General features: G+C 45.5%; 7 protein-coding genes and 1 long non-coding RNA gene across 26 annotated transcripts; 4 read left to right on the top strand and 4 right to left on the bottom strand.

The window, feature by feature from the left end:
* Positions 1–837: 837 nt before the first annotated feature.
* Positions 838–45,868, top strand: POLA2 (DNA polymerase alpha 2, accessory subunit). Of its 5 annotated transcripts, none has more exons than XM_075130421.1 (18): positions 838–897; positions 1,737–1,864; positions 2,854–2,939; positions 4,079–4,136; positions 4,794–4,900; positions 6,943–7,136; positions 9,022–9,110; positions 10,389–10,544; positions 11,185–11,247; positions 13,142–13,184; positions 14,740–14,864; positions 24,163–24,201; positions 24,754–24,827; positions 34,603–34,711; positions 37,194–37,300; positions 40,986–41,045; positions 41,770–41,896; positions 45,327–45,868. In XM_075130421.1, the coding sequence occupies exons 2-18, from the start codon at positions 1,751–1,753 to the stop codon at positions 45,471–45,473; spliced, it is 1,698 nt and encodes a 565-aa protein (XP_074986522.1). In that variant the 5' UTR covers positions 838–897; positions 1,737–1,750; the 3' UTR covers positions 45,474–45,868. The 5 variants fall into 5 exon arrangements, with proteins under 5 accessions (XP_074986522.1, XP_048711974.1, XP_048711976.1 ...); XM_048856017.2 differs by lacking the exon at positions 838–897 and adding an exon at positions 917–1,073; XM_048856019.2 differs by lacking the exons at positions 838–897; positions 41,770–41,896 and adding exons at positions 917–1,073; positions 41,618–41,699 and having other exon boundaries at positions 45,327–45,420.
* A 14,445-nt stretch (positions 45,869–60,313) lies between these two features.
* CDC42EP2 (CDC42 effector protein 2) lies at positions 60,314–81,448 on the top strand. Of its 6 annotated transcripts, none has more exons than XM_075130420.1 (4): positions 60,314–60,508; positions 65,820–65,903; positions 76,101–76,199; positions 79,258–81,448. In XM_075130420.1, exon 4 carries the CDS (start codon positions 79,874–79,876, stop codon positions 80,591–80,593), a length of 720 nt encoding a protein of 239 aa, XP_074986521.1. In that variant the 5' UTR covers positions 60,314–60,508; positions 65,820–65,903; positions 76,101–76,199; positions 79,258–79,873; the 3' UTR covers positions 80,594–81,448. The 6 variants fall into 6 exon arrangements, with proteins under 6 accessions (XP_074986521.1, XP_048711986.1, XP_048711987.1 ...); XM_048856029.2 differs by having other exon boundaries at positions 65,817–65,903; XM_048856030.2 differs by lacking the exon at positions 65,820–65,903.
* An 8,975-nt stretch (positions 81,449–90,423) lies between these two features.
* DPF2 (double PHD fingers 2) lies at positions 90,424–132,962 on the top strand. Of its 4 annotated transcripts, none has more exons than XM_048856023.2 (12): positions 90,424–90,548; positions 100,094–100,254; positions 103,755–103,862; positions 105,291–105,454; positions 113,485–113,577; positions 116,108–116,186; positions 117,634–117,675; positions 122,649–122,786; positions 123,913–124,041; positions 124,876–124,988; positions 126,510–126,585; positions 129,203–132,962. In XM_048856023.2, exons 1-12 carry the CDS (start codon positions 90,517–90,519, stop codon positions 129,277–129,279), a joined length of 1,212 nt encoding a protein of 403 aa, XP_048711980.1. In that variant the 5' UTR covers positions 90,424–90,516; the 3' UTR covers positions 129,280–132,962. The 4 variants fall into 4 exon arrangements, with proteins under 4 accessions (XP_048711980.1, XP_048711979.1, XP_048711983.1 ...); XM_048856022.2 differs by having other exon boundaries at positions 126,504–126,585; XM_048856026.2 differs by lacking the exon at positions 117,634–117,675.
* A 7,598-nt stretch (positions 132,963–140,560) lies between these two features.
* On the bottom strand, positions 140,561–195,978 carry CHRM1 (cholinergic receptor muscarinic 1). 2 transcript variants are annotated; one of them, XM_048857983.2, is made up of 4 exons: positions 192,818–195,978; positions 146,868–146,977; positions 144,266–146,004; positions 140,561–142,606 (listed from the first exon to the last, which is right to left on the bottom strand). In XM_048857983.2, the coding sequence occupies exon 3, from the start codon at positions 145,921–145,923 to the stop codon at positions 144,292–144,294; it is 1,632 nt and encodes a 543-aa protein (XP_048713940.1). In that variant the 5' UTR covers positions 145,924–146,004; positions 146,868–146,977; positions 192,818–195,978; the 3' UTR covers positions 140,561–142,606; positions 144,266–144,291. The 2 variants fall into 2 exon arrangements, with proteins under 2 accessions (XP_048713940.1, XP_074986519.1); XM_075130418.1 differs by lacking the exon at positions 192,818–195,978 and adding an exon at positions 185,947–186,302.
* A 463-nt stretch (positions 195,979–196,441) lies between these two features.
* On the bottom strand, positions 196,442–220,730 carry LOC125639982 (solute carrier family 22 member 6-A-like). 4 transcript variants are annotated; one of them, XM_048857981.2, is made up of 11 exons: positions 220,129–220,730; positions 215,247–215,534; positions 212,399–212,502; positions 211,360–211,514; positions 207,086–207,254; positions 206,436–206,559; positions 202,383–202,498; positions 201,896–202,110; positions 200,885–200,993; positions 197,303–197,506; positions 196,442–196,695 (listed from the first exon to the last, which is right to left on the bottom strand). In XM_048857981.2, exons 2-11 carry the CDS (start codon positions 215,460–215,462, stop codon positions 196,608–196,610), a joined length of 1,500 nt encoding a protein of 499 aa, XP_048713938.2. In that variant the 5' UTR covers positions 215,463–215,534; positions 220,129–220,730; the 3' UTR covers positions 196,442–196,607. The 4 variants fall into 4 exon arrangements, with proteins under 4 accessions (XP_048713938.2, XP_048713937.2, XP_048713936.2 ...); XM_048857980.2 differs by having other exon boundaries at positions 215,247–215,512; XM_048857979.2 differs by lacking the exon at positions 220,129–220,730 and having other exon boundaries at positions 215,247–215,967.
* LOC125639981 (solute carrier family 22 member 6-B-like) lies at positions 220,569–233,740 on the bottom strand. 3 transcript variants are annotated; one of them, XM_048857975.2, is made up of 12 exons: positions 233,642–233,740; positions 232,757–232,820; positions 232,241–232,432; positions 231,803–231,906; positions 231,259–231,413; positions 229,795–229,963; positions 228,534–228,657; positions 227,208–227,323; positions 226,585–226,799; positions 224,879–224,987; positions 224,302–224,505; positions 220,569–220,849 (listed from the first exon to the last, which is right to left on the bottom strand). In XM_048857975.2, the coding sequence occupies exons 3-12, from the start codon at positions 232,310–232,312 to the stop codon at positions 220,759–220,761; spliced, it is 1,359 nt and encodes a 452-aa protein (XP_048713932.1). In that variant the 5' UTR covers positions 232,313–232,432; positions 232,757–232,820; positions 233,642–233,740; the 3' UTR covers positions 220,569–220,758. The 3 variants fall into 3 exon arrangements, with proteins under 3 accessions (XP_048713932.1, XP_048713930.1, XP_048713934.1); XM_048857973.2 differs by having other exon boundaries at positions 232,241–232,820; XM_048857977.2 differs by lacking the exon at positions 233,642–233,740 and having other exon boundaries at positions 232,767–232,815.
* On the top strand, positions 224,774–227,266 carry LOC142072695 (uncharacterized). The gene is made up of 3 exons (XR_012669240.1): positions 224,774–224,843; positions 226,610–226,732; positions 227,190–227,266. It is a non-coding gene; the product is annotated as an uncharacterized LOC142072695 (long non-coding RNA).
* Positions 233,741–236,448: 2,708 nt separating the features above from the next.
* Positions 236,449–252,644, bottom strand: LOC125640367 (solute carrier family 22 member 6-A-like). Its single transcript, XM_048858864.2, has 10 exons — positions 251,801–252,644; positions 250,418–250,521; positions 249,765–249,919; positions 249,001–249,169; positions 248,439–248,562; positions 245,111–245,226; positions 242,721–242,935; positions 240,572–240,680; positions 239,579–239,782; positions 236,449–238,932 (listed from the first exon to the last, which is right to left on the bottom strand). The coding sequence occupies exons 1-10, from the start codon at positions 252,200–252,202 to the stop codon at positions 238,875–238,877; spliced, it is 1,656 nt and encodes a 551-aa protein (XP_048714821.2). The 5' UTR covers positions 252,203–252,644; the 3' UTR covers positions 236,449–238,874.
* Positions 252,645–255,094: the final 2,450 nt, after the last annotated feature.

The following is a 255,094-nucleotide window of genomic DNA, read 5'->3' as shown; positions in this document are numbered from 1 at the left end:
ACTTTTTCCAATATATCTTTTTTGTGATGGGGCAACCACATCTGAACACAGTATTAAAAAGTGGGCATACCATGGATTTATATAGAGGCAACATGATCTTTTTTTCCTGTTATCTCTCCCTTTCTTAATGATTCCCAGCATTCTGTTTGCTTTTTTGATGGCCGCTACACACTGAGCGGATATTTTCAGAGAACTCTCCACAAGGACTCCAAGATCTCTTTCTTGAGTTGTAACAACTAATTTAGACCCCATCATTTAATGTGTATAGTTGGGCTTAACACCATGCAACACAACATTGAGGGTACACTAGGCCTTTAAGGGGGTTGTTTCTCCCTACTCTCTTCTCTGCTAATCAAAGGACCCTTCCCCCCTTAATATATTTCCCCTTCAGCGCTCCCCCTGGGGCCTCGTGACCGCTCTCCCTCAGGGAGAGGTTATATAAACTCCACCTTTGGGGGAGAAATGGGGAAGGCTCAATATATCTCATCCCGCTCAGGAAGCTCCTGCCCAGCTCGCTCACTCTCCCCTCACTAAGGCTCCTCACCCTCGACCCTAACTGTCCCGGGTCCCCGCCCGCTCCCTGAGCACCAACGGCAGCGCGAGGCCAGCCCCGCCCTCTGGGGAGCTCCGCGAGCCAGCCTCCCCCTGGCACTCGCCGCTCCCACCTTCCCCCGCGAGCCGAAAATGGGAAAACAGCCCCGCCCCTACTGGGCTCCAGCCACGCCTAGGGCTTCGCATAGGCTGCTCGGGTGTGTAGCCACGCCCCTCAGCCATGGTCCGCCGCAATCTCCGAGGCAGCTACCCCGCCTACTCCCGATGAGCTGCTCAGGGGTAGATAGCCACGCCCAGTCGGAATAGACCCCGCCCCCTTGGCTGCTGGAGGCTGGAGCCTGCAAGGTGACGGCGGCCGTAAAGTACTGAAGTGTCGTGAGGGTGGCGGGTTTTTCGCTTGCTTTCTGTCCCAGCAGCCGGCCGGCGGGGGTGGGCAATGGGGTCGGTCTGTGTCGAGATGCTGCTGGAGGATCTCAGGGTCTTCGGGGTGGGCTACGAAGAGGAGGCGGTGCCCGACAAACGTGAGGCTGGCGGCACGTGCCGCCGGGGAGGAGGAGGGGGGCACTGGGGGTGGGGGTGTGCGGCGAGGTAGCAGGAGCCGGAATGGGGCTTGAGGGAGGAATTAGGGCGGAGGGGCTTCTGGGGCAGGTGCAGGGGGGTTGTGGGGGCTCAGGGAGCGGACCAGTGGGGCTGTGTCCTGCGGGTTGTGAGGAGGGGGTGGGTAACAGGGCTGTGGGGTGGTGGGAGTCAGGTGATGGGGTAAATTGAAATTCTGGCGGGGAGGGGGCTTGCGGGCGGTCTGGAGGAGAGGTTTTGGGGGTATGAGGCAGAAAAGCGATGAGCGGCATAATTTGCTCTTTGGACGCTGCTTCCTTCTGCGCTTATGTCCCTTTTTGCTCCACTTCCTGTGTTTAACGTTGGGGAAACTAGTGTTTGGGACTAGCTGCTGTTTGTATCAAGGATGCCAGCTGATAAAGTGCTCTGCCCCAGAGGCTGTGAGGTGGGACGAAGTGCCCCTTTTGTTTGGTCTGAAAATGGCGAGAAACAACTGTGATTTGACTGTAATCTATCCTCTGCAGTGCTAAACAACTGTAGTTGTGGTGTCTGCCTATTAAAGTAAGAGAGATGACATCTGTAAATTCATCAGTGATTCAACTCTGTATAAAATATCTGTCTTCTTACAGTGGTTGAACTATGCATGACGCACAGACTGGCACAGAGTGACTTGGCTAATGAATTAGTTGCCTTCACTACAACTAAAGATGATGCGTCTCGTCTCACTGTAGAGATTCTGAATGTCTTTGAACATGAAGTAAGAATGATGTTTAGTAAACAGCTAATAGAGGGTTGGGAGGAGGCATAGTTTGCTTTGTGTAGACTGGGGGGAAAGGTCATGTTTTGAAGAACGTATAGCTAGCACTAAATTCCTACACTCTGGTGTAGATGAGGCATGTATATACCAGCAGATCAACTTGAAACATAGCTGGGCATTATGAGACCTGTGCCTGCAGGCACAGCTAACGTACAACTTGCCTTGTACATGGTGCAGTTTTAGAACGTGTTGTCTAGAAACACTTTCTTTAATATAATTTTATCATAATTAAAACAAATCTACCAAGAGTGAAACAAATTCAAACCAGCCCTTGCCCTAAATATAGGTATAATAGAGTATGGTGATTTGGCTTCTTGCTGCTCTGAAGATTATTTCCTGTATTATAGGAACACCTAAAGGTCCCAACTGAGAACCACAGTCCTATGATGATGTGGCCTATATATGCACAGTTAGCAAGTTCCCGCTCTGAAAAGCAAACAATCTAAACAGATAAAAATATTCAGAGAGTGGGAGAAAGGAAAGCTTAATATTTTGAGACACTCCGTCACTTTTAAAGCAGGAAAAGAAACTGCTTTCTAGGTTGATAAGATTGGGGGATCCAATATACAGGTCCCTATCTATGCAATATTTTTAGCAGACAGTAGACACTTTAGCACGTTCTAAAATCACAAATTGCTTTTGGGGAAAAAAAAATAAACTTATTTTTCAATAGAAGTCTGAGGGCTTAAGCTCATGGCTGAGAACTCCCAAATTCTAATCCAACTCTGATACTGTTTCTCTCTGTGGCCTAGGTTGATATTTCATCTCTCTGTGCCTCAGTTTCTCCATCTGTGAAATGGTGGTGAAGATTAATACCCCGGGTTGGATTAATTGGTTAACATCTCTAAAGATCTTTAGAGATGCAAAGTGCTATATAATCAAGTTATGTGTACAGCTTGAAGTAGTCTTGGACTTTCATTGTTCCTCAGGTACTCAACAAAAGAGTTACTAAAGCTCATCAGAAAAAGGACAACAGATACTCCGGAATCAAGGATATCAACACCATTCAGGGACTGTATCCTTCTCTATTTGTTTAATATCAGGACTTCTAAATAAAAAGGCAAAATAAGTCCTTTTTTAGCTGACTTTCTTGATTCAGCCTGTACTTTGGTATTGTTCTATAGCATAGCTTACATGTAATTAATTCCTTGTAATCTGTTACTCAAGAGAGGAAGGGTGGTTCATTCAGTGATTAGGGTGCTAGCCTGGAACTCTGGAGACCGGTTCAATTACCTGCTATGCTGCAGACTTTCTTTGTGACCATAGGCAAGTCACTTAGTTTCTGTGAGCCTCATTTCCCTATCTGGAAATTGAGGACAATAGCACTGCCCTACCTTGCAGGTGTATGTTGCATTAAAGATTGTGAGAGTCTCCGATGCTATGATGATAGTCAACTTTCTCTAGTAAAGATTTTTAATATTAATGTTCTCCTAGCATTAGGTGAAAGATAAGTAACAACTTACTCTGCAACACCAGAAGAAACTGCTAAAGAGTCAGTGTTTGTACTGGGCTCCTCTGTGCTTGACACTGTACAAAATTTAGGAAGATACCCCAAAGAGCCTACAGTGTAATTTAAGATAACTGATATAGTTCTGCTGGGACAAAAACTATGTAGACAAGATCAGCTGGCAGTCTCCTGTGGTTATGGCAGAATTGGATTTTGAAGAGGCTTCTCCATGCATAAAAGAGCAGGATGGGAGAAAGCAGTTAACTTTAGGGTTGGAAAATGTATTCCTTTAGTGTAATATTTCTTGTCAATATCTTAAATTGCTCCCAGAACTGCAAACTTTTCAGATACCTTAGGCATCCTGGGATACTTCCTATCCATCAATGGAATGGAATCCATCAAGAATGATTTTTTAGTGCTTGGCAAAAATCTTGTGATCTCTGTTTTACAAGAAGGGCAATAGCCCTCTAAAGATAGTTTTACCTCTATAATGTCTTTGTTTGTTTTTAAGCACTTTAATTGAAATTTATGGACCAGATTCTCCATTGCACTAGTGTAAATGGATGCACGTGTGTAGGGCAACATGCTTCCAAGACAGAACCATAGGATTTTGCAAACGACTGAGTAAAGATGCAGGGCAACAAATGGTCAAACCCTATATTTCAGTAGATGCTACTCTGTTCTCTTCCGTGACTAATATTTGTTAGCATTGACGTAGAGGAGGAAGAAGAGAACCTCTTAGATGCCTACACAACACCGTCAAAGGTAAGTATATAGTGTTCTGTACGTTTCTGTTCCAAGCAGAGCTACCCAGCTCCATTCTCCTCTGAGATGTTGGAAGCTGGGTGGAATTTTAAGGCTTTGGGGCATATGTGAAAGTGTTACTGTTTGTTTGCTATTTCATCTGTCTTAATGCAAGCAAAGATTTACTTTCTTATCTGGGGTGAGCACAATTTTCTTTCTTTGGATGTGTGATTTAAATATTGTTTCCCTTTCATCAGGGTAAGGGAGGGAAGATAGATCTTGTGGCTGGGCTGGACAGTTTTCATGATTGTTGCAGGGTTATTTTTAAGGAATAAAGCCCCAGTCCAGCAATGACTTCTGCATACCGCTTTGAATTTGGTATGGGTGCAGGGGTCCATCTGTGCAAATGTTATTGCAGGATCGGGGCCTGTGTCACTTTAAAAGTCATAGGCCTAATTCTTTGTTGCCCTACTAATCTGTTTTGGCAGCATTTTACACCCATTTTACATGGTATTGATCTAAATGACTACACAAGGTGCATTGCAGTGGAGAATAAGGCCCTCTCATGGGTCTCCTGAGGAGTAGTAGCTGAGAGAAAATGGCATATGTGTAAAACCCTCAATTGAATTTCAAAATAGTCTGGGAAAGACTGACGCATCTGTTCTTCCTGTATTGTAGGGCTCTCAGAAACGGAACATAACGACACCAGAAAATCCACGGTCTAAAAGGACTTTATCCACCCGTAGCCCCCACCTGCTTTTCTCTCCAAACAGCTTCTCACCAAGGTGTGGTATTATTGGTCTCCCACTTGAGTTGGCTCTTTTAGCAGCTCCCTGACTCCTCCTCACACTATCTTTGAATGTGGTTTAAATTGTGGCTGAATTTTGAAGCTAAAGCCTCAAGACATTTGAAACTAGAAACTGAATTTCCTCTTGTATAAGCAGGGGAATACCAAGCAGGAGTAGGGAAGTGGTATTACCTCTGTGTGTGGCATTAGTGAGACCATTATTGGATCATAACATCCAGTTCTGGTGTTCACATTCAAAAAGATTTTGAAAAATTGGGAAGAGTTTAAAAAAAAGAGCCACAATAATTATTTGCTGTCTAGAAAACATACCTTAAAGTGAGAAACTTAAGTTCAATCTTTTTATTTTACGCAAAACTCTTGGTCACAGTCCTCAAGTATGTACATGGGGAAGAGATTTTTGGATAGTAGGCAGCTCTTTAATTTAGCAGAATGAGATCCACTTACTGAAAACTGAAGCTAGACAAATTCAGGCTAGAAACAGGTGCAAATTTGCAACAATGAGAGTAATTCATTGTTGCAACAATTTAGCTATGGATGTGGTGGATTCTCCATCCCTTGAAATCCTTAAATCAAAACTAGATATTTTTTCTAACAAATATGCTGTAGCTCAAGCAGAATTTATGGGTTTGATGCAAAAATTATTGGATGAGGTTCTCTGGCTTGTACTACACAGGAGGTCAGACTAGATGATCATAATGGTCCCTTCAGGCCTTAAAATCTATGAATCTTTCCTGTCTTCACAACCCTATTGGTGATGGACACAGATTATTAATAACTATGCGGTAGTACTTAGAGGCTGCACCTAAGGTTGGGGACCCTATTGTGATAGGCACTCTACAAACATAGTGAGAGAATCCCTGCCCCAGAGAGCTACTTAGACATGACAGATGAAGGGTGAGAGAGAGAGAAATGGGCAAAGTGACTTGCCCAAGCTCACAAAGGCGGTCAGTGGCAGAATTTGGGGGTAAAACCCAGGTCTCCTGAGTCCTGGTTTGGTGCCCTAATCCACACTGCCTTCCCAGTCTCACGGTGTATGCTAATCTGATGACATGGGGGCAAAGCTAGAGTAAGTCAGGGAGCAGATCTGTCTGTCTGTTTTAACCACGTATATGGTCCCTATCACTAGTATGAAATCACCTCACAACTCCCCTGTGAGGTGAGGCAGTGCTATTATCCCCTATTTAATGATGGGGAGCTTAGGCTAAGTGACTTTTTTTTTTCTCTCTCTCTCAAGGTCACACAGGGACTCTGTGGTGGGGCAGGAATTAAATCCATGTCTTCCCAAGTCCTAAACTGGTTCCCTACCCACTGGACAATCCTTCTTCTGAAATGACTGACAACTGTGGGACGCTATCTGATCAGAGATGTCTCTGCTTTCCCCTCCCAAAGACAGCCAACAGAGTAGAGACAAAGATCTACCACTACTGGGTTTGGGTGGGCAGAAACTACTGACAGGTTAGACTACTGCTATCTAAGAGACACCCAGAGTATAGCAGGAAAGACTTCAACAAGCTGCTGGCCCAGGACAGTTTCTGGGAATCCTGATACTTGCACATGCCTATGGTTAGTAGGAAAGGCACAGGTGAAAAGAGAAACTTGCTACCAGTGCCTCAACCACTTAGCAATTGAAGAGCCCCCTGAGTTATGGTTTGTTTGTGTTGAAGCTTTTTTCTTTGTAAGCGTTAGTGACAATAATCCCATCATCTGGTTAAATTCCAATTTGGGTACCTATATTCTTGCCTGCTTAAAACTCCCCCTGCAGTTTCATGTGGATACAAGATTATTCTTGTTCTAAACCATTGTATTGTATTGTTATGCTGTGTTAAACAGCTGCCACATCCCACCCAAAAGGTGGCTAAATTTCTGTGGCAGAAGAAGTCGTCTCTATATCTAAGCCATTAGATATCTGAATAAACCCATGTTACAGAAGGCTTGGTCTAACTTGTACTAGATTTGTTGCTTTTAAAGTCAAATGAGATCAAGTCACTTTTCACAATTCCTTTTCTTCCCTCCATGCAGTGCTACTCCCTCTCAGAAGTATGGCTCCCGGAGCAACCGAGGTGAGGTGGTAACCTCATTTGGCTCTGTGCAGGGCACATCCTGGAGTGGAAAAGGAGGCCACGGATCAAGTGTGAAGCTCTTTGGTCCACCAGAACAGTCGCTAACCAAGAGTTACAAATTCATGTTCCAAAAGTTTCATGACATCCGGGAAGGTACCTTAAAGATTTTTTGTATGTAAGAACCCCTAAAGACTTATGGTACCTTACGCTTCGGCTCTTAACATCTTTACTAACTAGAGAAGCCAGAAGCTTCTTCCCAATGAAAACTCTGTTCTGGTGAACATTGTGAAGGCTGCTGTGAGCACATCAGGCCTGTGTCCTAGTCCCTCCACTGGCTCCCAGTTAGCTTCCGATGCCAGTCTGAGCAAAGCAATTAATGGGTGAACCCCCAGTGAGATCAAATAGCAAATTTTGCTCTATGAACCGCCATGACAGCTGCCCTCCTCTGGGACAATACAGACTACAAAGCACAAGATGAAGAATGTGAGAACTGGGGCAGTGCATTTTTGGATAAGGAGATCCAGCTATGGAGCAAACTTCTCGAGGGGATCAGGCGAGTCTGGGCCCTGACTACATTTAGAAAATGCTGCAAAACCCTTTCCGCCATAAGAATAGCATGCAAAAAACTGACACCCCTTTGTATCCAAACCCCAACCAACAGACCACCAAAAAAAAAAACACCCCCCACACACAAATGAGACCTTGAAAAGGGAGCAGTGCCATGAAGTCTGCTATAAACTTCACTTTTGCATTTAATTTTTGTGTGGAAGGAGCTCTGATACTACCGTGATTGACTGACTGAAAATCAGGTCTTGTATTTGGAGGTGCTGACCATCTACAGCTTCCACTGAATTCAGGATGTGGGAACTCAGCATCACTGAAAATCAAGCCAATAATTTAGTGAGACAACAAGAGATTTGGTTTGCCCCTATAAATAGGAATTCCAAAACTGGTTCAGGGCAGCATTTTGTTTAGGACACAAGATATTGAACAGTGCTAGGTGCTTCTGTGGAAGCTGCAAGAAACTTGAGGTGGTCAGTTATGGAATAACCTGCCCATAGGGCAGGTTGGAAGTTGGCTCAAGCTTTGAAGCAAGTGGGTTTATTTTCCTTCTTCTCTCCCCCGCCCCCACTCTGCCCCAACCCTCTTTAATGGAACTGTGGATAGTCTTGTCCGTATAAATGCTGAATCCTACTAAATTCTTGTAGCTGTATTTCCACAGACTGACTAACTGTAGCTCACGAAAGCTTATGCTCAAATAAATTTGTTTGTCTCTAAGGTGCCACAAGTATTCCTTTTCTTTTTGCGGATACAGACTAACATGGCTGCTACTCTGAAACCTATTTATTTTATGTGTGTTTTAAATTTGCTGCCTTCCAATTTCATTGACTGCCTCTTTGCTTTTGTTATGAGAGAGGGTAATTAGGAGCCCCCCGATTAACATTTTCTGTACTGTTCAACATGTTCATATGGAATGATCCAGGTACTTCATACTATTCAAAGATGGCATTTGACCTCCAGTTAAAGTAGGCAATTAAGTTTGCCTTTCCTGATCTCAAGAAATCACTATCCATGAGTCCAGCTGTTCCCTTGCTGGTTAGGCAGAGTACTTTCTTCTGCTTTAGAGTAGTATCAGACATTGGTGACTAATGGGGTATATGGAGATAGGGGAGTTATGGAATTTTGTTAAGGCAGTAGGATAAGGTGCGATCCTCGGACTTTGGAGACCTGGGTGCAATTCCCTGCTCCACCATGGACTTCCTGTGTGATCTTAGGTAAATCATTTAGTCTCTCTGTGCCTCGGTTCCCCATCTATAAAATGGGGATAACAGCACTTCCCTACCTTACATGGGGTAATGTGAGTATGAATATGTTAAAAATTTGTGAGACACTTGGGTTCCCTCGTGGTGGTGGGGGGCAGATAAGTACCTTGGATCCTGAAAGACAAACTCTATTTTAAATTGGCTCCTGACTTCATGTTCTGTCTGCTTGTTTCTGCAGAAATCTTAAATGTTCTTACACTGTTTTATGATTTTAGTACTGTCCTGGAAGATAGAAGAACTTGGGGATGCACTGAAGAAACATTACAAGATCGAGGAGTTCACTTCTGTGTTAGTCCCTGCACAGGTAAGCACTGCATCTCAGGAGCTTTTTCATAAGTGGGTGTGTTTGCAAGTCTCTTCTGTTGTTATTTCTTTGTCTGTCACTACATTGCATTGGCAGTGATTTTTCCATTAAATATTGCAGGATATATAGAAGTTGCACCTTTGAGACTGTTGGTCAGTAGCATGTTGTGTAGTTACTCTCTCCTTCGTTATTCTCAAGGAAACTTATAAGAATAGAAGTCTTGCCAGACTGGATCAGATCGGGGTCTGCGTAGCCCAATATCCTGTCTCTGACAGTGGCCAATACCAGATGCTTTAGAGGAAGGTATAAGAAACATCAAAGAAGACAACAATGGAATTACTCCTATCGGGGACCTTCCACATGCCTGTTATTTATGCACTGGCATATGCCTTTAGGCAGGAGGGCTTAAATTCCTTCTAAACTTCCTGTCTTATGTAACAATGGATGTTAGTTATCCATATAAATTAGGCTTAAGTAGACTCCATCTTTTACATACAAGGAGAACCAATAGCCAGAAAGTCAGCAGTATGTTGGAACCGTCTGAGGGGACAGAGCCAGAAGACCAGCTGGAGCATGTGAGGATGTCTGTAGGATGTGGAGAGCAGCATAGCAGACTTGCACAACCTGAACAGTCCAAAAGAGTTCCAGCTGAGAGGACAGATGGTCTAGTGTTTAGGGCACTGGCCTGAGACTTAGAGACCTGGGTTCAATTCCCTGCTTGCCCAACAGACTCCCTGTATGACCTTGGGAAGTCACTTAATCTTTGCATGCCTTAGTTCCCCATCTGTACAGTGGAATAATAGTGATTTGTATACCATACCAGGGTGTAATGAGGATAAATGCCTTAAATATTGTGAGCTTCTCAGATACTACAGTATTGAGATACATGTAAGTACTTTAGATACAACTGTGACCATGCATCAATTTGCTTGGTTTGCACTGCCGCCTCCTTAAGCCAAATTGGCCCAGCAAAAACGGGCCTGATTTGCAAACTACGGTAAAAATTTGTGTCTGCAATGAGTTGCATCCACAACTGATTCATTGAGAGAGAACTTTATTTCTCTTCCCCAGAAGTCCATTGTTAGGATAGTTTATTGCAGGTCAAAAATTGGGCCTGAAAATTAGGGCTGAGGGGTCTCTTCCTTGTCCTGGGATTCAGCTTAGTTTTTAAGGCACTGGAAATTTGTGGAGCTTCTGAGACTGCTGTCTTGCATGGGAGATGAATTTGTGCAGTAAGGTCCCTTTGGCTAAGATCATTCTATGCTTTTTGTTCTGTAGGAACCGGTCACTGTGCTGGGACAGATTGCCTGTGACAGCAATGGAAAACTGAATGCCAAGTCAGTCATTCTAGAAGGGGATCGAGAACACTCTTCAGGAGGGCAAGTTCCTGTGGATTTATCAGAACTGAAAGAATACTCCCTCTTTCCAGGACAGGTGAGGTGTTGGACAGGGCATATTGCTGGGGGCAGAAGGGGCTAGCAAATCTGTCCATTACTTTGAGATGCAGGAATTATATAAGAGAGTTTTCAAGGTTTGAGTCTTGATTTCTAGAATGCTGGGTGCGGATGGTTAGAATTGTCAAAGGAGCCTAATGAGTTTCCGTGGAATCTGGATAACTTTGAAAATTATTTAGTCTCTGTGACTCAGTTTATCCATCTTTAAAATGGGGATGATGCTTACTTTGTTTTGTAAAGCACTTTGAGATCTGAATATGAAAAAATAATAGCCAAGGTCTTATTATTACTACTAGGGGGATAGGCAGAAATATATTCCCTTCTAATAAAACCATTTTGGCAGAATAGATACAACACTGGATTGGGGACTTGGATACTATGCCTGGCTATGCCACTGGCCTATCAGGTGACCTTGGGCAAGTCATGACCCCTCTCAGTGCCTCAGTTTTCCCTCTGTAAAATGGGGCTAATGATATTGATCTCTTTTGTAAAATGCTTTGCAATCTACTGAAGAAAATACTAAATAAAAGCTAGGTATTACTGATAGCCTAGCCCTTTCCTGAGTCTGAATAAGCAGTCACCCTGGTGTCATGGATTTCTTCTATTTAACTGTTTTCCAGGTTGTGGTGATGGAGAGTATTAACAGTACGGGTGGTAAACTGGTTGCATCTAAGCTGTATGAGGTGAGTAAATCCAACTAAGCACAAATCCTTTTCTACTCTTCCCATGTCTTTGTGCTGTCAATGAAACATCAGGAGCAGGTCTAGAACTTTTTCCCAGAAACTGGCTTCTCTGTTCTTACAAACATAAAAAGAAAAGGAGTACTTGTGGCACCTTAGAGACTAACCAATTTATTTGAGCATGAGCTGTAGCTCACGAAAGCTCATGCTCAAATAAATTGGTTAGTCTCTAAGGTGCCACAAGTACTCCTTTTCTTTTTGCGAATACAGACTAACACGGCTGTTCCTCTGAAATCTTACAAACATAGGCGCCGACTCCATGGATGCTCCAAGGCTAGAGCACCACAGGAAAAAAAAAAAGGGTAGGTTCTTAGCACCCACCGGCAGCCCCCCATCAACGCCTCCTGCTACCCCCCAGCGCCTCCCACCTGCCACGATCAGCTGTTCCGCAATATGCAGGAGGTGCTATGGGGGGAGAGGGGAGGAACGAGAGCTGGATGTGCTCAGGGGAAGGGGTGAAGTGGGGGTGGGGCCTGGGACAGAGCCAGGGGGAGCACCCCCGGGCAGATTAGAAACTTGGTGCATATGCTTACAAGCGATTTTTATAGTTGGATGATCAAACAATTTAATTGTGAAATAATTCTGAATGATTAAATAATTAACCCTTCTGGAAAAGGAGTTAGTCTTGTCTATCTAAGTAACTTGTACTGCGTGCAAGTTAATCTTACCATTTGTGAGGCACATCTGTTAAAACATGGGTCTAAACTGTCAAAAGTAGGTAATGACTTTGGGGCCTCTATTTTTGAGTCCCCAACATGATACGTTTAAAGAAGCCTGGCTTTCAAAAGGTGCTTAGCACCCACTTCCTGAAAACTGGGCCCCTTTATTGTGCCTTAGGTTGGATCCCCCCACATTGTGAGGGACTTTTGAAAAATTTAGGCCAAGATTTGTTTTTCAGTGTACATCTTTTGTGTCAGGTTTGTTGCATCTGTGTATCGCTAGGTGTTAGATATGTTGACACCCTAGAACATCAGAAAATACAACACTTACTAATGTGGCATCCAGAAATCAAACTGCTAGAAAGATTATCCACAACTCACTAGGAGTCCCATCACCTTTGATAGTGCTTGAGTAAATAGGTCTTGCAAAGTCAATAAAACAGGGCTCTTTTAAACTAAAGAGCGCAGAAGGGAATACTTTCTGTTCAGTTTCAATGCTGATTCTAATAGGCCAATGATATTCCCCAAGCTCCACATTCTGATTCCCAAACATCTCCTGTAGTGCTGATGTTCCTTGAAATCTACAAACCAAAAAACAGCAATCTAACTTTACTTCCTTAGCAAGCATCCATCCACCTGTTTGTGCACATGCAGCAGGGGTGGTTAGACTTCATCTTTATTCCATGACTTAGACATCTTGCAAAGACCTCTTAAGTAAATGCATCTCACTAAGTATCACAGGGTTTGTCTGAGGCTATCTAAGTGCTCCTTTGGGGATGTATAGTTTTTGGATGGCTGCTGCAGCAATGTGATATCTATCACTAATGCATGAGGCTGACCCCCCCCCCCCCATTTTTTAATCTCACTAAGCCCCTGTGGGTAGTAGATTTATAGAGCTTAATGCACATCACAGGTGGTTGAGGTCACTTGCCCTATGATCTTGTGTTTCACGGTACCACAGAGGCATGTGATAATCACCCAAGAATGTATTTGTCCCTATTAGTTAATCAAATCAAACTTTCTCCTCACTCCTGCAGGGATGGAATAAATGTCTTTCATGTAGAGCCTATGGACCAAATCCTGCTGTGGGTTTATATTGGTGTTGCTGAGAATAGAATTTGGCCATGTGCAATTATTCCCTTTGCTTGCAATGATTTTCAAGTATTCTTTCTCTTCAGGGGGTGCCTCTTCCTTTCTACCAATCTACAGAGCAAGTTGAAGGTGAGTTCAATTATTTTTAAAGATTTCTCCCTCCCCCACCATCCCCCCCAGCTTAGAAAATCAAGGTTAGCTTTGCATACTGGTTCTTTAGAGAATTAGACAGATACACACTCAACAGCACAAACTGCAGCTAGTGCAGTTTCTCAGATCTGGTACACGTTAAACTTTAAAAGCATCATTACGTACTCTTTACTGGGCATAGCTTCCTATTTTTTTAATAGGTCTATTGTGGGATTGTTCTTGGATCCAATCCCAGTGATCTGTTAAAATAATCTCCTGTGTTCTGACTCTGCACTGAGAATGTCATGAAAAATTGAATTAATTTCAGGGGCTGGCTTAAACCCAACCAAAGGCCTTTAGTTAGAATTTTTTAAGATGCGCCCAGATATATATATAGATATTTCAGCAGCTTTCTATCTGTTGGAAGGGCAATTGGGGAGGGAATCAGAGGAAAAATGATCAGATCATAACATGCTAAGGAGTCACTCTTGACCTCTCCAGTATTTCTGTATCAGAGAGTCTCAACCTGCCTTGAACCACGCCCCACTTTAGCACTGCCCAGTTTAGCACTTGGAGGCTCCCCCCAACTACAAAAATACCCCCCACCCTTAAGCACACTAAGTCACAACAGCACCCACTCAAATTTGGCCCAGTCTCTCCTCTCTCAGATGGAGGCGCGGCCGAGCCAAACCTGAGAGGTGATGCCACATCTCCCCTCCTGCGCACCAGAAGGCAACACCACCCATTTAAATTTGGCTCATTCCCCCACCCCCTGGTCATAACAGAGGGGTGGACAGGCCACACCCAAGTGGTGCTGTGACCTGGAACTTGCCAGCCCCTCACTTCTACCATAACCACTGAACCATAAGAAGGCTCATTGGGCCCCCTCAAAGTCTGATGTGCCCCCTTCATTGAGAACCTCTGGCTTGTACTGATATCTTTATTGCACAGTAAATCATCTGGCTAAACTTGGGGGTGAGTTAAACAGGGCAGTATGAATCACTCATGATGCTGAATTGTCTCTCTTCCTTCTACTTCTCATCCTCCTTATGCAAATACTTAACACAAGCAATGTCTTGGATTTTATCCTCCTTCCCTCAATCAGTGATGTGGCACAACACGATTGCCTGGATAGCATCCCTTGTAAGACCATCTGACGCATAAGAAGAGAAGTGTTTTTTTTCGTGTTTGTTTTTTGGTCTAAAATCATCCAGAATCACTGTGGATAGAACCCTAAACAGAAATATTTTAAGTGGCAGGGTGGGGAGATGCTCTTTTATATTGCACACCCCAGCCAGAAAAATTGAACAGCTAAGAAATAGCACTGGGCTTGTGTGTGTGTATCAGATCTTAAACATCACATCACAGTGCCTCTCTTTCCATTTGATGGATGCTTCTGTGTGCAACATCTGAGAGCAAGATCTTAGAGAGAGCAAACAGCGCCAAGCAAAGGTAAATGGAAATCCCCCACGTGTATGATGGCAGGATAGAGGATGCCCTATGGGCAAAGGGGGAGCTTAGAAACTTGTGCTAAAACTGTTGTAATACATTTTAGATTTGGAGCTGCAAATGGTCTTGTTTGCTTGTGGGCCCTACACAACTTCCGACAGCATCACCTATGACCCTATGTTGGATCTGATTGATATTATCAACAAAGACAAGCCAGATGTCTGCATCCTGGTAAGAGAGAAGATTTATTCCTTTTGGGTTATTCAGAAGAAGAGTTGCATGTTTGGATTTGGATCCTGCAATGAGTTCTATGCAGATGGACACCTGCCCAGCATGGAGCCCATTGACTTCAATGGGGTTCCATACAGGGGCCTTCCCACATGGAGTTCCTGGCAGAACAAGGGCTGCGGTCCCAACTAGGGGTCTCCTGAGAAATGGCTTTTGCTGTAGTAATTATTCTGAAATATTTCTTATGTTTATGTAGGGCCTGTTCTCCTCTACCTCCAACCGTTACACTTACTACATCTGGTCGTCAATTACATTCTGATCTCTCAAAAACTTAAGCATATTTTATTATTATTTGTATTACTATAGCACCTAGGCGTTCTAGTCATGGACCAAGGCCCCCAACTGCACTAAGTGCTGTACAAACAGAACAAAAAGATGGTCCCTGCACTAAGGAGCTTAAACTGCAAGTATAAGACCACACGCAACAGATGGATACAGACAGACAGGGGAGTACAAGGAAACAATGAGACAATATTGGCCAGCATACTAGGCTGTGATCTCAGCACGCCAGCAGCCTAACTATTGTCACTTTTTTTTTTATAGGCATCACAGAACAGAGATCTTGAGGAGGGTTTTGAAGGAGGATAATGAGGTAGTTTTGTAGATGTTTTGCGGGAGTTCCTCTCAGTGTGAGGGGCAGGATGAGATAAAGCACGAAGGTGCTTAGCTCTAGGCATGTGAGTAGTGCCAGTGAAATCAAGGGAATTGTTCATATGCTTTAAGTTAAGCGTGTGCATAACTTTTTTTGCAGGATTGGGGCTTTAGAATGTAAGCATTGCAGAGCAGTGTCTGTGTCTTCCTGTATGTTTGTACAGTTCTTAGCACAATGAGGTCCTGATTCCAGTTGTGGCCTTGGTCCATAATAATAGGATTCTAAAGCACAAATCCTCTGAGAATCATTGCAGCTGTTTGACTGCATAGCAACACAACATAACTGTTAAGGACTAGAAAAGAGGAAGATTCCCATATTTAATTAAAATTGCAGGTGGGGAATTGAAGGAGGCAGAATGGAATTACTCAAAGCTGGAGTTTGGCCAGGACACTGGGGTTAATGCTCTTATGAAAAGTGCCATGGGATATTTAATGAACATGGGCTTTCAGGACCTTGGTTTTATTTCCCTTTTTTATGCCGTTGCTTTGTAACTAAATGCTATAACATGTAGCTGAAAACTGTTTCCATTCAAAAATACTAGGCTTAAAAAATGATGTGAAAATTCAGCTGTGATCAATTAGGCTACAATCCAAAAGCAAGATGACCATTCTTGGTCAAAGCTTATTGCTGCAAGTCCTCTTACAAGGCCCATAATATATGAATGCTTTTTTATCTCCATGTGAAGTTTTGAATTCCCTGATGCAAATGCCTACCTTGCTGTAATGTGCACATCTTCTTGGTTGACAGGAATAGCCCTAGAGTGAGTGCCACCTAGAGTTAGTACATGCCTTTCTCTGTGCCCAATCCATAAAGGATGTGAATCTGTCTCTAACTGAGCTGTAATATGTTGGCATCCTCTCTGGATTGGGCATGGAGGCAGAGACACTGATTAATGGTTTACATACTTCCTTGGGGCAGAGGAAGCTCATTCCAAAGTGTGTGAGGTCTATAACAGTTCAGATTCTAGGACCTCTCAAGCTGATCTGTCCAGAGACTCTGTTTCTGCCACTGTCTTGTTCTGTGGCCTTGGGAAAGTCTGAGTGTCTCAGGCTTCTCCATCTGAGAGAGAAATACACTCACTCCTGTAAGTTACTGAGTTAAGTGCACAGTAGTATTAAGAGGAAGCTTTTGTATTATAGTATATCCTAGAGCCCCAACTGAGTTCGAGGCCTTCTTGTCCAAGGTGTTGCACAGATACAGTGAGACAGTCCCTGCTCTGAATAGGCAAGACAAATAAAGAAAGGGAGGTGAAACAGGCAGAGAGAGGGGAAGTGACTTGCCCACGTTCACACAGTAGCAGAGCTGGGAATAGAGCTTGGGTCTCCTGACTGCTAGGCCAGTGCTCTATCCATTAGCCCATGTTGCCTCTTCTTTGATTTTCTTTAAATTGAATTCTAAACAAGACTAGCTGTGAACCGAAGAGCTTTTAGATTATGTACCACACAAGGGATAGGGTTTATCGGATAGCCCACTAGAGGTCCTAGTGTGACTTCAAAACCAACCTGTGTTTGCCCAGAAGAGGCTGGTTGCAGTAACATTTTTATGTTAGGTAATCTCATTTTATATATATTTTTTTAAAAAATGCATAATGAATTTAAACCAAAAATGAAGCCCAGTTTCTGTATGTAACTACGTAAAGTTACCCATAGCCTCACAATCTCTGTGAGAGTGTACAGCAAATACAGGCAGTTATTAAATTCCCTTGGGAGTCAGTGATTTACCCTTCTATTCAGAAAAGGTGAAAGGCACCTTGAAAAAAACAGTTACTCATCTTCTTGTAACTGTTCTTCGAGATGTGTTGTTCATGTCCATTCCAATCAGTTTGTGTGTGCACACACGTGCACGGTGGCCGGAAGATTTTTCCCCTAGCAGCAACTGTAGGGTCAGCCTGGGTGCCCCCTGGAGTCGCGTCTTCATGGCACCCAATATAGAGCTGTGCCGACCCTTCCCCCCCACCCACCCCATGTTCCTTCTTGCCAGCTACTCCGACAGAGAGGTAGGAGGGTGGGTATTGGAATGGACATGAACAACACATCTCGACAAACAACAGTTACGAGAAGGTGAGGAACCATTTTTTCTTCTTCGAGTGCTTGTTCATGTCAATTCCAATCAGGTGACTCCCAAGCCCGAGTTCAGGAGGTGGGGTCAGAGTCATCCACTGATTGGAGCACCGCTCTACCAAAGACCGTGTCATCTCAGGCCTGCTGCGTAATCACATAACGGTTGGTGAAAGGGTGGATGGAGGACCATGTCGCTGCTCTGCAGATTTCCTGAGTAGGGAACTGTGCCAGGAACACTGTTGATGAAGCCTGTGCCCTGGTGGAGTGCGCAGCGATCGGGGGTGCAGGAACTCCCGCCAGATTGTAGCACTCACAGATACAGGAAGTGATCCACTTCTAAATGCATTGTGATGGCATGGATAGGCCTTCCATTCTGTCTGCCACCGCCATGAATAACTGGACCGATTTTTCTGAACGACTTTGTTCTCTCAATGTAAAAGGCTAGTGCTCTGCGGACATCTAGTGAACGGAGTCTGCTCCCTGCCGCTGGAATGTGGCTTAGGGTAGAACACCGGGACAAAGATGTCCTGGTTAATGTGAAACTGCGACACAACTTTCAGGAGGAAAGCAGGGTGAGGCCTGAGCTGCACCTTGTCCTTATAGAACACGGTATAAGGGGACTCTGAGGCTAGGGCCTTGAGTTCAGACACCCTCCTAGCCGAAGTTATTGCCACCAGGAACGCCACCTTGTAAGAGAGGTAGAGCAGGGAGCACATCACCAAGGGCTCAAAAGGTGGTCCCATGAGTCTAGAAAGGACCAGGTTGAGGTCCCAGATCAGGACAGGCTGATGGACGTTAGGGTATAGCCAGTCAAGCCCTTTTAAGAACTGGCTGACTATCGGGTTAGCAAACACAGAGCGACCCTCCTCACCTGGGTGAAAGGCCGAGATGGCAGCCAAGTGCACTCTTATTGGCAGTAACGAAAGCCCCTGCTGCTTCAGATGGAGGAGGTAGTCCAGAATAAGCAGCACTGATGCTAGTGTTGGGGACAAATAGCGCTGCACCGACCAGGTTAAAAATCTCTTCCACTTGGCAAGGTATGTGGCTCTCGTAGAGGGTTTTCTGCTGCCAAGAAAGACCTGTTTAACCTGGCCTGAACAGGAAAGCGTAATCGGGTTCAACCATGGAGCTTCTATGCCGTGAGGTGAAGCAACTCGAGGTTCAGATGTTGAAGACAACCATGATCTTGTTTCAGAAGGTCCAGGAAGAGCGGCAGGGTAGGAGAGATATGTACCAGTGCTGACGGGGCCAGGCTGGTGCTATTAATATGACCTGAGCTTGTTCTCTCCGGATCTTGAGGAGTCCCTTGTGAACTAATGGTATGGGTGGAAAGGCATATAGGAGATAACCTCCCCAATGGAGGAGAAATGTGTCCACGCTGGAGCCCTAGCTGTGATTTTTTTGGAAGGAGTAGAATTGCTGGCACTTCCCGATGTATCGCGTGGCGAATAGGTCTATCTGGGAAAGCCCCACCTCTGGAAGATTGAAATCATGACGTCCGGATGAAGGGGCCACTTGTGGCCGTGAAACGACCTGCTGAGGTGGTCCGCCAGCTCATTCTGTACCCCAGGGAGGTACAACGCTTGCAGGTGTATTGAATGTTCTACACAGAAGTCCCACAGCATGAGGGCTTTCTGGCACAGGGGAGAGGAGCATTCACCCCCCTGTTTGTTGATATAAAACATTGCCGTGGTGTTGCCTCTCATGACTAATACTTAACGGGACAATGTGTATGCCCGGAAGGTCTGGAACACCAGGCGCACTGCTCTCTGTTCTCTGGCGTTGATGTGAAGAGCCAGATCTGCCTGATATCAGAGACCCTGAGTCCTGCGGTCTCCCAGATGTGCTCCCCAGCCTAAGTCTGATGCGTCCATCACTAGCGACAGAGACGGCTGCAGACTGGCGAAGGGGATCCCTGAGCATACTTCCTGAGGGTTGAGCCACTATAGGAGGGAGTCAAGGACCAGGCGAGGCAGGGTCATGATCCTGTCCAAGCTGTCCCTGGCCAGGCGGTACACTATCGCAAGCCATGAAGAGGTTGAAGCCTGAGTCTGGCATGCTGCACCACGTAGGTACAGGCAGCCATGTGTCCGAGAAGCTTCAGGCAGTTCCTTGCTGTGGTGGTGGGAAACTGAGCCTCGAATCATATCGGTCAGGGCCTGAAACCTCGCTTGCAGCAGGCATGTCCTGGCCTGGGTCGAGTCCAATGTTGCCCCTATAAATTCTATTCTCTGGATGGAGGACAGTCAATTTCGCTTCCTTTAGAAGGAGACCCAGGTTGTCAAAGGTGGCTCTGATGAATCTGACCTGAGCTTCTACTTGGGTCTTGGAGCAGCTCTTGATCAGCCAGTTGTCGAGTTAAGGAAACACCTGTACTGAAACGCAGCGACTGCCATGCACTTGATGAAAACATGAGGTGCTGCTGATGAGCCAAACGGGAGGACTGTAAATTGGTAGTGGGTGTTGTTCACCACAAACCTGGGGTACTTCCTGTGGAGTTGGATGATCGATATGAAAGTATGCATCCTTCAGGTCGAGGGCAACATACCAATCTTCTGGATCCAATGAGGGAATGATGGAGGCCAGAGAGACCATGCGGAACTTGAGTTTCTTCACAAACTTGTTGAGTTCTCGTAGGTCCAGGATGGGCCTGAGGCCACCTTTTGGCTTTTGGTATAGGAAATACCGGGAATAAAAGCCTTCGCCCCCTGTGCTCCTGAGGAACCTCCTCCACTGTCCCTAAAGACAGGAGTGACTGCATCTCCTGGATAAGGAGCTGCTCATGAGAAGGGTCCCTGAAGAGAGTTGGAAGGGTGGGAGGGCACAGAATTGGATGGAGTATCCCCTCTCTACCATGCAGAGCACCCACCAGTCTGAGGTGACACAGAACCATGCACGGTAGAAAGGGGATAGTCAGGACGAGAAGGTAAGGCAGGGTGGATCCATTGTCAGGTGTGGTACACCGTCCTCGACCGTGCCTTCAATGGGCCGGCTTGGTGCCTGAAGATGGATTGGGTTGTCCTGAGCCCTAGCCAGAGGGTTGGCATGGTCTTCTCCTGCCATTCTGATTCCTCCTTCTGGATCCATCTTTGTGGGTTCTGCTGACTGAACCGCTGCTGGGGCTGCAGACAGAAGTGTCTCTGCTGCGTTGAAGGAGTTTAGAGGCCCAGGGACCTGAAGGTGGCTCTAGAATCTTTAAGGCTCCAGTCAGGGCGCTGGGTCGGGGGCCGCACCACACAGCATGGCCCCGCTCTGGTGCTCTTGCTGGGGCGAAGGGTTGGGGGCCACACCACGGCCCTGCTCCAGCTCCTCCATCCTCCAATAGCCCCCTCCAATGGGAGCTGCAGGGACGGTGCCTGCAGATGGGGCAGCGTGCAGAGCCGCCTGGCCATGCCTCCATGTAGGAACCAGAGAAGGGACATGCCACTGTTTCCGCGAGATGCTTGAGGTAAGCACCACTTGGAGCCTGCACCCCGAGCCTCTCCCCATGCCCCAACCGCATGCGCCAGCCCTGATCCCCCTCCTGCTCTCCAAACCCCTCGATCCCAGCCCAGAGCACCCTCCTACAGCCCAAACACCTCATTCCCAGCCCCACCCTGGACCCCACACTCCCAACCAGAGCCCTCACCCCCCTCCGCACCCCAACCCCAATTTTGTGAGCATTCATGGCCCACCATACAATTTTTGTTCCCTGATGTGGCCCTCAGGCCAAAAAGTTTGCCCACCCCTGCGCTAGGGCCTCATCTTGGGGGGAGAAGGAGAGCACCAGGAGAGGTGGTTGCTCCCTACTGTCCCCACCTGAGGGATCTCTTGACCCCGTGGAAACTGCAGTAGGTTGGCCTGGTCATGGTGCTGTGAAAGGCACAGGTGTCAGGCCCCATGCTGGTGCCGGCACCTGGTGCAACATGTGCCAGGGTTCCTGTAGCGTCAGTGCCGAGGGTGTGCCATAGCCGCAATCGGGGCCACTGATGCCTCCGTTGCTAAAGATAACGGTGTTAATGACCGAGACACTGGCTCCGGTGCCAATCATGGCAGAACGAATGTTGCAGACACCACTGATGCTGCACCCAAGTGGGACCCCTGGCTCTGACTCTGGGCTTGATGGAAAGCCCACAGAGTCCAACAGCGCCACTGTGGTTGATTTTGTCATTGAGGGGTCCACTGTGTTGGTCAGGACTGCCTATGATGCTGTGAGGAGGATCTTCTGCTCCCGCTATAGTTGGAGCGGTATGAGTCCAACTCTGAGTAGGAGGACCAGGGTGGTGCTACTCCTCTCGAGGTAGAGTGTCGAGAAGCAAGGGACCGACTGTGCTCACAGGATGGGGATGCTGGAGTAGAAGGGTGCCGAGGTGATGGGGATCAGCGAGCCATCATCGCTGGCTTTCTCTTAGGCTGCACGGGGTGCCAGGATGGAACCTGCGGTGCCGAGACACTCTCCTGTCTTGGCAGAGAGAACAGCGCTGTGAGCCTCAATAGGTCCTGCGCTGCCTCGAAAGCCTCTGGGGTATACAAGAGCTGTAGATGCTCCAATGGGTGTGGTGAGCGAGATGGGCCCGGACTCGACTGCCTCACCTGGGCAGAAGTCAGCATGGCCCCACTCTGAGTCCCCGAGCCGTGGCCCGACTGAGGTGCCGCTGGTGGCTGGTCCCTGGGTCTTGCTGAGGGAGATTGGCCTCTCTGTGACCTCGTTTTCTTCTGCGCTGGTGATGGTGATTGGGACCGGTGCCGAAGGCTGGAATGTCCCCAAGAGACTCCATGACCGTGCTGAGCTTCCTTGCCAGCATCTTTCTTTGACGCCGGATCCTTCAAAGATGGCGCCGGATCACTTCTCCCCGAAGCCGATGTGGTGGAAGCAGGATCACCAGCACCTAGGTCCAACTGAGGTCGGAGAGCTGCTTCCATAAGGAAAATTTTGAGACGCTGCTCCCTCTCCTCAATGGTTCTTGGTTGGAATTCCCAACAGATCTTGCAGTGGTCTTTCTGATGACCCTCGGCCAGGCACCCTAAGCAGGAGTTTTGGGGGTCCCTTTTTGGCATGCGCTTCACACAAATCTGGCAAGTCTTAAAGCCTGGGAATCGCAGCACGCCCCGATAACAAATGCAGGGGGAAAACATAGGGGACCATCCGTAACTGAAACTTATGAAGACTAGCTCACGAAACCTTATGCTCAAATAAATTGGTTAGTCTCTAAGGTGCCACAAGTCCTCCTGTTCTTTTTATTAAACTATAGTAACTACTGGAAACTAACTATGTACAGCATATAAAGCACTGTTAATCCACTTGCCAAAGCACGAGTAGAGCAAGGGGAAGTTCCAGCTACCATCACTGGCTGTAAGAAGGAACTGAGGGGGTGTAGAGTAGGCAGGGCTCTATATTGGGCGCCATAAAGGTGCAACTCCAGGGGTCACCCAGGCCAATCCTACAGTTGCTGCTAGGGGAAAATCTTCCGGCTAGTGTGCACGCACACACCTGATGGGAACATGAACAAGCACTCGAAGAAGAACAAGGCGATCCGCGGCCTAAGCTGATTTTTATCTGGACACCGTGGGCTATTAGGACTCTATAGAACCTTCTGTCTCAGGAGTGGGGAAACACGTGTTCAGATGGACATGGGTTTTTGGTCTTGTTAGTAAAGATTACGGGATAGTACCAATGGACTTGACTTGAACTTTTCAGACAGAGCAAACAAATAAAAAAATACCTTCAGACAATTTATTAGGTGGGGTCACTTTTTTTAAGAGACGAACCCTCCTTTAGATTAGAAGCCATACACTAACTGTCTGCAGTTAAGAAGAAAACTTCCCCATAGTTGTCTTGAAAGGGGCTCCTCTTTCTAAAGCAGCTGGTAATGGCCAATAGACTGAGTAAATGGACCATTCGTATCCAATGTTGCAAAACCATTGTTCAGCGATCACAAAGCACTTTCCCAGTATATGATCAATCACACAGCTTCCCTTGCTCTGATAACACTTTTAATTTTTAGCTTCTTGAGTGCTTTACAAAGGAGACAAGTAACATAATCCCCATTTTATAGATGGAGAAACTGAGGCACAGAGAGAGGAAAGTGACTTGCCTAACATCACTCAGAGGCCAGTAGCAGAGCTGGGACTAGAACCCAGGTATCCAGGGTTCCAGTTAGATGTTAGCCCCTGGGTGGGGAAACTGAGGCACAGAGGGCAAAGTGACGTAGTTTTTCTATGCCCATTTCTGCACAGTAGACCTGACTCCCAGTCCACTGCTATCATCAACTAAGTTATGCTCTCTCCTTAACTCAGGAATCCTGGCTCTCCTTCCTCCGTTGTTGTTCATTTGACCACACACCTTCCCTGAGCCAGGAGATGGAACCCAAGAGTCTTGGCTCCCAGTCTCTAGAAAACTTTCTTGCCAGCTGCGTCTTGTATATTACCTATGTTTAATGCAGCCTTGGTCACAATTCAGGGCTGGAGCACAAATCAGTGAGCAGGCAGGATGCAAGGGATAGATTTTTCTCTCTTTGAATTTCTTTCTTGACTTCTTGTTTTCTTCTAGTTTGGTCCTTTTCTCGATGCTAAACACGAGCAAGTTGAGGTAAGTTGCTCCCCAAGGGAGTTGAGGATCCACATGCATTTCCTCTCTGCGGTTTAGTAAATACCATGAGCTAACATCTTTGGGGCTGCTATGGAGCAGGTCCTTGGAAGACTCTCCTACCCCTCATTGCATGTCCCTTCAGAATGATGGCACATCAAAGGCAATGCCGGTACAACAGTAATGGAGGGATATTCCTTGAGTTTGCCCAAGAATTTAGATGAGTTTTGTCCGAAGTATTTACTGCCCATTAGAATCTTTGAATTGCCAGGCAACCCAAATATCCATGGCTTCTTTATGCGGATGAATCCCAGCCTCTCTAGGAGGCTATCACCATGTTACCAAATGAAACCAGGATTTATTAACTTTATGGGCAGCCTTTTAAAGGATGACCTTCAACTTTGGTTGGCATCTCCCCGTTGTTCCTTGAGGGAGTGGGGAGGCTACCAGAGTCTTTCCCAGTCTGTTTGGCTGAACTCTGCTCTTGGCATGGTCTATGTGACTTTCCTCAGAGAAAACTTGTAACAAATCAAGTTGTTCTTTCTTTGTCTGTAGAATGGTCAACTTATTGGATCATTTGAGGATATCTTTAAACATTGTCTGAAGATGATAATTGAAGGGACAAGAAGGTAAGTATTAAATAGCCTTTGTGCTCTTTTGTCAGGTTCCATCCAAGGATTTGAAAGCATTGGGAAACGTGACTGAATTAAAAAATTTTCTATCCCTTGTGCGTGCTGTATCTCAGGGAGGTGCTGAGAGATATGTTCATCCACATTCGCAGATGAGTGTATGACAATACTGGGACTAGAACACATGAAACCCGATTCCCTCTCCCTTCCTTAGGTTACTAGAAAATGGTTCGTTTCACAATACAGAGCCTAAACCAGTCTGATTCTCTAGTCTGCCTTTGAGAGGAAGAATGGCCTTGTAGTTAGGGCATTAGACTGGGATTGTGGAGATAAGGGGGTCAATTTTATTGTCTGCCAGAGACTTGCTGTGTGATCTCGAGCAAATCACTGTGGCCTGTTCCACTCTAAAAAGTTAGGTCAACTTATCTACGTCACTCAGGGCTGTGAAAAATGCACAGCCTTGAGCAGCATAGTTAAGCCAACTTGACCTCTAGTGTTAACAGCGCTAAGTCGATGGAAGAATTCTTCTGTCAACCTAGTTGGTGCCTCTCGGGGAGGTGGATTACCTAAAACGATGGGATGACGCTTCCTGTCAGCGTAGGTAGTGTCAGCGTTGCAGTGGTGTACCTGTGCTGCTATAGAGTTTCAAGTGTAGACAAGCCCTCAGTCTCTCTGTTCCTCAATTCCTCATGTGAAATAAGTGTAACTATCCTTCCTTTCTCGTGTTCATTTAGATGATTTATCACTTTGATGCAGGTAGGTCCTACTACAGTCAGCCAGGTCATGTCCCATTGTACAAATGTACAGTAAAATTTTCAAAAACTCCTAAGTGACTTAAGAGCCTAAGTGCCATTGATTTTTTTATTTTTTTTTAAATGTGACTTAGGTTTCTAAGTCACTAAGTGCTTTTGAAAATTTCACCATTAGTTAAGATAAACTCTTTAGGGCAGAGACTCTCTCCCTGTGAGTATAAGTTCACTGCAGAATTAGCTGAGGTTTTTACCTGGGTGTTGCCCCAATGCCCTCCGATCCACACATGTAGACACCTCACCTGAGTTGAGTGGTGCTTCCAGCTCAGGCTAGCTGGCTTGACTGGTGTGGGGTAAGTTAGAGCCCAGGTTCCACTCGGGGCTGGTAACCCATCCACTGTGCACTGAGGAAGTAGTGCTGATAGTCTTCCAGTGCCTTCCTGCAATTCCCCCCATTTTCCCAGAAGAACATACGAGTTTTCCCCCAAGTCACTGGGAAAGAATCCATAGAGCAGCTCACCTGACTGCAGCACAAAGGATGACAGGATACTCCCCTAGAAATCCAGTGAGCCACATGGGAGAAAGCAACACGGGTGAGAAGAGAATAACTCAGGTATGGCTTGCAATGTGGCTGCTCAGACCTGGGTGCCAATCACCTGAGCAAACTCTGCCGTGAAGACCTACTTTGTGATTGTGCAACATCCAACATCGGGGGGTGGGGTTCATCTTGGGGCTTCTAGTTTCTACTGTGATACAGATAATTTTAATAATAGTCCCTTTACTGCTCGTGTGTGACTGTTCCCATCTGCTGTATGTCTGTCTGTCTCTCTCTCTCTCTCGTAAGTCTGAGTAGCCTATCACTTGGAACATTTAAAACTAGACTACAAAACTGATAAATGGACAAACATCCCTGTATTGCCAGGGAGGTGAACTAGATCTGTATTTCTTAACTGGTGGGTTGCAACTGCTGGGGCAGGGTCACGAGGCATTGAACATTTTATTACAATCCAAAGCCAAGAGAAGAAACTTTTCAGAATAACTTCAGGGCATTCAAAACCTTTAAAGCTTGTGAGGTTAAATGTAGTAGTAGTAGTAGTTTATCATTTAAACAATTTTTACTTTTGTGAACCAGAAGAGGTTGAGAAATACTGAATAAAATGACATGATAGTTTTCTTTATGTGCTTACAATTAGTCTTCCCAAGGGAAGTGGAAGACTGTGCATAACTCTTGCCTGATGTCATACCTGAGTTTTCCTTTCCTAAAGTTTATCCTATTTTCCCCCCACCCCAAAAACAGTTCTTCCCCATTCCTTAAAGCTGCCAACAGTCAGATAGCTGCAGACCACAAGTACAAAGATTAAAACCCAGAAATAGTGTTGGTGGAAGTGTAATGTATGGGTGGAGTTTGACTCTCTTCCAAACAGACAGGGCTGTGAACACAGCATGTCAGCTATGTGCCTAAAGGAAGGGCAGGTACTAATGAGAAAAGGGAGCCTTTTTATTTCAGGAAGAGTAGAAAGCCAAAAATAGATGGGGTTTCTGTGTAGCCAGCAGCAAACATCCTTGATTACTCTGGGAGAGCATAGAAGTTACACATGGCAGAGGTGCTGGAGAGGGACTATCTTGATTGACTTGCTGGCTCATGTAGATTTTGGGATTAAGGCCGTGTCTTGGTTTTAGCTACCTATGGGTATAACCTAGTGTACAAATCCCTAGTGTTACACAAGCAAACCACTTGTCTACACTTACAGCTCTGCAGCAACTGCGCTACTGTAGAGCTTAGTGAAGACTAGGGCTGTCAAGCGATTAAAAAAATTAATTGTGATTAATGGCACTGTTAAATAATAATAGAATACCATTTATTTAAATATTTTTGGATGTTTTCTACATTTTCAAATATATTGATTTCAATTACAACACAGAATAGAAAGTGTACAGTGCTCACTTTATCTTTATTTTTTATTACAAATAGTTGCACTGTAAAAAACAAAAGAAATTGTATATTTCAATTCACCTAATACAAGTACTGTAGTGCAATATATTTATCATGAAAGTTGAACTTACAAATGTAGAATTATGTACAAAAAATAACTGCATTCAAAAATAAAACAATGTAAAACTTTAGAGCCTACAAGTCCACCCAGTCCTACTTCAGCTAATTGCTCAGACAAACAAGTTAGGTTACATTTGCAGGAGATAATGCTGCCCGCTTTTGTTTACAATGTCACCTGAAAGTGAGAACAGGCATTCGTGTGGCACTGTTGTAACCGGCGTTGCAAGATATTTATGTGCCAGATGCGCTAAAGTTTCATATGTCCCTTCATGCTTCAGTCACCATTCCAGAGGATATGCGTGCATGCTGATAACAGGTTCTGCTTGATAACCATCCAAAGTAGAGCGGACCGACGCATGTTCATTTTCATCATCTGAGTCAGATGCCCCCAGCAGAAGGTTGATTTTCATTTTGATGGTTCAGGTTCTGTAGTTTCTGCATTGGAGTGTTGCTCTTTTAAGACTTCTAAAACCATGCTCCACACCTCATCCCTCTCAGATTTTGGAAGACACTTCAGATTCTTAAACCTTGAGTTGAGTGCTGTAGCTATTTTTAGAAATCTCACATTGGTACCTTCTTTGCGTTTTGTCAAATCTGCTGTGAAAGTGTTCTTAAAACAAACGTGCTGGGTCATCACCCGAGACTGCTGTAACACGAAATATATGGTAGAATGAGGGTAAAACAGAACAGGAGACATACAATTCTCCACCAAGGAGTTCAGCCACAAATTTCATTAACGCACCGTTTTTTTAACGAGCATCATCAGCATGGAAGCATGTCCTCCAGAATGGTGGTTGAATCATGAAGGGGTATATGAATGTTGAGCATATCTGGCACGTAAATACCTTGCAACGCCAGCTACAAAAGTGCCATGCAAACCCTTGTTCTCACTTTCAGGTGACATTGTAAATAAGCAGGCAGCAGTATCTCCCATAAATTAAAACAAACTGGTTTGTTTTCATCAATTGGCTGAACAAGAAGTAGAACCAAGTGGACTGTAGTCTCTAAAGTTTTACATTTTTTTTGCTTTTGAGTGCAGTTACAAAAAAACAAAAAATCTACGTTTGTAAGTTACTCTTTCACGATCGAGATTGCCCTACTGTACTTGTATGAGGTGAATTGAAAAAAACTATTTCTTTTTATCATTTTTACAGTGCAAATATTTGTAATAAAAATAATATAAAGTGAGCACTGTACACTTCTATATTCTGTGATGTAATAGATATCAATATATTTGAAAAAGTAGAAAAACATCCAAAAATATATAATACATTTCAATTGGTATTCTATTGTTTAACAGTGCGATTAATCACGATTTATTTTTTTAACCACAGTTAATTTTTTTGAGTTAATCACATGAGTTAACTGCAATTAATCGACAGCCCAAGTGAAGACGCTATCCACTGGGTTGGAGAGCTTCTCCAATCAGCATAGGTACTCCATCTCCCCGAGAGCTATAGCTATGTCAACAGAAGAAGCTCTTCCATCAACATTGCACTGTCTAAAGGTTGGTATAACTACGATTTTCCACACCCCTGAGCAACGTCGTTATATCGACATGTGTTTCTAGTGTAGACCAGGGGAAAGCTGTGTTTGGCACAGATACCATGTAGATTGTGGTTCATAGCCTAGACGACAGGCCCCATTGCATGCAGAGGCACCCCCAGTGTAGACTATTAGGCCTAATTTTTTTTGTCGTAGTCTCCTTCATGGTAGACTTACAAAGAAATACACACACTGAGACTTCTGGATGAAGTGCATGCTTCCAGCCTGTCTTGTAGAGGGAATTTTGGAGGCATTTGCCTTCCCTGAACAATAGGGGAGAAGTTGTCCCCTACAACTTTAATTTACTCCTGGTTAACCATCTGATAAATGGAAAAGGAGGCTGGTTTCTCAGTGAGTCAGCATGGCAAGCCCCTCCCTTTGATCATCCCTTGACAACAGCCACTTCCTGCCAGCAGCCTGACTTTGAATCAACATTTGTATCTCATTAGTACATCTTCAGCAGTGAGATGTTAATCCAGCAGTTCTCAAACTTTTGTACTGTGGACCCCTTTCACATAGCAAGCTTCTGAGTGCGACCCCCCCCCCCTTGTAAATTAAAAACACTTTTTTATATATTTAATACCATTATAAATGCTGGATGCAAAGTGGGGTTTGGGGTGGAGGCTCACAGCTTGTGACCCCCTATATAATAACCTCGGGACCCCCTGAGGGGTCCCGACACCCAGTTTGAAAGCCCCTGTCTTACTCATTTCATTAAGCAACTGTACTCCAGACTGACACCAATAAAGTTATACCTTTTGCTTGGAGGAGATGAGCTCGGCCTGTTGATATCTCCTCAAATTTGAATAGAGAGGAAGCATAATGTAAAGTAAACTGTTTTCTTGAATTCAGACCAGCGGCTAAATTACTGGGTAGTTCAATACACATCTGGCTGTTCCTATCTTGTCTGGAAACATAACTGATCTTAACACCAAACAAATTGAAGAACCAGCTAGCTGGTCTTCCAAGTGCCATTGTACACAAGAGGGAATAGGGATACAGCTGTCCTCTGTCCTGATTCTAATACTGTTCCCCCATTTCATAGGGTGGGCTGCCCTTTAACCGTGTTTCAGAGTCAGCCTATGTAACTAGGGTCCCTTGACTCAGTTGTGCTGTAACTTGACCTGCAGTTCCAGTTTGTCGCCAGGAGAGGGTGGTGAATGGGGAGTAAGATCCTTTTCCCAGCTCTGCCACTCACTCGCTGTATGACCATGGGCAAGTCACTTCACCTCTCTGCTTCTGTTTCCCCACCCACTCTTTGGGCTTGTCTTAACACATGTTTTACTGCTTAACTGTATCGGTATAGTTAAAGTGGTACAACTCCCCTAGTGTGGATGCAGTTACACCAGTATAAATGTGCTTGTCTATTTATACCTTACTCCTGTACAGGAAGGGGAAAAAGCTATTCCAGTACTCACATTGGGGGGAAGTGGGGGTTAATATCTGGTTGGTTGGTTGTTTTTTAAATCATACCCCTAATTAAAAAGGTATAGCTATATGAATTCTGGGTGTAGAGAAGGCCTCTGTCTTGTCCATTTAGACTGTAAGCTCTTTGGGACAGGGACGATCTTGCTGTGTGTCTGCCCAATGCCTAGCACAGTGGGGCCCTGATCATAGTTGGGGCCCTTAGATGCTGCTGAAATAAATTATAGTGCTGCCTTCTCTTGACCTCTTTTTCCCTCCTACTTCCCAACCCAGAGTCTTTCACATAAGCAGAGGTATACTGTAAGAGGCTGTAAACTGGAATCCCGAGGCCTAGTCTAAGCTAGAAAAGGTTTGCTGATAGCTATGCTGGTAAACCCTACTAGAGTATACACAGCTTATGCGGGCCAAAGAGTGCTTTTACTTGTATAACTTACACCAGTTCCCTGAAAAAAATAAGCTATATTGGCAAAAATACTTTTTTTTCAGTATGAAGAGTTATTACAAATTACACCCTTAACTGACATCATTGTAACTGCAAAAGGCTGTGTAGACTCACTTAAGGCTTTCTATAGCTGTGTAGCTGTATGGTTAAAGATGACTTGTTGCTTGGCCAGTTTACCTCTAGTGATGGTACTGCCTTTCCTGTCCCTTCCCCAGCTTCCTCCACCCCAGCCCCTGCATTAAACCCAGATGAGTTGGGCTGGGGGCCTCACAGTATCTGCTGTTGGCTTTCATCCTCTCTGATCTCCCTCTCGTGTGGTCCTGGGTGAGGGTGGGGGAAGGAGGAAGGGAGAAAACAAAGAACAAACAAGACATTCTTTTCTTGGGGTGAGCGCTGCGCACCACCAGGTTCTTTCATCTGCTGCCAGAGTCTGTCATACACTGGTATTGGGTCAATACCTCCCCTTTTTAAAAAGCACAATACAAATTGTATTTGAATGTGGATTTTGAGAGAGGAATATTTAAGCAGCTAGTGACCTGACTCTGTCTGTGTCAGCATTTACTACCAAAGCTGCGTGGTATATTGGGATTAATTTAAAAAAAAAAATTGCTCAGCTCTTTGCACATGTGCATATCTTCCGACTGAGCATAGAAATGCCATACAAGAGAGTACCAGTGGCCAATCTAGTCCATTGTCCTCTGATAGCAGCTGTTGCAGGTTGCTTCAGAGGAAGGGGTAATTCCACTCCCAGAATGCATCTACATGTACTATGGAACAGGGGAAGTGTTTCACCCTCCGCTGGTGATCAGCTAATACACTGAAACATGAAGAGTTTGCTCTTGTTCCGAATGGTTTTTTTGAGAGTAACACGGAGAGTGGAATTTGTATAGGGGGTACTACAATAGCAACAGATGGTTCAGGGCATGGCCCAACCTCTGATGGGGTTAGGAAGAAACTTTCCCTGGGGGCAGATTATCTCACATCTATCTACTGCAGTGTTTTTGCACCTTTCTCTGAAACAGCTGGGCACTATTGGAGATGGGATTCTATTCTATATAAATTCTTATCTTATTTCCCTATCTCACAGGCGTGTTGTGTGGATAAATACATTCAAGACTGAAGCACTTTGAGATCTACTAATGAAAAGTGCTAAATAAGAATTAGATCAGTGGTTCTCAAACTTTTTTTTTTTTACTGGTGACCCCTTTCACATAGCAAGCCTCTGAGTGCGACCCCCCTAATAAATTAAAAACATTTTAAAATATATTTAACACCGTTATAAATGCTGGAGGCAAAAGAGGGTTTGGGGTGGAGGCTGACAGCTCACGACTCCCAATGTAATAACTTCATGACCCCCTGAGGGATCCCAACCCCCAGTTTGAGAACCCCTGAACTAGATGGTCTTCCACCCTCATCACTATAGTATCTGAATACATGCATTAAGTGACATGTCTAAATCTATCATATGTGGTTGTCTCTCCCATCCTTTCCCTAAGAGGAGTATTGTGTGCAGGACATTATTTTGTCTGGGTGCGGTTAGTTTCCTTTTTTGTTGGTTTTTTGTTTTTTTTTTAAATGTATGCACTGGCCTGGGTGTGTTAAAGAAAGCATGTCAGAGCAGCACGCCTTGCACTTGGAGCCAAAGATGGAAGTTCTGGATGGTCCTTAATTCCTGGGGTGAATCTGTTCCCAGTCTCAGACTGGCCTCTGAGAAAGCTCTGTCTCCTGTGCAGATGAGCTCTACCCTAGAAGTAGAAGGTTCTGAATACAGGGCTGCCTGGATCACTGACTTGATCCAGTTTGACAATTCATGTATTCCTGTGGTTGGGAAGGAAGAGATGGGTAAGTATCTGCCAGTGAGGCCCTGAAACCAATTAGTAGCCTCCTAGAAGTGTTGTTGTTCATCACTTCGTAAAGACATTATTTTTCCTCTTCTGTAGCAGTAGCAATGACAATTAAACCAGTGCCACCAACAGAATTGTAGCTGCCTGTGCAACGGGAACCCAAACACCTTGATTTTTAACCTTCAGGTTTATAACGGGCCATTAAGAACATAAGAACAGCCATACTGGGTCAGACCAAAGGTCCGTCTAGCCCAGGAGCCTGTCTTCCGACAGTGGCCAATGCCACATGCCCCAGAGAGAATAAACAGAACAGGTAATCATCAAGTGATCCATCCTGTCACCCATTTCCATTTGCTTCTATTGAGCTTTCTTGTATCCATCACGTAACTCTCTCGTGGTCTCATTATTACAACAGATTGCTTTGAATGGATGCGTCATCTGATGGTTAAAGAAATAACTATAGATCTGGTTCCAAAATGAGGTTTGTGGCAGCATAGCTGTTTCCAGGAATCCTAAGGCAATCTTAACTCTTCACTAGTGAACAGGAGTTTCTCCTTAGTTTACTTATCTTATCTCCTAATGAATGCACAGCAATCCCTTTTCTTGGTGTGATCAGAACTGCTGGGACTTGAAGGGTTCCCTTGTACCTCAGGCTGCAATTTCAGCAGGGATAGACTATTTAAACTAGTTTGCTGATTGTTTGTATTATGGGCCCCAGTCAAGACTGAGCCCCCAACTGATGAGCTGTACTTAAACATAAGAGATATTTTCAGTGTAAAAAATGTAACTAGCTAGCCCAGCTGGGGATTTGGTTAAAGCTCAGGTTCCACTCGCACTTGAACTAGTAAACTGCCCACTTCGCAGTGAGGACGCAAGCTAAATCACTGACGTGGTGATGGTCCTCCCACAATTCTCCCTGTCTGCCAGAAGGACAGACAAGTTCTCTCACAGTTCATTGGGAAAGAATCATAGAGCAGCTCATCTTATGGCAGTACAAAGAACCATGGGACATGCCCCCAGAAATCCTATCAACACTCACACAAGGTAGTGCAGGACCAGTGAGGAGAGAATGACTTGGGTATGGCTTGCAGTTTGACTGTTCACATCAGGCTCGGCAGATACCCCCAAGCTAGGCTAACCAGGTTCCGATCATCTGGGCTAACTGCAGTGAAGACATATGGTAATACAGTCCCTGATCCAAAGAGCTTACAGTCTATACAGACGAAAGGGGAAAAGGGAAAGACCCATTTTATAGATGGGTAACTGAGTCACCAATTTAAATTGAAGGCTTACAAGCAACTAGTGACTTTTTTTTGGAGTGCGCAGCTGGACTCCTTAAGTGGCCTGGCTTTCAGAAAGCGCTGAGCATCCTCTTACTGAAAAAATCGAGCCCCTTTAAGGTGTTTCAGATTGTGGCAGCCAAAAATCATTAGTCACTTCTGAAAGTCTTGGCCTCAGTGACTTGCCCCAAGCTCTCACAGGGAGCCTGTAACAGACTTAGGTATTGTGCTCCAGAACCTTGGGTTCTTGTCTAGATCAACTTTCTGGAAGATCTGATCTATTATTGCAATTTCCTGTGTAATGAATTTCAAAGGCTTTCCACACTAAGAGGTGGAGGACTCTAAACTTGTTGTATTGATGTGCTTAGTTTGTCAAGTATTGGGTTCTTAGGTTCCTGGTCTCTCTCTTAGAATGCTTCTCTTTCCTCTGCCAACAGTGCTGGTTCACAGCTCGTGTTTGTACCATCGCTGAGAGACGTGCACCATGACTACATATATCCTCAGCCGCCTTTCAGCTGCTATGAGCTGTCTAAAGATGACAAACAGGTAACTTCCGATAGCTAACCACCTAGTTTGTTTACTTTTCCTTTGACTAGCTCACTTAAGAGAGAGAAAGTGACTGATGGGTTGTTTGCTGGACCGCCAGGTCAGGAGCCTGAAAGAAAAGTCTCTCATTTCAACCCAAACAGGAAAATGGCTAAGAGCAAAGTGAATTTGATCAGTTGCTACACAGCCTGCTTAATCAAAGTTTAAAACTAGAAATCCTTTGGATTCCTTATATAATGTAACCTTTGGCTTCCAAGACTTCCAAAAGGAACTGCGTTTTTTGGGTGCCCAACCTGAAACATTTTCCCCACTTCTGATACATTGTCCCTCTGCTGAGCAATAGAAGATGTCGGGCCTTGGAAGTCTGCTTCCCAGTGGAAGAGAAATCAGTGACTTCTAGTCCAGGTATATTTATTTACACATGTACACCAGTCCTGACATGAGATGGTTAAATGGCATGCATGGCAATTTCTTTTTTCAGGAAACTCAGCCCACTACCAATCCTTGGTTCCCAGGGGGCAACTAATTGACTCTTAAGCAGAGTCCAAGGCAGAGAGCAAACTCTCTTGAAGCTCCCTTTCACCTGAAGCTGATGCTCTCAAAAAAAACCCCACTTGTATAACCCAAAACATAATGCTTCTCTCCAAGTATCAAAACTTCTTCACTTGGAAGACTATGCAACAGCACCACCTGGAAGTACAGTGCTCGCACACTCTCTGAAAATCTAGTCACTTTTGGGAAAAATCTTGCTCAGTTTTATTGTTTCTTTCAATAGAGTGTGATCACTCACAGTGCTGAGCCTTGGTGGGATACTCACCCTGGCCTGGGTGCTAAAGAGCTGGTCATTTCACTCATTCCATGGTCTGGTACAATCAATGTGCAGCAAAAATGAAAGATTTAAGCCTGTTGGGGGAAGGTGCACAGAACAATTGAAAGCCCAGAACAGAAATTCATAGAAGTTAGAAATGGGAAAAGCTTTGTCAGATCATTTGTCCTCTTGTAAAGACAGAGCTGAAACTTTAGTCAGAGACCAAGCTGAAAACAGAACTCGGGCTGTGCTGGCTCCTTGTCCTGTATCTAAGACCCTACACCATGTGGTTTTTTAAAACACTCAGATACCCCATGAGGAAATGGGTGGGAAATGAAATACAAGGTGACAAACTATCTCTGTGCCTGTTGCCAGGAAATCCACATCACTTAACTCTGCATGACTGGGGAGGTGGGGAATTGTGACATCAAGCATACAGCTGTGAAGCTGCAATGAGCTGTATGTTAGTCATACAGCTTTACCGACAACATTTCCCCTTAAAGTTTGTCTATATGGGAAAATTATTGCAGAATAACATAGGGTGTGAATTTAAACCACAATAGCTATTGTAGCACAGTTCCCTGTATGGGCACTCCTATTCTGGGATACGAGTGCCTTTTTCTGATTTAGTGCAATCCACTTTTAAAATTGGATTAAGCTAAATTGGAAAAAGGCACTCTTGTCTCGGAATAGGAGTGCCCATACAGGGAGCTTTTCTACAATGGCTATTCTGGTCATTTTTCCTGTGTAGATGAGACATTACAGAGGTAAGACCCACTGTGGCGTATCCGTAGGCACGGTTATCGCTTGATTAAGCCCCATGACAATCACTGAAGATTTAGAAAAGTTTCTCCGTGGAAGAGGTTGTTGCTTTCATTAAAATGAAACTACTATGCTTCCCCTTTGAATTCCCCAAACACCTCCCTCTATTCAGTCCATAGAAAGAAGCAGTCTGCTAAGCTACAAAGTATCTGGAATAGTGCCTTTCACAACTCGTCTTCACTAAACTTCTTTTGTAGGTTTAACATGGTCTTGCCTCATGGTGTCAGACACCCGCCACTGCCTCAGTTTTCCTCCTTCCCCAGTCAAACAAATTGCCACAACTGGTGCTTTTGGAGTACTCTTACCCTTCTGGATTCTGGTTTATTAACATAAAATAACTGTTCAACTCTAAGCCAGAATCTCCCAGCATTGTCCCGTGGGGCTCCAGTGTGCCCCTTCTCTACTCCTAATCTCTTAAGAAGTTTTCTCCGGCCCATCACTGCAGGTAGCTCCAGCCAGGTCTTTCCCTCTGGCTGCTATGGAAAGCCTCTTCCTCAGTCCTCCCTGACCCTGGCTCCCCTTTGGGTCTCTTTACTCTTTGAGAAAAGGAGTTCTGCCAGGCCCATTCCAGACTCTGGAAAGACCTCCCATAGGCCCTTCCTAGCCCTTGATCTCCCACTTTCTGACGGAACATCCCCCCTCCCCAGCTACCATCATGTGGTTTCTGGTCACCTGACCTAACCATGGGCCCAAAGCCAAAATCATCACCTGGATGATCAACTGGATGACAGATGGGGCCCAACTCCCCTGAAAGGGCCAGCTCACCCTGTTCATAAACCCATTCATCAAGCTGGGGGATGTTGGTAACAGCTGAATCCAAAGTGCACTTTGCCCTTTCTTTTCTCATTTCAGCGAGTACACTTTGTGTCCGACCCCTGCACTCTGGCAATAAATGGAGTCATTTTTGGCCTGACTTCCACAGACCTGCTCTTCCACATGAGTGCTGAAGAGATTAGCAGGTATGTGAGCTTAAAACAAGCTGTGAAACTTTAGGGTAAACAATTCCTTGGAAAAGTCCTTCCTAGTTTAACAGAGACCAGCTGTGGGGCCCAACGCTCATGTAATTTGATTGAAAACATTTGGTCACCTCTACCAGGCCATAACACAGCAGAAGCTTGCAGAGAAAATGAAGTACACTGGGTTAAAGGGATATTGAGTTGAAAAAGTCATGGGTCATCAGCAGCTGGTGACTGTTGTGTAGCCCTGTTGAAATCAATGCAGATTTACACTACCTGTGGGTCAGGGCCTATATCTGAAAGATGATGATTCACATTTGAGCCAAAAGAGTCTTTTAAAAAACTACTAGTTTGTTTATTAACACTTATACATTTTGTTTAATATCTAGCACCTTACTCAGCAGCCAGTCAAAATAGGGCTGCATTTTATTGTGTAGTCCCATCGTTGTTTGTTACGCTTCTGGGTTCTCCTGCATAGTAATGCAGTAATTGCATGCAAGGGAATCAAGATCTGAGTAACACTCATCGATGTGCTAGCGATGCTGAACAGCTGCTTTGCCGGTCTGTGAAATAAGGATGATACCTTGCAGAGAAGCTTAATTCCTGTTTGCAAAGCTCTTTGGTCTTCAGTGGAAGATTGTGTCTGCACTGGGTTTGAACTGGTGCAGCTGCACCTGTGCTTAGGGCACTGAGACTTGGGAGACCTGGCTTCTGTTCCTAGCTCTGCCCCTGACCTGCTCTGACCTCAGGCAGGTCACTTCCCCTTTCTGTGCTTCTGTTTCTCTTCCCACCCTATAGTTTTCAATTCTAAGCTCTTTGGGGCTTCTGTGTCTGTGCAGTGCCCAGCACAACGAGGCCCGGGCCTCTTGGCTCTCCTGTACTGCAACGACTCATAATATATCTGTGATTAAAATCCCAGGGTAAACAAAGCCTAAAGTCCCATCTGGGTAGTCACGACTGACCAGAGAGCAAGATTCCAGACCTCTCATGGTATTTTGCTGCAATACAGTTGTTCTGGGGGGGGAAATGTTATTGGCTGTAGCAAGGCATTTTTGTTTGAACTTGGTGGTTGAACTCCTGTGACACACAATGGAGGGGAAGGAACATTTGAAGGGATTCACATGTTAAATTGTATGTGTGTGCTTGCTGGCCAGGGCCAGTCACATGCTCAGGTCATAGGAGCGAAATGCTTGACTCCCAGTCCTATGTGGAGTTCCAGTTCTCTTGCACAATTCAGTGGTTTTTCTTTCTCCCCTGTTAATCTCCCACAATATTGCTTATAGGGGTGTGTTGAAAAGAGACAGCCAGAAGGAATGTGTGTGTAGGGGGCCAATGTTTACTTCCCCATCCAGGTGCACAAGGAAGCTGGGAGTTGGTGCTTTCTAGGATGACATTAGGCATTCCATACTGCCGCACTTTTAAATAGGACAATGGCTGTAGCAGCTGTAAGGTATTCCTACACTGCAGCTGGGACTCCCAACCCAGGTAGAAAGATTCATACTAGTAGACCTAGAGCTAGTGCACCAAAAATAGCAATGTGGATCTTTTTGACTTGGGCTCTCAAGTCCACCTGGCCCCCTAACTTCAGAGCCTGAGCTCCAGCCTGAGCCAGTGTGTCCATGTTGCTGTTTTTAGCACTCTAGCTTGAGCTCTGCTACTGGTAGCTCGAGCCTTGCTAGCATGAGTCTGCCTAACCAGGGAGGCTCTCTCCTAGCTGCAGTGTGGACCTTCCTCAGAGGCCTTATGTATGCACTGCCTTGTACCAGTTTAGTTAAGCTAGTGCAAACCACTGTTTGAATACTTATTTTAAGAGCAGCTCATTTTGCTACAGTAATTCCTAGCTCTTATATGGTGCTTTGCATTAGCAGATCTCAAAGCACATTAAAAAGTATTATTATCCCCATTTTACAGATGGGGAAACTGAGGCAGAGAGAAGTGATTTACTCAAGGTCACCCAGCAGGCTCGTGGCCAAGCTAGGAATAAAACTGAGGTCTTCTAAGCCCCAGTCCAGCCCTCTGCCCATTAGGCCACAGTGCCTCCCTAAACTAAGTGCTTTGTCTCTACTGTGTTTTTACAGCAGATCAGCTAACACACATTATTTATCCCATTGTAAAAACATACCTCTTTTTGTCAGTGAAGACATAGCTAAAACAAATTAAGTCTGACTTAAACTTAAGAGAAGTGTGTTCAAACAGTCTTTTGTGTCAGTTTGGCTAAATGAGTTTAAAATAATTCCTTAAGTTAAACTAGTATGACTGAGCACACAGACAAGCTCTGAGGTACTGAGTGCATCCTCTGTGTGTGCACCACATGCACATACCTGACTGACCATCTTAAACAACTCCACGCCCACCTTGGTGTTTACAAATACTTGTCAGCATTTATCCTTATCTCCCCTACCCCTATAGCCATTGTCTCGTCAAGACCTGCATATTTTTCTTCATGTGAATCATCCCTCATAAATCATTCCCTCCAGCCCTTTCAGCCCTTTGGTTGTTTCTCTCCAAATTCCTGCCAGTTAACTGTTGTCTCGTTGGCTTGGAAACCCAATACAGGACTCTGGGTTTGTGTAGTATCAAATGCAGCCCCAAAGCATGTTGATCAAATATAACCCTGAATAGATCACCCATCTCCATTATCCTATCGCCCCTGCTTACAAAGTTGCGGAGTCTCTTTGTTTTGGGGATAGGATTTTTGAAAAACTCTGTAGCATAAAGAAGACTTGATCAGAGCTAGTGGGGCATAGTGGATAGGGCACTGCACAGGAGGAGGTCAAGAGACCTGTGTAGTAATCGTGGCTCTACCAATGTTCTTGAGCAAATCCCTTTCCCTCTCTATGCCTCCATTTTCAACTCCAACTCTTTGTCTATTTAGACTGTAAACTCTTTGGGACAGAGGCTGTCTTTTATGCTTACAGGGTACAATGCCTCATACACTGGAACTCCACTCACCATTGGGGCTTCTAGGAACTACCATAATACAAACCTTAGCAGAACTTTAGAAATTTGGGGCTAGAATAAGCTACTGTAAAACTCCTGCAGTGTCCTCGGGGTTATTTTAATTAAGCATGCACTCCTTGTTTCCTTGCAGACTCGGTTTCATTGGCATCCTGCCTGCCAAATAAAACTTGGATGGCATTTTCTCTCAAGGCGTTTTTCTCCTAGCTGCAGCATGTTAAGATGTGTTCACAAGTCAAGTGTCTGTTTTAAATTAGAGATTTTTATTTTAATAAGAGTCTGTGGTTCTTAACAGAATGTAAAAACAAAGTTAAACTTGTTGTGTTAGCTGGTTGAAGGACTACTATTATTTTGTACTAGAGTAACACCTAGAGGCCCTAGCAAAGATCAGGGCCCTGGTTTTTTTGGGTGTTGTGCAAATCCTACTATACAATCCTGGCCCTGAAGAATTTTACAGTCTAAGAAGACAAGACTGACAGAAGGGAAAATTTATTATCCCCATTTTAAAGATGGTGATCTGAAGCATAGAAAGGCCATGTGACTTACCCAAGGTCACACCAGGAGTTTGTGGCAGAGCTGGGAACTGAACCCAAATGTCCTAAGTTCTAGTCCAGTGCCTTAACCACAAGACCATCCGCTCATTAGAAAGTAAAGAAATTACCTTATTCTTAAGAGACACATTTCCCACCTGGTTTTTGTAGCTAAATTTTGGATGTTTCTCTTAAAACAGCTCCTCCGGTGTCTCAGACCGGTTCACCCGAATCCTTAAGCATGTTCTGACACAGAGGAGGTGAGATCAATTTCTGGATTTAGAGTTTATCCCAAGACATTTCCTTGTCTAAAGTGACAGGTACCTGCCACTGATATATTGGGCCTTATACTCTGTTGCCAGCACTTTGTGTAATCACTTATACGAGTGGAGAGTGGTATAAAAGTGCCACCATCCTGACTTGGTAGTGTTTTACACCTGCCCTGCGCTGGTGTAGATGATCCCACGAGATTCATAGACATTACGGCCAGAAGGGACCGTTATGATCATCTAGTTTGACCTCCTGCTTAACACAAGCCAAAGAATCTCATCCAATAATTTCTGCCTTGATCCTGTAAGTTTTGAGCTAAAGCATATCTTTTTAGAAAGACATCTAGTCTTGATTGAAAGACTCTTCCAAGTGATGGAGAATGCTAAGTTATTTCAGTGGTTAATTTCTGTCACTGATGAAAATGTGTACCATATTTGTAGTCTGAAGCTAGTGTAGTCTAGCTTCAGTTTCCAGCCACTGGATTTTGTTCTGCCTGGAGCATGGTAACAGAGAATCAGGCCTTCAGTTTCATTTTTGAACAACTTTCTGCTTCTGTAAACAGAGACACTGCTAACAGCACAATGCACAAGCCTTAAGCTGCTGGAGGAGTGGGACTGATACTTGGTCACCTGGCTGACAGCAAGGTGTGTGGGGAGAACGGAGCAAAGGTGGTGTATTTAAGTGTAATCAGTAATTTAATATTGATCCATGCAGTTATTACCCACTCTACCCTCCCTCAGAGGAGATGAATGTCGATTATGAGAACTTCTATAATTACGTACCTTTGCCAGTCACCCCGGATGTCCTCGTTGCTCCATCTGAGCTGAGATATTTTGTTAAGGTAAGCTGGGGGCATGTAAACATTTTTGTCTGGGATTTTCAATGGTGCCTAAGGAGTTAGGCACACATCGCTTGCTGGAATTCATTGGGAAGTGGCTGCCTTTGAGAACCCCAGCCTCAGTATAGAATTCAGCCTACAGGAAGAGCAAGATGAGTGGTAGGAATGGGGCTCAGCTTTGTTAATGCCATTTCTCTACTCTCAATACCACAAATGTTCGATACAATTTTCAACAGTGCCTAAGATCCATTTTTAGAAGTGCCATAGGTGCTGAAATTGCATTGGTTTTCAGAAGTATCCAGGACACTGAAGTGTCTAAGTCACTTGAAAAATGGGTTTTAAGCTCCTTAATTGCTTTTGAAAATTTTACTCAGCTAATCTGCATAACTAGACTTCCCCATGTTTCAGATAGTGAAGGCTGCGCCCACACTGATCTTCCTCTTTCATTTGGTGAGCTAGTTTTTTTCCCATCCCTAGCTGAGAGAAACTATTTATTACTGTAACTCCCTCGCTCTTGTAATTTAAAAAAAAAAAATCAACTTTTATTAAAGTAGATGACGGGCTTTTAGGCATCAGCAATAGTAACTTCAACTTCTACACCTGGTTCAATACTGATAGAAGTGGTCTGCTTAACAATCTGAGGGACTGTGTAAGTCCATGAAACTCTTGTGGATACGCATCTGGAAACAATCCCAGGTCTTAGAACCTTCACCACAAGGTGTTTTCCTAGTAGTGATTTGCAGAGTCTTAACAGGCATGCGAACAGGTCCTTTCACTTTTAGATTCTTTTCCTTGGCACCTCTGATCAAGTCAGCACAGACCTTCTCAAGGGACTTTACATTGCAACTCTCTCATTGTAGGCAAGGGGTTAGATGTCACAGCAGAATCCCTAGTCTTCAGTGAAAATGTTTTTGAGGATGTGGAGAAACTTTTAAGGAATTACAGTGGGAGCAATGAGAGCCTTGTTGCCTCCTTGCCACTGAAATTAACCTGTAGAGAGGTTAAAGAGCTTAGCAGGATTTCAAAAGGATTAGGGCATTTATGTGGATAACAAGAATCTCTAGAGTTACACTAGTACGGATCAAAACATAACCAAGAGTTTTGGAAGTGATAGTAAACCTCCTGAAGCAGGACATAAAACTATCTCTAACTCCCCTTATGGGCAGTTTATATTTAAACTGCAGAGTTTCTTTTGCCTTTCTCTGAAGCATTTGGTATTGGCACCGTCAGAGATTGGATACTGGGCTAGATGGGCTAGATCTTGATCCAGTCTGACAATGTCTGTGATTCTAGAGGAGCTGTAAAAGCACAAACTCAGCCTTGTGGTTTGCAGCTGCTGTAGGGCTAAAATTGTCAAAATATTATTGGAATGCAGCAGCCCAACTGGGAACCTGCTGTATTGTGAGGCAATATAGTTCAGTGGATAGGACTTTGAATCAGGAGCCCTGGGTTCTATTCCTGGCTCTGCTACTGACTCAGTCACCCCAGGCAAGTCATTTCCCCCCCTCTGCCTCTGTTTCATCTCCCATCTTTTATTTAGACTGTCAGCTCTTTGGGGCAGGGACTGTTTCACACTATATGTCTCTGCAGCACTAGGCACAATGGGGCCCCACTCTCAGTTGGGATTTTACTATTATAATTTATTTATATTACAGTAGCACCTGAAGAGTTGGAAACTAGGGCTGTTGATTAATTGCAGTTAACTCATGTGATTAACTCAAAAGTAAATGGCGATTAAAAAAAAAATCACTGTTTTAATCGCACTGTTAAACAATAAATACCAATTGAATTTTATTAAATATTTTTGGATGTTTTTCCACATTTTCAAATATATTGATTTCAGTTACAATGCAGTGTACAAAGTAGACTGCTCACTTTATATTAGTTTTTTTTACAAATATTTGCACTGTAAAAATGGCAAACAAAAGAAATAGTATTTTTCAATTCACCTCATACGAGTACTGTAGTGCAATCTCTTTATGGTGAAAGTGCAAATTACAAATGTATATATGTATTTTTTTGTTACATAACTACACTCAAAAACAAAGCAATGTAAAACTTTAGAGCCTACAAGTTCACTCAGTCCTACTTCTTGTTGAGCCAGTCGCTACGACAGACAAGTTTGTTTACATTTATGGGAGATAATGCTGCCCACTTTTTATTTACAATGTTACCTGAAAGTGAGAACCGGCTGTTGCATAGCACTGTTGTAGCCAACATTGCAAGGTATTTACGTGCCAGATATGCTAAACATTCATATGCCCTTTTATGCTTTGGCCACCATTCCAGAGGACATGCTTCCATGCTGCTGACGCTCATTAAAAAAATAATGCATTAATTAAATTTGTGGCTGAACTCCTTGGGGGAGAATTGTATGTCTCCTACTGTTTTATCCGATTCTGCCATATATTTCATGTTATAGCAGTCTCAGATGATGACCCAGCACATGTTGTTCATTTTAAGAACACTTTCACTGCGGATCTGAGAAAACACAAAAAAGGTAGCAATGTGAGATTTCTAAAAATAGCTACAGCACTCGACCCAAGGTTTAAGAATCTGAAGTGCAGTCCAAAATCTGAGAGGGACGAGGTGAGGAGCATGCTTTCAGAAGTCTTAAAAGAGCAACACTCTGATGCAGAACTACAGAACGTGAACCACCAAAAAAGAAAATCAACCTTCTGCTGGTGGCATTTGACTCAGATGATGAAAATGAACTTGCATCGGTCCGCACTACTTTGGATGGTTATTGAGCAGAACCCATCATCAGCGTGGACGCATCTCCTCTGGAATGGTGGTTGACGCATGAAGGGACATATGAATCTTTAGTGCATCTGGCACATAAATATCTTGCAGTGCCAGCTACAACAGTGCCATGCGAATGCCTGTTCTTACTTTCAGGTTATATTGTAAACAAACAGGCAGCATTATCTCCTGCAAATGTAAACAAACTTGTTTGTCTGAGCAATTGGCTGAACAAGAAGTAGAACTGAGTGGACTTTGTGGGCTCTAAAGTTTTACATTGTTTTATTTTTGAAGGTTGTTTTTTTTTTTTTAGGTAACTACATTTGTAAATTCAACTTTCATGATAAAGAGATTACAGTACTTCACTGAATTGAAAAATACTATTACTTTTGTTTTTTTACAGTGCAAATATTTGTAATAAAAAATAAAGTGAGCACTGTACACTTTGTCATTGAAATCAATATATTTGAAAATGTAGAAAATATCCCAAACTATTTAAATAAATGGTATTCTATTATTGTTTAACAGCGCAATTAATCATGCGATTAACACGATTTTTTTATTCGCTTGACAGCCCTAGTGGAAACCATTTCAAACAAACCAATAACTTTGCAACTTGCTGTGATTGCTTGTGCCTGAATTCTTACCTGCTCTATAGTCATTTTAATATGTGCTCCCTATCTCTCCGCAGGATGTCTTAGGCTGTGTGTGTGTGAACCCAGGACGACTCACCAAAGGCCAGGTGGGGGGGACCTACAGCCGTCTGTACATACAGAGGCAGGATATAGAGGAAGAGCGAAAGAGTCCCTGCATTGCTGCCCAAGTTGTCAAAATCTAAACAGACTCTCTGCACCCTACCCTTAAAACAGAAATGCTGGCCTTGAGTTCAGTACAAGTTCAAATCCAGCCTGGTTGGACATCTGTTAGATTTGGTCAAAAGATGCAAGGATGATCTGGCGAAGGGGCTCTGAGAGCCGTGTAATACCTTTCCTTCTCTCAGGACTAATGCTTTGGAGAATCTTGTGCATAGATTTTTGTAGCAAATCAGACATTGTATTAGAGTTTTTTAAGGCTCTTTGGCCTGTTGCAATCAGGAATGCAAACCTTGTCACTGCAAATGTGTACCGGGAGCCCTGACTTGGATCAGCTTGTCTTCATTGTAATTTGCCAAGGGGGAAGTTGTCAGCTCATCAAAGTGAACTGCAAATAAAATACACCCTGAGTTTTCTACAAGTTCATGCCTTCAGCTCTGTGTCCAGGCTATCCCTTTAGTTTCATCAGTATCAGCAGAGGCTTCTGCTCAAGGTGAGCTGGATGTTCTATTTTCAGATCCTGCTGTAGGTCATGCTGGGTTTTTGTCTGTTTTATTTAGATAGTCTGGCCCTCAGCACCAGTGTGTGTCAGTCATCTCCCTGTTCATAGATAGGGAATTGAAACACAGGGTAGACTGTGATTTACTCAAGTTCACACAGCACGTAGCAGAGCCAGGAAGAGAACCCAGTTCTCCTGAATCTCATTCCATTCCCTTATCTATTATATCGCTCTGCCTCTCTTGAGTAATATCCACACTTCCTGGACCTCTGCCTGGAACCAAGGAGAATGATCTGTTTCAATCTCTGGCACCATAAAATTACAGCAAACAAAAATTAAATTGATCCCAACTGAGCTGGGAAAGTAATCTTGCTTTTTCTATGTTACACACAGGTTCTCTCTACTCGGGTAGCCCTGTGGGGTCCGTCATACTTTATGTAATGTATGCATTGCAGCAGCATTGCTAGGCCTGTCTGACTTGGACAGGCAGGTGTTACTTGTCCAAACCTGCGGACAATTCTCAGTTTAAAGCAAAGCGTATGGATTTTTTTAAAAACATTTTTTGCAGTTCTTCCACGCAACTATCAACTGGAGGAATTTAAACTCTGATCCTTGCACTGGTTAATTCCAAAGGTCTTTGTTTGGACTTGGATTGCTGTAAAGTGGCTTGTGTGGGTGATTAAGTGCCATATGATCTGCATTTCTATTATATGTTAATCAAAATACTGATATGCCATTGGACTGAGGCACTTGGATCTTCACTAGGAGGCCTCTGAGCTGGTACTATATAATCTACTATATGTGGATCATTTCAATCCTGCCTCCCATTTCTTTTTATTATGTTACAGAAGCAGCTAGAAGCCCTAGCCAAAATGGGAAACTCGTGTGCGGACCCATAGTGAGAGAGAATCCCTGCCGCAAAGAGCTTGCCATCTAAACAGACCAGACAAACAAAGGAAGGGTTACTATTCTCAATGTATAAAAGGAGAATCTGAGGCACAGATCAGAGGGGACTTGGCTAAGGTTACACAGGAATTTTCTGGCAGAATAAGGACCCAGATTTTCCTGAGTTCCAACCGAATGCTTTAACCACATGCTATTGCTTTCTCTTGCTGAAATTTTTTTTCCTTAATGCCAAGGTACTGGCACAAATACATGTCTAGCTGTCTGAGCTTCCAAGTGTTGAACACTATGCAGTCACCACTCCTAAATCTGGCCTGATTTGGGCCTTTTTCGTATGAAAAAACAGGACTTGAATAGTAATAGTGGGCCATATGGTCTATGTGTAACTTTAAAAATTCTGTTGATCAGTGTGTGTATGTACATAGAGAGAGAGCTCCAACACACATGCCAAGCACCTATTTTACCTCCACTATTAGGAAACAACTAGCAGCTCAGAGTGACTTATAGGCAGCCTCTAATCTTTCCCAATGCTTGGGTTCTGTGTAAATTGTCTCCCTATTCTTCCCCCGCTTACTCTAGACTAGAGCCCCTCCCCCAACACAAGTACAACTCCCAAATGCACAGAGCAGCATGGTTTTCTCGATGAGGTTGGTAATCTGCTCACCCTCTCCTCCGCAGCCTTATTCTTTGTTTTTGGCGGCACTGATGCTAGTGGCAAATGTTGGGCTGGCCAAGCGCAGATGCTGCAAAGTGGAAGTTACCTAAGTAAGAGCATTTGGGGTCCTGCAGAGTGGGCAAGCAGGGTCAATGCATTAGAATGTCCCTAAGCTGCAGCAGAGCTCTGTAACTCAAAAGGTTGTCTCCATCAACATTAAAAAAGTTACTTCATCCATCTTGTCTCTAAGCTGAAATGATTAACTGCTTTTACCTAGAGTTGTTGGGAGATTTTTACCTGCAGCCAGAGTGCTGATTTCTAACTCTAATGTGAATTCAAGGCACATGTTCCTGTTTTTGGAAGGCCCCCTTACAACTTTTTATTGTTTGTATCATAGTAGTGCTTGGAGTCTTCAGCTGAGGTCAGGGCCCTGTAGTACTATACGATGCACCAACACAGAGGGAGAAACAGTCTCTACCCTGGAGATATTCAGTCTAAGTAGACAAAGGAACCGGGGTATCCCTAATTTGCAGGTGGAGAACTGCGTCACAAAGAGATGAAGTGCCTTCATCAAAGTCACACAGTGATGATAGCAGCTCCTGAGTCCCCATCGCGGGCCTTAATTATAATTCTCAACGAAGAGAAGGTTAAAGGGTGACTTGATTACAGGCTCTAAGTATGGACCTGGGGAACAAATATTTAATAATGGACTCCTCAATCTAGCGGACACAGATATAACCAAATCCAATAGCTGGAGGTTGAAGCAACACTAATTCAGACTAGAAATAAGGTGTAATTTTTTAACAGTGAGTGCAATTAACCATTAAACAGCTTCCCAGCGGGGGATTTTCCATCACTGACAATTTTTAAATCAAGTATGGATGTTTTTCTAAAAGATCTGCTCTAGGAATGATTGTGAGGAAGGTCTGACCTCCTGCAGTAATACATGATCACCATGGTCCCTTCTGGCCACGTACTCTAGGAAAAACACTAAGTGCTATTCTATCTATCTGAGGTGCTTATGGCCTCCTTTACCATAGTAGCTGAGCACCTCGCAATCTTCAGTGCATTTATTCTTACAACCCCCTTGTGAGGCAGGGTAAAGCTATTATCCCTATGGCATAGAGAGGGACACTGAACCATAGAGACATGAAGTGACTTCCTCTTTCATCTACTCTACTTTATAAATTGTACATGCTTCCTCACAAAGGGGCTATAAAGAAGATGGAAAATGCTTAAAGAGTTGAGTTACTTGGGCCTGATCTGTTCACAAATTTTGTTCCTGTATAACTATGGTGGTTAGGGGGGTGATTTATTTTATGTGCAGTAGTTATACTGCTACAAACCCTAGTATGGATATAGATATATTAGTATAAAGGTGCCTTGTGCTGGTATAGCTTATTCTCCTTTCTATATGGGAATAAGCTGTACTGCTATAAGCATCTTTATACTGATATGACTGTCTACATTGGGAGGGTGGGGGCGGGTTGTAACATTTTAAATATAGTGATATAACTAAAGTGGTCCAACTTTTTGGTGTAGACAGGGACTAAAACTCTCTGGGTTTCAGCCCCCATATGTAAAATGGGCATAATAATCCTTCCTTTCTTTAGATTGTAGGATCTTTGGGACAGGGACCATCTCTTTCTATGAGTATATGCAGTGCCTAGCACAAATGGAAATAAGGTACTCATTTTTAACAGTGAGGATGATTAACCATTGGGACAGTCTACTGAGGGAAGTGGTAGATTCTCCAACCTTTGAGGTCTCCAAACCAAGCCTTGGATGCCTTCCTGGACAATATGCTTTAGTACAAAGCTTTCCATACTGTAGTACAGGAGCTTGATGTTCCATCCCTTTACTTCACAGCTGGTTTTTAAGAAGGTGGTGTGGGAACCAACAAAGTATGGCTTAGCCAAACACAAGTTATTGGGCTCAATGCAGTTGTAACTGGAATGAAATCTTCTGGCCTGTATTATGGTCCCTTCTGGCCTTAAATCTATGAATCTTTGGGGTTCTGACCTCATTTAGGGCCTCTTTAAATCCTATTGCAATACAAACAACAACATGTTTCTAAAGTGCTTTGAACCCTCACCCCCATTAAACATGTAACATATGAATATGATTATAACTAAAACAGACTGTCACTGTAGATTCAAGGATGGGTCGATCAAGCCTAGTTTGCAGAGCTGAGAGTTGTTTAGCTGCTTCAGTGTCCTAGAAGAGAAGCAAAACAATCAAGAAGTTTCTATAAAATTGCTGTTCAGAATTCTTGAATGAGAGAGACAGCAATTAGAGAGGAAGAATGGGCCACCCCCTCCACCCTATCGCCCCTGCCTCCACCCTCCAGATCAAGCAGAGTTTAAATGTAGTGCTCAGTAGCCTGTGCTGGTCCCACACACTTAGAACTGAGTGTTGCTTTTGTTCCCAGGCTGTTAGCTGCTACGTGGGGAGAATTCCAATAGTCCAAAATCCAATCAAGGGCTGGGGTTTCTGTGTGGTAGGATTTGAATAGCAAAGCTGGGAAAGGGGGCTGAGTTGAGGTGGCCGTTCATACGCAGGGAAAGAATTATTTATGTGTATTGTATTGCCTGACCCTGGTCAAAGCAACACGAGGGGTTTGTCGTAAAATTGTGTAGGGATTTGGTGACTTTGATTCTTCTGGATTGTTAGCATAGGAGTCCTAAATTGGTAGATACGCTGCATAGACAGAAACCCCTAGCCTGTCATGTCAGCTTGTAACCTTTACTTAGCAAACCACCTCACACTGAACATTGTCTGTCCCAAATAACAAAGCACCGTGGTTCTGACTTGCAATTTGTTTGGAATGTCTGGTGGGTTTGCTAACGGACAGTGGTGGGGAGGACTGGCTGGCTTCCCTGGAGGAATGGTTTCATTGTGCTTCTCCTCCCTGATTTCAAGTTCTACTCATGACTCCTTGACATCTGCTGTCCTTTGAGCAGGCTGCCTTCATGTAACTGGAATTGGTGTTTTTAAGGGAGGAAATGGATCTGCCACCAGCTGCTGCTTTGACCAGTGGCTGTCATTTAGCAGCCATGGCTGCTTTAATGTCTGTCCCTGTCTGTGTTACTCTGTACTCCATTCACTTATCACAGAGGATGGTAGCAGAAAGTTTGGACCAACACCAATGCTATTTAGATTGATGTTATGAGCATAATATTAGGCTGTCAACAATATACTACACTTCTGTAGCACATTCCATCCTAGGATCTCAAAACACTTCATGCTAGCAGAAGGATGATCACATGCTTAAGGGACTGCACTGGGCCTCTGGAGATCTGGCTCTGCCACAGCGACCCTGTGTGACCTCAGGCAAATCACTTCATCTCTGTGTGCCTCAGTTGCCTCATCTATATGTATGGAGGTCTATGCTGCTTCCTTACCTCAGGAGGAGTTGTGAGGATGACTCCATGTCTCCGATGCTATGGTAGTGTGGGAACATGCAAATGCCTGAATTACCAATCTGCATATTCATAATTCAGGCACCCAAAAGTATGAGACTGGCTCAAAAATGATGAGATTTTATTTTTTACATAATTGGTTATTTTTATTTGAGCCATTAATGTGCAGTCAGGTCACATTTCCAGGCTTTTCTCCACAGCCATGAAGGCAAGAAACATACTTTTTTTGTAAATTAAAACTGAGATTCCCACATAAGATCTCATCTCCACAAGCTGGGGCTATAAGTAATATAAAAATATGTAGCTCTTCTCAGTAGATTGCAAAGTGCTTTACAAAGGAGGTCAGTATCCTTATTCCCATTTTTACAGACAGGGAAACTAAGGCAGAGAAAGGTGGAATAACTTGCTTAAGGTCACTATTTGGCTACTAGCAGGGCTGGGAACAGAAAACAAGTTTCCTGAATCAAATCAAGTGCTTTATCCTCTAGGCCACACTGCCTCCTCCTTAAGTTGAATACCATGAGATGCATGGTAAAATAATGAGTTATTAAAACCTGAATTACCTAGGTAAATATGAATGAATGAAGCCCTTCACAGCCTCCTTGTGAGGTTGATATTAGAATGGACAGCTCTTACTGCTGAGGTGGCCTTTTAAATAAATACACAGTTCAACAACGCAGAAAAATTCACCAACTAATTTTCTTTAAACAATAACTGGTGCCCCAAAAGACAATACAATTTAGGCAAAGTGATGTGGGGAGAGATAGCTCAGTGGTCTGAGCATTGGCCTGCTAAACCCAGAGTTGTGAGTTCAATCCTTGAGGGAGCAATATGGGGATTGGCCCTGCTTTGAGCAGGGGGGTTGGACTAGATGACCTCCTGAGGTCCCTTCCAACCCTGATATTCTATGATAGGAAGCTGAGTGGCTAAGGCAATGACTCAGGAGACCTGGGTTCTATTTCTGAGTCTGCTCTGTGACCTTAGACAAGTCACTTCTCTGCCTCGGTTTCCCCTCCTACTCTTTGTCTTGTCTGTTTAGACTAGATGCTCTCTAGGGGACTGTCTCTTATGATAGGACCCTGATCTCTGTTGGAGGATACGGATCACAAAGAGGGAAATGAGAGAGCTTTAAAAAGGGTCCAGATTAGGACTACCAGCAGCTCATGGAAAGCAAGGGCAAAAAGCAAAAGCATGGTCTATTAGACCGTGAGCTTTTCCAGGCAGGGGCTGTCAATTGCAGTGCCTAGCACAATGGGGCCCCATTCTCAGTCGGTCCATAGGGACCATCATAATAAACGTGATGAATAGTAATAAGGGCACCGGGGAAGGAGAGGATGGAAAATTATCAATGGAGCCAGCAGATTTGCTGTGGCTATGTCCGATTAGTTTAATTAGTAAACATGGTTTTCTGAGAGCAGCCTTGGAGAGGATTCTAGAGCTATTTGCTGCCGTGGTTGGTGCCTGTGGTTGGTGCCAGCAGTGATTCAAGCTGGTCTGCCTTTGAAGTGGGTTGGGTACTCACAGAGCTTTTGCTAGCAGGGCTAGAAGTCCATGGCTTGGTCTGGGAGGGAACCGCTAAATGTAAAACTTGCTGGAAGCAGCCTCCCTTTCATCATCACTGAGTCAGAACTCCTCTCTCAGAACTTCTGGGAAGAAGGAGGGGGTCTTGTGGTCAAGGCACTTGGCTGGGCTTCAGGAAATCTGTGTTAATTTCCCACTCTGCCACAGCCTCTATGTGTGACCTTGGCCAAGTCACTTAATTCAGTGGCAGTTGTGTGGCTGACTCCCAAATGGGCCTTTTAAAACCCAATACCTATTTTCTCTCTGGGCCTCACCTCCCAATCTGTGAAATGGGGATAATAATTCTGCCGTCTCTATTTAGATTGTGAGCTCTTTGGCTCCGGGAGTGTCTCTCCCTATGTTTCTGTACAGCATCTTGCAGAACGGAGCCCTGATCTCAATTGGGGCTGTCGTAACACTGCTTCTGCTGCACACACCAAGCATTGTCAAAGTAATGCAGCAGCTTGTAAGAGTCATCAAGTCCCACCTGCAGCATACAATAAACTATCCACTACCTAGCAAGTTGTCATATTTTTGCTAGAACAGCCCTATCCAGCTCGTTAGTAAGAAGCAAGCGTTTGACTTCTCTCCTACTCCCAGGAGTGAACCCAGCGCTGCTTCCTCTTCTGCTGATTCTTCATTTTTCTGCATTTATAATGAGCCCAAGCGTTGTCTCTAATCACTAAGTCTCAGAGTGGAAATCTGCTTCCCCTCCCTTACAGGGATTCTCCCTTCTGCCCCATCAGAAAAGGATGGCTCCAGTTTCCTTTCCATCCCAGTCATCCTTCCCTTTAAGCTCACTCTGTGCCTGCATGGGATTACTTCATTTCCCTATCTCTCTACACGGACCGTGAGGGCGCATGATTGCTTTGGCGGCTGGGTCTGCCCCAGGAAATCTCCCATCAACTGCAATTTTTGGAGCACTAGTGTAGGCGAGGGGGTGGCATTTCAACCACCAGGAGGTTTGACCCTGCTCAAAAGTAAGAAGGGTTAATCCAATAGTATATCAGCTGGGAGGAATGACAGTCTTGTGGGTAAGGCACTTGTCTGGGACTCAGAGGCTCCAACCAAGATCAAGGCTTCTCTGGGGCTAGGCACTGTATAGACATAGTAAGAGACAGTTGCTGACTTAAAGAGCTTGCAATCCAAATAGACAAAGGAAGGATTGTTATCCCATTTTTAGGTGGAACACTGAGGTTAAATTACTTAATCAAAGTCACCCGAGGAGTCTCTGGCAGAGCTGGGAATTGAACCCACATCTTCCAAGACCCACTTCAGGGCCATCTCCCCTTCTGTGTTTTGCTGTCTTGTGTACAGTGTTGTATGTTTTATGGGGCTGTGCTTCATGAATAACAATGAAGTGATGCAAAAAGTGCCAGCCAGCCACGCACAAGGGAATCAGCTGTGAGACGACACTTGGTAATGTAGGATTTTAGTATAAAACCTTGCCCAGTGTATCCTGCTCCTTCAAGTGGTTGGTAATGATCACACACCTGGCCTGGTAGGACACAGGTGAGGTGACCTCACAGGACTCCTACCGGAACACAGCGGCAATAGATTTTGCTGCTTAAAGCTCCCAGCACCAGGACTAGGTTAAAGCTATGTGTGGTCCTGGGCATATCACCACATGTGGCCCCCACGGTTCTGCCCCTAGAGAGGGAGGGGCAACAGTAGAAACTCTTAGGGGTAGCAGGAGCTGCAACAGGTGTCCCTCTCCCCATGTCCTAGCCAGAGAGGGAGGGATGGCATGGGCCTGTAGCTCTGTGCCTTGATCCAGCCCAGCCTGAAGATCAGATCTGATTTAATATTTCCCATCTGGAGCCCAAAATAAAAACCTGCTCCACCCACTGCGGGCACAGGGTCAGAAGTCAGTGATGGGAGGAAACGTTTGAGGTTTGCTCTGCCAGTGGTTTATTTAACTCTTTCCCCCCCAGCAATCTGGGGCAGCGTGTTCTTTGTTCTTTGTGTTTGTTTAGATTCCATCTGGAATGCATTTCAGAACTGAAAGAGTCAGACTTTGGCCCCTATCCATCTGGCAGTGCTGATAAAATCCAATAGAAAAATGGAGATGTTATGAAGGAGGGTGGGTGCAGAGCAGGGTTTACTGGACTTAAGGGGTCTGGCTGGGAGGGGGCAGGACTCCTGAGTTCCACTGATGCCTTTGGAAGAGGGTATATTTCTCAGTGGTTACAGCAGGGGACTATAGATCAAGCTCCTGAGTTTCTCTTTCTAGCTTTGGAAGGGAATGATATCTAGTGGTGGGGCTGAGGGTCAGGATTCTTGGGTTCTATTCCTAGTTCCAAAAGAGCATGTTGGTGTAGGGGTTAGAGTAGCAAGCTGGGGATCAGGATGCCTGGGTTCTGTTTTTGGCTATGAGAGGGGAATATGATCTAGAGGGTAGAGCAGCAGGATGGGAGTCAGGTCACCTGGGCTCTGCATCTGACTTGTGTACAAGCCACTTCCTTTTTTTGTGACTCTGTTTCTACGTTGTGACATTAGGATACGAATACTGAAGCACTTTGATCTACGTAGGTTCTTATGCCCCTATGTCCATAGTATCTGAGTGATGTTTGAGAACATCAAATGAATACTCACTAGAGAGTGTCAAATATTATTATACACAGCCAGGCTGACATGTTATTGATCCCTTTTCTTCCAGTGCTACTCCAGCCTGTGCAGGTAATTTACATCTCCCATTACCTAGCAGTGTGGTTTTCCTATGCACCTTGTCTGACTGTGCAGCCTTTCTCTAATCCAATTGTTTTTTATGAATCCATAAATCCTGGATTTGGACAATATTCAAAAAAAGGATCCAGTCCCTTTCTACTACTTGGCTTATCCCTGACCTTTGTGCATCTTCTTCCCTTCTGTTACTTTCCTCTCTTCAACTGCCCATCCCCCTAGCTAACCGGCTAGAGCTTTGTGTCTTTAGAACGCCCTTGCTATAGCTTTGTGTATTATTCCTAGTGGGATTGTACATTCTTTAGGGCAGGGACTGTGTTTTCATTATGTGTATGTACAGCACCTGGCACAGTGGGGCCCTGATCCCTGATGAGTCTCTAGCTGCTACTGTCATACAAGTAAATAACTGTTATAATAATTATGCTTTCAAAAACATTGCTACACATACTAGAGAATGAAGTGCTAGTTCTAAGCAGCAACCTCAGGGAATCATGTTGCTTAACATTTGGTGAGCAAGCCCAGGTGCTGCAGGCAGTGATGGGTGTTACTACCAGGGAATGCTTTCCCCTCTGAGTCAGTGGGGACCCCAAAGACATAGTGCTGTCCTAGGGGTTGATGTGCTTCCATGCAGTGGTGTGGGTGACTCAATTAGGAGTGCTTTCCCTTCTGAATCACTGCTAAGATCAATGATCCCCCCGCAGTGCTAGGGGGAACTGCGCTTCAAGGAGCAGTGTGGGGATGCTCTCCCCTCATTCAGTACTGACCCTGGTGCCTCAGTGAGTTGCTAACGGTCTCTGTGCTGCAGGGAGCAGGGGAGGCGACTCAGCAGGTGCCATTTGGAGTCAGTACTGACCCCTACCTTAGCTGCTGGAGTTGTTGAAAAACAGATGTTCCTTGACCACATGTTGTATTAAAAACACCCTATATGTGGTAACTCAGGGGTCAATCCAAATTCTGACTCCAGTAATTACCACTCTCCAAAATTCCCCTGATAGCCTAAGTCATACACGGCATTCTCCTTCACGTCCTATCCTAAATTGTTGTATGGTGTTGCTGTACCATGTTCCTCCCCAGAGGTGGCTGCATTTCCAAAACAGGCAAAGCAGTGTGTGTGTGTTCTACTCTGTGTGTGCATTCTACTCCTCCTCCCTGTGCTTGCATTCACTGCTCTGCAGGCCTTGCTGATACACACAGACAAGTTTTCTCTCCTCTGTCACAAACTCTACTTTTACTAAAGAAAGGGATTGTTTGCCAGTTGTTCCGTTCCACAGAGCTCAGCTTTCCAGTCTCTGGGCTGATAAAATCAGACACGCCCAGCCGCACATCTGTGGCAGATTACCCCTTACTTGTACTGAAGGAAGAATCTTCACCAAATGACTCAACTCTGGAACAATTTATTTTGCACTTAAATTTGGTGCCGGGTTTAAGAGGCTAATTTTCTCCCAAGCCTGAGGAATTTCAAGCAGCCAGATTGCTTTCAAAGCTGAGGCAGCAGAGAGTGGATGAGTGGATGGACTTGGTTTATATTATGGTATTCTCACTTCCTGCCTCCGATTCTTTTGAAATCCATTATGTGGTGTTTATTTGTTCTCAAATTTATCACTGACCATGTGAAGTGCTGGCAAAATAAATAAGACTAATTGGCAACATGGCTCCTACAACAAGCAAGCTACATGGCCGGGAGTGGTTAGAGCAGGGGACTAGAAGCCAGGCCTCCTGAGTTCTATTCCCAACTCTGTCAGTGAGGGTATGTCTGTCTACACTGCAATTAAACCCCACAGCTAGCCTATGTAAGCTGATTTGGGGGTATGGGGCTGTTTAATTGCAGTGTAGAGACTCAGGCTCAGGTTGTCCTCTGGGACCTGTGAGGGGAGAGAGTCCCAGAGCCTGGTTTCTGCCCAAATGTCTACATTGTATTTAAACAGCCTTGGGAGCCTGAGTCAGCTGACATGGACCAAACTATGGCTGTTTAACTGCAGTGTAGACATAGCCTGACAGATTTGGTGAATTATGGCAAAGCACCTCAATTTTCCCAGTGGGGACAGTACTTAAACACCAAGTGAATTGCTCTGAGATCCTTGCATGACAGTGCTACGGGCAGAGAAAAAATCATTATCTGCAACCAGGTTCTGCAGCAGCAGACACTCTGGTCCCTGATCCCAGCAGCTATACTAAGCATCGGCTTTGCTGCAGCAGTTGGCACCTACAGTCAATGTTTTGTAACAATATAAGCTTTGCAATGGGATAGGTACTCCTGCGACTTTCTTTGGCAGCGCTGTATGTTCCTGGTTTGGATAGAGACACAAACACATTCACAAATAATCTCGTTTACAGGCTTTTTTAAGATGACCTGGCTCACTTGATTGGCACACAGGCAGCATTTGTAACAAATGTTTGAGTGGAGTGGCTGATATCAACATTGCAGAAACCTCAAAAGTGTTGTTTGCACCCGTGTGAAACTGCAGAGCTGAAGGAAATCCAGCAAGACAGGGTACCTTGGGGCTGTGTGATGTGCCTGTTTGCCAACTTTCTGATGCCTTTATCTCTTCTGAAAAGTGTCATGTTTGCCAAGGGGAAAACAAACAGCACCTTCTCCCTGGAGTGATTTGTGGCCCTGCATAAATAAATGTGGTTTGGGGCTTTTTTAGGGGTAGTTTTCAGGGAGGGAACTAGGAAGGCTAGAAATGTACTTTTTTTTAAACGAAATGTGAGATTCTTGTGCAATCACATGGCTAGAGAAGCTGGGCTTTAAGAAAAATAACCAATTTTGCAAGTTTTGCAATAAAATTATAAGAGTTGGCAACTCTCAGTTATCCCAGTTCTAGTGCCCACATTTTAAAAAGGAAGTTGGAAAATTGGAAAAGGTCCAGAAAAGAGACACAAAAATGATCTGAGGGCTATAGAAAATTCCTGACAGTGAGAGACTGAAAGAGCTGAATGTGTTTAGTTTATCAAAAAGAGTTTGAGAAGTGGCTTGATTACAGTGTTTTAGAGGGAGAAAATACCAGGGGCTCCTTAGCCTAGTGGAGAAAGGCAGAACAAGAAAAAATGGCTGGAAGCTGACGCCAAACAAATTCAAGTTAAGCACAAATTTTTCCCAGTGTGGGTGATTAACCATTGGAACAAACTCCCAGGGGCAGTTGGAGATTCTCCCTCTCTTGGGTCTGCAAATCCAGACTGGATGCCTTCCTGGAAGATGCCAAAGCCTAAAACAAATTGTGCTTTCGTCAAAAACATTACTGGGCTCAATTCAGGGGTGAGTGAAATTGAATGGCCTGTGATGTACAGGAGGTCAGACTTAAACTCTGTGAATCTATGAAAATTCCAGTGTAGATGATACATGTTACGTTTTCCTTCTCTTTGAGTTCTTATACTCTATCCATTTTGTGCACCTCTGCTTTCCTGTAATAACCTAAAGTGTTGTTGGCTAAGAACATTCTGCTTAAAATATATGGAGTCAGATCCTCAGCTATTGTAGATCAGTCACCATTGGCCTGATTTATAATTTACATCAACTAAGGATCTGGTCCAGAGAGTTTTAATCTCACAAGAGTCCCTTTTAGGCCTACTTCTCCACACAAAGCTGTACCACTTTAACTAAATGGGTGCAACACCACCACACCTTTAGTTAAATCAGTGCATCTTCTTTATGTAGATTAAACCCTTTAATTCTAATGAAGATGGAGATACAATAAGAGTTTTTAATATAAATAAATACCCAGGCTATTTCCAGCAGGGGTTGGCAAAGGCTCAACTGAAATACAATCTTGTGAGCAGCTTGTCCAGTGAAAGTTGGCTGAGAAGTTACAGAGATGTCACGCTGCAGGCATACTGATTTATATTTTTTATTTAGATGGATGACTAATTTGCTTAGCTCTGTGCACTGGATCCCTAAAGAATCCATGCACTTTGGGTCTGCTCCAAAGCCCATTGAAGTTAATGGAAAGACGCAGCAGGCGTGTTGGGTCAGGCACTTTATGCATAAACTGTACACAATGCTCTCTGAGAATCAGTGCCCTTTATGCTGAGGCAATCTGTTCACTGAGAGAGCATGCAGTTTGCACTGTTGAAAAACTCTTGTGATTTGATCATGAGTCTTGTGATTTTGGTGTTTTCCCTAAAGCCACAGCTACTGGAATCAAGAGAATGGATGAGAATCTCAGCTTCAATTAAAAAAAAAAAAAGGTAAATTTCTAGCCCTAATGGCTGCAGAGAGAAGTTGAAAAACATGTAATGAGAGTATCCTAAAGATTCAGAACCCAGAAGGCAAATTAAAAGAAATGACAATTAATTAATTTTTAAAATAATCTCATAATTTTCAAGACAATCTCATGATTTGAGGGTCCTGGCTCATAATTTCTGAACATCTAAGTGATTTAGGAGTAGAAGTTCTACTGAATGGCAATGGGACTGTTTCTCAATTACTTAGGGCCTTTGAAAATTCCATCTTTTATGTAAAATCCGTGCATTTTATACACAGGAAATCCATAATTTTATGCAGTTTAGGCACAAGGAAAATCTTTTCCCTTAATTCCCAGGGAATCTGCATTTTATGCATAAATCATGCATTTTATGTACAGAGAATCCATGTATTTTGGGTAGAATTTTCAAAAGCATCTAAATCACTTAGCATCAAAGTCCTATTGAACGTCAAAAGGATATGTGCTCCTAAGTCACTTAGGTGCCTTTGAAAATTTTATCTTTTATCTGGGGATATTATGCACACACAGTGTCCATGCATTTTATGCACAGAAGATCTATGGATATTATGCACAGATAAGCCATGCATTTTAGGCATAAGGAAAACTCTGCTTAAATCACAGGGAACCCATACATTTAATGTACCAAGCATCCTGCATTTTATGCACAATCAGTCCTCTTTTGCCCCGGAGAACTGGTAATTTTTTGCATGCAGAGGACACCTCCCTCTGAAAGTTTAGGAAAGAGGATTGCAAGTTTCATATATAAAAAAAAGTCTGCCCTTGTTTGTAGCCCCTCCTGAAAAGGATGCCTAAGGCCTCCCCTAAAATGTTACATCAGTCTAACTGCAAGCCGTGGAGCGCAGCGAAAGAGCAGGGTGGGACTGACTGGCTTGTGCACTTGGCCTGGGGAGGAGTTTGCATGCTATTTCTCTGGCTAGCTACATTGTAGCTTTAGCATTGGCTCTCTCGGGAGCAGGGAGGAGGGAGCAGCCCTAGCTGAACACATTGCCGGCAGCGCGCAGTGCATTGGCTTAAGAAGCAGCAGGGTGGGGAACAAGGGAAGGAAGAACCCGCTGCTGCTCACTGCAGCTCGGAGCAGGAGTCTCACTACCACCGCCACCAGCGTCCGGCAGTGAGGGTGAGTACTGGGGAGGTGGAGTGAGTGGCTGTCGGTTTTTTGTTTTTTTTTGGTAGCTCTCCTAAAACTTTGAAGGATGTGTGCGTGAGGGTACTTGGCAGTGCCAGCTCATACACTGCAGCAATGTCTCTTGCCACGGAGCCCGAGACTGGAGTTTTGGAATAGCCCAAGAAGCTTTGCTGGGAATCAGGACTCTTGGCTTCTGTTACCAGCTCTGAGAGGAAGGCGGGGGTCAGGACACTTGGGCTCTGGTCTCACTTATGGCAGGGAAGTGTGGTCGAGTGGTTAGAGAAGAGTGGAGCTGGGAGTCAGGACTCCTGAGTTCTTTTCCCAGCTGTGGGAGGAGAGCAGGGGAGGCTGGGAGTCAGGACTCTTGGGTTTTATTCATGGCTCTGCAATGACTCCCTGTGTTATTAGGGGCGGGGGGGGGGGGTGATAGTGGAATATTTTCTTTGCCTTGGTTTCTTCCCTGTTTGTAAAATGGGGATAATTTCTGCTGCCAGGATGTGTGCATGAGGCCAAGAATGTTTGAGAGTTGCTTTGGGGTCCTAGAAAGAGGGCAGAGTCGTAGCTTTCTCAACCAGGAGGGCAGTGTTTTCCTGCAGTGCAAGTTGGTAGCTGCTACCACTTTTCTTCCTTGTCGAGGGCAGTGGGCCTGGCACTGAAATGGGATCCCTCTCCTTCTGTCTTATTCCATCTGTTAACAACCAGGGGTGACTTTCCATGGTATTTGTTTTTAAGGGAGTGCAAGCTGTAATCAGTAAAGCTTGTTAAATTGGCTCTTACTGCTTGCAACAAGAGGGGTGGGGGAAGAAATTAATTCTATCACATTTTAAATCAAGTTGTGGTACTTAGTAACTGCCTTTTAAATTTAGAGCTGGACTTCAGGGTATCATTTACCCATCATCTTCTATATAAAGCTCTGGTTGTCTCCCATGGGGATTTTTTTTTTTACACCTATGTTACGTCTCTGTCTAGCACTATCTACATACAGCAACCTGCCTAATGTAATTTTAGAAACCAGCTGTGAAGTTTATAACTATCTTTAGATTAACTCCGGCAAATGGAGATGCTTGAAATAGATGTCATGTTCCGGATGGTGGGATAAAGGACTGATTCTTACTTTTAGACCTTTTGACACTGGCAGAGCAGTGTAAAGGGCCTTGGGGTAAATGAGAAGCAGGCCTTATGGTGGATCTTTATAAGTGGCACAGTGTGGGGATAGCTGGAGAACCATGCAGATGTTCCACTTAGTTCCCTCTGTGTAAATCTGAAGTAATTCCACGGGGCTTATGTTACTGAGAGTGGAATCCACCCAATACAAGAATATTGAAATGACCATTCAGTCCAGGATCCTGCCTCCAACATTGCCCAGTACCAGCTGCTTCACAGGAAGATGCTAGAAACCTGTAGAAGGAAATTATGGGATTATTTGACCCAAGGGGAAACTTTCTTCTCACCCTAATGGTTAGAGGTTGGTTATATCTGATTAATGATTGTCACTAGTAGGTGCCCAGTAAGACAGGGCATTGCTAGTTTTAGGAGGACCCCTCTTCTAGAGTAATAGAATTGTAGGACTGGAAGGGACCTCAAGAGGTGATCTAGTCCAGTCCCCTGCACTCATGGCAGGACTAAGTATCTAGACCATCCCTGACAGATGTTTGTCTAACCTACTCTTAAAAATCTCCAATGATAGAGATTCCACAACCTTCCTCGGCAATTTATTCCAGTGTTTAATTACCTCAACAGGAAGTTTTTCCTAATGTCCAACCTGCAATTTAAGCCCACTGTCTCTTGTCCTTCTTGAAGTATTTATTTGTTATATTATTATTTTATTATTCTTTGTATTTCATTAGCAACTTGAGATCCAAAAGAGGTTGGGGCCCTATTGTGCCTGTCACTGTACTGACAGATTTTGAGAAATGGCCCCTGCCCCAGAGAGCATACCATGTAAATAGACAGGATAGATAAAAGGTGGAAGTGGAAACAGCCAAGTGGCAAAGAGAGGGGAAGAGCCTAGAACCCATCTCTCCTGATACTCAGCCCCGCATCCTAGCCACTAGACAGCATTGCTTTGTTCAGTGTATCTTACAGTTAGACACGTTTTATGGGTTTCCCTCACCCAGTCTGAAGTTTGGGCCTAACTTCGCCCTCTTCATAGTTTCCCCCACATCCTTGGATGATTCTCCCCTCTCTAAGGAAGATGACCATTACAGTTGCCTTCATCCTCCAACTGGCCAAGGCAAAAAAGTAGGTTCTAATGCCATTGGCATTCTGTAACTTGGCCAGCAGGAGGTGCTTGCAATGGGAATAGCTGCCACTCCCCAGAGTCCTGAGCTTGCATTGCCGGACTGCAAGATAGCTGAGGCTGGCATACTATGTTACTGGCTACCAACTCACCTGATGTCTTGGGCGTCCTGGAAAAAATAACGTTTTAGGATTGGCCTTGCTATACCAATCCCTCCCCAACTCCCTGGTGGGCTAATATGATGTCTCATGGCATCTTTCTGACTAGTGATCTGCCAGGAGAAGGGTAGTTCTGAGTACTTCATCTCCTTTGTGGAACTTGCACATACATTTCGCTGTCCAACTCCTTTGTGGGCTAGACTAGCTTGGAGTCAACAGCAGGGTAAGCCAGTGAAGGGAGGAGACACAGAACAAGGGAAGAGGGATTCCAGGGTAGAGGGTGTTTTGCCACAGAGCTTTGCTTTATGTTTTACATTGACAGGAGAATCATTTTGGTAGGGTGGGCTCAAAGGATTGGTTTTAGGTTTGGTGGAGGGGGTGGGGGGGAGGGAAGGGGAGGTTTACTGGATTATTGGAGGATGGGATTGTGGGCTGTATCCACTCTACAGATAAATCTATCTTGGGTATTTTTAAAACATTCCTCTTTAGGGCAAACATTTTCCCTGGAGCACTAAGCAAATCGTTTTTTGTGGGTGGGGTGAGGGAAATGACCCTCCATGTAACTCAGAGACCTTTGTGGGGCTGGAAAGGTGAAACTTCTTTTAAGATGATCCCTGACAGATACAGCCATCTAGTGGATGTATGGGAGAACCAGGTGGATTCTCTGCTAAGGAATGTCCCTTAGCATGCTTCCAAACTCTCTCTGCTTACATGTATAAGAAAACCAGCCAGCACAAGACTTCCTGTTCCTTCAGGAGGAAAAAAGGAATGTTTTAATCTAAGGCCTTGTTTACATTGAGATGTTAGGTATTGATGCAAGTCCCTGGTGTAGATGTGTTTTACATGATTGTAACATGATTTCCACCAGTGCAGTTTACCCTGAGGATAAGCTGCACTGGTGTAAATAGTGTCTACACAAGGAGTCAGTCTCCTTGTTGCCTTTCACCTTGTGTGGTCATTTATAGTGGTGCAAATCATTTACTGCTCTGACTTAGTAACATTTTACATACACCTTTGCTGCCTTCGCTTTGACTGATGTAAATGACTCCCCAAGCTGCAGGTCAGTGGAGTTTGACTGGCCCTAGGAGTTTGGACTGGTGCTAAGATCCCAGATTCTGATCTTGGTTATGCTAGTGCAAATCAGGAGCAGCTCCAGTGAATTAATTGGTGTAACACTGCAGCTTTTCACCAGTGTATGTAAGTTCAGTATGTAGACAAGGCCTTAGCCTCAGAAGTTGAAGGATGTGTGTGTGTATGTGTGTGTGTGAGAGAGAAACAGGGGGAGGGGCGCTGATTCTCCCTTGTATGCACATCATGGAGTAACATAACAACCCTGCAGAGTGGGTGCAAAACTCTACTGCTAGCTGCCATGGTTCACCACTGTGTTACTCCTGTTCTATATCAGTGTAATTTAACTGAAAATGGAGTCATACGGGCATAAATCTGGGGTAATGCTGTGGCTAATCAGCCTTAGTGTGAATGAGTGGAAATCTCTGATTTGGGTAGTGGCTTGTATCCACTCTGCACAAGTATAAATGACTATATAAACCACCAGGTGGGGAGCGGGCTGGAGGTAAAAGAGAGTCAGGCCTTGTGGCTTGAGCACTGGACTGGGAATTAGGAGAACTGGGTTCTATTCCTGGCTTTGCCCTGGCCTGCTGGGTGACCTTGAGGAAGTCTCGTCCCCTCTCTGTGCCTCAGTTTCCCCATCTGTAAGATGAGGATAATGATCCTGATCTCCTTTGTAAAGTTCTCTGAGATCTATAGGTGATAAGAGCTAGGGATTATCGTTCTTTTATTATTTAAGGTTTTGCAAAATCAAGCTACGTGAATAACCAAAAATGTTTCCATGATTTTTTTGGGAGGTTTAATTCCCATGCTAATAAATAAGCATTCCCTCGCAGTGTTTACAATGCCAACACTGGAGCACATATCAAGGAATCAATCTCTCGCTATTACTCTGATCCCCCTACTGCTGAAGTCCCTGATCCTGCAGTAGGATGGGATGAAGAATATTGTGGACAATACTGTAAGCTCTTTGGGGCAGGACTGTCTCATTGTTCTGTTTGATCAGCACTTAGCACAATGGGGTCCTGCTGCATGACTAGGGCTCCAAGGTACTGCTGCAATACAAATAATAATCCCTAGCACATACACAGTGCTTTTCAACAGTAGATTTCAAAGTGCTTTACAAAAGAGGGCAAAAAGAAAAGGAGTACTTGTGGCACCTTAGAGACTAACATTTATTTGAGCATAAGCTTTTGTGAGCTACAGCTCACTTCATCAGATGCATTCACATCCACTGAATGCATCCGATGAAGTGAGCTGTAGCTCATGAAAGCTTATGCTCAAATAAATTGGTTAGTCTCTAAGGTGCCACAAGTACTCCTTTTCTTTTTGCGAATATAGACTAACATGGCTGCTACTCTGAAAAGAGGGCAGAATCATTATCACCATTTTACAGATGGGGGAACTAAGGCACAGAGAGGGGAAGTGACATGCTCAATGTCAACCAGCAAAGCAGTGGCGGAACCAGGAGTTGAATCTAGGACTCCTAGGTCCTAATCCAATGCTTTATCCACTAGACCACATTGCCTCTCCCTTACTAAATGTTAATGAATTTTAGCCTGGCACAACTCCTGGGAGGTAGGTAGAGGGAGTGCCTTATCCAAGGCCATCTGCTGAGTTGGTGGCATAGCGGGGAGTAGAATCCAGCTGTCCTGAGTCCCAGCTCACATGGCAGTATTACACATTGACTTCAGTGGTGTTAACTCTTGATTTATCCTGATGTGAGATCACAACTGGGCCCCCAGTACTTTTGCTGCAGGAGCATCCTTCCTATCCTGTAGGCCATAAAAGTCTTGTATTAAGACCCCTGCCTCTTCTTTATTTCTGTGTCCAGTAGAACCAAGTATCTGGATAGCTGGAATTGCACCAGAACCGGGTCCCCACCCAATTCCAGATGGTCCATCTCACCTTCTTACTGACGGTGAGGCACATTTTCCAGGTTGTACTTTCTCTTTATTTTTTCCATCTCTCTCCTGGCATATACACCTGAATCTCATTTCATAGGTTTGGGGAGGGAACTCCTGGAGTGTGATCAAGAAGATGTGGGTTCTATTCCCAGCTCTGTGCTGACTTGCTTTGGCACGTTCCCCTCGCTATGCCTCAGTTTCCCCTCCTACTCTTTGTCTATCTTGCCTGTTTAGATTATAAACTCTTTGGAATAGGGACTGTCTCTTACTATGGCCAGGTTTACGCTAGAAACTTTTGCCAGTACAGTAATGTCAGTTAGGGGTGTGATTTCCCCTCTCCCCAGCTTATTTCATTAATTGGTGTAAACTATACCAGCAAAAGCACGCTTGCCAGTATAAGCTGCATCTACATTAGGAAGGTTTGCTGGCATAACTGTATTTGTATTGCTATCCTAGCAAACCTTTTCAAATGTAGACTAGGCCTTCATATCTGTGCAGTGCCTAGTACAATTATTGTCTATTATTTGTATTACCAGACTGACCAGGAATCCCTGTCATGGACCAGGACCCACATTGTGTTAGGTGCTGTACAAACACAGAACAGAAAGTTGGTCTCTACCCCAAGGTGCTTAGATCTAATACAGGAGACAACAGATGGATACAGGCAGATGGGGGAATACAAGAAAATGACACAATGTTGGTGAGCATGATAGACAGGCAGTGATTTCAGCATAATAATGGCCTGACTGTTGTCAAGTTGTTTGTAGGCCTCACATCAAAGAAGAGATTTGAGGAGCGGTTTGAAGTTGACAGTGAGGTGGCTTTGTGGATGTTTATGGGGAGCTCCTCCCAAACATGAGAGGGAACATGGGAGAAAGTACAAAGGGGCTTGTTTGAAAATGTAACAAGTGGGTAATGCAGGCTTGCACCATGGGCCAATCAGAGGTGAGCATTGACAGCTCAACAGCAGATGGGACATGATAAATAGGGTGGGTTAGGGATTGACTGGGAAGGGCCATGAAAGTGAATAGAAGTAGCTTATGCTTTATGCAGTGGAGGTATTCAAAGGGAGGGGTGAACTGTTAAAGTGACAGGCTAGGAAAATGATCTTTGCAGCCGTATTCTTTGCAGTCATGGGGCCCTAATTCCAGTTGGGGTCTCTTGGCAGTATAGTCATAAAAATAGTTAATAACCATCTGTGATGTAACCTTTGTTTGGTTTGTCTAGACTAGTAGGGACTGATTCTCATTTACACTGATTCCTTTACACCACTCTGATAAAGTAAAGGGGTCCTAAAGTGAATGCAAGGGATTCTTTTACACCGCCAGAGCCTTATTAGTGTAAATGAGAATTGGCTTGATCTTGCATCATTACATCATTGGGAGCTTTACCAACTATTTCAATGGACACAGCATCACAATACTAACGACTGCCCCTTGAATAGCCAAAGTGCCATGTGCGTCAGCTCTCTCAGGGGAGGGCCTCAGTCACAGGATGCCTTTGTTTTGGAGGCTGGGGGGGGAGGGTGCAGGCATTGAGGCCACTGAATCTCTGATGGGAGGGTTTCTTTTAGCCTGTCAGAGCAGGTGCTGTAAGGAGCCGTTAAACTGAACCTCTAAGGCTGCCCCAGGAAGGAAAGACACAAAAGGGAAATGGTTTGCCAGTAACAGGCACAAACAGGGCTAGGCTGCTATTTTTATAAAGAAAAGGGTGTGGTGCACATTACAGAAAGGAATATGATGTCATTCCCTGTGTGGGTTGGGGGGGGGGGGTTCCAGAGATGCTCTCTGTTTTGTTACAATAGCCATTGAAAGACAAGAGTTCTAATCTGATCATGTTAATGTTTCAGGGTGGAATCTTTAAAGGAGTTCAAGGAAGTTAGGTTCCTTAGGCTCCTTTAAAAATCCCAGCCTAAATGATTGCCTGTGTGCAGCCATGTTGGGCTGGAGGTTTCCTTTCTGATATTATCCAGTAATAAAACACTGCAGTTTATATATACCTTTCCCTCTCCTTACTAAAACAGACTAGGACTGGTGACCCTAGAATAATAATAATTAATTAATATCTCGCTCTTACAGAGCTCTTCATCCAGATGTCTCAAAGTGCATTAGTATCATTCTAATTTTACAGATAGGGAAACCGAGGCTCGGGAGGTCACTTGCCCAAGGTTACCCAGCAGGCCAGTGGCAGAGCCAGGAATTGAACTCAGGTTCCATCAGCCCCAGTCTTCCTATAACATAACTATTAACTGTACAGTCCTGCCAGTGACAACCGTAGTAGCAGCAGGAGGTGATAATATGTTGCATGTTCTGTTCCTTCTCCCGGGAGTCCAATCTCAGTGAGAAATCAGCATTTTTGCTTAGCAAGTCGAGTTCTGCAAAGCTTGTTTGTTTCTGTTGTTGCTGTTCCTTTCTCACCTAGTGTTGCTCGACTGGGCAGCATGCAGCTACATGGACTGTATTGTGCAGAGCATGGGGCAGAAAATGGAAATTAGATCATTATTGAGTGACAGCAGGTTCATTTGTTGGGGGCTTATTCTGGTCATTTGACTGAGTGGGGATTTTTTGTTTTTTTTTAGGAATGAGATTTTCAAAAGCAGCTCCCCTCCAATCCACCCCCACCTCTGCCAGCTAGAGCTTGGAAGGATCTTCGTATGTAAATCATTCCAGAGATCAGTCTTATCTAATACTAAAAATTAGCACTCACTAGGCCTGACTGATTTCACTTGTGGTGCTGTAAATCAGGAATAACACCACTGAAGTCAATGAAGTTGCTTTGGTGTAAAACTTATGTGAGATCAGAATCAGGCCCCATATGTAACTCCAGTGAAAAACAGGCCAATAATGGGTCTTATTTTACAGAAGGGGAAACTGAGGCACACAAAAACAATTTGCTCCTCAGAAGGCGTTCTTCTCACAGCTTCAGGCTCTCAGGGCTGTGCTTGGACAGTGCCTCTGCTATTATTTCAGAATAAGAGCTAAGCCTAATGGGTGGACGAGAGCTGCAGCCCCCATAAATTGACATAGCTCCATTAAAGTTAATGCAGCTATATGGATTGAGGATCTGCCCCTGTGCTTTTAAGGTATGTAAGTGAAGTCTTGGGGGAAAAACTGCGTGCAAATCCCAACTCCTGGTACAGCCATGCACATTGCTCCAATAGTACTGTTGGTCCTTTTTGACCCAAACAGCTAGTCCACGTTTTAGGGCCCTGGGGATGTTCCAGCTGGCAGTAGAAATTGATGGAGTCTGGTATTTTCTTTGATACAGTTTTGTTTATTTACAAAGAATGGACAAAGTCCTGAGTCTGTGACTCTAGAAGGAATCAAATAGCAGGAAACAGCTCACAGCACCAAGAGCAAGCTTTTCAGCCTGCTCCCCTGATTCCAAAACTTCTCCCCAGGTTTCTTCCAGGGACAACCACACACGCTTTCAGCTGCTCCTTTAGACTCTCTGTAGGTATGTCTACACTGCAAGCGCTACAGTAGCACAACTGCAGCGCTCCAGCTACACTGCTGTGGTGATGTAATGTAGACGGACACTTGGTAGAGCAATGGAAGGGGTTTTTCCATGGCTGCAGTAGCAGTAAATCCACCCCCTGGAGAAGCAGTAGCAAGGTTGACAGGTTTCAGAGTAGCAGCCGTGTTAGTCTGTATTCGCAAAAAGAAAAGGAGTATTTGTGGCACCTTAGAGACTAACAAATTTATCTGAAAAAAGAAAAGGAGTACTTATGGCACCTTAGAGACTAACCAATTTATTTGAGCATAAGCTTTCGTGAGCTACAGCTCACTTCATCGGATGCATTCAGTGGAAAATACAGTGGGGAGATTTATATAAATAGAGAACATGAAATAATGGGTGTTACCATACACACTAACCAGAATGATCACTTAAGGTGAGCTATTACCGGGGACGGACCTTTTGTAGTGATAATCAAGGTGGGCCATTTCCAGCAGTTGACAAGAACGTGTGAGGAATGGGGGCGGGGGAGGGAATAAACATGGGGAAATAGTTTTACTTTGTGTAATAACTCATCCACTCCCAGTCTCTATTCAAGCCTAAGTTAATTGTATCCAGTTTGCAAATTAATTCCAATTCAGCAGTCTCTCGTTGGAGTCTGTTTGTGAAGTTTTTTTTGTTGAAGTATTGCCACTTTTAGGTCTGTAATCGAGTGACCAGAGAGATTGAAGTGTTCTCCAACTGGTTTTTGACAGAAGAATTCTTCCGTGGACCTAGCGGTGTCTATGCTGGGGCTTCGGTCGTCTTAACTATGTTTCTCAGGGGTGTGTGAATTTTTCACAGCCCTGGACAACATAGGTAGGTCGACCTAAGTTTTAGGTGTAGACCAGGCCTGTCTTTCCCAGTTTTTGTATTTGGCCTCCCCGACAACCCCCTATACCAAAATAATACTCAGCCAAAAGCCTCTGGGCAGGTTCACAATTCACGCATTTCTTTTGTCTTAGGTGTGGGTTTTACCTCAACCCAAAACAAGGTTCCACCCAGTCCATAACAATACCTGTTCCTAGGTTTGCTCCTTGTCCCAGTGAAGCCTTTAATGGTGGCACTTAAGAACCCATCCCAAATAGAAATACATTTTTTTAAATACATTTAAAATGATACAAGGTTAACTATTTACACATATACCGTATCTTTCTGTTGAGATGGTTTCATATCACCAGCCCAAAACAATTTTATTCCCACCCAAATCCCTGTGGGGCTTTTCTCTCCCTGGACTGCCTTTCAGTGTTCTTCTGAGGTTGTTTCTGTGGAATTCGATGGCTGAGGCAGAGCCTGGCCATTTTGTTCTAATGGGGAATTCACCTCTGTAACAACTTTTCCAGCTTCAATTTCCACAGCTCCATTCTCAGATTCCGGGAGTAGCCAAGCTGAAATTCTGTCTGCGATATCTTCTCAGATGGTCCTGATGGATAACTTCTGGGCTTACTCCTGGGATCTAACTGTATCATGAACACCACTTCATTTATTTGTGTTAAGACTGTATATAGTCCCTCCCAAAATTCATCCAGTTTAGGGCTTCTATCCTTCTTCCTTCAATGATTGTGGTGCCAGACCACACGTCTCTTCTTTTAAAAGTTTCTGCATATGCTTTTTTATCATAGAGCCTTTTCATTTTGTCAGAGGCCACAAATTTTCCCTAGGAAAGGTGTGAACTTTTTCAATTTTGGGTTGTAGGGTTTCCACACAGTTCAAATGGTTCAAATTCCTTTGTTCCACTTCAGAAAGCCACTCCATACAAGAGGTTGCTTTAGCTCCTGCCCAAACATGAGGCCTGCGGGGTACACTTTGTACTCTCATTGACTGCTGTTCTATAAGGGCTTGAAATGCTACAGTGGCGCAGCTGCAGCGGGTAGCATTTCAAGTGTAGACATTACTTATGCTGATGGGAGGGTTTCTTGTGTTTGATGTAGGTGGTAGCTAGGTTGATGGAAGAATTTTTCTGTTGACCTACTGCTGTCTATTGTTTTCAAACTTTTTTTCTGGTCACCCAGTTGAAGAAAATTGTTGATGCCCACGACCCAATGGAGCTGGGGATGAGGGGTTAGAGGTGTGGGAGGGGCTCAGGGCTGGGGCAGAGGGTTGGGGTACAGGGGTGAGGGCTGAGGGGTGGGGCTGGAAATGAGGGGTTCAGGGAGTGGAGGGGACTCTGGGATGGGGCAGGGGATTGGGTTGCAGGAGGGGGTCAGGGCTCTGGGGCAGAGGTGCAGGCTCTGGGATGGGGCAAGGGCTGAGGAGTTTGGGGTGCAGTAGGAGGCTCTGGGTTTGAGGGGGGGCTCAGGGCTGGGGCAGGGGATTGGGGCGCAGGCTTACCTCTGGCAGCTCCCAGTCAGCAGCGCAACCGGAGTGCAGAGGCAGGCTTCCCGCCTGTCCTGGCACCACGGCCTGTGCTGCACCCCGGAAGCAGCCAGCAGCCAGTCCAATTCCTAGGCAGAGGCGTGCAAGTGGCTCTGCGTGGCTCTCGTCCACAGGCACTGCCTCCCCAGCTCCTGACCAATGGGAGTGCGGAGCTGGTGCTCGGGGCAGGGGCAGTGCGCGGAGCCCCATGGCCCCTCCGCCAAGGAGCCGGACTTGCTGCTGGCCGCTTCTGGGGCACAGCACGGTGTCGGAACAGGTAGGGACTAGCCCGCCTTAGCCGGGCAGCACCTCCGACAGGACTTTTAACAGCCTGGTCAGCCAAAACCTACTGAAGCTTTCCACCATCCCATCAGAATGTAGGTGTGAGTTTTGTGAATGTCTAGAATCTCACAAACCTGTTGAAACACTTTGGATTCAGAGTCTCTCCCTTGATCTGTGTGTAATCGCTCAAGATTGCAGATCTGATGAAGAATTCATTCATTAGGATCCCTGCTATTGTCACAGCCTGTTAATTTTTTTTACTGGGTAAGCCTTAGACCATTTTGTGAAATAGTCCATTAGCTAATAGCTACCAGCAGGTATTGATTGTCAGCCTCTGTCTCAGGCAATGGTTCCAAGAACATCAATGGCAATGCACTCCATTGGTGTCCCCTCAAAATACTACTGCAAAGGGGTTCTCCCTGTTTTAGGGGGACCATCTTCGCAATGCAAAGAGCACATTTCTTGCACCAACTGTCTTGGCTGCTTTTTACCCAGTTGAACTTGTCCCTTAATTTGTCTAAGTTTTTTGCAACACCAAAATGTCCTACAGTTATAAGATCATGACTTAACTTTAGGACCTCCTTTTTCAGTATACCAGTACCCATCACCTTCTGGTTTCTCCCATCACCTCTAAAATATTTCTTTTTAAAATTCCAAGCTTTCCCACTGTGACCAGAAAGCTTTTACTGTGAGGAGACACTACATTCCAGGGTGGATACATTTTCCAGTTGATTTTCCAATACGCCCTATCCTGTGTCAGGATAGTCTTGGGAAAGTTTTTAGTTGCTCCGGAGTCCATTTCTGCTACCCCTTTCCTCAGTCTTTTGGTGGATGAACCAGGCGCACCGGCATTTCTGCGAATTAGACTAGAGGAAGGGTCTGGAGGCACTCCCATTCCCTTGAGCAGCTAATTCCTTGCTCTTCTGCTTGGGGCAGTGTTTGCAATTAGCCTCGCAAGAGACCTGTCTGGACAAGGCATCAGCATTACCATGCTTATGGCCAGGCCTCTGTGTGATTGTGAAATTGTAGCACGGCAGTTTCTCCAACCCCTGGCAAGCTGTCCCTCAAGATTCCTGAATCTAAAGAGCCATTGCAGGTCTGTCCTGACCATAATATTCCTCACACACAAATAGTGATGAAAAATGTTCTATAGATTTAACCACAGCTAGAAGTTATTTTTGGATGGTGCAATAATTTCTCTTAGGAGAACTTAGTATAGTAAAAGTCTAAGCTACCACCCTCTCAAGTCCATGTGTTCTTTTATCAGAACTGCTCCCAATCTGTAAGCACTAGCGTCTGTGTCCAGTATGAAAGGGGTTTTGAATCATGGGTGCGCCAAGACAGGAGTAGTCACAAGAGCCTTTGTCAACTCTGAAAATGCTACATCATACTCTGCTGACCAGTGAAGCGGTTTCCCTTTCTCACCCAACCTGTGCAGGGGTTTTGCAATATTGGCAAATCCACAAATAAACCTTCGGTAACAGGAGCGGAACCCTGTAAAACACTGCACATCTGAGAGTGTCTGGGGAATTGGCCAGCTCTGTACAGCCTCAATTTTCTTTTTGTGAGTGGAAATTTCCCCCTTGCTAATTGTATGGCCACTGCACACTCACCAACTTTCATGTGGTAAATAAGCACCCCAACTTTCACAATAAGACAAAATCAAGCTAATCCCATTTCAAAACAAGGTCAAAACAAGCCAATCCCAACACTCTATGTAACTAGATCCCTCCGGCGTGCAGTCAGGGACTGTGGTAGGCCCACTGTGCACCCCTGAATCTCTCCCCCCTTGCCCCTGCTTGCTAGGAGCTGATCAAAAAAAAAAAGAAGCAACAAGCTACAAGCCAAAAACTAGCCAACAAGCAACTCACAAGCCAATAAAGCCAAAAACAAGCCCAGTTTCTGTGTTTTTTTCCGCAGGTTTGGCATGTCTGGCCCACTGCAGATTACCTCTTTTTGGAACAACTCACATTTCTTTGGGTTAAGTTTCAAATTGGCCACCTTCAGCTTATCACAGACCATTTGTAAATATTTTAGTTCCTGCTGAACTATTTAAGCATGCACCAGAATATCATCTAGGTATAACAGACAGGCTGAGAGGACAACCCACATAATACCCTCTCTATTAGCTTCGCATTGCACAAACCAAAAGCCACCACTTTAAATTGCCACAAGCCTGGTCCTGCAGTGAAAACAGTTTCCCCCCTGTCTTTTGGATCCACTTCCACTTGCCATACCCACTTTTTACAGGATCCAGGTTATCATTTAATTTCTAGAGTCCACACAGAATCTGGTGCTGCCAACCTTTTCTTAACCAGAACTATGGGTGAGCCCCAGAGACTGGTTGAAGGCTTGATATGCCTTCCATTCCTGATACCTTTTCTCAATGTCCTGTAGTGCCTCTTCCCTTTTAGCCTCTGGTAACCAGTGAGATGGCTGTTTAATGGGTTGGTTTCCCCCAGTATCAATCTTGTGTTGGACCAGTAGAACCTATATCTTTGTTGGATAAGGAGAACAATTCTTAATTTCTAACCAGAAAGTCTTAAGCCATATCTATGCTACTGGCTAAACTGGCACTGCTGCGATCGATGCAGCGGTGCCAGTTTAGCGGGTCTAGTGAAGACACGCTAAGTCAATCGGAGAGCGCTCTCCCCTCTACATTTGTACTCCACCTCTCTGAGAGGTGGAAGCTATGTTGATGGGAGAGCATCACCTGTCGACATAGCGCAGTGTAGACACCGCTGTAAATTGACCTAAGTTATATTGACTTCAGTTACGTAACTGAACTAGCATAACTTATATCGACTTACAGCATTAGTGTAGACCAGCCCTTAGATTGTTCTGCTGTTCCCTGTGTAAGTGTACAGCACTGTGCTGGAACAAGTCCAACTCTGGGAACTCACTTCCCCCCCTTGTAGTTTTCTTCCATAACAGTGTTTACCAGATACCCAGCTCACATTTCACAACTGCAGTGCCTTTTCTCACTATTTGCTGTTTGTCAGAGACATTCAGCAAAGGAAATGGGATCAGTTCTTGTTTCAGAACCACAGAACTTTAGGAGCTAAGATTCCTCTGAGAATACACATCACAGATCCTATACACCAGTGGTTCCCAAACTTGTTCCGCAGCTTGTGCAGGGAAAGCCCCTGGCGGGCCAGGCTGGATTGTTTACCTGCCATGTCTGCAGGTTCGGCCGATCGCGGCTCCCAGTGGCTGCGGTTTGCTGCTCCAGGCCAATGGGAGCTGCTGGAAGCGGCGGCCAGTACGTCCCTCAGCCCATGCCACTTCCAGCAGCCCCCATTGGCCTGGAGCAGCGAACCGTGGCCGCTGGGAGCCGCAATCGGCCGAACCTGCGGATGCAGCAGGTAAACAAACCACCCCGGCCCGCCAGGGGCTTTCCCTGCACAAGTGGCGGAACAAGTTTGGGAACCACTGCTATACACACTCAATAGCCAAACTCCCATTAGATCTGGGCAGCTAAACAAAAACTGGGGCTGATCCTTGTACCCCTAAGCTTTTCCTCTTCAGCTTAATGTCCCCCCATTTCTCAAACTAGGAGAGAGGCTTTCACTAGACACTTGTAACATTCTGTCTTGGCCTTCCTTAAATGTATAACACTCCTTTTTGTGGCTAGTTTTGTCACAGTAACAGCATTTAACTGAATGGTTTTCTTTTCATTTTTTTAATTATTGCCAATTTCCCTTGTACAAACAATATTTATCATTTGTTCCAATCATTTAATGTGGTCATGATCCAGATTAGAATCCCCCTTTCCATCATATATATTACACACAGAATTGTAGTTACAGGGCTCAAGGTCATCAGCATCCATCTTTCTCACTAATAGCTGCTTCCTCTTCAAGGTTCAAGTTCTGTAGCAAATTCCACAGCCTCTCAGAATGACTTTGATCCCCTTTCGCTGATACTGATCTGCAAGTCAGGTCCAGCAGAGCATTTACACATTGATCCATTGCCCATCTATCCTGGAAGGCCTTTGTGGTATCTGGATATGCCAGGAACATAAGCTTTGAGGTTCTCTGCCAGTTCAAGTGGGGTTTCTTCTTTCCCTTTTTTTCTAGATCTTAGCTGTGCCCTGGCTAGCTCAGATTGATGGCTGACTCCAGACTGCATGTCAAGGGCTTGTACCAGGTCTGGATAACTCCATCTCTTTTCTGGGGGTAAGTTCTGCAGCACTATCAGAGCCGGGTCACTCAAGTTGGATGCTAGTAACCCCCCTTTCTGTCCATCTCACAGCACTGATTTGAGCTAGAATGTTGAATTGAGTCAAATAAGCCTCCCAGGGAGTTTCCCCCTCAAAGATAGTAGGTTTTTGCATCACTGGAGCTGGCCCCTCCGGGACTTTGTGGGTTACAAATTGGGTAGATAACTGTTGTAAATGTCTGGTCTTATCAAAGTCCTCTGGCTGGCTCAATTTCTTATTCAGGCAGCTGTCTTCCACTTTGATCTGTGATTCTTTGGTTTTCTTTTGGAACTGAATTTTCAGCTCCTAGTCCTTGCTGCTGCTTATCTCTGTTAGCAAGTTTCAAGTTGGCTAAAACTTGCCTGGTCTCCACTATTTAATGGACAAAACCTCTGGTCTACGGCACTCAAGTTGCTGGTCACCTCTTTGACCTGTCTTGTCATTCCAGCCTAGAGCTTTGTAGCTGGACTTCCGAAACTGTCTGAACATAAGGGGTTGTTGCTCCCACACTGATTTGACCCTTGCCTGAAAATCAACCCTCTGCCCTTTCTGAAATCTTCCAGATGCTGTTTTACTTTCTGTTGTGAAGCTTCAAAGTCCTGTTTCAGTTCCTTTTGACCATCTTTGATTTCTGCAAGCATCGCAATCATTTGCTCCATCTTGGTTCAACAGGAATACCAGCACACAATTTTTCTCCTTGAAGACTGGATCCCACTCTTGACCTCAGTGTTGCCCCTTTTTGACCTGAGCAGCTAGCCAAAATTTTAGGACCCTGGGGATGTTCCAGTTGGAAGTAGAAATTGATGGAGTCTAGGATTTTCTTTAATGCAGTTTTGTTTATTTATAAAGAATGGACAAAGTCCTGAGACTCTGAACCCAGAAGAAATCAAATAGCAGGAAACAGCTTCCTTTGCTCACAGCACTAAGAGCATGCTTTTCAGCCTGCTCCCCTGACCAAAAACCTCTCCCCAGGTTTCTTTCAGCTGCTCCTTTAGGCTCTCTCTGACTTCCTCAGTTTTTCTGTTCTGTCTTCCTCCCCCAACCCCCAAAAAGAATAATCGGCCAAAAGCCCTGGGGTGGGTTCATACACTTTTTGTTTTAGGTCGTGGTATTAACTCAGTCTATAACAAAGATCCGCCCAGCTCATAACAATGCTAATACTTGAAGTGTTACTGTGAGAAGAGCTGTCCCAAAGGGAATCCTGCTTAATTCATTTGGCACAGACTGACATTTAAAAACCATCCTGAATTGCACAAGGCTCTTGAGTTTTTAACAAATTGATATGCGCTGGCGACTCACCCTCTCATTAATGCAGGGTGTGCACATCACATGGCTTCCCCTTTACCTTTGGAACAAAGTTGTTTCTTTCTAAATATGGTTTTGCGGAGATTTTTTGCGGGCTTTAAAATAGAAGGTAAGACAATTTCCCAGAGTCCAAACAGAGCTTTCAGCCGGTTGCCTTGCATTTGTTTTTAAGTGGCTGCGAATGGAACACTGCAAATGTGGTTCACTTTGGAATGCTGAGTGACTCTCTTGCAAAATTCATCATGGCTTGGGATTGTCTGGAGGAGGAAGAACTGGCCTGCAGTATCTCAGCTGCTTGGCAGACACTCTTTTTTTTCTTTCCAGAAGTGCTGAGTATACTGAGCAAAGAGGTCTGCTTGCTCTGAATAGTGGGGTATTTGACTGGAGTGTAAACAGGCCTGTGGTCAATAGTATTTTATGTTTCAGAGTAACAGCCGTGTTAGTCTGTATTCGCAAAAAGAAAAGGAGTACTTGTGGCACCTTAGAGACTAACCAATTTATCTGAGCATAAGCTTTCATGAGCTACAGCTCACTTCATCGGTATGCATCCGATGAAGTGAGCTGTAGCTCACGAAAGCTTATGCTCAGATAAATTGGTTAGTCTCTAAGGTGCCACAAGTACTCCTTTTCTTTTTAGTATTTTATGGTTCTTCAGTTGTTTGCATTATGGTAGTGCCTAAAGGCCTCAACTGAGAGCAGAGGCTCATTGTGCAATGTGCTGTGGACATGCAGCAATAGGCATTCCCTTCCTTGAAGAGCTCATAATATCGGTCTTCAAAGAGCTTTACATGCATGAACTATTTAACTTGCCCAACACCCCTGTGACTTAGGGCAGTGTTATGGTTCCTATTTTATAGTTTAGGGAAGTTGAGGCACAGAGAGGTGAAGAGATTCGTCCAAGGTTATGCAGGGGGAGTCAGTAGCAGAGCCAGGAATTCCTGTCTCCCAGTCCTGTAGTTGTATTGTATCTTTCTTTCAAGTGGTATCAGTAACTGGTTAGTTGTCATTCATCCATCTGAAAGATGTATGAGGAGATGGGAAGCTTTTTGAAACTTAGGAACATAAAAATGTCATACTAGATCAGTCCAGTGAATCCATCCAACTCAGTATTCCCACACTTCATGCTTTATAAGACCAGTGGGCCTATGTAGTCCAATATCCTGGCCTCCTTCCATCAAATTAACAGTCCATTTAGCATGGTACTCCCACCACTTTGCTATGTCAGCTCAGATCAATGACTGACCAGTATCCAGCACCAGATGCATCAAAGGTGTAAATTCCACATAATAGGCAATTCTGCAGGAACATACTTATGGGGGAATGGAATTTTCAAAAGCACCTATGTGGAAGCTCCTAAATCACTTAGGAAAGTCTCACTTCGTTTCTTTCCAACTCCAGGCACTTAGTGCTTGGTTTAAGACATGACGGTTGGTCTAATTTACAATTATTTATCCTCACTAGCATAACTATGGATTATATTCTTGTTTGCATAAATGTCTGGTTTTTTTGTATCCTCCTCATCTCTGTGACTCATGCTTACACATTGACTTGTGGAACTCAGTGCCAATCATGGAAAAGCAGAATTAATTTCAAAAGCAATGATAATTTTAAAGGTTACTAGTGCTCCTTGAAATACATACTGAACTTCTCCAACATAATTAAAAATGACTGATCTTGACTAAGATTAAAAACAAACTAACTTTTTTTTTTTTTATTAATTTGTTTTATAGCGTGTTTGACTGAAAGTGTTGTAAAACCTGGATTATGAATGGCAGAGTCAGGGAATGGAAGCTCTGCTGAGTTGACAAGTTTCATCTTCAAGAAAATTTAGAACAGAACAAATTGACTTGTGAAGCTGTGTGTTCCTAATCTCAGCCTCCACTGGGAACATGTCACTTGTCCAACTTCTTAACACGTCTGCATTCAGCCTCATCAAATATGAATCACCCTGGATTTAATACATTTTGTTGATTCCGACATTAAGAGTTTAAGCTGATTTTTCTAAGGCAACTGATTTACTGCTGGACTCTCAAAAGACATCACAAGTGCCTGGAATGAATTACGTGGGTCACTTTGTTATCTGTGACGTATCCAACAAACTTTAGAAAGAGAAACTGTGAGTGGCTGAAATTAATTCCCTGAACCATTTTGACAGTGAGAACTTTCCCCCTACATGTTACTACTCCATTTCAAAACATCTCTTTATAAAAAATGGCAGAAAACATTTAGATTATTTTTAAACCTGTTTTTTTTTTAGGATCCAAAAAGATACCCTCATCTGAGGGATTATTTTGATGGACTTCGCCAGGCCAGCTCTGAATAGTAAAGGCTTTAGTAATCGGCAAGATGTCCACTAAGGTCCCAATCTACCTGAAAAGAGGCAGTAGGAAGGGCAAGAAGGAAAAACTCAGAGATATCCTTTCTTCTGATATGATCAGCCCCCCCTTGGGAGACTTCAGACACACTATTCACATAGGGAGTGGTGGGGAGAATGATATGTTTGGGGATATTTCTTTCTTGCAAGGGAAATTCCACCTTCTACCAAGGACTGAAGGTAGCCTAGATTCTGACAGCGGCAGCCACTGTGGAGTGCCATTTGAGTTCTCAAGGACTGCTACTATTTCTGGTCATGAGCAACCATTTTCTGAAGCCCCCTCGCCCCTCTTAAAGAATGCCATCTCGCTGCCTGTCATTGGAGGTCCACAGGCTCTAATGTTGCCCTCTACCCAGGCCCCACCAAAGCCACCAAGGCTACACCTTGATGACAAAGTTCAACCAGCTCTGCAAGGCAAGGAAGCTGTGGCAGAACTGACTTCATCCAAGGATAGCAGGACTTCTGAACCTGTCCCTCATCTCTGCAGCCCCAGTGACCTGTTTGCCATCCCTCAGAATGGATTTGTTGAAGAGAAAAATAAGGATGAGTCCTTTATGTCCCATGCTGGTTCCCTGCTCTCCCTCCATGTGGATCTGGGACCTTCTATCTTGGAGGATGTCCTTCAGGTCATGGATAAACACCAAGCTGGGAAAGTGATACAAGATTCTGGCAGGCAAGAAATCCTGACATAAAAACTAAAGGGACTTCCGTGGGGAAAGACTTTAAAATGTAGTATTTTGTAGATAAGAATTTTTCCCCCAATGTGGAATGTGGTTAACTGGGCCAGCTTGAATTAGTGAATTTTATCCTGTGTGAAATCCCAATTGTGCATCTCATAGTAATAGGGTATTAAGCTTTTAGGAGCGTGTTGCTTACTTTCTGCATTGCCCAACGTTTTTTTTTTTTTTAATGTTGCTTGCTGCAGGCCTTTGAATGCTGCTCAGTACTGAAAAATGTATGAAACTAAGATAAATTCAGCAGCAGCAATAAATTGCCGCTTAGCAAAATAAGACTTCTAACTTTACTGATCTGAATAAATTTTAAGGGATATGACTTTTTTTAAAAGGACTATGTCATTTTAAACTATTTGTAGTGGGTGTGGTGTGAATGATGTTGTGGAATATCAAGAGTTTAATTCAAAAGGATCCTGGTTCAGATTGAGAGACTATTTTACACAGAACTTTGTTAAAGTAGAGCCTGTGAGAGATGCCATATTGCTGAGGTCCTTGTTAAAGGGAAAAAAAAGATGTAGACTGGAATATAACCGCATATATTAAGGGGATTTCTCATTAGCATTGTAATCAAGATTCACTGTCCACATTAGTCATGTAACTTGCCCGCAGATGTACAACTCAATCAAGTTGACCCATGCTATTCTAAATCAAACTGTTTTCCTATCTGTATTTACTGTTTGAAAACCTGACCACTTGCTGTTTGCCAGATAACTTGAATTGTCAAATGGACTGTAAGCAATTTTTTTTAACCTCTTAATTGGATTTTTAAAAGAACCTGCCACTTTACTAGTAAAGCAACTAGGAAAAAAAACATTTGGTTTTGATGATGATCCTTCTTTATAAAAAAGCTAGGAGTAAAAATTAGCAGACTGTATATTTTAGCAGACGTAGGCATTCAATGGTTGGAAGTTGAAGTCATACTTCAAGCTGGAAATCAGATGAAACTTTTCAACAGCAAGGATAATTAACCACTGGAACAGATTATCAAGGGATGTGGTAAATTCTCCATCACTTGGAGTCTACAAACTGAGAGACACTCTCTAATTCAACCACAAATTGTTGAGCTTGATGCAGAAATTTGTGGGGACATTTTTTAGCCTGTGTTATGAAGAATGATGATGGTCCCTTCTGGCCTTAAAATTGGTGGAAATCTAAATTCTGTTGGCATTAGAACTGCAGAAATAACCAAGACAACAGATGGTTCCATTTGCTCAATTGGGTCATATTTTCAAAGTTGCCTAAAAGATTTGGCTCCCAATTCCCATTAAAATTCCCTAGGTGTTCTTTAAATGTCAGCCCTTGATCTTATATTTATTTATTTATAATACTTTAGTACCTAGGTAGGAACTCCAGTCTATCTCAGTAATTCTGTGTCGCTCATCATTAATGGACTTTATCCTCGTAGCACTCCTGTGATGTAGGGGAGCATTGTCCCCATTTTATAGCTGGAGGAACTGAGGCAAAGGATAGATCAATGGGCAGATTTTTAAAGGCTTTTAAATTCCTTGGGCAGGGTCACACAGGGAGTCCAGGGCTAAGCCAAGAATTGAACCTAACACCCCAGAGTCCCAGTCTAGTAGCCATTCTTCCACCCAGTCAAATATCAAGGCCCCATGGTACTAGGTATTATACAGACATTTTAAAATAGGAGACCACTTCTGCCTCCACAATCTTACTATGTAAGTACTGGATAGGACACACAACTGAGTGGGTAGAGAGGATGAGGGAATAATAAAAGAAACAGCATGAAGCAGAGAAATAGTAGTCTCCACTTGTCACTAACCTAAGCAGTGTTAAACAAGAATGATTTGTAGGTGTCATGGCAGAGGTAGGATATAAGGAGGGACTTAAAAGACTGCTCAACTAATCTGTGGGGGATGCCTTGTTGGAACAATATGGAATAATTCAGACTTGCATTATTTTTTGGGGCTAGGATTGTAAAAAGAGCCTGCTGGAGTTGGACACCCAAATCCATCTGAAATTTAATAGGAATTGGGTGCCTGACTCCCTTAAAATCTTTTCAAACGCCCAGACTTGGGGTATGAGAGAGGACATAGTATAAGCACCTATCAGATCCCTTTGACTCTAGGGTTCTAGTTCCATCTCTGGGAGGGGAATGTTTAATGCTTAGGGGAGGAAACTGGGAATCAGGACTCTTGGGTTCTATTCCCAGCTTTGGGAGGAGGATGTTGTCTTGTGCTTAGAAGCAGTGAGGATCCAGGACTCAGCACTGTTCCTAGCTCTACCACTGATTTACTGTGTCACAACTCTCTCTTCCTCAGTTTCCCCATCTATAAAATAGGGATTAAAAATGCCTTCCCTTTGTCACACAGATATCAAGGTTTGATGTATGTAAAGTATATAAGAACCCACTGGCTTAAAGGCAGTAATTAAATTCAAAGCATCATCATTCATGGACATTTCTGGCAGCTTCAGTTCACAATTTAAGATGTGTACCCTTAAGAATTAAGGTGCACTGACCTTCTGTTCCTCCCTCCACATCAGAATATGTTTTTCCTACAACATCTCAACGTCACTGATTTGCATTTTGTACAGAGTGTATCATTTTGTTTAATCTTTTCTAGAGGGGAATAAATAATGACTCATTAAACTAACAAGCTCTCATCTTGTCACTGCACAACTGTCTCAGCTCTTGTTTATGCTGCCCATCTGTTTCTGTTGGGAGGCTTTACAAAGGAGACAAATGTGTATGTGATTAAGGTGCCTTATAAGGCAATGCTGCCTGAGAGAAGCAGCAATTTTGGTTTAAATAAGTGTTTTGACAACTTTTCTAGCCTTCAGGCTGCAAAACAGATAAACCGTACCAAATTCAGCCTGGAGTATGTGGGAACACTCCCATGGCAGTCTCTGGATTTCATTCTGGTCTGATTTTACACCAGTTTTAAGTCCAGGAGGCCAGATTCTGAACTGATGAAGTCAACAGAGCTGATTTACCAGTGGAGAATCTAGACCTCTGTCTGCAGTGGAGTTACTCCTGATTTACAATGGTGTAATGGAGACCAGAAGCAGGTCCTCTGTGACTAATTAAATGGGGATAAAAGCTGTTTTTTTCCCCCCTGGCTGTGCTTAAGGATCACCAGTTAAGGATCTGGGCCCCAAGGTGCTGTAACACCATCTAACAAAAAGATTGTCCCTGCCCAAAAGAGCTTGCAATCTCAGTGGGTGTAAATAATTACACAAAGTGCAGGGCAATGTAGAGGCTGGTCACTGGGGTGTAAATCTGTCAGAAGTCTTAAGAGTTGGAATTCTATGGGATGGAAAACAAGTATGACTTACACATCCAGGGGTCAGAAAGGGGTGTAATTGCACTGCTGTTTTCAGGATACCTTATATGCCACGTCAAATCCATAGCTGGTATAAAGTGGCATGGATCCATTAAAGACAATGGAACTACAATGGCTTACATCTGTCAGGGATCTGGCCCTATGTGTGATTTATACCACTGTTGAATTTGGCTCCCTGTTCTCCATGCAGCATACTGTTCATCCTATCCTGTGTTGGTACATAGATGGCCCACATCTCCAGGGTATCTGAGCACCTCACAATCATCAATGAAAGTTTATCCTCATATCCTGTGAGATATCCCCATTTTATATTATTCCCATTTTATAGTGGGGGAACTGAGTCACAGAATACATTAAGTGACTTGGCCAAGGTCATGTCTGTGGCTGAGCCAAAAATTGAACCCAGGTCTTCTGCATCCCAGTCTGTGGCCCTATTCAAGTGATTAGACCATCCTTCCTACCCTACAACCATCCTTCTGTTTATTTTCAGATGGCAAAACATCTCAGCAAGCTGCCTACTACATTCTGATCTCTTTTGGCTGCCACCAGTTTCCAGGGTCACATTGAGGCTTTAGGGTAGGCGCTCACTACAAATGCTGCAGCCCAGAAGAAGAAACAGGTCCCCTGACACACTTGCAGAGTTCATCCTTCACATGTTAACCCACATCTGGGTGTATTAGGGTATGGTCTGTCTGTCTCAGTATGGGGCCACCCCACTTTTTCTGATATTGTCCTATATAAAAGTGAGTACAAATTGTTAGTGCTCTGGGTAAGTATTTTATACCTGCTTTGCATTGGTGCAAAGGACTACACAAGTTGCAGGCAATACAGAATCCTGTTTGGTATGCCTAATGTGCCTATCACCATGGTATCTGGACTCCATCTCTTCTGTTTAGATTATCCTTCTTATACAGATGACTCAATTAGGCATCACTACAGGAATTTCCAGGCACTAGAGGGTACGGATGCCAATTAACACTGTTGAGATTTTTGGAGGAGGCAGGGGGGATGAATTCAGATTTAGAATGCAGGCTTCTACAATTTAATCTTTGCAGTAGCTTGCTTTATCCAAGATCAATCCCTGTCCGTCAGTCTGTCTCTCCTCCCTCTCTCACAAGGTTAACTTTATTTTCTAACATACTAAAGCTGTTGTTCAGCCAAACAATTCCAAGAAAAATTCTGGAACGGACCATGTTTTTGAGTGCAGAGCAGATCTGCTAATGGGCAGCTCTGCTTTTCTATTGCTGCCCATAATCCTCGTGGGGGCTTTGTGTCCATGGTGACAGCACAGTGGCATTTGTTTCCATGGATTTCACCTTAGCTGGCACATCAGAGTGAATGCACAAATAGGTTTCAGCCTGAAACTAAAGTGTTTGGAATTCACCTCCCCCACCACACCCCATCCTTGGAAGCATCAGAAATCTGCACTGACTGGTACAGAATAACCCTTACCAAGAAGGACGTACTAGCACGCAGGAACAGACTCTAGACGTCAGTCTTCCCAGTTGTCAGAATTGTCTGTCCTGTGTTAAAACTTGAACAGATACAACTTAAAATTCCAAATAGCATATGACTTTTTGCAATCAGTCTTAAAATTTGCTTCACTGTTAAAATGAATCCTTCCACTGTTAGTGATGAGTTAGGAATATAGGATTCATAGCATTAATATATGAAGTCTGGTATTCAACCTCCTGTTATACTGTATCAAATCAATGAAACATCTAGCTTAACAGCCCCATCACTCCCTGCTACACTGGATCAGACCAAGAGGCCAAAGTATCCTGGTATCCACATCTCAGGTCAGACCAATGAGTCCATCTCGTCTGGTCTCCTTGTTACCCTGGACCAGACCATTGGTCCATCTAGTTTCGTATCCTGCTGCCAAAAGATCCCATTAGCTGATGCTTGTTAAGTAGGGAAACCCAGCCTGCCCCTTATATAATGTTCTATTAGGTGTGGAGGACTGGAAGGCACGGAAACCCTTCTGACTTGCTGTGATTATTACATTAGAAACTTCCATTTTCAGAGATTTATGTTTTAGCTATAGAAAAAATGTTTAAGCATTTTAAGATTATCCATCTGTAAAAATAATGACCAACTTAAAGGAATCCTGCTAATAACTGAGGTAAAAAAACTTGGCTCATTATAAATAGGTATAATTAGTACTTTGCACTGTAAATACTAATTTTTGTTAACCACACAGCCACACTTTGATAACAATTAAAAACAATAAATGTCAGCCATGATTTGCATAAAGCCTACATTAAAACAAGACAAGTTCATTCCTGGTGTAAATCAAATGAAGTCAGGTCCTGTGGTTAAGGAGCTCTGTCCATCTGCTCCCTCTCATGGCCACGCTCACTAACTGTTTTGTTTGCTAAGCTATCTGCTGGCTTTTTCTGTCCTACATCTGCCAAACCATCCTCTACCCCCTGCATTTGAAATCAGGAAACCTCTTAGCCCATTTGGCTCAGTTTCAGATCAGGCCTTGCCACATGGCCCATTGTTTTTTGGGGAGGGGGGGTGACTTTTACTGTTTCCAGCTGAAGAGGCTTAACTGCTCCTTCCATTTAGGGTGAAAGAAGTGTGCTGTGTTCATCCATCAGCTCTAACCAGGTCTTTGATTATCTACAGTCACAAGACCCACTTGATGGCAGCCATTAACACGTTCCAACATAATATTATATAGAATAGAATAGTTTAGATCATGGTGACAGCTTACTTCCCACTCTCTCACAGCGAGTTGGCCTGCTTTCTCATCCTCTGATTGTTTGTAAGTTCCTCTTCTTGTCAAGCTGACAGTGTCTTTGATGGAAGCTGTATTCAGAGTAAACTTAGCCAAGCTATCACACATTTCTTCTTGAGTTTTCTCCCTGGCTTCCTGCCCATTTAAAATGTTGCAATAAGTATTGCCTTATTCTTCTCCTACAAAGCCAGTAAAAACCACTGAATAAATCTGGCCCACCTCAGAGATTTCCCACAGCGCTGGTGACAACAACTTCCTTTTGCTCCCTGACCCTTTTTAACCTGTTTAGTTCGGTTTTGTTTAATTTTTAACTAGCTTTTCTTGATTGTTCACTTCTAAAATCAGAGAATAACCTACATGATCATTCCACAGCTCCAAACATATGACTTTTTACCTTAGTTTTAAAAAGCGTGGGTCAGTCTGCCAGGAAAGTTACTAGTTCCAACCTATTCAATATTGTGTCTGAGCCCATGATGGCAGAATTAAATCAAGTTCCCTTTGGTTTTCTATCTTTCTGGGATGAAGAGTTTTCTACCTCACTGGGAGGGAGAGTAATCTGGAGGTTTGAGGGAGGGAACCTGAGTGAAGACTCCTGGATTCTATTCCAGCTCTAGGATTGTGGCTTAAAGGTTAGAGCAAGCAACAAAATTGAGATCCTTGAATTCTGTTCCCAGATCTAGTGGGTAGATCACATACGGATCTCCTGCATTCTATCCTAGCAGTGCATTTGACGCTCCATATGATCTTGGAGGTAGGATGCAAACTACCTATGAGACAAATTGCTAGCAATGGGAAGTGAGAGCTGGGAAGAGGCCAGGAGGAAGAGAGAGGCAAAAAAGAATGAAGGAATTGTGCAGATGGTAAAAGGAAATAAATTAGGGAATGCACTTTGTTAGCTGGGCATCCAAGATTGCCTAGAGTTGATATGGAAACCATGTCTTGTTCTTCTTACTTTGTCCCAACAGGAAACATCATCCCATTCAGGCTGGACAGGGGGGAGATCTGACATCAGGTTCCTGCAATGTTGATTTCCTTACAGACCACAGAGAGAATTACAAAATAGGCCTTGTCTACAGTGGATACTTGCCCGGGTTACCAGTGCAAAACGCTAGTGTTAACAGGCAAAGCTGCTATTTGCATCACTGATGTTTGCTTTGGTTTCAATAAGCAAACAGCAAGGGAAGAGCTAACTGCATAGGTGCACATCATCCTTAGAGTGATTAGGGCTGGGATTTGCATAGGTACAGCCACACGCATCATTTGCCACCAATGTCTACTGTGGGAATTTCAGCAAACATTCTTTTTTGTCTCACTTGGAGATCTTTTTCCTTTGGACCATATGAACTGGAACCATAAACTCACTGAACATTAAATCTCACCAAATGAGGGTAAATCTATCCTCACCATCGTATCCACTCATTATACTCCACACCTGAACATAGTCATTATATGAACAACATACCCTCATATCTCAATGTCTGTACTTTGACCTGTTAACCTTTTACCCCTAATAGGGGATATTGCAGATTATGTATTCCTCACACCATCCGATCCAAAACTGAACTTCGCACCCCTTGATAATCTGTACCTTATTCATATTGATAACCAGAAACTCTACACTTAAACTCTGTACCGTATTTTTTTTATTTTAACATCATCTTAATAAAATTCTTAAACACCCTAAGACCTAGGAAATACTTGCAGGGAATTTATATCTGTGTGGAGAACAGGAATTATTCAGACAATTTATTTTAAAGGGCCAAATGGCTTATACAACTCCTGGATAAGAGTTTGGTGCTTTCAGATCCCTGATTAACCCTGTTGTGCAAAAATAACAAACAGCCAGTGTGTTTTAGGGAAACAGACAGAGTTCAATGGAAACATTTTAGCCCTCCTGGCCAGCACTAGGAAATCTGAGAAACTCTACTTAGCCAAACTGGCACCTCAGCAAGGGGAATTCTTCTGGGGTTGGCAAGGGCACCTCCTGAACAAAAGTTGAAATGTGTGTTGTGCAGACCCTTCCGTTAGACGCCAACTGCAAAATTAATTACTGGGGAGCTGCGAAGGGGAAGCTTTAAACAAAGAGCTAAATTGTGTCTTGGAAAGGCTGCAGGGGAGAAGGAACCTACAATTTGTAATGAAAGAGAAAAAAAGGCAGAGAAAAAATGTTGCTGCTCATCTTTCCTAGTTAACAAGCCAAGAAAGTGTCCTGAAGATGCTGGGTGCAGCTGAGCTGCAAAAAACACACTGTGCAAAGAACAGACTCAAAATAAAGCAATACACTTTCACCCACAATTTTTTTTACCCCATACATTGAGAGGGAGAATGTAGACCCAAATCTATTCATGTAGGTACTTATTCTGTTCCCACAGTATCTGAGCAACTCACAGATTTTATTTCACAACACCCCGGGAGGTAGAAAAGCATTACCCCCTTCTCTTTTTTTTAACAAATGCTGAACAGAACCACAGGGCAGATTAAGTGATTTACCCAGGGAATCTATGGCTGAAGTAGGGCCTAAACCCAGGTTTACTGAATCTTAGTCCAATGCCCTATCCATTAGATGATTTGTCTTACTCTAAAATACACACAAGTGAGTACTCTCTCCCATTCCCCCCACTTTCATTTGTGTTTCGCATTGTGTTGAGGGTGTTTACCTTCCAAACACAGGGATAAGCATTTTATGAGGTTAAATCTGAGGATGTAAGCCTCTCCAAATGCAGGTGAGCTGGCAAATAATTTTTTCTATTTCAGTGCAGCATAGATTCATGAGATGTCTCCCAAGCCATAAACATCCCGAGAAGCAGCAGTCCTGCAGTCTTACTCCAGTGCATGAGGGGCAACTGGAGGCAGGGCACTACCCAGCAGACAATGATGAGCAGAACAAGAGTCTTGTCCGTTGCGGGCACAACCTGTCTCTCCCCTATTTGACAGGGATTCCTCACAATGCCTCTCCTTGATCGAAAACTCAACAGGCTGGTTCCCATCAGACTTATTCTGTACAGATGGGGGAATGCGTGCACATGGCATTGATAGTGCCCAGTCCCCTGGGGCCACGGTTTACATTAGGGAGTTATGGATATAGTGTTTGATTTTTATAAGGCAAAATTTAGCAACCTACCTCACAATATTTCCCCCCCCCCCATGTTTACACAGAGCAGCTGGAGAACTTTTCTTCCCAACAAACACCCCATGCCAGCATGGTCCAGAGGTCAGAAAAAAAAGATCAGTCTCTTCAGCTACTCTGGTGAGGCATGAAAGCCCAACCACAGCACCAGTCAGTGCCACAGGCAGCAGCAGCTGGTGCAGTGAGGGAGCCGGGCGGGCCTCTTGGGGACTGAATAGCAACATCTCCCTCCCCCTTCCCGCTCTCCCCATCTCCCTTCCTTCCCCTCACTCCTAGTCCCGCTCTTCCCTCCACCCCTCCTTCATTTCTTCCCACTTTTCCCCCTTCTCAACTTTCCCGCTATTTTCTGCTACCGCGCATGCGCCCCAGACCAGCTCTCCCAGGAGCGTTCTCTGTTACGCATGCGTCATGTGGTCGCGCCAAGATCGGGCGTTCTCTCTCTGCCATATGGGTATCGCCGTGTGTAAGCCTCTGCGATAGCGCATGCGCATTGGTGACACAGCGCAGGGGATGGCGCGTATTTTTCCTCAACGCATGCGCAGTTATTGTCCAGCGGCGGAGGGTAGGGGTGGAAGGAGAGAGGTGGGCAAGCGGCCCGTGGCGCTTGCGCAACCTAGGGTAGGCGGGGTGAGTCGGTAGCAGCGTTCCTGCGTTCGGCGCTTGCGCACTGAACGGTCACAGGGGCCCAGGCGACGGAGCGAAGATGGCGGCGGTGGTACAGAATGTGGTGAAGCTGTGAGTGGTTCCCCCTCTCCCCCATTTTCCTGCCCCCCTCCCCTCCCGAGCGCTCAGCGGAGCAGTCCGGGCCCCGGCTGGGCTCTCTCCCCTCGGGAGAATCTAAGTGACCCGTCGGGAGAATCTAAGTGACCCGGACCGGCGGTGGCGCGGAGGACTCCTGCAATGGGGCTTTCATTGTTAGGCGCAAAGTTTCTCAGCCGGCTCCTCAGGCGGAGTGGGGATACCGGCGCGTGGGGGGAGCGGGGCGGAGTATGGGCCCCTTGCGGCCCCTGGGGGTGGGAACGGGGGGAGGAGACCACCCTCACAGGTTGGCCTCCGTAGGGTCCCTGCGGGGTGTGAAGGGGGGGAGCAAAGCCCCCACTTCTAGTATGGGGGGGAGGGAGGATTATCCTCCTCAGAACACCACCACCGAGAACAGCAGGGAGACATTTCCTGTCCAGTCCCCCCTCCCCCGCCCAGTTCCACTGGGGGATGGGGAAGAAGACATCCATTTATATAGCTGCCATGAGGAACAGGGTCCTCCACAAGGCTCAGGCTAGACTAGGGGTTGAAGCTTCTCTTTCCAGGGGATCCATATGGGAGCACAAGCTACTGCTCCCTACGGGTGCAGAGCGCTGGAAAGGCTACAGTTCCATTGACCTTCTAAACCAGCAGTCCTGCCCCCCATCTTTCCTAAATGTTAAAGAATAAGAGAAGGTACGAGAGAGGTGTCTGCAAGACTGCCCTAAGGGTAAGGGCTACAGCTTCCTAACCTCACCAAGGTGTGAAAAGGGCCAGCTCACCTCATAGTCTTGATAAAAGTGGTGTGAAGGAGCAAAAGTGCTGTTTTAAAAACTGGACTTGAAAAATCATGGTGATTCAGCCAGCCAGATTGCAGGGTTTAAATTGAAGAGGGTTTTGTGGTAGGTAGGATAAGGATGGTAGGCCTTGACAGAAGTGGTGGTTGTGTGTAATTGTGATGACATTGCTTATAACTTCTTGAGGTTATAAGCTTACAGTCTGCTTTGATTCTTCAGTAATTCATAATAATGGCTGTCATGTGGCAGACTGTGGTCAGGAAGCAGTATTTGGGGTTAAGTCCAGGTGTGTGATATGATTTCCATGTTTCTGATTAAGTTCCTCTTTCCTTTCCTCTCTGGACATTGTCAAACCTTTGCTGTCTCTAAAGAAACTTGAGAAGAGCAAAAAAAAAGTTCTCTGGAACACACTAAGCAGCAGGTATTCTTAAAAATTCTTTGGGGAAAGGACAGTCTTAGCAACTAGAACATCACTTTCTCTTTCTGCAAATCACGCTATTTGAGCCTCGGGCAGAGAGAGAGAAGGGTGATCTTGGGGTCAAGGCACTGCAATGGACCTCAGGTACCTGAGGGTAAATTCCTGCCTTAGCCATTTGTTTCTCACATATCCCTGGGTAGGTTATTTAATATGCCCTGTGCTTCAGTTCCCCATCTGTAAAAAGCAGATTGTATTTCCCTGTCTCTTATGGGGGTTGTGAGGATAAAATCCATTAATAATTGTGAGGTGCACAGGTACACAGTAATTAGGGGCCGTATAGGTACCTAGATCTCTCTAAATATACACTACCAGGTGTGCAGGTATTGTAGAGTAGTAGCCCAAAATATAGACTCTCTTTTTTATATAGTGTTTTTCATCACTAGACTCAAAGCACTTTACAAAGGAGGTTAGTATCAGTATCCCCAGCACCAAATGTTACACTGCACCAAAATGTTACTACAGTGTAACTGGATTATTACTGTAGAGTATTGTAGTAACATGCTTTTAAATAAGGGATGACTGAGCCAAACATCCTCCTAACCCTCCCCATTCTTTTGATCTGTGTGTGACTTTTTGTACGTTTTCTGGTCTTAGTTCAGTCTAAAAGGAAGCAAAATATAAGTATCAAGTTATCCACTTGTCACATGAGCATGGAATTTAATTATTTTTAATGAAAAGGGCAGTTGGGGTTTTTAATTTTTTTTAAACATAAAATGTAAATCGGGGTTGGCAGCCTTTCAGGAGTGGTGTGCCGAGTTTTCCTTTATTTACTCTAATTTAAGGTTTCGCATGCCAGTAACACATTTTAATGTTTTTAGAAGGTCTCTTTCTATAAGTCTATAATATATAACTAAACTATTGTTGTTTGTAAAGTAAATAAAGTTTTTAAAATGTTTAAGAAGCTTCATTTAAAATTAAATTAAAATGCAGAGCCCCCCAGACCGGTGGCCAGGACCTGGGCAGTGTGAGTGCCACTGCAAATCAGCTCATGTGCTGCCTTTCGCACAAGTGCCATAGGTTGCCTACCCCTGATGTAAATGAACAGCTGTTTTTAAAAACTAATGATGGATGTTTAATTACCACTGTGTATGTGAGCTAAAACTGTTTTTAAAGTAGATTTTTTTAATCATGGTTGGTATAGATTAGGTAAAAGCTGAGAATGCGGACCCAGTGTGCTAGGCAGTGTGTGTATGCTCTGCCCTGAACACTTTATGATCCAAATAGATGAGACAAAGGATGGGACAGGAAACAGAAGGGGGGGAACTAGGTTGCTCAAGGTCACGGAGCTAGGAAAAGAACTTGGGTCTTCTGGGTCCCAGCCCAGTTCCTTATCCACTGGACCATACTGCATCTCCAGTAGCATTTTAATACCATTTTAGAAAACAGGTTTATAGACTTAAGTTCAGATCCCATTGTCAGTCATGCCAGAGTAAATCTTGAGTAACTCTATCAAAGTCTGAAGTGTTGTATTTACTTGTGTATAACTGAAAGCAGAATGTGTTCCTATGTCCTTTAGAAAAATGGTCTTTCTCAGTGGTTCCTTTTCTTTTTGTGGATACAGACTAACACGGCTGCTACTCTGAAACCTCTCATTACAGTGTGTTTGGTAACGCCCATTGTTTCAAGTTCTCTGTGTATATAAATCTCCCCACTGTATTTTCCACTGAATGCATCCGATGAAGTGAGCTGTAGCTCACGAAAGCTTATGCTCAAATAAATTTGTTAGTCTCTAAAGTGCCACAAGTACTCCTTTTCTTTTTTCAGTGGTTTCTGAATTCTTTCATGCCGTGATCACCTTTTGGCTCACATCTGTTAACATGGCCCGCAGGGGCAATGGTGCCAATTCAGATATTACTTTTTGGGGCTAGAGCAGATTTTTCAGCCCTGCTTCCCCTTCTTACATCCAGCCCTGGTCCACCCCTAGGTCTCAGGGAGGGAGTTACCATCGCAGACCAAAGTGCATGGATTGGGCACACCCGCCCCAGCGAGGGTGGCAGCTCAGGCTCCTCCCCATCCCTCCTCTGCACCACAGCTCCCTGTCAGGCTGGCGGGGGGTGGTGTCTCATTTCAGTGCTGCCAGCCCTTGGATTTTGCTGCCAGTGGCAGGGACCAACCTCTACATAGCCAGCTCTGTGTACCTATGCTCTCTGCCTTGCAATGGGACCATGAACAGTCTCCCTGTCTCCCCCTGCCCTACTTAAATGGCAGCCCTGTCTACCCCTCCTTGTTAACTTGAGGCTTCCAATGGCACTAGGAGGAGCTGCCATGAGGTCCGGCAGGAGGGCCCAGCAGGCAGTGCAGGACCCAGGACCAGCCAAGCTCCCTTCAGATCCCCACTGCCTTCCCTCACCCTGCTATTTACCCTTCTCTCCGCTGGCTTGATGTTTCAAGACACCTCTTCCCCTCCCTCCCTCGGGGGTCATAACTCACAGTTTGGAAAAGGAGTCTATATTGAGCAAGGAAATCATGTTGAACCTGTGTCAGCTCATTGTTAAAAGTGGATGCAGCCAATAGGCTTTTATTTTTCTCTAGTATGGGCTGAACCACTGGGAAGGGTTTAGGTTGGATATTGGCTGCTGAGCAAATTTCTGGTCTGCTTTTTTAGTATAGAAGCAAAGACACAGAGTCTGTTCTTTTTTCCCTCCTTGGATCAAGATATTTTTGCATATGCAGGACGTATTCGGAAATGCATGAAATTTTTAAAAATATTTTGCTTTATTTGACATTTTCAGTCTATTTAAGCTGTGTTTGAATGCACAGCAATGGCGTTATCAATACAATCAGCTTGTGCATTAAGCTCAGACATTAGTTTTTAATTGTATCTTAGAAATGTGCATTATTAGATTGAACTGTATAAAAGTATTGATATGACTTTAATAAAAAACTAGGTTATGTATTTTAAAAAGAGAATATCCAGTCCAGCCATTTGTTTGTGGAAAAGTTTTGACTCTTCCATTAAGATCTCTTTCCTGATGATGTCACTTTTTTTTTTTACCCCCTGCTTTTGATTTCTCCACTTCCTGATTTTTGGGCCACTCTACAGTACAAACCATGTTAGCTGCTAAGGGGAATCCTATTCTGTTTCCGAACACCTTTAGGAAAATTTTCCATCCTGAGAACTGCTATAATATTTAATGCTTACATAGTGCCTTTAATCCAAGAGACTAAGGGCATGTCTACATTTGCCATTTAAAGTGGAAAAAGTCCCTTTTCTGCTCAAAAACTGTGGGAGCGTCTACACTTGCCAATGACTTTTTTGCGGCAAAACTCAAAAGTTTCACTGCAAAAAGTAAACCACCTCCATGAGAGGCGTACAGCTCTTACCGGTGATGCTTTTGCGGTGATGTGCAGGTGAAGACATGTTCTTCCTGTTTACAGAACTTTTAGTCTCCGGAGCATATCCCACAGTGCCTAGGTGACCACTCTGGCCAGCAGCTCTGCTGCTCTGATGCCAGGTAAACAGACATCCACCCCTCCCCCTGTAAAGCCCCTGGAACTTTGAAACTTCCCTTCCTGTTTTCTTGGCAAGTGCACACTTATCATCTGGCCAAGTGATAATGGCTGCTCTAGGGGCCAAAGATCCCCAGCTTGGAGCAATGTTGAGCTACTGGAGCTGATCAGTGTTTGGGGAGAGGAGGCTGTGCAGAGGCCCAGGATGTCCCGTGATCACCCCCCACCCTCCTTTTCCCACAAGACCTAGCTGTCAAAATGGAGAGAGCTGCACTGTGGATTAGCTGTCCTCAGTGCGCTGTTCTTATGGGGGAAGTGCTGCAGATGTAAACACTCTCTGAGGCCTGTGGAAGTAAGTGAGTACACAAACTAGTGCTTTTCTTTTACCGGTTCACTATCACTAGTGAAACTGACAGCATAAAACCTCTGCAAGTGTAGACATAGCCTAAAAGCCTACAAGGGAGGGTAGTTGGTAGAATTATCCCTGTTTTGAAAATGAAGCACAGAGCTATTAAGAGCACTCTGTATGAGTAGCTGAACTGGGAATAGAGTCCAGGTCTTTTAACTCAGGGTCCAGGAGGGCTCTCTCCGGAGGTCTGGACAGCTTCTATAGACTGAAGTGGAGAAGAGACTTGTTTTGTCAATAGCATCATTTACTGATCAGTTATCAGAGCAAAAGATAGTTTCATGCACTGATCGGGGAACTGTCTTAGCAAGCAGTTGAGAGTTTCATCTGTAGTATGGATATAGCTTATACTCCTGTCTACCCTACAAATTTAGCTGTATAGGGAGATATGTCCAAATCTGTATCGTAGTTGGGGACATGGCTAAAGCATAATGATATGCAGTCTGCTGTAACACAGAACTATGCTTTAACTGTGTTGGTTGACAACAGTACTGTAAGCACGACCTCCCTACTTCAAAGAATTTTAAAAAAAGTGTGACTTGTGCCACATACTACTTTGTGGCGTTGAACTTGCTAAGATTAGTGCTAACCTGACGGTCAGAAACCCATAGGGACACTGGCTCTCTTAGTTGGTTCTGAGGACCATTTTATCCCTCACATAATCTTGTTTGGCTGTCAAATCTTTCTGTCCTGTGCATAAGCAGAAAGGACTGTGGATGAAACAGAATTTTTGATGTGCAGGTGCATCTGAAATGGATATTATCTTCTTATTTTTGGGAAGTTTTCCCCCCTAGTTAAAGGGGTTGTTCTCCTTTAGCTTACATCAGTTTTCCTCCTTATAACTCCACTGACTTCAATGGACTTAATCTTGTTCTTCACTGATGTTGGATCAAAACCAGGATTGATATATTTAAATCTCAGCTTCCCCATCCCAAGTGTATGCCTTTGTTCTACATTATGTCCAGCAAAATATTTTGCATGGAATGTTATGTGCAAATTCTCATGTGTTGCCTGAAAGACAAGCTCCCATGTGTCATGTCTTGTTGTTCATCCCGTTAAACTAGTAGCTTCCTTGCCATGTGTGTAATTACTGAGTTGTGTTATGGAGCCAGCCTGAGTGCCTTTCCTCTCTGACTCATGTTCTCTGCTTTGATGAGGTCATTTCAGCCAGTGTAGAAGTGTCAGAATCTATCTATATGTGTGTGTAAACAAAGGGCTGTTGTGCTTATGTATTTATCAATTTTTTTCTTTCCTTTCCTTTCCTCTCCTGGCATTGGAGACATAAAATTCTCTCTTCTTTAGCAAGCTGAAGTCACCAGATTCTCTGCTTTCCCTCTCCCTGCTACTTTGTGGCAAGATTTTAACATTGAAATTACTATAATTAATGCTCATTCAATTACGTGAGTCTTTAGTGCTGCTGTAGCAAAAAAAAAAGAGAGAAAAGAAAGGGGAAAAAAAAAGCCAAAACCTTGAAGGGGGGAAAAAGTAGATTTAATCAGTCTTGTATTCTTCCTGTCGGTTCGTGACTTCCCCCTGTTTTTGCTAACTTGATTACCAAGCAGAATTGGATTTTTTTTCCTCTATTGGATCTATATATTGAAAATGTGCTTCAGTATAGCGTAACAATATAAAAAGACTCTAAGTAGAGGGACCATCAAATCAGTGATTTACTCAGAGGGTAAGGACATGAGCATAGCATGTAGGTAGGTCACCTGAATTTTGAGTGTGGGGATGGAAATATAGCTCTTGGCATCACTCCAAAATGCTACTCCATAATTTTGTGACAAATCTATGTCCATGATACCTTTATTGTTGTCTGTGTGTGGCAAACTTGAGATCATCCTGTCTTCACAGGAGCAGGAAGGGAGAACTCAAAGTCTCCTTCCAAGATGCATGCCTCCAGCACTTGATCTAAATGAGAATCTCTGTTAGCACTGCAGGGTCTGTCACATATTTAAGGACTTCTGAATCTGTTCAGTGGTTCACATGCATTACAAATTTTTTATTAGTTTATGCAGTGCTTCCAGAGTATCCCAAAAATGCAATTATCACTCCACTCATCAGTTAAAATCCAGCTACTTCTTGGTTGTGTAATGGCAGCCCCACTGCACAACAACTTAGGGCAGAAAGTGAAGGAGTCGTATATCCAATTTAAACTGCACAGTATACCAGAGTTATAATTTGCTTAAGTGCTGATTGGTTCCTTTACTCAGTTCCAGTTAGGATACCCACCTTTTTAACACTTAGAAGCCAGAAATTTGGTACAAAATTTAATTGAAAACCCAAATATAAATCAAGGTGATGGTCTCGTATGAAACAGTGAATTATTTATGGAGAATTGTAGCTTGGAACCCATCTGTTTTAAGACCTTTGTACATAGTGCATCATTCTGTGATATTTCATGAAATGATATTTAGGGTAAAAGATTGGTTGCTCAGGGAGTTGGCAGTTGGGTAATAGAGCTTTTCAACTCTTCCATTTGACGGCAGCCAGGGTTAGCAATGCCTTAAAAAAAAATAAAGCCCGTAGATTCCCTAGCCAGTTCTCAGCAGGACAGATGTCACTGATTCGCTCCCTTGCTAGTACTCTTGGCAGAAATGCCAAGGATTGAAAGAGCCATGGAGACTTATCTCCATCCCCAGAGTTGAGCAGCGGTGATTGGCTTTGAGCAGCTTCCATTGCTCATACTCCTGGTGAACAGGGCTTCAGATTCAAGGCGTGTCAGCCTGGTCCCTTGTTCTCTGCTCTGTGTCCCTATCTGGTTCCCTCATTATATACCTTTTGACCTTTATCTCCATTCCTGTTATTTTTTACTTGTCCCCTGTATTCAGTCAATTTCTAGGTCCCATGGTACTTCCCTCGTCTAGAGGATGGGTCTTTTGTTCTTGGTGGGTTCTGTCCACTGTTCCTGAGGATTCAAATAGGCTGGTCTGGTGGTCTCTTCTCAGCATCCCTCTAGATCCCTCGTTTTGACCCTGTGACCTGCCTTTCATACTTTGTACCCTGTAATCAAGTAAGTGCTGGGCTCTGCAGCATGTCCCTCATCTGAGGGGGTGGGCCTCTTAATTAATCATGTTTGTTTATGGTAGTGTCTAAGGAGCAACCAAGAATGGAACCCTGTTGTGCTAGGCACTGCACAAACATAGAATACTCTTTGCAGGTACTGGGACAAATGAGTCTAGACCTGCCCAAAATTAAAAGCCCCTCCCCCCCATCTAAGGGGGAGGAATCACTAGGCCGAGGCCACAGGTGAGTGCATGGGACTGCGAAGGAGACAACAGGAATGGAAGTGAGGTCAAATGTTAAAAATCAGGGAACCAGAGGGGGACAGCAAACAGAGAAGCCCAAACAGTGCCTGCTGCTCCTCAAAGGTGTCTAAGGAGGTAGTATACAGTCCCTAGGGGAACTGCACCCAGAGTCAATACAGAGTAGCAGACAGTTCCTGACCTGAAGAGCTTACAATCTAAATAGATCAGATAGGCGGGGAAGGGATGTCAGCAAACAGCATGTTCCACAATTTTTGTTAGGTGAGTTTAATTTTGGGGAGGTCATCTAAATGAAAAGTGAAGGGAGAAGGGACTGAGGGGAACAGGGCAGGTGTGGAGTGAAGCTGAGACAAAGAGAGTGGGCAGGGAAGGAGAGGGTTGGAGCCAACAGTTGACTCTGGCCACCATCCTGGGATTTAAATAGTCTGGTAACTTTCACCAGCATTAAATCCACACTACTGGGATTTAGAATGCTATGCAACTTGACAACTAATAACAATAATATTAAATAAAATAAAAAAACCATTACAAATTGCTCTGATACAAATTACTGGGAAGCCTCTGTGGTTCCTGCAGAACATTATTCAGTGTAAACAGCTTGAGAAAAATATGCCAAAAGCTTTCGGAGAACAGTCTGAAATCCTTACTTTGGAAGGATTGTTGTATATCACACTTGGAGTAATTCCAGATACCTCCTTGGAAGCTGGGTTCTTGTAGGGATCTGATCTGTATGGGTCATTGGTCCGCTCCCTAATGTTAATTCTAGTAAAAGTCTGATTGGGCTTGTCTACATAGTGGTGATAGAATGTCTGATGGTGCAAAGTCCTGAGGTAGGTGTTCCTAAATAGTTATCTGGGAAGTCCTGCAGTAGGGATATAAATCGCCAAGAGCAAAATATATCACAATGGTTTATGTCAGTGGTCCCGAGTGCTTGGCTCCAGCCGTTCTATTGTCTTCAGACTTGGCTACAGATCTTTTACAAAGGTCTAGCTCCAATATTTATGTTGGTACATCCTATCCTGCCAGAGCATCAGGAGAGTTTTAAAAACAGGTGTGTAGAAAGTGCCAGGAAAGGCAAGCAGCAACGGCAGCTAGTAAGAGAATCCTAATAACTAATACATGGTGTCTGTTTCCTCATCCCACAGCCTTGGAGAGCAATATTACAAAGATGCAATGGAGCAGTGCCACAACTACAACGCCAGGCTGTGCGCTGAGAGGAGCGTCCGGCTGCCTTTCCTAGACTCACAGACCGGAGTGGCACAGAGCAACTGCTACATATGGATGGAGAAGCGTCACAGAGGCCCAGGTAGGGCCTTTTCTGCTGTTATGGTACAATAGCGTATCCCCAAAGCCAGCACCAGACTTCCCCTCTGCCTCAGCTTACCCACTCTTGTGTAAACTAGCAGGCCAGCTCACCAGCCAATGTGTCAGTGAAGCTCTCCCCAAAGTCTCAGTATTTAACTTCCTTTTCCCAGGGATGCATTAATTTTTCAAACAGATTTCAACATCAGTCAAGACAGGCCTGGCCCCTCCTAGGGCATCTGCTGCTGCCTGCACAGCAGGTATCTCTAGCCAAGTCTTTCCTCTACCTTGTGTGGCAAACATGCCTTCCAGGTCCTTTCCCTGACCCGTGGTCTCTTTCAGTTCTCCTCATTAAGAGAACTGCTTGTTTCTTTTTTCAGAGTGGTAGCCATGTTAGTTTGCATCAGCAAAAACAATGAGGAGTCCTTGTGACACCTTAGAGACTAACAAATTTATTTGGGCATAAGCTTTCATGGGCTAAAACACACTTTATCAGATGCATGGAGTGGAAAATACAGTAGAGAGGTATAAATACACAGCCCATGAAAAAAATGGGAGTTGCCTTACCAAGTTGGGGGTCATTGCTAACGAGCCAATTCAATTAAGGTGGAAGTGGAGTATTCTCAACAGTTGAGAAGAAGGGGTGAATATCAAGGGAGGAAAAATCACTTTTATAGTGCTAATGAGGCCAGTGTAATCAAGGTGGCCCATTTCAAACAGTTGACAAGAAGGTTTGAGTATCAGCAGAGGGAAATTAGTTTTTGTTGTCACCCATCCAATCCCAGTCTTTATTCAGGCCTAATTTGATGGTGTCCAGTTTGCAAATTAATTCCAGGTCTGCAGTTCCTCTTTGGAGTCTGTTTTTGAAGTTTTTTTTGTTGAAGAATTGCCACTTTTAAGTCTGTTATTGAGTGTCCAGGGAGGCTGAAGTGTTCTCCTACTGGTTTTTTAATGTTATAATTCTTGATGTCTGATTTGTGTCCATTTATTCTTTTGTGTAGAGACTGTCCGGTTTGGCCAATGTGCATGGCAGAGGGGCATTGCTGGCACATGATGGCATATATCACATTGGTAGATGTGCAGGTGAACGAGCCCGATGGTGTGGCTGATGGTGGTTAGGGCCTAAGATGGTGTCCTATCTGAAAAGTCACAGGTGGAGGCTAAGATGAAATCCCTTAAAGGGCCAATTCACCCTGTGGTACATGGGCATAACGCTTGCTGTACTTTATAAGTGTTCAGGTGAGGAAGGAGTGGGGAGGCTCTTTGGTTTTGGTTAATGATGGAGAAGCTGTTTGCCTCAAAGTAACAGGAGTACATTTCTTTTACAGTTCACTTATCTTTCCTCAGCTGCTTTTGCACCTATCTTCCATCATGCACAGTGCTGAAGACTTACCTGTTTATTGTCTTGCATGAATAAGTTCAGCGACCTTTTGTATTCAATGGAGTGTAGTGGTTAGAGCCAGGAAACTGGTAGTCAGGACTCCTGGATTCTAGTCACAACTCTGGAAGCCAGTTGGGTCTAGTTATTATAGCAAGGTGAGTGGGAATTAGGACATCTGGGTTCCCTTCCTGTCTCTGAGTAGAGAGTGTGACTTAATAAACCATGGCAACTGAAAACTGGGGCTGCTGGTTTCTGTGCCTGACTCTGGTACTAACCTGCTATGAACTTGAGAAAATATTCAGGTTCTCGGTGTCCTGGGATCAGAACTGTAACTTGTGATCTCATCAATACATGTGGGATCAGTGTGACCTAGTGGCTAGAACATTGGATTGGAACTCGGGAGACGTGGGTTCTGTTCCTGGCTCAGCCGCTGGCTTGTTGGGTGATCTTGGGTAAGTCATGTCCATTCTGTTCCCATCTCTAAAATGGGTATAGTGATACTGACCTCCTTTGTAAATTGTGGTGTTATTTTATACAGCTCTTTGACAATACAAACTTTGTTTAAGTCATGAGGAATATTATGTTGGAACATTTAGTCTTAGAACCTAACTCTGTATTAGGAAACGCAGAGAAAGCCCTGACATCCCCTAACCTGCAAAAAGAAATGTGTGTGATGGTGTTTATATGATGCTACTACCTGTGGACCACAATCAAGAATCAGAGCCGCACTGTGCTAGTACCTGTGTGGACAAGCTGCAAAGATAGCTCCTGCTCCAGAGAGCATGCAGTCTCGGTATCACAGGACAAAACCGACAAAATGGGGTGAAAAAATAATACTTCGATTGGAAGCTTTTTGTGGCAGGAACCAGTGTTTTGTTCTACCCTGTACAGCACCTAGCACCATGGGGTCCTGGTCCATGACTGGGGCTCCTAGATGCTACTGCAATTCCAGTAATAATGTGAACAGAGGTAGCAGAAATCTTAGCTGGCCTAAGCAATGCTGGACAGCAGTGTTTTGTAGGCATCTCACAGCCTTCTTAAATGTGTGTGGGAGGAATGTGTGGGATTGCAGCTTTGAAGGTTCCCTTGACCATGGCTTTAAGAAACAGAAATTTGGTTGCAAACATGCAGCTGCTGGTAGAAGCTTCCCCTCAGCCCTTTCATTCAGGAGTTCATCTTACCATACTCTGTATGTCATTATGCATTGATATAGACTGAATCTCTCCTACAATGGGGAATGGAATGCTGCCTCTTGGCAGCAAACTTTTGCTCCCAACATTTATCCCATTTTACAGAGAGGCAGTGTGATCCAGAGGGTAGGGCACTAGAATGGGAGTCTGGAAACATGAGGTCTATTCCTGGCTTTGCCAGTGACCTACAGGGTGACCACGAGCCAAGTCACTTTGCCTCTCTGTACCTCAGTTTCCCCTTTCCACCCTGTATCTGTTTAGATTGTAAACTCTGTGGTGGTAAAAAAAAAAAGAAAAGAAAAGAAAAGGAGTACTTGTGGCACTTCAGAGACTAACAAATTTATTTGAGCATAAGCTTTCGTGAGTTACAGCTCACTTCATCGGATGCATTCAGTGGAAAATACAGTGGGAAGATTTATATCTTGCCCACCTTGATTATCACTACAAAAGGCCTCTCCTGCTGGTAATAGCTCACCTTACCTGATCACTCTTGTTACAGTGTGTATGGTAACACCCATTGTTTCATGTTCTCTGTGTATATAAATCTTCCCACTGTATTTTCCATTGAATGCATCCGATGAAGTGACCTGTAGCTCTCGGAAGCTTATGCTCAAATAAATTTGTTAGTCTCTAAGGTGCCACAAGTACTCCTTTTCTTTTTGCGGATACAGACTAACACAGCTGCTACTCTGAAATCTGTGTGGTAGGAACTCTCTTGCTATATGATTGTGCCAAACACAGTGGGGCCTTGATCTTGGTTGGGGCCTCTTGGTGCTAGTGTAATACTAATAATAACTTAGGGTCTTATCCTGAGGGGTGCTGGGGTTAGCCACAGTCACCATTGATTTCCAAAGGCAGTGCCTGTACTCATCGCTTTGTGGCATCAATTTGTCAGAGAATATCAGATTTCAGGCTTTCTTTTGTGTTTTAAAGGTTTAGCCTCTGGTCAGCTCTACTCCTACCCAGCTCGCCGTTGGCGGAAAAAACGCCGTGCTCACCCGCCGGAGGATCCAAGGCTTTCCTTCCCTTCCATCAAACCAGGTGACCCTTCCCTTCCCTCTGATCTCTGTTCGCAATGCAGTTATTAGGCTCTTCTCGTGAGCTATTTCACCTCAGGTTATTGCCTGTGATATTAGGGGAGTGGTCTCGATGACCCAGGAGGTCCCTTCCAGTTCTGAGTTTATATATTCTTCTCTCGGGTTGACGATGCAGCCTCACCCATGTCACGTCCATACTGTGCATAGAGCATGGTCAGAAATAACCTCTTGGCATTACTGAGCTCCATAAATGCCACAGTTACACCAGCTAGGGTAGAAATCCTCCATTGTTGGCATTGTATGGGTTGTGGCATTCGTGGCTGAGCTCAACGTAGCGAGAACTTGAGCAGTCAACTGCTAGCTCTACTCATCTGAGCTGCTCCTGTGGGCTGCTGATTTGGGACCATTGCAGGAGCAGGGAGGGAATGTATGTTTGAAGAAGCTGCCTGTTGCTTTACCCCACATGGACACCTTTTGAGTGGGGAATTGGAGTAGATCACTGTTCTGCAGCTTTCCCCAGTTTTTTACCCCATGGGTCTCTAGACCAGTGTGGGAAGCACCAAGGTAGGATAAGCATAGGAGAGATCCACTGTCCTTTGGGATCTAAGCCAACTACTAAGCATCTGGTCTTGGGGAAAATACCCCTCCCTCATAAATGTTGTTGCATAATTGTGTATTTTGGAAGGAGTACATCTTCCTTAAAAGGAGTACTTGTGGCACCTTCAAGACTAACAAATTTATTTGAGCATCTGATGAAGTGAGCGGTAGCTCACGAAAGCTTATGCTCAAATAAATTTGTTAGTCTCTAAGGTGCCACGAGTACTCCTTTTCTTTTTGTGGATACAGACTACATGGCTGCTACTCTGAAACCTGTACGTCTTCCTTAGGAACACCTGTTGATGGCCAGTATTGGAGAGACGATACTAGTCTAGATGGGCTCATTGGTCTTATCTAGCATTGTGGGATAGGGGGTGGGGTACCAGGCTAGATGGGTCCATTGGTTTGATTCAGCATTACAGGGAGTGGAAGGGTAGCAAGCTAGACTGACCCATTGTTCTGATCCAGTGCAGTTGGATGGTGGAGATCCTAGAGTAAGTGGTTCTGGGCATGGCAGGTAGATCGTGGTACTGGACTAGAAGAACTGTAATGATATTTTCAGAGTGCCAGTGCAGTTCAGGGTCCCATCTGTGCTACAGAATCAAGTGTATTGCAGAACTCATTTGCAACATTCCTGATACCTGACATTGTAACTCTGTCCCACAGTGTAGACAGGTCCTAATTACATCTCCAAATTGTGCTAATGCCTTGGATGTGTTTTCTCCCTTGCACACAATTAGTTGATTTGGTGGTATAATTGTGACCTAGTAGCATGGAGAACCTACTTCTGTTTTTTTTTAGCTTTTGGCTATAATTTTCTTTCCCCTTTCTACAGATACTGATCAGACCTTAAAGAAAGAGGGGCTGATCTCCCAGGATGGCAGCAGTCTGGAGGCTCTCCTGAGGACTGACCCCCTGGAGAAACGCAGCCTGCCAGACCCGCGCAATGATGACGACAGCCTCAGCGAGTTCCCTGTCACCAACAGCCGTGCGCGGAAGGTACGGCAGAGAGAGGGCATTCTCCCCTATGTTGCAAGAGGGAGCTTCATGGTAAAACACAAATGTCTCACTGTTAAAGACAAACACAGCACACTTTTTTTCTTTCTCTTTCTTCTGTCTTGTTAGGCCCCTCTCTGACTGCTGTTTTGTGGTTAGGGTGTATGTCTGTCTGTCTTTCAGCGGGGGATGAAGACCTGGATCTACGGAGGGACCACTGAGCACTCAAAATTTTGAACCCCTGGTGGGAGCCTGCCATTGGGTGTGGGGAGCAGGAGGTAGCAGTGGCAGAGCAGGAAGCCAGGAGTGCAGTGAACTATTGGATTTGTTTTCTGGTGGTAGAAAAAGAAAAACTCTTTCATTTTATCCAGGCCCCATTTTGGCTTAATAGAGAGGATGCATGTGTAGCGCACTGGACGGGGACTTGGGAGACCTGGGTTCTGTTCCTTGGTCTGCCACTGACTCTGCTATATTAGAGCTAGCTACTAGTATTACTATGAATTTATTGCTGCTGTTTCCCTGACTACCAGTGGAGGAGGGAAGTATTATAAGAGCATTGTGAACTAGTGAGTAGAGCACTGATCTGGGGTTCGGGAGGACTGGGTTCTGTTCCTGACTCTGAAACTGGCCTGCTGGGCAGCCTTGGGATCTGCTGATAAGCACTAAAGAAGCACGAGGTGGTGGTGTAATAATTTAGCTGTGTTATTTTGCATTGGCCCAAAGTTTTAGCTTGCAGGTTCTCAGCCACTAGCAGCTGAAAAGAAAAGTGGGGTAAGGAAGGAGCTGACATCAATTAAGCACACGATCATGATCAATATCGTGGACCGTACTATGCTCTGACTTCCCCCCTGGCCCCACTGCCTTTTGCCTCCTAAACAACAAAGGTTCAGTACAGGGAACCCTGCAGTGATTTTTGCTATGCTTTGGGATGTCTGCAGAGAAATAAATGTTCCCAGGAAATGGGAACAAGCAAGGAAATAACAAAGCACCCTCTAAAAAAAATACCTGTTTCAAAAATTTCCATTGTTTCCAATCAGGGCATTTGTGTAATCTGCAGCAAGAGTGGAGCTGTAATTTTAAGAGATCTGCAAAAGGAGAATAAGGACTGTGCTCATGTGGTTTGGTTTTTTGTTTTTCCCTGTGTTATGATGGAAAAGGAGCCCTGAAAGTGATTATTTTTTTACATTACAGATTTGGGTGTTTGTATGTATTTACAGGGCCTTCATTATCATAGTATCGGTTTGCCCCAAAGAGCTTCATACTTAGGTAAACAGCAGCTCTGCTCTTCCTTGTTGGATACAAATACTCCAGCTGATGGTTTAAATTCCTTCTAAGATGTGCGGCTGCGCAGCTGCCTATTAAGCCCTGTGCAGGGGCTCAGGGCTGTGGTGGGGAGAGGCGGCCCCAGCTGGGAGCTGCCGCAGCGGGGAGGGGGCTGGGGGAGTACTCTCTCCCCGCCGTAGCCCCTGGGCAGCCTGCACCCAAAACCTCTCATCCTGGGCCCCACCCCAGAGCCTGCACCCCAATCCTCTGCCCCAGTTCTGAGCCCCCTTCCATAACCCGAACCCTCATCCCTGGCCCCACCACATGAATTTTTTTATGTGCACCAGTATGAAGGTGATGTGTCACACATCACCTCCATATTGGTGCACCTAACAATTCATTCTGCACATGGATATAAAAAATTAGAGGAGACACTGCTAATAGGGCTGCTGTCTACTTCATGATGTTATCATTTTTTATCACTGATAAAGAGCATGTTAAAAAGTAATTAGGGCTTTTAGTGATGTGTTGCCCAGGATGAAGTAGTTGGAAACCACTTTCCATTCCACCCCTGTTTTCCCTTTTATTCCTTTTGGAGCCCAGGTTGGTGATTTTTGTTGTTTTGTGTTTGTTGTCTCAAGCAGAAGCCCTGTGACTGTGGTCGCTACTTTACTTCACACCTATGGGCACAAGTTCAATCTGCAACTGATTGCCGCAATCCTGACTAATGTGGCTGTGGTGCAACAGTAATTAATCCCACCTTTGTGGTAGCATGAGGATGTTCACTTGGTGCTTAAGTTGTTTCATCCTTGCAGCCTTATTTTATGGGGAGCCATGTGTACTTGGTTTTATATTTGTAGATACTTGTGCAGCCAGACTTGTTCGTTTCTTTTGAAGTGAGTTTTTTGGCTTGGAACTGGTGCACCTTGTGTGAATTCTTCAGCGGATAATACTTTGCCTTGATCCAAGTTTATGGAAGCCCTTTATGAGAACAAGCCCTCACTATACCCATATAAGTATAGGTAAGAGGTGGTTATGTTATAATAATAATATCTAGCTCTTGCAAAGCACCATGTTCACTCCTGGGCTCATGACAACTCACTGCTGTACCCTCAGTCGGGTGCAGAAGACAAAAGGGTTTTATTTAACAATCGCCCCCTTCAGGCAGGGCATTATTTGCACTAGTCTTACTCGGTACCCAGAGGCAAGACAGGTAGCAAATCAAAACTGTAGTCCTGTGTCAAGCCTACCTTTCTTCAGGGAGGTTCTGGCAGACAGCCATCTCTAGTCAGCTCCTCGCCAGACTTCTCTTACAGAGTGAGAGCTTGGAGGTCTTTTCTCCATCCTGTCCAGCTCACAACAGAGCTGGGCTTTTCCCATTTTCCATTAACCCTTCCGTCTGAGCCTGACACCTGTTGCAGATATAGCAGAGGGGGCTGACTGAGCCTGCAGCAGCACATTAACCTTTTCCTGGCAATGTGGGATTTATGTGCCTCATTGCAAGCACCTGCCATCAGTAGATCACAAAATGGGGTACTTTCATCCCCCCCTCACATGCAGCCATCTCTGTTATGGAATGCAGTGGCTGTTTACAAAAGTTTAGAGCAGGAGCAAAGAGCACTGTATCCAAATGAAACAGCAAGGGGATTAAGGGAGACAGAATGGAATTACCCTAGTTGGGATTTAGCCAGGATATAACCCTTATTGTTATAAAAGTTCCATGGGACCTGTAATGCCTCATAAGCAATGGGAATTTTATTTTCCTTGTCACCTGAAAAATGGTAGCTCTGTGCCTCCTTCTAGTATCCTGGAGGGCTTGGGATCAGTAGCTCTAATGTGGAGGAATGCTGTCTGCTGAGTTGCCCACACAGTTCCTTTCATACAGCACTGCCCTGGTATCTTACTGAGGCACTGGGGTCAGCACTGACTTGAAGGAGGGCCCTCTACTGAGTTGCCCTCACTACTCATTGTAGCACTTTGTGCTCACTGATGTGTCCCTCCCTGTTGTATCAAATATAGTGTTTCTCTGCTTTGGAGCTCTACTATTCAGATATTGCCCTTGCTGATGTGATCTGATGTGCGTTCCTTCACAGCATAAGATGGCCAGCATACAAGAACCTTGGGGTTGGTCCTTCTGTTTGCCTCCGCAAAAAGGAAGTATTGGGTTCAAACCTTCCATTGTAGTCTGGGTTGATTGATTCCACAGCTGTGGCGTGATGGTGGGGTGTATGAGCTGGTGCCATGCTTTGAATTACATTACACCAAAGTTCCTTTCTTCCTAATCTCTGCATCATCCCTCACCTCTTCAGGAGATGAGGCTACTAAGCCCTGTGTACTAGCCCATGCTCTCACTCACTGTATAACATGTTAAAAATAACAAAAGTAATACCTAGTTCTTCTGTAGCATGTTTCATCAGTAGTATTTTACGGAGGAAGCAAGTGCTATTATCCCCATTTTACAGGTAGGGAAACTGGGGCACAGAGTTGAGGGGACTTGCCCAAGATCACCCAGCAGGTCGGGGCAGAGCTGAGAACAGAACCCTAAGTCCTTGTCCAGTGCTCTATCCATTAGGTGGCTCTGACCAGAGTCCAGGGCTGCTTGTGAGCTGTAGCTGCATGTGTAAGGCTCCTCTGTTTAGCTTGTGCAATCACTGCAATGCTGTGTTTAATTCTGCTGTTGTGGAAAGTTAATATCCTGGGAATCCTAGAGTCTCCCTCTGTAAAACATCAAATATTATCTTTTGTTAAAGATTTCTCCCCTTCCCCACCCCAACTGAAAATTAACTTTGGATTCTAGGAACTTTTTTCCCATAAGAAGGGTGGAATTTGCTGTGAAATGTAAATGAGGCCCTCAAAGCCACAGGGGGCTCTGCTCTTCGTCATCTCCTATTGAACTGCTGAATCTATATTAAATGCATTGGCCAACCTCCAGGAACGCCTCACATACCAGGGCCCTACAAGCCTAGTAAGGATTGGAGCTGAATGGAGAAAATGTCTTCAGCGTGCATTTTGTTCTTATCCTTTACCCCATTGTCAGACTAATTTTTGTGGAAGGAGGGTTGGGGGTGGGAATTTTCCAGCTGAAAATTTTGCAGATTTACATGTGTAAAAACTGCTTTCACCTCTGCCTGGGTATTTTCTTTTGCATCATTGTCTTGGTCATTCCTTTGTGATCCAGTGAGAGAGGGGATGGTTTAGTGCATTGAATATCAGGTTGGCAATAACTTACTTGGTTCCGTAACGATGCAATGCATTGCCATAAATGTTCCAGTTTCATGGGTCTCGGTTACCATGGCAAATTGTAATGGTTACTACTAGTTATTATTTCGGTTGCTGTTGGCCAACTAAAAGCTTGGCCCCACTGCTATGCACTGAACAAACATACAGAAAGAGACAGTTCTTGCACTGAAGAGCTTAAACAGAGGCATCAAAAGGGGATGGGGCTTGGCCAAAGTCACACAGTAGGTCAGTGAAATAACACCACAGATCTCCTGATTCCAGTGCTCTATCTGCTACGCTGCACTGCAGAGCAACTATGTTAAACAGCCTTAGAGGAAGACTTGCTTGAAGTACATGTTAAAATCCCAGGAGGGTTGGCTCTGTTCTTTATCCTTCTTGGGCAGATAAATTGAGTTGTATACAGTTCATTGTGTGTAGGACCTTAAATTCCAAAATATTTTCTGGTCACAAAATATCCCGTGGCTCTTTCCATAAGAGTTGAGGTCTTTGGCCAAATTCCAGTTCTCCCTCCTGGATTCCCAAATGCACTTTCAGGCAGATTCATTCTTTCTTTTGTCCTAAACTGTTGGGGTTGGTTAGTGTAAATTAGGAGTAACTCCAGATGAAATTGGTAGGCTGGTGTGAAACTGATGTCACAGTAAACCAAGGCAACTGCATTCCAGACTCCTTTGTGGTCTGGCTTAGGGCATCTCCATTCAGGTCTTGGAGCAGGAACCTTTCTTGGAGCAGGAACCTGCATTCCTCTCCCTTCTTTCTGGAGATTTAAGCTACAATTTCCTCCTGAAACTCACTGTGATCACCATAGCAAGATGGAGTTTAGTTCAGCTCTTGCTGTCCTGCTCATTCCCAGGGACAATGACAGAGTTTAGTGACCAGCCATCCTTCATAAAGGAAGGTATTTATTCAGAACCAAAAACACTACAGAGAAAACATATCTTGAAAACCATAAATATCTTGCACCCATGCTGTTTTACCAGGTGGTGTTCATCTTCCACCTGAGACCCTGTAAGGTTTCAAGGTCCCTCAAACCTTTTGTCTGGGTTTGTTCCTCTTGGGTCCAGGAGCTGACATGAAACTATAATCAGAGTGACACACACACACCCCCCCCCCCCCAAAAAAAAAAAAAAAAAAGCATGCTGTCCGTCCATTCTGTACATTTCTCAGTTCTCTGTCTGCTGGTTCTCAGGAACCTGTCAAAAACAGTCTCTGCAGTTTCCCCCCATGCTATGGGGATCTTTAGAGAGTTGCAGTAATTATCCCTTAATGTTGTTAGTTTCTGATAGTTCATTTATGCTAAGTGACTTCCCCTGAGTCACTGTACTGCTTGTCTTGTTTCAGGAGAAAAGTTTAACCCCTTCAAACTTAGTAGGCAATTATATAACGTGAGAAGGGAAATTGAGTCATACATTCTTTGATAAAAATAAATCAGAAGTTTCCCGGTTCTCCACAATCAGAATCTGCGTTCCATCGCAGAGACAGCTGCAACTTAGCGTTGTGTGAAGCAATCCCCCTCCATGCTCCATATAGGGACAAAAGGTGCTAAAGAAATGTATTATCACGGGAACTTCAGTGTAAACAATGTTTTTCTTTCTAGGCTTTTATACAGCACTCTTTACGATGGTGTCTGTGTTATATATCCTTTGCATGGGACTGATTTTTTTTTTTTTCTTGTATCACAGCAGCATCTGGAGGCCTCATCAGGGCCCTATTCTCCCAGGTGTTGTGCACATATTGTGTTAGGTAATGGGACAATCTCTATTTGAAAAGTTCTGTATAGACAAGACAGGCAAAGTGTTGGGTTGAAAGTGAGAAAGTATTATCCCCATTTTACTGGTAGGGAACTGAGGCACCAAAAGATTAAAGCTCCAATCTAATCAGTGCCTAACTTTAAAACCGTGAGTAGTCTCATTTAATTTGTCATGTAAATAGTGCCTAGGAGCCCGTTGTGCCTGGGCCCTGTACAAACATAGAGCAAAGAAATGTCCCCTGCCCCAATGAACTTAACATCTGAGTGTAAGACCAGAGAACACGGGTGGACACAACAAACGGACTAGGGAGCACAAGCAAACAATGAGACCATGATGGGCAGTGGTCACAGTAATCCATAATTAGCCACCATTACTTATACTCTGTTTGTTACAATTAAGTACTTTGGGGATAGCAAAATCTGCTACACATTGTATCATCCCTACTTCCTCCATCCAAGCATGCATTAAAGGAGAAGGCAATCACTTTTGTGTCTCTTCCTCTAATGACAGGTTTCAGAGGAACAGCCGTGTTAGTCTGTATTCGCAAAAAGAAAAGGAGTACTTGTGGCACCTTAGAGACTAACCAATTTATTTGAGCATGAGCTTTCGTGAGCTACAGCTCACTTCATCAGATGTATACCGTGGAAACTGCAGCAGACTTTATATACACACAGAGAATATGAAACAATACCTCCTCCCACCCCACTGTCCTGCTGGTAATAGCTTATCTAAAGTGATCAACAGGTGGGCCATTTCCAGCACAAATCCAGGTTTTCTCACCCTCCACCCCCCCACACAAATTCACTCTCCTGCTGGTGCTAGCCCATCCAAAGTGACAACTCTTTACATAATCAAGTCGGGATCTATGCAGGAAATAGCCCGACTTGATTATGTAAAGAGTTGTCACTTTGGATGGGCTAGCACCAGCAGGAGAGTGAATTTGTGTGGGGGGGGTGGAGGGTGAGAAAACCTGGATTTGTGCTGGAAATGGCCCACCTGTTGATCACTTTAGATAAGCTATTACCAGCAGGACAGTGGGGTGGGAGGAGGTATTGTTTCATATTCTCTGTGTGTATATAAAGTCTGCTGCAGTTTCCACGGTATACATCTGATGAAGTGAGCTGTAGCTCACGAAAGCTCATGCTCAAATAAATTGGTTAGTCTCTAAGGTGCCACAAGTACTCCTTTTCTTTTTGCTTCCTCTAATGGTGAGAATAGAGAATCTGCTCCATAGTAATTAATTTTTCTCTCTTACTCCCCTAGCAGGGCATTTTTGTAGGGCCTTTTCCAGTAGCTCCCAGTTTGGAATGAGCAGTGTTCCTTGGCACTGCAGTTCTCTCATCACTGAGTCTGTTCTGCAATAAGCTTCTTGGCTATGATGTTTTATGTGCCCCTGGATTAAATTCCTGCACTTTTAAAAAAAATAAATCACTACTCGGTACTTAATGTGTGGCTAACTTTAAAAGTTTCATGCAGAATTGGGGACTGAGAGACTCATCCAAGGTCCATAGTAGATCCAGGAGCTGAGGGCCAGGTCTTCTGAATCACAGCCTGGTTCTGTAACCACAAGACCAGCCTTCTCTTTGGTGTGATTGGGAGTAAAATGTACCTGAAAATTCCCACCCCCTCATATATGCCACTTACTCCTCCCTGTGTGTTTGTAGCTTCTGGTGGACATCCCTCAGCCAGGTTCTAACGTCACTGTCCATTCTCCATTTCTTTCTTTCCCAAACCATGCCAAGTTTTTTTTCCCCCCTACAATAAACCCTCTCCCCTCTACAGCGGATCCTTGAACCTGATGACTTCCTGGATGATCTGGATGATGAAGACTATGAAGAGGATACACCAAAGCGACGAGGCAAGGGCAAAGCCAAGGTAATGCCAGCTGGATGAGTTATGGTGTTGTGGGTCTCGATGGGCCCAGCCTAGTGACTGTGCTGAGTCTGCCCTATGAATTTCTCCTGAAGTCTGATATACCAATGCTCGCTGTAAAGGCCTGTCACCATTAATGTTTGTGATCATGTTGTAAACCATTTTCAATACTATGTATATCCACACCCAACACGGTTACAGAACACGTTGCCACAATGTTAAGAAATAGGGCTGGGATTTCCAAAGAAGCCTAGGGGAACTCAGCTGAATTTCAGTGGGATTTGGGTACCTGGCTCCCTGTTTGAAAACCCTAGGCTGGTTGCCCAGCCCTTCCCAAACCTCCCACTGTCTCACTACGACTGGTGCAAGCAATGCCAAGAGCCTGGATTAGACAACATCATGTGCATTTTTGCCATCATGTCATCAGATAGGGTCTAGATCAATGGTTCTCAAACTTTTGTACTGGTGACCCCTTTCACATAGCAAGCCTCTGAGTGCGACCCCCTTATAAATTAAAAACACTTTTTAATATATTTAACACCATTATAAATGCTGGAGACAAAGCAGGGTTTGGGGTGGAGGCTGACAGCTTGTGACCCCCTGGGGGGTCCTGACCTCCAGTTTGAGAACCCCTGGTCTAGATGATGCAGCAGTTGAAATGTCCATTGGAGTTGCACTGATGAAGGTATGATGAAGGAGTTGCACTGATGAAGGAGTTGCACTGATGAAGGTATGTCTCACAGTAGACCAGTCAGGAGAGCGCTGAAGCAATTGCTCAAATGCTGTTGCAATGTTGTCTGGAAAGAATTTTAATGAGAACTCACCTGTGGGTTAGATGTTCTGGGTGATTACTACTGCTGGTTCACTTCTTTTTCAGTTCCATAGACTTTATGGCTAGAAGCAACCATTAGATCATCTAGTCTGACCTCCTATATAGTACAGGCTATTTAATTTCAGCCAGCCAATCACTCCTGCAGTGGCCACATTGACTTCAGTTAAGCCAAAGCATTTTAGTCCTCAGAAAACTAAACTGTTGTGTGCTCCAGGAGAGAGGGAGGTGCCACCAATGCTTAATGGTAGGGAATTAATTAGGTGAGACATGTCCAGATGATCCTGGTAGATGATCCATACCTCATGCTGCAGAGGAAGATGAAAACCTCCTGAAGTCCCTTCCAGTCTGTCCTGGGGGAATATGCCTTCCCAACCCCAAATCTGGTGATCAGTTAGACCCTGAACATTTGGAAAAGACACATCAGCCAGGTGTGAAAGACACAGGATCCTCTGAACCATCTCAGAGTGCCAGTCCACCCCAATGGGTGTCCTCCAGTGGCTGATCTCAGAGAAAGATGGAAGAAAACCAAAATAGATAATAATTGAGTATCGGAGGGAAAAAAAATTCCTTCCTAACCCATGCAGGGCTGAAGCCCTGAAGCATGAGTTTAGAGAATAGTCATTATTATATTATCACAGTCTCTGTCTCATGTTCAGAAAATGGGAAAATCTCTCAAGGGATAGTCAGACTCTGGTAGCTGGGCTGGATCAACTGGGTAAATAACCACGTCTTAGTTCACTTTAATGTGGTTCTTTGAATTTCCTGAGAAAATCTGATTGTTTTAATCTGTGACCCACTTTGTGTTGGTCTCCAAGGCCAGTTCTTGCCTGGCATGTGATCTACTTGAATGTATAAATAGGGGAGTAGTGAGTAGGAGGGAGGTGATTGATAGCTGGTGAACATGCATGGAGAGACTTACGGTATGTCTATGCTACAATTAAACACCTGTGGCTGGCCCAAGTCAGCTGACTCAGACTTGTGGGGCTCAGGTGGTGGGGCTGTAAAATTCCAGTGTAGACATTAAAGCTTGGGCTGGAACTCTGGCTCTGGGACATACTCTTAGGAGGGTAGGCATACTGAGTGTAGACATTCCCTAAAAGGTCTGTGTAGCTTATCAAAAAGGAGATTTGAAAAGTGAATTGATTTAGGGTGTATATGTCCTTTACAGGGAGAAAATCCCAGTTTACTAAAGGGGTCTTTAACCTAGTGGAGAAAGGCAGAACAAGAACCAATGGCTAGATGTTAAAGCCAGACAAATTCATATTAGAAATAAGGCACACGTTTTTCACAGTGAGAGTGGTTAGCCGTTGAACAAACTCTCAGGGGAAGTGGGGAATTCTCCATCTCTTGGTGTCTGCAAATCCAGACTGGATACTTTTTTGGAAGAAGCTTTAGTGAAACCCATGAATTGAGCCCAGTAACTTGTGTAATTGGCCAGAATTCTCCAGTCTGAGTTACACAGGTCAAATTAGATGATCTAATGGTCCATTCTGGCCTTAAAATCTATAAATTATCTTAGGCAAAGACCACTAAGGGGCGCTATTTGATTGCTTATTTTGTTAGCTTAACTACAGGCATGCAGGAGCCCCTTTGACTAGTCCCTTATGGACTGTCAGCTAGTTTGGTGGCATAAAAATGACTAAATTCTAGAAGCAAATGTCTTGGCGATGGCACTTTACTGATATGTTTTCTGGTTCCCAGGGTAAAGGCGTCAGTGGTGCTCGGAAGAAGCTGGATGCAGCCATATTAGAAGATAGAGATAAACCTTATGCCTGCGACAGTGAGTATGAAAAGCGCTTGTCTCCCTGTAGTCTGTACTCTGGGACCAACCTGTCTCCAATGTATTTGCTTTTGGAGTGAGCTTTTGAAGGGAGTAGTGTTCCAGGATCCATTGGGGGCAGGATGTGATTTTTGCAGGGGTGTGATAGTCATTCAAAATGAAGGTGGATCTGAGAATATTTAGAGGACTTGTAAGTTCCCCCTTCTTTGTTTTTACTGGAGCCATAGCCCTAATCCAGATCTGTCATTTCTGCTGGGTGCGGAGAATCCACAGTTTGTTTTTTTTCCTGGAAGGACACATGCAATATCTGGCATTGGGGGTAGGTTCTCCTACTCCAGCAGAATGTTCACTAAGCAAGGAGGCCATTGCAGATGTCTGGACTGCATGAAACGGCTGGTCACTCCGCTTGCATTCTTGCAACACTTTAGCCTGCACCACAGGTGTGAGCGGCATTTCTGGCAGCAGTGCCAACATGTTACTTTTTTGTCCTGCTGCAAGGAGCTGTCAGAGCTCCATATCAATGTCCAGCCAGGGTCTCTGAATCTAATGGTGAGAATTGCCTCTTGATTGTATGGGTATGGGTAGTGGGGATAATGAACACGGAGGTCTCATTCCCACTAACCAGGGTTCCTGTCTTTGATTTCTAGGTTCAGTCTGTTTTATGGGCCTGGAAAAGCCCTACCCACCCTTCCCTATGCTATTCAATACATGACTCAGCTATCTGTTTGCTGCAGGGTTTGTGGAATCCAATTACTTTGTCCTCTCCCTCTTCTCAGACCTCATAGTTCAGCTGGAGGGCAGGGATCAATTCTGTCCTACTGGAGATATAGTCGCTGCTCTGCTGATTGTTGTCCTAAAGACCTTTTGGTCCATGCTCTGGCCACGAAACATGGTTTTCATGCCACATTTGTGGTGTGGGAGAGCTAATTTTAGCTCTAATGGGATTCAATTTCAGTAATTTTATTGGCAACAGAAAGGCATACTAGCCCTGCCGGGAATGAATACATCAAGCGCGTGTCTAGGGCAAGTAAATGGGATTTCTATGACGTCCCTGTTGTGTGTGACTCCGTTTCTGATTTGGTAGCAGCCACTACGTCCCCCAAGAACTCGTCCCATGCTGCCCCTTGCAGAGTTCTATGCTGTTATTTCCTTCCTAGCTGTCAGTGGGAATGCCACTGGAAAAGCTTAAGCAACCCAAGGGAGCGGCTATTCCTGCAGTTCTGAACTTTAAATTGGCAAAAGAATGTACAAAATCCTGAGTTTTTGCAGTTACTTCTCTCTCTCCTTCCTACTGTCCTGGTAGAATTGTCACCAGTTTTTTAAGAAAACTAAGCAGTATTTTTTCCTATTTTCTCCTTTTAAAATCACTCTGCTCTCTGTTGCTTGCCATGTGTGTGACCTATGGTGTGTTCACCTTTTTTCTCATTATTCTCTTTCTGTATTTCAGATAGTTACAAACAAAAGCATACCTTGAAACCTCCCGACCGAGGTAGTCCATTCTCTCTGTCTGCTTTTTTTATTTCCTCCTGACTTTGTTCTCCTGGAATGTTAGTTTTAAAACTCTTTGGAGTGGGGTCTCAATCCAGAGCACCAAGAAAAATCAAACCAAACCGCCACCACAGTTGGCACAGATTGGCTCTCCTGTTGCCTTAGAGGCCATGGATTAATGGGCCATGGAGACTGAGCTTCCCCTTTCACTTTGGCCAGGGTTTTCAAACGTGACTGGTAATCTTGGGTTGCCCAACCTGAGCGTCCTTATTAAAGGGACCTGATTTTCAGAACATTACACTAAGGAGGACCTCCTGGTTCATTGAGTCCAGTCCCTGCTATCTCAGGCAGCTCTGTCATGTTAGCCTGATCATAAATTTATCAAGTTCCCTTGTCAGACTAGTTGTTTTTCAGAGGTTGGGCCCACGCACTTGCTTAAAATCAGGCCCCTCAAAGATGTCTCAAACAGGGTATTCAAAATTGCTAGTTGCTTTTGAAAATCTTCCTTCTTGCCCACAGTGCGGGGAGAAATTTGCCCAGCTGTTCCTGGTGCTGTGGATGCAAAGAGGCCTCACTGTCTTGGGATGTCAATCTGGCCCTTTTCGCCAGCAGTAAATTCATGTGATAAATCAAACCCACTCTGGAATGGCTGAGGCATGACTCTTTTTCTTCAAGGAATGCCAAAGTATATTGCTACTGGAATAGGCACTGTGCTTTTACTCTGTCAGAACCCGGCCATGTCAGACTCTGGATGAGGGTCAAAGGTTATCAACTGCCATTGAGATTTTGTCTCAAATATATGTACTTAAAAAAAGCATGATTTCTCTCCCTCTGTGATGGTGCTGGCTAGGCCTCCTCTGAAACATAAGGACCATCTTTATACTAGGGGTTCTGGGTTATCACAGGCGATGCCTTTTGAGAAATGGAGATGTTATGGGTCCCTTAAAACTGCAAGATGTTTGAATGAATGACATCATGTGGGGTGTTGACCATTGTCCTCAAAATTCTGAAGGGGGTGGGACGGCTTGAACTGGTCCCTGTTGGCTGCTGTAGCAATGCCTCCTGGCCTGGCAAGGACACCAGTGACACATGCCCAGCTGGTAAATGTTGGTGTAATAAGAGTCAAATTGGTTTTTCCTTATGCTGCCATTCCGCCTCTTAGCTTAGACTTATGGTGGCTTTTTTGACTCACTGGGCTCCTGTGCCTCCTAGCTAATATGCTACCCCATCTCGCTTAAGCTGCACCTGCATGGCTCTGCCAAATGCTTCCCTTTTCTTCCACAGCCGGGATTAGATATTAATGCAATACCAGGTCCAAAAGGCTCCTGGGCAAGCCAGTGCGTTGGCTGGGGCTCTGGAATTTGCAGTCTCTGTTAAATATTTGATGAGCAAAGTTATGGGTCTGCAATTTTCTGTAACAGTGCATACTTCATTGACCTCATTAAACTCCTCACATGGGGCCTGATCACCCATCATTTGTTACGTGGCATCTGTAGTGAAGAGAAATTCAGCGTATGGGCTCTCCTACCCTCCCCCAGCCACTCTGCTGCCTCTGTTCTCTGTGGTGCAACAGTATTGTCTGGTTACAGCCAGGGCCTGAGAGTCAGAACCCTCAGGGCTCTAGTCCTACCTCCAGGAGGGGTGAGTGGTGGTCTAATGGGTTGGAGTGGGGAGGGGAGGAGAGGAGGAGTCAGGCTTCCTAGCTCCAGGAGGGGAGTGGGATATAGTGGTTAGAACAAAGTGGGGGTGGAAGTAAGAACTCCTGAGTTCTGCTTCAGACTCTGACGTCGGAGACTCTGCATGATCTTTGCAAGGGTCTTAATTTCTGTTATCTATAAAGTGGTGGATAAATATTCCCCTTTGTCAAGTGCATTGGGGTCTTTGAATGAAATACGCAGAATAAAGAATAGACATTTTAATTCTCATTGACATGACTATTAAATACTTATAATGTGGTATTGCCTAGACTAGAGGCCAGCCATCAAGAAGCTAACCATAACCCTGGCTTTCCCAATGACTGCTCAGAGTCCAATTTCATTCCATCTAAGCCAGTGTGTGCAAGATCCCTGCCACGGCAGAAGTATCCAGAGAACAGTGCTGCTGGAGGAGCTAGCCAGGCCTGGTTTGTACTTGTGTTTACACAGAGCTAAGAGAGCAATAATTCCCTTTGGCAAATGGGCATTTCAATCGCTATGTAAATTGACGGTGGCTTAAAGTGGTTTTAGAGGGATTTGCCTTTTTTCCCCTTTCTTTGCTAGATCCAGGTCTTCAGTTAAATAACTAAGAGGCTTGGTCTTTCTCTTGTCCCCAGCTTTGCTTTTCCGGGCAAATCTTGGCAAGCTCCAATTAATCCATCCTTCTCCAAGACCCAGTTTAAGCTTCATCGCTTTCCCTCAGTCCTCCCTGCCTCTCTCCTCCTTGTTATCCAGCCAGGACTCCATTCCCACCCACTAGTAAGCGTGGGTAATAGGGATTTTAAGTAAAGTTATCCAAAGCAACTAAGTGACTTAGGAGCCTAAGGCCTGGCCCACACTGAAAAGTATTTCTGGCCTACCTATGTCAATTAGAAGTGACCCGTAACCGACAAGCTGTGCCGGTAAAATCCTTAGTGTAGACATACTATACCAGCAAAAAAAATCCTAGCTTATTTCGTTCGAGGACTTAGTATAAGTTATACTGTCAAAAGAACTCTTTTTTTTTTTTTTTTTTTGATGGTATAGGTTGCATCTCCACTAAAGCCCATGTCCACGCTGGGAGTGCTTTACTGTTATTCTTCCTCCCTCCCCAGTTTTGTTTCAAGCAGAATGTAATAGATATAATGGACACCAGCTGTCTCAGAGTGGGGCTAGAATACCAAACCCCTTACCACTAGTTCGAATCCAGTCTGGGTCATTGTGACTGAAAGCAGTCCTCATCTGACTGTGATTGGGAGGCCGGCATATGAAACGAGTTGGGTGGGTTTCAGTCTATATACTACACTGACAAATCACTCCTAGCATGGACAGCGCTATCCCAGCACAGTAAAACCAACACGCACACCCAGATTCCCCCTGAACAAAACAAGCTGTATCAGTAAAAGTACGGCTTTGCTGGTTTGATGATATTAGGGACTTCTGCCAGCATGGCTTTATCGGTCAGCGATCTCCCCTCTTTGTATCGCTGACTGACATAGCTATTATGCAGGTCAAAATCCCTAGTGTAGACATGGCCTAGGGAGGGGTTGCTGATGAAGCTCTATTGATAGAGCTGCTCTGACAAACCCTTTATAGTGGGAACAGTGCCTGGTTCAAACAAGCCCTGGTTCAAAAGTGATTTAGGGAAGCCAAGTCTCATTGAAGCTCAGTGGGATTTAGGCTCTTCTAAGAACTCTTCTGAACATTTTGCTTACTGCCCTTCTGCCTCAGCTGCTTGGTGGCATCGACAAGTGGGATTTGGGGGTTTTGTCTCACTGGGTTAAGTGGGATAAAACAAGATGGCCAAGTTAGGGATCTTTGCATGCAAGGGTAGATCCTCTACGGTGGCCCAGCTTCCACCGCCAAAGCAAATGAGAGCAAGCTAGGGGGAATGCTTGGCATGATCACTGAGGAACCATGTGCCAGCTGGGGATAGCAGCAGCACATTGTGCTCCAGCCACTCCTGAGAGGGAGACACGCACACCACCCCTATGCTGGGAACTGCAAAGAGGGAGGCATAAGAGCCAGCTCTGGCTACTGAGGGTTTCCCAAGCTGTAGTCTTGTAGGAGGTTCCCACTCCAGTGGCACAAAGGGAGTGGATTGCAAGAGAAAACCTGCCGTGTCTGTCCCAGCCCCCACCCCCAGTTCTGTTTTAAGCAAGATGTAATTGCTATAACGGGTATCAGGTGGCTCAGGATGTGGGGTAGAATACAAGCCCCTCACTTCCAGCTCACCAGTTTGAATACAGCCTAGGCTGTTGGTGATGACCAAAAGCAGCTACCATCTGACTGCTGATTGTTCGCTAGTACATGAAATGAGTCAGGTTGGCCTCAGGCCAGTTCCCAGTGGCGCCAGCTCTCAGAAGCCTTCTGTTGACGCTGAGAGGCCAGTGGATATGCCATGAAGACTGACATCTCAGTCTGCCACCCCACAGTGGTGGGGAAGTCCCTTCACAGTAGGACTTGTCCTGGCTGTCTTGTGGCCAGAGGGTGTGAGAGAAACTTGTGCTGATGCTGCCTGCGCTGTACCTGTTCCATGGGCTTTGGTCTCTGAGGCTGCCATTCTGGTACCAAATAATATCAGGGGTAAATGGTAAGAAAGGAATGTAGACTGGGGAAGTGGCTCCCAATTCCAGGGGCATTATGCTCTCTACTTCCAGCCCTGCAAGGGAGGTTGGTTTATTGCATAGAAAACAGGCCTTTTCTCTACGCCCTGTGGCTGTAAAGCAGCTGCCTTTTAGGGACAGCAAAGCAGGCAGAGGCAACAGAAGTGTGTGTGGGGATAATGTGGTGGTTGCTTTCCGAGAGTCTGTGTGGGATGCCTTCAGCTTGGTTCCAGTGTCTCTTGATCCGAGAAACGATGCATCCAAGGAGACACCACCTTTAGGAGGCTCAGGCCTGAATTTCAGAGTTAGGCAGGTTTAAACCCAAGAGAAGATGGGGAATTTCCTTCTGTGTTTCATGGCTTGGATTGTTCTGGACAAAGCTTTCTCATCCCCATGAAGATTTACTGGGCAAGGAGGAGAGGTAGGGGGAAAGTAGAAGGATTTATGGCTTACAGTCAGCAAAGGTAGAAATGCCCATGGCTTCTCGGGGTCTGGCCAAACTATGAGTCTGCTGGCTCATGAAGCAGCCTCCTGAAGCCATGCTGGCTGTTCTACACTGTTAACTGCTGTGTCTTCAGGAGAAGGGTGGGTTGGGAAGGGCTGTCTCAGAGATCTGGGGGGTTGCACATGAGCAGGGATGTTTGTGGCTCGGGTGCCTGCCAGGAGCACAGACCCATCCCCATTTTCTTTTGCAGTCTGTGGAAAGCGTTACAAGAACCGCCCTGGGCTCAGTTACCACTATGCTCACTCCCATCTGGCCGAGGAGGAGGGGGAGGATAAGGAAGATTCGCAGCCCCCGACGCCCGTCTCCCAGAGATCTGAGGAGCAGAAGTGTAAGACCATTAGCCCCTGACTTGACCCCATCTCCTGTGTGTCCTGGCTCTTCTGTAGCCTTAGGGCCAGAAGGTAGTGGTGAGGGAACCAAGACTATGACTGGGACTCCTGTGGTCTATCTCCACCTCTAGGAGGGAAGCGGGGGGTCTAGAAGGCTAGAACAAAAGGGGCTCAGTCAGGACTCCTTGGTTCTGTCCCTGGCTCTAGGAGCATAGTGTGTTAGAGAAGGGAGCTGAGACACGTGGGATCCGTGGGAACCAATGTAACCTAGGTTGGAGGAATTAGCAGAGTGGTTAGATTAGCCAAACCACAACTCAAGATTCCTGGATTCTTTTTCTACCTCTGCCCCAACTAGCTGTGTGTTAGGTGAAATGCTTCCCCTCTCTGTGTCTGTCTACCTTTGCATAACACAGGTAAAAGAACAGTTACCTTTGTTACATGCAGATTTGTGAGGCTTTGTGTTTGTAAAGTGCTTTGAGATCCGCAAATGAAAGGTAATGCAGAGACAAAATTTATATCCGCTTTTTACCTGTGGATATCTGCGGAGTTGTAGGCTCTAGCAACAACGAGCGAAACCAGCGGCGAAAGCTAATATGTGAAAGTGGCTTGCACGCTCTTGGACAGGAGATGCACACTGCTGCATGGAAGGGACTCCTGTCCAGGAGTGTGCGAGCTGTTTGCGCACAGTAGCATGACCAGGGACAGCTGTTGGTGATCCTTGTGCCTGCCCCAGTGAGTAGGGCTGGGGGCAGTACAGCCACACCAGAGGAGCTGCCAGGCTGGGTGCTGGCTCCTGTGAGTGGCGGCCCGTCATGCTGCTGCTTTTGCTGTTGCTGTTCCTGGCCTGGTCGCTAGCCATGGCCCAGCTGGTCTCACTCATTGTCACTAGAGCCCTTCATCTCCATGGGTATCTGCTTTATATCCATAGATATACAATTTGTATCCATGCAGGGATCTAGAAGTGGGTACATCTGCTACGCTGTGACCTCCTCTCTGCTGCATCTGAAAGCTTATGTGGGCCAAAGTCCCTACAGGAATCTCGTTGAATGTTCTCCTTCTAGGTGTCATTGCTCACTCTAAATAACCTTTTCTCTGGTGGGGTGGGGTTGGCTCTTCTCCATACAGCCAAGAAAGGTCCTGATGGCTTGGCTTTGCCCAACAATTACTGCGACTTCTGCCTGGGAGACTCAAAAATCAATAAGAAGACTGGGCACCCGGAGGAGCTGGTGTCATGTTCGGACTGCGGACGATCAGGTACTTTGATTTGCAATACCTGCATTCAAGAGGCTGGATGCCCATGGTCCAGCATGAGGTGTTGCTGCTGCTTCACTTCACTGAGTTGGGGTTGTTCTTTATGCTGGATGCCCCGTTATTTGTCCCATGGGGTGGCTGCAGTGATGCATGATGGGAAGCTGATGTCTCTCTTCCCAGAGCCAGGAGCATTTCTGCTCTTTTATTTAAGGCCAGTGCAATCTTTTAGCTACCTGGTTTCTTTTGTCCCACCTAAGACAGCTGAAGGAGGAGCCGGGGGACTATGAGTCAGTGCTCCTAGGTTATGTTCCCAGCTTTGGAGGGGGAGAGGGTTAGAGCAAGAAGAGGCCTGGGATTCAGGACCTCTAGATTCCATATCCAGCTGTAGAATGAGAATGGTCTTTAGTGGTTAGAGCAGTGGGAGACTGGAAGTCAGGACTCCTGGGTTAAACTCTTGGCTCTGCCACTGACTGTCTGTGTGACCATGAGCATGTCACTTCTCCGCTCCGTGCTTCAGCATCCCCATCTGTCTGTTTCTTTACCCTGCTCTCCTGTTAGCTGGAGAGCCTTCTCCTCTGTTGCTGTCTGGAGCAGCGTCTCTCTTGTTTCTACTTCATTCCTTGTCTAGCACTGCTCCTTCTCTGTTTCCCCCTCTCTGGGGGCAAGAGCTGTCACCATTGCAGTTGCTGCTATTTGGAAATAACCTGTATATATCTTCCTGCCTCCTTATGTTTCATGCTTCATTTCCATTTCTCTTGCTTCTCTGAACTCTTGCCACTTGTCCAGGGCTGACATGTCTAACATCCATGTGTGGCTTTATTTCATCCCCCTTGGCAGGGCACCCTTCTTGCCTCCAGTTCACTCCGGTTATGATGGCTGCAGTGAAGACGTACCGTTGGCAGTGCATCGAGTGTAAATGCTGCAACATCTGTGGCACCTCGGAGAACGATGTGAGTACCCTTCAGTGCTGGCGAGATCGATCCTGGCAGAGCAAGCTTGACACTTTGGGCATCCACAGCTGCAAACAGGGGCTTAAAGAGGGGACCAGCAAGCCCCGAGGGGTACATGCCATTTGTGTCCAGAAATTATCTCCCCAAGTATTGTCTGCCTACATCTCGCCATGCTGCACAGCGAGAGCAGCAACTTGCACAGTTTTGGCAGAGACAGGAGAATAATCTTTGGAATGAAGTTTACTGTGGGAGTTTAAATTCTGAATGGAGACTACCTGGGAGGTGGGATTATGGATAATGTCCAAGGTAGGCTCTCGGGGAGTGTGTGTTCCAGGTTGGAGTAATGCAGCTTGAGACCGCAGGTGTACCATCACATTGCCCTCTCCCCCAGGTCAGGGGACCTGTTCTACTCCAATTGGGCAATGTGGCTTCCTCACTAGTTTTGGTGGTTGCTTCTCCCATTACCTAAGGATCTCTGCAGATACAGGCAGGCTGTATTGGTTACACATGAGGCAGCTCTGCTCTCAGAGCCATTAATCGGCTCCCCACAGACTCAGGCAGGCATCGCTACATTAGTCACCTGTGGAGAAGCTCCATCCTTTCAGAGCTAATGTCTCAGGCTCTCTGCAGACTCAGGCAGACGTCTCTGCATCACATTCAGGTCACGCTATCAGAATTTGTTTTGCAGTCCCAAAGGGTAGAAAATCAAAACCTAAAATCCTGACCTTTTAACATGAATCTAAGAGCCAGGACCCTAGGCATGTGAGCATAGGCGCTGACTTCCCCTCTTTCCCCTGGGTGCTTGACCCGCTCCCTGCCCCCACTCCACCCCTTCCATGAAGCCATGCCTCTGCCAACCCTTCCCCAAAGTCCCCGCTGCAACTCTGCCCCCTCCCTGCCCCTATTCCAACTCCTTCCCCAAATCCCTGCCCTGCCTCTTCCCTGCCTCCTCCCCTGAGTGCACCACATTCTTGCTCCTCCCTCTCCCTCCCGGAGCATGCTAATGCCGCCAAACAGCTGTTTGGAAGCGTCTGGGTGGGAAATGCTGGGAGGTAGGTGGAGGAGTGGGGACGTGGCACGCTCCGGGGAGGGGGCGGGAGGAGGAAGAGGAGGGGCGGAGGGAAGGGAGCTTAGCTCTGTACCCACTAATTTTTCCCGTGGGTGCTCCAGCCCCGGTGCATCTGCGGAGTCAGCCCTATGCTTTGATCCAGCCCTGCAGGTGTTACATGGACCTCTTCAGTGGCTGTTTCGCGTAGGAATCTGCTACTGCTATCAGCTAATGGAGTTACTTCTGTGGCTCAGGTGGTACAGGCTTATGCTTTTAGTGTCAAATGTGGCAGGTCTAATCTTTGGTGAAGACCCTGAGGGATTGGTTAGACTTGCATGTCACTAAAGCACCCTCTGTTGTTCTTTGTGGGATGGCAGAATCATGCTGTGATTTGTAAATAGAGCCCTTTTGTGAAGCTGTGTTGAATCATCCGAATTTTCCTTTATTTTCCTCCCCCCTCTGCTTAGGACCAGCTGCTCTTCTGTGACGATTGTGATCGTGGGTATCACATGTACTGTCTAACTCCGCCCATGTCAGAGCCACCCGAAGGTAAATGTAGTGCTCCTTGGCCCACTCTTGTTTCTCTTTAGAATTCTGATTTTGGTTCTAAGCACTAGTGATTGATAGCATTGGGCATGATGCGAGCAGGAAGTGTGCAACTTTCTCCCACATATCTCTGAATCCCGTATAACATCCCCTACTATTCTGGGCCTGGCTAGCTCTGCCAAGGTCCCTCAGACTTGCTGCGCAGCCTCGCTTGCTATTTCAGCTCTGAGCTCCCTGACGCAGGTAGCTCTGCTGATCCCCTATGATCCTAACCCACGGATCCCTCTGCTGCCTCAGTTATTCCTTCCCCCGCCTAGTGCCCCACAGTTCTAATTTGCAGCAGCACCCCCTCTTACTTATTCCAGTCCTGGGTGCCTCTTAAACTGACAAATGTGCTAAGTGGTGTGTGTAGGATCTTGTGCTGAAGGGGAACACTGCGCTAAGTGTAGGGTTCGGTTGGGACTCTACTTATTCGTATTGTGGGTATCCCCTAGGAGGCCCAGTCATGGGACAGAACCCCATTATGCTAGGTGCTGCACAAATACTCCAAGTTCCCCATAACTTTCCTTGGCTTTCTTAGAGTCAGATTCCAAGACCAGAAGGGACCACTGTGATCCAACTAGTCTGACCTTGTGTATGTCACTGGCCATGGGACTATCCTGAATTAGTTGATGTTTGAGTTGGAGCAGATCTGCTAGAAAAACATCCAATATTGAGTTTTAAAAGGGGGGATTTGTATACAAGGGCCAACAAATTCAGCCTTAGAGGAAACAGGTGCAACTCCCATTGAAATTGATCAGAGATGTTTCTGCTTACATCAGAATCTGTGAAATTTTTTCGTCTGTCACATGCACGAGGTCAGATTAGATGAGGTCTGTGGACCTCCCTCCCTCAGCCTGCTGTCAAAATAGTCAGATACACCTTCTCCGGGCAGTGCCCGCTCCAGTAGATTCTCCTGGTACTAAATCATCACTGTCTCTATGCCAACTGGGATGTGGTAGGAATGTCATTAGGCATCCTGAGGAAGGAAGTATGGGGACAGCATCCTGCCAAGTGTGGAAACATTTCTGCATTGGTAGCAAAATCAAGAGTACAGTGGCAGAGTCCAGATTTTCCACCAGCCCCACCTTTCCTTGCACAGTGCACTGATTTATGGTTTCAAAGCAAACTGGTTACGGTTGAGCAGCCAGAAGCAATCTCCGGTCTAGATTCACCCATGTTAATTTTAAATTGCCTTTTAATTCTCTCACTTAATGTTATCTAGATGGAGGAATATCTGAAGACCTTGGGGGCTTTGTTTCCTAGCATACTGGGAGCACATAGTCCTGGATTAACACCTGCTAGGATATGTTTAGGGCCCTACCAAATTCACGACTATGAAAAATGCATCACATACTGTGAAATCTGGTCTTTTGTGTGCTTTCCCCCTATACAATACTTATTTTACGAGGGAGACCAGCATTTCTCAAATTGGGGGTCCTGACCCAAGAGGGAGTTGCAGGAGGGTCACAAGGTTATTTTAGGGGGGTCGTGGTATTGCCACCCTCATTTCTGTGCTGCCTTCAGAGCTGGGTGGCCAGAGAGTGGCGGCTGTTAGTCGGGAGCTCAGCTCTGAAGGCAGTGCCCTGCCAGCAGTAGCACAGAAGTAAGAGTGGCAACACCATACCATGCCACCCTCATTTCTGCATTGCCTTCAGAGCTGGACAGCCGGAGAGTGGTGGCTGCTGACTAAGGGCCTAGTTCTGCAGGCAGCAGCAGCGCAAAAGTAAGGTGGCAATACCATACCATACATCCCTACTTCTGCGCTGTTGCTGGTGGTGGCTCTGCCTACAGAGTTACGCTCTCAGCCAGCAGCCACCACTCTCCAGCTGCCCAGTTCTGAAGGCAGCACCGCCAGCAGCAGAACAGAAGTAAGGGTAGCAATATCATAACCCCTCCAACCCCCCACCCACCCCCAGTAGTCCCTAGGATGCCCCAACCAAGATCTGGGCCTTGTTACTGTATGTGCACTATTGGTAATATTATGGTAGCACCTTGGGGGCTCAGCCAAGATTGTTGTTAGTACGGTGGTAGAGGTTGAGGGCTCGAGAGATTGGGACCTGTTATCACATATGCATTATTATTAGTAGTTTGTTAATATCTAGAGGCCCCAACCAAGATCCTGGAATAAACTACTGGCGTGAGGCACTGGTAGAACTGTTCCCATACTAGGGGGTTGTGCAGCTTTAGCTATAATATTTTCAAAGTGGTATAGTTTAAAGCAGTATGAACACTGTGTGGACAAACCCATAGTGAGGCAGTTCCTGACCCAAAGCACTTGGATTCTAAATAAACAATGGCTCGGAGAGGAAATAGTTGTACAGAGAGGGGAAGTGACTTGCCCAAGGTCACACAGTAGGTCAGTGGCAGAGCTGGAAATAGACCCCAGTTTGGCACCCTAGATAGCATTGCCTGTTAGAGCAATGTTAGAACAACAGATTATTGTCCTGTTAAACAACTGCTGTGTTCCACCCTGGAGCTGGCCACATTTCAGCAGCAGGCAAATTGCCCCCTCAGACATATGCAGTTCACTAAGCATTCTGGGAAAGCCTAGTTACTGAGTTTTCACCTCTTCTTGCAGGGAGCTGGAGCTGTCACTTGTGTCTGGATTTGCTGAAGGAGAAAGCATCAATCTATCAGAACCAGAACTCCTCTTGATTCGGTTTTGGGTTGGAGGGCAAAGCGTGGCTCAGTAGAGTAACCTCCAGTCACTCATTACATACAGGGCTCTGTTACTTTTTTGTCCCCCCCCCGCCCCCCTTTTTTTTTTATGGTTTAACCTTTCCCGTGTTTTTTTGGGTTCCTTTTTGTTGAATTTCTCTCCTTCCCAAAGCAGATTGGACTCTGCCTGTTACCAGAAGATCCATCCTGGTCTGGGGTTAGAAGTGGATCCACTTCCCCCACCATATCAGGTGAAGTCTTGTACGCAAGGCTGTCCCTTGGTGGTGGTTGCGTTTCTGCCTCTGTCTAAGCACTGCTTCAAACATACATAGCATGAACCAATGCTTGACCCTCACTGAAGGCAAAACCAATCCTAGCACGCAGATGAGACACAACAAACAGGAATCTCCTCTCTGTATAGGAGGGAGAATCGCCTTATTCATCCTGATGAAAGGTGTCTCTTGGACTCTCCAGTGCAGGAACTGCAGAAAGAAGCGCCATAGGAGAAAAGGGGTCTTACATCCTCATTTAAATGACTCCTATTCCTGAGTCTGCTTTGCCATTCAGCACTACCGAGTTAGCAGCCATCTCCAGGGCTCCCGTCATCCATGCTCTTATGCTACAAGTCTGTCTGAGCAAAATCAGCCTGTCAGGTAAAGGGAAATGGCTCCAGACATTCTTCGTGTCCCAAATCCTCCTTCTCCTCCTCCGCTTACTCTAATTAGTGGGTTTAAGTCCACACACTTCTCCTAGTATAGACAGGAAGCAGTGGTTGTCCCTGGTTGATAGTAGGGTATCGATCACTGATTGCCCCCTCCTTCCACGAGTTGAAAGTGGTTTGACTGGTATAGGTGACTGGACCACACTGTTTTCAACACCGCCTGCTAGAGAATTGATTCCAGCTCTGGTAGAAAGGGATCCAATGTGTGGGTGAGGGTGTGGTATCCCTTGTTTGTCAGATAATATCAACCATGGATCAATATCCCAGTGTAGAGAAGGCCTTTGATTTCCACCTGAGTCAAACCAGTTTAAATATGAAGTGACTCCATTGTCTCTTGGTTTGTGCTGGTCTGACTGAGATCAGAGTCAAACCCATAGACCCTACAGTACCTCAGCTTGATGGTGTTTTTACACCTGTCCTGTAAAACTACACTCAGCATCCCATAGTTCCAGGTTCTAATGGTCACACAGGGTTTAAACTTTCACCAGGTTATTTTGGAAAAGGTCTGCTTCGGCCTCCTTTACAGACTCCATCCTTGAGAGGAGAAAGGGATGGTCCTTAGGATTCTTCACTGCTGCCTTAACATAGTCCAAGTGCGTAAGTTGGCCCTTCCCATGTACATCCCCTGCACTCAAGCATTTTAATGGAGTTTTGCCTATTGTGTTTTTAACCTACAAAGCCTGCCGTCCTGGCTCTTGGTGACGATTTAGCTTTTCAATCATTAGGATAATGAAACTACAGTTGGAGCTTTTGTCCCGGACTCTTGAGTCCCCTACCGAAGCTGTACGGTCGCCATCCCTGCAAGAGGCTTGAGTCCTCCCGTGTTGTAGCAATGGCAGCACCATGCCTCCTGATAGGAGGAGGATGGTTTGGGACTGTGGGTTCAGAACAAGCAGAGACCACTGGTGTTTCCATGGAACAAAGTGCAGATGGACTAGTCTTTTGATTTGCAGATCCCTTTGTCGCTCCAGTTAATGTGCCTATGCAAGGGAGCTGCATGCCCAAGACTTGGGAGTGCCTGTTCCAGCCGGTCAATGGGTATGAATGCATGCCAGCAGGGACTCATCGCCCCATGCCATGGTGTGTTGTTAAAGGCTGAGCTGGCTCATTTCAGGACCTTGCTCTGCTCGACGATGGAGGAAAAGAAGCCAGTTTCTTCTCCCAGCTTGCTGCTGGGCTCTCCCTCTCTTGGAAAATAAGGATCCCTCTCCCTCCCTCCTTGCTATTTTTGTTTCCGCTCTGCAGGAATCTCATTGTATCATGTGACTCGGAACCCACTGGTGACCTTTTGAAGCCCTCCAGGCATCGCTGTTTTCAGTAGCAGGGGTCAAGGTGCATGGGATGATTTTTGTTGTACAGCCCTAGTATAGGATGAAGCATTTTTGGAAGGGTGACACAAAAGGGTTCTGTTGAATAATGTGCCTGTTTTTTCTAAATCGACTTCAAACCTACCTCCAAAATCCCTTTTTACGTTCTTCCTTGCTCACTAGAAATGCATTTAAAAAAAAACACTTCACCTGTACAAAAGGGGCTGGATGGCTCAGGGGATGGTGAATGGGAGGACTTTTGTTCACCACTAGGTCACTGGTTCAAATCTAGCCCAAGCTGGTAGCAATCAGAAGCCATTACCAGCCACTGGTGATTTGGTGGCCTGTATGAAATGAGTTTTGTGGGTCTCAATCCAGTGTAACACACACATGCCAGGATCAAGGAGGCCATGGAGACTGGACATTGTGGCACAATGAGGATGTTTGCCATGCTGTCCCTTACGTGGCTAAAAGTAGATGGTCAGTCCAGACCCGTTCTGAGCACTACTTCAGATGGAAATATTAAATAAAAGACCCCACTCTCTCCATACTTGCACAACAGAGACATGTCTGCATTTGTTTGAAATCCTGTATCCACTCAGCAGTGGCTGTGGTTGGAAGCCACCTGAAAAGGGAAGCATAGCTTCGCCCACTTCATTACCTTATCCACTCTTATGAACGACTGAAGCTGAAGTGGGTGGGGATTCAATGCAGGCAGAGGCAGAAATCCTTTTTGCCTCTGATTCCATCCAGAGCCTCCTAATAAATGGGGCTCAGTCACTGAGCAAATCTTCCTTGCTTGGCTAACTGGGGAGCTGTTGCCCAAACTGAAATTGGCCATCCCCAGCAGCTCTCGCCAGCACTGCAGGGTCGTGAGTGTCTTGTCTTGGACAGACCACAATCCCCTGCAAAGTATCACATGTGTGTCTTATCCTGCCCACCCCAAAAAAACACCAAAATGGCTTGTTAAACCCCTCTCTTGTCACTTTGGGGTGGGTTACTTTTCTTAAATTTGTGTGTAGCTCTCCTTGCAATGGGAATTCAGCGCTCAGGTCAGATGTGTTCCAGATACATTGGTTTCCCATAAGGAGGCTCTTTAGGTTTGGGATGGGGAATATTATATAGCTCATTTCTGTGCTTTCACCTTGTAATGTTTTTCAGGGTGTGTGATGCGGGGGGGGGCGGAGGTGTCAGCTTGATTTCCTCTATTCTTTATGATGCTGCTTCCCCTGCCCCCTCTTGGAGGAGAAATGTCAAACAGTTCTGAGTAGGGAAAGCCACCTGCTGCTGAGTTAGTTTTCTTCTTTGACTGACTTTCACAGCTTTTCCCTCTGAGTTAGCAAGCTGCCTCCCTCACTCCCACATACATGCACGCACATTCACACATGCATTAACAGCCATTTATGTATTGAGAATAGTGGACTTGTGTTTTTCCATTTCAGTAACCTAATTAAATCGCAAAGTCTCAGAAGCATATTTTGGGTTTGGGTTTTTTTAATTTACAGAGTAAAAAACAAATGGGAATTTTTTGCTGCTGTTAAGATTCCTTTTTTCCCCCCCTTTCCTCCCCACTTTAATTGGAGCCAAGGTGTGTAATTTTTTTAAGGTACTGTATTAAAAAAAACATTAGTAAATAAACATTTTTACACGGATCTCTCATTTTAAGCTGCCTTATTTGTTACTGATACAGATGCTGTGAGATTAGATGCTGGGGGTGCTTCTGAGTTTACTGTGCAGTTCTCCAGGGAAAGCTGTTCAGGTAAAAGTGTTGTGTATTCCATCTTTCTGTTTTCCACATCCCTTTGTTAGGTCCTGATTCAGCAAGATTCTTAAACTGGTCTAACGTCTAGGCAGGAGAATGGTCAAAGGAGAGGACCTTCTGGCCTCCCAGGCTTGCGGTGCCAATCAGCTGTTTGGCACGCAACCCTGGGAGGGAGAGAAGCAGAACGGGGCGGTGCTCAGGGGAGGCGGCGGCGCAGAGGTGAGCTGGGGCGGGGAGCCGTTCCCATGTGTGTGCCCCCCCCCCCATTACTTGCTGCAGGCGGCCCTCCCCGCGCCTTCCTGCCCCAACTTACCTCCGCTCCACTGCCGCCCCCGCCCACTTGGTGCCCTAGATGACTACCTAGTTAGCCTAGTGGTTGCACCGGCCCTGGCTAGGTGCTATACAAGTGCAGAACAAAGAGATGGTATCTGCCCCCAAAGAGTTTGCATTCTAAATAAGCAAAGGAAGGATGATCGTTTCCCATTTTACGCATTGGAAACTCAAGCCCAGAGAGAAGTATTTTCCCAGGGTGTCACAAGGAGTCAGTGGCAGAACTAGGACTTGAATCCAAATGTTCTGAGTGCCAGGCCAGTATCTCAATTCAACTCCAGTGCTGGAGCAGAATTGATGCAGAAGGGAGAGGCATGTACAGGCTGTGCAAGCTTTCTACTTTCAGCTATCCAGTGCTATTTTATAATTCATTGGTCCCACATGAGATATGGGGACATCAACGCATCCATCAAACACACCCTGAAGACACTGATAGCACTAAATCGGATGCATCATTGGGATGAATCGTCATTAGGCTGCCAGATCCTTAAACATGTGCCTATTGTACTTCATGAAGCTCTGGTTACAGCACAATATCATATGGACACAAAGGGACAGTGAAAGACTTTAAGGTGGCTCCAAACCACTAGGTACAATATGCTGCAGTTCTGCCTGTGTTGTGCCTCAGATACCCAGGAAGGTGTTATCAGGGGAAAGAAGTTTTTATCATAGGGTGCTTGTGCAACCTTATTGATGGAAATCCTTTGGGTGTTTACTGCAGAGATAGCGCACGTGCACCCCATACCCCATGTCTAACCACTAGACCCCACTCCTCTCCCAGAGCTAAACGTAGAACCTCAGAGTCCTGGCTCCCAGCCCTCCTGCTCTAACCACTAGACCCCATTCCCAGAACCAGGAATAGAACCCAGGTGTCCTGTCTCCCCAAGTGTGTGTTACGGCTCTAAGAACATTGAACTTCCTAGCACTGACTGTTCTCCATCCTGCTCTCATTGGTAAACATTCAAATTCCTAGAACTGTTAGAGGATGCTTGTCTATGTATATAATTCTTTTTTCTATTTGTTAAAAATAGGATCATGTCACTGTTGGGGAAGGGTGTGTGTTAATACAGGATGACTTCCCTGCAATGCTAGCTGTCTCCAAAGATTTGCATCCTTGTATCTTAATGGCAAAAAACAGCAGCTGCAGGTAAGACAGGGTCAAGTATTCAGTCTAAGGGGGATAGAAGAAGCTGCGACTTCAGTGTGGCTCAGTGCAGGGTGGGGGAAGTGGATTTTATTAACTCATTCTCCCCCTTCACCTCCTTTGTTCTTTCCTTCTGCTGTAATGCTTTTAGGACCAGATTCAATTGAAACCAAATCATGCACTGCATAGTCCCAACACCTTCCACTAAAAATATTTTGTCTGGCCATTGTGGTCTGTATGGCAGCATGGCCCAGTGGCACTGTACTGGGACTCAGGATACATGAGTTCTGTACTCGGCTCTGCTGCGTGTGGCCTTGAGCAACTCCCTTCCCCTCTGTGCTCCTGTTTCCCTTCCCACCCTTTGACTATATCAGTGGTCTCCAACCTTTTTACATAAACAGATCACTTTTAGAATTTAAGTGCACCCCAGGATCTACCCTGCTTCGCTCACTCCATGCACCCCCTCCTTCGCTCGCTCCCCACCACCCTTGCTTACTCTCACCAGGCTGGGACAGAGGGTTGGGGTTTGGGAGAGGGCTCTGGGCTGGGGCCAAGAGGTTTAGAGTGTGGGACGGAACTCTGGGCTGAGCCTGGGGCAGGAGGGGGTGCAAGCTCTGGGGGGGAGTTTGGGTGAAGGAGGGGGCTCCGGGCTGGGGCAGAGTGTTGAGGTGCAGGAGGGGGTGCGGGCTCTGGGAGGGAATTTAGATGCAGGAGGGGGATCCAGCTAGGGCAGAGTGTTGGGGTGCAGGAGGGGGCATGGGGTGCTGGCTCTGGGAGAGGGGTCAGGGCTGGGGCTGGGTAATGGGGGGCAGGAGCAGGATTGGGGGGGGCAGGAGGTGGTCTGGGGTGCTAGCTCCAGGAGCGGTCTCCTGCCAGGCAATGCTTACCTTGGGCGGGGCTAATGCAGGATCACTGCCTCCCCTGGACCCACGCCGCTCCCAGAAGGGGCCAACATGCCCCTGCGGGCACGTGGCTCTGTGTGCTGCCCCTCTCTGCCGGCACTGCTCCCGCAGCTCCCATTGGCCACAGTTCCCCATTCCCGACCAATGGGAGCTGCGGGCGTGGTGCTTGCAGGCAGGAGCAGCATGCAGAGACCCCTGCTGTCCCCCTCCTCTAGAACTGCGAGGGCATGCTGCCTGCTTCTGGGAGTGGTGTAGGGCTGAAGCATACAGGGGGCCTGCCTTAGCGGCAGCCCTGCTGCAGCCAAAGATTGCAATTGACTGGGAGAGTCTCCAGGATCGACCATTCGATCGCGATTGATCGGTTGGTGCTCACTTCCCTATATAGACTGTAAACTCTTGTGGGTAGGGACTGTCTCTTCCTTTGTCTATACAGTGCCTAACACAATGGGTGCTGATTTAGTTTGGGGACCTGTAGGCTCTACTCTAGTAGTGTTAACCTTCTATCACCTAGAGGACCCAACTTAGCTTGAGGGTACCATTGAGCAGGGTGCCATAGACAACATGGTGAGAGACAATCCCTGCCTTAAAGATTTTACAATCCAGGGCCTGATCCAGGCAAGACTGTTGCAGATGCTTAACTTTACGCACCGTCAGCATTCCAAATCTGTGGGATTTATTCGCAGTGTGTAAAGTTAATGTGCATACGTCTTTGCAAGGTTGGGGCCTAAATAGAAAAGATAGATACGAAGTGGGAGAAGGTGGGAAATAATCCTCTCATTTTACACGTGCAGAGAGATTAGTCACACATGGGTCTGTAGCAGAGCTAGGAATTAAACCCAGGTTTCTTGTGATGAGAGCTAGTTGGATATTTTGCATTAAAACAGCTTTTTGCCAGAAAATGCTAAACAGCCAAAACAGAAACTTTTGCGGGAATGTATCTGCTTCAATTAAACTTTCATTGAAAGAGGTTTCTCCAGTCCAGGGTGGAAATGTGAGACAGAGCTCAGAATAATCGATAGCCCTGTCTGAGTGAGGTAGAGCAGGGACCTGAAACTGGGTCCCCCATCCCTGCTCACTACTGGGCTGTTGACTGTTCTGGAATGGGGGATCTGTGCTCTTGCTCTCTTGGGCTGGTTTTTACAAACATGCCTTGGTTTTGTCCCAGTACGGAATGGAAAACGTTTTTTAAATGTTCATGAACCAGGAAAACAGTTTCCTTCCCCACTTTATTTCAGACCTAATGTAGTGCCACAAGCCTGTTCTTTCTTGACAGGGAAACATGCTGCCTCTTTTAACGATGTTTTCCCTATAACAACATTATACACAACTGGCTGGAGTCAGGTGATCAGATCCTTATCCTACGTATGCAGGTGTAAATCTGGAGCGAGGTTTCATTTAACACAAGGGAGTTAGCCTACTTTTACCCAGTTCCAAGTGAGATCAGAATATAGCCCTGATGATTTTAAATAACAATTCACTACTTTAAATTAGGACACAAATCAAATGATGGCAGCATGCTGTATTGGGATGAGTTCCAGTCATCTACCAGAGCTGTGGAGATGTTACAGGGAATTCCAAGAAAAGCAAGAAAAAATTATTAAAGACCTAAGATTTTCTTAGTGCCATAATAGTGTAGAGCAGGAGAGGGTTGTAGGAGAAGATGCCATGCTGAAAGAATCATGGGATTTTTATTGTCCTTGGTACATAAGCTATTGCAAATATTATTGCACATAAAATCATTATAGAGATTCAGAAACTTCTCTGCCAAACTTTTTTTTTTTTATTACTTCAGAGGTGCCTATTCCATCAGTTTAGTATCTGATTCCATTCTGTCTCAGGTGAGATTATATCCTGGTTTTGGCTCATAGGAGTTGGCAGACTGCATCACTTGACCAGCTAGTCCAGCATCCTGTTTGAGGTGGGCTCATACATGGACTCAGTTATTTTTTATTACAGTCTTGCTCTGAGACATCCAATCAAGATCTGGTCTCTATTGTGCTAAGTGCTGTACAAACATGAAATGAAATACAGTCCCGATTCTAAAGGGTTTTTTCCAGCTCTGAGTCCTTGCCGTTTTTGCCTCGGTGCTGTTTGAAATGAGATTACTGCCTGGGACTAGAATCAGTCAATATAGGTTCAATTCTGAACTCTGCCACAGACTTGAATAAGTCACTTAATCTCTCAGTGCCTCACTTCCCTCAGATGCAAAATGGAGATGATGATCCTTCCTTTGTTTGTTCAGACTGTAAACTCTTCACTGCAGGCACTGTTATTGTGTGTATTTGCAGCACCCAGCATGACTGGGGTGGGCCCCAATATCAGAGGGGGTCTGTATAGTGCCTGGCGTGATAGGGGCCCTGCTCTAGCACAATGGGACCTTGATTACAGTCAGGGCCTCTTGATGCAACCATATCTTAAAACAAAACAAAACCCACTATTATAAAGCAATTTTGTTTTCCTTTTTATTTTTTCAAACAAATAAATATGAAGAACATTGACATAAACACCAGTCTCACTGGACCCTGCATGAGGAAAGTCAGTATGTACAGTCCTGTATGATCAGGGTTTTGCTGCTTTGCCAATTCTCATGCTAAATGGAGTTTTCTTTCAGCTCACAGCCCCTGAAGTTATGATTACGTGAGACTCTGTTTACATATATTTTAAAAAAAAGTTTCTAGTGAAAAGCTTGAAAATGTGACCTCTAAAGGCTCAGAAACCAGAAGGAAAATATGAATCTTTCCCTCCTCGCTCCCCCACTAGTTTACTATTTGGCTTAAAATCATGAGTTTTTTTAATCTTGTGATTTTGGAGTCTGACTCGTGATTTTTGCATGCTTGGGGATGGTAATGCTGGGTTTGTAACTCTCATAAACATGTTTTGGTCAATGATTTATTCATATTAAACATTCAAGAGTCACCAGGCTAAAGATAGGTTGGAATCATGGCACAAAGACGAAGTGAATTGGAGGACTGCCCCTGACTTCCTGCTGGGTCATCTTTTCTCTGCTGCTGGGACATCTTCAGGAAATAGCGCTTAGATTGATAATATCTTTTCTCCACTGCCTGCCTGCCTGTTGCTCCCAGGAGTGTTAGTGCAAGTTCGGAATGTGGAGAGCGCTTATGAGCATGGTACAGAATAATTCATTCTTCCTACCTGGGGAGCATCTGAGTCCTCCCCCAGGGGAGAACAGATCAGAGGATCTCTCGGGGGGGGGTTCATCTATTCATGTGAGGCATAAAACTGTTGGAGCTGTGCTGCTGCTTGAAGGCTTTGTGGCAAAAGCTATGTGTGTACAGGATGGAGCAAGGAGTAATGGCCTCTGCAGCAGATGGCTAGCTCAGGACTTTGCATGGTGGCCTGGGACTTGGGAGACCCAAGTTCAATTCCCCACTTTGTTGCATGACTGGGAGCAAGTCACTCTGGCCCAGATCCTCAAAGGTATTTAGGTGCTTAGCTTGCACTGATTTCAGTGGCTAAATATCTTTGAGACTGGTCCTTAGTCTCCCACTGCCTCAATTCCCCCTTTGTAAAATGGAATAATGCTTCCCTACTGCACAGGATGAAGGGAAATATATTAAAATTAGGGCTGTTGATTAATTGCAGTTAACTCATGTGATTAACTCAAAAATTAATTACAATTAAAAAAATTAATCGTAGTTAAGTGGAGCTTAATCACATTGTTAAATGATAGAAAACCAATTGAAATTTATTAAATATTTTTGGACTTTTTTCTACATTTTCAAATATATTGATTTCAAATAGAACACAAAATACAAAGTGTACAGTGCCCACTTTATTATTTTTGATTACAAATATTTGCACTGTAAAAATGATAAACATAAGAAATACTATTTTTCAATTCATTTCATACAAGTACTGTAGTGCAATGTCTTTATCGTGAAAGTGCAACTTACAAATGTAGATTTTATTTTTTTTGTTACATAACTGCACTCAAAAACAAAACTTTGGAGCCTACAAGTCCACTCAGTCCTACTTCTCGTTCAGCCAATTGCTAAGACAAACAAGTTTGTTTACATTTATGGGAGATGATGCTGCCCACTTCTTATTTACAATGTTACCTGAAAGTGAGAACAGCCGTTCATATGGGACTTTTGTAGCCTGCATTGTAAGGTATTTACGTGCCAGATATGCTAAACATTTGTATGCCCCTTCATGTTTTGACCACCATTCCAGAGGACATGCTTCTATTTTGATGAAGCTCGTTTAAAAAAAAATACGTTAATTAAATTTGTGACTGAACTCCTTGGGGGAGAATTGTATGTTTCCGGCTCTGTTTTACCTGCATTCTGCCATATATTTCATGTTATAGTAGTCTTGGGTGATGACTCAGCACATGTTCCTTTTAAGAACACTTTCGCTGCAGATTTCACGAAGTGCAAAGAAAGTACCAACGTGAGATTTTTAAGATAGCGACAGCACTCAACCTAAGGTTTAAGAATCTGAAGTGCCTTCCAAAATCTGAGAGGGACGAGGCGTGGAGCATGCTTTCAGAACTCTCAAAATAACAACACTCTGCTGCGAAAACTATGGAACCCAAACCATCAAAAAAGAAAATCAACCTTCTGCTGGTGGCATCTTACTCAGATGATAAAAATGAACATGCATCAGTCCTCTCTGCTTTGGATTGTTATCTAGCAGAACCTGTCATCAGCATGGACTCGTGTCGTCTGGAATGGTGGTTGAAATGTGAAGGGACATACGAATTTTTAGCGCATCTGGCATGTAAATATCTTGTGATGCCAACTGCAACAGTGCCATGATAACACCTGTTCTGACTTTCAGGTGATATTTTGAACAAGATGCGGGCAGCATTATCTCCTGCAAACGTAAACAAGCTTGTTTGAGCGATTGGCTGAACAAGAAATAGGACTGAGTGGACTTGTAGGCTCTACAGTTTTATATTTTATTTTTGAATGCAGTTTTTTATATAATTCTACATTTGTAAGTTCAACTTTCATGATAAAAAGATTGCACTATAGTACTTGTATTAGGTGAACAAAATACTATTTCTTGTGTTTTTTATAGTGCAAATATTTAATAAAAATAAATATAAAGTGAGCACTGTACACTTTGTATTCTGTGTTGTAAGTGAAATCAATATATTTGAAAATGTAGGAAACATCCAAAAATATTTAAATAGTGTTCTATCATTTAACCGTATGATTAATCACGATTAATTTTTTAAATCACTTGACAACCCTAATTAAAATATTGTGAGGTGCCCAGGTATTATGATAATGGGGCCTATATAACCCCCTTAGAGAGATGCTTGAGCAGGGACTAGGGAAGAATTTCTCTACACTAATCCTCTTGAGCAGGACAGTAACAGAGTGGGTTATTAATAATATCCTGTGTCCATGTGGTTGAATGGGTCACTTTAAGACCCTGATGGGAAGGATGGAGGTGCAACTGTCCTTACTGTCTTTCCCTACTCCAGATGTCATCTTTCCCCATGTCACCTTCAGTTTTCATCTTTCTCAGTGCAATGCAGTGATACTCGGCACCTCACTAGCACCAGATTACAAAGTGTTTTCTAAAACTCAACCAATGAAGCTTCACCACCCATGATTGCCCAAGGTCACAAGCTCTGAGAATGGAACTCCAGAGCCCAGACACCCCCACCTTTAGTCACAAGAATCATAGAATATTAGGGTTGGAAGAGACCTCAGGAGGTCATTTAGTCTAATCCCCTGCTCAAAGCAGGACCAACCCCAACTAAATCATCCCAGTCACGGCTTTGTCAAGCCGGGCCTTAAAAACCTCTAAAGATGGAGATTCTACCACTTCCCTAGGTAACCCATTTCTAGTGCTTCACCACCCTCCTAGTGAAATAGTGTTTCCTAATATCCAACCTAGACCTCCCCCACTGCAACTTGAGACCATTGCTTCTTGTTCTGTCATCTGCCACCACCAAGAACAGCCAAGCTCCATCCTCTTTGGAACCCCCCTTAAGGTAGTTGAAGGCTCCTATCAAATCCCCCCTCAGTCTTATCTTCTGCAGACTAAATAACCCCAGTTCCCTCAGCGTCTCCTTGTAAGTCATGTGCCCTAGCCCTCTAATCATTTTCGTTGCCCTCCACTGGACTCTCTCTAATTTGTCCACATCCCTTCTGTAGTGTGGGGACCCAAACTGGACACAATACTTCATGTGTGGCCTCACCAGTCCTGAATAGAGGGGAATAATCACTTCCCTCAATCTGTTGGCAGTGCTCCTACTAATACATCCTAATATGCTATTTGCCTTCTTGGCAACAAGGGCACACTGCTCATATCCAGCTTCTCATCCGCTGTAATCCCCAGATCCTTTTCTGCAGAACTAGACACCGTGCCCCTCCCAGAGCTGGAAATAGAATCCAGGAGTCCTGGCTCCCACTGCCACCCTGCTCTAACCCATTAGACCTCCCCACCCTACAGATCAGATTCCCAGTTTCTGACTCTGAGCCGGGAAACAGAAGAACTCAGGAGTCTTGTCTACCATTCTCCTCTGCCCTAATCACTAAACGCCACTGACCTCCCAGAACTGGGGCTGGAATGCAGGAGTCTTCCCCCGTCCTTGCTCTAAGCGCTAGACACCCTCTCTCCTCCCAGCCCAGTCTCTGACTCTAACCACTAGACATACTCATGAAGAGTCAGGAGTTCTGACTCCCATTTTCCTGGTCTAAGCAGTAGGATGGCTAGACTGTGCTTGTCTCTGTGGCTGAATGGATGGAATGTCAAGTGTCCTCTTAGTCAAAGCATCAAGACTGGAAAGAGCTGAAAATCCCAAGAGGTCATGTCACAACCATGAATTGCTGGTTTCAGTGGCCCTGTGGCTTAGATTTTAAACCAGGTTTTAAATCAGTTTCTCTCAAGCACAGAGCATTAAATGCACCAGCTTTGTCCATTTGTTTTCCTTTTGATACATCCACATTCATCAAGGTTTTAAGGAAGGCCACTATCTGACAATGAGTTCAAGATTACAATAATAAACGGTGGCATGGTGTTCCGGAACCTGCCAGCTGTATCCTCACCCAGACCCCAAAGGCTGGGTTCATGACTGTCTCGGAGGAATTCTCCCTCTGGCATCGCAGCCAGGTCCCATTCTTCTGCTGCAGTGCAGTTTGCCTGACAGTCTTCATCCCAGCCCAGGGATTTAATCTAGGGGGAAAAGGCAAGGAACCGCAAATTGAGACACTTGTAATACATTTGCTTGTTATATCTTGATAAGAGCTGCTGGCACCTTGGCTTCCAGCGGCAATACAGCCCTCCCTGAGCTGGGAATAGAATTCAAGAGTCCTGGCCCTAGTACTAACTGTTGTAACCACTAGATCCCAGCTCTGGGAAGAGTTATTATTCCAGAGCTGGGAATAAAACCCACAAGTCTTTGACTCCCAATTTCCTCCTGTTCTAACCACCAGCTCCCACTCCTAGAGCTGGCATAGAGTCCTCTTAGGAAAAGCTTTGGTCTAGTGTATTAATTATTTTCACATGATGAGTTCCCAGGGCCAAATTGCACTCAGCGGTGTCCAGGATCTGCATTGTCCCACCCACCATGCATGCTACTTCCACCAAGTCCATTCATCCTTCAGCAGGAGGCAGTGGAGTCCCCACTCTTATATTCATAGATTATGAGGCCAAAAGGGACCACTGTGATCATCTAATCTGACGGGCTGTATAATACAGGCCATAGGACATCCCTGGATAATAATGCCTCTTTGGACTAGAACAGATGTTTTAGAAAACTGTCCAGTCTTGATTTAAAAATTGCCAGCAATGGAAAACCCACCACAGCCTTTGGTAAGTTGTTCCAATGGTTAATTCCCCTCACTGTTAAAAACAGGCACTTTATTTCTTGTCTGAATTTATCTAGCTTTAGCTTGCAGTCATTGGTTCTTGTTAGACCTTGGCTAGTTTGATGAGCCCTCCATTATCAAATTTCTCTTCCCCATGTAGAGAGACAAGTTGGGGGAGGTAATATCTTTTATTGGACCAACTTCTGGAGGTGAGAGAGACAAGCTTTCAAGCTTACACAGAGCTCTTCTTCCCCAGGCAGATACTTATAGACCCCTTAACCTTCTCTTAGATAAACTAAATAGACTGAGTTCTCTGAATCTTCCACTATGAGGCATGATTTTTACTAGGATCCTAATTGTCTGCTAGACTGAAGAGCCCTCTATTATCAAATTTCTGTTTTCCATTTAGGCACTTAGACTGATGAAGTTTACTGCAAGGTGCATGCATGGTTGCAAGAGCAGAATTGTCCCCCTCCATGTTCTTTAATAGGGCTGACCTTAGCTGCAACTGATGACACAGGGATACCCTACAGCAGTGATCCCCAAACTTTTCAGGATCCCGTCCCCCCCACCCTTACTCCTGTCCTTATCCTCCCTCCTGGGGCTGGGAGTGGGGCTGCAGCTGTGTGTGTGGGGGGGAGGGAACGCAGACCACGGTGAGGGAGCTAAGGCTGGGGCTGCAGCTGGGCACGGGGATGGGAGTGGGCCTGGGAATGGAGCCGTGTCCAGGCCAGTCAGGGGCGACTAGGGGTGGCTTGGGGCCGGGAGCCAGGGCTCCGGCTGGGGGCAGGGCCAGAGCAGAGCGAGGCTGGGTGGCGCTTCCTCCCCACCCCCTGTGGGGGCTGCCCCCCCAATCATTTCTCCGTATCCCCCTGGAGAGCACGCCCCACAGTTTGAGAACCTCTGCCATACAGTCTCAACAATTCATGGTCTGATTCACTCTCCTCTTCCCACCTTAGAAGCTAATTCCCACCCCTCCCCCGCTGCCGCATTTGGCTCCCTCCACTGGCTGTGCCTGGCTCACCATTCTGGAATTCACCCCACGCCTGCTCAGTGTGCTGGAGCCCTGTGGAAGGCCACCACGTGCTTGGGCATCTTCTTCCACCTCCTCTTGTCCCAGCGGCACAGCAGCAGCATCTTAAATGTATTGCGAAAAGACTTATTGCACAGGGCATAGCACATGGGATTGACAGTGCTGTTGACATAGCAAAGCCAGTAGCCCAGTTTCCAGAGGCTCTTAGGAACACAGTCCTGGCAGAAGGTGGACACCAGCACCATGATGTTATAGGGTGTCCATGTGAGGATGAAGGCCAGCAGGATGGCACTCAGTGTTCGGGCTGCTTTCTTCTCTTTGATCAGGGAGAGGGTCTTCTGCTGGGAGAGCTGTTTGCTCCTCTTCCGCAGATGGCTTTTGGCAGTCAACACCCCCTTCTCCTTAATTGGTGATATCTTTTTGTTTGACGGCTTCTTGGCCATGTTGGGGGACTCAGTGGCAGCAGGAGACTGGGCTAGGATCCTGCACACGCCATTCCCTCCTGCCCATGGCCCTCCAGCCAGCTTCTCCCGGCCCCGGGTTGGCTTCTCTGTTGGCAGCGGGGGCTGCGTTACACTGCCAATCATAGGCAGCCGGATCACCACCGAGCAGACACTCTGAACCTCAAAGGGCTGCTCCTCTCCCTCAGACGATGTCAAGGAATCAGGGGAGCCGTCCTCCTCTTCCTCCTCCTCTGTATTGATCCAGCTCCCGTTGCTGCTCTGCTCCACATATAGCCTGGCCTTCCTCCAACTGGGAAAGCAGTAGGCCTTTGTGTGGGTTTTTGCCACAGCAGAAGAAACCTTGATGGGTTCCAACCGCTCTGAGTTGCTGTTGCTGCCTTCACCACCTCCTTTAGGCCTGTTGTTGGGGATTGGCCTGACAATGCTTTTGCTCTCTGAGCCTTGCAGGCAAGCCAGTTCCCTGGCCCTGTTCTCAGTCTCCCGGTAGATCCTCCAGTAGAGAATGATCATGATGGTGACCGGCAGGTAGAAGGCTGCAATGGCCGTGCCAAAAGTAATGATAGGCTGAGAGAGGAACTGGAGATGGCAGTTTCCTGAGGGCACTGTCCGCTCCCCAACAAAGTACTGCCAGAACAAGATGGCAGGTGCCCAAAGGATGAAGGAGATGGCCCAAGCTAAGCCAATCATGATGGCTGCCCTCTTTGGCGTCCTCTTGGCCCGGTAGGTCAAGGGCCGTGTGATGGAGAAGTAGCGGTCAAAGCTGATGATCAGGAGGTTCATGACTGAAGCATTGCTGGCTACATAGTCAAGGGCCAGCCAGAGGTCGCAGGCCACGTTGCCAAGGGCCCAGTGCCCCATGATGATGTAGGTGGTGTAGAGGTTCATAGACACTGCTCCAATGATGAGGTCAGCACAGGCCAGGCTGAGTAGGAAGTAGTTGTTGACTGTCTTCAATTCGCTGTTGACTTTGAAGGAGACCATCACAAGCAGGTTGCCCACCAGTGTGACCAGTGAGAGGATCCCAGTCATCAGCACAATCAACACCACCTGCCACAAAGAATGGCCCCCATACAGGGTAGGCGAGGGGCCACCCTGGGAGCCATTGAGGGCTGGTGGGACATTAGAAAGGTTCATGGTGCTGGGGTGGGGTCTCACCTCTCCCAGAATAGCGTATTGGGATGACATTGGGTTCCCACCGCTCCACTGTAAAGCCCCTTTGGCCAGGAGAGGAAAGATGAGCAGGGGTCTTCAGTCTGAGGACGCCTCCTGGAATGAGGAAAGAGACTTGGCTGAGCTGGGAGAAGGGTCAGATTTAGAGCTGGGTGAAATTTTTCAGACAACATTTCTTTCCTTGAAAAATGCAGATTTGGCAACACTGAGATGTTTTGCAAATTCATATTGGTTTTGATGAATTATTCATTTAATAAAACCCTCAGCCCCCACCTCCCCCAATCGTAATGTTTCATTTTGAGATTTTGTAAATGAAACATTTCAATTTTTTGGTTTGAAACAATTTTAATTCAGAAATTTCCTTCAATTATTTAAAAAAATTCAAAAATGTTAAATGATTCAAATTGAAACAAAACATTGACCCAAAACATTTATTTTTTAAGTTTTTTGGTTTGCCAGAAATGTTGAAAAGATTTCAGTTTTAGTTCAACTTGACATGAAATTTCCCACCCAGTGCTGGGTAATGAGAGCACTGAGGTAGGAGATCTGGGTTCATTCCTGGCTTGGTTGTTCTGTGACCTTGGGTAAATCACATCCTCTGCAGAAAAGCAGTTTTGTTTAATGGATAGGACACTGGGCTGGGGCTCGGGACACCTGGGTTCAATTCCCGACTCTGCCATTAATCTTGGTCTAGTCATTTCCCCTTCCTGTGCCTGTTTCAGTTCTCACCTTTATCTATTTAGAATTTTAGATAGTGAGCTCTTTGGTGCGGAGACCATCTCTTACTTTGTGTGTGTGCAGTGCTTGGCATGATGGGGGCCCTGATCTCGGTCGGGGTTAGGTAGTGCCCTACACGCTACCATACAAATGACAAGAAGAGGAAGCCAATGGGAAGGTTGGATCTTGGGGACCCTGGAGCCCATTGCCTGGAGTGGCAAAGGAGATCACAGGATACTCACCTTGCTATCAAGATTGTTTCTTTGAAACTTCATGTCCCTTCTCCAGTCCAATGATGTTACAACGGTAGTGGGGCACTGACACATCTAAGATGTCACATTTTGGAGGCCACCTGTATCAATGAAAAGTAAATTACCTTTTCACAGCTCTCCGACACTGCTAGGTTAACCCTCAAATAGTTACATTTAGACCATGACCTTGTTTTCACTCAAGACACTATCACAATTCCTGTTTATTTCAATGATGCAGGTTTGGGTCCTTAACCCTATAGGTTAAGGACCCAAGTGTACAGCTGTTCTCTCTCTAGTAAAAGGTACAGGTTCAATTTTTGCTCCAAGTAAACGTTTACAGGGGCTTAGTGTAGTGGAGCTCCACAGAGGGTAGGGGGAGGAATCTACCCTAATCTACCAGTGCTGCAACCTCATGCAACAACCTCTGTCCTTGTTGCATCCAACCTTTGTCTTTTGTGGTCCAGTCCATGTGGTTGCAGCTCCACATCCTCTGAGCTAGGTGATCTGTTGGCTTGTTGCACACGATTCCAAGCTGCCTCCACCTAATTAGGTTATTATGAGGTACTTTTGCCTTATTGCAGTTGACAAGGATGTAGCTAGGTGCTCTCCCAGGGGCACAGAAGGAGCCCCCAGAAAGCTGGGCAGCAGTGGAATTTGAACAATAGCAAATCAAGCTCTCCTGCTACACTGGTAGGAGAAAATGCCTGTTGCCCTGATCACTAGTGTCTAGAACTGTCAAGAGCCCAGGACAAACACAGTCCAAAAGTTTTGAAAGTGACTAATGATTTTGAATGCACTGTTTTTTCAATGTGTGTAATGGGGTGGGGGGGGTCCTACCCTTTTATAGGCCAGGGGGATTGGGATCATCCATCTCTGTTCTAAGGCAGACTGTTTAAGAACAGGTGTTTGGGTTGATCAGACCCGGCTGGAAAGGGGTCAGGTGATTATAAAAGCCAGCAAATGGCTCAGGTGTGGTGAGAGCTGGCAGAAGCAGAGAGGATCTGGCAGGAAACTGCTGGGTTAAGGTGTGGGGAAGGGAAGAGTGACAGGGAGCAGGGTTACTCAGGTAAGTGGCCGGTAGAGTAGGAACCTGTGACATGCAGAAAACCCTGGCTCAGGGGGAAAGAGGTGGTTTCTATGCTGAACTATTTATTTTGGGGTTTGCTAAAGGTCACTGCAATTAATAAATGGTGGCTTGATGAAAGGCCCTGAACAGATCCTAGGCATGGCATTAATCCTGGGCTGGGGAGACAGGCCAGCCACTTACAAGGTACAGTTTGAGATACCTTCAGAGCATCAGCTACCTGCCCTTTGAAAATCAGGCCCATTTGAGGTGTCTGAAGTTGGACAGCCTCCCTCCCCAAAAAACGGCACCTGAAATCAACTGTCACTTTTTAAAACCATCTTGGCCAAAACACCAGAAGGAAGAGAGTAAAATGAACTGTTAATGGCTGGCCAACTAAGATTCCTGTCTGGAATAAAACAAAGATCCTTGGGAAGAATCTGCCTTAACGTGGTCCAGCTTTTGAAGGACACAAGTGAAATATACTTGCCACTGCTCCTCCTTGTTATTATATGTGCTATGGTAGCGACTGGGAGCTCCCACCAAAATCAGGGCCTAGTACAGCCACCTAGCAAGAGTGCTTGCATTCTGGATAGACCAAGGGTTATTAACCCTGTTATACAGAGGGGGAAACTGAGGTAGACAGCACTGACTTGCCCTAGGTCACACAATGAGTCTGAAGCACAGCTGGCAATTGAACCCAGACCTACTGAATCACACAGTTCAGGGCATTAACACCACAAATCCCTCCACTCCGTGCCCATTGTTTCTCTAAGATCTGCCAGTGGCTCAGAGTTTACTGCATAGCAGCAACAGCAGGAGCAAAATATACTCACCAGAGCTGATCTGTGAAGTTGTTCAGCTTCTGTGTGAGTAATGCCCAGTTCAGGCTGGGGAAATGGGACCAATGCATATATGCATGTGCATATGCACACGGAGGTGGAGTTGCGCAAACAGAGGGCAATGCAAATATCATGGGGAAACACACCCCTCCATGCAACCAAACACCAGATGCCTGGAAATAACTGATGAATTCTTGGCACGTTTAGTAACCGGGATTCCTAAGAAAGAGAGAAACCTGTTTCTTGTCCTTGTTTCTGATCTTGTGTGATAGTTAACAGAAGAGACAGCTGTGGAATATGGAAGGAGGCACGACAGTGAAAAGGTTCTCAGCTTTGCAAAGGAAACCACAGCTCAGTCCTAGGAAGGAATTAAAGAGAAGCTTATGTAACCCTTGAAAAGTCTGTTTGGTCAGGGGGCAATCATAGGTTTACAAATGGCTATATATGGCATGGAACACTTGGGAAAGACAAAGAGCCACACCAATAGGGCACTGGGTTGGGACTTGGGAGCCCCAGGTTCAGTTGCCAGCTCTGCCACTGGGTTGCTGGGTGACCTTGGACAAGTCACTTCCCTACTCTGTGCTTCAGTTTCCCAATCTATAAAATGCAGCTAATGATACTGACCTCCTTTGTAAAGTGCTTTGAGATCTGTGACTGGAAAGTGCTGTGGAAGAACTAGATATTTTTATTAACATGTTTTGTGCCCCAGGGCTGGCTGAAAAATACTAATTTTTCACCAGAATTTTTTTTTAAAAAATCACTTTTCCCCTTCAAAAGTTAGAGGAAAGTTATTTTTTTCTTTTCCCAATTAAATATTGGAAACCAAATGTTTTTGGTCTTCCTTACAAAATTTTCGTTTGTAGAAAACTAATATTTTAATGAAAACTTTTCTGTTTTCATTTTGTTTTGTTGTTGGGGGCGGGATACAGGATAATTTTGAGCAAACCAAAAATGAGCAAATGTTTTTTATTCGAAAAGTAATTTTTGGCTGGGGGAAAAAAGATTGCTGACTCCCTCTATTGCACACACTTCCAGGAATAGAAAGAGAAACAGACCTCCCAATAAAAAAAACAAAACAAATTTTTCTATTTTGTTTGCAGTGTTGTAGCCATATTGGTCTCAGGATATGAAAGACAAGGTGGGCGATGAGTGAGATAATATCTTTTATTGAATCAACATCTGTTGGTGAAAGAGACAAGCTCTTGAGCTTCCACGTGAAGAAGAGCTCGGGGAAGCTTGTTTCTTTCACCAACAAAAGTTGGTCCAGTAATAGATGTTACTTCACCCACCTTGTCTCTCCAACATTTTTCTAGCCTTATTTAGTATGTCTAAGTTTAATAATAATGAATCTAGCTAAATTCTCATTGTTCTCTAATCTAGTTTTATTTGTTTTATCTAATTTTATAATCCTCAATTTCAAAAAACCCCTAATTGTATTTTAACCTAATCTTATTTTTGAGAATTGGACGGCATCCCTCTCCACATAATGTTTTCTGTATCACAGCCGCTTCTACTCGCCCCATCTGATCAGGGTCCTGTTGTGCTAGTTGCTGCACAGGCACACAGTGAGAGACAGTCCCTGCACCAACGGGCTCATAATTAAACAGATAAAGCTTGGGAGGGAAAACAGAGGTACAGGGAGGGGAAGGGACTAGCTGGGGGTCATACAGCTGGTGAGTGAAAGAGCTGGGCATAGAACCCAGGTCTACTGAAATCTAGCTGTAGCTGCTAGGTCAGGCTGCCTCTCATGTCTGGGCCATTGCTAAATATTCTAGTGAACTACCTTATGCGTGCCGTATAAATGGATGGAATCAGAGCAGTGTAACTGTGCAGGTGTGTGTAATGTTGTTATCTGTACTGTCATAGCACCCAGGAGCCCTGGTCGTGGACCAGGATCCCATTGCTTTAGGTCAGGGGTGGGCAAACTTTTTGGCCCAAGGCCCACATCTGGGTGGGGAAACTGCAGGCGGAGCCATGAATGTAGGGCTGGGGCAGGAGGTTGAGGTGCGGGAGGGAGTGCGGGGTGTGGAATGGGGTGCGTTGTGCAGGAAGGGGCTCAGGGCAAGGGGTTGGGGTGCAGGAGGGGTGCAGCAGGGGGCTTAGGGAAGGGGGTTGGAGTGCAGAAGGGGTGCAGAGTGTGGGAGGAGGCTCCGGGCAGGGGGTTGGGGTGCAGGAGGGGTTCAGGGTGTGGGCTCTGGCCCGGTGCCTTTGCCTTGAGTGGCTCTAGGGTGGCAGTGGCATACAGCGGGACTAAGACAGGCTCCCTGCCTGCTCTGGCCCCACGCTGCTCCCAGAAGCAGCTGGCGCTATGCCTGCGGGTACTCCCTCAAACTCCCATTGGCTGCGGTTCCCCATTCCCGGCCAATGGGAGCTGCGGGGGGTGGTGCCTGCAGGCAAGGGCAGCGTGCAGAGCCTCTTCCCCTCCCTCCGTCAGGGTCTGCAGGGACATGGTGCTGGCTGCTTCCAGGAGCAGCACAGGGCCAGGGCAGGCAGGGAGCCTGCCTTAGCCCCGCAGTGCTATGGGGGTGGCAATGCTGCGGGCTGGATCCAAAGTTCTGACAAGCCAGATCCGTCCTGTGGGCCGAACATGCAGACCAAAGAGATGAAAGCTCCCTGCCTCAAAGAGCTTCCAGTCCAAGTAAATCTACTATGATGATTAGCATCGTCTTACACCCTATACTGCTGCTGGTTTATGGAGTGTCTTAGCTCAAGGGCTCTAGTTTTGGAAAAGATGTAGAAGTCCATGCTGCTTTTCAAACCAAGTTTAAACAAGCAACCTGTTTACTCCAGGCTGTTTCTTGAATCTTGGAGGCTGCTCTGGTGAAGGTTTTCAGCATCTCCAGCTCCCCCAGTGGCAGCAGGCAGTACTACACCCTGCAGCACATCAACCACATGACTCAAGTTTCTTGAGTGTTGTCCACTTCTAAGATTTCTTTATCAAGAGACAGGATTTTGGCTGGGGCTGGAGCCAGTCATGCCATGAAGTGAGAAGCGCCAGCTTTCTAGTGAATTTGAGCCCCCTAATTAGCTATATGCCCCATTTGTCTGCCTCCTGGGGCAGACCAACCAAATAGAGCTGCTGCTGCAGGCAGAATTCTCTTCCCCTCTCCCTCTGCCTCCCCCTCCCCAAGACCCCCCAGCAACCCAAAGCCATACGCACAGGACAGGAGGAGGGAGCTAAAGAGCCCAGCAGCTCAGGACAGCTCTGCCTCCCCCCCGCTCCTGTAAGTAATCCAGACAGGATGGTGATTCTGCTCCTTGCCCCTCCCCTCTCGGCCTGCAGCACCCAGTCTGGGAAGGGCCATAGGGGCTTAAAGAGCCCCTGGAGCTGCCCCCAGCTGGGACGGGGTAGGGAGGACCCCAATCAGCCCCCCCAGCTAGGAGAGGGGGGGTGAAGAGCCTCAGGAGGAACAGAGGTGAGGCTGGGAGGTGAACTGAGCGGGGCTGAACTGAGAGAGGGGCTGGGGAGCTCAATGGATGGGTTGGGGGGAGCAAAATTAATTGCTGGACAAGGGATGGGGGGAGGGAGCTCCTGCAGCAGGGGCCAAAGTGACCTTCCCCAATAAATTCTGGGGAGTGGGCAGCACTAATTGTCATTAGGGTTGCCAAGCCTCCAGGATTGGCCTGGAGTCTCCCAGACTCGGCATGGCTCTTCTGCTGACTATTGAAAGCAATCCAGGAGATTTTAATAAGATATTTTAAGAAAATGACATTACGTCATGTTGGGGGGGAAAAATCTCACTGAATAGCTTGTCAGAATTGGCAACTCTTATGGTCAGGTCTCCTCCCTCCCCCCAGCCAGCATAGGCAGGGGAGTTCAAACATCAAAAGATAGACCAAAACCTACAATAGAGTCTTTAAAAAAAAAAATCTCATTTTCTAGGCTGATCTTGATTTTTCTGGGTTCGAATAATTATTTTTGATCTCTTGAGGTTGGTGATACTGTTAGTAGCAAGGCGATTGGTGCGGCTGAGCCCCAGTAAATCTTAAGGGCCAGCCAGCTCTAGGTGATATTCACTCCTGCGTGGAGCACAAAGCCTTTGCACCATTTAAGGTCAGAGAGTCTTTGTTGGGTCTTTGTACAGGGGTGAGCTTCACACATTAATACACTACATACATCTTCTGTGAACCAAGTGGGGATAAAACAAGTTTTTAGATCCTCAGCTGTTTCAATCAGCATCGCACTATGGAAGCCAATGTAGTGATTTGCACCAGCTGAGGATTTACACTAGCTGGGGATCTGGCCCATTTTGTACACAGGGGTGGGTAAAAGTTAAAGTGTGTGTTTTCCCCTGAGGAGTAGACAGCTGTCTAGTGCTGTCTCTGTCAGCTCCTCCAATCAGTCCTACCAATCTAGACTGCAGTTTCAAGACGCTGGGCGGGGGCGGGGGGGAAGACAAAGCCCCCAGATGACAGATCAATCATTCATTTCCTAACCTTGTGGAGGTTTTTGTATTATTAGATGAGGTTTTAGCTAAATGAAATCTGGACTGGTGACTGGGAATCCATAGCTGTCTCATGCTATTTCAGTCTCTGCTTCATGCACAGCCTGGCTCCAGGAGAGGATGGGGGTAGCGATAACACAATAATCAGAGTATTTTTCTGGGCCAAGCCTCAGTGTAGAAGTCACTGGATGGAATTCTTAGGGCAGTGTTATACTAGATGATCACACTGGTCCCTTCTGACCTAAACTCATTGGTCATCCTCATCTCAGAAATGATACAGCAGAAATGGTCTCCTTTGGCCTTAAGATTTCTGTCTCTCTGGCCACCCAAAAGATATAGTGGAAATAATGGGAGGGCTTCAGGGATGAGTAACAAGAAGAGACTTGGAGAAATTGGTTTCAGTGTGGGAGGGGAGAAACCTATTTTCTCTTACCGTTCCCCTCCCCCTCTCTTTCCAGTGGAGAATTATTTTTAAAGTGAGTGGTTGGCTCCGCTGCCCCCCACCATTGAAACAAAACAAAAATTAGAAACATTTGCTTTTTGCAATGTTTTCAGTCTAAATAAAAAGGAAAAATTCCAGCACAATGAAAATGTATATTTTGTTTAAAGAGCCATTTTTGTCCAAACAAACGTCTTGATGAAATTTTTTTTGACCAGCTCTATTTAGCCCATCAGTTACTGCTATTAACTTTTATTATTTGTATTAGGAACATAGGACTGTAGGGCACCTCCTGGATCACTGAGTCCAGTCCCTGCTATTGTAGGCAACCCTGTCACAGAATCCCAGAAAGAAGGTGGTTTGCCTCCCACTCCTCTTACTGGGAGGCCGTTTCAAAACCTCACTGCTCTGTGGAATTGTAGTAGCAATTAGGAGCCCCAGTCATGGGCCTGGAGTTGGACCCCTTGTGCTAGGCACTGTACAAAGACAGAACAAAAACATAGTCCCTGCCCCAGGGTGCAGCTTGGTTGAGCAATGGCTCCGGGCATGAATCTTGCTACCCACTAACGTCCCACTGATTCCATCTTGTCCCCCGTCATCCCCCTGCACCTGCCAAAGACTTCCTGCTTCTGGTTAGTTTGAAAGGGAAGAGTGGGCTTCTTTTCTTTACCTGTTACAGCTCACGAGTGACTGCTGGGTTCTGGCAACCCAAGCAACAGTGATGGGAAGTGAATGGTACATGAATAATTGAAGGGGGAGGTTGAGTCTGCATGGTGCTGCAGAAGTAAAAAGCAAGATGCAAAACCCCAGAGTCCTCTCCTTTCCCATGCACCAGAAACTGTGTTTCCCCTCCCCTTGCTCCTCCTTGGCAAACTTTAAAGGGTTCAGAATGCTTTATTTACACACTCAGGCATGCTCCTTTAATTATACTGGGTTTTTTAAAACCTCACAACACCCCCCTAGTTAGAGTAGTAAAAATGTTGGAAAGATTTGGGCTAATGATACTGAAATAGCTACCTTGAGATCCACAGATTGGGGTGGGGCTGGGGGGCAGATCCTCAGCTGGCTGCCCGGGGAGTCTAGGGAGACCTTGGGCAAATCATTTAGCTGCTCTGTGCCTCAGTTTCCACCTCTGTAAATTGGGGATAATAGCACTGCCCTGTCTCTGAGCGGTTTTGTCACGTTAAAGATAGTGAGGGGCTCAGATACTATTGTGGTGGGAGCCATATAAACACCTCAGATCCAGTTGCTACATGCTTTTATGTGAATAATTTAATCCCCTCAGGCTTTGCGAGTGAAGATTCCAATTCCTCCCTTGCACAGGTCCCTGCTAGTGCCAGTTCATCAGTGTTTGATTTTCCTTGTGAACGTAACCCTCAGCCCCTTGTTTCCCTGGCTCTATTACTGCTCTGTAATTCAAGGGATGGGGTTGAACAGGTGTGTTTTTCACAGCTCAGGACAACTTCTGATTGGAAGGGTGCAGAGGAGACCGTTGGAAAAATGTCAGAACTTTTCTCCTTTCTTCCTGGAGGATGTCCTGCAAGTCATGTCCCTTTAAAATCGGATCATGTGGTGGCACAGTAAGAAAATTGAATGTAGGCACCACACATGGGCTCCACTTGTTAAATCTGCCTGTGTTTTAGAGGCACTTTGCTTTTAAGCCTCTCAGTAAAAATCTGCCACCCCGTTATTATTGCTTCGCCCTTGGTGGAAATTGGGTATGATTCTGTTTGGAAGAAAATAAATCCTTAGTGTAGTCTGTTTATTTACAGAAATTTAAACAAAGGTCCATTTCCTTGGCAGCAGGTGGAACATATGCACCATGTGCAATTTCCTTCCTCAGCAATCCCACCCGGAGCTCCTCCCGCCCGCACTGTGCCCAAGAAGAGGTGACTTTCCTCTATTCCTGGCTTTCTTTAAGGCTATGGCTACACTGTAAACTAGGGTTGTGATTTCCCCTGCTCGTGTACATGTACTTGTGCTAGCTCTCGTCAAGGAAGCAGGAGTATAAATAGCAGTGTAGCTGCAGGGCTTAGCCGTGCTGAGTAGACACCTGCCTGGAACTGGTGGGTTTGTACTTGGCACAGCTAAGCCATGCCTCCACTGCTGCTGCCCGTGCTGCCTTGGCCATGCTGCTATTTATACTCGCACTAGCGCAAGTCTGTATGCGTGAGCAAGGGAATCGCTCCCCGGTGTTTAAAATCTTTAGGGAATAGAACCCAGTAGCCCTGGCTCCCAACCCCTGTGTTCTAACCCTTAGACCCTCTCAGGGCTGGGACTAGACCCCGGGAGTCCTGATGTCCAAACCCCCCCCCCCCCCCGCTTTAACCTCTGGCTCTTCCAGAACCTCTTACTGAGGGTCTGGCTGCACTTGCCCCCTCACCTATTGACCTTGCATATCCTGTCCGTGGCCCCATGAAGTCATGAGACCTCCTTGTCAACCTCCTCCTGGTGGCCATCCACCAAACCAGGAAGAGGAAGCTTGACAGGGAAGGGTTTTTGTGTGTGTGTGTGTGTGTGGGTGGGTGGGGGGGGGGGGGTGCATTCTGCCAGTCTGGGGACTATTTCCTGTCTCTCGTCTGATCATTCTCCGGGCAGAGTTTCCACGGGTGGTGTCCGTGAGCTCTTTAGATTTGGATGGGCCGAGACCTGCTCATCCCACTGCCTGCACTAGGTATGCTCCACTCCTCTCCCAGAACTATGGGTAGAACCCAGCAGTCCTGACTCCCATCCCTCCCTGGGCTTAGCTCCTAACTAGTTTCTCATTGTCTAGTTTGTAATATTGCTTGACGCCCAAACTCTCTGAACGCAGAAGCCCTGCCCTACATGACCAGGCCAAGCTACGGCAGGGAACAGACTGCTCCCATCATTACCTCAAGGCCAGCAAGCATCACTCTAATTACCAACTGGCAAGCCAGCCAGCTGGGAGGTAGTAATACAAGGATCATGTGAACAAGGGTGACCCACAATGAGGGCTCGGAGCTCTGTCATCTGGAGAGCATCAGCCATATGGACAAACTCCTTTGCTATCACAGCACAAGGCCCCATTGCTTTTAATTGGCTCAAATATGCCTCTAATTGACAACAGTTATTTACTTAGCTGTGCAGTTAGGTTTTGGTTTCAATGCTGTGCTTGCTGGTGGCCTGGGCTGTAGGCTGGATTTTTAGCTGTGGTAAATCAGTGTAGCTCCACTAAAGTTACATTTATGACATTAACCCAGATTAAGGCTATGACAAGCTGGGAACTACGTGAACGCTGACCGTGATTAAGGCCTGTATTGCGCTGTGTGCTTCACAGACCCTACCTCAGATTGGGACCCTGCTGGGGTGGGTGCTGCACAGACCCCCATCAGGCTGAAGACCCTGTTCTGCCACATGCTGCACAGACCCCAACCACATAAGGTGGGTAGAAAGCTGGCTAGATTGTCGGGCTCAATGGGTAGTGATCAATGGCTCCATGTCTAGTTGGCAGCCGGTGTCAAGTGGAGTGCCCCAGGGGTCGGTCCTGGGGCCGGTTTTGTTCAATATCTTCATAAATGATCTGGAGGATGGTGTGGATTGCACTCTCAGCAAATTTGCAGATGATACTAAACTGGGAGGAGTGGTTGATACGCCGGAGGGCAGGGATAGGATACAGAGGGACCTAGACAAATTGGAGGATTGGGCCAAAAGAAATCTGATGAGGTTCAATAAGGATAAGTGCAGGGTCCTGCACTTAGGACGGAAGAACCCAATGCACAGCTACAGACTAGGGACCGAATGGCTAGGCAGCAGTTCTGCGGAAAAGGGCCTAGGGGTGACAGTGGACGAGAAGCTGGATATGAGTCAGCAGTGTGCCCTTGTTGCCAAGAAGGCCAATGGCATTTTGGGATGTATAAGTAGGGGCATAGAGAGCAGATTGAGGGACGTGATCGTTCCCCTCTATTCGACATTGGTGAGGCCTCATCTGGAGTACTGTGTCCAGTTTTGGGCCCCGCACTACAAGAAGGATGTGGATAAATTGGAGAGAGTCCAGCGAAGAGCAACAAAAATGATTAGGGGTCTGGAACACATGACTTATGAGGAGAGGCTGAGGGAACTGGGATTGTTTAGTCTGCAGAAGAGAAGAATGAGAGGGGATTTGATAGCTGCTTTCAACTACCTGAGAGGTGGTTCCAGAGAGGATGGTTCTAGACTATTCTCAGTGGTAGAAGAGGACAGGACAAGGAGTAATGATCTCAAGTTGCAGTGGGGGAGGTTTAGGTTGGATATTAGGAAAAACTTCTTCACTAGGAGGGTGGTGAAACACTGGAATGCATTACCTAGGGAGGTGGTAGAATCTCCTTCCTTAGAAGTTTTTAAGGTCAGGCTTGACAAAGCCCTGGCTGGGATGATTTAATTGGGGATTGGTCCTGCTTTGAGCAGGGGGTTGGACTAGACCTCCTGAGGTCCCTTCCAACCCTGATATTCTATGATTCACAGCTGGGGCCCTGTTGTGCCCGGTGCTGCACAAATATATAATGGCAGACAATCTGCCCCAAAGAGCTCGCAATCGAAATAGACAAAGGGTGGGAGTGGAAACAGACACAGAGCAGGACAGGACTTGCCCAAGGTCACACAGCAGGTCAGTGGCAGAGCTGGGAATTGAACCGAGTTGTGCTGCATTCACATTAGTGCCTGAGCCGTTTGACCATGCAACTTATTTATTTAGAAAACACAAAGTCACTTGCAAATTCTGCAGGGCGTGTGCTGTGTCCTTTAGCAGTGAATGGATCTGGGAGCAAAATGACTCACTCTTTTGTAAATCATACCACATTTTAAACACTACAAGCCACATTTGATGGTGTTTAGCACAGGGAGGATATCTGGAGAGGAAAACAACCCAGCACAGCTACATTTTCCTCCCAATACAGACACCTCCCCTTCTTCATACACACAGTTTGGGAGAGAGTCTCTGTCCCGAGGAGATTACAAGCTACTTGCACAATGCAGGACCGAACATGTGGAGAAGCTGAGATGATGACCCGTAGCTCTTGTACATCCCTTTTCATCCACACATCTCAAAGCAAGCCACAATTTTACATTTTACAGACAGGGAAACTGAGGCACAGGGCGGTGATGTGACTTGCACAAACTCACCAGCGGGCCAGTGGCTGAGCCAGGAATAGAATCCCCACTTCCAGCAGCTACAGAGCTATACAGTGAGCACCAGCCTTCCAGATGAACATAGGTTACCAAGTAATGTGGAGATGGGCCAGTACTCTATCCACTAGGCCAGTGAGTCTCAACCTGGGGGTGCCGAGAGGTCTTCCAAGGGGTATGTCAACTCATCTAGTTAGTTGCCTAGTTTTACAACAGTCTGCATAAAAAGCACTAGTGAAGGCAGTACAAACTAAAATTTCATACAGAGAATGACTTGTTTATACTGTTCTATATACTATACACTGAAAGGTAAGTACAATATTTATATTCCAATGGATTTATTTTATAATTATATGGTAAAAATGAGAGAGTAAGCAATTTCTCAGTAACTGTGCTGGGACACTTTGGTATTTTTAGGTCTGATTTTGTAAACAAGTCTTTTTTAAGTGAGGTGCAACTTGGGGTACGCAACACAAATCAGACTCCTGAAAGAGGATACAGTAGTTTGGAAAGGTTGAGAACTACTGCACTAGGCCATACTGTCCTCAAGGTCACAGAGGGAGTTGGTGACAGAGCTGCGAAGCAAATATAACTCTCCAGTGGCCCAACTTAACCTAGCACCTTACCCATAAACCCACCCTACTTTCCAAAGCGCTGCATTAATAAAACCTCACCAGCGCCTAACGCATGCCTGGAAAGTGGGCAACAGTGACTGTACCTGAGTGAGTTCCATATGGAGAATAACCTGCATTGTCCTTCTCCAAAGACTAGCGTAACTTTACAACCCTTCTGCGCTCCATCCCCGTGTGGCTTTGCTTCTCTCGTCTTTAATCCAATTTTTGCCCGGGCAGGAGGGAAGCAAGTAAAAATGCAGAAGTTTTCCGGCACTTATGTTGTTGTCCCTGTATTTCTTGTCTATCTGTCTGAACCTTGTGTAAATATCACGTCACACATCAAACAAACCCTCCCACTAACTTGATGGCATGTGAGCCCTTATTTGAAAAAGGGGCTGCAGGATCTGCTCTTAGAGCTGCAGCTTGCAGCAATGGTGATGTGGGGTTTAGGGCTATTGCTATAGGTACATCAGAATTGTCAAACCAGAGCAGACCAGTGTGCCCATCTGGCATCATATCCCCTCTCTGACACTGGCCAGTGCCCCAGTGACAGTTTCCTCCTGAACCCCAGTTGCATTCTGATCAGCAGCAGGAAGATTTACAGCCCTACTTATCTCTTTACTCCTGTAGCTCAAATGATATCAGTTTGTATTGGAAGCCTTTAAAGTCTAGGGTTCAACTGCGGCTGCTGATGTATGGAGCCTTATTGCTGCATGTAATTTTTTGTTGTTGTGATGGAGGGACCAATGCTTAGGACTTTGAAGACCAGAATTCTATTCCTTTCTCAGACATAGACAACTTGGGCAAGTTGCTGTTTGAAATCAATGGGAGGTAGATGCCTAAAAACCTTTGAGGATCTTGGCTTTAGTTTTCCTGTGCCTCAGTTTCCCCATTTGTAAAAAGAGGGGTGTTAATGTATTGGGGACTGTATAAGTCCCCTACAGAGTCAGGGCCCCACAATGGAATTTGACTCTTTTCTTTCTGCACTCACTGACTGACTCTAATACAGGGCTTGAATGTGGAAACTCAGATCTCACCCTGTTTTCAGACCTGCTCTTCCAATTTCATAGACTGGAAGGAGCCATTCTGATCATCTAATCTGACTCTCTGTCTTACCCAAGCCAGCACTGGCTTCAGGGGAGGGTGACCAGATGTCCCTTTTTTAAAGGGACAGTCCCGTTTTTTGGGACTTTTTCTTATATAGTTGCCTATTACCCGCCACCCCCTGTCCCAGGACCTTTTCTTATATAGTTGCCTATTACCCGCCACCCCGTGTCCCATTTTTTCACAGTTGCTATCCAGTCACCCTACTTCAGGGAGCATGTGCAGACAGCCCTCCAATCTGAGTTGCAATGGCCCCATTGAAGCCTGCACCTCTTACTCTATGCCTCTCCCCTCTGCTCCCTGCAACCCATGTGCTGAAGGACCAGAATTCCCTTGGTCCCAGCCAGGAGTACTACAGCCCTAAGAGCAGCTCCTCCAGTGGGAACAGGTGATACTGTACCCTGCTGTACACAGCCACATGACGTTCGAGTTGGTCGGAATTTCTCAACAAATTATTTTTTTCATCAAAAAATGCCCATTCATTGATGCTGAAAGAAGGTCTGTTTTGACACATTTCCCGACTCAAAAAAATGTAGAGGAAATTTTTTTTGAAATTGTCCCCATTTTTCTAAATGAAAATGTCAGGTGGTTCGGTTAGAAACAAACCTTTTGCTTAGAAATGTAAGCTCATTAGGCCTAAAACCTTTTAAGAAAGAGAAAAGGTTGAAATCCAAAGAAAACATTTCCACAGACCCAAACCCAGAAATGGTTTGGTTGTTCGGTTTGTGAATGTTTTCAGGATTTCTGACCTTTTTGTCCTGATTTGAGATGAGAAAAAAATTTGAACTCTCAAAAATATTAGCAGGACCAGAAAACCATTTGCCACCTCCTCTCCAGGACACAGCAGTGACATTACTGGTGGGGTTGATTACCATTAATCCCCTAAAATTCAGCTGCCCCCTGTCCCAGTGTTTCCTACAATGGGAGGAATTCTTCTCTGGTATGGAATCTGGGCTCATCTTTCCTTCCATAACCAACTTCATGGCTAATAACTATCACACTCTCTGCACTCCTTGAAGAAGATGATTTAAAGAAGAATCTCTCTGAGGATTAAAGGGAGTGAGTGTGAATGAATGTAAGAGACGCCGTACAGAAGCTGCTTGTCATTGGCTGCATGGTTTGCTTTGAATAGACTGGATCTTATAGTAAATAGATCCAATGGCCTGTGATGGGATGTTAGATGGAGTGGGATCTGAGTTACTACAGGAAATTCTTTCCTGGGTATCTGGCTGGTGAATCTTGCCCAAATGCTCAGGGTTTAGCTGATCGCCATATTTGGGGTCAGGAAGGAATTTTCCTCCAGGGCAGATTGGAACAGGCCCTGGAGGTTTTTTGCCTTCCTCTGTAGCATGGGGCACAGGTCACTTGCTGGAGGATTCTCTGCTCCTTGAAGTCTTTAAACCACGATTTGAAGACTTCAATAGCTCAGACATAGGTGAGAGGTTTTTCGCAGGAGTGGGTGGGTGAGATTCTGTGGCCTGCGTTGTGCAGGAGATCGGATTAGATGATCCCTTCTGTCCTTAGTATCTATGAATCATTCAGACCCTTTCGTGGGTGCTCTCTGTGTGTTTTGGACATTGATGCCTGCAATGGGTGTGATATAACAACATTATGGTTAAAACAGAAGGGGGCTGGGACTCTTGGGTTCTAACCCCCAATCTGGGCGGGGTATGTTGTTTAGTTGTTAGACCCAGGGGACTGGGAGATAAAATTCCTGGGTTGCTCTACTACTGATCTCCTGTGTCATCTTGGACAAGTCACTTTGCTTCTATGTCCCCTTACCACCCTTTGTCTATCTGTTTATTTCGATTTCAAGTGCTTGTCGGACAGAGACTGTGTTTTAAAATGTGTCTATGCAGCTCCCAGCACAATGGGGTCCAGTCGCTGTCAGGGTCTGTGCAGCTCCCAGCACAGCAGGGTTCTAATCATGGTTGGGGTCGGTGCAATGTCCAGCAGGACGGGGGGCCCGGTTGGGGTCAGTGCCATGCCCTGTGGCAAAAGGGGGGTCCCAGTCGTGGTCGGTGTAGCGGGACAGAGAGCTCTCGATCTTAGTAAGGCCTTCTAGATGTAATACAATTTACAATCTTAATGTAAAAGGCTTTGAGCTGCTCAGCTGAAAGCTCCTAGAGGAAATTCAAAGGAAGGATTAAAATCATATTCTGTCGTCTATGCAAAAAGCATCTTTATTTGAGCAGTATTATATTGAGCAGGAGGGTTAGAAATAATGCAAGGTTGTGTTTTATGAGTGCATTTTTAATTGTAACCCTGGGTGATATGAAATCAGTTGACTCTTGAGATGACTCCACGAACCTGCATTATCTGCTTTTATGGCTTGTTTTTTAGAACAGCCTCCCTAGCACTTTTACACAGTCTTTGCTGATATTCTGTGCTCGACATATGAGCTGGCTAACTCAAGGCAAAATGGCCCTTTTCTGGGGTAATTAAGGGAGGAGAAAATGCCTTTTGCTCCCAACAGGAAATGGAAATGTCGTGTTTACAATGGACACATTAAAAAAAAAAAAAAAATCTAGAGCAGGATTTTTCTAATGATTGTGGATTAGTGGGGATAGAATTGTGAGTGAATTGTGTGGATTGTGAGTCAGCACTCCTGGGTTCTGTTCCCAGCTCTGAGCAGGATCTAGGAGGATGGCACTGGGGTTGGGAGTCAGGACTCCTAGATTCTATTCCCAGCTCTGAGCGGGGAGTGAGGTCTAGTGGTTTGAGCTGGGGGTGGTGGTGTGGGGGGGCTGGTAGTCAGAACCCAGAGTCAGGAATTATTGGGTTAATGCTTAAAGATTTAGTCAAACACAAGTGAGTGGGCTCAATACAGGGGTAACTGGGTGAAATTCTCTGGCCTGTGCTATGCAGGAGGTCAGATGAAATGATCTAATGGTCCCTTCTGTCCTTAAAATCTATAAATCGATGCTTCCTGGGTTCTATTGCCAAACCTGGGAGGGGAGTCTAGTGGTTAAATCATGGGGGTAATGGGATTCAGGACTCCTAGTTGAATTGCAAGCTCTGGAAGGGAAGTGGGTTTAATCAACTAGACAGTGGGAGTTAGGACTCCTGAGTTCTTTGCTCCTTGCTCTGTCACCAGCTTTCTGTGTAACCTAAAACAAGGTACTTCACCAATCTGTACCTCAGTTTCCCCATCTTTCAAATGGGTCTCTTGTCTATTTAGACAGTAAGCTGTTCGGGGCAGGGACTGTCTTTTAGCCCAGCACAGTGGAGTCCTGGCCTACAGAGGAGAAAGGGAGCATGTGGCACCAGAAGTACAACTCCCACAAGGCACTGTGGTGGCATTATTTTGTTTTTTATTTCTCTAAAGACTTGAAATTGGAAAAAAATAAAATAAAATAAAAATCCAGCCAGCTTTACCCAGGCCAGAAAATCACCCTCAATGCTCCCAGTCCAAATGTGTGGTTTAAGTAGAGTATCTTTTAGAAAGACATCCTTTGATGTAAAGCCTTCCAGTGATGGAGAATTTATCTCATCCTCTAGGAATCTGCTTCCGTCATTAATCACCTTCCTTGTTTAAAATGTGCCTCTTATTGACAGCTGGAATGCTGCTGACTTCAGCCTCCAGCTGTTGGGTCTTGCAACACCTCAGTCTGCTAGATTCAAAAGCATTATTTTTATTACTATGCCATAGTAATCATACTTATCTGGAGCCACCCCAAAGTAGTCAGACCCTTAAGCAGTCAATAGGGCTGTCGATTCCTGCTGTAGCTGTAAGGACACAGCACATGCTATGCCATGGAGGTTCCAAGCCCCTTTGTCTCTTACTTTGACAGCAAAGATAGTATTTTGTCAAAATGTACAGTCAATAGGCGAAGGCTTCCCTTCCACCACCTGTTAGTTTGCCTGTTGTAGCACTCTTTGCAGAAGAGGCCATTGCTTTTCAGGTAGAAGGACAGTTTTTGGTTAAGCTGTTGGACCAGGACTCGGAATAACTTGGTTCAGTTTCTAGCAGTGCCACGAACTCCCTGTGTGACTATGGACAAGTCACGTCATTGCTCTATGCCTCAGTTTCCCCATCTGTGAAATGGGGATAATAACCTGTATGTTTGACTGAGAGCTTTTTGACATAGGGACGTCTCTTGCTATGTGCCTTTGCAGGGCCTGTCCAGATGAGGCCCTAATCTCAGTCAGGGTCTGTGCAGCACCTGGCACAGTGAGGTCTTAATCTCGGTTGTGGCCTCTATGCTATTACTGCAATTCAAATTAGCAATAGGGCATGGGACTTTCAGAAGGGACTACAAATTTTATGTATGCCCCATGGCCAGAAGCCCTAGTGAGTAAGGAGTTCGCTACTGACACCTGTTGGCAAACAGGGAGAAGAGCATCCCAGAGCTGCTTGAGAATGCCAGGTGGACAGGGACTCCATACTGGATTGAGCTCTCTGCAGCCATCTATGGGAGAGGAAAGGGAAACTACTGAATGGGCCAGTCCTCATTTGCATTTCAGTTTTGTAATAGTTTGGGGCATTTTGGTAAAATTCTGGGTAAGTTTTGAGTTTGAGGGTGATGAAACTTCCATATCCCTCTTGGGGGAAAAAGAATAAGAGAACTGCACCAAATGTGCCTGGGAGGAGGGGTCACCCTGACCACAAGCTCAGTCTGGGACAGTTGGATGAGAGGCCCTGGCTGAAGTAGGTTTTTTACTTTGTGCTGTAAGTGCTTTCTGGGTAGAATGAATTGTGTTAAGGGTCTTTTATACTATTGGGTTGTTTTTGAAGGCTCAGAATGGAACAGAGTCAGGGATGCTGCTAAGACAGCTAGTCTGAAGCCACAGGGAGGCACAGGGTGGTGATGTGACTTGCACAAACTCACCAACAAGCCAATGGCTGAGCTGGGAATAGAATCCCCACTTCCAGCAGCTACAGAACTATACAGTGAGCATGTCCGGATGAACGTAGGTTACAAGGTAACGTGGAGATGGTCCACTAGGCAACACTATCTCCAAGGTCACAGAGGGAGTTGGTGACAGAGCTGCGAAGCAAATATAACTCTCCAATGATCCTTAACTGAGGATCTCTGGTGTGGGCCTCCCTACCTGGCAGCAAAGCTGTAATGACCTCAGCTGTGGTAGTTGGTAGAACCCCCCTGATCAACCCTGGCAGCCCTTCACTTGGTGGCTGGAGATGAACCTACCTGAAATTGGGCTCTACAAACTTTAGACAACAAACTGTAAGTGGGGAGGAGGGAAGTGCCTAATGCTAGAATGGGTTGTCTCATTAGCCATTCACAACTGTGAGAAGGGGATGGAGGTTCAGACTATTTAGATTCAGACTATTTCTAAGACACCTGGAGATGGGGGAAAATGGAGTTACCCAATAGATATAATTGATTTATTAATTGCTGGCTTTCCCACGTTTATTCTTTGTCCCTTATTAAAGTCATTTTTGTTTTAAACCCCTGCACTCAGTGCTTGCTCAGAGGAAGTACTGTCTATCAAGGGCACTCGGAGGAGTAGATCTAGCTTTCCCAGGTTTCTGGGGAGAGGCTTGAGGCAGTGCCGTTGAAGTTTTGAGAAGAAACCCTTAGCAAATGGAACTTGGACCTTTTTGCTGCCAAGAACACTTGGCAGAAGGGCTGCATTTAAGTGCCTCAAATATCTGCCTGTATAACATCTCCAAGGTCTTGGTTTTCACAGGTGCTGATGTAACTCACCGGTCAGTGTGTGTTAGGTGCCTCCACAGTTCCCATTGACTTGCACAGTAAATTGTAGCTACCCAGCACCTCTCCAAATCAGGCAAAAGAGTCTCACATTGGGCACCCAGAAACCTAGCCATCATTAGAGGCCCCCATTGTGTGAGTTCTGCATGGACCCTGACTGAGATTGGGACCCTGCTAGGCTGGGTGCTGCACAGACCCCCATCAGGGTGAAGACTTTGTTCTGCCACATGCTGCACAGACCCCGACCACAACTGGGTCCCTATTGTGCCAAGCTTGGCACAGACCCCAACTGACATTGGGACCGTGTTGTGCCAGGTGCTGTACAAATATAGAATGGCAGACAGTCTGCCCCAAAGAGCTCGCAATCGAAATAGACAAAGGGTGGGAGTGGAAACAGGCACAGAGCAGGACAGGACTTGCCCAAGGTCACACAGCAGGTCAGTGGCAGAGCTGGGAATTGAACCGAGTTGTGCTGTGTTCACATTAGTGCCTGAGCCGTTTGACCATGCAACTTATTTATTTAGAAAACACAAAGTCACTTGCAAATTCTGCAGGGCATGTGCTGTGTCCTTTAGCAGTGAATGGATCTGGAGAGCAAAATGACTCATTCTTTTGTAAATCACGCCACATTTTAAACACTACAAGCTGCATTTGATGGTGTTTAGCACAGGGAGGATGTCTGGAAAGGAAAACAACCCAGCACAGCTACATTTTCCTCCCAGTACAGACACCTCCCCTTCTTCATACACACAGTTTGGGAGAGAGTCTTTGTCCTGAGGAGATTACAAGCTACTTGCACAATGCAAAGGACCGTACATGTGGAGAAGCTAAGATGATAACCCGTAGCTCTTGTACATCCCTTTTCATCCACACGTCTCAAAGCACACCACAATTTTACAGTTTATAGACAGGGAAACTGAGGCACAGGGTGGTGATGTGACTTGCACAAACTCACCAACAAGCCAATGGCTGAGCTGGGAATAGAATCCCCACTTCCAGCAGCTACAGAACTATACAGTGAGCATGTCCGGATGAACGTAGGTTACAAGGTAACGTGGAGATGGTCCACTAGGCAACACTATCTCCAAGGTCACAGAGGGAGTTGGTGACAGAGCTGCGAAGCAAATATAACTCTCCAATGGCCCAACTTAACCTAGCACCTTACCCATAAACCCACCCTACTTTCCAAAGTGCTGCATTAATAAAACCTCACCAGCGCCTAACGCATGCCTGGAAAGTGGGCAACAGTGACTGTACCTGAGTGAGTTCCATATGGAGAATAACCTGCATTGGCCTTCTCCAAAGACTAGCATAACTTTACAACCCTTCTGCGCTCCATCCCCGTGTGGCTTTGCTTCTCTCGTCTTTAATCCAATTTTTGCCCGGGCAGGAGGGAAGCAGGTAAAAATGCAGAAGTTTTCCGGCACTTATGTTATTGTCCCTGTATTTCTTGTCTGTCTGTTGAACCTTGTGTAAATATCACGTCACACATCAAACAAACCCTCCCACTAACTTGATGGCATGTGAGCCCTTATTTGAAAAAGGGGCTGCAGGATCTGCTCTTAGAGCTGCAGCTTGCAGCAATGGTGATGTGGGGTTTGGGGCTATTGCTATAGGTACATCAGAATTGTCAAACCAGAGCAGACCAGTGTGCCCATCTGGCATCATATCCCCTCTCTGACACTGGCCAGTGCCCCAGTGACAGTTTCCTCCTGAACCCCAGTTGCATTCTGATCAGAAGCAGGAAGATTTACAGCCCTACTTATCTCTACTCCTGTAGCTCAAATGATATCAGTTTGTATTGGAAGCCTTTAAAGTCTAGGGTTCAACTGCGGCTGCTGATATATGGAGCCTTATTGCTGCATGTAAGTTGTTGGTCCCTCCGTCACAACATCAATGGTTAGGATGCTAACTCAGGGCTTTGGAGGCCAGAGTTCTATTCCTTTCTCAGACATAGACCTCTTGGGCAAGTTGCTGTTTGAAATCAATGGGTGGTAGGTGCCTAAATACCTTTGAGGATCTGGGCCTTAGTCTTCCCATGTCTCAGTTTTCCCATTGGTAAAAAAGGGGGGTGTTGTGAAGCAAAGTGTGTTCAAATTGCAAAGTGCTTGGATATTAATATAATGGAAGACATATAAGTACTTTGCAGACTTCCTTTGTTCTGTACCCACAGACTGACTCTGGTACCGGAATTGGATCAGGTAACCCAAATCCCAAGCTGTTTTCAGACCTGTTCTTCCAGTTTCACAGACTGGCAGGGACCACTCATCATCTAGTGCAGTGGTTTTCAAACTGCGGGTCTCGACCCAGTACCAGTGCCTCGACCTAAGGCACTGGGTCGTGGTAGCTCTGGTCAGCACTGCCGACCAGGACGTTAAAAGTGCTGCCCGGCTAAGGCAGGCTAGTCCCTACCTGTTCTGACACTGCGCTGTGCCCCAGAAGCGGCCAGCAGCAGGTCCGGCTCCTATGCGGGGGGGCCATGGGGCTCCGCACACTGTCCCCACCCTGAGTACCAGCTCTGCACTCAGCTGGGGGGACGGTGCCTGCAGGCAAGAGCTGTGTGGAGCCACTTGTGTGCCTCCACCTAGGAGCCAGAGCTGCTGCTGGCCACTTCCAGGGCGCAGCGCGGTCCACAGTGCCAGGACAGGCAGGAAGCCTGCCTTAGCACGCCCACTGTGCTGCTGACCGGGAGCCACCTGAGGGAAGCCTGCACCCCAATCCCTTGCCCCAACCCTGAGCCCCTTCCTGTACCCCAAACCACTCATCCCCGGCCCCACCCCAGAGCCTGCACCCACAGCCCTCACCCTAACCCTCTGCCCGTGCCCTGAGCCCCTCCCACACCCCGAACCCCTCATCCCCAGCTCTATTGGGTCGCAGGCATCAACAATTTTTGTCAACTGTGTGACCAAAAAAAAAGTTTGAAAACCACTGATCTAGTCTGACTCTCTGCATAACCCAAGCCAGCTGTGGTTGGTACCCAAACTGTTGGGGGGACGGGACTGGAGGGAGCATTTGCAGACAGCCCTAAAATCTAATTCCAATGGCCCCATTGTTGCCTGCACCTCTTGCTCTATGCCTGCAGGACCAGACCACGGGTGCCAGCCAGGTATACGACAGCCCTAAGAGCAGCTCCCCCAGTGGGAGCAGGCGGTACTGCATCCTGCTGGATGTAGCCCACATAACATTAAAGCTAGTCGGGAATTTCTTGGACCTTTTTGCTTCCAGAAACACCTGGCAGAAAGGCTACATGTAAATGCCTCCGATATCTGCATCTCGACATATTGCTGAGGGTCTTTAGTTTTCACAGATGCTGATGTAACCCATGGGTCAGTGTGTGGTATGCGGCCCCCCGCTCTCCCCCCCCCCCCGTGCTTCCCATTGAGTGACTTGCGCAGTGAATGTAGCTGCTCCGCACCTTTGCTAATCAGGCAAAAGGAGTCTCATGTTGGCCACCCAGAAACCTAATTATCATTAGAGGCCACCATTGTGCAGCTGTTGCACAGATCCGGACTGAGATCGGGGCCTCGTTGTGGTAGGTGCTGCACAGACGCATGCTGGCGTTTCCCAAACAGCTCAGGGCTGGATTTCCAAACGGCTCGGCACCCCGCAGCTCCCACTGTGACCCTTGCTATGCCCTGATTTTCAAAATAGCTCAGAGTTCAAACTTATTTAGGTGGGTAAATGGCTAAGCTCTTTGGAAAACCTGTCAATGATTGCGGGTGCTGTGCCTGTGCGAAAATTTCAGCCGGAGTATGAGGCAGTACAGTTCAGGGGGAGCAGAGAATAGCCAGAACGCAAGACTTGCTGGCTATGCCCCTGATCTGTCCCCCTAAACTGTGGGCTGGGAGCCCCAGAACCCTAACCCCAGGGAGTCTCCCTGCTCGGGTGGATTTGAAGCTATCAGGGTGGCGTAAAGGGGCCTTATTTCAACTGGGGATTGGGGCCATAGGGCCATGGCAGAGCCTGTGCATTTTGAACATCTCAGCACCTAATGCCAACTCCTACGTCTTTGCGCTGGCCAGGAGAGTTCACTTATTAGGGTTCTGTTCTTCGGAAGGAAATATTTATATTAGCTTTGATAAATGGAAGTGCTGGAGTCTGGTTGTCATCAGTGAGGCTGATTGGGACTGAAATGGGCTCTGTGCAGCACACCCACAATTAAAGGCATCACCAGCTAAAAGGGTCAGGGGAAGGTTGCATGCATTTGTCCTAGCAGCTGGGACAGGCAGAACCAAATGAGATTGGGCCACATCTTGCCCCCAGGGTTTATTTTAGGACCTGATCCTGCAAACATCTGTCTTACGTACCCTATCATTTTAGCATCTGAGCTGCTCACAATGTATTGTGCTCCTGCCTAGGAACCCTGGTCAGGACCTCCTAGTACTAGGTGCTGGACAAACACAGAACCACCTTTAACATATTTATTCTCACAACACCCCCTGGAGGCAGGGGAGTGCTTTTATCCCTATGTTACATGTGGGTAAACAAAGGCGCAGAGCAAGTAAGGCCCAGATCCTCAAAGGTTGTTTGGCCCCATTGGTTTCAATCCTGTTCGTAACCTGCCCAAGGTTGCACATGGAATCTGTGGCAGAGCAGGCAATTGAACACTGCCTCCCATGTCCTAGGCTTGAGTCTTAGCCTCTGCACTCTCCTTCCTCACATGCCTGTGAATCCAGTGAAGACTACACGTGCTGAAAGCTAAGCTTATTTGTGGTCAGGGCTTTTGCCTGTAACCTCTGTATCTTACTCTCTGGGATAAATCTTTACTCCTTACTCCAAGTATGAGGTGGAGTGATAATACATTGCACCCAGAATTTGCACTGAAGCGCACGGGTGTGAATGGAGGGAAAATTCCATGATCTCCAGCCCTTTGTTTGTAGCTCTCAAAGCACTTCATGAAATAGGGAAACTGAGACAGAGAGGGGGTAAGGGCATCCCTGGCCCCACAAATTCACACAGTCAATGAAAGAACCGGGAGGAGACCCCCAATTCCCACTTCTGTGGTCAAAATGTCAGACCACACTTCCTTGCAAGAGCTAGGGGCTAGAATCCAGGAGTCTTGACTCCCACCCCTCTTCCTTCCTCCTCTAGCCAAGAGGATAAACAAATCCTGACTTTTAGTTTGCTGCTCTGACTACTGGATTATTCTCTCCTCTCCTAGAGCTGGTGAGAGAACCCCCGGGAGTGCCAGCTCCTACTGCTCTAACCCACTAGACCTCACTCCCCTCCTACTGCTGGGATTAGAACCCAGCAGTCCTGATTTACAGTTTTCCCCACACTGCACTAACTATGCCTCTGTGAGTCCAGAATAGAACCCTGGAGTTGTGCCCCCCACTGCTATCAGTCAACATCAGCTCCCCCAGACAGACACGGGCAGGGGGTGTACTCAGTCACCCATCTGTCCATCCCTAGTCCTCTACAGAATGAGATTGGTGTGACGGGTGCCACTCAGGAGTGGGGCTGTATCCCAGGAACCCACCCCCAGTGTAGTCTGGCAGGGGGCTAGCATTGCTAGGCTGAGGTCTGTGTCTAGCCTAGAGTGGAGCTGTGCTGTCGCATGGCATGATGGCTGCAGAGCAGTGAATGATTGGAATGATCATGAACACATATCTGAAATCCCTGTGTTCTCTGGCTGGATGGGGCTGCCCCCTCCACAGCTAGAAGTCCTGCAGCTTTCTCTGGGTAGGGGACTTTGTTTAACAACGTTGCAAACCACACAGCATATCGTCTCTCTGCTGCAAGTTGTTATGTGAGTGCTCTGTCAATGAGAGACGCCTGTATGTACGTAAACAAAATACTCAGCATAGTCCCTGGGATCAGTAAAACACATGGTTGTTGTACGCTGCAAAAGGCTCCTTTGGTGCAGCTCTTTAAATGAAGCTGTTAACACAGATCACTAACACCAGGGTAGACTAAGCTGGGCAAGATTTCTTCACCTAAACTTTTATGGCAAAAAATGCAGATTCAGTGACTCAGAAACATTGTGCGAATTTGTATTGATTTCACTGAATTGTGCTGGTAAGTAAAAGAACAAAAATCAAAAAAATCATTTTGTCATTTTTGAATTGAAACACTTCCATTTTTTATTTAATTTTATTTTTAAAAATGTAAATATAAAAATAGGCTCAAAATCAAAATAAAACATTTCCTTCTGGGTTGAACAAAATATTTTGTTTGACCTGAAACTTAATTTTTTTCGTTTTGATTTGCCAAAATTTTCAAAACATTTCATTTTTAGTTCAACCAAAACAATTCTTTTCTATTTTTGTTTTAATGTTTTTGAATTGCCAGTAAAGCAAAAAATCCATTATTTGCTCAGCTCCTGTCTACGTTGGAGTTTGACCTATTGTTGTTGCACTGCTTCGAATCCCTTGTGTACACGTGATTTGCACTGGCAAAACTGCACTAGTGCAAATTAGATTTATACTAATGCACTAGTACTGATACCGTGGGGGGTCAAAATCCCAGTGCTTGAGTCTCCAAAGTCTTGTGCACCAATTTGCACTAGTGTGAAAGGGGCATGAAACACTACCACTATGGACTAGAATTGGCTGATTCTCTTGGCAAGGCCCCTTCACTAGAGTTTATGAATAATGGATTTTCTCCTTTGCTGGCAATTTTGAAAAAAAAAATCATTTGGGGTTTTTCACAATTTTTGGCAAATTTAAAACTTGAAAAAAATTCATTTTGTCTCAAAGGAAAGATTTTTAAAATGAAATGTTTTGTTTTGAGTTTGAGTTTTTAATTTTTGTAATGATAAAATTGAAGGAAATTTCAAAATGAAAAGTAATTTGGAATAAAAAAAATTGTTTCAATTTATTTGGAATTTTTTTCATTCATTTCTTCCAGCCAAAAAATTCGGTGAAACTGACATGAATGAATGAAATGCTTCAGTGTTGCTAAACCTGAATTACTATTTTCTTTTCCTTAAAAAAAGTTTTAGCCAAAAATTTTCATCCAGCTCCACCCTCTACACCATTCTGGCAGCATAAAAGGACTTTAAATGTAATTTGTGCCCATTGTAAGGCCCCTGGATGCTTGTGTAAACGGATGCTGGTGTAGATGAAAATCAGGCTCATAATGCGTTGCATGTGCAGTTCATTGCAAGCCTGTGCTAAACTGATGATGCAAACTCTCTGATATGATGAGACATGCTGCAGATAAATTCTCTCTGTTTGCCTCCTGCTGCACACTGTTGTCCATGCAAAAGTTCCAATGCAAAAGCAATCAGTAATTGAACCACACTTTTACAAATCAGTCCAGATTCTCTCACTTTCCTGGAACTTCTGAGATATTGCAAGGGCTTCTCCTTTCTTGAGGCACAGACTGTTTCATGCCCTGAGATCAAAACAGCCTCTGCTGTGACTTTCAGGGCTGGCCACACCCCTTTTTGTGGTTGTGTTGTTATAACATCAAAGTTCTGTTTAACTTTTGTTCATTAGTTCTGTGTAGATGCTTTAGCCCTTGTGTGCGGGGAGTTAATGGATGAGCTAGAGCGGCTGGTTATTGTTGGGGAGGAATGGTAAGAGTTTGCACCTGCTGATAAAGGACTCTGTAATGAAACCCAGAGATGTTTTGAGTGGGGGATCAAAGCAAGGGGGTATCAGCCACAGTAGGGATTTGAAACAACCTTTTGCAGCACTGACTTTGCTAAAGAAGGCTGTCTGGTCTAATGGCTAAAGCACTGCATTATATCAGGAGGGCCTGGGTTCTATTCCCCCATCTGACTGTGGTCAAGTCACTTCCCCTCCTGCCCCTTGTGATGTTTCGATTTAAAGCTCTTCCAAGGCTGCTATGTGTCTGTGCAGCACTGAATTGAGACCAGGGCCCTGCTGTGTTAGCAAGGCGGTCCCGACCCCAGTGAGCTGACAATCATACAAGTGGTAGAGGGGAAACAGAGGCACAGAAAAGTGACTTGTGTGAGGTCACAAAGATGGAACTGAGGCAGAGAGAAATTAAGTGAGCTGTAGCTCACGAAAGCTCATGCTCAAATAAATTGGTTAGTCTCTAAGGTGCCACAAGTACTCCTTTTCTTTTTGCGAATACAGACTAACACGGCTGTTACTCTGAAACCTATTCAAGGACTGTGCAGGATCTCCTGATTCCCAGTTCAATGTGTTCACCACAAGGCATCCATTTCATTGTTGCATGGTACCTTGACTGCTCATTTGCACCAATGAACACAGCGGGTAGCACTTTGCACTTGTGCAACTGATGACACAAAGAGGGCACTAGGATGATGAAAATTCTAAAATGTATCAGAGACGGGATGAGTGCAGTTGCTAGTAGTGAAAGGAGTAAGCCAGTGGGCGCAACAGACCTCTTCACAGGCTGTATGCAGGGGTAGGTGGCTTCTAATCGGGAAATAGGTAGATAACAAGGATAGGTCATGGGGTGGGGCTTCTTAGGGGATCGTAGGAAGGCACTGGAGGACCAGACACCGTGTATTGTTGCACTGCACCTCTAGTCTGCATCCACACTACAGATACACTTGAATCTACGCTTTAGCCCCAGCCATCCCATATTACCCCCACCACACATGGTAATGGGGTTTTGTGTGTGGATGGTGTGGAGTTAATGGAGACCCTCAAGCTGTAGCTTGTGTTGAAGACAAACCCGGAGTCTGCAGGCACTTTGTGAAATCTGTGCTCTGGCGCCTTGTGATGTCTCAAATTGTTCTTCCGAGGTCTGCTTTGATTTGGGTGCACAGCACACCAGCCTGGGCTCTGCCTCTGCGTGGCACTGAAGGTAATTTGCAGCCTGTTGTTGGAAACACAGATCGCTCCCAGGAATCCGTCAGAGCGTGTTATTTATCAAGGAGTGTTTATGGAATAAAATCTCCCAGTGACATGTTCTTCTCCTGCCTGTGCTCTGCCTCGCCTCTCCCCATGGCACATTCTGCAGCAAAGAGAAGATCTTTCTATTTTTGGGTTTCTCGCCTGGGAGGACTAATGCATCTGCAAGAATCAGGGTAGTTCATAGATTCCTAGATTTTTAGGACCAGAAGGGACAACGCAACACCGGCTGGAGAACCATAGTTACAGAGGAATAAAAATAGAAGCCTATTTCTGTGCTCAGTGGCAGTGGAGCAATGTGACTTAGTAGTTCACAATATTGGACTTGGGAGTTGGCTCACCTGGGTTCTAGTCCTGACACTGAGCTGCTGTGTGACAGAGAGATATGGGTCTGGAAGGGACCCTGAGTTCAGTTCCCTGCTATCCTTGGCCAAGTCACTTATTCTCTCTCCGCCCCAGCTTTCCCATCTGTTCAATGGGAATAATAGCACTGCTCTGCATCATGGGAGTGCTGGGAGGATAAATGCATTAAAAAGGTTATGAGGTGCCAGAGGCTACAGTCCATACAACTATCTTAGACAGTGTGGGTGATTCTTGTGATATTTGGTGTTTTTGTTAAATCCTCTGCACCTGGAGTCACGTGATTACATGAGAATCTCAGCTTTCATTTAAAAAGAAATTAGTTTCTAGCCTTGGTTGTGGTGGAAAAAGGAGTCAACTGAAGTCAATAGTATCCTTGAGATCGGAGCTGCATTGTGCAAAGTCCTCTACACGCACACAGTGAGAAGCAGTCCTTGCCCCAACCAGCTTGTAATAGACAGAAAGCCAGGATTTTCATCCCTATTTTACACATGAGAAAACAGAGGCACAGAGTGGTTAGAGTGCCTTGCCCAAGGTCATGCAAGGAGTTAGTGATAGAGGTGGGATTAGAATCCAGCTCTCCAGAGTCCCAATCCGATGCTGTAACCACAAAATTATCCTTCCTTTGTGTTAGCCTCACTTTACAGATAGGGGAAAACATTCCACATATTTGTGTCGGTTTTGCCAAATTGTTTGTCAGAAAAAAACAAACACAAAATTCCGAAAAAGTCGAAACATTTTGATTTTTTGATTCAAAATGTGTTTTGTAAAAAATAAAATGGAAGGAAATTTCAAAAAAATTAAAAAATGCTTGAAATCAAAATGTTTCATTTGACTTGAAGCTATTTTTTAAAAACTTTTTGATTCTCTGAAAATTTTGAAAATGTTATTTTTCATGTTGTCTCAATGCATTTTTTTCAATTTTTTTTTTCAGAATTGCCATTGAATCAGAATAATCCGTTATTTGCCCAGCTGTATTTAGATACTAGATACCATTAACTTGGGTTTGAATAGAGACTGGGAGTGGCTGGGTCATTACACATATTGCATCTATTTCCCTATGTTAAGTATCCTCACACCTTCTTGTCAACTGTCTTAATGGGCCATCTTGATTATCACTACAAAAGTTTTTTTTCTCCAGCTGATAATAGCTCATCTTAACTAATTAGCCTCTCACAGTTTCTATGGCAACTTCCTCGTTCTCTGTATGTGTGTATATATATATCTTCTTACTATATGCTCCATTCTATGCATCCGATGAAGTGGGCTGTAGCCCACGAAAGCTTATGCTCTAATAAATTCGTTAGTCTCTAAAGTGCCACAAGTACTCCTGTTCTTTTTGTGGATACAGACTAACACGGCTGCTACTTCGAAACCTGTATTTAGAGAGGCTCTTATTAATTAGAGGCTATGGAAGCAGTCATTGGGTTAGATGCCTTGGAAACATTTAAAACTCGTTAGGTGAGATTTTCAAAACCACCAAGCAGATTTGGACATTCAGTTCCCATTAATGACTCTGCATATCTCACCCACGTTCTTTTTAATGTTACTTGTTCTGCAGAATGCACACTTAGGGCAAGTCTACACTACGGTGCTACCCCATGTCTGACGAAGACGTTCTATGCCGACAGGAGAGCACTCTCCCATCAGTATAATTGTTCCACCTCGGCGAGAAGTGTAAGCTATGTCGGTGGGAAAGCATCTCCCGCTAACATAGCACTGGTGTAAACAGCAGGAAACTTGTGTCGCTGGGGTTTGGGTGTCCTTATTCACACGCATGAGTGACATAAGTTAGATCGTCTTAACTGGTAGTGTAGACCTGCACTTAGCCAGCGGAGCTCATTGTCACAAGATGCTGTTTAAGCCAAGAGTCAAATAAAGGACTGGAGATTTAAATGCATAATAAAGACATTCTGAGCCTCCTTCATGCTGGAAGGATGAGACTCAGAAGAAAAGCATGCTGCTTTTCTACAGAGCTGATCCTCCAGCGAATGATTCATAACCAGAATATGTAGCTCACTGGAGTGCATGTGATTATCAGTCTTTCAAATTGCAGCTTAATCTCTAAGAAGAGATTTGCTTCCAGACAGCATTAAAATGATCCATGCACATGTTCTCTTGGACTGAATTACCCAACCATACTCATTAGACTGATCCACTGAAATCAATGGAATGCATCTGATGAAGTGAGCTGTAGCTCACGAAAGCTTATGCTCAAATAAATTTGTTAGTCTCTAAGGTGCCACAAATACTCCTTTTCTTTTTGCGAATACAGACTAACACGGCTGCTGCTCTGAAACCTGAAATCAATGGAGTTACTGTGACTAATACCAGTTAATACCATCCCCCATGAGATTGGAGAGTGCCTTGAGATTATGGTCCGGTCCAGCGGTTAGGGTGCTAGCCGAGGACGTGGAAGAGCTGCACTCACATCCCTGATTTGCTACGCACAGCTTTCCCTGTCATTTTATGCAAGTCACTGAGGATAGGATTCACAATCACAATGGGGACTTGGGCTGAGTGTTGCAGTGCTTAAACTTTCAGGCCCAAAGCTCCACCCCTTAAAGGGATTTAGGTGCCCAAATCTGGGCTGGAGTGAGGTGCCTAGCTCTGCTTGGGATTCACAGCCGTGAAGGCTCTCCTGGAGTGAGGAGCCTAAGCCCTTTCTCAGAGAAAAGGGACAGCAGTAGCCTTCCCTCCCCTTTCAACCCAGGGTTTAGAGCACTCAGCTAGGATGTGGGACTGGGGTTCTAAACCCTGCTCTGCCTGATGTGGAGCAAGAACTTGAACCCCATCTCCCAGGCGAGTGCCCTGACCACTGGGCTGAGTCTCCATTTCTCCTGGTGAAGCTGTTCCACTTTGTGTTAAATAGTCAATGGCGCAGGGACTTGAACTTGGGCCTCCCACATCTTCGTGGAGTGCCGTAATCCCCTAGCTTTAGAGTCAATTTCTCTCACCTTGTGGCTCAATGACTATTTGACGGCCAGTACCTTAGCTCAATAGCTTAGCCTTGGGTCCCTCTTTCTATTGCTTTTCACACTTCAGTGCCTCCTCGGTCAGCTGAATGGGCAATCCATGGCACCTGCTTCTTATCAGGGCCTGCCCTGGAGCCAGCAGCACAAACTGAATGTCAGGGAAGGCTGTAATATATAAACAGTCTAATAAACCGAGGAATCTGAAGTAGGGATGGGGGTGGGGGAAGAATACTGCCTCTGGGTATACAGTTGGTGAGAGCATTACTAGAATACGAGGCCTGATTCACCGTTAAAGTGAACTTTTGCAGCAGTACAAACTGGGTATGGAACATTTCTGATCTTTCCTAAGTATGATGTGATTTCTCCCCCTCCCCCACACCCACTCTCATCCTAACATAAGCTTTATCTATGAGGAAGGATGGTGCAATGGTTAACGCCCTACCGCAGGCCCCTGAGCGTTCTCTGTTCAATTCCTGCCTGTGCCTGAGACTGGCTGTGTGACAGTGGGTAATTCACTTAATCTCTCTGGGAAATGGGGCCTGTTATAATATAATCCAGTGTAATACTTCTGCAATTTAATTGCAGTTTTTACAAGTACCTCAGTAAATACAATTGCCGTTGCTAATGTTTCTAAGTCAAGTGATGATTCGTTTACACATGAACAAATTTTGTTCTCACATTGGTGTAAATCTGGAGTGACTGCACTGTATTCAGTCGAGTTAAGGCCAGATTCTAGACTCATGTCTGTGTAAATCTGGAATGATGGCACTGAATTCAGTGGAGTTGTGGGCAGATTCTGGTCTAATGTTGGTGTAAATGTGGAGTGGCTGCACTGAATTCAGTGGAGTTGCTCCAGATTTAGCTTGGAGTAGCTGAGATCTGAATCTTGCCCTGTGCTGGAGTTTTATCCAGCCCCAATAGCTTGCACACCTATATGCTGACATCATCTGGATTTAAGTGGAGGGTAGTTTGCTTTGGCTTCTATCTTGCAAGGTGCCTGATGCCCTCAACCCCTCATTTCTGCTGATCTCAGTGATGCGATTGCAACGTGGGCAGAAAGCTGCAGCCAGAAGTTCCAAATTTAGCAACCTCCCAGTGTGCTAAATTCTAGCTCTAGCTCCCTTGGCTAGTCTGGGCTGTTAGTTATTAAGCATCCCAGCTTTGGCGTATTCATGCCCCCATGAGAGGCCATTATGGGTATATTTTTAGGTCAAGATTTAAGGTGGTTGTTCCTTTAGAAAAACACAACTTGGCACTGTTTTTATGTTTAACTCCTTGATAGCCAACAGTCATGAGGCCAAGAATTCCCCTAGGCCCTGTCAACACACAAATGTCATATTGATATAACTAAATCTGGTAGGGGAGTGAGTTCTTACCCATATAATGATTGTACCTATAACACTGCGCTTCTGCGTGGGTCACTGTCAGAGGGAATCAAACCTACACTCTCTGGTTCTTAACAGCATGAGCATCCACTGCCTGACAGACCCAGGCGCGTTCGCTATGGCTGCAGCACACTCATTGACTGCTATCTGTGGCGCCCCACCGAGCAGACCTCCTCTGTGCGTACAATGATACAGGTATAAAGGTGTCTACTTCTCAAAGCAGGTCAGCATCATTATCTCCTTTTTACAGATGGGGAAACTGAGGCACAGAGCCTGGCAAGTGACTTGCCTAACTAAGTTCCCCTAGCAGGCCAGTGGCATAGGCAGGAACTGAATCCAGGTCTCCTCAGTTCAAGTCTAGTGTCCTATCCACACACTCTCCTACTGTAGATGTATATTTATTTTGCTATAACTGTCCATACTTTGCAGTTTTATACAACGTTTGCTATCTAGGTAGAGTGAAAGCGGTACAGCTCTAGTGTGCAGACAAAGCTGTAGGCTGTTACCAATAGTGACACTTATTGGGAACTCACAGCCGCTGTAAAGCGGTGTAGCTCACCTGGCTTCAACAATGCTGATTTATAACAGCTGAGTATCTGGCCCCCTTAATCTCAGGGAAGGTGGGTCAGTGTCACTGGCCCAAATTTTGCAGGGAGGTAAACTGAGGCACAGTGAGACTAAGGCCAGAATTGGATTCCTTTAGGCACCAGACTGGTTGCTTAGCTCTTGGGAGAACCATACAAGTCATACAATAGAAGTTGAAAATCTGGGCCCTTGTTCTGGAAAACCTACACCTAGGTAATTTGCCCAAGATCAGTAGCAAAGCCAGGTCTCTGATTGTGTAGCTAGTGCCTGAATCACACTTCCTCCCAAACGAAGAGGAGCCTCTTTGCACAAGCCGATTAGGTTCCCTGGAGCGCTGCTCAGGTCGTGCTTGCAGCCAGTGCACTGGGCTTCACACCCCAGTTAGTCGCAGTGGGTTTGGCTGGACATCAGAGCCCACTTTAAAAGGGGTTTAAAGTGCAGAAAGGGGACAGGGCCCCCTGTTCTTGACGAGTTTGCCTAATACAAAGGAGTCCTGAGCGTTCTAGGCTGACACATAATCTGACTGATTAGCCAAGCCTTTACTTGCTGGGAAGGTCAAAACTTTTCCACAGGATTTGCTGTGGTTCTTTAAAATCAGCCTGTTTAGTGTCACCGGCTGCTAATAGCCAGTGATTTCTGCCCCCCTTGTGCACTGAGGCGCCTTGGTCCCGAGCCTCAAAGGTATTTAGGTGCCTAACTCATTGATTTCAATGGGAGTTAGGCACCTAAATTGCTTTGAGGATCTTGGCCATAAATACTACAGTCAGGGATGTTGTTGTTAATACCATGACAGGGCTCTGAGATCATGGCCCTAGGGGTCATGGTGCTGGGCACTGCACAGATACATGGTCCTTGGGGGTTTCACACCACAAAGGGTTTATAATCTCAGTAGAAGTACTTTCATTACCTAATAATACCTCCTTCTTGTCATCCGTGAATCTCAAAGCACTTTACGCAGGAGGACATTATGGTCATCACCCCCATTTTACAGATGGGGAAACTGAGGAACAGAGGGGGCCCAAGGTCACCTAACAGGCCAATGGCTGAACAAGGAATAGAACCCAGGTTTCCTCAGTCCCAGTTCCGTGCTCTGTACCCTGGACCACAATGCCTCACTCCACCCAAAACCACTTTACAAGCAGGGAAACTAAGGCATGGAGCGATCAAGTGACTTGCCTAGTGCCACACATGGAGTCTCTGGCAGAACCAGGAATTGAATCTGTCTCTTGAGACATAGTCTAGTGCCTCAGTCACAAGCCCATTCTCCCTCCATGGGGAAATGAGCTGCCGCTTTTGTTTTTGTTTTTTAATGACACCCCCCCCCATGTTCTACACAACTGGCTGGAGTCTTTTGGTCAGATTCTGATCTTATTTACACTGGTGTAAATCTAGAGAGAGGTTCTATTCAACTCAATTAAATTAGTCCAGGTTTTACTGAGATGTAAGTGATGTCAGCCACATACTGCTTACATTAAGACTGAGTTCCAGTCACCTTTGTAGCAGACAGATGGTCATATGCTGGAGGGAACTGAGAGAAAAAGCCATAGACAGTGTTGAAACAGAGCAGTGTGGCCTTGTGCATACATTACTACAGTAGGACTTAGGGGACCTGGATTCAGTTCCTGGCTCTATCACTGGTCTGACTTTCGGCAAGTCACTTCCCTCCCTTTGCCTCAATTTCTCCATCTGTAAAATGGGGAAAATGCTACTGCCCTCCTTCGGAAAGTGCATTAAGACCTGAAGATGAAAAGAGCTAGGTGGTGGTGTTAAATCATTGGAGGGACTGACTTACAGAAAAAGGTTCAGAAAACTAAACATGTCCAGCTGGGCTTAGAGCTCACTAAGGGTGCAAAGGGATCAGAGGAAGGATGGCCCCAGGGGTTAGTGTTGGCTGCCAGAGATGTGGTTTTGATTCCTTACTCTGATAGTAGTGATTCTGGACAACTTACTAGACCCAGAACATCAAAAGTGATAGATTTAAATTTTTGAGTTAGGTGCCTAAATACCTTTGAGCATCTGGGCCTTAGCCTTTCTGTGCCTCAGTTTCCCCATCTATCAAATGGGGCTAATATTACTGCACAGAAGTGCTGTGAGTCTAAATACATTGAAGATTATAAGGCACTCAGATATTATGCAGTTGTACCTTGTCTAGGAAGCTACTGACTAATATCTAAATTAAGACAGGATGGACACTTAGAACTGGGTTCTAATCCTGCCTCTGCTATTGATGTACTGGGTGAATCACTTCTCCTCTGACCAGTTAGACTGCTTGCTTACAATGGTGGTTTCTTACAGCTGTTTGTACAGTGGAGACTGGGATAATGATAGTGGTTTTGAGGATGATAAAATGAAGAGGAAAGCTATTTAGTCTGGTGTTTTGGTGTGAGACCCTCATTAGCATTTGTCTTCAGCACCTGCACCCCAGTTAAAAAATCTCTTGTCACCTGCATACCCCAAAACATATGAGTTGTCATAACCATACAGCTAAGGGAAGCATAAAATCCCTCCTTTACCTGTAAGGGGTTAAGAAGCTCAAATAACCTGGTTGGCACCTGACCAAAAGGACCAATAAGCGAAGAAGATACTTTCAGATCTGTGGGGGAAGGTTTTGTTTGTGTTCTCTTTGTTGTGCTCACTCGGGACAGAGAGAGGGACCAGGCAGGAAAAAAACCTCTCCTAAAACCCTACCTGAAATAAGCATCTAAGATTATAAAACTTGTAAGTAAAGCAAGGAAATGCGTTAGATTATCTTTTGTTTTAGCTTGTGAATTTTCCCTATGCTAAGAGGGAGGCTTATTCCTGTTTTTTGTAACTTTGAAGTTTTGCCTAGAGGGGAATCCTCTGTGTTAAATCTTATTACCCTGTAAAATTACCTTCCATCCTGACTTTACAGAGGTGCTTCTTTTACTTTTTTCTTTATAATAAAATTCTGCTTTTAAGAACCTAATTGGTTTTTAGTGTCCTAAAAACCCAAGGGTCTGGTCTGTGCTCACCTTGTTTACCTATTTGGTTGGTATATTATTCTCAGGCCTCCCCAAGAAAGGGGGTGAAGGGACTTGGGGGGTTATTTTGGGGCAACAGGAACTCCAATTGGTCCTTTTCCTGAATCTTTGTCTAACTCACTTGGTGGTGGCAGCAATACCGTCCAAGGACAAGGAAGAATTTGTGCTTTGGGGAAGTTTTTAACCTAAGCTGGTAGAAATAAGCTTAGGGGGATCTTTCATGCGGGTCCCCACATCTGTACCCCAGAGTTCAGAGTGGGGAGGGAATCCTGACATGGTGGAGGTGCTGGGGATCATTTTGAACCAGAAACACAGACCTCAGGATTTTAAAAACATTTTTTTCTTTTGGCTGATTGAAAACCAGGGAGGTGTTTTTTTTTTTTTTTTTAAAGTTGAGAGCAGCTGGAGTTTTTTTTCTTTGCATGGAGGCAGAGGAGTTAAGTTACAGCAAGGGAATTCACAAGCTGGGTTTTTCTTTCTTTCTAACTCTTGGGTTAGGCTAGGCTAGGCTTAGCACAGGAAGGCTAGGATGATGGAAAGTGAGGTCCAAAAGAAACTAGAATTAGCTAGATTGGAAGCTTGAGAGACAGAAAAAACATGAAAGACAGATGGCCTTAAAGTGCCTGGAGTTGGAAACAGAGGAGAGGAAACAGGGAAAACGCTTGGAGACAGAAGTGGAGACGAAACGCTTTGAGGCAGAGGCGAAACGCTTGGATATGGAGTTAGAGCTGAAACGCTTAGATCTGGAAAGGGCTAAGCTGGGTCTACCAGATAACCCTAACAATCCTTCTCCAGGTACCGCTCCCCATTCCAAAAAATTCCCCACCTGTGAGGTAGGCAATGATACAGAGGCCTTCTTAGAAAATTTTGAAAGGGCTTGCCTTGGATACAGCATCGCTACAGACCAGTATATGGTGGAGCTGAGGCCGCAGCTCAGTGGACCCTTAGCAGAGGTGGCAGCTGAAATGCCTAAGGAACACATGAACAGCTACGAACTTTTTTTAAAAAAAGGCCAGAATTAGAATGAGGCTAACGCCCGAGCATGCCCATCGGCAGTTCAGAGCCCTCAGATGGAAACCAGATGTGGCATTTTCCCGACACGCCTACCACATCGTCAAAAATTGGGATGCCTGGATATTAGGAGCAAGCGTTAAATCACTGGAAGATCTGTCTCTCCTCATGCAAATGGAGCAATTCTTAGAGGGTATTCCTGAGGAAATAGAAAGGTACATCCTAGATGGGAAGCCCAAAACTGTAATCGAAGCGGGGCAGATCGGAACCAAATGAGTGGAGGTGACGGAAAAGAAGAAAGCTACTAGCAGTTGGAGTGGATATCAGAAGGGGCAACCCGAGAAAACACCCTACCAATGGGGGCAGAGCAAGGCCCCACCTAAACCCCGAGGAAAATCCTAAACACCTTATCGTCCCACCACACCATTCTCCAGCAACCCACCTCGCCCCAGGGACCAGTCAGCTGGGTGATGTTTTAAATGTAATGAGCTGGGGCATGTAAAGGCCAACTGCCCCAAGAACCCCAACAGACAGGTTCATTATACCAGAATCACACCAAAGGTTTCCAGGCCCAGATACCTCCCAGATACCCTCAGAGCGAAGGGAAACTGTGAGTGTAGGCGGGAAGAAGGTTATCGCGTGGAGGGACACTGGAGCACAGGTGTCAGCTATCCACCAATCCTTAGTGGACCCCAAATTCATCAACCCAGAGGCCCAAGTGACGATTCTACCCTTCATGTCCAACTCTTTAAACTTGCCTACAGCCAAATTGCCTGTCCAGTACAAGGGCTGGTCAGGAATGTGGACTTTTGCAGTCTGTGATGATTATCCCATTCCCATGCTGCTGGGGGAAGACTTGGCCAACCATGTGAAGCTAGCCCAGAGGGTGGGAATGGTCACCCGCAACCAGGCTAAGTGAGCTGTCACACCTGTCCCTGTTCCTGGGCCTTCCACCAGGGCCCCGTCTGTGTTACCAGAGACCCAAACTGAGGTGGTAGAACCAGATCCCCTGCCAACGACTGCAACAGCCGTAGTGGATCCAGTCACAGACACCCAACCAGAACCAGTCCCAGAACCGGAATGGGCAGAGCAGCCAGCACTGAGTCTAGCGCTTGCAACCCCGTCTACAACTCCAACGCCAGAGGGCACCACCAAGCCTGTCCTGGCAGCAGCAGATAAACCGACACAAGAGGCTCAGCCGAAGCCTGAAATACCCCATAGTGCACCAGCAAAGAGCGGTTCACAGTCAACAGAACCAGCCCCATCACCTGCATCGCTTCCCGAGGGACCAAGCCCAGGTCCACAAACCCATGAGGAACTGATGTCTCCAGCATCAAGGGAACAGTTCCAGGCTGAGCAGGAAGCAGATGAAAGCCTCCAGGGAGCTTGGATGGCGGCATGGAGCAACCCACCGCCTCTCAGCTATTCTAATCGATCCTGGTTTGTTGTAGAGAGAGGACTTTTATACAAGGAAACTCTTTCTGGTGGGCACCAGGAAGACTGGTATCCTCAGAGACAGTTCGTAGTTCCAACTAAGTACCCGGTAAAGCTCTTGAGCTTAGCCCACGATCATCCTAGTGGCCATGCTGGGGAAGACCATTTGGGGAAGTCCTTCCACTGGGAGGGAACGGGCAAGGACATTCCTACTTACGTCCGGTGTTGTGAGGTGTGCAAAACAGTGGGAAAACCCCAAGACCAGGTCAAAGCCCCTCTCCAGCCTTCCCATCATTGGGGTTCCATTTCAGCGAGTAGCTGTGGATATTCTGGGTCCTTTCCTGAAAAAGACACCCAGAGGAAAGCAGTACATACTGACTTTCATGGATTTTGCCACCCGATGGCCAGAAGCAGTAGCTCTAAGCAACACCAGGGCTAAAAGTGTGTGCCAGACATTAACAGACATTTTTGCCAGGGTAGGTTGGCTCTCTGACATCTTTACGGATTCGGGAACTAATTTCTTGGCAGGGACCATGAAAAGCCTTTGGGAAGCTCATGGGGTGAACCACTTGGTGCAATCCCTTATCACCATCAAATAAATGGCCTGGTGGAGAAGTTTAATGGGACTTTGGGGGCCATGATATGTAAATTTGTAAATGAGCACTCCAATGATTGGGGCCTAGTGTTACAGCAGTTGCTCTTTGATTACAGGGCTGTACCACATCCCAGTTTAGGGTTTTCACCATTTGAACTTGTGTGTGGCTGCGAGGTTAAGGGGCCATTACAGTTGGTGAAGCAGAAATAGGAGGGGCTTACACCTTCTCCAGGAACTAACATTCTGGACTTTGTAAACAACCTGCAAAACACCCTCTGAGACTTTTTAGCCCTAGCTAGTGAAAACCTAAAAGATGCTCAGGAAGAGCAAAAGACCTGGTATGATAAACATGCCAGAGAGCGTTCCTTCAAAGTAGGGGACCAGGTCATGGTCTTGAAGGCGCTCCAGGTCCATAAGATGGAAGCGTCATGGGACGGGCCATTTACGGTTCAAGAGCACCTGGGAGCTGTTAACTACCTCATAGCATCCCCCACCTCAAACCTAAAGCCTAAAGTGTACCATGTTAATTCTCTAAAGCCCTTTTATTCCAGAGAATTAAAGATTTGTCAGTTTACAGCCCAGGGAGGAGATGACACTTAGTGCCCTGAAGGTGTCTACTACGAAGGAAAAAGTGACAGTGACGTGGAAGAGGTGAACCTCTCAATGATCCTTGGACGTATGCAGCGCCAGCAGATCAAGGAGCTGTGCACTGGCTTTGCGCTGATGTTCTCAGCCACCCTTGGATGGACTGAATGGGCATACCATCCATTGACACAGATAATGCTCACCCAATTAGAGCCCAACCGTACCAGGTGTCTCCTCAAGCCAAAACTGCTATAGAATGGGAGATCCAGGGCATGATACAGAGGGAGGTAATCCACCCCTCTAACAGTGCGTGGGCATCTCCAGTGGTTCTGCTTCCCAAACCAGATGGGGAAATATGCTTTTGCGTGGACTACCGTAAGCTAGATGCTGTAACTTGCCCAGACAACTATCCAATGCCATGCACAGATGAACTATTGGAGAAACTGGGATGTGCCCAGTTCATCTCTACCTTAGACTTAACCAAGGGGTACTGGCAAGTACTGCTAGATGAATCCACCAAGGAAAGGTCAGCCTTTACCACCCATGTCGGGCTATATGAATGTAATGTGCTCTCTTTCAGGCTGCAAAATGCACCCGCCACCTTCCAGAAACTTGTAGATAGTCTCCTTGTGGGATTGGGAGAATCTGCAGTCGCCTACTTTGACGATGTGGCCATATGTTCTGATTCTTGGGCAGAACACCTGGAGCATCTACAAAAAGTCTTCGAGCGCATAAGGGAGGCAGGACTAACTGTTAAGGCTAAAAAGTGTCAAATAGGCCTAAATAGAGTGACTCACCTCGGACATCAGGTGGGTCAAGGAACTATCAACACCCTACAGGCCAAAGTGAATGCTTTCCAAAAGTGGCCTGTTCCAAAGTCAAAGAAACAGGTCCAATCCTTAGCCTTGGCCGGATATTACAGGAGATTTGTACTGCACTACAGCCAAATCACCGCCCCACTGACAGACCTAACCAAAAAGAAACAGCCAACTGCAGTTCAGTGGACTGAAGAGTGTCAGAAGTCCTTTAACCAGCTTAAAGCAACACTCATGTCTGACCCTGTGCTAAGGGCCCCAGACTTTGACAAACCTTTCCTAGTAACCACAGATGCGTCCGAGCATGGTGTGGGAGCAGTTTTACTGCAGGAAGGACTGGATCAAGAATTCCATCCTGTCATGTTTCTCAGCAAAAAACTGTCTGAGAGGGAAAGCCACTGGTCAATCACCAAAAAGGAATGTTATGCCATTGTGTATGCTCTGGAAAAGCTACGCCCATTCGTTTGGGGATGGAGTTTCCACCTGCAAACCGACCATGCTGCGCTGAAGTGGCTTCATACCGTCAAGAACAATAATAAAAAACTTCTTTGGTGGAGTTTAGCTCTACAAGATTTTGATTTTGAAATACAACACATTTCAGGAGCTTCTAACAAAGTGGCTGATGCACTCTCCCGTGAAAATTTCCCAGAATCAACTGGTTAAAATTGTCCTTGAAATGTGGGAAATATTGTTAGTTTGTATATAATCAGCAGTATCTCTAACGGTGCATGTGTCTTATTAACGCTGTTTTATCCTAGAGCTCCAGGAAGAAATCACAGCCAGTGTGGAGCAGGCTGTCCAGCACCATCTGTGATTTGGGGGGCATGTCATAACCGTACAGCTAAGGGTAGCATAAAATCCCTCCTTTATCTCTAAGGGGTAAAGAAGCTCAAATAACCTGGTTGGCACCTGACCAAAAGGACCAATAAGCGAAGAAGATACTTTCAAATCTGTGGGGGAAGGTTTTGTTTGTGTTCTCTTTGTTGTGCTTGCTTGGGACAGAGAGAGGGACCAGGCAGGAAAAAAACCTCTCCTAAAACCCTACCTGAAATAAGCATCTAAGATTATAAAACTTGTAAGTAAAGCAAGGAAATGCGTTAGATTATCTTTTGTTTTAGCTTGTGAATTTTCCCTATGCTAAGAGGGAGGCTTATTCCTGTTTTTTGTAACTTTGAAGTTTTGCCTAGAGGGGAATCCTCTGTGTTAAATCTTATTACCCTGTAAAATTACCTTCCATCCTGACTTTACAGAGGTGCTTCTTTTACTTTTTTCTTTATAATAAAATTCTGCTTTTAAGAACCTAATTGGTTTTTAGTGTCCTAAAAACTCAAGGGTCTGGTCTGTGCTCACCTTGTTTACCTATTTGGTTGGTATATTATTCTCAGGCCTCCCCAAGAAAGGGGGTGAAGGGACTTGGGGGGATATTTTGGGGAAACAGGAACTCCAAGTGGTCCTTTTCCTGAATCTTTGTTAACTCACTTGGTGGTGGCAGCAATACCGTCCAAGGACAAGGAAGAATTTGTGCTTTGGGGAAGTTTTTAACCTAAGCTGGTAGAAATAAGCTTAGGGGGATCTTTCATGCGGGTCCCCACATCTGTACCCCAGAGTTCAGAGTGGGGAGGGAACCCTGACATAGTAATCCCAGCCTTGTTCAGAAAAGTACTTATATCCCATTGAACTCTCTGGGACTTTACTGCTTTGCTCAAGAGAGAGAAGGTTAAACAAGTGTTGTGCCCAATCAGGGCCCAGTTTAAATTTTGCTGGCCCCACACTCGCACAGGAAACCTAACCCGGGGGTTGCTGTGCATGTGGCCTTTGGCTTCTCTGGGCATCCAGTTTTGCAGGGTGGGGCGAAAACCCCATTTTATCCCCTTTGCCCAATGGGCAGCTGGCTGGAAAGATTGCAAATTGTCCTAATCCCTGAACAGGGAATGATTTAGCCCTATATTAGTACGTGCTGGGGACAATAAAAGCCAATAAAAATGAATGGAGGATTCTAGGGTCAGTAATAGGAAAGAGAGTCTCAACACTACATCTGGCTGGCTGTCCATCCCCATACCTGCTCGTCTGTCTCTCTGTCCACATACACACTCATTTATCTTTTTCTCCATACACATCCCTCTGTCTGTCTTTCTATTCCCATAGACCCCCTTATCTGTCTATCCATCCCCCTATTTCTCCTTTGTCTATCTATCATGCTCTTAGATAGGTGCCCTCAAGCCCCAAATCCTTCCTTTGTTTTTTCTTTTCCCACCTCCCAATGCTGCGAATTTGATCCTTTCATAAACTGTTATGAAAAGTGGCAGCTTTCTCTCCTATCCCTCCACCCCCCTGCCCCAGCCGTCGTATCCTGCTGTTTCACAGCAGTGGATTATATACAGCTGTTTTCAGACCGTTTTCCATTAGTAATATTTGTAACACTGGATTTGTCTGGCTAAGTGCCTTAAAAGATTATTCGTCAAGAGCTTGCAATTTTAGGGCTTTCAAAGCAAACATTTCCATAAGTGAAAAAGATTTGCAAGCAACAGGTTAATACATCAAAAGGGACGACTTTATAGCACCTTAATATATCCCAGTCTCTTGGGATTTATCTGCTTGTCCTTTACAGGCAAATTATTTTCTATAGTCTTTCTTGACCTGGAAGTATTAGGAGTAGGTTTTTGAGTAGACAGTATTGTTTTTTTAAATATAATGTATTAATCTGTATATTAAAGACCCACCCCACCCAACTGAGAGCAGGTGGAGGGGGGGAGGCCCATTGTGTTGAGATGGTGTCATACTTGAAGAGTGAACTCTGAAGAGATAAGACAGACAAAGGAAGGATGTCAATAATAACGGATGTTCACTGTCGAGCATTGTAGATTTGACCTAACTGAACTTTAGAATAAAGCCTTTAAATATGTTTAGCATTTAAAAAGCATTAACGTACTTCGTTCTCCCCCGCCCTGTCTCATTGGGGTTAATTTATTAGCTCTTGTAAGATCTATTAGAATCATCTTTTGTTTTTTCTTCCATATGATTTAGGTTCATTATATGCTACAATTATTTTACCTCTCTCTGCCTTTGTGGCTGGGTTGCTATTGCTTTTTTCTTGTGCTAAGTAACTAGCCATAGGCTCTATTTTTCAGAAGTTGTTTCTGATAGAATGTGAAAGAGCCAGAGCCAAATTTTGCTCTTCCTTACCCCAACTAACTCCCAGGGCTTCAGTAATGTTATTCTAGGTGTTGAGCAAAATTTTGCCAGACCAGTCAAGAAATGGAGGCAGTGTAGTCTAGTGGATAGGGCACTGGACTGGGTATCAGAGGAGCTGGGTTTTAATCCTAGCTCTGTTGCTAAGCTGCTGCGTGACTTTAGGCAAGCCCCTTCTGCTCTCTCTGCCTCCGTTTCCCCTTCCACCCTTTGACTATCTTTCTTTATGAGATGGTAAGATCTTTAGGGCAGAGATGGACTCTTACTGTATGTTATCCCCTGTGTCTGGCACAGGGGGCCCCTGATATCGGTTGGGGTCTGTGTAGTGCCTAGCACAATTGGGGACCCTGATTTCAGTCAGGGTCTGTGTAGCGCCTGGCACAACTGGAGTCCGATCTTGGTTGGAGTCCATGTAGGATTTGGCAGAGTGGGGAATCTCAGCTGAGGACTCTATAAATTACAGTAATTATAAATAACAACATTTTATGAAACACAAGTTACACTCACTCATATATTTAAAAAACAAGCAGAGGGAAAGAGAAAAATGAGTGTGGGTGTAACTGATGACAGGTGGTTAATGTTACTGCCTGAGAGAAATGGGGAAAACAGACTCTTGCAATTAGCTGTAAAGTTTGCTCTTTAAACTCTACTTGGGCACTGGGTTCTATGTATTTGTCATCTGCAAACATTGGAAGAAAGATGTAAGCCACTTGCAATGAATTCACCTAGATCTACTCCTAGGTGAAGAGCTTTAAAATAGACTAAAGATTTTGGTTTATTTCTTCAACTGTAAAACTTTTAACAAGCTTTATAATGCCTTGTCACAGTACATGAATGTAATGCCTATGTAACTGGGAGGAGAACCCAGAAGTCCCGAGCCCCGGCTCTAATCTAGACTCCCCTCCCCTCTCAGAACTGGGAAAGGAACCCAGAAGTGCTGATTCCCAGTCTGTTGCTGTGACTACTAGAATATATTTCCTCACACCATCCAGAGTTGAAACCAGAAGTCCTGATACCTCACTCTGATCACCTGGACCATGCTCCCTTCCAAACCTAGGACAGAATTAAGGAGGCCTGACTCCTAGCTCGCCCCTCCCCCAGCTCTGACCACTACCCACCCAGAGTTGGGAATTGAATCCAGGAGTCCTGACTCCCAGCCCCCTCCTCTAACCATTAGATCTGACTCAACTCCCAGAACCAGGAGCTCCAACACCTATCTGTCTATTCAGATGACACTTCTCTGCACAGCAATAATAATTAATGATGTTATCATATACAGATCCAGGTGCTAGTAACATGCATTTTGTCTCACACATGCCGTTTCCTGCTCATTTACTGCTATGTGTTAGAAAGAGGCTTAGACTTTAAATGCGAGATGTCGCATAAATTTCTCATCCAGTCTTAAGCACATTTTTGCCTTGCGATCAAACCGCTGCCTGATGAATTGCGTTCTTATTCCCTGCATCTTTCACTGAAGAAAGCAAGGGCTAGGTCCTCAGCTCTGGTACAAATAGGCTTAACTCCATCAAAATTAATGGAGCGATGCTGATTTCCACCATCAGAGGATCTGACCCTAAAGTCAGAACGTAACCACAGCACTGACAGGGCAAGAATCAGCTGCTGAACCATCCCATGGCAGGCTGCTTTTCTCCAGATATTGCTTGTCCTGGAAAGTTATCCACAAAAATAAAATTGCCCCATCTTTTCTGCCTCCAAGACCTCCCACATGAGCTAATTTTTCTCCCGCACTCAAGCATCAGCACGCCCTGGTCCTCCATCTCTCTGAGTGGCTTCATTTGCAAGATTGCCTTTTACAGCCCTTTCCTCCTGCACTCAGTAAGTCAAAAGAGGAATGAAAATGTAGCATCTTCCCAATGATTTAAATGCAATAGAGGCTCACTTACGTGGGTTGCGTCCTAACTCGATTCAACTCTTCTGAGAAGCACCAGAACTGGGAACTTAGATCTACCTCTGTGTTTCTGGGCTCTTGTCCTGAGCACTTGCTTTGAACTGGCAAATCTCTCCCAGTGCTTGGTGATTATGGCGTAGTTTGCGAGGGTTAAATTCACGAACTCTTAATAAAGGCATCTCCACCACTCCCTCTGCTGGATATGATGCTCAGAGTTGCCGGCTGTCTTAGAATGTGCTTGGCTGTTTAGAGTTGACAGTTGGTTTATGTATGTAGTTGCCAGTATGAGTGTGATTAGTCATACAGCATAGACTGCATTAGCCTCACTAGTATCTTTGCAAGTGATTGTGGTTGAAGGGACCATGTGATGAACAGTTATCTGTTTGTGCAGCAGTGTAGGCTGGAGGGTAGAGCACAAGTCAGGAGGACCTGGGTTCTGTTCCTGCATCTGCTGACTGACACTGATCTGCTGTGCGGCCTTGTGTAAGTCATTTGCCTCTGGTTCCCCTTTTGTCTTCTCTATTCAGACTGTAAACTGATTGGGGCAGGAAATGGCTGCACAGCACCCAGTACAATGGTCTCGTGTGGGGCCTCTCAATACTACTGTAGTACCACTACTAATTCACACACCATAATGCGGCCCTGCTCTAGTGCACAGCCCTCTACATCCTACCGTAGTACTACTAATAATGCACACACTATAATGGGCCATGATCTCAGTTAGGGCTTTTGCATACTACCCTAATGCTAATAATAATGCACACACCATAATGAGGGCCTCATCTGGGCTGGGCTCTCTAAGCACTACAGTAATACTACTAATAATGCACACACCATAATCAGACCCCAATCTTGACTGAGGCCTATAGATGCTACCGTAATGCTAATAATAATGCACATTCACCATAATAGCCCCCGGATCTCAGTTAGGGCTTCTGGGCACTACTGTAGGGTTAATAATGCACACATCATGAGGCTCTGATCTAGGCGCTACTGTAACACAAATAACCTATAGACCAGATCTCAGAGCACTCTAGTTGTGGCCCAGGTAAATTATGTGTTTATTTTTTTCAAATACCTGGTTCATATACTTACAAGGGGTCTGTTCTAGAGGTAAAAAATAGCATTAGTGTAATAATTTGTAGCACTTTTATAATAATCCCTTTTTTGTAAGGCTTTCAAAGCTCTATTTTATAGGGGGAGAATTTTAGGCCCAGAGAAGGCAAGTGAAACACTAACCAAACTGGGAACAGAACTCCAGAGCTCCCAGGGCGTTACTAGACCACATTGGCCTCTGGCAGTAGAACACAGGAGTCTGATTCCTAGTTGCAGTCCCCTGCTTGATTATTTAGACCACATTCCCTCCCAGAGCAGGGAACAGAACCCAGGCGTCTTGATTCCCCGGCCCAGGCTTTCCTGCCATAAACACTAAGACCACACTCTCCCTCCTAGAAGCTTGGGGTAGAACCCCAAAATCCAGACTTTCAGCCCCCCAGTCCAACTACTAGATCCTACTCCCTTTCCAAAGTTGGAAGAAGACCCCAGAAATCCTGACTCCCAGCTCTGCCTACTCTAACCATTAGGTGACAGTCCCTCCCTGAATAACTCTGCAATCCAAACAGAAAGGCCTTTGGAATGTTTATTTGAAGCACTGAAATTTGAAATAATATTCCAATGAAAATGCTTCATGAAATAACAGGGGATAGGTGAGTTTGGCCAGGTTAGGAATCCTCCTTCCTCTCAGTGTTGTTTTAATATAGAACTGCCTGGTGCTTAAAATGGAATGATCTCAGCTCATTTCATTCCACAGCATAGGGAACCATCTATATACAGAATGATATAGGATAAGACATGGTCATCCCGCCCAGAGAGCAGAGTGGATGAACTGTCCCCTGAGTGCTTTATAATTTATTGAACTTGGGCCCCAAATGCATCCTCTCTCTTTTTTCCCATTAAACCAAGAGCTATGGATCCAGGTTTGATACAATGCAGAACAACAGAGTTATTTTGCCAGGCCAGGCTCAATATCATACACTGATACTGTCCCAAGGAGTGGAGCAAATGGCCTTTGTTCTACCCACTTAGACTACACCAAAAGAAAAGGAGTACTTGTGGCACCTTAGAGACTAACAAATTTATTAAATTATTTATTAATTTAAGCTTTCGTGAGCTACAGCTCAAATTTATTTGAGCATAAGCTTTCGTGAGCTACAGCTCAAAATGAGCTGTAGCTCACGAAAGCTTATGCTCAAATAAATTTGTTAGTCTGTAAGGTGCCACAAGTACTCCTTTTCTTTTTGCGGATACAGACTAACACGGCTGCTACTCTGAAACCTTAGACTACACAGAGGCCAGAGCTAGAGTCAGGAATAGACCTAGAAGTCCTGATTCCTTGCCCCATCTGCTCTAACCACTAGACCCCCGTATCCCAGAGTTGACAATAGAATCCAGGAATCCTGACTCCTAGAACTCCCCTGTCTAATCCATTAGATCCCACTCCCTTCCCATAACCAGAAATAGTATCCAGGAGTCTTGATTCCCATTCTCAACTGTGCTCTAATCTATTTGCTTCTCAGGGCTGGGAATATGTCCTAGAAGTCCTGACTTCCACTCCCACACTCTGCTAATCATTCAACCTCACTGAGTCAGGACTAGACCTGTAGCTCCATTGGAGTCAATGGGGCCACATCCCCAGCTGATGTAAATCAGCCATAGCTCCACTGGAATCAGTGGAGCATATCCTCAGTTGGTGTAAATCAGTGTCACTCCATTGGCAACAGTAGGGCCAGATTCCCAGCTGGTGTAAATTGGGCAAAGCTTCTTTGGAGTAAAGGGCCAGCTGCCCAGTTGGTATAAAGGGAAGTCATGGAGCTGGTATGAAGTCAGTGAAGCTATGCCCATTTACACCAGCCAAGGATATGGTCCAAACTTTCTGTCCCATCCGGGATGGGATCTGTATTGAAGATCATTTTAGGGCTAAAAGAATGAACCCTGCAGCAGATACAGAGCCATGATGGGAGTCCTCCATTGGAGAGGTGGGGATACAGTGGGTAGGAGATGAATGGGTCATCCCAGACCACCTCCTTAACAGGAGTCGGCATTTATTAGGCAGCATGAGTGTTCTGTTTACGCCCCATGGAAACAGACGTGATGGTAATTGAAGTTGTTTTAAACATTTCCTCTGACCCAAGGGCTCCGGTATTCAGGTATGTGGAAAACGGCCATGGGCCTCTCTACAATGGGAGCTGAATGAAACACATTCCATCCACAGCCATTAGATTTTATAGGGTGAGTTTTCCATAAAATACAGCTGTTTATGAGCTTTGGGTTGGGAACCAATTTATTGTCCGATGGCAGGAGGTCGAGTGTTAACCAGCTGTGGTGGAAAGGGAGGGAGCCTTCTAACAGTGCTGACCTGTGTGTTTGTTGCGAGTGTGTGTGAACGGGAGTGTGTGAAAACTTCTGTCTGAGTGAATGAGTGTGTATGTGTGTGAGGGTGTGAATGGGACTGGGTGTATGCATGAGTGTGAACATGCCCGAGTCAGTGTGCGTGTATATATGAATTCGAGTATCCGACTGTGTACGCAGCTGGGTGTGTGTGACAGAGATACTTCAAAGATTGAGGAATCTGCCATTTATTTGTTGTGACTCCCCTGAAATTTCTCTCTGCTCTGTAGCACTGCATGGACCCAGGCCCTGTGAGTGTACTGCTGTGTACAGAAACATGGGTGACACTTTGAGCAGAGGACTACCTAACTCAAGGGGCCCCCTCTTGTATCACACCATCAGGCTTCCTGCAGCATTGCTGGCCCCATTGTCTGCAGAAGAATCTTCTCCTTTTGATCTTCATTCTTTAGGACTCTAGCCCTCGTCCTTTAAAAAAAAAAAAAAGAGAGAGAGAGAGACAAATAAATATTGAGCCAGATCCTCAGCTGTTGTGATTGGCCTAGGGCTATTGACTTCAATGGAGCTATGTCCGATTTTCACCAGCTGGGGATCTGGCCCATTGAGTCCAACTGAGCGACACCTATTTACACCACCTGGGTATCTGGCCCCGTTCACTTCAGTGACACTACAGCCAATTTACACCGGCTGGGGATACGGAAGTGTTGACTCCAGTTGAGCTCTGGCTTATTTACCCACCCTAACTGAGACCAAGACTCCATTGGGCCAGGTGCTGGACAGACAAGCAATAGGAGACAGTCCCTGCCCTAAAGATCTTATGATCTAAAAAGGCAGAATAGACAAAGAGTGGGAGGGGAAACAGAAGCACAGAGTGACGGGAGTGAAACCCAGTCTCCTGACTCCCAGTCCAGCGCTAGCCCATGCTGCTGCTACGGTGGGAGGTGTCAGTTCTTTTCTTGCTATAGTGTAGTTATATTGAATCCAAGGCAGTTTCTTCCCATTTATATGAGAGAGAAGGCTCAGACGAACTACTGTAGGAGAAGACACAATCAAAATGAAGTGAAAGCAGACTAACCCTCTCTCCACTTCTTCTATGGTGTCGGGCAATGGCACATTGAGGGTCTCTGGCAGGAATATAGCAGCGATGCCTGATATTATAGGAGCTGTCCCATATATAATTGGTGGGAGGTATGGGAAATATTCCCCCGTCACCCTTACCACCGGAGCTACTATGCCGCCCACACGAGCCATGGTGCTTCCGAGCCCCATGCCGGTCTGTCTGCAAGTGTAGAAAACAACCTTTAAAAAAAAATCATAAAATCATGATAATATTGGACTGATTCTGCAAAAGACCAGATTCAATCTGCCCATGGACTTTTTTCTCCCCTTGGTCTGCTCAGAAATGGCCTTTGATCAGAACCGTCTTTCCTTATTTCTACAGCCAGTTAGGAACTTCCCCTCAACAGGAAATGCAGTTTCTGCAAAAACGAATTTTTCTGTGGGAAAAAGGTCACATTTTTGCCAATTTTTTTTTAAATTTCTCTCAGGGTCGGGAGGGATCAAAACTAAATGTTTTGGGTTGACTCTAATCTTTGAGGCTTCCCCAAACTGAGGTCAGGACTCACTGTGACAGGAAGGCTGGTGCTGTACTATAGGATTATAGTCTGTAAATACCTAGGTGGGCAGAAGTTATCTCCTAGTAGAGATGCATCCTTTGAGGCAGAGGTGGGCAAACTACGGCCCGCGGGCCACATCCTGCCCACGGGACCATCCTGCCTGGCCCCTGAGCTCCCTGCCGGGGAGGCTAGACCCCGGCCCCTCCCCCGCTGCTTCCCCTCCCCCGCAGGTACGCCGCTGCACGGGCTTGCGCTCACCCACCTCCCAGGCTTGCCAATAAGCTTGTCCTGCCACTCTGAGCAGCGTGGTAAGAGGGTGGGGGGGGGGTTGGATAAGGGGCAGGGAGTTCCGGGGGGCAGTCAGGGGACAGGGGGCAGTTGGATGGGGTGGAGGCGGTCAGGAGACAGGGAGCAGGGGAGGTTGGATAGGGGGTGGGGTCCGGGGGGGCAGTTAGGGACGGGGGTCCTGGGGAGGGGGTGGTCAGGGGACAAGGATGGGGGGGGTTGGATGGGTCGGGGGTCCCGGGGAGCCTGTTAGGGGGCGGGGGTGGATAGGGGTTGGGGCAGTCAGGGGACAGGGAGCAGGGGGGGTTTGATAGGGGGTGGGGTCTTGGGGGGTGATTAGGGGCCAGGGGTCCCGAGAGGGGTCGGTCAGGGGACAAGGAGCAGAGGGGGTTAGATGGGTCGGGGGTTCTGATGGGGGCGGGAAGTGGGAGGGGGCCAGGCTGTTTGGGGAGGCAGAGCTTTCCCTACCCGGCCCTCCATACTGTTCCGCAACCCCGATGTGGCCCTCGGGCCAAAAAGTTTGCCCACCCCTGCTTTGAGGCATCAGAAAAAGGGCAAATGAGAGTTGCAAGGGCTAGGAATTGGAGCTAGACCAATTCAAACTGGAAACAAGGTGCACATTTTTAACAGGGAGAAAGTTTTGAAAATGGGACTTAGGTAATTCAGAAAATGTTACTTTAGGCCTAAGAATAGAACTGAGGGGAAACTTTCCACTGGAACAGTCTTCTGTAGGAAAATGCTGATTCAACAAAATTGAAATATTTCATGGGAACATAATGATTTTGTCAAAATTTTCAATGAGAAATGATTTAAACATTTCATTTCAGTGAGGTCAAAGGGCTTTGTTGTTTTTCTTTTTGTCCTGGTGGAGCCTTGGGAGCCCAAGGATGGGAACAGGAGAAGACTTACATTGGGGGTGGGGGATGGCGAAGGTCGATGGTTCACCTATTTCCATCCCCCAGCCAATGGAAGGAAAGAAACCTCGTACCCCCCAGGTGCGTTCTTTACTTAATCAGAATACGGAAAGTGCAGGGCTCGGAAATATTGAACGGACTTTATCAAAATGGTTCAATAGGGACCTACTGAAATGATAACTGATTTATCATTTGGACTATTATATTAATCAATAAGATGAAATTCAATAAAGACAAGTACAAAGTACTAGTGTCATGGGACATGCCTGCCTTGTAGCACCCCATGCTGCTTGAGTGTGGTGCTGCAAGCACTCCCTGCCTCAGTTTCCTCCTCCTCTGGCTTTCCTGTCTCTCCTGGGGGTTCACATGGCTCAGCCCTCTGGCTGGCTCACTCAGAGTTCAATTGTCCCTTGGGGTAACAAAAGTTCAAACACAATCAAAAGTTCTTTGTCCCCACTTCAGTTCCCCTTCAGCCCACCCATCAGGCTTAGTTCCTAATCCTTTCTGGGTTACCCTTCAGTCTCTGTCTTTGGCTGTGGGACACAGCCCTGACTGTTTCCCTGGAGCCTTTCACAATCTCCTTCAGACTCTTGCTCAGGGCCTTCCACGGAGTCCTTCCAACATCTGACCAGGACCAGCTAAGGCAGGGGGTTAGCTAATCTGGCGCAGGTGTGGCTGAGCTCAATTACCCTTAAAGGGCCAGGCAATCTGTGACAACTGCATGTAAGAAGGGAAAAAAATCAAAAGCACAAATACAAAATGATGAATAGCTGGCTAGGTGGTCGTACTGCTGAGAAGGATCTGAGGGTTATAGTGGATCACACGTTGAATGTGCATCAACAGCGACATGATGTTGTGAAAAAGGCCAATGTAATTCTGGGATGTATTAACAGGACTGTTGTATGTAAGAAACAGGAGGCAATCGTTCCACCCTACTCTGCACTGGTGATGCCTCAGCTGGAATCCTGTGTCTTGGAGGGAATCCAGAGGAGAGCAACAAAAACAATCAGCAGTTTAAAAAACCTGACCTATGAGGAAAGGTGGATAGAACTGGGCGTGTTTAGCCTAGAGAAGACTGGAGGCTGGGGACAGGGGAAAACACATAAGTCTTCAAATATGTAAATAGTTGTTATAAAGAGGATGATCAATTGTTCTCCATGTCCACCAAGGTTAGGACGAGAAGGAATCAGTTTAGTTTGCAGCATAAGAGATTCAGGTTGGGTTTTAGGAGAAAACTTTCAAACTCTAAGGATAGGAACAGGTTACCAAGGGAGGTTGTGGAATCCCCATTCTTAATGCTTTTTTAAGAACAGTTAGACAAATACCTGTCAGGGGTGGTGTAGTTATACTTAATCCTGCCTCAGCATGGGGGGATAGACTAGATGATCTCTTGAGGTCCCTTTCAGCTCTACATTTCTGTGATTTGATGGTTTATATAATATAATGTTATATAATAATTGAAATGATACATCAGTTATTGTTTTCATAAGTCCTTATTGAAATGTTTCATAGAATTTAAGGCCTGAAGAGACCAGTAGATCTTCTAGTCTGACCTCTGGTTTAACATGAGCTGTTAAATTTCACCCAGTTACCCCTGTGTTTAACCCAATAGCCTGGGTTTCAATAAGGTTGTTCAGCTATTTCTGAAATGAAATTTTTTGGGATTTTCATCTTGCAAGAAATTTTGAAATGTTGAAACTTCCTTTGGAATGGAAATTCGGAACTCTGGTTCCAGCTGCGCCTGAGGAGCACTGTCGTTCCGAGCGCTGACCCCCTGACTTGAGTAAAGCATTGGGTAGATTTTCATCTAATGCAGAAATAGATGAGTGCTGCAATAGGTACCTGATGACTGTTGGGTACAGCTCCCCGGTGTAGAGGTACAAACAGTTAAAGGAAGAGGCTAAGCATCCTTTCCCAAGCACTGCCAGGGATGTACGTAAGGCCTTCAGCTCTTGTGGGGGGACATAAAAGGATGAGAGTTAGTGGTCAGTGCTGGTAGCAGTCCCGAGTGGGGTCAGTTGCTGGAACAGTCCTGGCTAAGGCTGGTCACTCAGTGCCTATATACAATATGTATCCGAGATACAGCCAGAGTAACACTATGATCTATAAAAGGAATGTCTACATTAGAGATGGTCAGAAATTTTCCATCAAAACTGTTTTTTTGATGGAACATTGGGGTTTTCAACTAAGCGAAGTTTTCACAGAGTGTGTCAGCCTCCCGCAGACCATGTCAATTTTTTGTGTGTCAAAAAATGAACACCTGAAAGTTGAAATAGTTTTGATGCTATGGTGGTGCCACGTGGGAGTTGCAGTTCAGTTGCCTCTTGTCCCCATTCTCCTTTGTGGGCCTGGCTCCCTCCCTGGACAACACCTCCCATGATACTCCTGTTCTGCTCCCGAGGAGATCGCTCCCTCTGCCATTTCCAGTGGACGTGGGGCTGTAGGTCGGGGTTGGGCTGTGGGGGTCGAGGCCGGGTCATGCAGCGGTGGGTTGTGGAGGGGAGGCATAGCTGGGAGGAGGCAAGGCCATCGGGTAAGTTTTGTCTATGGGGGCAATGGACAAGGCCATGGAGAGGGCTTTGGCTGTGGGGGTGGGGTTCAGCCAAAGATGCAGGGTCATGGGGTGGATTGTGGGGGTGGGGTCATGAGTCAGGAGAGGCCCCTGGGGCGGGGTATTGGGTCAGGGGAGGTCCCTGGGGGTATGGCCATAGGGGTAGACTTGGGCTATGAGGGCTGTGGCCCAGGGGAGATCATCTTGGGAGTAGGCTGTCCCATGTCATGGTATGATTAGAGTCCCAGGTCATCTTAATTCATCCCCGTACCTCCCCTGGCTGTTGCACCCTGAATGCCCACCTCGTGGCACAAATATGTTCGCCAGGATTGCCAGCCCTGCCAGGATGACGGAAGCTGCCTGGGTGAATCGCCGGCCGATGAAACTCATCCCGATGGCAGCGCCCAGCTTGGCTGGGATGTCAATGGAGCCAAAAGCCACCTGGATGAGATAAATGTTGAAGCCGAAGTGCTGCAGGTCCATGGCCAAGCCATAGAAGGCAAAGCTGGTGGCAAACCTGTGAATGGTCATTGGAGGGGGGATGTCAATATAAAGTGGGGCCAGATTTATCCCTGGTGTAACTAACTCTGATGGGAAAAGGGACAGGGGGCTCTTGACTGGCCACATGTTTTTACCTTCAATAAATCATGGTGCGGTATTGGGATCTGCACTGACTCTGAGGAGAGGGTGCCCTCTACTGAGCCCCCCCACCCCTCTCCCTGTAGCACAGCACCCCCTAGTGCTGCACTGGGGCCTCACAGTTAGAAAGAAAGAATAGAGCACACCTACCAGACACTAGATATGCAGCAGGATATCCTGCGTACATTGGGTGTGCGGACCAAACTATACAACGTGTAGGAAGATTGTGCCAAGGCCATTTCCTTCTTCATGTTGGATTTCAAGACCTAGGGAGAAGAGAGATTAGGAAAAATAATTCTGGTGTATTATCCTGCTGCATCCTCCTCATTGTGCTCAGCACATCTGATACGCTCCATTGGAGAAAATGGGGCCAGATCCCCAGCTGGTATAAACCAGCTGTTGCGCGATTGAAGTCAGTTGACAATGAAGCTGAGGATCTGGCCCATAGCATGTAGCAGAAATATGTGGTGAGGGGAGGCAAAGATGTGCAATGCGAATGATTAGAGCTCTGGAGAGACTCCCATGAGACTGAAAGGATTGGGAATGTTTAGCACAGCAAGAGGGGACCTGATAAAGGGCCACAAAATAATGGATAGGATAAAGAGTAGTCTGCCAGGTTTGAGATAGGATGAGAACCCAAAAGTACTGAATCCCAGTTCCTAGCTCTAACCAGTAGGCATCACTCCCCTCCCAAAGTTGGGAATGGAACCCAGGAATTCTGCTTCCCAGCCTCCTCCAGCTCTAACCACTAGGCCCTGCTCTTCTCCCAGAGCCTGGAATGGGACTCCATGCTAGCTACTATCAGAGACAGGATACTGGGTTACACAGATCACTGGTCTAATCCAGTCAGGCAATTCCTGTGACCATCACTCCCCAAGGCCCAGGAGCTGTTTTACAATGTTTGCACCATTCCATTTAGAGGAAACAAAAGCAGACCAGGAATGTGGGTAAGCTCAGCACAGAAGAAAACATACAACCAATCCTGCATCCCCCTCTAGTGACCATCCGAGGGCTATCGCTCGGCTACAGGAACTGGCACAACACTGAAGTGATCCGAAGATGGACTCAAGAGAAATGCAGAACACAGAGACTTTCCAGATTTTTTTAAATATGTTCATCCAGTTATATATGAACATAGATAGATACAGACAGAGGGGTATGTATGCAGATAGATCGGATCACTTCATCCACCACTGAAATGCTCTGGGTTGGAAAGCAGAAGCTGTTTAACAGCTCATAATAATGCGACTCAACCTTAGGACAGAAGATGAAGATAATTTGACTTTGGTAGGTTTTCCTGGGGTATTAGTCCTCTGATAGTTTGGACCGAAATGTTAAAGGTGAAATTCTCCCTTGTGCTCTAGCCTAGACACCACCGAAGTCCCTCTTTTTACCCTTACACAATAGTGAGGGCAGCTTTATCCCCGGGGTAACTAACCCCATTGGGAAAAGGGCCCTGGGACCTTAACTGACCACATATTTCCACCTCCAGTGAATCATGGTGGGTCATTGGGGTCAGCATTGACTGTGAGGGGACAGCACCTCCTGCTGGGCCCCCCCATCCTACTCCCTGTAACACAGTGTTCCCTAGCATTGCACTGGGGCATCAGGGCTAGCATGGATTCCAAGGAGAGAGTGCCCCCTACTCAGTCCCCAACCTCGTAAGCCATTGTCTTAACGTAGTAGAACTGTTAGTATTGAAACACTCTGCAATCTGTTGTGACATACAAGTAGCATAGTTTGTACCCAAAGGCATTTGTGTCCCTGAGTTAACCATTGTCTTAGAATGCCACAGAATCATGCAGGGATTCTGTTTATCTTTGAGAAACAAGCAGTTGAGATCATGAAAGGGCAGGAATTATTAATCTTAGTTCAGTCCATTGGCGTGAGGATCAGAATTCTTATTAGTGCTAAGACCTTACAGTCATATGTTTCTGCACAGCTTAATAGGTTTACTTTTGCAAATGAAACTGCTTCTTTCTGTAGGTCAGAATCATGGGACTTTACAGGGCGTATTAATGACAATGATTTTCAGGTTGGAAAAACAACAGCCACTTGTACTTTGGAATGAATTAGAAATCAGAATTCAGGCACAAAAGGCGAACAAATTTGTAATCTGATTTTGATCCCTGGACTAGGGCCAGAATTTAAGCATCATTGGAAGCATGCTAGATTTATATCATCCATATATTAAATTAATGTCAGCAAACATACCAGATCAGTAAGTGTGGTTATTCAGATGACATTGAGAGCTTGTATTTGAATGTGGCTAGAGGGGCTCAATGTCTAGCTAGATGATCTGGTGGTCTCTTGTTTTGGCCTTAAAATCTATGATTGATGATTTGAGGGCTGGAAAGAATGCCTTAGAGTGAACGACTGACAGAGCTCAATCTGTTTATTTTATCAGAAGGAAGATCAAGAGGTGACTTGATTACAGTGTATAAGTACCTTCCTGGGAAGAAAATATCAAGTATTAAAGGACTCTCAAGAAAGTGAAAGGCAGACCAAGAAACAATGGCTGGAAACTGAAGTCAGACAAATTCAAATTAGAAATAAAGCACAAATTTTTAACAGGGAAGGTGACTAATCATTGAAACAAACTCTCAAGAGAAGTGGTGCATTCCCTATTTCTTGATGTCATTAAATCCAGATTGGCTGCCTTCCTTGAAGATGCTTTTGTCAAACACAAGTTACTGGGCTCAATACAGTAATAACTGGGTGAAATTCTATGGCCTGTGTTATGCAGGAGGTCAAACTAATGGTCTAATGACCTTAAAATCTATGCGTCCATGGACCAGCTCCTCAGCTGATATAAATTGACATAGATCCATTAACTATACTGATTTACACTAGCTGAGGATCTGGCTGCCAAAGCCTAAATGGATTGGATGACAAAGTTTGAGAGGTGTATTCTGCTCTCAGTTGCACCAGTGTGAATTTGGAATAACTCCTTTGACTCTGGATTTACAGCAGGTAAACAAAAACATCATCTGGGCCACAGTGTATTGCAGAATCTCCAACACTCCTCCCAAGGTGAAATTTGTTCCTGGGCAGCACAAAACCTATGTACCAGTAGTTACATTTAAGTCCTTAAAAACATAGTTTAGATGGGATTTAAGTGCTGCACAGATCTTGTGCTAACTCAGGGGTGAATTTAACTTTAATATAATCTGTGCATAGCCGTCAAATGTTGTGCAACTCCACACTGAAATTTTATACATGTTATTTAAATGCCAGGGTGACGTTTATCCCCATGGACTTCTGGAGCCCAGCCCCATGCACCTCCTCTTGGGACAAATTTCAAGACGGATAGTCTTGTTCACTCTCTCTCTACTAGGTAAGATTTCACCTGAGCCAATGGCGTGCATGAGAAAGCTGCCAAAGAGCTGGGTTGGAAACAGTTTTCCCATCCCAGGAAAATTTTGGAGATCTCAAATTTTTCTGATCCCAAATCAATATGAGAAGACAGCCTCGAAAATTTGCACAAATTAACAGTATGAAAAAAATTTCAGTTTGAGTCAATTGAAACATTGTTTTGACATTTTCAAAATGTTTTATTTCAATTTTGACATTTTTTTCTATTTAAATTTTTAAACTATAATTAGCAAAAATTTTGAAACTGAAAATATTGAATTTTTCTTTTAAAAAATGTTTGAAATGGGAATTTTGAAACTTTTTTCCAAAAACTTTTCAAAATGAGAAATTTGTTGATTTTCCAACAAAAATAAGTTTAGTTGAAAAATTGCTGACCAGTTTTATTGCTAAATGCACGAGTATCATGCAATAATGCATGAATAGATCTGGACAGAAAATGTGGGAGTTTTTTCCGATGGAAAATTTCAAATTTTCAGTGAAAATTCAAATACTGAAACCAACTAGAAATGGAAATATTTCTGTTTGGGAATGCTGCCATGGTGCCTCATGGGACTTGTAATTCAGGTGTCTCATCTCCCATTCTCCTCCACAGGCCAGGATCCCTGGTTAGACTATATATCCCATGATGCACCATCTTGGAGAGATGAGGTGGTGTATCCTGGGCACTTCTGACCCTAGTGCATCATGCAGTTCAGAGGGCCAGCTGAAAGCCTACACATCACTTAAGTGTTCCTTCTACACGTCCTCAGGGGTTCCATCCTTATTGCACATAAGATATGATTATCTGTGGTTTCCTTTGATGGTCAAGAATTCCATTAATCTCTTTACCTCGGTATTGAGCTTGTCTCCTTCTTCTTTTTTTCTATTTATCTGAGCAACTTTCTTAAGCACCTGCACGGCTCGGTCCGGTTTTCCTGATAGAACCAGCCAGCGAGCGGACTCTGCAAACCACCTGCAAAATGAGCAGCAATGCCAAGAAACAATGGAGTGCTTTCTTCTTTCCAGTTGGGTTCTCTTTGTAGGAATTTGTGGCTCATGGGAATTAGGGACACTCAAACCTGGGTAGAGCTAAGAGCTTGTAGGGCAGATTCTGAGGAGAAGTTATACATTGCAAACACAGAGGAACTCCACCAAGTTGTTGTTGTTTCCATTATAGTTGGACCTAAAGCTCCCAGATGAGTTTGAGCCTCTACAGTACTAGCCCTTGAACATATGCATTTTCTGCACTGACAGGTACAAATGACTGCCTTGGATCCAAAGACAGTCACAGACCTTGGTAATGGGGGCACTAGGCTGTGTAACAGATCACAGTTAAATCAGATGGGAATACAGACTGAAGTGGAGCTTATTTCAGCTCAGCCCAATGAGTATCGGACTGTCAGTGTATGCTTCCTGCAGCCCCATGCTTGAGCCCTGTGTCTAAGAGTGAGATCAGAATCTAGCCCTGTGAACCTATCAACAAGCAGCGATGCACTTACCAGGAATAGAGAAAAAAGATGAAGAAGGGCATTGATGCAGTGAATTGTAACCAGCGCCAGTCCGGGAGGGCATATGCCAAGCCTGCAAGAACAATCTGCCCGATGGTGGCGCAGTATCCCACCACTGTGCCGGCTATGGTCCGTACATTGGTTGGCACCCACTCAACAACTGGAAAGGAAGGCACCCACGCCAGAGGGGTTAATACTAGAGCTGGGCGAAATGTTTTGGACACATAGTTTATTTGCTGAAAAATGCAGGTTCAGGTTGACTATTTGCAAATTCAGTTTGGGTTCAGCAAATAGCTTTGCGCCCTGCCCCGCCCTGCCAAATATATTTTTTTCTGAAAAGGTCAAAATGTTTTAAAGCCTAACGGATTTATTTGGGCATAAGCTTTCGTGGGTAAAACCCCATTTCTTCAGATGCATGGAGTGAAAATTACAGATGCAGGCATTATATAATGACACATGAAGGGAAGGGAGTTACCTCACAAGTAGAGAACCAGTGTTGACAGGGCCAATTCGATTAGGATGGAAGTAGTCCACTCCTAATAATAGATAAGGAGGTGTCAATTCCAGGAGAGGCAAAGCTGATTTTATACAAGCCAGCCACTCCCAGTCCCTATCCAAGCCTAAATTAATGGTGTTAAATTTGCAAATGAATTGTAGTTTTGCTGTTTCTCTTTGAAGTCTGTTTCTGAAGTTTTTTTGTTCAAGTATAGCTACTTTCAAATCTGTTATAGAATGTCCAGGAAGATTGAAGTGTTCTCCCACTGGCTTTTGTATGTTACCATTCCTGATGTCTGATTTGTGTCCATTTATTCTTTTACATAGGGACTGTCCGGTTTGGCCAATGTACACGGCAAAGGGGCATTGCTGGCACATGATGGCATATATCACATTAGTAGATGTGCAGGTGAATGAGCCTCTGATGGTGTGGCTGATGTGGTTGGGTCCTCTGATGGTGTCGCTAGAGTAGATATGGGGACAGAGTAGGCAACGAGGTTTGCTACAGGGATTGGTTCCTGTGTTAGTGTTTCTGTGGTGTGGTGTGTAGTTGCTGGTGAGTATTTGGGTGAGTATTCAGGTTGGGGGGCTGTCTGTAAGCGAGGACTGGCCTGCCTCACAAGGTCTGGGAGAGGGAGGGATCATTTTCCAGGATAGGTTGTAGATCATTGATAATGTGCTGGAGAGGTTTTAGCTGGGGGCTGTACGTGATGGCCAGTGGTGTTCTGTCATTTTCCTTGTTGGGCCTGTCCTGTAGTAGGTAATTTCTGGGTACCCGTCTCAATCTGTCAGTCTGTTTCCTCACTTCCCCAGGTGGGTACTGTAGTTTTAAGAATGCTTGATAAAGATCTTGTAGGTGTTTGTCTCTCTCTGAGGGATTGTACTCCACGAAAGCTTGTGCTCAAATAAATCTGTTAGTCTTTAAGGTGCTACCAGACTCCTTGTTGTTTTTGTGTATACAGACTAACACAGCTACCCCCGATACTCAAAATGTTTTGTTTCAACTCTTTGTTTTAAAACAATGTTTTGTTTAGAAATTTAGCTAGATTTATTTTTAAAAAGCCACAACGTGTGTAATAAAAATCCAGAAATGCAGAAAATGAAAAACCAAAGAGCTCCCACCTCCCAAAAAGATTTGTTTTCAGTTGAACACAGCATTTCATTTGATCCAAAATGAATTTTTGTTTTTCATTTTGGTGAGAAAAACAGAAAAATTTCTATTTTGTATCACCCTGAAACAATGTAAACACATTTTTTTGGTTCAGCCACTGAACCAAACAATCAATTATTCCTACATCTCTAGTTAATATTCTGCACAAGTGAACAGGTTTTGGAGGCATGTGGGAATGTTTCTGTGGGCATGGATTAAGATCTCAGTGGTGCCACCTAATCGGTGAGGGGCTTTGCTGTCCTTCAGGGTTAAAATGATGCTGAGCTATGAATGTGAGGCAGGGGTGGCCAGTGGTTAAGGTACTAGACGGGTATTTAAGGCACTGGTGTTCCATTCCTGGATCTGCCACAGAATTTCTCCATGAACTTGGGCAAGACACTTTCTGTTTCCTCTATTCCTTATTTGTATTTTAGTAGTGCTTAGGTTATGTCTACACTACACAGCTTTAAGCGACATGGCTGTGTCACCACAGCCATGCTGCTAAAAGTTGCTCAGTGTAGCTGCTGTTTGTCGGCTCTCTTGCCGATAAAAAACTTCTATCCCCAAAGAGTGGCGTTTGTGTTGTCGTCAGGACAGTGTTCCTGCCAACAATGTGCTGTTCACACTGATGCTTGTTGCGGCAAAACTTGTCTTTCCAGGGAGAAGAGGGGGTAACACCTCTGAAAGACAAAAGTTTTGTCGTTCAGTTGCCAGTGTAAACATAGCCTTAGGAATCATGCACCAGAACCCCATTGTGCTAGGTGCTGTATACATCCAGAACAAAGAGATGAGTTTAAAATATAAGACACGAGGCAACAGAAGGATGCAGAAAAACAGATGGGGGGAACACCAAGAAACAATGAGACTGGTCACCACAGTAGGCAGTGATCTCAGTTCACCACCCTTTGTCTCGCACTCCACCTTCTCACCCTTTGTGTATTTTAAAGCTCTTCAAGACAGGAACTGTTGCTCACTATGTGAATGGACTGGGCTCAGCACAATGGATGCCCTGATCTTGACTGGGGTCTGTGCAGCACCAGGCACAATGCAGGCCCCAATCTCAGTCAGGATCTGTCAGCACCCAGCACAATGGGGGCCCTGATCTTGGGGTCTGTTTAGTGCCTGGCAGAATGGGGGCCCCAGTTTCAGTCAGAACTTCGAGGTGCTACTGTAACAATTACTGTTTTAGCACCGTTAATATTAGAAAGGACTGTCTCAAACCCTCACCCACAATTCCAAAACAAACTTTTTTTTAACATGTCCTTAATTGCAAAGTATTATTATTGTAATCCAGTGATGCTACCATGCTGGACTCCCTCTGAGACACCCTCCTGACTCAGGCTGCATATAAGCAGAAGTGATGCGTGCAAACACAGGGATAAATATTTGTATACCGGGGCCAGATCAAAACTAACAAGAGCAGGAAAACAGCATCCAAAAACGAAAAGCAGACATTGGAGGGAAGGGATGGCTGCAAAGCAATGCTGGGAGTCCTGTCTAACAATGGACCATTAGCCTGCGTAACTCACTGTCATAAGACTACCTTGAGGCTGAGACCTTAGCAGCGTTCAAAAGAGGAATCTGGGCATTTTTCTGGAAAACAAGGACACTGAGAATCCCAAATGAAAAAAAGTACGTTACTTAGGAGCCATCTATTGTTCTGTGTTTGTGCAGCCCCTACTCTGCATGGCCACTGATAGCTCGGGCGCTAAACGAAAAGTGGGGGATTGTTAGATCATTCACACTGCATACCAGGGACCTGTGTCTTGTCTTCTGGCTGGGCTGGGCCATGAAAAGTGGGACAGCAGCTTCACAGCTCTCCCAGTTAATGAGGGCTGCCGGGGCTTGAGAGGTAGGTTGGCCTCTCAGGGGGACTCAAGTGAGCTGGGTTCAGTTCCTGGCTCTGGCACATGCTCCCTGTGTGATGGTGGGAAAATCAAACCCTGCTGAGCCTCAGTCCATAAAATGGGGACAATAATTCTTCCTTTGTCTATTATAAGCTCTTTGGGGCCAGGACAGTCTCACTGTGTGCACGTCACCTAGAGCTGTGTGCATGGGTCTCTATAGGCTGAGCTAAAGAACTCATTCGCTTGGAGGTTCTCTGGGTCAGTTCCCAGCCCCAAGTCACTAAGATGGTGGCTGTTTGTTAAGCAGGGCTCTGTGGCTGGAGCAGTTATATCCTCTGCACAGCAGACACCAAGAGGGAGGTAGATATCCAGTGCCTCACGCAATGGGGACCAGATCTCAGGGCTTCTAGATGCTTCTGTAATATTAATACTGCACACACTGTAATGAACCCCTGATTTTACTTAGTGCCCCTGGGTGCTACTGTAATACTACTAATAACCTGTCCAATGTAAAGTGGCCCTGATCTCCGTAAGGGCCTGCAGGTGCTACTGTAATATTACTAATATGCACACTATACTGGGTCATCAAGGTGCTACTGTAATACTGTTAATTATGCACACACCAGAATGGGGCTTCTAGGTGCTACTGTAATACCAGAAATAATGTGCATGCTGTGTTGGGGTCTCCTAGGAGCAACTGTAAGGCAGGTAGTTATAACAAGGGCTAATTTTCCCAGGTTAAAACCAAGGAGCAGTGGAAGAAGGTCCCTTACCCAGTGACATACAGTTGAGAATGATCCCAGAAAGGGCCATCCCGACAAGGAAGCGGAAGATGCAGTATGCGGTGAAATTGGGCGAGAAGGCGGTACAGGTGCCCGAGACAGCCATCTGCAGGTAAGACCAGCTCAGGAGAGCCTTCCGCCCGAACCTGTGGCAGAAGACGGCATGTTCATAGCTGTGCTAGGTCTGGTGACTGATAGAATCCTGTGTATGCAGAGCCACAGAGCCCTGAGGATAGGTGGGGACAGCACCAATGCTCTGCACCTGGCAATCTGCATTCAGTCCTGGGCACATGGACGTGGATGATCTATTTTATCTAATCTAATCTCTGTGTGTTCTGACATAGCCTGTAAGGTGTTCAGGGGAGAGCAAGCACAAATGGCCAGGGCTCTGGAGGGACTGACCCACAAGGCAAGGCTGTAAATGAGTTAAATGCAGCTAAGCAATGACTACAAGGGGACGTGGATCAGCATCTCAAGTGTAAGGGAAAGGATAAACCTCAAGCACTGAGAGGAGTTACTTTCCAAGGGCTACTGCAGCATTGAAATCAATGGGAGTCGTGCCTTTGACTTCAATGGGCGCATGATCAGGCAAGGAGAGGGAATGCAGCTGGAAGGAAGAGGATGAACATAACCAAAGGAAAATGTAGCAACTGCCAGGCCATGGGTCAGATCCTCAGCTAGTATAAATGGGCCTCATCCAATGGTCGTTGAATACAATAGAAAAATGCTTATTGGCACCAATGAGTGGTGCTGATTTACACCAGCTAGGGATCTGGCCCCACTGACTCCAGGGGAGTGATGCTGATTTACACCAGCTATGCATCTGGACATACAAGGCTATTAGACTCTGGGATTATTCTACACCAACCTCCACATCCCTCATCTCTGAAGTCAAAATTTAAACATTCAGTGCATTGCCTGAACTTTTGTCTCAGCCCCAGCAGATACCATTCACCCCATGGCTGCTGCTTTCTGTGCCCCTGCAGCTGCTCTCAGAGCGGGGAGAAGGAAGAGCCTTGCAAAGACCCACCTGTCCGCTAAGCTTCCAAACAGAAGCGCTCCCACCAGCACCCCAGCCATGTAGATTGACTGAGCCATCTGTCCGAGTGTCCGCAGGTTACACACCAGGTCCCACTGCAGGCGGAGGAGGAAAGGTGGTCAAGACATTGTCATAACAAGCTGCTCATACCCACGCAAGGAGAAAACAGCCAATGCTATGGATGGGGGGAGTATTTAATTTAGCAGACAAAGGTATAATGGAGAGCTGGGGTGGCTGATCACTAGGGGCTCAGGGGAATTATCCCCAGCAGTTATGTAATGATTGTATTAGGCAGTCGACGGACTTCAGGGTGCAGTACTGCTTGCTACCAGTGGGAGGTGGACTGTCTCAGGCTGCAGGACTGCAGGTGGCAAAGGGAGGAGGCATAGAGCCAGGGGCTATGAGAGCTGTTGCCTGTGCTCCGGCAGCCCCACCAATAGCTTTGAGCACCAGAAACCCTTGAAGCAGAGGAAAGGTGGCCTAGTGATAATGTGCTGGTCTGGGACTCAGGAGAGCTGGGTTCGGGTGTGGGCTCTCCTGCTGTGTGATCTTGAGTAAGTTGTTTCCCCTCCCACCCATTGTCTTTTAGATTGTTGGCTCTTCAGGGCAGGGACTGTTTCTCTCTGTGTGTCTGTGCGTTGCCTGGCACAATGGGGGCTCCCATCTCAGTCAGGGTCTGTGCAGTACCTGGCACAAGGGGGCCCTGAACTCAGTCATGGTCTGTGAAGCGCCTGGCACAATAGGGGCCCTGATCTTAGTTGGGGTCTCTAGGCACTACAGATATTTTAATAAAAATAATGATTTTATTGGCACCAGGATTTGGCCATTTGCATTTGGTAAATAAGGTTACATTTCAAATAAAATTAATCCCTGCTTTGTATTCATATTTTTTTTAAATTGCAAGTAAATATTTAACTAACCAACAATCTGAGAATTGTCAAGGGCAGGGAACTTTCTCTGTGTGCAGTCCTGCAGCTCAGCATTGGTTAAACAAGCAAACAGTACTTTGCTGTGTCAGTGGATTTGTTAAGGGGGTGGCTCACAACTTGTATGAGGTCACATGTGTGAGTGATATAACTACTGGTGGATATTTGAATAAATCACCATCTCAGTATTGGGTATTTACTATTCTGCAGCTGCATGGTGTGGCCTAGTGGTTAGTGCAGAGCACTGAGGGTCATAATTCCAAGATGTGGAATTATGTGTATTGGTTAAAGCAGGGACTGGGCATAAGGACTCCTGGGTTTTAGTCCCAGCTCTTGTGGAGGAGTGGGGTCTAGTAGGATAGAGCAGGGGGCTGGGAGTCAGGATTGCTGGGTTCTATCCATAGCTGTGGGAGGGGAATGGGGTCTAGTGGTTAAAACAGAGAATGGGCATCAGGTTTTCTGGGTTCTGCTCCTGGCGCTTGGAAGGAGAGTGTTCTAGTTCTTGGAGCACTAAGACTGGGATTCCTGGGTTCTATGACAGCTTGTGTGATTCTAGGGGTTACAGGAGCAGGACTGTAAGCCTAGGACTCCTGGGTTCTGTAGCCAGCTCTATGGTTGACACAACTGTGACATTGGGCAAGTCACTTCACCTCCCTGTGCCTCAGTTTCCCCATCTGTAAAATTGAGATAATGGTACTACTACACACTTAGCTCATAGCAAGTTTGTAAAGCTCTTTGAATCATGGGAAGGGCTGAGTTTTATTATATCCAGCTACAGCCATCTCTTACCATCTGGCAAACAGTTACCAGAATCCCCTTTTACAATCTGAATGTTCCTTCCCAGGACAAATTGTCAGTAAATAATAGGAGCAGAGACGGCATGGAGACCTACAGTGTCTCATCATATATGACATTATTATTTTCTGTTCTAGTAGCAGGTAGAAGCTCCAGCAACATGCAAACGCAGTAAAAGATACCCCCCACCCTTAAGGGTTTACATTCCAAATAGACACAGGTGGGAGAAAGGAAGAATTATCCATGTTTTACTTATATGGGAATGTGAGGGACAGAGAGATGACGAGATTGCTGGGTGCAGACCTAGTCACCCCATCTCACAAAGGATATTGCAGAACTAAAAGGGCAACAAGAATGACCAAGAGCCTGAGAAACTCTCTTGTGGAGAGAGATTGAAAGGACTGGGATCATTTACCTTGCAAAGGAGATGAACTAGAGGGGACAGGATAAAAGTCTATAAAACAACAAGTGGGAGAGAGGCAGCAGATCAGGAGCATCTGTTCTTCCTGTCTCATAACAAGGGGATGTTCAGTGCAATTAAAAGATGGGAGTTCAAAACCGATGAGAGGAAATACACTTTTTCACATGATGTGGGATTAGCCTGTGGAACTCACTGCCACATGAAGTCATTGAGGGGAAGAAGTTAACAAAATTGAAAGGGGGATTAGATATTTATAGGGATATCAAAACCATCCAGAGTAATCATAACAGCAACAACAAGGCTTCTGGGAGGGATATTAAACCTGGTACTTTAGGCTTGAGCCAATCTCCAACTACTAAAGATCAGGATGAGGGCTATGTATGGGACAGGGTATCTCACATGGGTTACTGCAGGGTTCTTAAACCTGTCTCTGAAGCATCTGGTGCTGGCCATTGTCCAAGACTGGAGACTGGGCTGAATGGACCTTGGGAATGATCCAGCTGGGCAAATCCCATAATTTGCATAAGGTCACAGAGTAGGAATGGTTCAGAGACAGGAACTGAACCCAAGTCACAGTTCACTGGCTGGACCACACTTTCTCCTGCTCCTGTGCAGTCAGATGTAAATATTGATCAATAACACCCAAGCAATGCAAGGTTTCTCTGAGCAACGGTGAGTGCTTTAGGCCCTTCCTTACCTCCATAATGATGGTGTTGGTGAAGATGCTCTTGTCGTAGGTCCACCCATCCGTGCATGGCTCTGTTTCCATCTCTGTCCCATTTGCGAGGGTGGCGTTGGGATTTAGGAGCTGCCACTGGGCGGTGACGAACTGGCGACACTTCTCCGGCTCCCATTCCCCATCCATCGGGATGGAGACCCTCAAGAGATCTTTGGTGCTCAGTCTTTGAGTCATGTTTGTACCACCCGTGCTGTTGGCAGCTACACGAATCTGGCAGTGGTGTCCTGGAACAGCAGCAGAAAAATTCTGCAGGAGGTTATGAGAGGCTGTCATTAAAACAGGGATAACAAGTAAAGCGACATGGATGATTTGAAAACGGCCCATGCCGCCAATGCTGTCTAGGAGTTCGGCAAAAGTCATGCCGAACAGATCCACCGTTAACTCACTTCCTGAGGACTTAAATGAATTTCACAAACAGAGCTGCATTTGGAAAGAGTACCTCCTACAAAAGTTCCTGCTCTCTTAGAGATCTGTCAAAGCACGACAGCTACAGCCAGGCGCTTCCTACAGGAGAAAAGCAAAACTTGGACGGCTGCATGGGAAAGTTTAGTCTCATTGTCTCAGAAGAAAGTTCCCTTTAAATTTTTGCCTACAACTTTGAAACCGCTATCAATCTGGCATCCACCCAAAGAGTGGGGGTCTCAGCAGGGATACCAGTCTGTTGGAAGAAAATCTGAGCAACCTGTGGTGTGAACTTGGATCACCTCAGTTGGACTGTTTGATTCTGGGATGCTGGAAACTGTGCGTGTGTAGTGGTGGTAATGGGGGCAGGGGGATGGGGGGAGTAATATATATATATATTTAGCCTTAGGAAACTGATTGGGTTAAAAGGGTGCGTGTGTGGGTTATGTAAACCGTAATCATCTTACTTGGGTTAAAATTCTACCCTGGGTTTGAAGGATTAGCTTGAAGGGAAAGGGAGACAAAATCTACTGATCCAGTAAATGTGGGACAAAGGGCCGTGTTAGGAAGGCATTAGGCCTCCAGTACACAAGGGCACCGAGCCTGCTTTGCACTGGTTGATTATTATTGGCATTACTATTAGAGGCTCCAATTAAGACTATTGTTCCATTATATCAGGCACTGCACAGCCCCCGACTGAGATCAGGGCCCCCATTGTGCTGCGGGCTGCACAGACCCCAATTTAGATCTAGGTCCCCGTGTGCTGGGTGCTGCAAAGACACTGATCTAGATCAGGGTGCAATGTGCTAGATGCTGTACAGATCCCGAATAAGTGCAGGGGCCTATTGTGCTGGGTGCTGAAAAGATGACTCATAGGACCAAATCCTGAGCTGCAGTAAATCAACTTGGTTCCACTGAAGACAATTGAGTTATGCCAGTTTACATCAGCTGAGGCTCTAACTCCATATGCACTTCATCAAAGCTGGCTGGTGATGGAGGAGTGCTGGGGTCCATGTGGAGGCAAATTGCTGGATAAAGACAGGGCAGAAACAGAGCATAAATCCATGGGAGAGAGGAGAGGACAAAGAGAATGGCTGGGGGGAAAGGTTAAGGAAGAGCCTGGAGCACTGGCTTAGGGAAAGCAGACCTGGCTTCTATCCCTGGTTCTGCTGCTGGGCAATTCACTTCTTTTCATTGTCTATTTAAACTGGGACAGGGTTCCCTCATTGTTTGTCTGCTCTTAGATTGGAAGCTCTTTGGAGCAGGAACCACCTCTTTGTTCTGTGTTTGTCTAATGCAATGGTTTTCAAACTTTTTTTCTGGAGACCCAATTGAAGAAAATTGTTGATGCTCGTGACCCAACAGAGTTGGGGATCAGGGGTTTGGGGTATGGGAGGGGCTCAGGGCTGGGGCAGAGGGTTGGGGTGTGGGGGTAAGGGCTGTGGGTGGGGCTGGGAATGAGGGGTTCAGGGTGTGGGAGGGGGCTCTGGGCTGGGGTAGGGGGTTGGGGTGCAGGAGGGGGTCAGGGTTCTGGGCTGGGGCCAGGGATGAGGGGTTTGGGATGCAGGAAGGGGCTCCGGGTTTGGGGGGGCTCAGGGCTGGGGCAGGAGATTGGGGCGCAGGGTTACCTTGGGCGGCTCCTGGTCAGCGGTTCAGTGGGGGTGCTAAGGCAGGCTTCCTGCCTGTCCTGGCACCGCGGAATGCCAGCAGCAGGTCCAGCTTCTAGGCAGAGGTGCGCAAGCAGCTCCGCATGGCTCTTGCCCACAGGCACCATCCCCCCAGCTCCCATTGGCCGGTTTTTGGCCAATGAGAGTGTGGAGCCCGTGCTTGGGGAGGGGGCAGCGCGCGGAGTCCCGTGGCCGCCCCGCCGCCTAGGAGCCAGACCTGCTGCTGGCTGCTTCCGGAACACAGTGCAGTGTCAGAACAGATAGCCGGGCAGTACCGCTGACGGGACTTTTAATTGCCCAGTCGGCGGTGCTGACCAGAGCCGCTGTGATCCGCTGCCTTACGTTCCGCGACCCAGTACTGGGTCACGACCCGCAGTTTGAAAACCACTGGTCTAATGCATAACACAATGGGCTCCTGGTCCTTTGCTGGTGCTCCTTGGCCCTACCACAATAGAAATAAATACAAATAATAAATAATGTTGCAATCCTGATCTTGGTTGTGTCTTCTAGGTACTACCGTAATACACACAGTACTTGAGAGTAATAGCAATAGTTCTGGGTAACAGCATCAGGTGAGTGTGAAAGGCAGTCCAGCAAGTAGATGTCCTTTGATGTAGTCAGTTATTCACAAGAGATGTTAGTATCTGGGACAAAATTCACCCTGAGCCATTGGAGCAATTGCTAGGGAATTGGTGTGCTGTGAATGCAGTGTTTTTTCCTAAGCGTGATTGTCTTACTCTTACCTTCTCCTTGTGTACTTATGATTTGTAGTGCAGCAGTGCCTAAAGACCCCATTGTGCCAGGTGCTGCACAGACCCTGACCAAGATCAAAGCCTTGTTATGCCAGATGCTGCCAGAAACCAGCTGATACTATCTGAGATGCAGGCCCTGTCATGCTGGGTGCTGCACAGACCCTGACTGAGATCAGGGTCCCATTGTGCCGGGCACACTTGGTAAGAGACAGCCCTTGGTCTGAAGAGCTCGCGATGCAAATAGTCAAAGGAAGGTTTATTAGCACTCTTTTACAGATGGAGAAACTGGGGAACTAAAGCCCAGAGTCTTAAAGGTATCTCAGAGTTGCTCCACTCAGCATTTCAAGTGACTTAAATCATTTAGTCTCATTTTCAAAAGGGAGTTAGGCACTCAAGAGCTCAAGTTTCTATGAAAGTCACGGGGGCTCAGGTTCCTAAGTCTTTGAGTCACTTCTGAAAACGGGACTTCCTTCCTATGCAACTTACGAGCTTTTGCTACCCTCTGCGACTTGTCTGAGGTCACACACAGCGTCTCCGGGGAGGCGGGAATTGACTCCCCAAAAGGTCCCAATCCAGAGCTGTAACTGAAACATCCACCATTTTTCCTGCCCTGTAGCCCGTTCCTTGGGGGAAGCAGTTGTTGTTTCTTGTCCTATGCTAAGACTGTGAGTTCTCTGTAGCAAGGAATGTCCTCATTTATTCCACATCTCTACTGCAGTGGGGCCCTGATCTCTGACTGGGGCCTCACGTTGTTATGATACTAATAGTGCAGTGGGACAAGCGTTTGGGATACAGTTGACATGTGAGTAAAGTGATTGTGATGTTCCCCTGGTCAGGCCATAAACCAGGGGTTTGGGAGTTGTGGGTTCGAATCCCCGCTTTTCCGCCAAATGTCAAAATTTCCCTCTGGAACCACCCCCATTTCTGACCCACTCTAGCAATGATGCCAGCACTGGGCATTTTTTAGAAGCAACATGGTCTTGTGAATACGACACTCACCTGGGTTGTAGTCCCAGCTCTGCCATTGGCCTGGTGAGTGACCTTGGGTGAATCACTTCCTCTTTTTGTATCTTTGTTTCCTCTCCCACCCTTTGTCTGTTCAGATGGTGAGCTCTCTGGGGCAAAGGCTGGCCCTAGCTACGTGTATGTGCAGTGCCTAACCAATGGGGCCCTTCTTCTTGTTAGGGCCTTTGAGCTCTCCTGTAACATGAATAACTTTGTCTCACGTATGACCCTAATACAACATCGCCATACAAAAGCCCTGGCTGGAGGTATTGAAAACATGGTCACCTTGACTTTGAGTGACATGTGTATCTCAAGAGGGTGGGGCTTATTTGTGGGTGTGGCTTGATTGTGGACTGGGTTAAACACTTCCTTTTTGGACCCGCATTTGTTCTTCCCCTATGGGTCTGATGCAAATTGTCAGCCTGGGAAGCTAGAGTCTGGGAGATACATGAACTACTGAATGATAAACTCTCTCATTGCATGGCAGCACGGCCCTGGACTGTAACCATGTTTCTACCATACTCAGAACCCCTTTGTGCGGAACCTCCTCTAAACATGTATGTTTTTATGCATATTGCAGGAGCAATAAGAAGTCACGATCCCACTATGTAGGGTGCTGTCCCTGCCCTGAAAATCTTGTAATCTAAATAGACCAGGTGTGGGAGGGGAAACTGAGGCATGGAGTGGGGAAGTGACTTGCAGAGTATAGTACAGGAATACGGCAGAATTAACTAGTCTGTGGTCCCTCTAAAGGCTTTTGCTGTGTTCTGTGTTTTCAAAGCCACTCAGAGCAATGGTGTCTATGTAGATAGGCTTCGAATGGCTAAATGTACTAAATAGAAGAGCTGGGTTAGAATTTTCTGTGGGAAGTTGCCAATTGGTCAAAACCGAAACTTTTTGGTTTCAACCAAAGTTTTGTCGGGAGGGTTTCTCAGGTCCAGGATGGAATTTCTGATCAAAATGATAGCGTGAGCGAGGCCCACCCCTGAAAAGCCTGGTGGCCAGAGTACTCACCTGTGATGAAGAATCAGGTTCAAGTCCCTGCAGAGAGTGAGAAGGGCTGACTTGCTATCCTGGTTGTTAGGGAACTTGGTTGGGGTGCAGAAGAACAAGGTTTAGGTTGCTACTTTGCCTGAGCTATTGGCTCTTCTGGGATGGAGCTCTCTGTTTTCATGAAACGTTTTGAAAGGTCTTGGTTTTGTTCTGATATGAAACCTCTGAAATTATTGTGCTAAACAGAATTCCTGTTTTCTGGCTAGCCCTATTAAATAGACACAGTTATTTGGGACCCAACTGGATCAGTGCAGTTTGTTCACGCTGGTTTTGCTGTGGGAAGAGCAATAGACATAAGTCCAGTGTCAATGGTTGAGCCAGGATCAGAATCCAGGTTGTCTGTCTCCCCGCCCAACGCTGTGTCCAGTTTCACACCTCCGCCTCATGTTGACAACCATGGCTTGTACCTTTGGAGGCACAGTTGACTTTATTAGCTTCTCTGAAAGTGGATACAAAAGGCTGACATAATATCTCATGAATACCCCTTGCACAGAAGCAATCTCTGATCCTGAGCCAGTAAAACATGCGGGCGTGTTTGATTTTAATCTGACTAATTGGTATCAAGACCTAGAGTCTGTTTAGTTTCTCCTCTCAAATGATTTCCTTGAGTGGTTCCAATCTGGAAGCTTTCAGCAGAACCTTGTCTTCCCGTCCTACATCTGTAATCACTCTGGACCTTCTCCTATAAGGGAATAAGAAGAGACCACATGATTATATAACAATTCTGCATTTCTTTTAATCTTTTCATCACAACAAGTCATGACTCTGTAAATAGGGATTAGCTAAGCCTCCCAATAGCTCTGTGAATTACACTATCCCTCTTTTATCCCCCTCAACCTGCATAATGCAGCATGGACTCAGTCTAGAGGTCCTGGAGTTGTGGTCCCCAGGAGAGCAAAGAACAGGCGTCAAAGGGTCAAGATCACCTTCTCCTTCCCATGTAGGAGTCAGGCTCTTGGCTCGGGCAGGAGCAGGGGGAATGATTGTCATGTCCTATGAATATTTTTGAGTTTTGAAAAATGTTCCTGTCCCCAATTGGGATGAAAAGTCAAAACCTCAAAAATTGTCATAAATCAAAAAACTGAAAAAAAAATCATTTTGAATCAATTAAAATGTTTCATTTCAATAATTTTGAAACATTTTGTTTTGATTTTGACCAAATTACTTATTTAATTTGTTTTTCTTACCGTTAGCTTAAATTTCTGAGAGGAAAGTCATTTCAAACCAGAAAACCACTTTATTTTTGTTTTGAAAATGTCGACAAATTTATTTTAAAGAATGTTTTTCAATTCACCAACACTGACATTTTCCCATAAACAGTTTTGGTTTTGACGAATTGGCATCTTCCAACCAAAAAAATTTGGAAAATTCACAACCAGCTCCAGTCCTGGCTAGATGCCAGCTGCAGGGTCCTGATATAGAAACCATTGAGAAGCGCTGATCTAAAGAACAGGATGAGGGAGTGAGAACTGATGGCAATCCCAGCCCTGCCACTAACTCACTGGGTGACTTTGGGCACGTCACTTTCCTTCCCTATGGCCCATACTTTGCATTATGGTAGCACCTTGAAGACACCAACCAAGACCAGGGCCCCACAGTGCTATACAGATCCCGACTGAGATGAGGGCCCCACTATGCCAAGTGCTTCATAGACCCCGACTGAGATCAGGGCCCTATTGTGTCAGGAGCTGCACAGTCCCCGACTGAGATCAGGGCCCCATTGCGCCAGGCACTGCACAGACCCTGGCTGAGATTGGGGCCCCCTGTGCAGGGTGTTATGCATGTAATCCTTGTGGCCTGAAGCCCTAGGGAGGTGGGAGCTGACTGTTGTGAACAGTTTGTGAACAGGAAGAAGAGTAGTCCAGAGCTGCTTAAGAACTCCAGATGGACAGGGCACCATGGGATGGGAGGTCTCTGCCAGCATCTGTCGATGAGGAAAGAGAAATGTCCAAATGGAGCAGGCTTCATTTCAGACAGCCGCCCAACCTGAAGCAAATACTCACCAGCAACCACACACCACACAACAAAAACACTAACCCAGGAACCTATCCTTGCAACAAAGCCCGTTGCCAATTGTGTCCACATATCTATTCAGGGGACACCATCATAGGGCCTAATCACATCAGCCACATGATCAGAGGCTCGTTCACCTGCACATCTACCAATGTGATATATGCCATCATGTGCCAGCAATGCCCCTCTGCCATGTACATTGACCAAACTTGACAGTCTCTACGTAAAAAAATAAATGGACATAAATCAGATGTCAAGAATTATAACATTCAAAAACCAGTCAGAGAACACTTCAGTCTCCTTGGTCACTCGATTCCAGACCTAAAAGTGGCAATTCTTCAACAAAAAAACTTCAAAAACAGACTCCGAGAGACTGCTGAATTGGAATTAATTTGCAAACTGGATACAATTAACTTAGGCTTGAATAAAGACTGGGAGTGGATGGGTCATTACACAAAGTAAAACTATTTCCCCATGTTCATTCCCCCCCCCTCCCCTGCGCCCCTCCCCACTGTTCCTCACACGTTCTTGTCAACTGCTGGAAATGGCCCACCTTGATTATCACTACAAAAGGTTCCTCCCCACTCCCCCGCTCTCCTGCTGGTAATAGTTCACCTTACCTGATCATTCTTGTTACAGTGTGTATGGTAACACCCATTGTTTCATGTACTCTGTGTATATAAAATCTCCCCACTGTATTTTCCACTACATGCATCCGATGAAGTGAGCTGTAGCTCACGAAAGCTTCTGCTCAAATAAATTTGTTAGTCTCTAAGGTGCCACAAGTACTCCTTTTCTTTGTGCTAATTTGGGGCATTTTGGTTAAAATATAGTTAAGTTTTGAGTTTTGGGGCAATAAAATGCTGTTGACCCTGCTGGGAAATGAAAGGACAAGTGAACAGCACCAGACATGCTGGGTGAGGGGGTCACCCTAACTGACACCACAGTCGGGCACCGTTGGGTAAGGGAGCCTCATGAGAAAAGAAAGAGAAGGGCTCCTGCTAGCTGTGGGTTGAACTAAACTGGCTTTGAGATGGTGTACGGTGCAGTGGTGGGGAGTAGAGCTGAGGTGCCTTTGAGGCAGAGACCAGGGCTGAGCTGAGGCAGTGTGTTGGTGCTGACAGGGCTTGGGACTCTGCCCTGTCAGAGGGGCTTGGAGGGACTCTGCTGCAGACCTTTCTGCCTAGCAAGCAAAGCTGAAATCAGGCCACTGGAGCAGCCCAGGCAGTATGGCCAGACTCCACCAGCCCCGGGCAGCAAACCGTGATGATGCTGAGAAGGGAAGTGGCTGGAATGTCTGAGCTGCTCACAACTGTGAAAGGTTTCAGAGTAGCAGCCATGTTAGTCTGTATTCGCAAAAAGAAAAGGAGTACTTGTGGCACCTTAGAGACTAACCAATTTATTTGAGCATAAGCTTTTACATCCAATGAAGTGAGCTGTAGCTCACGAAAGCTTAAGCTCAAATAAATTTGTTAGTTTCTAAGGTGCCACAAGTCCTCCTTTTCTTTTTACAACTGTGAAAGGAGGCCTGAGGCTGGGATTACTGCCAAAATACCCGGGGGAGGGGGAGAGTCTTACCTAACAGTGTGGATTAATTAATTGCTGGCTTTCTCAAGTTAGTTCTGTTGCCCCCTTCCCCCATCCTCATAAAGCTTTTTTTATTAACCCCTACACTCAGTGCTTGCAAGTGGGAAAGTATTACCTATCAAGGGTGCCAAGGGTGGTGTATACAGTTTTCCAGGTTTCTGGGTTGGGGCTTAAGCTGGTGTTTACATTTTTTGAAGGACCCGATTGAAAACTGAATCCCACCGCTGACAGCACCTAATTACACACATGTTCGCTGAGATCAGGGCCTCATTGTGCTGGGTGCTGCACAGACCCCGGTGAGGTCAGGGCCACATTGTGCCAGGCGCTGCACAGACTCACACTAAGAGACAGACCCTGAAGAGCTTAAAATCTAAATAGACAAAGGGTGGGAGGGGAAACACAGGCATAGAGAGGGGAAGGGGCTTGCCTAAGCTCAGGCTGGTGGAGATAGAAATAGAACCCAGGTCTCTGAGCCCCAGCCCATTGCCCTAGCCTCTCCACTAGCTGTCCGTAATAGTCACAGAAATTACTCACTGCCTCTCGATGTCTTCTATGGTGTCTGGCAACGGCATGTTACGGGTCTCAGGTAGGAAGCAGGTGGCGATGCCGGATACAACAGGGGCAGCTCCATAGATGATCAGCGGCAGGGAGGGTAAGTACTCACTGGTCATTTGCACAAGCGGGGCCACTATGCCGCCCACCCGAGCCAGGGTGTTCACAAACCCCATTCCGGTCTGTCTGCCATGGAGAGAGAACAGTCAGGGACTGGGAACCGGCCCTCAGCTGGGTTTGCCTTTTCTGAGCTACAAATCTCCATGTTGTTTATTCACAACTTGCATACCTAATCTACTCTCTAACCTGCCTGCCTGCAATGTCCTGTCAGAAAGCAGTAGAACAAGGTATGCTGATTCATTCAGTCTGCCTTATCCAATAGATTCGTTTGGATTTGCATCTCCTAACAGCTGTAGGAAACCCAGTGGCTCAGCTGACCAGAGCTCTTGCTGTCATCCTGTCATTGCCATCTCCTTGAGGTTAATCATGCAGGGTGAAAACTGCAACATAGCCCAGCAGCCCAGGTAGGACTCCTTAATGGGCGTTTGCATCTACATACCTAATCACGGTGGGGTAGAGCTCTCCTGTATAGAGGAAGGCACAGTTGAATGAGGCAGCCAGGCAGCCCTTTCCAAACACAGCCAAAAGAATGCGCAGGGTCTGCAGATCTAGGGAGAGGGAAAGGATGACATCAGCAGGTGCTGCTGGGACTTAGCTCTTTGCACAGTGTGGGCATGCAAACACAGTCCTTAATCTCCCTGTCCTCGAGTTCCCCCCCAACTCTGTAAAAAGAGTCAGTAATTACAAGACGTTGAATTTTTTTTTGGTCAAAAAGTAATTTCCAAGAAAAATGTCTTTATACTGCAAATTAATTGTTGTCTTGTTTTTTAATGGTCAGATTATATTTCCAGGATGCACCGTGGCCTCCCCATATTATTTATTATTTGTATTATCATAGTGCCTAGGAGCCCCAGTCATGGGCCAGGAAAGAGAGAGTCCCTGTCCCAAAGAGCTGGCAATCTATGTATAAGACAAATGATGACATGGATACAGACAGATAAATACATAAGAATGGCCATACTGGGTCAGGCCAATGGTCCATCTAGCCCAGTATCCTGTCTTCCGACAGTGGCCAACACCTGATGTTTCAGAGGGAATGAACAGGGCAATTACTGAGTGATCCCTTCCCTGTCATCCACTCCCAACTTCTGGCAGTTAGAGGCTTAGGACACCCAGAACATGGGATTGTGTCCCTGAGCATCTTGGCTAATAGCCATTGATGGACCTGTCCTCCATGAACTTACCCAATTCTTTTTCAAACTCAGTTATAGTTTTGGCCTTCACAACATCCCCTGGCAACGAGTTCCACTGGTTGACTGTGTGTTATGTGAAGAAGTCCTGCCTTGTGTTTATTTTAAATCTGCTGCCTATTGATTTCATTGGGTGACCCTTGGTTCATCATGGGGCAGCACAAGGAAACAATGAGACACTATTGGCAAGCACGGTAGGGTGTGGTTTCAGCACACCAGCAACCTAACCACTGTCAAGTTTTTTGTAGGCTTCAGAGCAGAGGGAGTTTTAAGCAGGGTTTTGAAGGAGGATATGATGTTAATTTTGCTGATGCTTACAGGGAACTTTTCCCAAGCATGAGGGGCAGCATGGGGGAAAGCACAAAGGTGCTTGTTTGAAAATGTAACAAGTGGGTGATAGAAGCTGATATCATAGACTGATTGGAGTCGATCTTTTAATATTGAATGAGAGCTGTTAGGGCAGGTGGGGATAGGTTATGAAGAGTCTTGAGAGTGAAGACAAGTAGCTTATATTTGATATGATAAGAAGGAACCAGTAAAAGGAAGCAAAGAGATGGGAAGTGATGAGTCATGGCAGCTGCATGGCATTATGGGAGACATAGTCTGGCTAGGGACCCCAGCATTTCAGAATTAAAATTTGGGTGGGGGGAAGAAGTGCCATGGGTGTTCATTTTTTTACTGAAAAATTGAAATTTTCTGTGTGAAGCTGATGACTTTCACATAAAACTTAATTTAGCCAATCCCCCAATTTTCTGTTGAAAAACAGTTTGAATGAAAACATTTTCAACCACCTTTAATATACAGACGTTGCTTTTATAGACTATTCTTGTAACATTACTCTTGCTGTATCTTGCGTATATGCTAATTAAATTATATGTATGCTAAATGTATATACATGCTAATACATGCTGATTAAAATCAGAGCATGCAGATCGATAGTGCACCAGGACCTCACCTTGTGGCACAAATATGTTGGCCAGGATTGCAAGCCCTGCTAGGATGAGAGCAGAAGCCTGGGTGACTCTCCGGCCAATGAAACTGATCATGAAGAAACCAATCAGCTTTGCAGGGATGTCGACAGCTCCATATACCACCTGGATGAGGTAAATGCTGACCCCAAAATTCTGCAGGTCCATGGCCAGCCCATAATAGGCAAAACTGGTGGAGAACCTGTCGTTGATGGCACAAAAATGCATGGTACAATGGAAAGTCTGCAGAGCGCAGTACCTCCTGTTGCCACTGGGAGTGCTGTAAAATGCTCTCTGGCCTGGGACTTGGGGGACCGCATTTCAATTCCCCTGTGTCACAGACTCCCTTGTCTGACCTTCAGCAAGTCACTTAGTTTCTCTGTGCTTCAGTTCCCCTTCTATAAAAATGGAGGCAATAATCCTACCTCTGGTCTACTTAGATTGTAAACCCCTGAAAGTAGGGCCTGGCCCTGTCTCGTCCTACTGTACAGCACTAAGCACAACAGCATTTGGATCTCAGCCGGTCGTACCATCATAACAAAAGCCCCTGGTTTATTTTCTGCCCTTCCACCCTCTTTGCCTCCCTCTGCAGCTGAATGAACCCACCTACCATACGAAGCACAGGCACCAGGATACCCGGCGTACAGATGGTGTACGCACCAGATCGGCAGCTGTGTGGGTGGACTTGGCTGCGGACATTTCTTTTTGCAGGCTGGCTCTCAAGTCCTGTGGGGAAGAGACACTGGAGAGTTTATATCTTCCCCAAATCCTTGGTTATTTAAATCCTTATCGTTATGACTTGGGGTATTCTCGCTATCTGTGTAAACACCCGGGGTCTGGAGCTGCTGCAATACTGAGTGCCGTCACCGGCCAAGCCAGTCTTCAGACTGCAGTACCCCTGGCTACCACTGGGAGATGCAGGTAGCCGAGGGAAGCGGCAAAGAGCAGGAAGGGCAACCTCCAGTGGGGCTATTTCAACTCATAGCACAGGGCTCCTTGTTTAGGGCACTGTGCAAAGTACTGAATGCCTCCTACGGATTGGAAGGGTGCATCCTATGAGGTCTCCCATTCTAACGTCCCCTTAGCAAGCTATGTTTCCAGACAGCAATTCATGTGCTAGATTTCTATGGGGATCACCCTGTCAGTACGCCTGGCTGTCTCTTTTACTGGAGTTGTTAAGGCCTGGATATGATTTTTTTGGATTCTTTATTGCTATTGTTTCACAACAGCTATAGCTGGACTCTACAACTTGATTTCTGGGCTTGGGAGAGTGTATATTTATTACCCTCTTGGCACCAAGTGTTCATGTGTCCCTGTCTAGAACTGGACAAAATGTTTTGGCTGAAACTTTTTTCAGTGAAAAATGCAGATTTGGCGACATCAAAACAAATTGCAAATTTTTGTCAATTTCACCAAATTGTTTTGGAAAATTAAAAACAAACAACCAGCCACCAAATTGAAGTGTTTTATTTTTACATTTTTGAAATGAAATGTTTTGATTTTTTTATTTGAAGCAAATTTTTGTTTTGAAATTTTCTTTAATTTTATATAAATATTTTTTGTAAATGTTAAAAAATGCTCAAATTAAAAAAGCATCATTTCATGGTGAATGAAAATTTGGCCTGAACTGAATATTTTCCCTTTCGATTTGCCAAAAACTTTGAAAAAAATTGTTTTCAGTTTGACCTGAAACAATTTTTTTCCACAAGTTTTTGGAATTGCCAGTAACCGAAAAAATCCATTATTTGCCCAGCTCTTTCCCTCTTTGTGTGTGTGTGCGTGTGTGTGTGTTTTCCTCCTCTGGAGAAGGGGTGTATGAGTTTGCTCTATGGTGTGTTCGTGTGTGTCAGTCCTCTCTCTGACAATCACGGGGTGAGAGGCACGCAGATAAGATCCATGTATTACAGCCTCCCTTTTAGCCTATTCAATTCCTCACCTCTACGCTGAGTTTGTCCCCTTCTTCCTTTCGCCCATTTATTTGTGCCACTTTCTGCAGCTCCTTTAATGCCTGGTTCAGTTTGCCGGCTGTTGCAAGCCAGCGGGCCGACTCTGTGAACCACCTGTTTGGAACCAAAAGGGCACATGGTAGCCAGCTTCCCTGCCATCGGCCTTGGTGCAGGGCAGGGCTGATGATGACCCCATGTGGTGACACCAGGAAGTGCAGGGTTGAAAACCCAGGGGAACCCCAGGGCTGTGTTTGTCCAGCAGCTTAATAAAGAATTGCCTGTATGTTCATTACAACAGGATACTTTTCACCATGAGAAACACCAAGACTCAGGACACCTGGGGCTCCCAACCTATGTATGATACAGAAAGAGTCTGTTGCAGTTCAGGTAGGGTGACCAAATGTCCCGATATTGTCTTATATACACAACTATAGTACTCCCCCCCCCCAAAAAAAAGTGTCCCAATTTTTCACACTTGCTATTTTGTCACCCCAAGTTCGGAAACATTTCAAAACTCCTCTGTCTCTATGTGCTTAGAATAGATGCAGTGTTCAGGCTAAAGGAGCAAGTTGAGAAGCAGTGTGGTCTAATGGATAGGGTACAGCATTAGGAGGCAGGGCAGCTGGGTTCTCTTCTTGGCTGTAGAACTGCCTGTCTTGTGACCTTTGGCAAATCACTTCCCAGCTGGTTCTCTGCCCAAAGATCATCTGTTGCATCTGTAAGCATGTCTGGGCAGGAACAGTGTCTGTACAGCTCCTAGCCCTGGTCTGTAGGGGCTACCATAATAATAATGGTCTTGTGAGTAGGACACTAGCTTTGGAAACCTAGGTTCATTTTCCTGCTCTACCACAGATGCCCCATGTGACTTTGGGCAAGTCACTCCATATTTCTGCGCATCAGCTCCGCAGTCTGTAAAATGTGAATAATTACCCTTCCCTTTTCTATTTAGACTGTGAGCTCTTTAGGACAGGGCCTCTCTTTCAATGTGTGTCTATGTCGCACCCAGCACAATGGGACCCTGAACTCAGGTGAGGCCTCTAGATGCTACTACCATTATATGAAAAATCACAATCAGTGCAACCTCAGATTGGGACCCCCACTGTGCCAAGTGCTGGACAGACATACAGTGAGAGACACGCCCAGTGTCTGAGAGTTTGCAGTCTGAACATCTTCCAGAACCCCTTGGTCCCCGCAAGGGATAACAGGGAAGTCCCCATGCTGGCAAGGTTTACAAGTGGGAATGACACCTACCAGCCATAGAAGAAGAAGATGAAATAGGGCACCGAAACAGCCAGCTGCAGCCAGCGCCAATCTGGGATGACATAGGCTAGCCCAGCCAGAATGAACTGCCCAATGCTGTAACTATATCCTGTCACCATGCCAATTGCTGCCCGGACTTTAGTGGGGGCCCACTCCACAGCTGCATGAGGAGATAAAAGGGGGAAGAGCGTCAAAGTCCAAAGAACACCAATCCCAGCTTTCAAAGCCACCTGCACACCTAAATCCACCCCCAAACAAGTGAGTGGAATTTCAGCAGAGTAGGGAGAATAATGGATTTTTCATTTTGGTGGCAACTTCAAAAAGAAAAAGGAAAAAAAAACAGAAAAAAATTCATTTTGGGCCAACCAGAATTTATTTATTTTTTTTAATTTTTGGGCAAATCAGATAGTTGAAAAAGGTTTCATTTTGGGTTAAATTAGCTGTTTTGTTTTGCCTGTCAAGAGGTTTTGTCATGTTTTGGAATTTAAAAAAAATATAAAATTCAAGGAAATTTTGAAATGAAAAGTCATTTTGAACCAAAAAAATGAAAACGTTTCAACTTTTTCTGATTTGTTTTTGACGTGAACAATGTGGCTGAATCAACATGAATTCACGAAACGTTTTATGGAAAAAAGTTTCAGCTCAAAAATATCACCCAGCTCTAGACTGCAGCTCTTTGCAGGGGGGGACTGTCTTTTAGTTCTGTGTTTAAAGGGACTCTAGCACAATGGGATCCTGACCCATGACTGGGGCTCCGAGGTGTGGCCACCTTTCTGGTCAGACTATAAGCTGTTTGAAGAGTGAATAATGCCTCACCTAGCGTCTCTGTCACATGCATTATATTGTAATGCTCGTTCTCCTCAACATCCTCTTTATCTTAATGTAGGAAGATACTGTTATGCTGGGGGGTTGGAGCTGGTGGGCATAACTGCCACTTTTCATTCAGGATAAAAGTAAGAAACAATCAAGCTCCTTTATGGACCCAGATATCTGAAACAATAGGATCCACCACCCAAAACATAGGCACATAGCAAGGCTTGAGCAGATGCTGAGTCATGTGGCCCATGGGGGTTCCTTGGACAGTGATATAGCACACAGGGCCTGGAGCATGGACTGGTGCAGTTGCATGTGTCTTTGTGTGTGAGAAAAGCAGCAATAATAGGACAAGTACAAAGAAGCCTGTGACACAGCCAGAGAAGTCCTGGCAGTGTGACCCTGAGAAAACACTAGGAAGGAGAACTTTTTGGGCAGAGTGTTGGCTGGAAAAGGGTTGGTACAGTGAGCAAAGAAACTGCCTCCTGCTGTTTGTTTCCTGCTGTGAACAGGGAAACAAGACATTGTAAATAACCAGGAATGCACCAAAGAAATACCTGGCTTCATCATCAACTTCTCCTCTTAATGGAAACATCCTGTAAGACCCCAAAGGACTTGCTGCTTGCTTGGGTCGGTACTTACAGAGGGACACGCAGTTGAGGTTGATCCCCGACAGAGCCATCCCAGTCAGGAAGCGGAAAACGCAGTACATGGCAAAGTTTGATGAGAAAGCAGCACAAGAGCCAGTGATGGCCATTTGCAGACAGGACCAGATCAAGAGTGACTTCCGTCCAAACCTGTGGCAGAGAAAACCAAGGCTAGCTGCTAACAGGCAGGATAGGCTTGTGGCTAGAGTGCTGAGTCATCACTCTGGGGGAAACAGTATGACCCCCATCACTGTGGTAGGGCAGTGCTACAATCCCCATTGTACAGATGGGGAACTCAGACCCAAAGAGAGTAAGGGACTTGCACAAGGTCACAGAGGAAGTCTGTGGCAGAACAGGGGCTTGAACCCAGGTTTTCCCAAGTTCTAGGTGAGTGCCCTAACCACTGGGCCATTTTTCCTCTCTGATTATAAGTGCTGGTAAAGACAGCTGGAAACTGTTAGAACTGGGCCACTACCCGCCCCCACCCTGCATTCATCTCCTGCACCCTACCTAAGTGAAGTGACAGACAGGCATCTTACTTGTCAGAGAGACTTCCAAACACAATCGCTCCCACCAGGACTCCCGCCATATAGATCGACTGAGCCATCTGTTTCAATGTCCGTGAGCCACACACCAGATCCCACTGCAAGTGGGAGAGAAAACACCATCCCAGTGAGAAAGCATGAGGGAGACAAGTCCAGCGAACTTGGTCATAGTGAGAATGGGGGCCCCAAACTCTGATAAGGTTTGTGAAGAACCTAGCAAAATGTGGCCCTGATCTTGGTCAGGATCTGTGCAGCACCCAACATGGTGGGGTCCAAGGTGTCCAGATACTACCACAATACTAGTCCAGATCCTTATCTGGCAGATATCAAAGTAGCTCTGTTGGTTTCAATGAAACTATGCTGGTGGTCACCAGATAGCAATCAGATTCAGCATAGTCACTAGCCAGCCATTGCCAGGAGACTCTTTCTTACCTCGGTGATGATGGTGGAGGTGAAAACACTCTTGTCATATATCCATCCATCCATACAGGGCTCAGTGTCCATCTCGGTCCCATTGGTTGTTGTGGCATTTGGGTCTAGGAGCTGCCACTGGGCGGAGATGAAGCGGAGACACTTCTCCGGCTGCTGGTTCCCATCCACAGGGATGGAGATCTTGAGGAGCTCCTGGCAATACAGGAGGTCAGTAAAGTTGTCATCACAAGTGTAGTTAGCAACAATGGCAATATGGCAGTGGTGCCCAGGGGTAGCAGCGGTAAAGTTCTGCAGGATGTTGTGGCTGGCCATCAGTAATATTGGCAGGACCAATAATGTAACATGGATACTTTGGAAACGGCCCATACTGCCGACCTGCTCTAAAAGTTCTGCAAAAGTCATGTTGCCCCAGACCAGAAGACTCTGACACCTTGAATGTGCTTGTTTTGTGAAATAGATGCACACCCAAAACAATGTGCAGATGTAAATAGAGGAATGCCACTGCTGTTTACTCACAGATGCGCACAGCTTTGTGTTTGCTTAGACATCCACTCCCAGTCTTGTCAGACGCTGCAGTCAACTCTGGAAAGACAGAAAGAGTTGCAATGGGTCTAGCAATAGCTCAAAGTGAATTTCTACAACCGAGCGGCCGATTTGGCTGTATTAAGGATCTGCTGATTAAATAAGCAGCTAATCAGAATATCCATGCAATTAAACCAGATGCAAAAATTCTAGGTCATTCCGTGCACAACTAATCCACAGTCTCTTTTGGCTACTAGACAATTCCAAGTTGATTGTGAATCCCAGAAGCCCGATGGAGCAGTTTGGTTGGGAATGCTGTGCCTAGTTGAGCTCCAGGTCAAGAAGTAGATTGTTCAGGGTTCTGCTGCACTTTTAGTTAATCTTTTGTTGGGTTTCATTTGTTTAGTTAGGCAAAGTTCCCCTTGGTTTGGAGGGCTTAATGCAAAAAGAAAACTATTTTAAGAGGAATTTTGGAGAAAGGATGTCAAGGGAGAGCCAGGTAGAATATGCCCTTAAATCTGAGTTTTCCAACCCTGATGTACTTTGCACTGTGGAGCAAATCTTGTTGTGTAGATGGTCAACATTTTGGAATTTCACATAGCTCAGCGGGAGTTTCCATGTATCTATAGTGCAGAGGGGCAAGGTATAGAATTGAACTCAGCTCTCAATGAAAGACATAGGGCTATGCTGATTTACACCACCTGGCCTAGCTACACAAGCGTAAATCTGGAGTCACTCCCCTTCAAGCCCCTATTTAACAAAACCAGGGAGAGTCAATGAGCCAGATCCTCCGCTGGTGTAAACAGGCACAGATCTACAATGGAGCTGAGAATCTGGCCCCATACAATTAAAATATAAACCTTGGTAAAATAGACTTACCTGCTTCCTATGTTGCTACCAAGCAATGTCTTTAATAGGCTACAGCTGCTTTTCTCTGTGGGTCAATGGATCATACTCTCACCAAGTAAATTGTCCAGAAATCTTACTGGATCAGTGGAGATCAGGCTATGACAGCAACACATGAGGACAAAGGAGGTGGGACTTGCTCAACTTCTCTCATTAGAACTTGCAACCTCTTTGCCCTTGGCCCAATAACGGCATCAAAAGCCCAGCAGGCAAACCTTGAGTGCCCCTTTAATGACCCAGTTAGGAGAACCCCCACTTAGCAAATTAATAGACAAGAGCTAACATGATCCCACCATGCAGCCGGGACCTGGAGCAGAACATTATGACTGGGGAATGTAAATATGATGCCTTTCCTGCAGTTCCTGGTATGAGGATGCTTGCCGGTAGAACAAAAATGATGCCAGAGAAACAGATGTGGGATGAACCTTCGAGAGCCAGGGGCTTGTTTCAGAACAAGAAGAAATTTGAAACCTTCTAACAAGGCAAAACAGGTTTCCTGCAAGCTAACAGTCTTATCAGAACACTGTAATAATGCTGGGGATGTGCTCAGCTGGATAGAGCACTGCTCAGGGATTCAGGAGAGCTGGGTTCTGTTTCCAGCTCTGACCTATTGGGTAGCTTTGGGCAAGTCATTTAATCTTGCTGTGCCTCAGTTTCCCCATTTGCAAAAAGGGCACAATTATATTGATCTTCCTGTTAGACCTTAAAAATTTTCCATGTGACAACTTCTCTTCCTCATGCACAATGGCTTTTTAACAAAATGGAATTTTTCACTAAACTTTTTCATTTTTTAAAGGAAAAAAAATCTATGTATCTATGGAAAAGCTATGGAGAGAGAAATAGATGTACATGAAATAATGTTGCAGTGTTAATGGGTTTGAAAGCAAGCTTAGTACATTCACCCTTTCCCAGTGCAAACTGAAAAGAATTAATGTAAATGTTGCTGGCCAGAAAACAGAAGAGGTTTTCACACCGGAGCAGGCAATTCTGGCCTGCTGACATGAAAATAATGAGGGGACAGGCCATGCCAGCAGTCTTTGTAGCACTGCCAGCATGTGGGGGTCCTGCAGTGATCCGCTCAGCTCATGCTAGTCATTGAGGCATCAGCTGGCTGTAGAAGCTGGTTGCTTGCATAAACTGAACATCCCAGTGAAGAGCCAGATCCTCAGCTGCTGTAATTTGGAATCACTCCCTTGAAGATGAGGAAACTATGCCAGTTTATACCAGCTGGGGATCTGGCCCCATTGACTCCACTGGAGGTTCAGCCAATTTACACCAGCTGGGGATCTGGGTCCATTGACTCCAGTGGAATTACACTGATTTGCACCAGCTGGGAATCTGGCCAACTGTAGCTTGTATGTCCCTAGCTACTTTGTCCCATTTCATCCTCCTTTTCTCTTCTCTTTTTCCCATTGGGCTATATTCAGAGGTGCTGTAAGTTACAAAACAGTCTCTTTCCTAATAGTGCAGAAGTTGCATCCAATGTATGTGGCAGGGAATAATGCATTGTCTGTTCTACTGGTTAGAGCAGGGGGCTGGGAGGAAGGACTCCTGAATTCTGTTCCAGGCCTTCGTTGGAGTGGTGGAGTCTAGCGATTGGAGCAGAGTGGTGATGTGGGCTGGGATTTAGGACTCCTGAGTTCTATTCTCAGCTCTAGATGGGAAAGTGGAGTCTAGTGGTTAGTGCAAGAGACAAGCAACTAGAACCCTTAGGTTATTTTCCCATCTCTGTCAAGGATTCACCCTGAGATCTTTCAGTAAATAACTTTTTGCCTCATCCATGAAAATAGGGGGATGATAATCCAGATCAGTTTGTGAAGTGCTTTGTGATCCTTTGGTAAGGTGAGCTGTATCTTTGCAAGTTGTTATTTTAATAGGAGCTTTTCCTTTACTCTTGTCTCTTGCAGTCCAAGTTGCAAGGACCAAAACCAAGATCTCTTTTCAAAATACAAGACTGGGCTTCTGAAATTGTACAGCATTTTTCACTGCAAGAAAATATATTAAACTGCAACATAAACTCCTTTATTTAGCTCAGGATTTTGCAATAATATTCCTTTGTTACAATAGATAGGTCCTTTCCCATATTTTTAACCTTTTGTTAAAAATTTTCACTTTTCACATACAATCCTTTTCCCTCCATTTTTCGTTAAGCATATAAATTTATTTATGGGTAGGGTTAAACCTAGTTGAAGCTGGTGAGTGTAATAACTGTCTTTCACTCAGGATAAGTGTAAAAAGCAATGGAGCTCCTTTATGGAACCAGGCAGCTGAAACAATAGAAGCCACCACCCAAAACACAGATATATGGTAAGGCTCGAATAGAAGCTGAATCATGTGGCCCTAGAAGTTTCCCTAGGGATTGATACAGCAAACACAGGGACTTGGGCATTATTTGGGGAACTGTGTCTGCACGGGAGAGAGAAGCAGCAGAAAACCAAAGACACACCCACAGAAAAACTAGTAGCATTTCTTTGAGAAAAAGCTAAGAGAGTGAGAGCTTTTGGGCTAAGTGCTGGTCGGAAAGAGGCTTGGAACTTGTGACATTTCCCTCTGGTGTTATCCGGACCAGTGATCTGCTAGGTCACTCCAATCCTTGACTCTGGGAGCTAGCCTTACCCTGCTCCGCTGTGAGAACCCCTATTCCCACGATGTTCATGCACAGCCTCTGGCATGTAAGCTGCTCTTAGCTACTTGCAACTGAATGACACTAGCTAATATTTCCAGTCCCAGACACAACCCTAGGAGCCTCTGACACTTCAAACAAAACACACTGATTCAGGTAGAATAAACAAACAAATTTATTAACTATAAAGATAGATTTTAAGTGATTATAAGTCAAAGCATAACAAGTCAGATTTGGTCAAATGAAATAAAAGCAAAACACATTCTACGTTGATCTTAACACTTTCAGTGTCCCTACAAACTTAGATGCTTCTCACCACAGGCTGGCTGGTTGCTCTTCAGCCAGGGTCTCCCTTTTGATCAGCGCTTCGGTCGCTTGGTGGTGGTGGTGTCTGTAGATGTAGATGGAAGAGAGAGAGAGAGAGCGTGGCAAATGTCTCTCCCTTTTATCATGTCCTTTCTTCCTTCTTGGCTTTGCCCCCCCCCTTCAGAATCAGATGAGCATTACCTCATCACAGTTCCAAACTGACCAAAGGTAGGACAGGGTGACTCCCTCAAGAGTCTAACAGATTCTTTTGTTGCTGCCTAGGCCAGTGTCCTTTGTTCCTGTGAGGCTGGGCTGGGTTTGTCCCATATCTGCCCTGATGAGGTGTGAACTGCCTCTCTGTTCTTGGAGAGTTTTTGCCTGGGCTTGCTTTAAGCCATGAGGATACATTTTCAGCCTCATAACTATATACATGAAATTGTAACCTATAGCATTACTGTAATGTTACTGTAATCATTACTATAACAACCATGCTCAGTGCATCATGAGCCTTCCAAAGATACCCAAAATGACAAACGTTGCATTGGATACCACACAATCATTTTATAAAGATGAACATGGGGGTCTTGGGCGTTCCCCCGAGGTACAGAGAGTCACAGAACTGTGAGCAAGAAACTGCCTCCTGTTGTTTGATTCCTACTGTGTTCTGGGAAACAGGACTTACTGCATACTTCATACATAAGCAGGATTGCATAAAAGAAATACCTGACTCCATCAGTTGCTCCTCCTAATGGAAACAACTTGCAGGACCCCAAAAATTGCTTAACTGCTCAGGTCACAAAAGGATAACAGTTTCATTATTAACAAGCAGCACAAAGTCCTGTAGAAAAGCAAAGTTATGTTCATGGAATCCTACATGGGCCAGATCCTCAGCTGGAGTAAATCAGTGCATCTCCATTGGCTTCAACAGAGCTATGTTGATTGGCACCAGCTAAAGATCTGGACCACAGATGTTAGAGCTGGAACACACCTCACCCAGCTCTCTGCTGGTGCAAGGTGTGGTGTATTTGCCAATTATTATTTGTATTATGGTAGCACCTGTTGAACAACTGAGACTGGAACTTCTTTGTGCTACGCAAACACATAGAAAGAGGCAGTAACTTGATTTCTCTGTGCCTAAGTTTCCCTATCTGTAAAATGGAGATAATAATAATTCCTTTTTCTATTTAGATTGCAAGGTCTTTGGGGCACAGACTGTCTCTCGCTAGCTGTTTGTGCAGCACCTGTCACAATGCCTGGGCTTGCTTGGGGCCCTGATCGCAGTGGGGGGCCCCTTGACACAACTGAAATACAAATAGTGATAGCAAAGCAAGGGTGCCTTATGAAATAGAAGAAGGTAGTTACAATTGTGCAAAGTTGGAGAAATGAACGCTGAACAGGATATAGTGAGATACAACCATTTAATGAGAATCTCACCAGTAAATCACTATGCGGGAATATCTGTCCTGGGAAGTTTGAGATGTGCCTGTTTTTTCCTCATGTGCTTCTATTCTGTTTTCTCCTCCTATCATGAGGCAAAATGTTTGCTGTTCCTAGGTGCAGAGTATTGTCTAGTGAGTTAGAGCTGATGGCCAGGACTCCTGAGTTGTCCTCTGGAAGGAGAATGGGGTCCAATGGCAAAAGGAGGGAGGACTCGGATTTTGCTGGCTCTGGGAGGGGAATAGGGTCTAGTGGTTGGAGCTGGGGTACGGTGTAGCACTAGGATTCCTGGGTTCTCTTCCTAACTATGCCACAAGCTTTGCTGTGTGAGGTTCAGCAGGTTCCTTTACCTGTTTGTGCTTCAGGTTATAAGTCTTCATCCCTACCCTATTTTATGAAATAATGGGCTTGATCTTCAACTGGTGTAAATCAGCAGAGCTCCACTGACTCCAGCTGGGGCCTGGCCTTTAATGGAGCCTTTTCAAAGCAGTGCTGTGTAACAAAACCTCTTAATGTACGTACTGCACTCAGACTACTCTATCTATGAACATTAGACCACATCACTAGCCCCTTCCCATATACACTCAATTCAATGGACAGTGTGGTTACACAGGCAATAATAGACCATGACCCATATTGGCAGCGTGTGTTGGATTCTTGCAGTGAGCTATGTGGGGTGTTGAACTAGAGGGAGATGCTGTGCAGAGCAGTTGGGACATTGTTCCCCTTTTGCTTTCTAGCCAGTCACACTGTATAAATACTTCCAGCAGGAATAGAATAATAAAGCTAAAAACATTCTTCATTTTTCTCTCCTTAGCTCACTTGTTTGGCTGGATCTGGCTATGTGGAATGTAGGAGGACATTCATTTGTAGTTCATCCTTGATTGTATGTTTTGATCTTAATAAAAAAAAAGAAGAAAATAAATATCAGTGTTTGCAGAATCACCAAGAGAAGTGATTAATTTAAAACAGATGCTCAAAGCTAATGCAAATTTTTTTTTTTTTTTTTTTAAAGTTCCAGGGTGTTTGATTTTTTTATTTATTTTTACAAAACCCAAAACGAAAAAGTTTATTTCCCCCCCCAAAAAATTTTAAGGGTTTTATTTTTGACAAATCCTGAATATGAAAAATGTTCATTTTTCTTGAAATTTTCCACTTTTCTTTTAGGAACCAAAATCAAAATATTTTAATTTCTTTCTGAAAATTTCTCTTTATTTTTGATAAACCCCAAAGCTGAAAGAAATTCATTTTAATTATTTTTTTAACAAAACCAAATAACGATTTTTAAAAATTTTCCTGGGATTTTTGATGAAGCTGAAACCAATTTCCCCCCCTTTCCTCCCACTTTCAGTGGCAAGAGAGAAACGGGGAGACAAAATGACTAAATTGGAGGTGGAAAAATGAAATATTTCTATACAAATGGTGAAAAAATGTTGAGAACAGTGAAATATCTGTTCCTGTTTGGAACACACAGATCGAAAACAACTTCCAGGTTTCCGAGCAATGTCTTTTTTATTCTGGTTAATTACACAAATGCCACTTACTGTCTTTCCACTTCGTCTATGGTCTCGGGCAATGGCACGTTGTGTGTCTCTGGCAGTAGGCTGGTTGCGATGCCGGAGAGGATAGGGGCAGATCCATAGATAATCAGGGGCAGGGATGGGAAGAATTCACCAGTCAGCAGAACAAGTGGAGCCATGATGCTGCCAACACGAGCCATGGTGCTGCCTAGTCCCAGCCCAGTCTGCCTGCAACAGCCATAAAGAGTACCCGTCTGAGCTTGGGATATTGGGCCAGAGCCCCAGCTGTAAATGGGCCATAGTTCTGAAGTCAATGGAGTGACACACGAGCTTTGGATTTGAACCATTGACTCCAAAGAAACTATGGCCAATTTACACCAGCTGGGCAACTGATCCCATTGATTCCAATGGAACAACGCTGAGTTACACCAGCTCTGGATTTGAATCATTGACTCCAGTGGAGCTAGGGTCAATTTACACCAGCTGGGCATCTGGCCTCGTCGATTCCACTGGAGCAATGCTCATCTACACCTGCTGGGGATTTGGCTTCATTGATGCCAATGGAGCGATACCAATTTACACCAGCTGGGGATCTGGCCCTTTAAATGTGTATTTCAGAGGGGATTCCCCCATAAATAGAAGATGTGGTCTGAGCATAGGACGCAGGGATGACTGAAATGGAGGCTACAATGAAAATTGTGATTCACTTCTCTCACTTAAACTGGTGTAACTCTACTGATAGAGCTAGATAAGAGTACAGACAACGAGAGAAAGAAAAGAGTATTTATGGGACCGATAGCTAGAACTCTATCTCTGAGGCCTCAAGTGGCATGGAGGGCTTGTACGGGCCCTGTGCAGGGGTACATTTCACTCTGAGAGCACAAGTCAGCTCTGTGATGTCTGAATTCCCAACACTTTGCAAGTCATCAAACAAGTTCCACAGAGCGCAGCCAAGGTCACAGTTTGCTGATAGGGCTTCCTAGGCAGCAGTTGGGTCTGGTGCTGGCTTCTAGATACCTGATCACCGTTGGGAACAGCTCTCCAGAAAATATGTAGGCACAGTTAAATGATGCAGCCAGGGATCCTTTTCCGATCACAGCGAAGACCATGCGCAGGGTCTGCAGTTCTGGGGAGAGGGAAAAATAGGGCATTTCAGCCTAAGTCAGGAGTGACTTAGGAATTATTACATGCAATGTTGGTGTAGCCATGTCAGTCCCAGGATATTAGAGAGACAAGGTAGGTGAGGTAATAGCTTTTATTGGACCAGTTTCTGCTTGTCTCTCTTGCCAACAGAAGTTGGTCCAGTGAAAGATATTACCTCACCCACCTTGTCTCTCAGTTATTACAGGAATTCTGACTATAGACCAGTGATTCTCGTGATCAGCAGTAAAGAAGTGAGATGACCTCTGTGTATGGGGTTGGTGGGGCCACCCTAAACAAGGTTGGGTGATCCAATGGGCGTGGAGGCAGGATACCTGGGTTCTGTTCTCAGCTCTGCTGTGTGATCTTAGGCAAGTCACTTCACCTCTCTGTTTCTGTTTGCCCTCCCAAACTTTGTCTCACCTGGCTATTTAGATTGTAAGCTCTTTGCAAGTGATGGTCCATGCCCTAGTGTGTCTGTACAGCCCCTAGCACAATAGGGCCCTGATCTCATTTGAGGTCTTTAGGTATTAATGCAATAAAAATAATTATAATAACACCACCAGCCCGGATCCTCAGCTGCTGAAGACCACGGAGCTAGGCTGCTTGATGCCAGCTGAAAATCTGCTTCACTGTGTCCAGTTCTAGTCAACACTTTAAAAAGGAAGTTGAAAAATTGAGATTTGAGGTCTGGAAAACCTGTCTTACAGTGAGAGATTTCAGGAGCTCCATCTATTTAGCTTATCCATTGGATGGTTCTGGGATGGCTTGATCATAGTCTATAAATATCTACACAGCAAGGTGATTTCTAATGCAGAGGGCTCTTCAATCTACCAGACAAAGGCAGAATGAAATCGAGTGGCTGAAAATTGATGCTAGACAGATTTCAACTAGAAATAAGGCTCACATTTAAATCTTTAAATTCAATGAACATATTTCTAAAATATACTAGCTCAACCATCAGATATGGGCTTGATGCAAGAATTACTAGTGAGATTCTCTGGCCCGTGTTATACAGGAGGTCAGATTAGATGATGATGCTTAACTCTTATTTAATGCTTTGCATTGGTAAATCTCAAAGCTCTTTATAAAGGAGGTCAGTGTCATTACCCCCATTTTAATTATGGGGAAACTGAGGCACATAGAGGCGAAGTGACTTGCTCAAGGTCACCCTGCAGGCCAGTGGTAGAGCAATGAATAGAACCTAAGTCTTCAGAGTCGCAGTCTAGTGGTTTGTTCACCAGACCACACTGCCTTCCCCTTCTGGCCTTCAGTCTATGGGTCAGATCCTCAGCTGCTATAAGCTGGGAAGATGACTAGATACATAAACTCCTATGTATGGTCCAGACAACTAGAATGGGATAGAGAACCACATTGTGTTAGTGTGGGATATACTGCAGTTGAACTATGCCGATTTATATCAGCTAAGGATCCAGCCCACTGTTCCATGGTTAAGCAAATGCTTTCTTGCTCGGACATTTTCATAGTTTCATAAAGTTTAAAGCCAGAAGGGACCATTTGATCATTTGGTCTGACCTCCTGCATGTCACAGGCCATTAAATTTCATCCCATTACCATCCTATGTTAAACCAAAGCATTTTAGTTTTGAGAGAATGGAACTGTTGTGTGCCCCAGGCCAAGGACATGAGAGACTGAGGGGCTACCGATGTCTTTGCAGGCTATTGGTTAGGCTGAAAAAGGCCCAGATGATCCCAGTAGGTAGGTGACCGCCCCCCCCCCCCGCCCGCTGCAAAGAAAGAGGAAAAACTCCTAAGCTCCCTGCTATTATGATCTGGGGGGAAATTCTTTCCTGACCCAAAATCTGGATTTTAATTGGACCCCCAAGCATGTGATCAAGACACACCAACTGGGCACCTAAGACAGAATTTTCATACTACCGCACAGCACTGGTCCACCTTGTCTGTCCCCCATCTCTAGCTGTGGGAGATTTATACAAGGGTCCCTTGAGCTACTGAACCCTTGAAAATCCTTTATGCCATCCCATAATGAGCAAATCCTCTCTCACCTTGTGACACAAAAATATTAGCTAGGATGCACAGTCCGGCAAGGACCAAGGAAAAGGCCTGGGAGAAACGGCGTCCAATGAAAATGATGGTGAGGACTGAGATGAACTTGGCTGGAAAATCAACTGCTCCAAAGATCAGCTGGGTCAAGTAGATATTGACATTGAAGTTCTGCAGGTCCATGGCCAAGCCGTAATAGGAAAAGCTGGTGGAGAACCTGAGATGGATGGATGATACGACCATGGATTAGAACTGGTCAGAAAATTGGGAGGGGTAGCCACAATTTTTTTTGATGAAGATTAAAAGAACAATGTTATCTATATTTTCCACTGAAAATTTGTGGTGAAGATTTGAATACCAAAATATTTTGGCCAAAACATAAATATTTCTGTTCAGAAATGCTGCTATGATGCCTCATGGGGACTGTAGTTTGGGTGCCTGATGCTCCCATTCTCTTCTATGGGCTAGACTCTCAGGTTGGACTACATCTCCTATGATGCACCATCATCCTCCCTCTTGAAAAGGGGAGGCAGTGCATCATGGAAGTCCCTGGCTGAGATGTATCTTGGGAGATGTAGTCCAGCCAGGGAGCCGGTCCCATAGAGCAGAGGTCTCCAAACTTTTTGAATCATGCACCCCCAGGGCCAGCTGTGGGGAAGCAAAAAAAAAAAAAAGAAAAAGAAGAGCTGCCACCGGCATGCCGCCGAAGACGGAGCGGGGAGAGCCGAGCTGCCGCCGGCGTGCCGCCGAAGAATCAAAGGTCCAGGAGCGCTGTTGCCGCCGTGCTGGCAGTGCTTCTTCGGCGGCTCTCCTCCTGCCACGCACCCCCAGGGATGGTCTTGTGGACCCCCTGGGGTGCACGCACCCCACTTTGGAGACAACTGCCATAGAGTACAACAGAGGCGTGAAGCACCCAAACTACAACCCCCATGAGGCACTGCAGTAACATGTCAGAATTTAAATATTGAAATATTTTGCAGTTTGAGTGTTTAGTTTTTTCCTATGAAAAATGGAATTTTTTTGCAGGGAGCCAACACTTTTTGCAAAAAACATTTGTTTAATCAAAACTCCAATTTTCTGCTGAAAAACAGTTTTGACAGAAAAATGCTGACCAGGCCTAATGTTAATACATATCTAGGTCCCTACCAAATTCAAGGTCCATTTTGGTCAATTTCACGATCATAGGATTTTAAAAATCATAAATTTCATGATTTCAGCTATTTAAATCTGAAATTTCATGGTGTTGTAAGTGTAGGGCTCCTGACCCAGAAAGGAGTTGTGGGGGGGTCGCAAGGTTATTGTAGGGGGCGTTGTGGTACTGCTACTTTTACTTCTGTGCTGCTGCTGACGGCAGCGCTGCCTTCAGAGCTGGGCAGCTGGAGAGTGGTGGCTGCTGGCCGGGATCCCAGCTCTGAAGGCAGAGCTGTCGCCAGCAGCAGCACAGAAGTAAGGATGGCCTGGCATGGTATTGCCACCCGTACTTCTGCATTGCTGCCTGCAGAGCTGGGCCCTCAGTCAGCAGCTGCCACTCTCCAGCCACCCAGCTCTGAAGGCAGCAGCGCAGAAGTAAGGGTGGCATGGCATGGTATCGCCACCCTTACTTCTGGACTGCTGCTGGTGGGGCGCTGTCTTCAGAGCTGGGCGCCCAGCCAAAAGCCACCCCTCTCCAGCCACCCAGCTCTGAAGGCAGTGTAGAAGTAAGGGTGGCAATACCATAATACCCCCTAAAATAACCTTGCAACCCCCCTGAAACTCCCTTTTGGGTCAGGACCCCCAATTTGAAAAACAAATCTATATAGTATAGGGTAAAAGCACACAAAAGACCAGATTTCATGGGGCGGGGGGGACACACACCAGATTTCACGGTCCATGATGCGTTTTTCATGGCCACGAATTTGGTAGGTCCCTATACATATAGGTAAACCTTGACTCCTTGTATTTGCGCTGTAGTACATAGCACTTAGACAACTGCATTTCATCTATAGACCTTGTTATCTTCATTGTCCAGGTGGGGTTCAGAAGTGGTTTGTCTAAAGATGCAGAAGGAGTGTGGTTTAGAGCAGCAGACTGGAGGTCAGGACATCTTGGTACCATTCCCAGATCTGCCACTGACCAGCTGTGTTAACTGCGATAAGTCTCTTCCTCACTTTCATTCTCCTCTCACCCCTTTGTCTATTTAAACTGTCAGCTCTTCAGGGCAGGAAGTGTCTCTCACTAAGTCTGTGCAGCGCCTGGCACACTGTGGACCCTGAAGTTAGTCGGGGTCTGTGTAGCGCCCAACGTTGTGGGGCCCCCAATGTTGGCTGGGTGCTGTGCTCATTTACACCAGTAGAAGAGCAGGCTCCTTATGCTTCAGTATCTTTGCCTCAGCAAAATGAAAGAGCCCACTTGCCATATGCAGGAGACTCCGCAGGAGATTTTGCGCATGGTGGTTGTGCGTACCAGGTCCGTAATGGTATGGCTAGATTTGGCTATGGACAGTTCCTTCTGCATGTTGGATTTCAAGACCTAGATGGAGAAGAGAGTTTGCTGCAAATGGTACCCGTGAGAATGAAGCAATGAATAGCAGGGACAAGTGCTAGTTAATACAGTTGTGTATGAAGTTCACAGCACTGCTCAAATAAGGCTGACCCAGACTGAAGGTTTGGATTCCTCTACCTACAGGGCCAGATCCTCAGCTGGTGTAATTGGCATAGAATCATTGCCTTGATGGAGCTATGCCCATTTACACCAGCTGGCTATCTGGCCCCATTGACTCTAATGGAGCAACAGTCAGTTTACACCATCTGGAGATCTGCCCCCAGTGACTCCCTTGGAGCAATGGTCAATTTACATCAGCTGGGGATCTGGCCCCTTTGACTCCAGTGGAGTGATGGCAGATTTACAACAGTTGGGAATCTGGCCTAATAATTTCAAGCACACTTCCCAGCTGACAATTCAGCTGTCCACTGATAGCTTAGGGCAGGGGTCAGCAACTATTGGCCCGCAGCCCATCAGGGTAATATGCTGGCGGGCCACGAGACATTTTGTTTACATTGACTGTCCGCAGGCACAGCCCCCCACAGCTCCCAGTGGCCGCAGGGACGTGCTGGCTGCCACTTCCTGCATCTCCCATTGGCCAGGAACGGTGAACCGCAGCCACTGGTAGCTGCGGAGGGCCATGCCTGTGGACGGTCAACATAAACAAATGTCTCGCGGCCCACCAGCAGATTACCCTGATGGGCCGCGGGCCAACAGTTGCCGACCCCTGGCTTAGAGACACAGGTATCCCCTGACTGGGTCAGACCAGTGGGTTCTTCCAGCCTCTGACAAGAAACCTTTTAGTTATGTTGTAACCTGTCCCCATGGACAAGGGCCTCCTAACCCTCACTAATTCGAGATCAGCGCATGCCCTACAGCATTCAGATTGATAGGAAGGATGGTCTAGTGGTTTGGGCACTCGCCTAGAATTTAGATGACGGGTTTAATTTCCTGCTGTACCACAGATTTCCTGTATGACCCTGGGCTAGTCACTTAGCCTCTCCGTGACTCAGTTCCCCATGTCTACAATGGGGATAATAGTGCTCCCTTGCTTCATGGGCGAGCTGTGAGGGTAAATACATTCAAGAGTGTGAGGTGCTCATGAGGTGATAGGGCCATATAGGGAGTTTAAATGAATAGTTTACATCCCTTCCAAAACACTTGCTTATTTTTTATTAAATCCTTCCTTTGGATTTTCTCCTTATCCATATAAATGTCTGATCCTTTCCTGAATCCTGCTATGTTTATATCTTGTAGCAGTGAATTCCAAAGGAAGTTATTTGTGGGAAAGTATTTACTCTTATCAGTTTTAAATGTGCAGTCTTTACATTTCAGCAATTAGTCTCATCAACCCCAAATCTTCAAAAATCATGGTTTACCCTCTCCTCAAAAATCCTGAGATTGTCTTAAAAACCACAAGATTTTAAATATATAATAAATGTTGGGTTATTTTTATTTGCTTTCTGTTTTTGGAACTTTAAAAGACACTTCGGTCACGTTTTCAAGCTTTTCTCAACAACTATGAGTACTAGAAAGTTACTTTTTTTTAAAATGAAAACAGAGATTGTCACAGAATGACCTCTCTCCAGGAGTCCAGGGCATCACATATCACAAGACTCACAATAAAATTACAAGCGTTGATGGCATTGCATCGCCTTAGTCTTCCATTCTGGGAACAAATGTTCCCAGTCTCCATCCCAGTCATTGTTCTGCATCTAGCTGTCTGACTGTCTATTGTGTTCCTTCTTATTTTCCTCCTCTCCACACTAAATAATCCCAGTTAGAGCTGGTTGAAACTCAGAACGTCCATTCTGTGTGAAGTTCCAACATTTTGAAATTTCCTTTCATCTCAAATTAGAACAAAAAGTCAAAATTGCCACTGGCACAGAATTAAAAAAAAAATTAATTTGAGAAATATAAAAACAAGCTCATCAGAACAAAACATTTTGGTAAGGTATTTTGTCTTCACCATTTTGACTTTTATATGTATAATATAATAATATATAATATTTTCCAAAAATATTCAGCCTGAGGCAGACACCCAGCATGGAAAATTTTAGCTTGAACAGTTATTGTTTGGGAAAGTTATAGGCAACTGAAAACACGGTCTTATAATGGGAAGTGTCAGGCAACCTTAATAATAAATGGTGCTAGCAGGCCTGCCTATATTATATTTTATTTATATTTATTTATATTATAGACCAGTGGTTCCCAAACTCGTTCTGCCGTTTGTGCAGGGAAAGCCCCTGGTGGGCCGGGCCGGTTTGTTTACCTGCCATGTCTGCAGGTCCGGCTGATTGCAGCTCCTAGTGGCCGCGGTTCGCTGCTCCAGGCCAATGGGAGCTGCTGGAAGTGGCATGGGCCGAGGGACGTGCTGGCCGCCGCTTCCAGCGGCTCCCATTGGCCTGGAGCAGCGAACCGCAGCCACTGGGAGCCGCAATCGGCCGAACCTGCGGACGCGGCAGGTAAACAAACTGGCCCGGCCCGCCAGGGTCTTTCCCTGCACAAGCAGCGGAACAAGTTTGGGAACCACTGATCTAGACAAAATGTAGTACTTTTGACCTTCAAAAAACATTTTGATAATTTTTTATGAAAATTTTGACGCCATCAATAAGTTCCCATGAAATGTTTCCATTTAATCAAATCAGCATTGTCTGATGGATTACTGTTCTGTTGGAACATTGTCCACCAGCCATGATTGCTATGAGTCTGACCAGGCTCTGATTCCATCTCAAATTACTGCCATACCACAGATTACTGCCACATCACTTTATGAGAGGGTGACCAGAACAGAATACATTAGCCCCAAACTTCATGCTACAACTTTGTAGAAGCCTGTCACCATGCGCTGGACCCAGGGTCTGGATCAGTCCAGTCTGTGGTGGTACATCGTAGGAACACCCCTCCCATGCTGCTTTCCTGTTCTCCACAAACTTTGCATTAGTTCTTTTCTTTTCAAGTAAGTTTCAGCTGTTGTGTTTGCAAAGAAGATCTTGAAAGCATGACCTGGGTGCAAATGCCTGCCTGAGTTTGTAGAGAGCCTGAAACAATAGCTTGGAGAGATGTGAACAATCATTTTAAGGACTTATAGGCAGAGCTTATTTTGTGGAAAGGGCATGGACTTCCCACCTGCATTTTAACCCCAGTTTGGACCACTTGATTTGTCTATGGGACCATAAAGGCCTCTATGGATTCTTTACCTCAGTGCTGAGTTTTTCTCCTTCTTCCATTTTCCCATTGATCCTGGCAACCTTTCTCAGCCCTTTCACTGCCCGTTCTGGTTTTCCTGATATCACCAGCCAGCGGGCAGACTCTACAAACAACCTGCCAACAAGACGAAGCCAAGACAATAGCTTTGATTCTCAGTTACACTTCTCTCTTAGAGCTGGGAATAGAATCCAGGAGTCCTGACTCCCAGCCCCTACCCCTGCTCTAGCCACTAGACTGAACACCTTTGGCTCTTGAAGGGAAGTTGTGTCTAACAGTTAGAAGAGAGAAGAGGAAGTGGGTGTCAGGAGTCCTGGTTTCTATTCCCGGGTCTGGGAGGAGAGTGGGGGACTGTCTGGTTAGAATGACAGGATTCAGGACTCCTGGGTTCTTTGGGAGGGAAGTGGTGTCTAGGGTTAGAGCAGGGAAGTGTCTGGGAGTTAGCAAGGCTAAAGAAGGACTTAAATGGTCTTCTACCCAAGAGGTGCATTACACACCTAGAAATGGGGGAAAGAGCTGGCGGAAATAATTCAAGCTATTGATCAACATACATACCAGGAGTAAAGAAAGAAGACAAAGAAAGGCAAGGAGACGGTGAGCTGTAGCCAGCGCCAATCTGGGATAGCATAGGCCACCCCAGCCAGAATGAATTGCCCAGTAGTGTAGGAGTATCCATTGATGGTACCCACAATGGCCCGAACATTGGTAGGGATCCACTCTATGCCTGAGTAGAGAAAACATGTGACCCACTGGGTCAGTATGCAGTGCAGGTCCCCTCCCCACTCTGTGCCCGCGTTGCAGAGGATATGAGTCTAGGACGAGCTAAGGACGGAGCGTTAGCTCAATCTGTAGCAGTTTGTAAGTTTTAGCTCTGGAGGTGACTGGTTCTGACTCCAGAGTCCTCTCTCTCTCACACACACACACGTACGTACGTTATCTGGGATTAAGCGTCAGGACTCCTGGGTTCCATTCCCAGCTCTGGGTGGAGGAATAGGGTCTAGTGGGTTAGAACAGGAGCAGGGCCGGGAGTCAGGACTCCAGGGTTCCATCACTGGCTCTGTTAGCGGCGTGTGTTGTGTGGGTTAGAGCAGGTGAAGAGGGCTGAGTGTCAGGACTCCCAGCTCTGGGCAGGCTGACATGGTGCATACGCTTGTGCTGGGCCCACTACCCTGGGTGAATTTTGTTCTGTCCTGGTTCTCCCAGGAGCAGACACCAGGTGTCCGGTGCTATCAGAGGCACCGTTGTAAGATTGCCGGGAGAGTAACTTGCCTCTGCTCCTTAGTCTGCTGGGATCATTCAGACCTGAAGTGCCTACTTACACAGCGAGACGGAGTTGACTGAGATCCCAGAAATGGCCATGCCGGTGAGGAAGCGGAAGATGCAGTAGATGGTGAAGTTGGGGGAGAAAGCAGCACAGATGCCTGTGACCCCCATCTGCAGGTAGCACCAGATCAGGAGGGCTCTCCGGCCAAACCTGCAGCATGGAGAACGGAGTTAATGTGGGGGAGGGGAGATCAGGAAGCTGGTCCGGGGCAGGGAATTTGGAGGCGGGCATGATTGCACCATATGCCATAGTCCTGCTTTGGTGATCTCAGCTACCTCTAAGCACTGTTTGCAATGGAGAGTGCTTGACCAAAATTCAGGGTTAGGAATTAATTTGAATGTGTGACATTAGCCCAGTGCACTTCTGCCGATGCCCCTCAAGCCCTCCTGCTGTTCCAGCCCTGGCCTCCCCTCCCCCAGCTCTGTGATGCCCCCCAATCTTAACCCTATTCTCTCTGCCAATTCGTATCAGTTGTGACCTGCAGCAGCCCCAGCAATCCCTCCCCAGGCCCACTACACAGTCCTGACCTGCGGGCAGTAGGTACATAATCATTGTGACACGTTTTTGGAGCTGGGGTTGGTGTGGCTCCAGCTCATATGAGCAACATGAAAGCGTGTGGAGTTAGGAGTCACAGCCTCACCGTCTCACCTGTCCGCAAGGCCTCCAAACACAGCTGACCCCACCAGCACGCCAGCCATGTAGAGCGACTGAGCCATTTGCTGGAGTGTCCTGGACTCACACACCAAATCCCACTGCAGGGGGCGGGGGGGGGGGGGGAGAAAACAGAGACCAGTGAGACCAGGAAGTTTTCAGGGCACACATTGCCTGAGCTGGAATTTTTTGGACGTGCCTATGGGTGGCAGGGAGGGAAGGTTCGACATGCTGTAGTCTGGTCTGTAGAGAGGAAACTTTGATCCCCGGGTCTCGATATTTCACTCCAGGCAGACACAGAGATGGGAAGAGGTGGCTTTAACCCACACTTGTGCTCCCCATTTCTGGACCCTACTTAACCCCTGGGGTATGTGTAGAGTGGCCTCGGAGCTGCTCCGACTTCCACTCTTCCTCCTGATGCCCTTAGGAAGCAGAGCTCAATGCAGTCAGGCAACACCCCCTATGCTGGGGAGCTGGGAGTGGAGCATTTTTATTGGCCTTCTCACAGGGATGGGTTATCAAGGGGCTATTCACACCCCGACCCTGAAAATCTGAGCCCTAGAAATCAGGCTCTGAAGTGGACACCCACCAGTAAAATTGGTGTACAGAGAACGCATAGAGTCAAGTGTGTGTATGGGGGGATGGGGAAATCCATACTGGTCAGTCAGCAAACCTGTTACAGTACGAACAGTGGGTGTGGTTCCCCTTGCCCTGTACCTTGTAGCGTTGCCACCCATCCGGGTATTCCCAGGTCATCCCTTTTTTGAGATAGCTGCCCTGGGAAATCTGTCAGGGTATTCAGTGCACCCTGCCGGTTTTATGGGCTCAGGATCATCTTAGACCTCCCATTTTATTGTACCTCAGAGGTGGCAATGCTACTACCTTGTGCGGTCAGTTATACCTGTGTCAAGGGGGAAAAACAGTCTGCCAGATCACAACAGTAAGAGATTTGGTGGAGGGACTGTCTCTCACTGTGTGTGTATATAGAGAGCGTAGTGCAACGTAACAGTCTACAAGCTACTGTGTTGTATTAGCATAGCACTTATAGATCCCAAAGGAGATCTGGGGCCCAATTGTGTCAAGTGCTGCCCAGACCCCAAATGAGATAAGGACTCCATTGTGCCAAGCGCTGCACAGACCCTGACCAAGATCATGGCCCCAGTGTGCTATACCCACATATTTAGAGAGGCTTACATTCTAAATAGACAAAGGATGGGAGAGGAAACAGAGAGGATGCGATTTGCTCACAGTAGATCAGTAGCAGAGCTGGGAATAAAATCTGGGTCTCCTCCTCTCTCAGCCCAGTGCCCTAGGCACTGATCCACACTGCCTCCCTATGACAGCACTGCCTAGGCTATAGCAGAGTCAGGTCTCTCTCACCTCAGTTATAATGGTGTAGGTGAACAGGCTTTTGTCATAGGTCCACCCATCTACACACGGCTCAGTATCCAGCTCTATGGTGTTGGTGCTTGTGGCATTTGGATTTAGGAGCTGCCACTGGGGGGTGACAAACCGCCTGCACTTCTCCAGCTTCTGGCTCTTGTCCATGGGAATGGAGACCCGGAGCAGATCTTCAGCATGTAGGCTGGCTGTGAGATTGACACGATGGGTGTAGTTGGTCATGACATGCACTTGACAGTGGTGCTCTGGGATCCCAGCAGTGAAGTTCTGCAGGAGGTTATGGCTGGCCAGCATTAAGAGCGGGATGGCCAGGAATGCCACATGCATGACTTGGAAGCGTCCCATGCCGCCAATGTGGTCCAGAAGTTCTGGAAAACTCATGGCTCTCAGATGGCGCTGGGTCGATCAAAAAAAAAATTACCAGTGATGGGTGAGAAGAATACACGCTTCCCCTGTGTTAGCAAAATATCTCCGTGGTTTGGCCAAAAAATAACTGCTGAGTGGTGCTGATTCACAGCATAAAATGGAAATATGGCCACTTGGGATGCTTATGCTGAACTTCTTGTAAGGCATGTGCTTCCCAGCAAATAGTCCCTTAATACCACAGGTTAAAATTGCAGAAGGTGACGAGTTGGCTTAATAACTTTGCAGGTTGCCACCTGCATTAAGTGTCTGTTGTTTTTCCTGTTGCTGCAGAAATCCCAGGTTAATTGGTCCCAGTTTGCAGTGGCAAACCGTTCAGTCCCAAATCAGTGAAAAGACACCAGTTCCAGGAATGCTAGATGGATTTTCTGCCTGGATTGAGTCCCTGAAGATCCCCAGGTTTTACCCTCTTGCAAACGGACTCATTGTTATATAAAGGCTTGATATGCTCAGCCAGTTAAAGTTTTACTTTGCTTATTTGGTGGATTAAGTCCGATAGGAAAATGCTTTACATGATATGGTGCAAAGGGCAGTGCTGGCAAAGGAACAAGTCTGCAGAGCAGAATGGTGACTTTGGTTAGTATATTAGCGTTATAGAAAGCGTGTAGCATGGACTGAAATCTGGGCTGGATTCTGTATCATTTACTGCTGATGTAAAGCTAGACTATTTGCTAGAGGGAGATTTTCAAAAGCTCTTTAAGGAAGCACCCGGCTCCTCTTACCTTTTAGTCCTTAGGAGAGGAAATGCCTCTTCCACACAAGAGGTAATTAGACTGTGGAATTCAGTGCCACAAGAGGCATTTGAAAGCTCCACCCTACCTCAAGTTTATGGGCCAGATCCCCAACAGGTGTAAATTGACTTTGGCGGAGCTACACCAGTTTACGCCAGCTGGAGGTCTGATGCATCTAGGGTGACCAGATGTCCCAATTTTATTGGGACAGTCCCGATTTTTGGGTCTTTTTCTTATATAGGCTCCTATTACCCCCGACCCCTGTCTCAATTTTTCACATTTGCTCTCTGGTCACCCTAGATGCATCCGACTCACCCTCGGATCATCCTTAGCTTTGTTTTCCACTGTAACACTTTCATGTTATTCACAGTCACAGGTTTTAAGGCCGGAAGGGCCCACTGTGATCACCTAGTCTGACCTCCTGCATAACAGGCCACAGGACTGGATCAATTCCTTCTTGAACAAAAGTTTATCTTTTAGAAAAACATCTTGATTTTAAAATTGCCAGTGATGAAGAATCCATCACAGCCCTTGGTAAATTGTTCCAATGGTAACTATTCTCACTGTTAAAAAATATGTGCCTTATATGTAAATCAAAGCGCCTTATTTCTAGTCTGAAGTCCATCGTGGATGGAACAGATGCGTTGACTTCTGAGGCTGAACTCCAGACTATTTTTGGCCTGTATAGCAGTTCTAGGTGTTCCTCCAAGATGAGATCTCATGTTCCGTTAACACCACATGTGTGTTTGGGGTCCATAATTCATTGACAATAGGCTGTTCCTTTCTCTCGGAAGACAAGACAAATGGCTCCCTAAATGAACGGTCATTGTGAGAACCCAGGAATTGCAGACTGGATCAGACCTGGGGATCAGTTTAATTCAGTATCCTGTCTCTGACAATGGCCAGCACCAGATGATTCAGAGGAAGGTGTGAGAATGACAGAGTAGTCAGATGTGGGATAATCTTCTGGCCCCATCAAAATCTCATCGTGATTTTGAATAGTTAAAGATGGAGGTTTAAATAGCTGAAGCAGGAGGTTTAATATCCTTTCCCTTAGCATTAATTATGGAAACTTTAGATACTCTTAATATCCATATAAATATCCAGTCCCTCTTTGCAGGTTGCTAAATCCTTGGCCTTAATGACCTTCTGTGCCAGTGAGTTCTACACTCTAATTGTGCCAGGGCTTGGAATCAGGTAGTACACACCCATCCCTCTCCTGACACGTCTCTGGAGGTACTATCATGTTCTCCATAACCTCAGCTTGGATTTTAAAAATTAGTAAATTTCCAGTAGTGCTGGTTGGGAACCAGAATTTTCATTCCGTGGAAAATACTGACATTTACAAAGAAATCCATTCCGAATTGGAACAAAAAGCCCAAACTTTGAAATTTCCTGCAGAATAACAATTCAGAAACATTTCAGTTTGGAACCATTGGAATGGTTAGTTTCGATAGAAATGTTGGATACAGGACTGGAAGGGATCTCTTAGGTCACTGAGTCCAGCCCCAGCTATTGCAGGCAACCCGGTTATATAGTGCCGATCACAAATTTATCGAGCTCCATATTAAAACTAGTTGGATTGTTTGCCCCCCACTCCTGTTCCAGAACCTCCCTCCTGTGATGTTTAGAAACCTTCTTCTCGTTTCTAGCCTCAGCTTATTCCTGGCCAGTTTATCCCTATTTGTTCTTGTGCCAACATTGGCCTTTAGCTTCAATAGCGCTTCTCCTTCCTTGGTGCTTACCCCCAACCCCCAATGTGTATAGAGAGAGAGAGAGAGCAATTGGATTCCCTCTTAGCTTTCATTTTCCTAGGCTAAACAAGCATGGCTCCTTTAGTCTCTACTCGTAAGATCGACTCTCCAATCCTCTGATCAGCCTAGTAGACTTTCTCTACAGCTGTTTCAGTTTGAAATCATCTTTCTTGAACATTGTTGTTTGATAGTGTTGAAGAGAAACGTTGATTTTACCATTTTGATTCATGTTGTTTCGATATGTATATTCTATTAAGATATTCAATATAATATACTTGATATAGGCCTGATATTAAATATAATATAGAAATCTAATATAAAATATTTTAATATAATGTTAAAAATGTAAATGAAATGAATCAAAA

This window comes from Caretta caretta, chromosome 7, assembly GCF_965140235.1.
Source record: "Caretta caretta isolate rCarCar2 chromosome 7, rCarCar1.hap1, whole genome shotgun sequence".
NCBI classification, from domain to species: domain Eukaryota; kingdom Metazoa; phylum Chordata; order Testudines; family Cheloniidae; genus Caretta; species Caretta caretta.
This window is presented reverse-complemented; position numbering and strand designations above follow the sequence as displayed.

What these genes read in the sequence shown, in the direction of transcription:
- LOC125639982 (XM_048857979.2), bottom strand. Translation starts at nt 215,648, where the DNA reads ATGACTTTTGCCGAACTCCTAGACAGCATTGGCGGCATGGGCCGTTTT. An exon ending in TTTGGAAGCTTAGCGGACAG is followed by an intron (nt 211,515 to 212,398) that starts GTGGGTCTTTGC and finishes CTTCTGCCACAG; the next exon opens with GTTCGGGCGGAAGGCTCTCC. An exon ending in TGCTGCATATCTAGTGTCTG is followed by an intron (nt 202,111 to 202,382) that starts GTAGGTGTGCTC and finishes GACCATTCACAG; the next exon opens with GTTTGCCACCAGCTTTGCCT.
- DPF2 (XM_048856022.2), top strand. Translation starts at nt 90,517, where the DNA reads ATGGCGGCGGTGGTACAGAATGTGGTGAAGCT. An exon ending in TTCGGACTGCGGACGATCAG is followed by an intron (nt 124,042 to 124,875) that starts GTACTTTGATTT and finishes CCCCCTTGGCAG; the next exon opens with GGCACCCTTCTTGCCTCCAG. An exon ending in GTGGCACCTCGGAGAACGAT is followed by an intron (nt 124,989 to 126,503) that starts GTGAGTACCCTT and finishes CCCTCTGCTTAG; the next exon opens with GACCAGCTGCTCTTCTGTGA.
- LOC125640367 (XM_048858864.2), bottom strand. Translation starts at nt 252,202, where the DNA reads ATGAGTTTTCCAGAACTTCTGGACCACATTGGCGGCATGGGACGCTTC. An exon ending in GTCTTCTTTCTTTACTCCTG is followed by an intron (nt 248,563 to 249,000) that starts GTATGTATGTTG and finishes TCTTGTTGGCAG; the next exon opens with GTTGTTTGTAGAGTCTGCCC. An exon ending in TGCGGAGTCTCCTGCATATG is followed by an intron (nt 242,936 to 245,110) that starts GCAAGTGGGCTC and finishes CATCCATCTCAG; the next exon opens with GTTCTCCACCAGCTTTTCCT.
- LOC125639981 (XM_048857973.2), bottom strand. Translation starts at nt 232,642, where the DNA reads ATGACTTTTGCAGAACTTTTAGAGCAGGTCGGCAGTATGGGCCGTTTC. An exon ending in CCTCCACCATCATCACCGAG is followed by an intron (nt 231,907 to 232,240) that starts GTAAGAAAGAGT and finishes TCCCACTTGCAG; the next exon opens with TGGGATCTGGTGTGTGGCTC. An exon ending in GGGACAAACTCAGCGTAGAG is followed by an intron (nt 227,324 to 228,533) that starts GTGAGGAATTGA and finishes TCTTCCCCACAG; the next exon opens with GACTTGAGAGCCAGCCTGCA.
- POLA2 (XM_048856017.2), top strand. Translation starts at nt 989, where the DNA reads ATGGGGTCGGTCTGTGTCGAGATGCTGCTGGAGGATCTCAGGGTCTTC. An exon ending in CCTACACAACACCGTCAAAG is followed by an intron (nt 4,137 to 4,793) that starts GTAAGTATATAG and finishes CCTGTATTGTAG; the next exon opens with GGCTCTCAGAAACGGAACAT. An exon ending in CATGTTCTGACACAGAGGAG is followed by an intron (nt 41,046 to 41,769) that starts GTGAGATCAATT and finishes TGATCCATGCAG; the next exon opens with TTATTACCCACTCTACCCTC.
- CDC42EP2 (XM_048856028.2), top strand. Translation starts at nt 79,874, where the DNA reads ATGTCCACTAAGGTCCCAATCTACCTGAAAAGAGGCAGTAGGAAGGGC.
- CHRM1 (XM_048857983.2), bottom strand. Translation starts at nt 145,923, where the DNA reads ATGTCATCCCAATACGCTATTCTGGGAGAGGTGAGACCCCACCCCAGC.